Here is a 237,365-nt window from a genome sequence, read left to right on the forward strand (position 1 = left end):
CAGAGATTCTGAAAACATACACAGAGAAAAAAACAAAACCCACAAAAACACATTCCACTTGAGGTTTAGTGGTGTACAGCTGTGCCATGCACGGATTTGCATCATTCCATTGTTTTTTTTCCCCTAAACTCTTTTATCAACTTAGAGCAGCGTTTCCTAACATAGGTGGTCGTGGCCTATTTTGTTGTGATGTGATGTGACACATTATAGTTAGGAAAATAGGCTATTTTCAGTATTTTTAAATGGTTCGTAATGTATTTTTGTACGTGGGCCCCGCGGAGATACCGAATTTCTCTTTTGGGTCTCAAGCTGAAAATGTGGAATGTAGCTTGCGAGAAACTACCACTGTTTCACTTTCACTAATTCGGTAGTGTTTAGAGTTAGTGAGTTGTGGTTCGGTTTAAACATTTTCAAGTTGGCAGGCACGATAATTGTTGGTTTCCTTCACTTTTCTCTTAAAACGTATAATTGAGGGGTGTGCGGTTAATGATTTTCTTAGCTTGTTTAGTATGTCTTATTGAGCAGCTCTTTTCCCTCCATGGACCACAGGTTGAACGGCGGTCCGTTTGAAGAGGAGAAGCCGCTGATGGCCAGTCACGGGTCACATGACCTGGAGGATGAGGAGGGGGAGGAGCTGGGCGCTGAGGAAGAGGAAGGGGAGGAGCCTACTGACACCCCTGGCAAAGTGGAGGATGAGGCGCTTCCTGGCAGCCTGGAAGATGATGACATTATGCAGGATGACATGGGCTTCAACGAGCCAAACGACTTAGACCTCAATTGCAAAACGTCTCCAAGAAGGTAGGAGTAATGTAACACATGGACAAGCGTAAAAGCAGCATGGATACACACTAGCTTTATTTATTTTTAGTTTGACATGATGACATGATACTGACCATGATACTGACCATGATACTCACATGATACTGACCATGATACTGACCATGATACTGACCATGATACTGACCATGATACTCACATGATACTGACCATGATACTGACCATGATACTGACATGATACTGACCATGATACTGACATGATACTGACCATGATACTGACCATGATACTGACCATGATACTGACCATGATACTCACATGATACTGACCATGATACTGACCATGATACTGACCATGATACTCACATGATACTGACCATGATACTGACCATGATACTGACCATGATACTGACATGATACTGACCATGATACTGACATGATACTGACCATGATACTGACCATGATACTGACCATGATACTCACATGATACTGACCATGATACTGACCATGATACTCACATGATACTGACCATGATACTGACCATGATACTGACCATGATACTGTCCATGATACTCACATGATACTGACCATGATACTGACCATGATACTCACATGATACTCACATGATACTCACATGGTACTGACCATGATACTGACCATGATACTGACCATGATACTGACCATGATACTCACATGATACTGACCGTGATACTGACCATGATACTGACCATGATACTGACCATGCTACTGACATGATACTGACCATGATACTGACCATGATACTGTCCATGATACTGACCATGATATTCACATGATACTGGCCATGATACTGACATGATACTGTCCATGATACTGTCCATCCATGATACTGACATGATACTGACCATGATACTGACCATGATACTGTCCATGATACTGACATGATACTGACCATGATATTGACATGATACTGACCATGATACTGACCATGATATTGACATGATACTGACCATGATACTGTCCATGATATTGACATGATACTGACCATGATATTGACATGATACTGACCATGATACTGACATGATACTGTCCATGATACTGACCATGATACTCAACTGATACTGTCCATGATACTGTCCATGATACTGACCATGTTACTGACATGATACTGACCATGATACTGACATGATACTGACCATGATATTGACCATATCATGACAGTTGTTGCCTTTGCTCAAAAAATAAACCATATTTTTCACTTAAGTGCCTTGGAATTCCTTTCTCTGTACGTCAGCTGTCTACACCTTTGGAATTTAGCGGGACTTATTTGAATTTGTTTTTGTTCATATCATGTCAGTATCATGGTATAATAATAAAATACTAAAAGTCCAATTTAATTTAAAATCTGATATTTGGAAACCGATTAGATGTTTTCTAAATTATATAAGCAACATAAAACACATTAAAAATAAAGTTTTGTGTGTGTGTGGGGGTGGGTGGGGGGTGTGGTAAGGGGCCTGGATATTAGATAAAGAGATAGAGAAACACTGTGCTAAATTGTTGCACCGTACCATAATCACAGGTATGACGATGAGGAGGAACGGAGCAGCTACTCGGCCCTGGATCATATCCGCCACTTCTCAGACATGCGCAAGATGGAGGAGAGTGAGCTCAGTGAGGGAGAGGGGGACGAGGATGGAGGGGCTTTTGGTTCCCCTACTCTGACCGAAGCTGTCAAACAGCCACTCTACAGGAAATCCAAGTCCCAGGTAACAAGCTCACATAAATAATCTGTCTCAGCCATGTACTTACAAACTGTATTCTGTGTGTGCGTGCATGCGTGCCTGTGTCTACATTATGTGAAATGATGCATATGTATGCACATACATACAGCACCGTATGTATGCACATACTGTATGTGTGCATGTCATTGTACAGCAAGGGTCTTCAACAGGGGGTCCGGGACCCGGGATCCTCCAAATTGTTGTGTGGTAGAAACTTTTTTTCTCCTTTTTTTATATGAACCGCTTGAAGCCTAGTGATCCTATTTGGAGAACTTACGCCAAAAATAGCAGATCTACAAGCTCGTAGATCGGCTATATATTTTCGGCAAAGAGGTTTGGTGTAGAGGGGGAAAAAACAGACTAATTACAGAGTGAAAGGTCAAGTTTATTAATAAGTATCGATGGTTCAAGTGGTTAAATATCTGAAAACACAAATTGACATGAATCCAAAATACACTGATTGTGCTGTCAAACAATGAAACTATATGGAATCTATGAAAAAGTTGTGGGGGTCCCTGCTTCATCTCTTTCTCTCAACTAAGGGGTCCTTGGCCTGAAAACGTTGAAGAGCCCTGTTGTACAGTATTTATCTCCACTGGCCCATGCCTACTGTATATGACCATGTGGCTTCCATCCGTCCTCTCCAGGCCTATGCCATGATGCTGTCGCTGGCTGACAAGGACTCTCTCCACCCAGCCTCCCATACGCCGGCCACCATGTGGCACAGCCTGGCACGCGCCGCCGCTGAGTCAAGCGCCATCCAGTCCCTCAGCCATGTATGATGATGACACACTGCTCATCACGCCCAGCCCTCTGGACACCCCCCCCCCCCTCTCTCTCTCTCTCTCTCTCTCCCAAACCCTGACGTATGGCACTGGGAGCCCGTTGTCAGGCCGTCCGACCCCCCAGGCCTCCCCACCGGTCCCCCTAAACCCCTCTGCCCACTGACCTTCCACAGACTGACTGACTGCTGAGCAGAACCCACGGCCCATTGGACTGCTGAGCAGAGCGCCTTACACACGAAGCAGGGTCACGGTCCATACAGAACCCCATCCCCAGTCCCCTGCTCCCAATACTCCAAGAGCAAAACCTCCCGCTGTGACCTACAAATTGATTAATGTCGACCATGATGATAGTGATGATGAATTGATGATGATGATGATGATAATGGCGAAAATAATAATGCTTAATAAGTAATAATAGCTGTATTTATTCTGGTGAGTTTTTATGTTTTGCACAGCAAAGGCAGCTGGTGAACAGGGAAGACGGATGCGCTGATGCATCGACGCTATATTAAGGGTGGTTTATACTCCGTGTGTGCCGCCGCGTAACGCAAATAGCCGATCTACAAGATCACGAGCGAGCTTGTAGAGTGGCAATTTGCGGTGCACGGCACGGCGCACGAGCGCGTATAAATCAGGCATTGGGTTTCTCACTCTGCACATAGAAAGCAGAAAGAACAAGGAGCGAGAACAGTTGCGTTCCAGCCTTGTACGATCCCACCACCACGTGTAAAGGTTATAACCCCCCCTCCTCTCCCCCGCCCTGCCCCGCCCCCATCGATCGCAGTCTTCCCTCATTTGACGAGGAGTATCTTTGAAAATGTAGTACAAGAATTCCCTTTTAACCCCTGAAGATATACAGGTGTTTCTCATAAAACATTGTACTTGATGATAAAAATGAAGGGTGGGGTTTGACTCGGAGAGCCTTGGTTCAAATGAAAACCTTGCCTATGTTACGACGGCGCTCACAGCGCAGCGCTGCGAGGAGAAGAACATCACCGACGATTGAAGTCACTGAGGAACAAAAGAAAGAAGAAGGGAAAAAAAAGAAGAAATAGCGTAATTGTAAAACTGAAATCAGGCCAGTTTCTAAGTTTCCCCACCTGCGTTTGCATATCTGCGTGTGTCTGCACAATCACAGCACTGTACACAAGTGTCTACCAACTGTTCTCCACCACACACTCCTAAATCCTGTCAGCCTGCGCTATCTGTGAAAGGATATAAATAGATTGTCTTTTTAGTGGAAGAAAACAAACCACAATGTTCTGTTTTGTTCTTGTTTTGTTTTTGTTTCTTTTTTTTTGCAAGTGCTGAAGTTTATCGTTGTTCTGTAAAGGGCATCCGTTTCTCCAGAACCCCTGAGACCCATTCCTAGTCAGCCAACGATACCACTAAATAGCCTGAATGCTAGTCGTTAGCTACTCCATCCTCATGTGTCTTTCATTTTTAGACAATCATGATTTTGTTTTGTTTCGTTTTCTTTTCTTTACTTTTTTGTTGGTGTTGTTGTTGTTATTTGCTGTTGTATGTTGAGAATTGTATTTATTTCTTGGCAAACTGTAGTTTGTTTACTGAATAGCACTGCTCTTAGCCCAGGTGAAGGGGAGATTCCTCACTTGGGCCTATCCCAGAGTTCAATGGGGTTTGTAGATTATGTTTGAGTGCCGGATAGTATTAAGCATACCATTCACTCCTTATCCTTCTAATGAAACCGGTCGACAAATAGATATTACTTAGGGTTTTTTTCTATGACAATTTATTGATTCAATTGTAAAAAATGAAAAAAAGCATTATAAAGAACGAAACAATGGAAAAATGCCAGGTATAATTTCTTCATATGCGCATGATTGGTCTGAAAAGATCTGTATCTGACATTTTCTACGGTTGTCTGCAAGCTCGTGTGACGTTGGGTTTCATGTTAATCCCTTGTGCCAAACCTATGATAAATAACAGATAATTTTCATTTATCCTCCCATTTTGAGGGACCAGATTGTTCTTTGTTTCTGTTCGTTAATTTGTTTTTGTCGTTGTCGTTTTTTGTTTATAATCCATTTAAAGAAAAAGGAAAAAAAGTAATCAAAGCAAGTTGAGGTACTTTGTTTTAATGCTTTCTACAATGTAACTGTAATGCATTTCAATTCAATACTGTGGGAGGAACAACTACGAAATAAAAGACTACAATGTGGATGAAGTCCAGAGGTGTCTTTTGGGATCCCTGGGGATGCCGTTTGCCAATTGCCACCCTCGTTCGCATTCAACCTCATAAATGTAGCTCACTATTCTTTTTGCAGATTAATCAGATTTTAGATCGGCGCAGAGTGCATTTCAATCAGCACTCGTCCATCTATATGTGACACGTGACGTGATACAAATGTTATAGACATGTCTTTTCTTCTAGGCCTATTCAACCATACATCCATTACTTGCAACCTGGCGTCCCTATTTTGGGCATGTCACTATAGCCGAGCATTTAAAAAATATATTTTTGTCTTTTCCCCCCCGTTTTAAATAGCTAAAATAGCAGATCGACAAGTTCTCAACGCAACGCATCACTACATGTTGGGAGCTGGTAGATTTTTTAGAAATTCACGTGCTTACTTTTTCTGCCACCCTTTTTTCCTGAAATTACAGCTCTGATGAAGTGGTCCCTCTCTATCTCCCTCTTCAAACACTACTCACCCGCTCCTCTCTCCTTTCTCTCTCTCGGCCAGGCCCGCCTCCTCCTCCTCCTCCTTCCCGACAGCCCTTCTGGCTGCCCACCACCGTCGTGAGCCCAGACAGTCAGTGTTCTGCTCAGGGCCGCGAGTCAGAGAGCCACCTGGCTCTTTCTTCTGGCGCTCCCATGGCCTCCAAGAGAGAGAGAGACGTTGAACTCTGGTCCTCCATTCTCTTCAGGCCCTGGCACACACATACAGAGAGAGAGAGAGAGAGAGAGAGAGAGAGTGGGCCAGAGAGGGCCTGAATGTGGTAATGGGAGCGGAGGCAGGAATGTGTCCTCTTTATTTGTGTCCGTTTGTGGGGCATGATGGATGAGGTGGGTAGATGTGATGACCTGGCTCATCGCTCAAACGCTCAATAAGAGTCCCATCCTGCAGCAGGCCTCCCCGTCAGCCGTCCGTCCCCCCATCCCGCCACGTCCCCCCCCCCCCCCCCCCCCTGTCACTGCTGCCAGCCGACGTGGGCGGACATTATGGCTGGGGGGGAGGTTGGAGGTTCGGCAGTTCTATTGTCCGGTGAATGACTGCGGGGTGGCGGGGACGGGGACGGGGGGGCTGTTGGAGAATTGGGCATGACAGTGGAGATAGCTTGGCGCGGACAATCCGTGCACTTACAGTGCTCCTGGCACCCTAATGGATGGGGTGTTTTCTTAGGGCCTGTCGTCGGCCCTCGGGCCTCCGCGGGGCGTCCAGCTTTGATGAGGTCGCGGGGGGTCAGGCCATGTTGATGAGGTCAGCGTGGGTCGTCCAGCTTTGATGAGGTCAGCTGGAGTGGTGGTGGTGGCGTAGGCTACACCGTCATAATGGAGTGGAGGTGATAATGGTCCTGAGGAGGGCCTTGCGTTGGCTGTATTCACTAAGTGTCTTAAGAATGGGAGCAGTGATCGCGGATTCGTTTGCCTCTCAGGTCACACACAGTAAAGTGTACATGTACGCCGTCGCGTGACGGCGAACATACACACCATAATGACCTCACCTCTGTCCCTGAGCCCTAACGTACTTCCTACAGCTCAGCGGTTCTAAAACATTTTCATGTCAAGGACCCCCCCAAATTGATTTGTATTTGACGGACTCCCATCTCAATGGACTTTTGTGCCTACGACACCCATAAGAGCAGATTTGTTGTTACAACATTTCAAAATTATTCAAAATGTTTCCATTTATTTAAAAAAAGCTGGAGTAATGAAATAGCAGCGGCAAAACAGATTTTGATGCTATATTAAATAATTGGTTGGGGACCCCCTGGAACACCCTCCAGGGACCCCTAAGAGTCCCCGTATCCATATAGAGGTAAGAAAGATAACCGGGATCTTCCAACCTGAGAGCTCCATGCCCATCAGCTGTAAAATAATTTAAAAAGAAATCACCAACCAGCACCCAAATCACATCAGTGGCAGAACCACCTCGTAACATATTAGTGGTAGAATGGCCTTTGATTCCATGTGAAGTCATTGTGGCAGGATCAGTGGTTAGCTACTACTGTCTACAGTAGCTAGTGTAACAACACTCTTTTTGCAAGTGGAACAACAATGTCTGGAACAGCATCACTTCTTCTACAGTGGCAGCATCTGCTTTGAGGGAACTGAGCTCAATGGATCTCACACGCACGCACGCACGCACGCACGCACGCACGCACGCACGCACACACACACACACACACACACACACACACACACACACACACACACACACACACACACACACACACACACACACAGTGGGTCACCATCATCATTACCCTTGCTCCACCACGCCCCCTACTGGAATCACTGGACAACAAACTGCCCGTGTAATTACCTCACTTAAACAGAGAAGTTGTCCCTTTACAAAACACAGAGGCATTGAAGTGCCTCCAACATGTTATGAATAGAAAGCAGTGTGTATGAATTGCATTGTGCGTGTGGGCAGAAAGGGTGGGCAGGGAAGCCGGGGGTGAAGAGGGCACCAGGGCTGCTTTGGCAGCTCTTTAGCCCCCATTCATACTTGGTCACACGAAAATATCCGACCCACAAGCTCACAACCCTTGGCGGATGTGACTCTTCGGGGGCTTGTAGGTCTGCTATTTTTTTGTTCGAGCGGCACCGCCGTGCGCGGGAGCCCAAACTCACGTTCTCTTAATTTGATCAGTGAGGATTAACACATGCCAGTGCTGCCCACGTATCCGCTCGCACTTAATCCACACGTCGGGACCAGTTATTACCATCATTAACCCACAGCTCAGCATAAAGCCCTCTGTGTGTGTAGAGTGGGGCTGGCAGAGCCAAGGGGGACACTGAGTGTGCGCGTGTGTAGTACAGTAAAAGGTGTGTGTTTGTGTGTGTGTGTGTGTGTGTGTGTGTGTGTGTGTGTGTGTGTGTGTGTGTGTGTGTGTGTGTGTGTGTGTGTATTTTATTCACATGGGTTTAATGAGCAAAGGGTGTATTAGTTAATATGGTGTGTTTTATTTAATGGAAGCATGTGTCTGTATCTGAGAGACTGGGGTCCCCAGAGTGGAGTATCCCCTGTGTGTGTGTGTGTGTGTGTGTGTGTGTGTGTGTGTGTGTGTGTGTGTGTGTGTGTGTGTGTGTGTGCGTGCGTGCGCTGCGTGCGTGCGTGCGTGCGTGCGTGCGCTTGCGTGTGTGTGTGGTTGGGTGGGCACGTTGTGGGCAGCACTCCTCGGGGCTTGGAGCCACTCAGCTAATGGGGCAGCTGGCACTGCCTCAGAATCCATCAGGCCTCATTATTGCTCCCTCTCCTCTCCTCTCCTCTCCTCTCCTCTCCTCTCCTCTCCTCTCCTCTCCTCTCCTGCGATCTCCTTCCGTGCAGCCATCTCTGTGTGGTATAGCCTATGCTGTTGCACTGGAACATAAGATACCCCCCCCCCTCCATAGAGAGAGAGAGAGAGAGAGAGAGACCATCACAGCTGGCAGCTCTCACACTGATTGACTTGGCATCCGTGCTGACTCAGATGCCAGGGGAAACATTTTGGATGGAGGGGAGGGCATGGACGAGCGGGGTGTGCATGGGCGTGCAAGACGACACAAGATGGCACCGAGGGGTGTTTCAGGGGGGGCCGGTGTGGAATGGTGCTAACCAGGGGCGTCACACCAAATTCTGGGCCCTGGGTACAAGGATTCACTGCGGGGCCCCCCATGAATGTTAACTATTGAAAAATAGCAGATATACAAGCTCACAGCGTGGCACCGAGTGCCGCGCTGCGAGCTTGTATATCTGCTATTTTTTTTTAAATCGCGAAAATGCGTGCAAGAAACCTATGTCAAGGACCCCCAAGATGGTATGTATTTGGCCACGGACCCCGATCTCAAAATATTTAGTTCCAGGGACCCCCCCCAGAAGCAAAATTTGAGTTAGAAATGTTTCGCTTAAAACATACATATATTCAAAGATTTTCACACATTTTCACAACTTTTCAAAAATAGCAGATCTACAAGCTATATCTGCTATTTTTCAATAGATAAAGTTATTAGGGCCCCTCCACCTTGGGCCCCGGTAACTCAGTCCCACTTTCCTACCCCTTGTGACGCCCCTGGTGCTAACTAACTAACAGTTGGCACAACGCGCCGGGGAGAAGCGGGTGGGTGGAGGGGGTAGACCTAACAAATCAAGTTTTTGTTGTGTTTACAATAATGGCAACACCTCCTCCCAATGGCTTTATGTCTCTTGTGCGTGTGTGTGTGTGTGTGTGTGTGCGTGCGTGTGTGCTGCAGGCACGTGCACACATAGACATCAAAGGGGGCTTGAGACCCTGCCCTTTTATCTGTCTGCAAAAACTGCCCTTTCCAGACCATCAATTTTTACTACGGTGAAAGAAATTCAAATGCCCTCTTTCTATGCCACACCTGAAGGCAGCATTCAATAGACTTGCCTTGTCAAAACTCTCCTGAACTTGAATGCAGCATCTTGTGTTGAAAGAATTGTCCTCTCTCTGTAGAAATCCATGCCACATCTCCAGTATTGACTTGGTTATGCTTATTTCAGTGTGGTTTCACACACCAAAATTAGTCGCGCTGCGACGCGCTGTGAGCTTGGAGGTCTGCCTTGGAGGTCTGCCTCTCTAACATTCTCTGCACGTGCCTGATGTGCTGTGCATGCATGTGCGTGCGCTGTGAAAGTCTGTAGAAGAGCCAAGACGAATAGTCTGTGGACAAGATATTGGGCAGCTCTCCCTCCTTTCCTCTCCTCTCCTCTCCCTTTCAGAGAGCAGCGGAGCTTCTTAAGGCTTGCGGTTTCATTACACTATTTGTTTTTCTCCCTGGGGGCTATGGGTCATTAGTGTTATTGATGGGCACTCAGCGCAGTCCCAAGGAAAAGAACAGGCCAGAACAGCCATGCACATGGTTTTAATATGACAAGTCTAATCAGGGCAGGCGTGGTGGCAGAACAACTTGGAGCTTGTTACTGAAATCCTCTCACACTTGGTCGATGGTGGAGATTAGAAAAAGGCCAAAGGGGCCCAGCCATTTCATGGCTCAGTCCTACATAGGCAGTTCAGTGACTAAACCATATAGCACTGTTAGTTCAATGTACTGTAGGTAGCTCTCAGTGAATACAAAAAAGAATACAGTGTCCTACGTACTGTACTGTAGCTTAATGCAGTGGTTCTCAACCTGTGGGTCGGGACCCCTCTGCAAATTATTTTGGGGGGTCCCCAGATGTTAAGCTAAATGTTAACAGTGTTTTCTCACTCAACAGTAAACAAACCAACACAAAGTTGAAGTGTATAGACTATAGAGGGTATCTGCACATATTTAAAGTGACAATTTAAGAACTTTAAAGACCTTTTTAGTACCTCTGGTCAAGCATTGGTCAAATTGTCAAATATTAGAGGCTGAAATTGTGAAAATAGCCGATCTACATGCTCACAACGCCTCGCAACGCGAGGCGTTGTGAGCATGTAGATCTGCTATTTTCACAATGATCGAGTCAAACCAAATGTAATGCCAACTCCTACAATTCCAAGTGCTTGTGCGGGGGTCCCCAGTTAAAATATGATTATTTTGGGGGTCCACTGGCTTAATGGACACATCATAGCACGGTTAGTGCTGTAAGTCTGCACTGTACTTAGGTAGCTCAGTCAATAAACTATAGCACTAACACAGCCACTAACTCTCTGTTGCCAGGCCCAGTGTGGAAATGTCAGCTGCTTTGAATAAAAGTACCTAACAAATGTAACCATTTTCATCCCACTTAAAATAGAACAGAATATCAACTAAGTTAAGGTTGCTTTTTATTGTCATGCTGAGCTACTGTACATACTGTATGTACATCTCCCAACTATTTTCCATATTGAGCACCCCCCAGTGGTGGGAATCTTAATCGGTACCTACTTACTGTACAACACAATCTATGTGACCAAGCAAGCACCATTATGCTCCTATACCGTATTGTATTCAATATTTAGGCCTGAATTCACCAGGTTCTGAGACTCAACAAACCCACAGAATAATTATTATATTACGATGCAAAACTCTCTTCTCTCAAACTTTTCTCAACAATATGAGCCGTTATTACATTATGAACTGCCATACATTATGAGCGGCTAAGTAAGGTTCTAATGTAACACATTATGCAAAAATCTGTTGTTAAGTTATGCACTCATGATTTAATTAGCCTTCATTTTGAGCTAAAAAGCTATTTCTTTTTTTCACATTTAGGTAACTTATAACATTATGAACTGTTATTACATCATGAGCTGTTATTACACATGTTGCACTGATGGAAGGGATCTCCTATAATCCCATTGAGTAATTATGTATCTTCTTCTTTTGCATATCATTGTTCTTGATGATTGGTTGGCGACAATTTATTTCACAAGATTTCTCGTTACTTATAGGGAGTAATTCTGTTGCTATGACTTTTACTGCTTTTTCCCCCCAGTTCATAATGTAGTAGGACAGGCCGATGTATCCTATATTAAAATGGCTTAATGGGAGGGTGGGCCGGCCACGTGACTGTAACCATAACCAAACCTGATATGTCCATATTTAGGCTTATATGGGAGATCCGGTAGTCCTGTTGTCCGCTATGCCCATGTGCATACTCAGTACTCTAGATGTGAGGGGCCTCTAGTTACTTGCGCCAGCCAGCGAAGCGAGGCGCAAGTACTGTTTTCAGTTTTCATGTCGCTGTCAACCTACTGTTTCAAACCTTCTACCGATGACAATACTTGCACGTTTTGGTGTCATTCAAGTAGGCCATAAATGGCCTCAAGTGCACAAGGCTGGGCGGCTGGCACATCGATTGAGTACCAACTTGCCCACACACATACTTTCAAACGTCACTAAACATTACTGATGCCAGAATTAACATTTGCTGATGCACAATTACACCGTACATGGCCTAGAGAGCTGCTTGCATCTATATATACGTATATATTATTTATTATATAGAATCATATTTTATATGAATGGTAATGTAGATTATATAAGGGGTCTTGTAGTAGGCTACCTTTAATGCAGCACGCTAACACATACGGCATGTAACTCGATTAGCAGACAGGACAAAACAAAGGATGCCTTCTTTACACCATCTGGTTTGTTTACAGTCCAGAGTGTGGGAGAGTTCCTAGATACCCATCGTTCTGCAGCCTTCACATTTGACATTTATTTTTACAGGCAACAGCCAAACAAATGGTGCAGGACGTGTTGAAATGATTTCCCCGTCCTCTTTTATCAGGGCCGACAGCTTTGACCAGTCGGAGTTCAAAACCCCATGGCCTTCTGGGAGATCTGGCTCAGTGCAGAAGGGAGAGAAATGATCTCTGGGACGTAGCTATGGCACTGAAGTGATAGAATCGCTTTGCAGAGAGCAGCATACGCTTAATTACAGCGAAAAAGTACCCGAGATGTGATCTTACCTTGCAACGGGCTATTTCATCACCAGTTTCCTGCCCCCCCCCCCCCCCCCTCTCTTTCCCAATTTCTACACTCTCCTTCATCCCTGATAAGCCAGTCCAGATTCCCAAAATCCCCTTGGCTCAAAGACATTTTTGTTCACTGAGTTGCAAAGAAACCAAGACAACTTTGTAACCAGTACTAAGAGACTCAGCCCTAACCTGACTCCGCTCATCCCTGGCCTTGAAGGAGCACTTCACCCATTTTCAACCATGTCTTCATAATTGCTTCTCACTATTGCTGGCACTATAAGATGGCACTATTTCCATTTGCTCACTCTGTATCATTGGTGGATTAAACTATGCATCATCAATGGCAATTCCAAACTAATAATCTTTTTCTGCCTAGAAAGGTTTTCCTTTCACAGTGTTGTGTATTCAGGATTTCAGGGCATACATTGATTGAATCATAACATACCTAAAATGTTGTAAACGCCCACATAGGACAGAAGAGCATCATTCAAGATGTATTCACAATAAACCCTTTTGTAAATCCCGCCCCATTCTGCCCTGTTACTATGATGGGACATTAACCCTGGGCAGATTGTTTTTATAGTGGAAGTGGATGGGATTTTTTTCCCCTTCATAGCCTCATTACAGCTATATAAAGTACCAAAGGAAAAACACCTAGGTGATATTAATAAAAAGGGAAGAAAAAGGTACAGTAATTACATAGCAAAACAGTAGTTTTCCCCCGAAAAATAAATGTTTTAATTAGTTTAATCCTCTGGATCAGAGATAGAAAGAGAAGCGCATTGCATCTTGGGTACTAGGAAGAGGACAGAGAGAATGTTTCTCCTCACATAATAGGCTGGCTTTTCGTAATTCTGCCCATTTAAATTATATGTACCCAATCGTGACTCTTAGACCATTGATAAGGTACATGTGAACTAGTTTGTTGAAGCTTATTCGTTATGATGAGCGAGATCGCTTGACGCTTGCCGTCGCTATCACCGTACCGGCCGATCTCCGTGTCGCGCACTGCGGACAGTTTTTGAAAGGCTGAAGCAACATTCTCCACTGCACAAACTCCACCCCCGATAGCAAAAAGTGAATGTTTTTTTCTGGTTGGCCAGTCAGGGAGTCTCAGGGACCAATCAGAAGGCTGACAAACGGTCTATTACAGTAATTAAGTAACTAGAAAAGTGTGGTTGCTCTGAATTACCAAAGTCTTACCATTTATATTAGATGTTGTGATGTCAAGTGACGCATGACCAATCCTGTCTGATTGGACATGAATCAGGTCCAATCATTGGACAATATCATGTCACATGATATTGTCCAATCAGAAAAGGGACAGAGAAGGTCCATTGAACTCAATACTTTTGGGCTTTTGGAGTTACAGAAAAGGTTACAGAAAAGCTTTTGGAGTTACAAAAATCAAACCTCGGTTCGAAGTGGAGCGGTGAATGTGTGTGTGTGTGTGTGTGTGTGTCGTGTGTGTGTGTGTGTGTGTGTGTGTGTGTGTGTGTGTGTGTGTGTGTGTGTGTGTGTGTGTGTGTGTTTGTGCCTGCACAACAGCGCCCCTCCTTTAACTTGTGTGGCCACTCAAGGTATTGCCAGGCTACAGACATACCCAGCCAGCCAGCCAGCCACATAGCCAGCCAGCCAGCCACAGACATACCTGTCTATTGGGAGCGCTTTCACCGCTCCAAAAATGAACATGAAAACAGGTTTACTTGACCAAAAAGTTCTCTGACCTAGAACGATAGTCTGGTTGCCTATACTGTACATAGCAACCACACTAATTAAACGTACAGTATCAGCACAGGTACATGTTACAGTAACAGTAGTCCGATCCTAGACATCTGCACTTGAGTTTTATCTATCTATAATTGCGAGAAGTCTCTGCGTGTCTGTCTGTGTGTATGTAATTTGCGTACAGGCAAACAGATGGTCAATACGGGTCCTACAGAGATCTTCATATATGGGCATAAAATGGACGCTTAGAGACAGATAACTCCATATATGGGCATAAATGAACACAGGCAAACAGATGGTCAAAACGGGTCCTACAGAGATCTCCATATATGGGCATAACATGGACGTAGACAGACAGATATCTCCATATATGGGCATAAATGGACACACGCAAACAGATTTACATTGTTCACGAGATGGCCAGGTCACCGACTAGACGCTCGTTCGGGCGGCCGAGCTTCTAGTATTCTAAATGCAAGCTATATGTAGCTATATCACCAGTGGTTGCATGAACATACATCTACAGTATGGCCTATGAATGGATATGTTCAGACCCTCAACAGTGGATATGAGACTGGTAAATGTAGTGTCAGGCTGCCTTCAACAGTGGGTATCTGGATAATACAAGTACAGTCAGAGTCAACAGTGAATATAATGAGTATATATACAGTCTATCAACAATGACACAGTTCTAACAGTTAACTGGCATCTGACATGGTTCTGTAGTGTACTTCACAGTAGTCTGTGTGTAAATATGCCAGAGTCAAGCAGTTGTCAATACTCCCAGAACAGAAGCTGCCTAGGACAGAGGTTCCCACACTTTTCAGACCGCTACCCACCAAAAGAATCATATTGGAACTGGAGATCCACCCCAACCTAACAAGTACTTGGCATTACAGTACATTTAGTTAGGCTCGGTTCCACAGATAAATATTGTGAATATAGCCGAACCATAAGCTCACAACGCAATATTTGCCTCTTTCTTATGTAATATTTAACCATTTGATTAAAAAGGTCCTTTAAAAGTCATTCAATTGTAACTTTAGAAATGTGCAGCCCCCAAAATAATTTGAGTAAATAATCCATTCCTATGGTGCTTGCATATAGCACCATAGGAATGGAGGTAATAGGGTGATTACTATGATTCTTACCTGTTATCTGCAGTGCTTATCTGTTGTCTATGGCAGTGGTTCTCAACCTTTTCAGGCCGCGACCCCCAAAATAATCATATTTGAACTGGCGACCTGACCGTGAAGAGCACTAAGAGTTGAGGCATTACGTTTTGTATGAAACATTTCTATTGTGAAAATAGCTGATCTGCATGCTCACAACGCCTCGCAACTGCCTCTAATAATTGACATTTTTAATTTGTCATTTTAGAGGTATTAAAAAGTCCTTAATTTGTCACTGGAAATGTGCAGATACCCTCTATACACTTAAACGTTATGTTGGTTTGTTTACTGTTAATGAGACAATAAGTGTGAACTGACAATAAAGTACTATATCTTACAATAAATGCGAGAAGTCTCTGTGAGTCTGTCTGTCTGTCTGTATGTAATCCACGTATCTCGAGAACTGTTCGTCCCACCGGCTTCAGATTCGGCACGCGCGTTCCCCGCCGCGGCGCGGAGTGCAGTGCCGGGCCTCGATCCGACCCGATCGATGCACGGTTTTCCCGAACCGGCGCGAAACGTTCGGAATCTCCGTATGCAGAGATGATTGTTGACATCAGGATGTTTCTGAGGAAACCGACGCAAGCGCTGACTCATTGTGACATCACATCATAAAAGGCTCTGACATCACGTACGCCACATGAGTCAACAAAAAATGCCATGGTTACGCATTGAATGTCATTAGTATGACGTGTTCTGATGTTCATATATGGGCATAAATGGACAGGCAAACTGTTGGTCAAAACAGCTCTTATGAACAGGTATAATGGGATTTGCATTAAATGGTAGGGCATTCACAGAGATCCAGAAGATCCAGGACCGGTACTGTGTCTGCAGAGCTCTCCATATATGGGCATAAGTGGACAAAGGCAAACAGATGGTCAAAACGTGTCCTATGACAACAGGTATAATGGGGTTTGCATTAAAGGGTGGGGCATTCATTCCCTATTTCAAATTCGGCATGCGCGTTCCCTGCCGCAGCAGGTATTGCAGTGCCCGGCCTCGACCCGACACGATACGCAATTTTCTGGAACCAGCACGAAAGGTTCGGATTCTGATGTCTGACATCAGGGTTTTCCGGAACCGGCACTGTGTCTGCATAGATCTCCATATATGGGCATAAAATGGATGCAGACAGACAGATACAGATATCTCCATATATGGGCATAAATGGACACAAGCAAACAGATGGTCAAAGATCTCCATATATGGGCATAAAATGGACGCAGACAGACAGATACAGATATCTCCATATATGGACATAAATGGACACAGGCAAACAGATGGTCAAAACGGGTCCTATGACAACAGGTATAATGGGGTTTGCATTAAAGGGGGAACTGGCACTGTGTCTGCAACACAGTCGGAGGCACAGACAGATACAGAGATCTCCATAATGGGCATAAAGGGACACAGACAAACAGATACAGAGATCTCCATATATGGGCATAAAATGGATGCAGACAGACAGATACAGATATCTCCATATATGAGCATAAATGGACACAGGCAAACAGATGGTCAATACGGGTCCTACAGAGATCTCCATAAATGGGCATAAAATGGACGTAGACAGACACTTATCTCCATATATGGGCATAAATGGACACACGCAAACAGATGGTCAAAACAGATCCTATGACAACAGGTATAATGGGGTTTGCATTAAAGGGCGGGGCATTCATTCCCTATTTACAATGTTCCCGAGTTGGCCAGGTCGCCGACTAGACGCTCGGCCGCCCGAAGAGCTTCTAGTCATATATCAATGTTGCACATTAGTAGGCCATGTATGGCCTACTTGGGCGCAAGCAGAGCGCGCCATGAGTTGTGCTCACCAATGGCACCAGACACATTATTGACCTTATACCAACCTTGTAACCTTGAAACGTACCTTAGTTACATCACCAAGAATGATGATCCCTTATTGGCTGTTGATGGTGACGTAACCAAATCTGTTTCAATCATTAATCCTATTGGGATTGAAGTAGAGACGTAATAATACATTCATGTGCAAAACACCTGTGCATCTGACACACATTAAAGACACGGGCACATCAGGTGTTTTTGTTTTTCATATTTTGCTTTTTGGAACCTAAATTTCACACAGGGAGTCGACTTTTTTGGACTAGTACTGACATCATTTAGAGTGGCCTCCTATATAAATGGTCTCATGTTCAATAAGACTGTTTCACAGAGCAAGGCGGTAAAGGTATAATTTCAAGGAGAAATATAATTTTCACTGTAGAAAACCCTTTCCTCTGCGGTGATGACGTGAGAGAGGAAGAACGCGCAGAAGGGAGGCTCTCTCCAAATTTGAAAATTAAATTGCATAAAACCTAATATTGTGGAGTAAACTGACCTAGAAGTGAAGATTGAGGAACTAGTGAGATACTATGACCGACAAAAAGCGTAACCAGGGGAATATAAAATCCTATTGTTAAGAACGTTTCAGTGTTAGCTCAATGTTGGGCATTTTGGACCCATACATGGAGAAATGGAGTGAACCTGTTTGGTCTAAACATGGAGATTTGGAGAACACTATATATGGAGATAGTATGGGACTGCCGTCATAGACAGTAGCCATTGCTAGGCCGGAGTCAATGGCAACCAGGCATGGACGGCATACGTGTCAGATTGATGTCATCAATATGACATCACATAACCATATATAAACAGGCTTCCCATCCAGATCGGTGGCAGACTCCAGTGACTCCTGGAAGAAGCACGAAGCTAAGCATAGCACTAAGCCAAGTCCAGCACTCTCGACAGACCTCAGTAGAGAAATATACCCAAAGGGTTAGACCGGGCTAAGGATTGAAAGAGTCCCACCAGACATTCGTCAGAGGTTCGTCAGAGCCAAGGTCGAGCTCTATTTCACCTATATTACTCAACAAACAACTCGACACGGCAGAGACGCCGAGACGGCGGATAACATGGCCACGGCCACGGCAGCTAGTCACAGAGCTAGTCTCCCACCCGACCTGGAAAATCTACAACAAATTCTGACGGCCTCTATGAGAGAAATAGGGGTGATGGAGAAAACGCTGGCCTCACTGACCAAGACAGTGGGAGAGGTACAGACTGTAGTGGAAAATCATAGCCAGCGGATAACCGATATGGAAGACGGCCTGGCGGAATACTCAGAAAAACCTTTCCTCTGTAAAGATTGTAGCAAGATATTCTATGAGATGGGTAATCTGAGGGAACACCAACATATCCACACTGGAGAGAAACCTTTCAAATGTAACCAGTGTGACAAGAGTTTCAGTCAGTTTGGTCACTTGAAGACACACCAGCGTATCCATTCAGGGGAAAAACCTTATCTCTGTAACCATTGTGGCAAGAGTTTCAGTGATCAATGTAATCTGAAGAGACACCAGCGTTTCCATTCAGGGGAAAAACCTTTCCTCTGTAAACAATGTGGCAAGGGTTTCAGTGAGAAGGGAGATCTGAGGAAACACCAGCGTATCCACACTGGAGAAAAACCTTACAAATGTGACCAGTGTGACAAGAGTTTCAGTCAGTTTGGTCACTTGAAGACACACCAGCGTATCCATTCAGGGGAAAAACCTTTCCTCTGTAAACAATGTGGCAAGGGTTTCAGTGAGATGGGAGATCTGAGGAAACACCACCGCGTCCACACTGGAGAAAAACCTTACAAATGTAACCAGTGTGACAAGAGTTTCAGTCAGTCAGGTCAATTGAAGACACACCAGCGTATCCTTTCAGGGGAAAAACCTTATCTCTGTAACCATTGTGGCAAGAGTTTCAGTAATCAGGGTAGTCTGAAGAAACACCAGCGCATCCATTCAGGGGAAAAACCTTTCCTCTGTACCCAATGTGGCAAGAGTTTCAGTGAGCAGAGTAATCTGAAGAGACACCAACGTATCCACGCTCGAGAAAGACCACTCTAAAAGTTCCACTGAGTTAGATAATACCAAGACAGTGTCTCCACAATAGTTTCAGATCGGATGAATTAATCCGCATCAATGCCCATCTCAATGCAGAAAAAAAGACTGCACTCTGTCGAGGTGCCAACATGCGTCTTGTGCACTCGTGGCCTACTTGTGTGTCAGCAGAGCGCACAATGTGGGTGGGCAAGTTGGCACTCTGCTGAGGTGCCAACTTGTGCCTTGTTATTTATATCAGGTAGCTCTTGTTGGTGGTGATGTCACCAAGTTGGTGACGTCACCCTGTGTATTTTCAATGGAACACAGTTTTTCCCCCAAGGGTTTTACCATTGGATGATGTAACAGTTTTTTTTCAAGGGTTTTTACCACTGGCGATGCCAGTGACATCACCAGTGGGATCACCAGGAATGCTGGTCCCTCATTGGGTGTTAATGATGACGTTGCCAGAAATACTGGTCCCTGATTGGGCTATGGGCTTAAAGACACACAGACACGACATACCTACATACATACACAGCCGACCGCAGTACTTGTACATGAAATGAAACATGAAATATGTCATACTGTATATTACTACTACTTTCATATACCATGACTCGTTTCTGAGGTGTTGCACAACTCTACTATACTCTGGGTTTGGTTTCCAACCAGCATCTCAAGCCTCCAGTTCTTCTGCTTCAGTATTGTTAAAGTCACCCATACAACTATCCAGTAGCACAGTAGCCTGACTATTTTACATTTGACATTGTCACACTGAGCAGAAATAGCTGATCTGGGCGCCCGCTGACCTACTGGTCCAGGCGCATACCACATAGGCTCCGATGCCTGACAGCGTGTCGCCGGTTTGATTCCCGATCCAGACAACCTTTGCTGCGTGTCACTCCCCATTTCCTGTCAGTCTACTGTCCTATAACCTCACGTAGCCAGGCTTTACTCATCTGCGAAGAGAAAAGCCTGGTGACAATATAAGGCAGAAAGCGTTCAGCTTCCCCGGAAGTGAGCATCCCCGGTTTTCCCCTAACGTAACTTCCGTTAAACAGCACTTCCGCTAGAAATCTTGGAACCAACCGGAAGGCATATTGTCTACACTCTACAGGGTGACTATCCTATCAATAAAGGCATAAAAGCCCCAAAACAAGTCTTAAAAAAAAAAAAGAAATAGCTGATCTACCAGCTCATGTGCACTGTGAAAAGTATGATGGCATGCCAAATGCAAAATGGGGATGCTAAGATGAAAGTGGTTATGTCTGTCAGTGAGTTTTACAAATATTGAACTAATGAAAGTTATCAACAAGAGCCCGTGGATAAACAGCATTGGATCCACTGGGACACAGTGGATCCAATGTTGTTTAGCCACGGGCTTTAATCCAATCCTGAGAAATAACAGTTTTGTACATACAGTAGGCCTACAAGGTTTCCACCCGACAGCGACGATATACAGTAAGGCGTGACTTCAACAAAGTCAATCTTACCATTCAGACACCTATGGTAAACTAAAACCCAGAGCCAGGTATATGCCGCGCTAGGAGCGAGTACAGTCTGGAGGTGGTGTGGCCACCCAGCGCCTGCTGGATGGATGGCCTCTTTGGGCCTGTTTGACTGGAAACAGGTGTGTGTCATCCAGAAGATGAAGGCCCGCGTGATAAACATTATTGGAGAACATCTGCTGCTTGTCACAACACGGGGCGAGCCGGAGCGCCCCCCGCATCCATCAGCTTCACCGGGGGAGTGGGGGAGGCTGATGGGTGGGGAGGGGGTGGACGGGCTCTGTCCCCCCGCCAGCGGGCCTGTTCGCCCCATCACTCACCTCAGGGGACGGTGTTTCTGCCGCAGTGGGGCCATGCACGCTTCGTCCAGGCACCTGCCTGCCTGCCTGCCGGCCAGCAGCCGCCTTTGGCCACTAGCAGTGGAAACGCTCCATCGCACACTTGAGAAATGCCTCAGGGATAGCATTCGCTCTAACACACACACCCACACATGCACGCACTCACACACACACACACACGCTCACATAGCCTACAGTATTACTATATTTGTGAGGACAACCTTTCAGGACAGGGATTTTATGAATAACAAAAAAAAAAAGTAGGCCTATGACATTTTTAACCTTTTAACTATTTAGCCGAAAATACCAACCTACAGCACAAGCTTTCGACTCATCGCTCTGCAATGCTGTGTGAATGTGAACTTGTAGATTGGCTAGTTTAAGTAGAGCTACAATAAAACAACAATTCAGCAATCCAGGAAAGTTGTCCTCATGATTGTCAATGTCTCAAATAATACTACTCATGGGGACATTTGGCCCACGCAAAACACACACACACACACACACACACACACACACACACACACACACACACACACACACACACACACACACACACACACACACACACACACACAGAGAGAGAGGGGGTGAGGGGACAGCTGAGGCGTAGACACACGCAGGGGAACACACACACACACACACACACATACACTCACCTCCTCTATCACCACACACATACACGATGTTGTTACACCCTCCCGTTTCAGACAGGTGTCAGGGAACCAGCCGAGGCCTCGGTGCTTGACCCCCCACCCACTGATGAGAATGAGGGCCTGGGCACCCTGGCTGAACCCCTCTGAGTGAGTGAACACACACACACACACACACACACACACACACACACACACACACACACACACACACACACACACACACACACACACACACACACACACACACACACACACACACACACACACACACACACACACACACACACACACACACTCCATCAGAGCTGTGACAGGTACCCCCACCTCCACACCTTCCCCACTATCCCTCCTCTCAGGAATCGCAAGACCCAATACCATGCAACATCGCTCTCAAATCCCACTCCTCACATATTATTTGTTTACGCTTAACAAAAAATATAAATGTTCACCGCTTTCACCCTGGAATCCCATGATGTCACATGATACTGACATGGTATTGACTAGCCATCAATTATAACGATCGTAGAGGACTTTTATTTTGTAGACATATTCACTCTAAAAGCGTTATATAGACGAGGGGGAGGGCTGCTGGACAGCCCGTTTAAGCCCCTTTACTGCTCCAAACATGTACAAATGTAAAATATAAGGTGCTTGTCCCAAGTATAATCTATCCATCAGGAATGTGTCAGCCCAGTCCATATTTTTCAATAAAGAAGTATTTTACACAAGCTCGTCTCGGAATCTCATTGCTTTGCCTCGTTTCGCCATAATGGAACACAGTACAGAGAGCGCGCTGTTGCGCTCCCGGAACCGGCTATGTCGGGCGTCTGTACGAACGCAATTGTGTGGTGACACAATGACCATATACAGTAGCCAGTACCATGGAGACACAGAGTTTAAATTAGGCCTTACTGACCTTTCCAGACATCGATTGCTTCCACCTGTACAACCCCATTCAAAACGTACAAATCCAGTCAATCTTCCATCATCATCCCAATGAAATGAAAAGAATGAAATGATAAATGTGCACTTGAATAAATCAATTAAATGTACAGTAATATGTACAAAATGATATGTAGACCAAAACAAAAGTATCAAACCCATTTTTATCAAAATAGCACCATTTGCATAGGCATGCCATTAGGCAGAAAGTACAGTACATTAAGAGTCATATAGTAGATATTGACCTGAGATAGAATACAAATTCAACTTTGAAAATAATCACACAACCGTATTTACATTATATCTACATGTACTGTTTGGTAGATGATAGCAGTAGTGGTACGGGCATAAACAGACCATGATCACGTTGTCCAAAAGCCTCAAATACAGAAATATGTTATATTCAATTTAACCCATTTAGGCCTAGAATTATTGAATGCTTTAACCAGTGAAAAATAGCAGACATACAAGCTCACAGCGCAGCACCGAGTGCCAAGCTGCGAGCTTGTAGATCTGCTATTTTTGAAAAGGTCATGAAAATGTGTGCAAATCTTTGAATATATGTATTTTCAAAGCGAACGTTTGTAACTCAAATTTTGCTTCTGGGCGGTCCCAGGAACTAAATATTTTGAGATGGGGGTCCGTGGCCAAATAAATATCAATTTGGGGGTCCTTCACATGAAAAGGTTTGAGAACCACTGACATAGTAGTCTCTCAAGTACAGACTAACTGAGCTTCATTTAAGTGAAAAGGACCTTTTCTTTGACGATGGCTGGCCAGATTGCTGACATAGAAACTTTTTCAAAAAATCGTAGAATGATTCAAAAGACACTTATAGAATCGGGTCAAAATTCAAAATTTCACGATTTTTCAAAAATAGCAGATCTAGAAGGTCGCAGTGCGGCACTCGGTGCCGCGCTGTGAGCTTGTATATCTGCTATTTTTCAATAGTTAAAGCATAAAATAATGATACACAATAATGTGTACCCGTTCTACCAAGGACAGGTGCACAAAAATCAAGGTCGATGTATATTATGTATTGAACTTTACGTGAAAATGTAACCGGCTCTACATCCGCTGCTAAATGGATCTTCATATACGGTACCTGAAATAGCTATCGGACATGGCAGATTTAATATGGTAAAACATCTACAGTGCTGTGTGCACAGCGCAGTGCACTGCAATAGGAAACGCTACTGTATGATCAATACGTCAATTAATTTAGAACGTTTGCAATGCCGAGGAGCAAAGCTTGCCCATGTCTGCTCAAATTCCCAAGCCAATATGTGGGAGTGATTTGTAGATGGAGGATGCATGCACAGCTTTATTCCACCAGTCATATTTTATAAATCAAGTGTACGCAGGATTATGATGAAGTTGAAAGTCAATTTTTATGGCCCGGCCCACATAGCTGGGCTTCCCTAAAACATCTGTTTGGAATAATTTAGTTTTTTATCTGTAAAGAGAAGAGAAGAAAAGAACAACCAAAACATTTAAAAAACATCGACTTACTGAATGGCAACATTTGCTTGTCAAATGAAAAACACGCTGTAAAAGGAAATCATTTAGCAACAATATTCTCACTGTACTGTACATGCCATTGTTAGAAATATGTGTTTGCGTGACATCAGTGTGATGGTATTGAATGACATAAAATGGAGTGGTGAGGATTCATACAATGTGTGCTGTGCTACTTGATATCCAGAGAGACCACCAATAAAATGGACTTTACTGTACTCATCTGATTTGTTTTTCTTATTGCAGATTATGTACTGTATGGGGAGGATAATTCAATGATAATCTTGATGTTGAAAATGAATGCTGAAGTTCCTAGCGCAGAGGAGGTCCTAGAAACTGTCCCTGTTCATATGAATTTTCAGCTATTTTCGGCAGTGAAGGGGTGAAAGGTTCAAGTGGTTAATTATCTGAAAAAATTGACATGAATCTAAAATACACTGATAATTGTGCTGAAAATATGGAATCTCTGAAAAGGCTCCTGCTTCATCTCTCTCTCAAGGGGTCCTTGGCCTGAAAACGTTGAAGACCCCTGCTCTAAGTAACAAAACAATTCTGAACACCCTAGCAAAGCTGCATAGGTAGGCCTACTCTATGACCAACAACTGATCAACCATTGTCAACCTGACATCCCTATTTTGGCAATGTCATTATAGATGAACAAGATTTTCACACTTAAAACCTTTCCTTACCTGTGAAAGGAAACGGCAACAGAAAACACCATGAATGTTATTGTGCAATCACACTGGAGATGAAAATCATGTTTTACAAGCCTGCTGGTTAAACAGGAAGGCACTGTATCTGGGAGTAGTATTTACATTAAACGTAAATGTAAATAATTCCAGATATCTCCCTGTTTTGTAAATTACACTGTACATTTCCCATTATGACAGATGTATATGTTTGTTGAATATTGCTAAGATACTTGTCCAAAATACATTTCAGAATATTTGTTTGTACTTTGCTGTACCAGAGCCTCTTCATACAGTAAGTCCACTGGCTGAGTAACACCATCGCCAGTCTCAGTTCTGGAGGCCTGGTTCCAGTTTCCACAGAACATCTTCATGTGAGCATCAGCTCGGGTTGCTTTGTAAGACGATCCGAGTGTGAAGAAGATGCAGCGGTGGAGCAGGTCCTGTGCTTCAGGAGGACGGACGCCCCGGTCTGGAGCGGAGGGCCTCCATCTGGCCTATGTGTGTTTGACGCCTGCTCTTCTCCGGGTCCGCTGGGACGCGGAGGAGTTCACTGCTGCTGGGCTCTGCTCCAGTAATCCTGAGAGGAAAGGAGCAGGGGCGTCAATTGGGTATGGCAGGGGTATGCAGCTGCCATACCCTGGGTCCAGAGGGGAGGAAATAAAAGTTACTTTTAAATATAAATCCATGAATGTCTCTTTGTCTATCTGTGCTGGTTATTATGTTGTTAAATTACAGTAACATAACTAGGCCTACAAATGCAAAATTTTACAAAATGGTCACTTTAACAAGGTATTATAATTATATTCTCCCCATCTTGACAAAGTGGTATATTCCCAGGTTCCGCAGGTCAGCTGCACAGGTGCAATGCATTATTGTTAATTGTGGCACGTTTACTAACATGCCAAGTTTAGCTGCACTTGAACAACCGTTCCAGGCTGCCATATCCAGACCAATAAACCGTAGAAACGGGGGGGGGAAAAAAATGTACTTCTTAAAATAAATGTATCATGCCTGCATGCCTTTGCGCGCGCAAGACACCAGTCATGTTGCCATACCTTAGCTTTTTCTGAACTGACGCCACTGGGAAAGGGGGGGGGGGATAAGCACACAAAGACCCAAGAAGACATTCAGCACCGTTCGGGTAAAATCAAAAGCAAATGTTCTGGGGTTTTGGTGGAAGAGAAGTAAACTGCTACGCAGGTCTCCCGTGAGCTTGGCTTTTGGGGGGGGGAAACGGAGACAGCCTGAAGCCTGGTAACCTGCTGAGTGCAGATTAAAATAACTGTCAGGAGACAGGAGCCGCTATTGAGGCAGACAGGGAGACACACAGAGCGATGGGGCTCAGCCTCACTCACTTACTGACACAGTATTTCACCCAAAGCTGGTTCAGCTTTACTGCTTATAGGAGAGCGAGTGCGTGCGTGTGTGTGCGTGTGTGTGTGTGTGTGTGTGTGTGTGTGTGTGTGTGCGGGGGTGTCACACCAAATTCTGGGCCCTGGGGACAAGGATTCACTCACATATTGTGCTTTAACTATTTTGGGAAAATACTGCTATTTTTGAAAAATACTGAAAATGTCTTTGAATATTTCAAATACTTCTAAGGTTTTTTTGAAAAACCTGTGTCTATGTCAGTGATGCTCAAACCTTTTCATGTGAAAGACCCCCAAAATGATACGTATTTGGCCACAGACCCCCCATCTCAAAATATTTAGTTCTAGGCATCCCCCCAGAAGGAAATTTTAGTTACAAATGTTCGCTTAAAAAGTACATATATTCTACAAGCTACAGATTTGCCGCGCTATGAGCTTGTATATTGTATATCTGCTATTTTTCAATAGTCAAAGTATAAAATAATTACGGCCCCTCCACCTTGGCTCCTAGTAACTCAGTCCCACTCCCCCCCCCCTTGTGACGCCCCTGTGTGTGTGTGTGTGTGTGTGTGTGTGTGTGTGCGTCCGTGCGTGCGTGCGTGCGTGCGTGCGTGTGTGTGTGCGTGCGTTCATGCTACATTCGGCTTTATAGGCAACAGGAGAGCTCAGGTTTACCGTCGCTGCAGGTGGGACCCAGCCAGGTGAGGGGGCAGAGGCAGCGGCCGCTCCGCCCGTCACACCGGGCCCCATGGGAACACTGGCACGGCAAGGAGCACTGGGGGCCAAAACGATCTCTAGCACAGTCTGAGAGAGAGAGAGAGAGAGAGAGAGAGAGAGAGAGAGAGAGAGAGAGAGAGAGAGAGAGAGAGAGAGAGAGAGAGAGAGAGAGAGAAAAGGGAATAAAATACATCAGGGGTCTTCAACATTTTCAGGCCAAGAACCCCTTAGTTGAGAGAGATGAAGCAGGGACCCCAACAACTCATAGATACCATATAGTTTCAATGTTTGACTGCACAATCGTGTATTTGAGTATTTTGGATTCATGTCAATTTAGTTTTCAGATATTTGACCACTTGAACCGTCAATACTTAATAAACTTGACCTTTCACTCTGTACTTAGTCTGCTCTTTTTCCCCTCTACACCAAACCTCTTTGCCGGAAAATAGCCGATCTACAAGCTCACAACGCCTCGCGCTGCGAGGCGTTGTGAGCTTGTAGATCTGCTATTTTGTGCTACAGTTCTCAGAATATGGACACTAGGGTTCAAGTTGTTAATATAAAAAGGATTAGAAGATTTGGAGGACCCCCTGCAGTAACTCTGAGGACCCCCTGTTGAAGACCCCTGCACTATGGTGACATGTACTGTACCTCTTTCACATCTGTCTCCTGTCCTTCCTGGGGGACAGAGGCACCTTCCTGTGGCTGAATCACATGGTACGTCCCCCACGCAGTCACATGACTGTTGACAGTCCAATCCAAACCTCCCAGGCTCACATCCTAAAGACACACACACGCACATATTGTACATACAGAACGTGCATACAAATATAAATGCCCAACCACCCCATACAAACACAAACATGAGTGGACAGATGCAACGGTAAAACATGCACAGACATCGCCTCTCACACTCACGCGCACGCACACACACACACACACACACACACGCAGATCAGGTTTGATGGTGGAGTTATTGGCTATCTTGCAGCTGCTGTATAGTACTCAGTCATAACTCCTGCTGGGGCTGAAGTGGCCGTTTAGGCCCTCACACTGTGACGGAGAGCCCCCAGAGCAGGCCGGAGGACACATTCTTTGGCCCTCACACTGTGGCTGAGAGCCTCGTAGCGGGCGGGGAGGACACAGGGATGCAACAGGAATGCATTAAGCAGGCAGGAAACACCTGTCTCTCATCAAATACCCATGTCTGCCTGCCAGCCTGGCAGTGCCTGCCCGCCTGTCTGTCTGTCTGTCTGTCTGTCTGTCTGTCTGTCTGTCTGTCTGTCTGGGCTGTTATTTTTTGCCATGTCTTGTTCATGCAGGTATATGTTCATACTTACATAATGTACTCCTAACAGACGCATAACTCCTGGGGGTTTTCCTGGTATCCAAGACTAGCTAATGTCTATACCACATGTACAGGTCTGCAAAAGGGTTTGAAACCTGGCCTATTCTTTTCTTCAAGAAACATCCTTTCTCTCTCACTTTTTATTCAATTATAGCGTTTAGCAGATGCTTTTTACATCCAGCGCAACTTTAGGGTCGATTCATACTTTAATAAGGACCCGAGTTTATTTCCGTTCGGCTCCGTCTAAACTATATGATATGGCGTCATTCAGAGGATCGGGGTCATTAATTCGGCTCCGAATGACGCCATATCATAGTTTAGACAGAGCCAAACCGAAATAAATTAGGCTCTAAAACTAAGTGGAGTATGAATCGACCCTTACAGGTGCAAGTATGCAGCGTGAGCATGAACCAGTCAACAAACAACAATGCAGACAGTCACGTATAGTGGCTCAAAGAAACTAGGATGCCAGTTAAACATCAAACCTAGCACCTGTCTAAACAACAAGCTGTCTGAATAACATTCTTGATATGTGTGGTCGAGCAAAACAAACCTGTATAAACAAAAACGTTTTTTGAACAAGTAACCAATGTAGGTCTGCATATTAGATCTATTACGTGACGTTTTTAAAGGATAAGATATTACTCCCATGTATGTTCCTCCCAGCCGCTACATAAATCTTGAACTCTTTGTAAACAAACATTAACCTATTAAAAATACCTGGAATAATTTTATGCTTTAGCTATTAAAAAATAGCAGATATACAAGCTCACAGCACAGCACAGAGTGCCCCGCTGCAAGCTTGTAGATCTGCTATTTTTTTTTTTAAGTCGTGAAAATGTGTCACATATCTTTGAAAGTTTGAATATATGTATGTATATATATTTTTAAAGCGAACATTTGTAACTCAAATATTAGCTTTTCAGGGTTCCTGATACATAATATTTTAGAAGAAAAGAAACATGCGTTTTTCTAAAACCTTAGAAGGATTTAGAAGACATTATAGAATCGGGTCAAACATATTCAAAGACTTGCACAAATGTTCACAATTTTTCAAAAATAGCAGATCTACAAGCTCGCAAGCTTGTATATCTGCTATTTTATAATAGTTAAAGCATAAAAGAATGGTTAAAGTAATAATGCATAATAATGCGTTCCTGGTCTTAACACATCTGGTGCCAACCCCGAGTTTCCCGAGTTTGTATTGATACCAACGCTGTGCCAACCCCGAGTTTCCCGAGTTTATTGTCATACCTCCAGACAAGGTCCCCCATTGGGATAACAGCGCCATCTGGCGATGCAACAGAGTAAAACTCATATCCTCCCGTATGAGAAATGTCATTTGTCGGAAGGGCTGTCAATCACAAACGAGGGCACCGCCCCCGAGTGTATATAAGCCCTGCGGGCTATCATAACTTCCTCTTCCGCACCTCTGCTAACCTGCAACTAGAGTGTCGCGAACTCAGCCATATATTTTAATTCTGTAAAGTTTTAGCCTAAAGCGACGGCTAGGAAGTCGGCCACTGGCCTTTATAGAATATCTCCTGTACGTCTTTATTCTTCAGTTCCAACAGTTTCGGCGTTCTCACCTGTTTCCTCGCTGTAAGTTTCCAGCTTCTTCTCTGAGCTTGTTATTGTCCGATAGCCTCTTGTAGCTTAGCCTAGCTTCAAGCTATCGATGTTCCACGGCCCTCGGCTAGCATGCTGCTATCCTTGTTCCCCTGGAAGTGTGCTCGATGCTGGAGACTTATCGCTGGTGAGGACACCCACCCTCGGAATTTCCTTCGATGATCCCGCAGGCTGCTTCATGTGGTGAGTCTTTCGAGTGTTAGCAAGTGCCTTGCTTGCTCGTTCCTTTGTTTGGTAGCCTCATGCTAGAAGGCCCTCACCAGGGCACTGATTGCTAGCGCGCCCTAGCTGGGTGTCGCTATTGTCTTTACTTCTAGCTGGCTAGGACTTTCCAATGTTTGTCCGGTGGTTTCTCGTGTTGTCCCCGCCGCCCTGGTCTCGCCGACCAGGGCTACGGGCCTCTCCTGGCAGGTTTTGTGGGCACGCAGCGGTGCCCGCTGTTTGTGCTTCCTTCACTTAGCCTCCACTAGCCTTGTGGCCTGCCTGGTTTTTTCCCTCCACCGGACTCTGCTGCCTCCGGGGCTCGCGGCGCTGTACGCCACAGCGCTGCTTCTCGCCCCGGGCCGCAGCCTGCAGCCACTACGCCTATAGGGGGCTCCAGCGTGCCGCTGGTGCCCTACGGCGGACGGCTGCAACGTCACGGGACTACTTGCTGGTTCTCGCCCTCTCTCCCGCCGGTTCGGCTGGCCGCCGTCCCAGGGAGGAGAACCTGCTAGCCCGCCCGGCCGCTCCCACGCCGGGGGCGGCTAGCGGCGTGGTTTTTTCCCGCCTGCAGCCACGACGCCACGTTGTTTCTGCCTCCGGGGCTCGCGGCGCTGTACGCCACAGCGCTGCTTCCCGCCCCGGGCTGCAACCTGCAGCCACTACGCCTATCGGGGGCTCCAGCGCGCCGCTGGGGCCCTACGGCTGGCGTTCTGCAACTTCACGGGACCACACGCCGGCCCTCGCCCTCTCTCCCGCCGGTTCGGCTCCGCCGTTCCAGGGAGGAGAGCCTGCTAGTCCGCCCGGCCGCTCCCACGCCGGGGGCGACTAGCGGCGGCTCCGGTTCCCGCCTGCAGCCACGACGCCTATTGGGGGCTCCAGCGCGCCGCTGGTGCCCTACGGCTGGCGTCTGCAACTTCGAGGGACCCCGCCCGGCCGCTTCCACGCCGGGGGCGGCTAGCGGCGGCTCCGGTTCCCGACTGCAGCCACGACGCCTATTGGGGGCTCCAGCGCGCCGCTGGTGCCCTACGGCTGGCGTCTGCAACTTTGAGGGACCCCGCCTGGCCGCTCCCACGCCGGGGGCGGCGAGCGGCGACGCCGGTTCCCGCCCTCTCTCCCTGGTACGGCTGGCGCCGTTTTATTCAGGGGAGAGAACCTACTGGTCCGCCTGGCTGCCCCCACGCTGGGGGTGACTAACGGCGACTTCCTCCTCCTTCCCCTTGGTTTTTTCGTTCTCGGCCATGCTGGCTGAGCCCGGATCTTCCTGGCACGCTTATGTTCTGGTGGCACGCCTCCGAACAACGCTGTTAAAAGCGGGGATGAATTTGAGAGTGAGGATGAGGAGGGATGGAATTGGGTTGAAGGCTCTTCTCCCAGTATTCCTCCTACAAGTGAGTCTTGCAAGTCCTCGGTTCCACGAGGACCCTGCATCCTTCCGCCCACCTCCGCCTCTACCCCCTCTCTCCCCTCCTCCATGCAGAAGGAGGGGAATGGGTCGGCGGCGCCCCAGTACATCCCGCTCTCCCCTCCACTGTGCCAGTGGAAGGGGGCCTGGGTCTGCGGCACCCGGACTGTGGTTTTTTCCACATGGTGGGGCTCAAGGAGACCACTTACTTGCGCCTAAGCGCACTGAACACAGCTCTCCCCACAAGGCTTGTGGGAAGTGGGTGTGTTAGATGACATAGGGTTGAGGGCCTAGCCCTCCACGGGGTCTGGGTTCCGTGACGGCACACGGTCCTCCTCCCCCCGAATGCAGACGTTGAGTTCTGTCCCACGCAGGGGAGAATGAAAATCTCTGTTGCCCAGTAGCTTTTTCCCATGTCATCAGTAAGAGTATGGTAGTCGAAACAAAACCTTTGTTTACCTACCTCTCAGTCCCTAGCACAAAGGACCCTCCTCTCTGCTTACAGCCAGTCAGTGTATAGAGACCCATGCAGGGTTCTTTATTCACTCAATGGATTACTTATTGTCCCAGTCCTGCAGACTGGTGACAATTAAAAGGTTTTTCCCTGGTTTGCAATGGGCTCCACTGTTTTGCTATTAGTCACAATAACAAAGCTTCTCTTCTGTGCTATTCTCCTCTGTCTCCACTGAGCGGCACTGTCGTGCCGAGTTCAGTTCAGAACAGGAGTATGGAGTGTTATGTACAGCATCTTAACACTCTTCAGGGACGCCGAGCCGGACTCCTCCCACAGAACCTGTGGGATGAGGTGGCGTAAATGACCTTGGACTGTGGGTACAGGGGTCCCTGACTACACAGGGACCTCCTTCCCCCAGGCGCTAATATTTATTTTCCTTATTCCATGCAGGGATAATGAAAATGGTTACTGCCTCCCTTGTCCCCAAGTCTAAAAAAAAAAAAAAAAAAAAAAAAAGGTGTTTTGAGCGAGCGTGGCCTGCTCACTCCTACACTTGCACGGACAACCTCTTATCGCTTGCAACCGCTCAGTGTAATGAAGCCCATGCAGGGCTTTCTACTCACTCACGATAACAGATTTCCCAGTCTTGCAGTCATGCAGACAGGTTACAATCAGAATGGGTTGCAGACATGCTGAGGTTCCCACCCATGTTAACTGCGGTGGGAACTGCAGTGGTGCGGTTTTTCCTATGTGCAATTTTCCTCTGCCTACACTAAACGGCACTGTAGTGTCGATTCTAGTGCAGGACAGGAAGTGTTTCACTATCGGTGTGTGGGATTATGAGTTGGCCTAATTTTCCCTGCAAGGAACTATTAAAGGCCTCGGATCTGGTTTAAACGTTTACACGTTCTTCCCCGTGCTGGGGTAAATGTTTTTACGTAACAAACCGTATTTCGCAGAATGCTCTTTCTGTTTCTCTTTCCACCACCGTTCAACATGTTGACGTCACGTCCGTTGGCGCGGCCGTCACCGGATAAGGAGGGGAGCTTCCCGGATACGGAAGTGCTAATCCCCAACGTTCCTTCTCCCCCGTGCAACCTAACGGTTTCTCCCTCGTTTCACAGCACGTTAGCACGTTGTGTGAAACGGTTAGGTTCCGAACGGAACCCTTGTTTATTTAATACCCTTGATGGTATTCTGATAAACATTGGAGACTGTGCAATCCGAGCAATGGGTGTTACGTCAGTAACACGTGGCCTTAGATTGCATTTCTTGAACCACCCCCGCTTCCAGCTGGGGTATTTACACTCGAGCCCGCGCTTGTAAGCAGGGGCTCTGAGTGAGGAAATAAGCTCGGTACTATGCAATGGTGCTGTAGTAGAGCTCTTACGAGACCTGAACCAGCTTGGTTTCTGGACTCGAATTTTTCCTGGTTCGGGAAAAAAGGGGGGGGGGGGGCTGCATCCCTTCTGGATTAGGGATATCACACCAACTTGGTGTTGGCCCACCTGAAGGCCTTGGGTTTTCAACGTCTTTTTGGCAAAAGTATGTTGACGCCCTCCCAGCAGATCTCCTTCTTGGGGATACCTCTGGATTCGACCACGATGTCTACCCGCCTCTCTCTGGAGGGGGTGGACAGGTTCCTGACGTGTCTTCGCTCCTTTCAAATTGGACCAAGTGGTCAGTTACAAGGAGTGTATGAAGTTGGCAGGGCTGATGGCTTCAGCGGTGCAACTTCTTCGCCTGGGCAGGTTTCATATGAGACCGTTCTGGCGGTGGACACTGATGCTCAGGATTCCTCCCCTGCAAGGGTGCAGGGAAGTGGTGGTCAGCCAGGCCTGCATGGACGCGCTGGTCCCATGGCGGGACCAGGCGTTGTTAATGAGTGGAGTCTCCATAGGCGTGGTGGTGTCACGCAAGGTGATCACCACAGACGCCAGCCGCTCGGGCTGGGACGCCACCCACGAGGGGCGCTCAGCCAGGGGTCTGTGGACCCCGGCCACGTTGGAGTACCACTTCAGTTATCTGGAGTTAATGGCGATCTACTTGGCTCTCAAGTATTTCGAACCGTTTCTCCGGGGTTGTCATGTCCTGGTCAGGACGGACGACTTGGCAGCCTTGTACTTTCTCAACAAGCAAGGCGGCCTCTCCTCGCGCATGCTGGATCAGCTGGCGCGCGAGATGACTCTCTGGTGCGTACCGCGCCTGAGGTCCTTTAGAGCCTCCCTTGTTCCAGGCCTTCAGAACGGCGGCGCCGATCTGTTGTCCAGGGGGGAGCCTCGCTACGAGGTTTGGTCTCTCCACCATGCGGTGGTGAGACAGATCTTCTCCAGGTTCGGTCAACCTCGGTTCGATCTCTTTGCTTCCCAGGAGAACGCGAAGTGCCCCCTCTACTTCTCAGTGAGGGGACCTTCGCCTCTGGGGGTGGATGCGTTCGCACACGAGTGGCCGGAAGGCCGTCTCTATGCGTTCCAACCGCTGGAACTGATCCTTCCCACACTGGAGAGGATCAGGAGTTCCAACCTGGAGGTTCTTCTCGTGGCACCGTCCAGGGGAGTGTGGAGGTCTCTGATCACCCCACTGCTCTACCGGTCCCCCTGGCAGCTCCCCTTGCATAGGGACCTGCTGCGCCAGGCGGGGGACGATATCTTCCATCCCGACCCCCAGGCCCTAGACCTGTGGTTTTGGCCTGTGAGAGGGAGAACCTGCTAGCCGCAGGCTTCTCAATGGCGGTTGTAGCTACTTTTCAGAGTGCTAAAGCCCCCTCCACTAGGGTGGTATATGATGGAAGGTGGAATGTTTTCTTGGACTGGTGTGAGCTACAGGAGCCGCCTGTGGTGGCTCACTTGGCTCCAGCCCAGAAGGCGTTAGTTTTCTTGCGGGACCGCCTGGACCTTGGTCTGGCGTTCTTTACGCTTAGGGGTTATTTAGCGGCTTTTGATGCCTGTCACCTGGGGGTGTCAGGCATGGGCCTATCTAAATTCCCTGAGGTGGTCAAGTTCATACACGGTGTCGACCGTTTAAGACCTGTGACTAGATTTTTGTTCCCTGCTTGGGATCTACAAGTGGTTCTTGAGGGCCTTTGCAAGGCACCCTTTGAACCGATTGGGAGGACCTCTTTGAAACATTTAAGTTTCAAGACAGCTCTTTTGCTTGCCTTGTCTACGGCTAAGCGTGTGAGCGACCTTCATGCGCTCTCTGTGAGCCCTGATTGTATGAGGTTTCTCAATAATGACTCCAAGGTTCTTCTTAAACCTCAATTGAGTTTTATTCCTAAGAACTGAGTGGTCCCGAAGGAACCTGTTGTTTTGACGGCTTTCCATCCTCCTCCGGTTGCATCGGAGGAGGATAGGCGTCTTCATTGTCTTTGTCCAGTTAGGGCCCTGAAGGCCTACTGTGACAAGACGGTGGACAGCAGGTCTACTTCTCAGCTTTTCGTGGTCATGAATGCCCGTCAGCGAAAAGCGGTGTCCAAACCCACTCTGTCGAGATGGATTGTGGATGCTGTTAGGTTGGCTTACACCCGGGCTGGGTCTGAAGTGCCGGAAGCACTTAAGGCCCACAGTACTAGGGGTGTGTCTACCTCTAGGGTTTTGTCCAAAGGTGTCTCCATTGAGGAGATTTGTGCGGCGGCGAATTGGTCTTCGCCGTCCACCTTTGCGACCTACTATCACCTGGACGTTGCGCCTTCTGCTATGGCGCATACGGTTCTAGGTGCTGCTGCCCCGCCTACTATGTAGTGGGGCGGCTCTCTCCCCTTCCTGGGACAGCATGCTACTGTCTCTAGGATACCTGGGGGGGGACCCTGAGTCTTTCCCTTATATTACTGTAGTATTATAAGGCGGACCTGTGTCTGCCCTTAGTGCATAAGGCAGGCCTCGGTCTGTCAGGGTCTCTTTTCTGTCTAAACACGCCCAGGCCCTGTGGGCCTGGGTCGGATCAGTCCTGAAAGGGGTCACGTCGGTTGACGGGACCTCCTTCCGGGTGTGGTCGGTGTGAACGACAGTCTTGTCGGTTCATGGCTTCTCGGGGAGTGTATGAGTCCCAATGGGGGACCTTGTCTGGAGGTATGACAATAAACGTATAGGTTCCGAACGGAACCATGTTTATTTAATACCGGAGGACAAGGTCCCCCGAATAAAGCCCCTCGGTTCGCTAGTTGCGGGCGCAGAGGTGCGGCTTTAGAGGAAGTTATGATAGCCCGCAGGGCTTATATACACTCGGGGGCGGTGCCCTCGTTTGTGATTGACAGCCCTTCCGACAAATGACATTTCTCGTACGGGAGGATATGAGTTTTACTCTGTTGCATCGCCAGATGGCGCTGTTATCCCAATGGGGGACCTTGTCCTCCGGTATTAAATAAACATGGTTCCGTTCGGAACCTATACGTTTGTATTGATACCAACGCTGTGCCAACCCTGAGTTTCCCGAGTTTGGGCCGTTTTTGAAAAAAAAAAAAAAAAAATCAAATTTTTTTTTTGGACCTCCAGAAATGTATTAGGCATGATCGCGATCGTGAAATTGCATGTTTAACCCCCATACCAACCCATTCTTTCAAACATGGCAGCCATGTTTGTTTACATCTGAAGAAAACATAATGGCCCATAAATCATGAATGCCTGAACGGATTTCCAAGCGGATTTTTTTGTTTGAAAGCTGTGAACAGCATCTACACACGTGGTGCATCATCTAGGCATGGGCGTGCACTTTTTACACAATTGCACAATTACATGGAAGTCTATGGTAACCATGGCAACGCGAGACATTGAAGAGAAAAAATCATTGCAACATAAGTGTTAAATTAAGGGGTTAAACAAAAACAGACTGAATCAAAAAGCGTATTTGATGAATTCAATAAAATGTGAATGACTCTGTACTCACGTCTCTGGCACTGTGATCCCTGGTACCCTGGTGGACACACACAGCGGCCCGTCACATGGTCACATGACTGGCCCATCTTACAGTCACAGGGACGGGCACAGCTTGCTCCAAAAAACCCATCCGGACATCCTTCAACACAACAAGTTTATGGTGTTTAGTCCAGCCATTCCCCACTTGTGGGCCGGCTGCATGGGGCCACCGGTGGGACGTGAGGGTATTGCTAGTGGGCCCCCCAAATAATTGGCAAAACAGTGCCTTCAAATAACTTAGTATATAATTAGTATATAAACATAATGTAAAAATATTGTTGTTTTATTTTCATGATGCCGATAATTAACTTGAAGATGGGCTGCCATGATTTTTTCACCCCTAAAACATGATGATCAGGTATTATGATTATACTAAGGATTATTAAAAAAATAAAAATAAAAGAAAGTGTACAGAAAGTGTTAAAATTATGTTTTTATATGGCCACACCCACCTGTCCATTAAGTATGCCTGGTTGCAAGGTGGGTGGTGACCCAGCTGAAGTTTACCATACACCCACAGTGTTGGGTGTACTGTATGGTAAAGGGGAGGGAATTACGTCATTTACTCAGTGTTTTTCAGTTGGGCCTTTTGACTCAGAGGCTTTCAGCTTTAGTAACCAACAATAAACAGGGAAGGCAAATTTGCACATTATAACCTCACCCTGTGGTCTATTAGAGTAATGTTAACTCCATAGATACATACAACACAGAAAAAGTACAAAACTATGGCACCACCTCTTTAAAGTATACCGTACTATGGTAGTTCCATTGATCGATTGATTGCTCATTCATATAAACATGTTCTGAAAATGCACACGGTCCACCCATCTGATCACTTAGGGCAGCCGTTGAGTGGTCCGGTGGGTGGACTGTGAATGCGTCAGAAATGTTGAAGTGGGCCCTGGTCAAGAAAAGGTTGGGAACCATTGGTTTAGACTATTCTGGACCAATCCAATCCTCTTCATGACGGGTGTTCTCAACACTGATGAGGGGATTCATTTTCATTCCATAATTGCCAACATTGAAACCTATTGTCTAAATAGAACAGCGTTGTCCATGGCATTGGGTCAGAGATAAACAAATCAAATACAGCGTAATAAAGGAAAGCGTACTGTGTTGACAGGAGTGTCCATAGTGGCCAGCAGAACAGCTGCAGCTGCCACTGATGCGGTCGCAGGTTCCATTGTTGTTGCAGGGACAATCAAACGCACAGTCAGGCCCGTACTTCCCACCTACGCAGGCTGCACACGCACACGCACACACACACACACACACACACACACGCACACGCACACGCACACACTGTAATAATTGCCATAATTGTGAGTTGAAAGGACAAGGAAAATGTAAGCCTGAGCGCACTGAACATGGGTTGATTGACAGTTCATTCAAATATAACTGTAAAAAAAAATCCGTTAGTGACAAAGTAGCTTCAGTCAAACAATATACCGTAATTGCTGGACTATAAGCTGCACCTGAATATAAACCGCACCAGTTAAATTTAGAACAAAAAACAAATGTTTACATATATAAGCCGCACCTGACTATAAGCCGCAGGTGTCCTTCCTGCTAGAGCGCCCCTGGTGGCTGTTAGCTGTAAAAATCTATAAATCCTTGTTAAAGACCATTGTAAAACTAACTAAATGGCCGTTAGCTATAAAAATCTATATATAAGCCGCACCGTTGTATAAGCTGCAGGGTTCAAAACATGAGAAAAAAGCAGCGGCAATAGTCCGGCAATTACGGTACTATCAAAATAGTGATGGAATGTTATGGGGAGTTATGGGGGTCCTTGAAATAAATAAATAAATGTGAGAACCACTAGAGATACAAAACACGTACCTGTGTCACAGCGAGGCCCCGTCCAGCCCAGACCACACTTGCAGGCCCCGTTGACAGGGTCACACAAGGCTCCATTCTGACAGCTGCATGTGTTCCTGCACTGCATACCATAGCGCCCCCTAGGACACGCTGGAGCAACAGCAGAGACGGGCTCAAGGTCAGAAAGAGACGAACACGACGAGGCCTCTGCTCGACTAGAGCTGGCTCACCGAAACTAGATCCAAACCCACATTTAGAACCACTAACCCACTCTATCTTGCTCATGTAGGTTTATCCATTAGAAGAAGCAGGGTTTGTAGTTGTAACTTTTATAATAGACTCGATTAGTCCTATTTACCGCTAAGAGCCATTCTGACTTGTCAGTGATGATGTCACTGAGTGAAGGGCATGGTCAAATGGTCCAAATTGCCTAGGTATTTAACCACTCTCTGTAATCAGCCTCAGGTGTTGCCACTGGCAGAGGCAAACAGTTTGTGACTGTGTTCAGAAGCTGTGGTCTGTATAGCGTCTTTGACTGTCATTTATTTATTATATATAATTTATGTCAAGTATAGGACTAAATAAATATTATAATTTATGCACTCAATAGCATTTGGACTTCAGTTATTTGAATACACGTCAGAACTTCCCTCGGCAACCTGTAGTACCCAGAGTATAGGACTTTGGGAACTACACCTGTATTATACAATGGTGGCGTACAAAATAGCCAATCTACAAGCTCACAACATGTCACAATACAACACGTTGTGAGCTTGTAGGTCTGCTATTTTCACCATTTTAGTCAGGAACACTCACGTCAAAGTAGATTTAACCATTTATTACAACAAATGGAATAGTTAATATTGGCATTAAAGGTCTCCACTTTCGGGAGATGTTCCTGGAACTTGCTAGGCAAAATCAGGGAATGTTAAGCAAAACCCTCCATAGGGACACAATAGCAGTACAATAGCAATACATTGACATATTACCATGCAGGACTCGCAGTCCTGCATGAACTAACGCTAAAGCTTCTTTGATTTTCTGTAAATAATCAGAATCGAGCTAAAAGTTTGAAATAATCATGATACTGAAGTCATACCCCAGCCCTAGCTCAGCACTCCCACAGCGGAGGAACGCAGTCACTCTCACAAGCAAGAACAGGCATGCACGTGCACACACACACACAGCGCACACACACACACACACACACACACACACACACACACACGCGCACACAAAATGTACTAACATTCAAGTTTATTTAGGCAGCAGTTCATTAGTGAGATGGCAAAGTGGCCTAATTTGGCAGCGATATAAAAGAATAATCATGTTTCTCTGGGTAATTTAGATCGGAGAAACAATAAGCGAGTCTTCTTTGATTCCCCTGTTTATTTATTTGTTTCGTTGCCAAGTCCATCGACACGGAACACAGGGAACGAGCTACTAATAGGCCTCTCCAAACATTCAACAAGAGCAGAACGTAAGTGGTGGCACGTCCACAGACAGCGCTACGTAGTGGGGAGCGTTTAGCTCAGGCAGCCATGGAAACTCCCGTTCTCCAGTCCAATGAAACTGCTGATAAACGGAGAGATTAGGAGGCCAGACAACCGCCTATGTTCCCCGGGAAATCAACGCTCTGATCATCAGAGCCCCTCAAACTGAGGAAACAGAGAATTTGTTACTTAAATATACAGTGGAAAATAGAATCTTGAAAATACACCCTTCTTTTCCCCTAATGTACTGTAGATGTTTTCCCACTTGTCCGTTGTTCTGTTCATTTGTGATGAGCTCATTAAGAGGAACGGTGCCTGTTGGCGTCCGTATCTGCAGTTACTCAGTGTCAACACAACAGAGGAGATGTGGGTTCAAGAGTTTGCCAGCCGTAACTATTTTTGGTACTGATTAGATATTGATTAGTATCTCATGATTTAATGCAGGGGTCTTCAACGTTTTCAGACCAAGGACCCCTTAGTAAAGAGAGAGAGAGATGAAGCAGGGACCCCCATAGATTCCATATATTTTCATTGTTTGACAGCACGATCATCAGTGTATTTTGGATTGTGTTTTCAGATACTTAACCACGTGAACCGTCAATACTTAATATAAACTTGACCTTTCACTCTTACTTCGTCTGCTCTTTTTCCCTTCTACACCAAACCCCTTTGTCGAAAATAGCCGATCTACAAGCTCACAACGCCTTGCAGCGCGAGGCGTTGTGAGCTTGTAGATCTGCTATTTTTGACTAAAGCTCTTTGAATATGGACACTAGGTTTCAAGCGGTTCATATAAAAAAGGAGAGGAACAAGTTTCTATCACACAAAGATTTGGAGGACCCCCTGTTGTAACTCTGAGGACCCCCTAGGGGCCCCGGACCCCCTGCATTAGTGGATTCGGCCTCCGATGCCCATATATACCTTGTTGGCAGGACTGTCCTATCCTGCCAGGAGCACATATACACCTCCCAGTCACTGGGTGGCACTGTCCGTCCTCCCCACAGGAGCACAGCAGGCCACAGTCCTTCCCATAGTAACCCTGTGGACATCCTGCAGAAATAAGCATGTCAGAGTCAGAAATGTCACCACATACCGCAGGAGAGCTCTGCTTGATGTGTTCACAGTGCAGACCTCATGGGATGTCCTCTGTGGTGGTTGATACTTAACGGAGTAGATATCTTGTCTATGAAACTGTGCATATCGTTGCTGTCAGGCAAAAAACTGTCAGTTTTATCATGAATGAATGCCATACAGTAGTTCGTCATACAAGAGGGCCACGCAAAAGTAGCGAAAATAGCAGATCTATTTTGAAGGTGAAAGTGGTTTAGCGTGTCTGTGGATTTTATGAATATTTATTCGGGCTCTCACGAGTAATAAGGAGGAAAAGCCTTTTACGCATTTTGTATTTTTATTTGTGGTTATAAAAATATCCAAAATCGTATCGCTGCTCCGGGGTTACTAAGTAACCTAGAGGTAGTGCTTCCGTTCTGGGAAGGTAACACGGCCGAGCAAGCCGTTTCTCTGTACTCTGTTTCTTACTGTTTGCTTACTTTGTAAACACTGGACACAGATTCAAATGTTGTTGTTTTTTGCGTTCGCGAACGCCGAATGACGTGCACATGCGCCGTGTAAGATACGTGCACGATGGACACGCACGCGCCCGCGTTAAAAGGTATGAAACCGTCGCAATTTTACCTGTTTTTTTCATTTTTTTTTTCAGTAAATGCGTTAATTACTCCTTAGTGCCTGGATCGTCAGTTTCTTCTCAAGTTTGATCCTGTTTTAATTTGTGAGCACCATTGATACTTTTAACTACTTTTAACCATTTCTATATCTCCTGTGAACACAGCTGGTTGTTCTGTTTTCTCAATGAAAGTATTAACAAGAGCTTGTACCTCAATAATCACTACATTGTATACCTTGGAACACAGGTTCTTTCCTGAAAAGTAACCATTTGGAACATAGGTCTACAAAGGTTTCCACCTAACAGCGACAACATACTGTTATTATAGTGTAGTTTACTGCCCCATATTGGACACTGGAATGAAACTACTGAATGTTGACATAATGTCCATAAGTGGACTGAGATGTAGGTTACTCTGGCTGATAGTATCTCATAGTAGTTTCAAACATATAACAATTTCTGATAATATTGCTAGCTACCTGAGCTACAGTTAGCTCCGATGAAGCCAGGTGGACACTGACAAGCTCCCGTCTTGAAATCACAGCGACCACCGTTGATGCAGCGACATCTTGACTTGCAGTTTGGTCCGTAAGTGCCTTCTCGACATCCTAGGGATGGAGAGAGACAGGGAGAATTAATGAGTTGGCCGAACATTATTTGGTCTTAACCACTTAAAGGAGTAGTTCACCCCCAAAATGACTTTTTTTCTATTGATTAGTCACGCCATGGAGAGTAGAGTTCAATAATATTTTTTGTTTTTTGTCACATTCCTAAGACAACATTTTTATTCAAGTACATTTACCCCCATTGATTCCGGATGGGGACCCGTTTTGAAACTGGTGAACTACTCCTTTAATGCCTATATCGTCACTGTTGGGCAGAAACCTCGTATCTCCAAGTTTCAAATTTGTACGTTTTTTTGCAAAGCAAAGCCCTGCTTCATCATACAAGGCCGTCGCACAAAGGTAGTGAAAACAGCAGATCTACAAGCACACAACGCCTCGCGGTGCAAGGCGTTGTGTGCTTGTAGATCGGCTGTTTTCACTAGTTTAAATCATTTTTAAAATGATAAACGCAAAACGAACGGTTTTGGTCATACAAGGTTTTCACCCAACAACGACGATATACTTCATCATAATGAGTGCGTTGCAGTGGGTGCTTGTAGATCAGCTATTTTCCTGAAGATGTCTGAAGATGTTGAAAAATAATAATAATAATAGTTTGAAACTCAAACATTTTAAGGAATAGGGGAAACCAGATTGAAAGTGGTTCATTCTGTGCCTGATGGAAGACCAGTGTGCTTCTGTTCTACTTACGTAGCTCACAGCGCGCCCCGCTGTAGCCTGGCAGGCAGGAGCATCGTCCAGTGACAGGGTGGCATTGCTCCTGGTCTCCTGAACACTGGCACAGCTGGCTACAGTTCTGTCCATACATCCCTGCTGGGCAGGCTAACCACAAACACATATTAATGATATAGTCTCACCCTCCAGTACCACCACCTCCCCCCACATCTAACACAGATAGTGGTTGTTTTCCTCCCTGATATTTCCCTAAACCCAAAGCCAACTTTCTGGCTTTATTTCACCGTACCAATAATGGGCACATTAATAGCATTTGATCTTAAGCATTTAGCATCTGGCTGTAAACAACAGGTGTTTATAGCCAAACAACATGTTTTAGCAATTAGTGCAAAATGTTCCTAAATAAAAGACAACCATCCAATTTATTCCCATATATTTTAGACGGAAATTCATTATTCGTTATTTGTTATTCTAGAAGTCAATGGAAATCTAACATTATGTTACATATTTGTTTGTGGTAGAGCTACCAATTTATTGTTGTTTACTAGGAGTGGTCGTTAAACAAGAAAGCCTTCAATATTTTGCAGCTAAGAGAGAGAAATGTCATCGGCCACCCTCGTCCCCTTTCAAATCGCTTCGCACGCGCGCACGCACGCACACACACACACACACACACACACACACACACACACACACACACACACACACACACACACACACACACACACACACACACACACACACACACACACACAGTAAAATCTTCAGTGTTTATTGAACCATTTGTAACTAAAGTGTACAAAATGTAACCAGATGGACCCTCACAGGTCCATTTGGACTGTGCTGTGTATACTGTCACGGTAATGAATGTGGCCCACAGACAGAAGTACAATCAGTCATAAATAGCAAGATAAATCTGTGAACCAAACATGTTGTTTTGCGGTGTGCGCGCGCGCGTGTGTGTGTGTACGTGCGTGCGTGCGTGCGTGCGTGCGTGCGTGCGTGCGTGCGTGCGTGTGTGTGTGTGTGTGTGTACGTGCGTGCATGTGTGTGTGCATGCGAGCGCAGCACTGAGGTACTGGGCAGTAGTAGGCAGCATGGGGGACAGATAAGAAAAAGGACCCCAGACTAAAGAGGCAATTACGGCGCTGTCATTATGCATGTCTGCCTTCCAAAAGCCCTTATCCGCTGCTGAGGAGACAAAAACAATGCCTTCTGTTTTACTTGGCAACCGGAGTGTAACATTTATCAGATGTCTGGGGAGTTAGCCTGTGAGTAGAGGAGGGGCGGGGCGATGGTAGAGGGAGAGAGAGAGAGAGAGAGAGAGAGAGGAGAGAGAGATTGAGAGAGAGGGTGGTGAGGGGTAAAGTCGTAAACCTGCTCTTACACAGACATACAGGGTAGAGCAGCAAATGGAATTGATTTCGTATAATTCTGTATCACACAGCGTAGTTTCCACGTAGAATAACTAAAGAACTGTGGCGTATAGACGATGCTGAAACACGTCACTCAAGACTGTTGGCTTTACGTAAAATGTCAAACATGCATTGCAAAAACTACCGAACAAGTAATTTTGTCCTTCACACATCGTGGAGACGAAAGGGCAGTTTTTTTTGTACATGCACTTAATTTGCCCAAAAATAATGTTATTTCAAACTGCTGTTTGAGTCATGAGTACATTCACACAGAACGCAAATAATCTTTGTCGATAAAGTGACGTAATCTTTCTTCGGAAAAAGGGTTTTCTGTGCTTTTGTACCGCAAATAAAGGCATACACTATATAAATTGTTTGATGCTAAAAATATTACTTCCCATTTTCATACTGTTTATTGGTCTCTCCACTGGTTTGTAAAGAACTTAAAAATGTTGATGAATAATCATGAATAATCACATAAGTATCGTATGGCCAAAACAGATGCACGATGAAAGCCCACCATTAAGGCCTCTCTCCCTGGGGTAAATGATTGTGCTATTTATATTTTTATTTTATTATTATTAGTTTTTTGTAGACTGCATTTCCAGGCAAGGAATCAAACCACAATATTCATCTTTAGTTGGTTGAAATGATTCATAATTATAAATTATATATATACATAAACATTAATAATTGTGGGTGAGTAACTTTCTTCCACGATGCATTTCTGTCTTTGTGTGAGTATAGTGCATAACGTGGTGCATCAAGGTGTGAGTGGATGGTTTTTCAATAGTTTAAAAGCCATGACAGCAATATGAGCCACATTGCCAGAGGCTCAACAGTCAGGATCGTTCCTGTGTGGAGCATTTGGAGGAGACTGTAAAACTGCCTTTGACACATCATCAAGATGTACAGCCACTGACGTTAAGCAGTGACCTTGTCCTCCAGGATAACAGAGTCTCCGCCATCACTCAGGTCTTCTGGGTGAAGTGGTATTTATTTTAACCACACAATTATATTTATTTTATTTAGGTGCACTCAAATTGTTTAGAAAGACATTTAAAGTGAGCAGTGAGAGCGCTGACTCAGGTGAACAGATCTCCTGGAAGGGACGGTAAATTAAGCCGTTTTGTTTTATTTTCTTTCTCGATTTGGCAGTGCTCTTTGGCTGGGGTTGCTTGATGGTTCTGGAATAGTGCAGGTCAATAACCGTGCCATGTATTTTGCATTCAAGGTAACGGCATCATGTCAAGTAGGGCAGTGGTTCTCAACCTGTGGGTCGGGACCCCCCAAATTATTTTGGGGGGTCCCCATATGATTAACCTAATGTGCAACATTGTTTTCTCAACAGTAAACAAACAAACATAAAGTTCAAGTGTTTATGTAATACCTCTAAAATAATAAAATAAATTGTCAAATATTAGAGGCGGAAATTGTGAAAATAGCCGATCTACATGCTCACAACGCCTCGCAAGGCGAGGCGTTGTGAGCATGTAGATCTGCTATTTTCACAATAGAACCGTGTTATACAAAATGTAATTCCTCAACTCTTAGTGCTCGTGAGGGTGGGGGGGTCCCCAGTTAAAATATGATTATTTTAGGGGTCGCGGTCTGAAAAGGTTGAGAACCACTGAAGTAGGGAGAATAGACCTTTTCTTACGTTTTTCACAGCCGTTCCCAGTCAGTCCCGGACGGCAGCCACAGGTCCCTGTCTCATGGTGACAGGAGACCCCAGACTGGCACTGACACGCAAGGGCACAAGAAGCACCGTAGGACCCCGGCAGGCAGGCTGCGAGACCACAGGAGAAAGAATTTCCATGTTATCACAAAATCTTCACTTAATAAGCCCCATTTCATAGTGAAAATAGCAGATTTAGGAGCTCACTGTCTAGTTTGCTGCTTAGCAGAAATTTTAGTGATAGTCCAGGCGTTTCGGGCAGTATTTTGATGGAATCGTGCACTTTATGAAAGAAGCATGAAATTTGGCACACAGTTAGAACATGCCATATGGAACATTTTTTTTTTACTATACAGTAAAATAATACAAAAAATAAATATGCTTTAAGTAGCATGTGAGGGGTCAAACTAGGGGTTTATCGGGATTCTGAATCCAATGCAAGCATTTGTTTTGCATGAAAAACATTCCTTGGGGTAAAAATGGCACCCATAAAACCATGGTTTAGTGATGAGTCATCACTTTTCACATCTTTGTGGGGGCCGTTTCTCGGAAAGGAATGTTTTTCGTGCAAAACAAATGCTTGCATTGGATTCAGAATCCCAAAGAACGGTAGGTTCCGTACGGAACCATTGTTTACTTAGATATGGAAGGATGACCTCCCACTTGGGTAATGACGCCCCCTGGAGATCATTCAGAGAAACTACTTCAGCTCCCGTACTAACGTAGGTAGAAAGGGCCTGTCACTCAAACCGGAGTGACCCGCCTCCAGGCTATATAAGCCCCCGGAGGCGGAAGTAACATCCTCTTAATACCACTCTCTGCCACATTCAGTGAAACAGAGGGGCATTACGTGGGAGGTCATCCTTCCATATCTAAGTAAACAATGGTTCCGTACGGAACCTACCGTTTACTGTCAATATTCCAGGATGACCTCCCACTTGGGATTCTTAAACTCCCCTCTAAGCCACAACCTACTCTCATACCCCCACACACCCCTCATACGGGTGAGCACAGCCCAAACGGGCGTGACCCATCACCCAGAAGGTCCCAGGCCCACCGGACCTGGGTGTGAAGGCATGAGAACATAAGGAGAGACCCTGACAGACCGAAGTCCGCCTCATTCAACTAAATGAAAAGGACAAGTCCGCCTTATAAGTAAGACACACTATATAAGGAAAACACAGGGTCCCCCCCAAAATACCCCAGGTGGCTACATGCCCACCTGTGGGAGGGGAAGATCCGACTCCTCTATGACGTAGAGGAGGCAACTGCACCCAGAACCGAATGCGCTAGCGAAGAGGATTCGATATCCAGGTGATAGTAGGCTGCAAAGGTAGAAGGCGAAGACCAATTCGCCGAAACACAAATCTCCTGAACGGAGACTCCCTTTGCCAGTGCCCACGAAGTAGCCACACCTCTAGTGCTATGGGCTTTAAGTGCCGCCGGCACTTCCACACCCGCACTAGAGTAAGCCAGCCTAATAGCATCCACAATCCACCTCGAAAGAGTGGGTCTAGACACCGGCTTTCTGACAAGAACATTGCCCATTTCCACGAAGAGCTGAGAAGAAGCTCTAGAACCAGCAGTCCTGTCACAGTAGGCCTTCAATGCCCTGACAGGACAAAGGCAATTCAGCCGTTCATCCTCCACCGAGACAAACGGAGGAGGATGAAAAGCCAGAAGAACAACCGGCTCCTTAGGAACCACCATGTTCTTAGGAACAAACTTAAGATGAGGCTTGAGCAACACCTTGAGATCATTGTTCATAAACTGCATGCACTCCGCAGACACCGAGAGAGCTTGCAGGTCACCAACTCTTTTAGCCGTGGCCAAAGCCAGCAAAAGAGCCGTCTTGAAACTCAAAAGTTTCAAAGACATCCCTACAAGCGGCTCAAAGGGAGCCCGACATAGGCCCCCTAGAACCACCTGCAGATCCCAAACTGGGAACAAAGACCTAGTCACCGGCCTCAAACGTTCAACTCCTTGCATGAACTTGATGACCTCCGGGACTTTAGAAGGTGCCTTGCCCGCCACCCCCAGGTGACAGGCATAAATAGCCGCCAAATACCCCCTAAGGGTAGAAAATGCCAGACCACTTTTCAAGCGGTTCTGCATAAATTCCAGAATTTCCTGGGCTGACGCCACATGAGCCACCACAGGTGGAACACGCGACTCACACCAGTCCTCAAAGGCATTCCACCTTCCATCATAAGACGCCCTCGTAGAGGGCGCCTTAGCACTCTGAATGGTAGCAACCACTTCAGAAGAAAAACCGGCTGCCAGCAGGTTTAACCTTTCACGTGCCAAACCCACAGGTCTAGGACCTGCGGGTCTTGGTGGAAGATCCCCCCCCTGGCCTGGCTCAACAAAGCCCTGCACTGAGGCAGCTGCCAGCCTGGTTCGCAAAGGAGAGGGGCGATCGCCGATCTCCACGTGCCCTTGTAGGGAGCCACCAGGAGCATCTCCAGACCGAACCTCCTGACTCTCTCCAGAGTGGGACGGATCATGTCGAAGGGGGGAAACGCGTACAGTAGACCTCTCGGCCACGTGTGCGCTAAGGCGTCCAACCCCAAGGGAGGACTGCCCTTCACCGCGAAGAACAACGGACACTTCGTATTCTCCGCTGACGCAAACAGGTCCGCCACTGGCTGACCGAACTTGCGAAAAATCTGTCTCGCCACCCTGGGGTGGAGAGACCAATCCTCGTAGCGAGGACCTCCCCTGGACAGGAGATCTGCTCCGCTGTTGAGGAGACCCGGGACGTGTAAGGCCCTGATTGACTTGAGGCGCGACACGCACCAAACCGTCAGTTCTCGAGCCAGACGATCCAGTAGCAACGACGACAGGCCTCCTTGTTTGTTGACATAAAACATGGCCGTCGTATTGTCGGTCCTGACCAGAACGTGACAATGCAAAATCCAAGGCTCGAAAAGCTTGAGCGCCCGGAGTATAGCCATCAACTCCAAATAGTTGATGTGACGACCCCTCATCTCCAGAGGCCAAAGCCCCTGCGCTGTGCGCCCCTCGAAAGTGGCTCCCCACCCACTGAGACTGGCGTCTGTCGTGATCGACTTGTGGGAAACCACCTCGCCAATCGAGACTCCGCTGGTGAGGAACCCCTCCACCAGCCAAGGAGACAGGGCGATCGCGCAGGAAGGGGAAACCGTAACCTTCTTGTACTTCAAGGAGGGCGGGATCCCGAGGGATAACATCCATCGTTGAAAAGGTCTCATATGAAACCTGCCCAAACGCAACAGATGTACTGCGGAAGCCATCATTCCCGTCAGTACCATGCAACTCCTGTAAGTGACCACCTGGCCCACTTGAAAGGAGTCGAGACATTCCCGAAACCTGTCCACCCTCTCCTCTGAGAGACGGGCCGACATGTCGGACGAGTCCAGAAGGACCCCAATGAATGTAAGACGACGTGCTGGAGTCAGCATGCTCTTGCCGTGGTTGACTATGAAACCTAAGGCCTTCAGGTGAGCCAAAACCACTTGTGTGTGACGCGCCACTTCGTGGGCGGAGCTCGCTGAAATCATCCAAACGTCGATGTACGTCGCCAACCTGACGCCCTGCTGTCTCAGCGGGGCGATGGCTGCTTCGGTCACTTTCACGAAAACCCTCGGGCTCAGTGACAGACCGAAAGGGAGTACTGTATACTCGTACAGGTGACCCCCGAAGGCGAACCGTAGGAAATTCCTGTGTGGGGGATAAACCTGAACGTGCTGATAAGCATCCTTCAGATCCACTGAACAGTGGAAATCCCCTTGCCTGACCGACCGTAACATGGTGGGTACAGTTAGCATCCTGAAAACGTATTTCTTCAGGTACACGTTTAGTGCCTTTAGGTCCAGGATGGGACGTAGCCCCCCCCCTTTTTGTGCACCAGGAAATAACGGCTCCAAAATCCCATGCGGGATTGGGTCTTGTCCAGCTCCACTATAGCACCCTTGCCTAGCAAGGAGCTGATCTCTTCTCTCAAAAGATTTGCTTTTAAACCACGCGCCCTGGTATAAATAACCCTGCTCGAAAGCGGGGGTATGTCTGCGAACTGTAACCTGTAACCCCTGGTTATCGTTCGAAATACCCAAAGGCTCGGGTTGCATAACTTCCACTGGCGCGCGCAGCGTGCTAGCGTGTTTTGAGAGAGAGAAACCCCACCACTGTGCTTCCGCGACGGCGGAGCTATTTGGCGACTGGACCGGAAGCGGGAGACCTGCGTATCCGTATCCGGAACGACCGGATGCGGAGCGCAAGGGTTCAATAGGCCGCATGGCGGAAACACCTTCTGGTTGTACCGCTTGACTAGCGGAGCTATTTTGCGGCGGGACCGGAAGCGGGGAGCGAGCGAATCCGTATCCGGTGTCACCGGAAGCGTTCGCACTTCGCTCGATAGAGAGACAGGAAGAACAAAGCGATTCGACTGATAAACAGACTCGCCCACAACTAAAGCATTCTCCCCTGACAGGAGAGGAACTTTTACGTTTAATACCTGCTCTAAGGCCTTTATGCTTGTCCCTTGACTCGGGCTCATAGTAGGCCGACAGAATTTCTGACTCAAAGTTAAATTCATAGCATCGCTCACGCGAGGGAAAGCCCACTCGCGCGCATGAGGAACCACATAATTGTTTGACGTTAACATTACTGGTTGCTGATAAAACCTGTGATTGATTAAGGAGTCCTGACGGGACTCCATCATTCTTACAGGAGGCATGCATAAAGGAGTCATATTGTCGACGCGAGGGATATTCCACTCGCGCGCATGAGGAACCACATAATTGTTTGACATTAACATTACTGGTTGCTGATGCATTTATCTTAGCCCCTGTCCTAAGGCCTTTATGTTTGTCCCTTGACGAGGGCTCATTAGTAGGCCGGCAGAATTTTGTGACTCATTGTTAATTCATTGCATTGACCACGCGATGGATATTCTCCTCGCGTGTAAGGGGAACCATCTAAATGTTTGACATAACATTACTGGTTGCTGATAAAACCTGTGATTGATTACAGAGTCCTGACAGGACTACATCAATTTTACAGGAGGCATGCAAGATGGAGTCGTCTGTGCAATAGAGTTGGACAGAAACAGACTTGTTCTTTCAACAGATTTATCTGGGACACAAGCGGCATATACATTGACATTCTCATTTTCATTTCCCCGACGCGGGGAAGGCCTTTATGTTTGTCCCTTGACTAGGGCTCATTAGTAGGCCGGCAGAATTTTGTGACTCATTGTTAATTCATTGCATTAACCACGCGAGGGATATTCTCCTCGCGTGTAAGGGGAACCATCTAAATGTTTGACATAACATTACTGGTTGCTGACAAAACCTGTGATTGACAAAGGAGTCCTGACAGGACTACATCAATTTTACAGGAGGCATGCAAGATGGAGTCGTCTGCGCAATAGAGTTGGACAGAAACAGACTTTGTTCTTTCAACAGATTTATCTGGGACACAAGAGGCATATTCATTGACATTCTCATTTTTATTTCCCCGACGCGGGGAAAATAAACGTCCTCGTTTGGGGGGAGGGGAACCGGGTGACACCACGGACCCCTGCCCCAACACAATCCCCCTCTACAATGTCCGCAACTAAAGCATTCTCCCCTGACAGGGGAGGAACTTTTACGTTTAATACCTGCGCTATGGCCTTCATGCTTGTCCCGTGACGAGGGCTCATAGTAGGCCGACAGAATTAGTGACTCATCGTTAAATTCATTGCATTGTTCACGCGAGGGATATTCCCCTCGCGTGTAAGAGGAACCATATAAATGTTTGACATTAACAATACTGGTTGCTGATAAAACCCGTGATTGATTAAAAAGTCCTGACAGGACTTCAACACTTTTACAGGAGTCATGCAAGATGGAGTCATCTGTGCTGGTGCAATAGAGTTGGACAGAAACAGACTTTGTTCTTTCAACAGATCTATCTGGGACACAGGAGGCATATACATCGACATTCTCATTTTCATTTCCCCGACGCGGGGTACAGAAAATAAACGTCGTGCCCACCACTCTATACTGGGGTCTGACAGAACCCAGAAAAGATTGTGCTTGTGTAACTTCCATGAGGATTGTAGCGCTTTAGTGAATCCAACATCTCCGTTGCAGAAAACCAACGTCCTCTGCCATCGCTCCACCCGCTCCACCCGCCTGACTGGCGGGTGGAGGGGCAGTTGAAGTGCTGGCGCCGCAGGGGCCTTACCTTTCACTGTAAAGACAGGGCGAGAGCCATCCTCCTCCGCCATGTCCTCCTCCTTCTCGTCCTCAGAGTATCCTGAGTACGAACCCTAGCTCTGACTGGAGCTCAGGTCCGATTCGCGCCTGAAGGATCGGACTGCTTTGGTAAAGTTCACGTCGAAGGGGACGTCCCCGACGGTCACATCACAAAGCTACTCTTTAGGCACCGCGCCCGTAGGAGAAATGGTCACCGGAGGGATATTGTTAGACTTCTTAGTCACCTTCCTCGCGGTAACTCCGCCAGACCCGCCAGCTCCAGTGACAGTGGAGCTAGCTGCGGTCGGCTGCACGGCTCTCACGTCGCTTGGCGCCATCTTGACCAAGGCGCGCTGCTGAACAAGCGGTGCCCCGGACGGCAGCGCCGCACCTTGACTATCGGTGCGGGCCGCCTGGGGCGGACAGCCTGGGCTGTAGGATCCAGAGCGTTAAGCCCTCCTGGTGGAGCGCAGGCTCCGAGGCCTGCCCTAGCCAGGTGGAACCGATGTACCATAGCGAAGCAGTGTAGTTAACGTTAACAAGGAAGCTGTCGAGCAACGAGCTAACGGCTAATGCTAGGCCAAACTTGGTTCAGGCAGAAACATACATTCCCTCGGCAGAAAGGCAAGAGGGACCATAGCGAAACACGTAGCTAACGTTAACAAGGAAGCTGTCGAGCAACGAGCTAACGGCTAATGCTAGGCCACGCTTGGTTCAGGCAGAGGCCTTAACAAGCTAACAGCAGAACAAACATACATTCCCTCGGCAGAAAGCAAGAGGGTTCATAGCGAAGCAGTGTAGCTAACGTTAACAAAGGAAGCTGACGAGCTAACAAGCTAACGGCTAAAGCTAGGCCACGCTTGATTCGGGCAGGGCCTGAACAAGCGGTAAGCAGTGTAGCTAACGTTAACAAAGAGCAGACGAGCTAACAAGCTAACGGCTAATGCTATGCCACGCTTGGTTCGGGCAGAGGCCTGAACAAGCAGTAATAATCCTTTGTTATAGAAGGAAATAACCGTCGTTTTAGGACGGGACAAGAATAAGTATTCTTAAGTACGGGTTAATTCAACACTCGCCGGTGGGCGACTCCAATGCCACCGCTTTAGGCTAATGCGCGAAGAATAATAATACAAAGGCTGAGTTTCAACTTATCTGAATGTGATATCGCAGAGAGTGAAAAGAGGATGTTACTTCCGCCTCCGGGGGCTTATATAGCCTGGAGGCGGGTCACTCCGGTTTGAGTGACAGGCCCTTCCTACCTACGTTAGTACGGGAGCTGAAGTAGTTTCTCTGAATGATCGCCAGGGGGCGTCATTACCCAAGTGGGAGGTCATCCTGGAATATTGACAGTAAACACCTAGTTTGACCCCTCACATGCTACTTAAAGCATATTTATTTTTTGTATTATTTTACTGTATAGTAGCCCAACTTTGATTGGCTCCCACAAGTTTCCCAAGACAAATCTGCGATGGCCCTATAGCCAAAAATGTTCCATATGGCATGTTCTAACTGTGTGCCAAATTTCATGCTTCTTTCATAAAGTGCACGATCTTTGCCTGAAACGCTCTGACTATGAAGGGAAACAATAGTTGTCTGGCTTGAGAAGACTGGTATTTCTTAAAGGAGTAGTTCACCCCCAAAATGACTTTTTTTCTATTGATTACTCATGCCATGGAGAGTAGAGTTCAATAATATGTTTTGGTTTTTGGCACATTCCTAAGACAAAAATTTGATTCGAGTAAATTTACCCCATTGATTCCGGATGGGGACCCGTTTCGAAACGGGTCCCCATCCGGAACGAATGGGGGTAAATTTATTGTTATCACATTTTTGTCTTAGGAATGTGCCAAAAACCAAAAAATATTCTTGAACTCTAGTCTCCATGGCGTGACTACTCAATAGAAAAAAAGTCATTTTGGGGGTGAACTACTCCTTTAAACCAATGGTTCTCAAAGTGGTTCCAGGGGGTCTCCAGCTAATTACATAATATAGCAAAATAATTACCACTGTAACCCTATCGCCTATATTTGAAAATAGACGCTGAAAATAGACGCTCACACCGTGTCGTGTCGTGACATGTTGTGAGCTTATAGCTATTATCAAAGAATCTAATGATATTTTTTAAAACATTTTAACAAAGCAAATCTTGCACGGGGTTCCCTGGCACGAACAGTTTTCAGAAGCGGGTCAGCGGCCAAATACATATCAATTTGGGAATCCTCTACATAAAAAAAAAAAAAAAACACCAGTCTTACACACACTTACGTTTGTCACACCTGGGTCCTCTCCAGCCAGGCTCACATTCACAGCGGCCGGCGACATGATGGCAGCTGGTAGCGTGTACACAGTCACACCTCTGCTCACATCTGTCACCATGGAAACCCTTGGAACAGGCTGTAGGCCGGAGAAACAACACGCAACGTCAATGTCCAGGAACAAGAAAAGTGTATTTCTCCGACGTCATCTGTATCGAAACTTTGCTATACTGTATATTGACTTTTTTATGCAAGGTACTGTAGTCTGTAACTAAGCTCTCTGACTGTACAGTGGTATTTTCTGTGCCCAACACTATAACAAAGCACAGTGTTCTCTATAAATACTGTATATGAAAAGAGAAAATAACGGATGGCTATATAGATGATGAAGCATACTGTATAACTATAACTATAACTACGATGGCAGTTCTTTTTATTCCGGTTAGCATTATTCACTTGTAAAAGGAGCTGACAGCAGAGACAGATAAATACTGCAAGTCGATATGGCTCAAATCATGACAGGCCAGCAACAATACAAAACACATGTTAACTCAAAACAATATGTCACTATATTCCTGTACAGCTGTTATCTGTACAGCTACTTGCTGTAAGCTTAATAGTGTTGTCACTTGCAGCGTGCTTAGCAATAATTTAGAACGGGTACACATTATTGTGTATCATTATTTTATGCTTTAACTATTGAAAAATAGCAGATATACAAGCTCACAGCGCGGCACTGAGTGCCACGCTGTGAGCTTGTAGATCTGCTATTTTTGAAAAATCGTGAAAATTAGAATTTTGACCCGATTCTATAAGTGTCTTTTGAATCCTTCAAAGAAAAGTAAGCAATTTACCCCAAGTGAGAGGACATTATGCTCTGATAATGTCCTGTGTGAGGGGGTGATCGGACGAGGCGAAGCCGAGTCCGATAACACCCTCACACAGGACATTATCAGAGCATAATGTCCGACCCCGAGTGGTAAATAGCTTTTCTACCACTTTTTTCCGTATACATGAAAGAAAACACATAGTTGTAACTTGCAAGGATATTAAGTTACAATCATTATTGCCTATAAAACTTCCGCGACGACAGCAAATAGTTCCACAAACAACATCTTCTACTCACCACCAGATGACGCCAACTCCATGCAGAGAAAGATGTCTAGCATACAGCTAAGCTAACGTCAGTTAGAAGGACCGTTCCGGCCGTAAATAGAGGCTGTTCGCTTCCAGAAAGGCATAGGTTCAGAGAAAAGGGGCTTTAAAGTTGGCGGATTGCATTGGATCCAAATAAATCGGCGACGTCGTACGCACGTTAGTAAACATAGGACCGCTACGACCGTCATATGTTGGTTGGGGGAAAGGTGTTCCGACTACCTCCTGAAGTCCCCGGATGTACACTGAGGCGCATTGATCTCGTCCTCACACAACTGCGGCGGTTGTTCTGCCATAACCTCCGGAATTTAGCCAATCAGAATCCAGTATTTGAACATGTGACTAGAAAAAGTGGTAGAATGTCCCTTTCACTTAACTGGAGCTCAGTTAGTCTGTTCTTGAGAGACTACTATGTCCTCAAACCTTTTCATGTCAAGGACCCCCAAACTGATATTTATTTGGCCACGGACCCACATCTCAAAATATCTGGTTCCAGGGTGATAAATAGGTTTCTGTTTAAACAAATGTATGTATTTTGATTTATATTAATATGAACTGTAAAACTATATTTTGGACAATAAGCAGTCTGCTAAAATATGTACATGTGGGACTAACTTCTACAACAGCTGTCACTGTGTCTCATCTAAAGGCCCTTTTGCTTCCTGTCAAGTCAAATGAATGTCCTGTTCCTTGGTGTCAAATCTCTCACTTTGGTCACAATCCTGGACTTGGTTTTTGAATAAACGCTGGAAACATACTACCTCATCACCTCCTGGATTCCATCTTCTTTTATACTTTAGTAAAGGTTCTCTATTTCTTTTATATATTTAGTCTGTATTTCTTATTTATCACAGGGACCACCCAGAAGCAAAATTTTAGTTACAAATGTTCGCTTTAAAAATACATATATTCAAAGATTTGCCCACGTTTTCACGACTTTTTCAAAAAGTAGCAGATCTACAAGCTCGCAGTGCGGCACTCGGTGCCGCGCTGTGAGCTTGTAGATCTGCTATTTTTCAATAGTTAAAGCATTCAATAATTCTAGGCCTAAATGGGTTAAATGTTATAGGCCGATGAACAGTTGCCTGTTGGGAACAGGAACGATGACCATTGCCCCACCGGTTACGCAAAACCTGTTGTAACCGTTCCGAGTATCCCTTGTCTGTCTGAGTGTCCTTTTTAGTTTCCTGCCTGAGACCCTTTTATGCCCATATATGGAGATCTCTTTATCCATCTGGTTGGTGGAATCCAGCTAAAACATATGGAGTCATAGGTCATACAGAGTCTGGAGGTCTGGACCCCCCTTGACGGGAGGACAAAGAGGGGGGCATGAGGAGATATCTCACTGTTTCTCAATGTCGGGTCCGGTAACCACCAGGGGTCCAAATCTAGCCTTAGGGGTCTGTAACAAATGGAACAAATGGACCCTTATGGGTTAAATCGGTTCCATTTGCGTACTCTCAGAGTTAAATGAACACAGATCGTTGTACAGTGTAGATTAGGATCCCAAAGAGGCGGAAAAAAGGGTTTCATTTGTACGCTGTCAGATTTGCGACCCATAAGGGTCCATATGGACCCTGTACCCGATGTTACACATTGTGAGCTTGTACATCTGCTATTTTTGAAAAAAGGAAGCAAAACATCACATAACATGCCCAAAGTACCTGTCTGACAGTGCTGGCCCTCCCAGCCAGCAGGACAGCTGCATTGCCCTGTCACTCTGTCACATCGTCCTCCGTTGGCACACCTGCAGGTCTGGGCACAGCCCTCCCCGTGATGCCCTTCCTCACACTCTAGGAGAGAGGAGAGGGACACCTCAGGTCAAACAGTACAGGCAACGTGTATGTGACAAGACTTTTTTGTTAAAGATAACATTCACCATCACAGCAAATGCAGTACGGGAAAGCAGAGCCGTTTCTGGGCCCATGGGGGCCCTAAGCATGATTCTGCTATGGGGCCTTCCCGAAAAAATAATAGGCCTAACATTTGTTATCGTTTTTTAATCCATTTTATAATGGAAATACATATATATATAAAAAAGTATATATAAATGAATAAATAAAAAACGACAACAACAGGCAATGTATTTTTGCTATGTTTGATTTGTTCTTTTCTTATTTAAATAAAAAATGAAAACTGTGCTGGAACACCTGCAGCACCCCTAGTTCCCATGCTGTTCCCACGCTCCTGCACAGTGGCCACTGTGCCAAAACATCACATTCACTTTCTCTTTCAGCGGTGTGGAGATGCGCGGAAACAAAGAAAGTCACCACAGTTTGATTTGATCATTGCTTTAGTAAATTATGAAGGGATTTTAACAATTAAAACGTCTCCATATTGCTTGGGAAGTCTACTTCGCAGAGAAACCGTGGCCTTTGCGATTCGCTAATCACGGGATTTCACATCGCGATTTCGGTTTGAAAACGATTAACCATGTCAGCGTAGTCTGCGTATACGGCCCGCCGGCGCTGCGGGAAAGGGAATATTTTCTGGTCCCGGGCAGAGGGAAATTGCTTTTACCGCTTTGCTCAGCTGATGGTGGCTCAGATGCCTCTGCTGAGCGCAGGGGGAGCTGTAATAAGCCCTATTCACGGCCCGCCCACTCAGCAAATTTCTCAGCAACTTCCTGGTGCTGACGTTAGTTTAGAAGGGTAAATTAACACAGAAATCGCTGGACTTAAAGCCAACAAATCATTATTTTGAACGGTAAAGTAAATTTGAATGCTTTGTGCCTTTTACTATCTTGTGTTCTTGATCATGCTAGCCGTATTTTATACTGTACCATTCGGAAATTGCATTAAATTTGCGATTTCTGTGTTAACTCTATGGGCTTTCAGCAGGGTTTCCCCTTCAAAACGTGACTTCAGCACCAGGGGGATGCTGAGTGGGCGGGCTGTGAATAGGGCTAATTTTCTTTCTCAGGGTACTCAACATAATATGTTGAGTATTTTATATTTTCGTCATCGTGTGGAAACCTTGTATATCCAAAAGCTTCCTTTTTTGTTATTATTTTAAAAAACGATTTAAAATAGTGAAAATAGCCAATCTACAGTCACACATGCGGCGCTGCGACGCGTTGTGAGCTTGTAGATCGGCTATTTTCAGAGTGCAACCAAGTCAGCCATTACGACACCATCAAGGCCCGCCAAAAAATGTTTTGTCGACAAAATCAACTGTACTTTTAGTCGACTAAAATATTATGATATTTAGTCGACTAAAACTAGACTAACACTAAAACATTTCAGATGACTAAAATTTGACTACTAACTAAACTAAATCAAAAATTTGCTGCCAAAATTAACACTGCCCTGACAGTGATTATAATATATACTGGATGAGCCAGGGGTCGAACCTTCCGATTCCCAGACGGCCTCTCTACCCACCGCCTCTGAAACGTCCACCTTTGAAAGCCTGGGAAAAACTATCATGTAAGACATTGTGTGTGGGATGCATACGATCCTAACAGCAATGTGCCCCCAACATTAAAGTGGTACTAGTGAGAGCTCTGGAAGTACGTACTGTACCCTCCAGAGGAGGAGGACAACTCACCCAGCTCACAGGCTGCTCCTGTCCAGCCACGGGAGCAGGAACACTGGCCAGTCATGCTGTCACAGGAGCCGTCGTTTTGGCAAAGACATTGATGGGAGCAGTCCTCACCGTACTGTCCTGCAGGACAAGCTACACACACACACACAGGGTGGATGATACAGGAGGTTAAGAGGACAGAGCAGCTTATGTGAAAAAGCAACATGTACAGTACCAGCAAGACTCCCTAACCGTCAGGTCACATACACAAACTTTTCAATGCAATTTCAATGCAAATAGCATTTCAATGTATTGACTATACTTGTACTGTTCTCCACTTTTGTCTAATGTGTTTTTGCAAGAATCGGCCTCTTGGTGGCGCTAGAAGAGGGCCATGTGAGAAATGAGGAGTTTGGCAGCTAAGGAGTGTGTGTGCAAAGATTGGCATGGATAGGGGCAACGGTGGCGGAGATATGAGTAGGGCAAAAGTGTGACGTGACGTGTGACGGACAGACTGACAGACTGAGAGACTGACAGACAGCCGGTGGAGGTTTTGACGTCGCAATCATTGTGATTATGAATATGAATAATGAATGTATTATTGTCTGACTATGTAGAAAAATAGACATACATTTCCCATCCCTCCAGGAATATGATGAAATTACAAGCATTCTGAGCAACGGGTCAATGGGAGCATCAGAAAAATGCCAAAGTTCTATTCATCACATACTGTAAGAGAAATGTACCTATGACATACCATGGTAAAATCCTCAGTGTTCATTTACTGCATTTACTGCACACCATTTCAGATCCAAATGTAACTCTACATGTAATGTAGAGTTTGACCAGATGAAGAGCTAGTGCTCGAAACGTTGTCAATAAAATTCAGTCATTTGGAGCAGAGTGTGCGGGTTTCTCTTCAATCTTGCAATTTTTCACCCAGCACCTATTTTAGATCCAAATGTAACCAAATGGATCTTAACGGGTCCATTTGGTTACATTTGTTCACTCTCAAGAGTTAAATTAACACTGAGCATGTGTGTGTGTCAGTCAGTATGTCCATGAAAGGGCATCCTTATTGAAATGAACCTCCTCAAGTGGCCCCTGTGTTAAAGCGCAGAGAGACAGTGAGCCATAGAGCTGTTGTCACTGTTTTCCTTTGCATTTCTATGGGGCTGAGTGATGAGCTACTCACGCTGATGGCAGCTGGCGCCCGTCCACCCGGCCGTACAGCTGCAGCGGCCGGTGACGTGGTCACACCTGGCACCGTTCTGACACTCACAGGTCTCACTGCACTGCTCGCCAAAGAGACCCTCCGGGCAGGCTGCCCAAGCACACAAGCCACAGCACACAGCGCACACACACACGCACACACACACACACACACACACACACACACACACACACACACACACACACACACACACACACACACACACACACACACACACACACAGGGGCGTCACAAGGGGGGGAAAGTGGGACTGAGTAACTAGGGCCCAAGGTGGAGGGGCCTTCATTATTTTATACTTTAGCTATTGAAAAATAGCAGATATACAAGCTCACAGCTATTTTTTTAAAGTTGTGAAAATGTGTGCAAATCTTTGAAAATATGTATTTTTTAAGTGAACATTTGTAACTAAAGTTTTGCTTCTGAGGGGTCCCTGGAACGAAATATTTTGAGATGGGTTGTCCGTGGCCAAATTCCATTCGTTTTGGGGGTCCTTCACATGAAAAAGTTTGAGCACCACTGACATAGAAACAGGGTTTTCAGGATTTGAAATATTCAAAGACTTCACATTTTCAAGATTTAAAAAAAATAGCAGATCTACAAGCTTGCAGCGCGGCACCGAGTGCCGCGCTGTGAGCTTGTATATCTGCTATTTATCTATCGTTAAAGCACAAAATGTGAGTGAATCCTTGTACCCAGGGCCCAGAATTTGGTGCGACACCCTTGCACACACACAGAGTGAATGGATGTCCAAGTGCATCACGCAAGCACGCGTGTGTGAACACACACATACAGACGAGCACGCCCGCGCACACACACGCATTTATCTCACAATCAATGCACTGTGGCTACAGCGTATCCACACTGATTTAGCCAGACTTGAGGACTTTATGGAGGAGAGGAAGCAACAAAAAGAAGCCAACATTTTTAGGGCATTTTTGGGTTTTTCTGGGCACGTATGGTGAACTTCCCCTAATGATCAATGTCTGCGATGACATTTGAGTCAAAGAGAGAGAGGGAAACCAGCTAATGACAGAGACGTGTCATTAAGTCATGCTAGTGGCTTTCTGCTGACTCTGGCAATGGTAATCAGGACCGCAAAACGGGCTGTGGCGAGAGGAGCGCCTTGAATAAGACTTCAGAATGACAGACTCTGAACTTTTAGAGGGCATTTCACTGGATTCATTAAAACAAGGGCATGAAGCTCTCAGGAAACCTTCAGCATGCTAACACTGATGGGCCTAGCCCCGACTATAAGAGCTTTCCATGTAAAGTCCTCCCTCTCCCGATGTTCATCCCAATAAACACGTGGATGTACTTATCCAGAATAGACCCCAATTAACCATCGTTGCCCGAGGGAACTGTTGTCCCCCCTTCCCCTCGCTCCCTCCGCCCCACCCCGGCCCTTATACCCATCCCTAAAAAAAAAGTCATTGGCAATGTCTCATTATAGAGATAATTGTTCACAAACACATTGCAGTTGTATTTAAGGAGAGGATGTCGTGATGGGATCGCAGAGAGAGGGGCCTCCCTCACACCCCGTTTTAATGATGTGGCTTCCATTACCCAGAATGCAGTGTGGTCCGGCCCAGCCGGCGGTGCAGAGGCAGGCTCCTGTGATGTGGTGGCAGCGGGCATCGTTCCTGCACTCGCACATCTGGCCACAGTCAAGACCGTAAAAGCCGTCCGGGCACACTGTGGGCCAAAGATAAAACATCCCCATGGTTAGGACTGGCAGCTCCACACACACGAGGAGAGGAAAACGCTCGGATGCCAACTATTTCTTTTTTATTTTATTCTCTCTCCCCCCATATATACTCCTCCCTCTCTCTCTCTCTCCCTCTCTCTCTTACCACCTACCGAAAATACCAATATCAAATTGCAGTACCGTGCTGCGGCTGTTCATTTGCGGAGCGTCTGCGTTCGTTAAGTGAGCTCATGTCCCACATGTGCAGCGTATCTGGGCCACATCAAAGTGGCCCCGGCGGCCCGGGGGCCGTTCTCCTTTGGGGGGGCGGCGGAGGGGGGTGCACAGAGCGCTGGTAATTAGAGCACCTGCTGGGCCCACAGGCCCCGGCAACACAAGGCAAAACAAAGCCAGGTTACTGTGCCCCCCCTCCAGACACACACACAGACATACAGACACAGACACATACACACACACTTGTAGACATTCACAGTAAAAAATATCAGTGTTCGTTTAAAAAACAAGTGCAGATACCTTCATGGACATACACCATGCTTTCATTCACACAACTCACATGCACCCACAGACATTTGCATATGCATGTGTACATACACTACACATGCATGCAAGTGTGTGCATGCGTGTATGTGTGCGCTCACTCCTAGTGTATTATCATTGCCGGTGTGCAGAACCCGCCAGCATAAAGGTCTGTTTCCCATTCTCAAGGCGGGGTTCTAGAGATTGTTTAAGTGTGTGTAGAGTCAATAGACACTCAGTGAGTTTGGTAAACACAGTGCCTGCCATCCAGAAGGACTCAGCGAGAGGCATGGGGGATGAATGGGCCTTTCCACTACCGGGATGTAAATATTGTCTGCAAGCATGACTTCACCAGAGCAGGAAAGAATGACTCTGTTTATTCACTGTCTTCTTTTGATTGCTCAATTTGTCACCAAACAGTTGTAGGGATCACAGCCTAACACGAGCATAATGGTAGTATTTTTGCAAAACACGTACCTCCATTCTGGAATGTATTTACATGAGCGCTACTCTCGCTCTGCCAAAGCCCTTTGATTGATTGACAGATATGGTTGACGTTTCTCCCTTCCAAATCCCCTCTCTTCTGCTTTCAGCTGTTATTATGTGTGGGCAAATCTGGAGCTGATTATGGCTTTGGCCCCATCCCAATTCCTATAAGTCTCCTGTTCCAATAGCCTCTGTGGGCAGCAGCCCTTCTCATTTACATACTACCTCTCGTGTGTGTAAAGCCTGATTTATACTCCTCTGCGCACCGGTGTCACGTGCAGCGAAGTGGGCAATGAATTAAGCATAAGGGAGAAAGGAGGCGTGGCACAATGCCATCACAGGGAGACGGAGAATGGGATTGAGATAAGTGCGGAAATGGGGAAAATGTTCCAACAATTTGGTGCATTGTAAATGCCACTGTTTAGGGCTGAGCGATAAGACTTCAAATCAATATCACGATTTTTTCGATTACGATTAATGAACGATTAAACTTTAGCACAGGGCCGGGTCTTCCAACGTTTCCAGGCCAAGGACCCCTTAGCTGAGAAAGAGGGACCCCCTTTATATGTTGTATAAAATTGTGTTGCAGATTTTCATCGATTTCATAGATAGATTCGTGGACTTGTTTGACAGCACTCTCGTCAGTCTATGTTGGATTTTTCAGTCATTTAACCACTTAAATTGTCAATACTTTGTATCACTCGGTACTTGGTCTGCTCTTTATTTTTACCTCTACAACATACATATTTGCAGATCTACAGAATTGAGAGCTTGTAGATCTGCTATTTTCGGCCAAAGTTCTCCTCAGAATAGGGATGCGAGGGTTCAAGTCGTTCATTTAAAAGAATGATCCTATCACACAAAGATTTGGCGGCCCCCCTGTAGTAACTCTGAGGACCCCCTACTAGGGTTCCGGACCCCTGTTGAAGACCCCTGCTTTAGCAGATAGAAGATCTACAAGCTAAATTGTGACACATAGTGAGCTTGTAGATTAGTTATTTTCACAATTTCACTCTTTTGATTGACTGACATCTTTATTGACATGAAGTATATGTAACGATAACATTATACTGTACATGGCCCACCCATAATAAAACGCAAAAAGGGCTGACAGCTTGTTTACATTGCAGTCCTTGAGATGTCCATGTGTGAAATGAGATGTGTATGACGTTATGCACTGAGGGATATGTAGGAGTGTGTATAAAGTGTACACCAACATTGTACAACCAAGTATAATACAGTAAAAGCCGCCCGGGCACACTGTGGGACAGTGTGGGTGTAATAGATTAGTCTGAGTAAGTGGTTAATCTGAATAATCTATTTAGTAAAAATATATACTGTATATTCTTTTTGTTGATTCTTTGAAATTAAGAAAATTCTAAAAACAAAAACAGAACAAGCCTGCTTCTTGATTATTCAATTAACCTCCATAAGAAAGTGATAATTAAAGGGCTTTACACACAGGTGCGATTTTCAACCATTGCGTTTTTTGTTTTGTTTTTTGTTTTCGTTTGCTGCATGATTAAAACGCATTGGATTTGGTGTGCAAGGCTGTGCGGATATCCACACTGCGGATCGAACTGGGTTCGATCGGGGAAAAAAAACGCTCTGCCGCAGCCACCTGCCGGCAAATTCGGAGCCGGTGTGCATGAGGTCATAGAGAATCATTGTTTTCTTAAAAAAAAATGAAATCGTCTGTTTTTTCCATGCGAAAAAAAACGCGTCTGTGTGCAAAGCCCTTAAGTCGGTTATTGGTTAAAAGATATCGGTTTCTATATCCGGTTAATTTTCCCAGCCCTACCACGTGTATAGATTCTACATGATAGACAAAGTATATACTCTTCAAAAGTACAACTTACAAAGAAATCATCAGACATATTCAAAAAAAGGGAAAATAGCAGATCTACAAGTTCACGTTATGAGCTTGTGTACATCGCTATTTAAAAATAATAATAATTATAATAATTGGGCTTAATTGATTAATTCCTAATATATTTTTGTACGTTTCAGTCCCAAGAGTCCCTTTCTAGAAATGTAGTGTCAAATATGGTCCCGGGGGGGGAAGGAAATTGCTTTTTGTGTGTGTGTGTATGTGTGTGCGTGCGTGCGTGCGTGTGTGCGAGCTGTGAGTGAGTAAAAAATAGGCTACAAATATTTCAAAATCTCTCTTTTCAAAACGTAGCGGAGTGAAAGTCGTCAGCCTGCACAAAAGGAAAACTAAAACTAAAATGTACTATTTTTATTTAAGTACAGTACTCAAGCAGTAGTTAACTGTCCACCAATGCGTGAGGATGTACACGGCCCGTTCCTCCTGTGGAGTTTCCCTTCCAGGCTTCTCCTACTGGGGAAAGCATCCCTCGTGCTCAGCACTTTCTGGCCCGCACCACCGCTGTGTTCCCGGGCTGACAGCATGACGTCTGTCTCTGCTGCCTTTATAGTGGTTTAGACTTCGCCCATTGATGATGCTGTCATCTTAAGCTGGCTGCGCTGTAACTCTGCGGCCGTTCATTGTTTATTATTAACATCACGATTACTGACGACACAGTGACAAGTTAGACATCCTCTCACTGCCGTGGGAAGGACAACCCCGTTTTTTTATTAGGGCAGGCATAAATCTATATGAAAACATACCACAAAAATATAGTTTGTCAAAATTTCCAATATTATTATTTTTTTCTTTGCCTCTGTCGTACAGTATGAGGAGCACCACAGTAGGTATGGTGTACAGTGGCTCCGCTTCTCAAAACAGAAGACTATACTCATTTGCACCAGCAGGGGGCAGAGAGGTTCCGTTTCAACCACATGCCGGCTATAAGTCATCTAATATTAGCCTTGGGCCCGCCAGTATTTCAAAGTTCAGGCATTTCTTTTTTGCAGCCTGTGTTTATAGGTAGGCATGGAGGAGTCAATCCGCCACCACTACCACACACACTGTGCCATCACTGAGAGTCTCCATCTCTGCTCTAAATGAGCTCTTTAATCCATTTAGGCCAAGAAATATTGAATGCTTTAACTATTGAAAAATAGCAGATATACAAGCTCACAGCGCGGCACCGAGTGCCGCGCTGCGAGCTTGTAGATCTGCTATTTTTTTTAAAGTCATGACAATTTGTGCAAATCTTTTGAATATCTCATTTTAAAAGTGAACATTTGTAACTCAAATATTTGCTTCTGGGGGGGTCCCTGCTACAAAATATTTTGAGATGGGAGTCGGTGGCCAAATACATATGATTCTAGGGGACCTTGACATGAAAAGAGTTTGAGAACCACTGACGTAGAGACATGTGTTTTTCAAAAAAAAAACCTTAGAAGGATTTAGAAGAAACTTATAGAATTGGGTCCAAATCGGGTCAAAATTGAAATGTTCACAATTTTTCAAAAATAGCAGATCTACAAGCTCACAGCTGCGAGCTTGTAGATGTGCTATTTTTTTTTGTCCATTTAAAGCATAAAATAATGCGTACCCGCCGGTCCAAATGGCTTTAAGACAGCAGGATTATTTCCAGATCCCTGGTTGTGTAAGAGCCGCTGCTGTCAGCCTATAAAGCAGACCCGGGGACCACACAGCCAGGGGAGTGCAGACCACAGAATTAGAATGGATAGAAGGAACGCAGAATAGAACTTCCTGGTGCCACTCAGAGACCGAGACAATGAATAAGGTCGAGACAACGATAACAAAAACGCTCACGTTTCCCTGACAATATTGCGGAAGTTTGGCGACCGTTTTACCGGGGCAGCTGCGAGCAGCTGAACTGTTTTGATGCAAACATCAAAGAGGACCGAGCAGAAAGAGAGAGCATGACGCACGTTAATTGAACTACGTTTGAAGAGCTTTGGGTCAATGTCAGCCCTTTGACTGCTGCTTTTTCTCGGCTAGACTGGCTTAAAACCTTCATCCTGGGGGTTTTTCAGCTAAACGATGCCTTTGCCATGGCAACATATCAGCGTTCCAATGATAATAATGCACAGGCCCAATTGTTGTGACTGTGAATTACTTTATCTATCATTGATACAATTATATTGATGCCAAATCGCCTGTGTGCCGTGAGGCTAAACCAAACATCCCTTCATGAATGCTAGTTGAACCACACAAACCCTAGTGTCCCTATTCTGGACATGTTATAATAGATGAAAATATTTGGCGACAACAGCCCAACTACAAGCTCACAACGTGACATGTTGTAAGCTTATGGATCGGCTATTTTTCGCCTATCTGGCGTACAACAAAGTACATAGGGCAGGGGTCTTCAACAGGCGATCCGGGACCCCTAGGGGCTCCTCAGAGTTACTACAGGGGGTCCTCCAAATCTTTGAGTAATAGAAACTTTTTTTCCACTTAACCACTTGAACCCAAACATCCATATTCTGATAACTTTAGACAAAAATAGCAGATCTACAAGCTCACAAGCTTGTAGCTATTTTTGGAGGTTTCGTGTACAGGGGGAAAAAAGAGCAGACTAAGTACAGAGTGAAAAGTCAAGTTTAGTAAGTATTGACGGTTCAAGTGGTTACATATCTGAAAACACAAATTGAATATGAATCCAAAATACAATGATGATTGTGCTGTCAAAAGATGAAACTATATGGAATCTATTAACAGGTTGTGGGTGTCCCTGCTTCATCTCTCTCTCAGCTAAGGGGTCCTTGGCCTGAAAACGTTGAAGACCCCTGGTTTACTTGCTTTAACGGGAATGCCATCTCTATCTAGTTCAGTTCTGTGGACCAGACAGACATAGTCGGAGGACCTGGTCCTCCTCAGTGTGCAGGCCTCTTCCTGACTACTCCTGAAGGGGAAGAGGCCCCGTGGAAGACTTGAGAAACTGGACACCTCTGTTTTAGGGGGGGAAAGGCCTTTAAAAAACAGAACCTGGCCAGACCCGATTTCCACGGCAACGTCCAATCAGAGTGACGTCTGTGTCTGAGGCCATTAGACTGTTATGGCTAGGGACGTGAAGGCCCTGGTTCTAATGTGACACGGCGGTGATTTACAGTGCCCCATGCACCGCTGAGGTGGTATGCAGTTTCCAGGGCTGCTAGTACACTTACAGTAAATCTCACACCTTGTAATAACATATAAGACCACTTCCAGTCAAAAGACCGTGATCAAGATCAAATCCATTATGCTGTTAACTCTCAAATACCTGGAACGCGCCCGAGTCGCGTTAGATTTTAAACACGTTAACCATTATTTTATGCTTTAACTTTAGAAAAATAGCAGATATACAAGCTCACAGCGCGGCACCGAGTGCCGCGCTGCGAGCTTGTAGATCTGCTATTTTTGAAAAATCGTGAAAATGTGTGCAAGTCTTTGAATATCTTTGACCCGATCTATGACCCGACTTCTAAATCCTTCCCCTAAATCATGTTGTTCTCAAACATTTTCATGTCAAGGACCCCCAAAATTACAGGTATTTGGCTGCGGACCCCCATCTCAAAATATGTTGTTCCAGGGACCACCCAGAAGCAAATATTTGAGTTACTAATGTTCGCTTTTAAATAGATATATTCAAAGACTTGCAAAGAAATATCATGATTTTTCAAAAATAGCAGATCTACAAGCTCGCAGCGCGGCACTCGGTGCTGCGCTGTGAGCTTGTATATCTGCTATTTTTCAATTGTTAAAGCGGTCAATAATCCTAGGCCTAAATGGGTTAAGACCATGGGAGGGACGGCACGGCATGTCTCTGGTAAATAAATAAATAATAATAAAATATCACAACGATAAGCAGAGCATATCGGAGAGAATGAGAGAGAAAAGGGTTTGCCGTGCCACGACACCATCAAATGCATATTTGTACATATGCCGATTAAGAAATGTCATAAATCTCTGCTGTCCCAAAATGTAAACTATTATGATTGCATTTTTTTAGTTGTGGTTTGATTGTCTGTGTTAGATTACTGATGGTTCATACTGTACATTATAGCAGAAGACCATCCTACAGCCCCCTCTAGAGGATGTTCAAGATACTGTAATGACACATACTGTAAGACCCCGAGGGCAATGGGGATGGAGGGGAAGTAGAAATGAGAAAACTGAGCATCATCAATGTGGATAATATGATATTCTACAAAGAACACAAAGATAATACAATAAAATGAAATTGCTGACACAAAGCTACTTGCCTAGATAAATAAAAAATAGCATACAAGTCTTTTGTATTTTTCAAAATATTAAAAAGGGGGGATATAGATACAATTATGAAAATACATATATATAGTCAGCAGTTTGGGTGTCTTACCTTTTGTGCAAAAAGGTGCTGTACTCAAAGATATTGTACATGCATTGTTTATAATTTAAAAAGGTGACTGTTTCACAGAATATTCCAGCCCATGCAAATAGACAGATGTTAAGAGGGACAACTCCGCCCTAAATCACTTCTAGGCTAATTTTCCTACTTATATTGATCCAAAAAGACTGTCCATGGGGTCTATTCGGCAGAAATACCCCTGTTGTCCAGTTTTTGAGCTGTGGTCACACCGTCTCCTATACGTGGCCGTGTGTGTGGGTATGCGTGCGGGTATGCGTGCGTGCGTGTCTGTCTGTATGTGGCCTGAGTCTGTATGTAACCTGCAATACCTTTTCTGACCACACATGTTAAGGGAGTCTATAAGCCTATCGCTTTTACACTATTTGTTGTGATCAAAAGTGTTTTTATTTTTCATGAATGTGGTACTAGTTGTCATTACAAACACATCCATGTCATCGTTGTCCCACACAAGCCATCACACTCTGCTAAACAGATGTTATGCTTTTATATGTTTTGCCAAGTCCCGGAGAAGATGCCCTGTGATTGGCCAGTACAGTCACTTTGATTGGCACTTGTGCCGAATGCTCACCCCAAAACATGATTTATGAGATTGTGGTGTGGCTTGTGTGGGACAACCAAGGCATGGATGTGTTTGTAATGACAACTAGTAAAACATTCATGAAAAAGAAAATCACTTTTGATCACAACAAATAGTTTAAAAGTGATAGGCTTATAGGCTCCACTCTATGCCATGACAGCTGCTGCGTTCTGCTAGGGAAACTGGACAACAGGGGGGGCAAATTTTTTTTTTAATTATAATTAAATATTCAAACAATTTTTTTTTCACAGAATCAAAGGTTTTATGGTCATGATTCACCAGGATCCTGGATAGCTTGATTCTGGGCTTAAATCATTTTTATAAATATTTTTGTGAAAGTCTGAATGAATGGGAAAACCACACCCTATGCCCTATAAGTGTATAAGGTGAGTTTCAGGCACATACTGTATATATTACAGAACATTATACCTGGTTTCTCTCAGTATAGAAATTACATTGACCTTTAGATATCAGGACATCCAAAGGAGGTAGAAAAGAGAATGCTAGTAACTGGTCTATCCATTGCAATCTGAATAATGAGGTCAGTGAATTGCTTTAAATGTCAAGACATATAAATATAGAAGTTATAAAATGTGTCACATAACTACAGTATGAAGGCCTTAAGGTGGCTCCACCAAACAGTATCTCGCTTTTTAGGAATCACAGCCTATCAAAATAAAAGTGTAGGCACATTTCATTTGGTCAAATGCATCAAAGAATGAACAGAGGAATTACATTAGATCAATGGCTAGGGGGCTATATAAGTTTAATCACACTGAGCTTGCAAACTGAGTATGCATTTTTCATCCGAAATTGTCACGCGTAATCAATCACTTTACACACTACATCCGAAACTTTCGTCCATCATTAAAGTTTTCGGATCGGGTTACATCTTGTATGTTGCAGTGACTCTGAAGAATGGAGCCTATGGATTCAGGAAAAAAACTAATTGTCTAGTGCGCACTGCATCAATGCATGATAAAGTTTGGCATGCCAATTAAAAATAAACACAAAAAGTTGGTCGCATTTGGTAGCTTCTTTTGTAGTGGACCACTGAAATTTTAAACCATCTACATAATCCTGCAGAATATTGAAGGAGAAGGTGAAACTCTCCTTGCTCTTAACACGATCTCAGGATGCATCCAATAATTCTATTTTTTTGTGTTCAGCAAGCGAGAGGAGCACACAATCTTCCTCACTGCTTGCATGTTCGTTTCGTTCGTGGCTGTGCATAACGATTTTTATTGGATATACAAAAAATAAGGACTCAGTGTGCAAGCTCCTTAGACCTGGTGTCCCTATTTTTGGGGACGCTGTAATAGGTGAACATTCTTAAAGTATGTATGAACTTATACACATCGTACAGTGGTGTTGCGTAGCGAAAATAGCAGGTCTACAAGCTCAGGTCAACAAGCTCACAATGCACAATTTGCAACGCGAACTGTTGACCTGCTAGTGTCATTGTACGACAGTATCAGGCATACTATTTTGAAACTTGAGAGATACAAGGTTTCTGCCCGACAGTGACGATAACTTACTTTTCTCGCAGAAGGAACCGGCCCATCCATGGGAACACGTGCAGGCTCCACTGACATGGTCACATAGAGCTCCGTTCTGGCAGTGGCATCGCTGGGCACAGCCCTGCCCATAGCTTCCATTCACACACTCTGAAAGAAGACACAAGCAAGGACAATGCAGATAGACGATATCCATCTTATGAATGTTCATCTCTTTTAACCACTTAAACCCTATATGGTTGACCGGAATCCCCCACGGCTCTTTACTAGTAGGGTCTTCAGTTTTCTGTTATTGTGACGCGCTGTCGGCTATTTTCAGCAGAAGCCTTCCCCACAATAAGGGTGCTGGGGTTTAGGTGGTTAACTCATGAACAAAACTGAATTAATGTGACCCAGGCATCACACAAAACGGTTAGATTCTTATCTTCAGGGGATCAAACAGAAACTCTCCCCCCACCAGTCTTCAAGTCTAATTAATTAATCAATTAATCAATTAATTAAAGATAATTAAAGCTGCAATGCATAACTTCAATGTCCTGTCTGGTATTTCAACTCAGCGCCAGCATTTCTATTGCTGAGCGAATACAAAAAGGCTGTTTGGGCTTCTGAGCATCATGCAATACCGCCTGTCCACCAGTAGTGGTCCAACCTGATCACAGGATAGAGCATCGCAGTTGAAGCCCCACCCCGTCCTCACTCTGGTGTCGGAAGCGTTTTCCCCATGATTAAAACGTGTTTTTACTAAAACTAGAGTGATTGCATACATACTCTGGGGTTCTACAGGAGCATAATAGAACCATTTTACAACCACCAGCCTAGTGGTAAGTGTACATTGAATTGCTACGACTTTGTGGCTGATAATGAAAAACCCTATGGTAAAGATGAATGGCCAGCTTGCTTCCGACACCTCACTGCTATGCTCTATATACATTTTAGAAGATCAGGGTAGTATGAGTAAAACCACCACATTTGTGTTATATTGTATTATCATACATACCAAACAGATTTGTCAAAACAATATCTTATTCAATTAAAGTTATGGATTAAAGATGTAATTATTTCTTAAATTGCAAGTGAGTACTTTATAGCAAAATGTACTGTATGTCCTAACAGGAACTTATCACTAGGGGGCAGCATGCACTAAAACATAAGTTAACATTATTTGAATGTTCTCCTAATAAGAGTTCTTACTCTTTTCACAGTGGTCTCCAGTGAAGCCAGCCTCACATATACACCGGCCGGTAACCGGGTCACAGCCCAGAGAACTGTCACCACACTGGCATTTATTGACACAATCCTGTCCCCAGGAACCAGGTCCACATGCTGCGGAGGCCAAGAAAACATTAATAACACCCTACACACGTTTAATATCAAAATGGTCCTTAACAGACAGATATAATAGTAGAAGGCATACCATCCACAGCACAAATATGAGTGTTAAAATGTTTTCTTTTACTGCTTTCTATTGTGTTAGCGATTTCAGTGGGTGGGGGCATGCATAAAAGTGGCTAAATATGTATGTTTAGACACAATAAGCCAGCAATTTCTTTGTTACTATTTACACCAGCCCCTATAAGTCACATCTGCCCATGAAAGATTGCGTTGCATCTTGGAAATGGGTTTATTGTGTCTAAAATACATATTTAGGCGCTCCCCAACCTGGGGGCATGCATGCAAATCAAAATTGTTAAAATCACTAAAACGATAGAAAGAAAGAAGTAAATGAAAACATTTTAACACTCATCTTTTCTTTTCTTTAATGACTATCTAGAATGAGCCCTTGTTGTAAAAAAAAACTAAGTTGAATGAGTTAAATTAATCTTTTAAAAGTGATGTTATATTATCATGAAAATCTTAAGTGTTGTGTTAATTATTTGGAGGCCTACAGGATGGGAATGGCTGCCCTACGTACGTGTGTTGCAGTGAGGTCCTGTTTGCCTACAGGATGGGAATGGCTGCCCTACGTACGTGTGTTGCAGTGAGGTCCTGTTTTGCCAGGCGGGCAGGAGCAGCGTCCACTCTGCGGGTGGCAGCTGGCGTCAGCCTGGCATGAGCAGGGCATCAAACAGTCTGGGCCGTAGTATCCTGAGGGACACTCTGTGGAGAAGACAGCAACATACAGTCTCTGTATGAACATGCGGTAAGTACTGGGAGCTGATGGTACTGTAGTCGTTGCGCTCCACCTAAACAATCTCCCACAAGTCTATTGCATTGAAACAGGCTTAGACTCCTGTGTTCTCGGCTGATACTGACAATAAGCCTCTCCGACCCTACTTAACTACTTTCCAATTCTTCTTTTTACGCAATTACTCCACTACTTTATCTCAATACAAATTTGACAGAGCAACTTTCACTTGTAGCTGAGTTATACTGTACATGACCACTACTGGGGTTGAGTATGTTGTCTACCACTGTATGTAATTAATACACTTAGTCACGCACACTGCCACATTCTTGGCTAACAGAAGAACTTGGTATATAAGAAACAGACACTGACTGCAACTTTTTATGACTTCAGCAAAAAAGAAAAGAAAAACACACACACACACACACACACACACACACACACACACACACACACACACACACACACACACACACACACACACACACACACACACACACACACACACACACACACACACACACACACACACACACACACACACACAACTTCAAGAATTGCAGCAATTAAGAGAACAGACAGAACACATTATTGAAATTATAAATGTGGAATTCAGAGACTGTCCTGTAGTTGTTTTTTAACCACTGTAATTAGCATGCTTTGAAACATATGGGAGCGAATAAGCGGTTTGCATATTGACTTGTCATCCTTCCAAAGCTAAAACAAAAATCCTGGCACATATTTATAATTGCTGCAAAACTTGGCTTCCAGCTATAGTATGATTATGGTTGTTTCATTCATGAGAAGACATGTCTCAGCATACTACAGTCCAAACATAACATCGAAGTCACTGAAGTCCAACCGATGCCAAATTTTTGCATCTTTGGAATGTCCTAGACCAGCAATTACCAATGTTTTGACCAATATGACGATCTTGTGGTGCAAAGTGCAACATCTTTAAATTAATTCGAAAAACTTCAGATTCGGTTTAAGATTTTATTTGAGAACACTTAATTTATATAAGCAAACAAAAAAGTCAACAAGCTAACAAGCCATTGCAATGTGACATGTTGTGAGCTTGTGGAAAAAAAGTAGAATAATGGTCGATACGTCATACATCGGCCAAAGCAATGTATCAGTGACTGACAGCATGTCCTGGTATTCCAGTCCCAGTTTTGTCTTTAATTCTCAATGTAGCTGTTTAAGCCTATACAAACCATGAGGTGTGGTGAAAGAATTCCACGATGGGTTCACCACATGGTAGGCTATAAAGTGATGAAAAGTGCTCGTTTACTCCCAGATTTAGTCCTTGCCAATTCCCTCCATGTGTACTGCGGTCCCTGGCGCTGCCAACCTCCACTGTTGGTCTTGGGGAGGGTGCAGACCGCTGGTTCTCAACGCTGGGTCCGGGACCACCTGGGGTCCAGATGGACCCTTATGGGCCTGTAACTCTGAGAGTGTACGAATGGAACCAACGGGACACGTCATTTGTACGCTCTCACAGTTAGAGGAGGAATTTGTCCCAGAGATAAAAGATTGCATCAAATGGGTGGTCCGTGGCATAATGCATATTAAACTGGGGGTCCTTGAAAAGAGAAAAGTTGAGAAGCAATGGTGTAGACAACCATATGCCTCCTCTGATACACATGGAGCCAGCCGCTTCGTTTCACCTGACAGCCCAGAGCAAGCAGCAGGGCTCAGGAGTCACTAGTGCAGTGACAAGGACACAGTTCCCACAGTGAACTGCCTGGCCAAGCCAGAGGCACCGCTGCCAGGACATAGAACTGGCCTCTCCAGAGATTCCTAACTTGTATGTAAAAACACCTTTCCTTTGATTTTACAGTAGCTGTAGTGTGAGAAAATGAGGCACAATGCAACTAATACCAGAAAGGTTAGGCTTGTACTCTGGTGGTGTATGCTGTGTATGTATTTTCTGAAATTTGACTAGATCCGTTCTTCAAAAGTTTAGTAAAGTTCCAAACTCGATGGGTCAAATAATGGCATGGTTTCACTGAATCTCTACTGTCATATGAATGATGCTGTCATATTGATGATGTTGGTCTTGCTGCCCAAATATGCAGGGACACATACAGTATAGGGACTCAGTGGATCTGAGATTATGAATTCACAAAACGTGGAGGATAATCACACACACAAAAATAAAATCACAAAATGTGAGTAGTATTAGGTTATTGACTTCCTTGGCCTACTGGCAGCATGCACAAGAAATGTGGTACAGATCGTGTGTGAATTGCAAGATTAGCCACGAACGGACAGACAGATGGACAGTCGGACACAAAGATTTGGGGAACATACATACTACATAAATACTGTGGGATGGGTGATGGACGATGGCTGATTTAAGCAGCCATCACCCATCCCATTAGTCAAACTAATGGACTCGGAGCTACAGAGAGTAAACTTCTTGTGCCTCAAGGTAATCGATGCACACAGGATAAACTAGCCATCCCCACAGGCCCACGCAGACATAAATACGTGGAGTTGGGTTGTACATCAACGTCGCTGCCATATTGGCAGGGGACACTTTGACATAACTCCACTGCAAGAAATATCCATGAGACAAAACATGTTTTCTATTTTATAACCATAACTATTTATTTACGTAGTGTTTTAGTAAACCCAAATGTTCTATGTGGGTTATAACCAAGCACTCTATATCCTAACATAACTACTGTGTCTGACATTTGGAAAGAACCAGACCGCTTGTAAATCGGTTGAGGATTCAGATGTGGAGATACCTCCCGCTTCAAAAGACATACTGTACTAAATGGGGTAATGGCATACATGCATTAGGAGGCACGGCTTGCCCTCTTCATATGGCGGCTGTGATGATGCATCGCTCCAATGAACAGCAGCAGTCAATGCAGCATATACCGTACAGTATATATGTCCCCACACACACTCAGGGAGAGAGCCTCTCTCCAGCCAAAACACAAAATCTGCTTTCCCTTGTAACAGTTTTTCTGTAGCGATTCAGTTCCATTTTCAGTTATACCACAGCGTGGCAAGCAGCCCTGTGTGATTCTGTAAAGCTCATTGAAATAAAGAGAACTGTTTGATCCAGGAACATCGGCTGCTGTCAGTGTCTGTCCTGTCAGGGAGCTGTTCACACGTACATACAGACAAGCGCTGTTCTAGATGGCTGACCGCTTTGGTGCCGTGCCGTAAAAGTGGAAATAGTTTGTGCGAGATTTTAAAACACAGATCTGCAACATGTTGGCTAAAACTCACCAGCTTGGCAGAGTGTTCCAGTGAAACCTGGCCTGCAATTACACACACCAGTCTGCTTGTTGCAGGAGCCTCCATTCTCGCAGGCTCTACAAGACAGCTGGCACTGCAACCCCCAGAATCCATCAGGGCAGTCTGTAGGAAACAAGGGAGCACATGAAGAGCTCATCTTCCAGTTTCACTGAGGGCAGGGCACATACTGTACGTACCACTAGACCAGTGGTTCTCAAAGTGAGGTTCAGGGACCCCAGGGAGTGGGTTCCAGGGGGTCCCCAGCAAAATGTGTTCATATGGTTTAACCGCTAACCCTATTTCATTCGAAAATACTAAGTAGCCATAGTCCCTGGAAGAAAATCTTTTTAAATGCAGTTCCACGGCCAAATAGATATACATTTGGGGGTTCTTGACATGAAAATGTTTGAGAAACACTTCACTAGATACATTTAATAAAGTCACAATGGCCTAAAAAGGTAGAAGTCTCTCATAAAGCAGGAACGCTACATCAGTCTTTAGGATATGCTTTAATGTTTAAAAACATTATAATATTTAAGACTTGTATAGTTAGGGACATTTGTGTTCTGTGGAACAAATGAGTCCATGTGGCATTTTCTTAGCCACTTAAGCCATATATGCTTCTTTATACAACAAATACAGAAACTGGCTGATCTACAAGCTCGTTGTAAGGACATTTAACGACAAAGAAAAGTTGTGCACCTTGTTGACATGAGTCCCCAGTCCTCCCAGCAGGGCAGAGGCAGCGTCCAGTCATGGGATCACATGGAGCTCCTCCGCACTCGCAGCTTAACCCACAGCCTTCTCCATGAGTCCCCTCTCTGCAGGCTGACAGCACAGGACAATACATCAAACCCAGGGACGTGCTGGCCATTGGGAAAAGCGGGACAACTCCCGAATGGCCGGTTCATTCCCGGCCGGTCTAGGTCGGCCATTAGGAAAAATATACAAATAAAATGTCGGCCTTTGTTCCATTTTGGGGGCTGGGCGGCAAACAAAGTATATCGTCACTGTCGGGCAGAAACCTGGAATCTCCAAGTTTCAAATGTATAATTCGCAAAGCAAAGCCCTGCTTCATCATACAAGGCCGTTGCACAAAAGTAGTGAAAACAGCAGATCTACAAGCACACAACGCCTCGCGGTGCGAGGCGTTGTGTGCTTGTAGATCGGCTGTTTTCACTAGTTTAAATCATTTTTTAAATGATAAATACAAAACAAACGGTGTTGGACATACAAGGTTTCCACCCGACAACGACAAAATATAACTTATGTAATTGGCCCACTGGCTTGTCACTTGTCATGATCTGAAATGGCAAATCTTTGAGTAGCAGCAGCAATATAGAGAGATATCTCTCTCTATAGCGCGCAATGAGGGCCTCTAGCCCTCTACAACTGTTTTTCCCGGGCTGAATCAGGGGCCCAGCACGTCCCTGAACCCCAATGCAACAATAGTACAAAAAGCACAGTGCAACGTGTCACAGAGGCCTGACGAACACCAGACTAGGTTCAAACATTGTGCTCACAGCAATAAATAATGTAATAAAAAAAAAGAAGAAAGATTTCACTCTTGGGAACACAAAAGCTGTATGCAGTTATTTTCTCTTCTCTTCACAAGCCCAGTACAACATACAGTAGTACTGCTCAATATTATACAGCAGTAGCACAGCACAACTAGAACTACCCTACACAAGACAATGTGTTGTGAGCTTGTACTATAGTAGATCTGCTATTTTTGCTACTGTATGTAGAGTATATAAAAATGTTGAAGCATGAAATATAGGGTTAAAGTGGTCAAACTGACATTTGACACTGTTGACGTTTGACACTGTTTTAACTAATTGTGTTGGGGATCCCCAGGAACCCCCCTCAATGACCCCTGGGGGTCCCAGGACCCAGCTTTGAGAAACACTGGTTAATTTGATCAATTTCTGCCAATAGTCTTCAATAGGCTTGAATTAGAACTAAGAGGCCCCAGTCAAAACGTAGTGTAAATACATACTAGTAAAGGGGAATGATTTGTTTGCTTTAATAAAATCAGTCTGAGCATTTAGGGGTTGACATACTGTAACTCTGCACTGTTATCTCGGACTTGTCCGCTGAGACAGTAACATTATGAGTTTAACAGAACTTCACTGAACCAAATTCAACATTTTCTGGACCACGGTGCTGAGAGCTCAGCCACCGGAACGCTCCATCAGCCAATAGCACAAGCAGCCAGATAGACGAGGCCCTGCTGAGGGAGAACACACATAGTCCACGTACGCTGATGGTACAACGTATCAGGACCACAACATTTCCATGAAATACACGTCACAAGGGGTAGGAAAGTGGGATTGAGTTACTGGGGCCCAAGGTGGAGGGGCCCTAATAACTTTATCTATTGAAAAATAGCAGATATACAAGCTCACAGCGCGGCACCATGTGCCGCGCTGCAAGCTTGTAGATCTGCTATTATTGAAAAGTTGTGAAAATGTGTGAAAATCTTTGAATATATGTATTCTTTAAAGCCATACTGTGTAAGATGCCCAACTAGTGGTCATTAGCCCTATAGCAAACCGCGGTCGCGTCCGCGTCTTTCGGACGTTTTTCGTACCTTCAGACCCCCGCGTCTGCCTCCACCTCGCTGAGATCTATCTTTTAAGGGGTCCCTTGTTCCTGTGCGTTCAGTAATTCCAGAGATACGGACTCCTTCACCCTGCCTGGTAGGCGAAATTACCTAGAGAAGGGATGGTACAAACGGGCGACAACAAATATGGCTGCCATAGCGACCCCACTTCAAGATGCGCTGTGATTGGCCGGCAGTTGTATAACCCTCGCTGTGATTGGCCGGTAGTGTGATGACGCAATTTTGGCGCGAGATCCGGTCCACGGCAAGGATCTCAGTTTACATACAGAGAAGGCTTTACAGGCTGAAATTCACGGCGCGGATCTTCTAAAACTTTTGTGATTTAATAGTTAGGAGAATTTTAAGATTTGTTTTATAAAAAAAGTTACATAGTACAACTTTAAGCGAACATTTCTAACTCAGATTTTGCTTCTGGGGGTCCCTGGAATCCCTAAATATTTTGAGATCGGGGTCCGTGGCCAAATACATATCATCTTGGGGGTCCTTGTGCGAGCTTGTAGATCTGCTATTTTTCAATAGTTAACATTCAAGGGGGGCCCGCAGTGAATCCTTGTACCCAGGGCCCAGAATTTGGTGTGACGCCCCTGTACACAGGTGAATCCAGGTGAATCCAGGTGAGAGCTATAGTCCAACACCCAAGATGGGAGCCCAGGTCTACCGTGTGGGGAAACAAAACCTCTACCACTAGGGTAAGAGGAATCCCCTCAAATGTTGCAAGTGTCCATACACAGATGTGCCGTTTCAACTCTTCGATATTTACCGCTATTTTCCTGAACATTTTCTGCAAATGCATTTATTCTAGGTTCCTTTTCCCTGTTTTGCCTTTTTAATTTGTTATGGAGAATGAAGCGTATTTTTGTAGAAAATCGCAAATGGCAAGAAACCACTCCATTCCCATTGAAAAGCAGAATCCACCAATAGGTAGATTAAACTTCGAAGTCAAAGAAGGTCATGAAAATAGCCGATCTACGAACTCAATATTCTGCAAATCCCCTGAAAATCTACTGTCTTACCAATGGCAGGACATGTGAAAGTTTTGAAACGGCACATACAGTATGTTTGTTTGAGAAGGTGTTACTGCAGGTGTTGTGAGGCCTTGTCTCACCCAGCTGACATGTGTCCCCATGACGGCCTGCAGGACATCTCTGGCTGCACCCCCCACTGCTGGAGTCACATGGTCCTCCACCTGGGCACTCACACTGCTTCTCACAGCCTGGCCCCAAGGAGCCTGACACACATTCTACACACACACACACACACACACACACACACACACACATACACACACACACACACACACACACACACACACACACACACACACACACACACACACACACACACACACACACACACACACACACACACAAACACATGCACGCACACACACACACACACACACGCATCAAGGAGCAATTCAAAAACAACACTGAGCATGTGACTAGTTCAGCCCTTTACTGTCTATCTTTTAAATATAATTTATTTTGCCCTGTTATTGTATTCTCTTATTTTCTGTTTCTTTCTCTTTTTTGTTGTATTCAAATGTCTTTCTATAATGTGTTTATTTTGCATTCTTTTAATGCTCAGTGTCTTAATGTCTTAATATTTTATGTTTTGAATGAAATGAGCTACAAATACTGTTCCTTGCCTTGCCCTGCTTTGCCTTGCCTTGATTGATCAAGGCGTCCAAAGCCAATCTGTCACCTAAATCAACATGTGGTTGCAAGATCAAGTTAGGGAGTCAACCTTAGTAACGCTATACTGTAAGGACAAAATGTAATGTGAAACAGCTTGCACATATTTTATTAACTGTACTCTTGGACAAGTCTCTTCAAAAGTTATAATCCAAATAAGCGAGAACCGAAGCATCTGACTTCATGCAACATAGAATGGCAAAGCTTTCAGGCAGACATACTTAAAGTGGAACTTTGGAAGTACATAAGAAATCCAAATCACTATAAAATATTGGTGTTTAATAACAAATCTTTAGTTGGACACTTTATCAGAACAGCTAAGATTTGGTGTAAAGAGAGTTACACAGCCTCTAGGGCTCTTGTATGATATGTATGTATGATATGAATACATACTGTGTATGATATGAATACATACTGTGTATGATATGAATACATAGAGTGTGAATATAACACAGCAATATAGGCCTATTTATTTTTCAAAATGAGGTACATTTTCTGGCTGTGATTCAAATCGTCCACCTGTATGAAGGATGCATCACCAAATGAATAGCTTGATGTGAAATAATCGTATCGCATTTTCATATTGTTCATTCCATCACTCCTGGTGTGTAAAGTCTTGCTAAGTTTTCAACACAGAAAGATGGTAGTTAGCACAATTTGTGCTACCACTATTCAGCCCCAGTTAACTGAAGGTTTGGCTCTGACAATAGCCATGTGTTCTGTCAAAGTTTCCTTGAGTGAAATGCTGAACCCATACCTATATCTATCCAAATCCCTCTGGACCTCAAGATTTCACAGAAATTCCTAAGAGCAACATTTAAAATCTTTCACCTAAATTCCTAAGAGCTACATTTAAAATGCTAATAAATGAAAACCTAAGGAAATCCCTGTTGTCTGGAAAGTGAAGCCAGGACAGTGCTTACCATGTTGACACCGTGCACCATGGTATCCAGGCTTACAGGCACAGGTTCCGCTCCTAGGGTCGCAGCCAGCAGAATGTTGTGGAACACAGTCGCATTCCTTGGAACAGCCTGTACCGTGGGTCCACCTGGGACACGCTGGGGGAAGGAAGAGGACCTCAATAAGAAGGACACATAGTACAGTTTGTTTTATTTGGATCTTTTGCCCTATTGCAAAAGCATAGTATACAAGCTCATGTTATGAGCTCGTAGATGGGGATGCCAGGTTTGAAGGTGGTTAATAATACTGAATCAACGAAAGGCATGTTTACAAGGAAAAGAATGATAATATCAGAGATGGGGAAATACATAATTGGCAATATATTTATTTGCACTTAACTTGTTTTTTTTCTGTCTGTACGTTATTGATTTCATCCTGCACCTGCCCATGATTTTGGTTGGATGTGCACTCTGATGCCAGGGTTCATTCATGTGGTTAAAGTTAATGCTCATTTGAATGAACCAAACAACTGAAAGACGTGACGTTACACAAACAAAGATTATGAATGAAAATACGCCCCAAAACCTGACACTGACTGTGGGCCTAAACCATGGGTTTAAATTAAACAATCAATCTCTACTAAACTCTGTCAAGATGGTCCCAGTACAGCCTCAAACCATTACAGATCTGAACTCAACTCCACCCTGTCCCGCTTGACATCTACTGTTTTGTGTTAGGTGCAGCTGCAGTCTCTGGTTACACCCTCTCCACCCTCCTAATGTCCCTCAGCAGGATGGAGCAGACAGCTGTGTGTGATTCTGATAATATTGGGCTTTCACGTACTACCATCATACACATTCAGTCTGGACTTAGAGAAGCGAGGGCCCGCAGCCACATTCACGCCTGAGAAATCCTTTCTTCAGCATCAAGGAGCCATGTCTCTCCGCAGGCTTTGGAGCAGCCCTAAAACACTGGACGATGTCAACATGGTCACCGAGGAGCTTAAAAATCTTTATTATAAGAGACTGATGCCCATAGAGAAGTACTACAGCTTCCAGCATTTTCATTCTCCCAGCTATGAGGATGCAGACTTTGATAACAAACCAATGGTCTTAGTGATGGGTCAGTATTCAACAGGAAAGACCACTTTTATCAAGTGAGTATCATCACTGTTAGCCAAGTTAAATCCCACTGTGCATGTTCTAATGTGTATTATTATAACTGTAACTATCATCTGATGTTTGCACGCGCACACGCGTGTGCATATTTCTTTAGGTATCTCATAGAGCAAGATTTTCCTGGTAGCAGAATTGGACCAGAGCCGACCACTGACTGCTTCACTGCCATTATGTACGGAGAGACAGAGGGAATTATCCCAGGAAATGCCCTGACTGTAGATCCAAAGAAGCCTTTTCGTAACCTCAACCATTTTGGAAATTCCTTTTTAAACAGGTGATGAGAAGTGAGAACTGAGAGACAGCGAGCGAGAGAGATAGAGAGAGAGAGAGAGAGAGAGAGAGAGAGAGAGAGAGAGAGAGAGAGAGAGAGAGAAATGGTGTGAAACAAAAGAGGGGGGAGGCATATGGAAGAGGAAAGAGATGTTGTATGATTTCTACCAAACCTCTTTTTCTTTTCTTTTTATGCATGAAAACACTGGTTGCATACACAGTGATACTGACTCTGGAATTCAATGCTCATATGCTATTCATGTCAAAAAAGTCTAGTGAATAGCAACAGCGCCATGAAATAGATCTATCTATTAGATGTATGTTAAATAGTGCATGTTCCTGTGTTGTCCAGGTTTCAGTGTGCTCAGTTGCCAAATCAGATCCTGGAGAGTATCAGCATTATCGACACACCCGGCATCTTAACTTCTGCTAGGAGAAAACTGAGTCGAGGTGAGAGACGATACAAGTATTAAAGGTGTTGGTCTGGATGTTGGGAAACTTAAATATAATTTCCTGATTTTGTCTACTTTGATAGTTAAAAAGTATTTCACCTACGGCAATTTTACACTATTAAAGGCTGACAACATTATTGACATGTCAGGGATATTAATTAGGCCTATTGGTATCAGGAGGAGTCAAGGTGAGTAGAAATAAAATTGGATAATGGGATCATTTTCACATTTTCTTCAATATAGTTCAGTTATAATTGCACTTTGGGAGTTTAAGGGCATTCCAATCCTACACATACAAAACTAGGCAGGCCAGGAGCTGAGCGAATGAGATAATATGACAACCAGTTGGATAGGAGATGTAAGCAGTGGGCAGGTTTAGCTATAGTTTATGGACGCATTAATCTCTGGGTGTAACCGAGAAACGGCCTGAAACTGATGAGGCCCACTGGGACACGTTACATATTCTACCTCTCAAGGCATAGAGCCTGGCCACAGTACATAATGTGCTAACAGGGGTGTCGCACCACATTCTGGGCCCTGGGTACAAGGATTCACTACTTTTTCATGTGAAGGACCCCCAAAATGATATGTATTTGGCCACGGACCCCCATCTCAAACATATTCAGTTCCAGGGACCCCCCAGAAGCAAAAGTTGAGTTACAAATGTTCGCTTAAAAAATACATATATTCAAAGATTTGCACACATTTTCACGACTTTTAAAAAATAGCAGATCTACAATCTCGCAGTGAGCGTGTAGACCTATATCTGCTATTTTTCAATAGCTAAAAAGTATAAAATAATTAAGGCCCCTAGTAACTCATACCAACGTTTCCCTCCCTTGTGACGCCCCTGTGTGCTAATGAAAACCCTGTGCTGTCTTTCCAGGGTACGACTTCCCAGCAGTGCTGCGCTGGTTTGCGGAGCGCGTCGACCGGATCATCCTCCTGTTTGACGCGCACAAGCTGGAGTTCTCCGATGAGCTCACCCGAGCCTTCGGGGCTCTGCGCGGCCACGAGGACAAGCTGCGAGTGGTTCTCAACAAGGCAGACAGGGTGGAATCCCAGCAGCTCATGCGGGTATATGGCGCCCTCATGTGGTCACTGGGGAAGGTGTTTAAAACCCCAGAGATTCTGCGGGTTTACATTGGGTCTTTCTGGTCTGAGCCGAGGCGGACGTGTGACCACTACCAGCTGATAGAGATGGAGGAAGAGGATCTCCTGGCTGACATAAGGAACCTGCCCCGCAATGCTGCTATACGGAGGCTGAACGACCTGGTGAAGAGGGCACGCTTAGTCAGGGTGAGAGATTCTAGAAAATGTTAAAGCTATACTGACAATATGATTGGGGCAAAGAAAAGAAAATAATCCACGGAATATTATTAAAGTTGAATTTTTATAAAAAGGAAATATTAGGGTATTCATATAGGCTATTTTTTTTTTTTTTTTGTAATTTCAGTCATCACGTTGATGGCTAATAAGTCACTATTATGACACTATAATATATTATACTGCACATTCAAAAATGTTATTTGAGCTGTTTTGGTTTTCATTTATCACAGCCGTTTGGTCTTCCCTATAGGCTCATGCACACATCATTAGCTATCTGAAGCAAGAGATGCCCACCATCTTCTGCAAAGAGTCCAAGAAGCACAACCTGATCTACCAGCTTCCTGTGATCTTCACCAAGATCCAACAGCAGCATCGAGTCCCAGCGGGTGACTTCCCAGACTGCACCAAGATGCAGGTGTGCCCTTCACCACACTTTGTATTTTACCATACTGTACCCCACCAGGGCTCCCAAATGGACCCTTATTATTACGGGTCTGTAAATGTGTGTTAAATGTTATTCTTTGGGACCCCAATCTGCACTGTAAAATGATCTGTGTTAATTTAACTCTGAGAGAGTACAAATGGAGACTCTGAGAGTGTTGTACACTCTGAGAATGTGGTCTGAATGGACCCCTGGTGGTCCCCGGACATTATGTTGAGGACAAGTGGTTATTGTAGTTTTCAAAGTGGCGCCCCAGAGGGGACAATTGGAAAGGAGAGGGCCATTTTCTGATCTACAAGATCACAACGTGTTGTGACGTGTTGTGAACCTATGTACATTTCAGGAAAAATATCTAAATTCAATAGGCTATTTGGGGGTCCTTAATCTCTCAAGAACAGAGTCCGTGGGAACAAAACAGCAGAGGGCGCTGTTTTCCCCTTTATTTTGACAACGGTACCTGGAACCCCAGGTACAGATCTCTGACTAAAGTCCTAGTGACAGCTTCTCATCTTCTTATCCCATCTTGACTTTCAGGAGAGGCTTTTGGGTCAAGACTTCTCCAAGTTCAAAGCGCTCAAGCCGAGTCTCATGGCTTCCTTGGACAAGCTGCTGTCCACAGACATCGCCAAGCTGATGCCCTTGCTTCAACAACAGGAACAGAAGAGAGACAAGAAGAAGTTCCTCCCCGGAGTGATGGATGGGGACTTTTTGGGAACTTTCAAGAGAGGGCATTACAAGAGAGATCCCTTCAAGCAAATCCCAGAAGAGGAGGAGGACAGTGCCATATACCTCGACGAATGGGTGGTGGAGAAGCACAAGCCAAAATACGACGAGATTTTCTACAGCCTCTGTCCCGTCGCGGGAAAGCTGACTGGCACCAAAGTACGAGACTGGATGATGACAACCCTCCTGCCCAACTCCGTGCTCGCGCATATCTGGAGGCTGTCTGATGTGGACTGTGACGGCATGCTAGACAATGAGGAGTTCGCCTTGGCCTTACACTTTATTGAGGGAAAGCTAGAGGGCTATTGGCTCCCACATGAGTTGCCTCCTCACTTGGTGCCACCATCGAAACGGCCACAACACACGGATGATGAGGAGTAGTAGTACCATTAAGCAGGGTTCGATCTATTTAAGAAATACACCACAAAAACACTTAAGAGCTTTATACTTCATCATACGACAACTAAGGGAAAATAGCCGATTTGCTATTTTCATTATTTTTGTGTATGATAAATTGATATATGATGTAAACAAACATAAATGTCAAACATATCAGTCAGTCTACAGTTTATTTCCCAAAATGAAATGCAAATCCAACCCTGCCAACAATGAGTGCTACAGTTCATCTACTCATATATTTTCAGCAAAAGAACTCTTGTTCGGGACTTGTATCTATCACTTAATTCAATTATATATAGATATATAATGCAATGACTTTCAAAAAGGAGACTAACCTGATAATAGCTTATTTGGGTACCTGTACTGCACACGACTGAAGATTGTAGATCTCTTCAGATTTGTATTCCTTGCTTTAAATACTCATATTCATTCATATTCCATGTCATCGCTGTTGGGTAGAAACCTTGTAAAAAATGTAGTTTTGTATGATTTTTTTCTAAAAAAAATCATAAATGTTATGAAAGTGTCGTGCAAAAGTAGCAAAAATAGCCAATCAACAAGCATACTGTATAACACATTGTGATGCGACGCATTACAGTATGAGCTTGTAGATCTGCTATCATCTCTATTTTTAGATTTCTGCCTATAATGATATGCATGAAATAGGGATTTGCGGTTAAAAGTGGTAAAGATGATGGGTTTCACAAATATTTAACCAAAGTACTAAGTGGTTGTTACTAAATAATAACTACTTTGGAACACATGTTCTTTTGATTTTTTTTTCTTAATTTCCTGAAAAAGACAAAGTTTGTCTAATATTGGGTTTGTAGCCCTATGGAGAAATCAAAATTTCTCACATTTTCAGTTAAAGCTGCATTTTGAAAATGTCCTCTTCTACCCCAGATTTGAACCCGGTTTCCTGCTTAAGAGCTGACATTTTTACCATTGAGCAATGACGTTTGACACAATCTAAATGTCTCAATGGAAGAGCAGGGAGATAAAATACAACCACCAAAAATGTATAAGTTATATTGTATTAACATACTTACTCTACCATACAGATTGGACAAAATAATATTCTATTCATGAAAAAAGTTACATAGTTCCGCTTTAATGTATGAGACAGATATTTAAAAAAAGTATCTGTTTACACAGTCATATATAGCATTATAAATAAAACGTGCTTTCATTGTTGTTCATGCAAGGTTTCAGTTTGTACTCACGCAGGTGACAGAAGCGTCCATACAGTCCTGGAGAACACAGGCAGGACCCGAAGAGTCGGTGACAGCGACCATTATTGGGACATTTACACTTCCTTCGACAGAGACGTCCGAAGTAGCCTTGCGGACAACCTGTCAGCATTGGCAAAATAATAACCATTTTGGCCATGTCATAAGTGAAGATTCTCAAAAATGTGAGCAATAACATCTGTGGCCTACTGGCAGTGTGCATAAAGAAATCGGAATCGTTCTAGCAGTTCACGCGAGTACCTCCTGCGGACAAACATACAGAAACACAGACAGACGGACATATCCTCCTATAGACGGCTAATCTCCTACAAAGCGACACTGTAAACAAAAACATTTGGAATAATAAACTATTATTCTGTGGAAAATCTAGTCAAACTGCAATGTTAGACACAAAAAAGACAGCAAGATTCTGTGGGTGTGTGAAACACTGCATGCAAGAATGTGATCAGGGCCACAGCAAAGAATAAGAAACAAAACCAGAAAATCAGCGATTTTCCATTTCAAACAATAAAGGGTGGTGTGACCAAAAACAACCTAAACAAATGCTTTAAAACAAACACATTCTTGTACTCCACTGAGCCATTGAGTGCCATTTTGTTTGGCAAGAAGTCAGGGTGTTGGCAAGAAGCTACGGTTGTAGCTGTAGCTCCATAAGTGGAATGTATCCACTTAGTTCGAACTTCAAAAATAGGACTGTGTGTGTGTGTGTGTGTGTGTGTGTGTGTGTGTGTGTGTGTGTGTGTGTGTGTGTGTGTGTGTGTGTGTGTGTGTGTGTGTGCGCAAGTACGTGCGTGCATGTACTTACCATTCTCACAGTGTGGGCCATGTACTCCAGGTGGGCACAGACAGCTCCCAGTCACAGAGTCACACGAGCCTCCATTCTGACAGCGACACAGACCATTACAGGCCTTCCCATAGGTCCCCTGAGGACAAGCTGGAGGGATGGAGGGAGAGAGAGAAAGAGAGGGAGAAAGAGAGAGAATGAGGGCAAAATAAGGAGAATGATAGATAATCATACACAGAACAGGGAGAGTGTTTTCTGCTGGTCTTTCAGTCCGATTGTATCAAGGGGTGCGTTCGGAAATGCGCACCGGGTCTGGTTAGGGTTAGTTTTAGGCATAGTTTTACTGAGGTTAGGGTTAGGGTTAGGGTTGGGTTTAGGCATAGTTTTACTGAGGTTAGGGTTAGGATTAGGGTTGGGTTTAAGCACTCACTACACTGAGCACACACCTGGTATATGGTGCGCATTTCCGAACGCACCCTTTGATACACTCGGACTGAAAGACCAGCAGAAAACACTCTCCCACACAGAACACTGCGCAAAGATATAGTATGGTTGGTAGTATAACAGTTGATCCCACAGTGTGTAAATGCTCACTGACAGTACAGTACAGTCAGGCCCGGCTTAATGCACAAGCTTTAGGTGCTGCAGACCAGTCACCAGGGCACCAAATACCTGACCAAAAAGAAAAACACACAGACTAAATACTCTCCGGGGGCAAAATCGATGCGTAAATGCGTCGGCAGCAGTGGGGGAGTCAGTCAACATAGCCCTTTCCCTATGGTGTGCTTTCTTAATCTCTTGGCTCTTCTAGCAAGACAGATACAGGCTTGGCGGCCCTTTGTGACATGTTAAAATAAAGCAATAAGCCCCAAGAGGCTGTGGTTTACAGCGACTGGAGAATAGCTGTGGGGCATTGTTAGGTATGATGTGGAGCGGTGTGACTGATTTACTTGATAAGAAACCAAGCTCTTTCCACCACTCATCCGTGCTTAGCCCACCCAGTAAATCCTAAATTGACAACACATGTTGGCAGAGAGATGAGAGACATGCTGACAAGAGTCGGATTCGAACTCAGGTCCTCGCGCTCACAACACGGAGCATGGCCTGTGCAAACCCCTGGTATGCTCTATCTGGGTAAGGTGGCAAGCTGTTCTTAAGTAGCTGCAAAGCTTTGTAATGTAAACCAATGACAATTTCTATATGATTTAAAAACATTTTAAGTGTGGGGAATGAAACAATCCTCTATTTTCATAGGTTTTGCCGTCCTCGCCAAGACCTTAGGCTGGCACAACTGGTACAGAATGTGCTGGATTTAAATGGTGAGGACCTGGACCCCATGCCCCATGTTTCTTAAATTGTAAATTGATGTTCAGAAGCATCTTCCATAAAACCCTAATGGTCTCAGATATTTCATAAAAACACATGTTAAAGTTGTACCATGTAACTTTTTTTATCAAACAAATCTTAAAATTGTCCTAACTGTTAAATCGCTAAAGTTTTAGAACACCCACTCCGTTATTTTCAGCTTCTGAAGCCTTCTCTTTATATGTTTTCTATGATCCTGGCCGTGGACCGGATTTCGCGCCAAAATGACGTAATCTGCATCATCTGTATACGTTGTGTATACGTTGCCCAATCACATCGCCGATCATGCACACATGGTACACTACCGGCCAATCACAGCTTATCTGCTCTGGTCTCCAGGAAGCGCCTCCGCTTGGCTACAGTGTTTACCATGGTGAAGGATTTTAACCTCTTAATCCACAAATCCTGGCCAGAAAATTACGTTCTACCATGCGTTCTACCCCTCCACGGATTACTATCGGTCGCGGTGGTTTGCGGCACCGCTCCGGTGGTCCACGGCGGTGGTCCGCGCCGACTCCGGCCGAAAAAAGCAATACAGCTACTGACCACTAGTTGAACTTACACAGTATAGCTTTAAAGCCTCAATCTGCAATTTCTTCAACTGGCTGAATGAAGAACTGCAAGAATAGGTTTAGATTAGAACGATAATACCTAAACATTATAATTCTACAATTTTTCAGGAAACCCAGTGCTGGTGTAGGACTCCGCCTTTCATGTTGTTTCACAAGATTGTGTGTTGAAGAAACTTCATTCAATACTTTTGACAAAAATAAAAATAGAACAAAAATAGTATAGATTTTTATTATTGTAATATTGAGAAAGTTGAGTATTATATCTACATCATTTCCCAAGCCCTCAGATTATAAAATACAGTCGGCTGAAGAACATGACTCCAGCTTGTAGGTCAGACAAGAGAGGGTTGTAAACTATATTAACCTCAGCAAAAGCCATGATACACACAGTATGATCATGGGAGATTTACCAAAGATATTATGACCAACAGCATTTCATTATTAGACTTTCATAGGCCACAATGTCATTCACATGGATCCTGTCCAATTCCTAGAAGCGCTGCAGGCCATTGCTGCTCATCTCCTCTGCCTCCTAATGTTGCCCATGTATCATCACCTTTGGATTGTGCATCTAAAAAGCTCCACAGGAGCATGTTGCTAGAAGTGACAGATTGCTTGTAATGGATTTATCCCCGTGTGGCTCTCTTCTCATGATTACAGACAGCCCTGTCTGGAGTTCACACCAAAGACAGCCATTAATCATACTGTTGGATGGGAACAATGGAGCCCTGATTCCCAACCATAGCCCTGGACATCCTTGGCCCGAGGCTGGTGCTCTCACTGAGGGCCTTGGCCCGGCTCCACCGACTAGCAGACAGATTGATTCCCCCTGTGCCCTCTGTGTTCCGGGCCCCATAAACAAGCCAGCCTCCCACACGGTTGAGTGGACAGGGTTTGATACATGGCCCTGAGTGGATGTACAGTACACATAGGGAGAGACTCTTATCTCTCTCTCTCTCTCTCTCTCTCTCTCTCTCTCTCTCTCTCTCTCTCTCTGAAACAGGCCTGGCTGGTTCAAAACCACAGACCTACAGGACCTTTTGATTATCTTCTTTATCATACAATACCTTTTCAGTTCATCGAATAACAATGCGTTATTTGGGATGTTTTGCATTTATTGTATAAATAAATTGATCTGATTAAGCTTGAGTGCTATTCAATACTATGTTCAATGTGTATCCCATCTATTGTAAATCTGCTCTTCTCTGCATTTTAGAAAATAGATGATTAAAATGGTTGTTGTTGTTTTTATACAATGTACAATTTAGGCATTTAGCATTGACCTGACATCTATCTACATAAAATGTGATCTAAATTACATTTTGCCTTTGCTTAAGCCTGCAATACGTTGAGGCTGGGCAAGTGCTACGGGCTAAGCAGAGGTGAGTCTTCAGATAACTGTAGAAGGCTGGGAGTGCAGTTCTAATTGCAAAGGGGAATTTGTTCTATAGTTTGGGAGCCAGAAGGGAGAAGAGTCTGGGACATGTGGAGCGTTGTCCCGGATGTTTTTAACCTTTATAAAATCGATTAGTTCAATTAATTGTTGCACACTTGCACTCCTAACATAGTGTTTTAGTGCTTGTAGCACTTTCCAACGTTGTGCTAAAAAGATCACCTTCCCACAGTATAGGTGATACTGCATGTCATGCAGTTAAAATGTATTTATTTTGTACATTTGGACATAGTAGCTTGCTATTAATGATGCTAAAAGCAGTGATGTCTTACTCTCATTACAGATGACCCCGGTCCATCCAGGTGGGCATTGGCAGCGGTCTTTGCCTGGACCACACACACCTCCGTTGACACAGTCCTCACAGCTCACACTGCAGTCGTCTCCAAATGAGCCATCTAAACACACTGAGAAAGAGCACTTTGGGAATGACTACTTAACCACATAGACCAGGGTTCCCCAATAGGCGGCCCGCGGGCCTACTGTCTGGCCCCCACCAACCCCAGTAATAATGGTGGTATAAGAGCAGCAACAACACTAGTATATCGTCGTTGTCAGGTGGAAACCTCGTATCTCCAAATTTGTACGTTCTTTCGCAAATCATACAAGGCCGTCGCACAAAAGTAGTGAATACAGCAGATCTACAAGCACACAACGCCTCGCGGTGTGCTTGTAGATCGGCTGTTTTCACTAGTTTAAATAATTTAAAAAAATATAAATTCAAAATGAACGGTTTTGGACATACAAGATTTTCACCCGACAGTGACGATATCTGAACTGTCACTGGAGTAGCAGGACCGCCGCCGTCGCCCCCTGCAATCTTGTGGCCCTCGGCTTGGTGTACCCTAGACATGATTCGGCCCTTGGGGAAAACTAATTGGGGAACCCTGACATAGACCCTCTCTAGTCTTAGTGAAATGGCCTTGAGGTACAACTGTTCTTGGACCACTTTTATTCGTCTAGAGCAGGGGTCTACAACCTTTTCATAGATTCCATATAGTTTCATCGTTTGACGGCACAATCGTGTATTTTTGATTCATGTCAATTTGTATTTTCAGATATTTAAAGGAGCTATAGTCAACTTTTTCTTGAAAAATGGATGCTAAAATAAAAATTATGTTTCGAAAATATTTTATAAAAAATAAGCTTCATATATGTGTTTCTATTCAAAAATGACCACAAAATAATAATCATTTTGGCCATTGTCAGACCGACACTTTGTTTACATTCTAGGCTATAGACTAGGATGTAAACAAAGTGTCGGCCCTACAATGAAAAAGTTGACTATAGCTCCTTTAACCACTTGAACCGTTAATACTTTAATAAACTTGACCTTTCACTCCGTACTTAGTCTGCTCTTTTTCCCCTCTATACCAAAGCTCTTTGCCAAAAATAGCCGATCTACAAGCTGGTTAATATAAAAATAAAATTAAAACGTGTCTATCACACAAAGATTTGGAGGACCCCTGTAGTTTGGTGGTATAGAAGTCCAACTCTGAGGACCTCCTTGGGGTCACGGACCCCCTGTTGAAGACCCCTGGTCTGGTTAAGTGCTTAGCGGGGGTCAGTATTGTACCTATATGGCTGAGGAGTCTGAGCTCTCCTCGCTGTTCTCTCCGGACCTCGGCCTCCTCGTCGTTGTCATAATCCTCGTCATCATAGCGTGAGTGCAGGGCTGCTGTGTAGCGCAGGAGCTGGGGAGGACGTCGGAACAGCAGGTCGGGCAACCTACGCACCTCCAGATCCTCATCGTCCTCCCCGCCCTCTTCTTCATCATCCAGGTCGCTGTATAGAGCTGAGACGCACAGACCAAGGTCGTTGTAAACAACACTCATTCTGTGTTGGAAAGTAACTAAAGTGCATTTTACATTTAATCGTTCGTGCCATCACAAAACCTCACTCACGGATGCAGGCGTGGCGGTCTTGATCCAGACGGAAGCCCAGCCGACAGAAGCACTCGTATGTTCCCAAGGTGTTGATACAGTAGTGTTCACAGCCTGAGCTCTCCCCAAGACACTCGTCAATGTCTAACAACACACACAATAACTTTATTAATAACATAATAACGCTAAATGTGTAACATTATCCCAAATCTTTCAAAAATAGCTGACGATGTTCACAAATGAGGTTGAATTTTCTCTATTTTCATATGATAACGTGTAAAATATTGATCTTTTGTGAATAAAACATTATTTTGATATATGTATCGTAGGGTGTGTCTATACCAGGCCTTTTTGCCTCTATACCAAATCTCTATACAGCCAATAGCCAATCTACAAGCCCACAGAGCTTGTAGATTTACTACTTTCGCCGAATGCCCACCCCAGAAAAGGGATGCTAGGGTAAGTGGTTAAATGACATAGCTGTTGTTGATCAATTTGAAAAAATATTCAATTAAGTTCCCTGCCCGCATTATGCAAAGAAATATACAGTTCGGCCTAAAGTAGTATTATGCGAGATTAGCTGCAGAGAGACGCTGTACACATTATATTTCATTGGACAGTTATACTGGTAATATAATAGTTACATCAACAGTTCTGTAAAAAAAATACAATAATAACAATCAGTATGTAAATGAGCCTTGGAAACGTGTGTCCTGCCATTGTAAGTGTCTCAGTGAATTAGAAATCAATGTATTCAAGTACATTGTATTACGAGTTCTAGACTCAAGCCCTCTTACCATCGCAGCCACAGCCATCTGGGTTGGGCCTGTGGCCGGCCTTGCAGCTACACTCGTAGCCTCCTGGATAGTTCCTACAGTAGTGACTGCAGCATGCGTCCCCACTCTCACATTCATCGCTATCTGAGGATGGAACAGAGTGGATTGGAGTCAGCTGGCATCAATGGTAAATGGTACAGTATATAGCACCTTAATACAAAGCACTATATAACGTTCATTACATTCACACACACACACACACACACACACACACACACACAGTCATACATAGACAGCGGAGGAAACCATGCAAGGTACCAACTTGCTCATCGGGAGCAGTTAGGGGTTCAGTGTCTTACTCAAGGACACTGACCCAGGGGAACCGGGGATCGGACCGGGCGGGAACCTTCCGATTCCCAAGCGGCCACTCTTCAGTACCTCCCGAATGGATCATCAATAGAAGGGGAGAGGGAGGGAGAGAGGGAGAGACAGACAGACAGACAGATAGAGAGACAGAGAAAGAGACATAGTACGAGAGAGAGAGAGAGAGAGAGATAGAGAACAACAACCACAATCATAAGCAGTAGTGGGCAGAAATGCTTTACCAACACAGGTCTTCCTGTCCTTGTCCAGGTGGTAACCCTGGTTGCAGGAGCAGAGGGGTCCGTTGGTGGTGTGCTCACAGTGATGGGAGCAGCCTCCGTTGTTCTTCTCACAACTGTTGACTATCTCCATCTCAATGCCTGGAGGACCCAAACCACAACCACACAAACAGGACTGGAACTCCAACTTTGTTCCAGCTCTGTCTGTTCACTGACTTTTTTGTATTATTATGTATTTCATGCACTTCATGAATATTTGTGTTTTAGGGTAACGCTGTCTAGACAAAACAGCTGCTGGGACTCCTAGGAGGTCCTCTTTATTTAATTTTTTGTTGAGCATGCCGCCTATCATTTCATTGCTGTCAGGCAGAAATCATCATCATAGACGTTTCTTTTTATGTATTTCCTTTTTTTATATATATAAATGAATGCCCTAATTTGGCATATAATACAAGAGTGTATACACTAAAAGTAGCACAAAATGCTGATGGAGTTGGATTGTGATGCACATTTAGCTGTCGCACATTAATAAATAATAATTACATTGGAGTCACCGTATCCTGAAAATAAATAGTTTTGTACAGTGTGTGTACTTACGGTAGCACTGTTTGCCATCAGAGCCCAGTTCAAAGCCGGGGTTACATACACAGCTGAAGGAGCCCAGCATGTTCACACAGCCATGGGAGCACTTGGCATGGTCTGTACTGCACTCATCAATGTCTACCAGGAGAAATCACACACACACACACACACACACACACACACACACACACACACACACACACACACACACACACACACACACACACACACACACACACACACACACACACACACACACACACACACACACACAGATATTCAGACAAAGTTAAGTTGTAGTTAACGATCATGCAGAGAATTTAAGGTCATTGCATTTTATTCTATAATGCTACAAGACAAAAGAGAGTCAATGGCCTATTCATGGCGACACAGAGGCAAGCTTCCTAAAACTCACATAATTGTAGCTGTAGCAGATCTGCTACTATAAGCAGCTTTATGCACTAACGCTTGTGCTCGCACACGCGCGCACACACACACACACACACACACACACACACACACACACACACACACACACACACACACACACACACACACACACACACACACACACACACACACACACACACACACACACACACACACACACACACACACAGGTCCAGTTAGGGTTAGTGCCAGGTCAGACTCGTGAGGGTCTAAATAGGTTTCAGAGTATTGGAGGTCAGATTGTTGTCTGGCCAGTGGAGACACTTTCCAAAACAATGGCAATATACTGATGAATGAGGCTTTTGTTTAGAGCTGGCCTACTGACACCACAGTTCAATACACTTGTCACACTATGTTGAACACGCCATCTTATGAGGGTGGCTGTTGTAAATATAGGAGATGCTTACTTTGCTTTTTGCTCCATTGCTCAAATATGGAGCACAGACAAAGATTCAAGAAACAAGCTGGGTTCAATTTCCTCTACTTGTTGTGTTTTTTATGTTTTAGTTTTTTTATTCCGGAGTGTGGTTGTGATTTAAACCGGGATCACAGATGCCACTTAAACTATATTACAACCTTTCAGGATAAGAAGATTGTCTACTCTACAGTTTAATGTGTGTCTGTCTTTGTGCACACGTTTGTGTGTGTGTGTGTGTGTGTGTGTGTGTGTGTGTGTGTGTGTGTGTGTGTGTGTGCGTGCGTGCGTGCGTGCGTGTGTGCGCGCGCGAGTGTGTGCATAACAGAATTTGTATTATTATTATTACAGTATAATCTAAAATGCTTGTGTTTCTCTCTTACCGTCACAGCTCTTGCCATCTACAGCCAGGGTGAAGCCAGGCTTGCAGCTGCACACAGCCAGGAAGTCTTCTGAACGACACAGCTGGGCACAGCCTCCATTCCTCTCCTCACAGGCGTCCTTCACTGGACCGCACACACATGTACACACACACAAGTTTGTATTGCTATACTTTAGGCGTGGGCAGAAAAAAATCTATTACATTCAAATATTGCGATTTTTAATGCCATGATAATCAAATTGTAAGGTTCAGATATATAGGCCTATATATATTTTTTTTTTGTCTTTATTTTTTTCTCATGTCAGAAAGACTGACTGACATTATCCGGCTGCATTAAAGTGTATGATTCAACTCATGGTTTACTTTGTTTATAATTGTTTTAAAATGTTCTAGTATAATAAAAAGCAAAGTAACTTAGGGAGAAAATATCGTAGTAAATTGTAATATTGAATAGCAACAATCGTAGAATGGCAGGTAAATGAATCGTCCCACCACTATTGGTGCACGACACCAGGTGTATAATCGGAAGTATAATTCAGGCCTCTAATTCCTTAATCCTAACCGTAATTGTTTCCTAATTGTAAGCCTTTATCTTTCTATTATAAAAAAATAATATTTTTTGCAGTGGTGGAAAATGTACTCACATATTTTACTAAAGTAAAAGTACCAATACTACAATGTAGAAATACTCTGTTAAATAAAAGTATTAAGTACAAGTAAAAGTATTAAAGTGTTGGCATCAAAATGTACTTAAAGTACCAAAAGTAAAAGTACAAAATGTTTGAAAAAAGCACATCTACAAGCTCACAACGCGGTGTGATGCGACGTGTTGTGAGCTTGTAGATCGGCTATTTTCAAACAGCCTAGGTATACAACATGGCTAAAGTGGTTAATGTATGTTTTAAAATATTATAACTTGTATCTGAAAAGTAATCTGGTGCCAACCCCGAGTTTCCCGAGTTTGAAAAGGTACTACCGCTGTGCCAACCCCGAGTTTCCCGAGTTTGGGCCGTTTTTGAAAAAAAAGAAAAAAAAATTTCAAACATTTTTTTTGGACCTCCAGAAATGTATTAGGCATGATCGTGATCGCGAAATTGCATGTTTAACCCCCATACCAACCCATTCTTTCAAACATGGCAGCCATGTTTGTTTACATCTGAAGAAAACATAATGGCTGATAAATCATGAATGCCTGAACGGATTTCCAAGCGGATTTTTTTGTTTGAAAGCTGTGAACAGTGTGAACACACGTGGTGCATCATCTAGGTATGGGCGTGCACTTTTTACACAATTGCGCAATTACATGGAAGTCTGTGGTAACCATGGCAACGTGGGACATTGAAGAGAAAAAATCATAGCAACATAAGTGTTAAGTTTTCAAATAAATGTAGTGGAGTAAAAGTGCAATATTTCGATCTGAGATGTAGCATGGAGTAGAAGTAAAAGTATTGGAAAATTGGAAATACTCAAGTAAAGTAAAAAATACCTCAAAATTGTACTTAAGTACAGTACTTAAGTAAATGTACTTAGTTACTTTACACCACTTAGCTGGAACCCCCTCAAGGACCACTGGTTGAAAACCACCACTGCCTTAAATTATGTAGTGCAGAGGGGTTATAATTTATAAGATAATGAAATAAATAACATTGAGTTTATAATGTACTGGATAAATAATAAAAGTATAGTAATAAAAAGTACACACATGCACGCACACACACACACACACACACACACACACACACACACACACACACACACGCACACACGCACACACGCACACACACACGCACGCACGCACGCACACGCACACACGCACCCATGAAAATGAATCAAACAGACAGGAACACGCCCACAAACAAAGCACAACGTGGAAGAGAGAGACAAGAACCCAGCAGGCCAGCTCAGACCAGCAGGTGATTATATTATATGGCCTCCATGTCACTGATGTTCAGACACTTTAGTGCCCTCATATCCGGGCCATGATGACATCCCAACAAATCGTATGATTCCGTTTCATCAATAAATAGGTTGCAAGCTGGGATATTGTGTTATCTAATCTTCTAAAAATAAAAATCTCTAAAATGGAAAATGTAATGTCCATTGTTGCTATTCCAGGTTAGGATGTACTGTAAGATTTTCTGCCAGAAAAATCCCATTCCTTGCCCTGATGATGACTGTCTAGGTCGAAACATGTCGGCATTTGCCTTTTAATGCAATAAAGGCTTATTCCTCCTTTTAACCCTGAGTGCCTGGATCGCTTCATTCTCTTTTTAAAATGTTCTGCCAGTTGTAATCAGCTTATTCCCTTTAACTTCCACATGAGGTACATTATAGTCATTTATATAATTGATGCATTGCTGGAAAATTACTTGTGATGACAGGTTGGTGCATTCTAAGCCTAGCCATTCATATCTAGCCTGGCATAACCACACTATTCTTAGCTCTGGTCTCTGGGCCTCTGGCAGATTCGTCTGGTTTCCAGGCTAATTCCTATGAAACCTCCTGAAATGCCAGTTTAAAACAATAGCTAAAATCGTTGCTTCAGACACCTAGGTAAAAGTAAGTCACATGAAAATGTATATTTGATTATCTGTGAGAAGTTCCTGTCGGTAGTTGAATTACATTGACAGTGTTTGCCGTCTCTCTTCAGCTGGTAATTCTTCCGACATTCACACTTGTAGTGATCATTTCCCATGTCCACGCACTTATGCTCGCATCCGCCATTCTTCACCGAACAGGAGTTGACCGCTGTGTAGCACAGGACAAACAAACAAAAAGCAAAAGCAAAACAACTTTAGCAAGAGACAGAACCCACATCTCAGAACGCATTGCGACATGTTGTGAGCTTGGATGTCTGCTTTTTTCAGAAAAGAATTTATGAAAATGTACCCTCATAATGAGTACACAAAAAATTCACAAAAACTAACTACGCACAGTGTAAAAACTAACACACGCACAATTTTGATGATCATGGCCCCCAGTTCCACCTCTAATATTCTCAGTTATATAGCGGCGTAATGCCTAACCCACAAAAGGGGACACATAGAATTGAATTGTTGGCACCCTGAAATGGTTTTCACACCTCGAGCTCAGTAGCCATGTGATTAAGGAAAGCAGCCGGGCAACGGTTGGAAATTGGAAAATGATAGTGAGCCCATTCCAGTGGTTACCCCTGATTACTTTCTAATGAGCTTTCCAGCCAAGTCATTCTCCTGTGATTTAATGACGTGCCGAATAGGGAAGTCAGCCCCGCGCCTTATGGGTACTCTTAACACAGACATGATGACAGAGACTGGCTGTAAAAAGTGAAAGAGAACGGCTGGGTTTTAACAATGATGACTTCAGCAGATACAATTAGAAAACCCTGTTGACTCCCATCACTCAACCATACAGTACGTCACAGAGCTTGAACCCAACAGTCAGCAAACAGAGATATTACAGATTTAAAGATTTTTCATAAATGAATTCCTTATTTTGTACTTTGTTGCAGGACAAACGTAGCAGATTTACAGTACATGGTCACATCTCATTTTCGCCTATAATGACATGCTAAAAACTGGGACGCCAGATTTACGTTTTTAAGTATGTCTTTAGGTTTTATAAAGATTGAGCAATGAAAAAGAGCTTGTGACTAAATAATAACGACATTGGATCTATTGGAGCGCGGCTTTTTTCCATTTCCTGAAAAGGTTTTGGACATACTGTACAGTACGTGGTTTCCGACCAACAGCGATGACATGGTAGATTTCACGGAGTGGTGAGGGTGCAGGCGGAGAATTTGACACAATATATACCAGTCAATAAAAATATGTTTCTTCTGTTATCCCCCATATTTAAGAAGAAATAAATGGCTTGCTGGAAGCAAATCTGTTTTGTCTTTCATTGTTTTATTACTTACTCACTTTTAAAAGTTAGTTCCTCTCAAATACCTTATCTATTCAATGTAATGATATTATTGTACTTGTAAAGGTACATACAATACATCTCAAATGCTAATTAACCCCAATTCAACGCATGTCTACACAATAAGATAAATTAATGCCAGGAAACAAACATTGCAGTCACGGCGTCCTACAGCACGACGTATATACTGTACACTCACAGCACTCTTTCTTTAAACCTCATGTGAAGTTTGCAAAATCCTGCAGTATTAACCCAACACATTATAGTGTATTATTATTTTATGCTTTAACTATTGAAAAATAACAGATATACAAGCTCACAGCGCGGCACCGAGTGCCGCGCTGCGAGCTTGTAGATCTGCTACTTTTGAAAAATCATGAAGATTTGGATTTTGACCTGATTCTATAAGTGTCTTTTGAATCCTTCTAAGATCTTTTGAAAAACCTTTGATTCTATGTCAGCAATCCGGCCAGCCATCGCCAAAGAAAAGGTCCTTTTCGCTTAACTGGAGCTCAGTTAGTCTGTTCTTGAGAGACTACTATGTCAGAGGTTCTCAAACCTTTTCATGTGAAGGACCCCCAAAATGATATGTATTTGGCCACGGACCCGCATCTCAAAATATTTAGTTCCAGGGACCACCCAGAAGCAAAATTTTAGTTACAAACGTTCGCTTTGAAAATACATATATTCAAAGATTTGCACACATTTTCACAACTTTTTCAAAAATAGCAGATCTACAAGCTTGCAGCGCGGCTGTGAGCTTGTATAACTGCTATTTTTCTATAGCTAAAGCATTCAATAATTCTAGGCCTAAATGGGTTGTTAATTTTAAAGAGAGATGCCATTTGTGTGGACGTGTGAGGGTCAGGGGAGACACTGTAAAATTGAATTGTATTCTGGTGCTCACCAATGCAGGTCCTTCCATCGCTGTGCATGCGGAAGCCGTGGCTACATTCACAGTGATGAGAGCCTGGTGTGTTGACGCACGTCTGCTGACATCCTCCATTGAGTTCTTCACACTCATTCACATCTACACACGCACACGCACACGCACACGCACACGCACACGCACACGCACACACACACACACACACACACACACACACACACACACACACACACACACACACACACACACACACACACACACAATAAAGGGTTGGACAGGTTAGGTGAGAACATTCACTAATCTATTCAAGGGTTAACACTTAATGTGAACATCAGCTAAAGCTTTAAAGTGAACTACAATAAAGTTGCATAATTAAATATCTACAAAGTCCCTTTAAAACATGAAAACACGTTTTGGCCTAAGGGTGGCATATGGGGTGCCATGGGGTCACCAAACTTTACTAGGCTGCATCCTGCAACCTGTCAAGTAGAAAATGAGAGTTCCTGTATGCAAAGTTGACATTTTGACCTGAAGGTGGCGTGAGAGTAACAGTCGCGGGGGTCACTCAAATGGTTATTAAAGGGTTCCTCCCCTGGGGAATGTGAATGTACCACTTAAACCCCCGTAGTCTTGGAGAACTGGACTTGAATTACACTACCTTGACCACTATTTTTCCCATTTACACCAAATCAAATTGTGTGAGCTTTTAGATCTGCAATTTTTGGCATATATTCCCCCCAGAAATTGGATGCCGGGGGTTGAAGTGGTTAAAACCCACATTGGATTGTGATATATGGAAATCTTGAGTGGTGGTGGTAGAAAAGTTAAAAGAACAAGATGAGTGGTGGTGCTGGGCTCAGGTCGGCATGAGATTAAAAAGAATAGAAGTCTGCACAACAGCTAATGCTCCACAGTGTTTATTAAATTAAAACATAAAATTTGACGACGTTTCAGCCATCAGCTGGCCTTCATCAGCTGTGCGGAGGTAGAAAAGGCCACTTCATCAGTAGGTGTCATTTACATTAAACATGCATTTACATCTACAAAATAGCCGATCTACAAGCTTGCACCACGCGTCATGTGGTTTTAGATCTGCTGTTTTCACTAGTTTGTGGGTCTCGACCTGAAAGGTTTGGGAACCACTGCTCTAGGGTTCATGAAGCTGCACACTGCCCAGGAAATCCCATGGAAATCCAACTAGCAGTTTCTGAGATATCTTACCAATGTTTCTGAGATATCATATCTTACCCATGTTTCTGAGATATCATATCTTTATCTTACCAAAGTTTCTGATATGTTACCAAGCTACAGGTGGCATTGCCATCCTTACAGCCTTGCCAGTAGCGATACAAAAACTTCAAGAAAAGGTTGTTTGTTGAATAAAGAATAGAATCAATTCAATTCAGTTCCCAATAATAACTACCAATCAATGAAGCAAACCTCTGCTACTGCCACAGACATGAAAATCAATACTGTATACAGCTGTGTGAGAGGACGCATTTACAAGCATGCTAATATAGTGCCCATGTCATACTTAAGAGAGATTTCAACAAATGATCTGAGATCTGAGTTAATGAGAAGACAAGATAGCTGAAGTCCCCCCTTCAAGGGCAGCAAGCCTTATGACACATCTGGACAGAACATCAGACTTACTCCTAAACTACTTCCTGGTTTGGTCCTATACCTGTCACTCACTGGGGCTTCACTGCTTGTCCCAGTGATGACAGAGGAGGTCGGAGGGCTCGGCAATAGTACTTTAATATGTTTATGTTTTGAGAAAAACAAACACACACACACACACACACACACGCACACGCACACGCACACGCACACACACACACACACACACACACACACACACACACACACACACACACACACACACACCAAAAGAGACAACAGAGTGGCTGGAAGTCATTTTCATGTTTTTTGCCCATGCGCCACTTGTGTGCATGAGTGTGTGCGGCGTGCACGTTGGCAAAGAATTGGGGGTGCTGGTTCTCGTGGATTTGTGGGAACAGCCCCTCCAAAATGACCTCAATACTATTTTAATTACCATGCCTCCAATAACAGGGATTGCAGGCAAGGGGGGAGTGGGGTCGGGAGGGTGGGCTAGTATAGGACTCACCAATATAAGAAGCCCTTTCATAGTCCCAGGAATAGATTAATATGATCAGGCTAGAGGAACGGAGAATCCACAATTCATTTAGACAGCTGACTGACTAAAATAAGGCATCTCTAAACAACCCCCCGTGGACGTTCACATATTCATGAAGTAACTCTGTCATCGGTCTCATCTTTGATGTGGGGGGAATTTAATACATACAAGATCGTAGATGGTAGGGAATGTTTGATGAGGTTAATATACTCAAAAGCAGGCTTTGCCTGAGAGGATTTCAATGGGGAACACAATGGCTGCCTTTCAATACTTGGTGCATTTGGGTCTGTGGTACTATGGGTGGGGGTGGTGTTTTGGAATTATGGGTGGGGGTGGTGTTTTGGCGTCTGAGGCCATGTGGTGTGAATGGTATCGTATGACACCGCCTGACCCTAAACTGAACTGCTGAACAAGCATTTAGACCTGGACAAATTAATGCTTGTAGGTATTTTTTAACCATTTAAAATAGCAATCATGTCTGGGGCGCTTGATCAATCTCATCTTCCATGGGCAAACATCATTAATTATCATGTAAAATAAATAATGCTCCACATTCATTTGAAACCATTTGATTATGTTTTTGTCTGCAAGTGGTGAAAGGTACCTCAGTGGAACCCCCCCTCCCAGATGTCGAGGGAAGTGGTCTCACAATCCCCCTTTCAAGGGTGGAATACGAGTATCATTCTGAGGGTCTAAGACACACAAAACCTTCTTAGAATATGAACTGTTTCTGGACAAGGAAATTCCACTGCTCTATTTGGATTTTCTCAGGTTCACAACCGTGTCATTGTTAATGTTTCCACGAAGAAAGACCACACGTGTAATTCACATAGACAACTATTAAAAGGAACGTCACAGTGTTCTGGTAGTCGGCTCTCAAGGCCAGGGGTGTCGTACCAAATTCTGGGCCCTGGGTACAAGGATTCACTGCGGGCCCCCCATGAATGTTCTTCATAGGGGGAAAGGGTTTAACCCATTTAGACTGGGAACGCATTATGTTGTGCTTTAACTATTGAAAAATAGCAGATCTACAAGCTCACAGTGCGGCACCGAGTGCTGCGCTGCGAGCTTGTAGATCTGCTATTTTTGAAAAATCGTGAACATTTTGCAAGTCTTTGATTATTTCAAATCCTTCTAAGGTGTTTTTTGTTTCTATGTCAGTGGTGCTCAAACATTTTCATGTGAAGGACCCTCAAAATTATATGTATTTGGCCACGGACCCCCGTCTCAAAATATTTAGTTCCAGGGACCCCCCAGAAGCAAAATTTGATCTAGATCTACAAGCTCGCAGTGTGGCACTCGGTGCCACGCTGTGAGCTTGTATATCTGCTATTTTTCAATAGTTAAAGCATAAAATAATTAAGGCCCCTCCACCTTGGGCCCTAGTAACTCAGTCCCACTTTTCCTTCCCTTGTGACGCCCCTGTTCACAACCGTGTCATAGTTAATGTTTCTATAAGGAAAGACCACACATGTAATCCACATAGACAACTATTAAAAGGAATTAACAGTGTTCTGGAAGTTTCTCTCTCAAGGCCCTCCACTAAAAGTGAACCACATCCTGTATCAGGGATCCAGGGTCAAGGACACCTGTTCACACCTGTAACTCTGCAGGACAAATGGCACCACAGCTCGCCCCACAAGGTCAGCATAGTTATAACTTATGTCCGAGCCGATGAGACCAAGCGACCTCTGATGAACTCCCTGGCCTGGTCAGGAGATGCTGTCTGAGAGATTATTAGAACGTTTCCTTTTGTCTGTGTGGTCTACTCAGATCTTTTACAGCCTAGGCTAGGGATTTGAGATTCGGGGAGGCTAGACAGAGTAGCTAGAGAGGCTGTGATTCAGAGCAAACCTGAGATAATTAAAGCAAGGAATCTACCTAAAAATATAGGTTGCTACCGTTTGAAGTCCTAAAACCCCGAAGTGAGATCACAATCAGTTTGTTTGACAAAATTATTTATTTTATTTTATTATTATCATAGGGTTATTGATTTATGCAGATAATAAGGCTTGGGTTGTTCTACAGCATAGATTACACTCATTGATATTCCCCCTCTAAATTCTGAAGCCTTTGCTTTGTCTTCTACTTATTAAAACCCAATGCAGTAATTGATTCCATTGTAAGTCTGCTGTGGGAACCCATGACGATGATAACATCACGGTTTGTTATCCTTGTAGCACTCTGTTGCAAAATGAAACATGACATTAGAATACTGCATGTTCATTAATGCATCTTCATTTAGGGTTTTAGTGCATGATGTTTGGTGTCTTATTTGTAAAGGATTAAGGGAATGTACTTGGAGGTTCAACTCCTTAAATTCAAACATTCAAGGTAGTTCAAGTAACTTCTCCCATTCAGTACTTCACACAGGAAGCTCTAGCTGGGCAGGAAAGCCTCTAGGTATGCCAGGTTATTTACAATGTACTTAAAAATACAACCTTTCTTCGTTTTTAATGTACTGTTTTTAAGTAGCAGACGTATGCATGTGCAAGCAAAGGCACATTTATAGATTTTTTACTGCACAATAGCAGTAAAAGTATATATATATATATTTCTTTTTATGTATTTTTATTTTCACTTCCAGAGCTTCATCTTACCCTGACAAGCTTTTCCGTCCGGCCCCAGTCTGGTGCCCTCAGGACATTTGCAGTAGTAGCTGCCGATGGTGTTGCAACAGTAGCCCTCACAGCCGCCGTCATTCTCCTCACATTCATTGACATCTGAAAGGAGAGGCCAGTGTTATTAACGTTCAGCAAAACGCTCACACCAAATCAAATATGAGGGCTGGTTGCCTCTCTCTGTCTCTGTCTCTGTCTCTGTCTGTCTGTCTGTCTGTCTCTCTCTCTCTCTCTCTCTCTCTCTCTCTCTCTCTCTCTCTCTCTCTCTCTCTCTCTCTCTCTCTCAAACTTTTTACTGGAGTAATTTTCACATCCCACATTGTAGATCCTTGCTGTCTCACAATGCTTTTCTCTGACTGATGAGGCACTTTAATGTCAGTGAACTCCTGGAGGGTAAAACCAAGCTGTCGTAAGTTTGAGACTGTCGTCAGTCTTTCAATGTACCAGTGGAGCCAAGCTAAGGTTAAAGGGAAATGTGTGGCAATTGCCTGTACAGTAAGCTCAGGATGATGTTAAGCAACCCAATCCAAGACACTCTGAATAGTTTACATCCAGAATAGTCAAAACTAAACCCCATCACTCAATTAAACAGATGCTTGTACTTAAAGTCATTAGTCTACTCTATTGCATTCATTAATCTGCATCTAAATCTAAACAGGGATGTCAATAAAAAACTCCTATGCTGCTGAACCACTCCACAGAACCTTCCTTCCCTGTTTCTTTCTTTTTAGTTCCACACTCCTACACTAAAATGGTTTCCAGCTTGCTTCCTTGTTTACTAGTGCTCCAGCAACAGGCCTCCAGGCTCTCCTCGTCTTGTTACTATATAATGATTCCTATCAACGTTGTTTGAGAATGAGCAAGTGCCTCACCACCAAAGAATGTCTTTAAATGAGATATGTTTGTATTCTATACATTGAACGACACAAACACTACTAATATGATCAAGCTGTGTATGAGGAAGATGCAATAGTTCTCGAATGTTTGCAGTGCACATTGTTGTTAGTAGTTTTCTAGGTTTATTCTCGTTTAATAATGTTAGAAAATTGCAATTGCAGCATATTGTGTGGTTAAAATAGGGCTAGGCTGAAGTATAATTTATACTTTGTAACGGCCAAGAATGGTGAAATGTAGATCTCAAACTTCATGCGGCCAGCCTGTGACATTAGTCGATATAATATCAGTGACTCCAAATATGGGCAAGGTGTCAGCCCAATCCAAGCACCCAAAACAGCGTGGCACAGAAAAGTCATGAAAATGTGTGCAAATCTTTGAATATATGTATTTTGTAAGCAAACATTTGTAACTCAGATCAGATTTAGCTTCTGGGGGGTCCCTGGAACTAAGTATTTTGAGATGGGGGTCCGCGTGGCCAAATATATAAGCTCTCATGGCTTAAACCCACTTACCCTAAGAAGAACATTCATGGGGGGCCCGCAGTGAATCATTGTACCCAGGGCCCAGAATTTGGAGCGACACCCCTGGGTGCCACCCAGCTCTTAGGAGTACACGCTGTGACAAATATCACCCTCCCCGCCTGGCTTCTCTCCACTGAACACGGTCCAATTGTATTCGACAATATCCAGATGCACCGCGGGCCTGGAGATTCAAACCCCTACGCTCCGCAGTGGTGGGGAGGTACTTTACCACTGCGCCACCCGAGTGCCCCAATATACACTTTTAAGTTTATATATCCAAAAAATAAATAAAACACATGTGAAAAATGCATGGAGGTAATTCTTTGCCCTGCTGGGAGCATGTGACAAAGTGAGTGAGACATTGATCATCTTGGAAAACATTCCCACATTTGGCACACTGATCGGTTCCAGCAGTTTACAAGATTGGCTCCAGAGTAGACACACACACACACACACAGATACACACACAGATCGACCCTCTTATAGACTGCTGAGCTCCTACAGGGCCACGCTGTAAAAAGACAGTACAATTAGTTATGTTTGAATGCTCATACAGTTTACATGACTGTGGCTAGCAGCAGCAGTCATGTGGAATGGGTTACCTGCAAGCCTTAAGTCCATTATCCCCATTGTTAACATCAAGTCCTCCATAAAGAGCTGGATGAACAACGGCTGGAATTAATTAGAACCTTAATTAGTTAAGTACTTGGATTTTTGTCGAATATGCTGAAATTGTATTTATCGGTTGTATGTGCTATTCCACCTCCCACCCCCAAACATGTGGCACTCAGTTAAGTTTACACTTCCAAAATCGTGTGGACATGGATCACACACATTTGGTTTTAAGATCACAAAACAAAAAGGATAAATATTGTGCCTTTTCAGTATGGCAAGATAGTGGAGCTTTCCAGTATCCACTCTGGGATGTCGCATTCTTGCAGGGTCACAGAGAGGAGTCTCTGTCTGTTGAAAGATTTAAGGTGACTCTTCGGCTGTGCATATTATGTTTCTTTGTGATTTGACGGGAATCTCAAATACAGAACAAAAATTCGTAGCTAAACCTCTGACCCTCTGAGGAGTGACAACATGGCTAGGGTTGCTTGTAATATTGCAACACAACAGTAGAGAGAAATATGGCGGGAAAGGAGAGGGCAGAAGCAGAGAGAGAGAGAGAGAGAGAGAGAGAGAGAGAGAGAGAGAGAGAGAGAGCAGGAGATAGGATGGGAAGATTAAAACATGCCATGAGCAGTTTGGCTGCTTCTCTGTGCAGATTGAGACCACATGACAAATAATCAAGGTCTACGTACAGCATCAGGATGTAAAACGACAATTACAGTGTGCAGTCTAACCACTGCTGCTGCCTATGGCAAGAAGTATACCTGACTATTACCACACTAGTGATTAAAGTCTTTTTCACTTAGCATCATATTAAAGGTTGTATCATTTTCTATCTCTAATGTTGTGTTCACACTGGCAGATACAAAGCTACCGTACAGGTTACCATTCGTTTTCAATGGAAGCCAGCGACATGAAGATATACGACGCCTGACGCTTGTAGCTGCTACAAAATCTACAAAACTACAACACCAAAGGGTTGTTTAGCCATTTCCCTCACGTTCTCTCTTCGCACAAGCCCTGCTTGTAATGTGGGGAAATAAATTTTTCACTCAGCCAGTTTCATGTTCTTTTTAACTCCAGGATTTATTTCTCTTGCTCGTCGGAAGCACACTTGATGGCATCAACCAGCTTGTTGCTCAACACTTGACGCAATGACGCATCCACAGGTACACTGCGTCGCTTTGTATCTTTTGTAGCTGCTAGTGTAAACGCAGTATCAACCGCTTAAACCCTATATACCGTACTGTACCTCGTTGACTGGAGTCCCCTAGGGGTGTATAGTAGGCCCCCTGTGGACCCTTTTTTGGGGGGCTTATCTACAAGCTCACAACAAGCTTGTAGATCTTGAAGCTGAATGTTGTCCCAATTGTCATGCTAGGGTTCATGTGGTTAAATCGCCTTGTGTTGATGTATTTATCCAAAGGTTAATCCAAAGTTCCATCCAGCTAAATGCAATCTGAAAGTATAAGCTATAGCGGGGCCATTCTCCAAGGTCCTTGTGATAAACGGTTGAAAATCAATTCTGTTTCGGGTTGGAATGTGTGTGTGTGTGTGTGTGTGTGTGTGTGTGTGTGTGTGTGTGTGTGTGTGTGTGTGTGTGTGTGTGTGTGACTGTGTGTGTGTGTGCGTGCGTGTGCGTGCGTGTGTGTGGTGGGGGTAGATCAGTGGCTCAAGGCTATTCTCCTGTTGAAGCATTCAGTGAATTTACATCCAGCTCTCCCCTCTGTTCATGTTCCGCTGTTTCTCCGGCCAAGTGCACGGGGAACATCCATCCTGCAACGCTAACTCACATGGCATTACAAACAGCAGAAAACTCTATGAAATACACTAAGATAAAATGCATGATTCCCCATCCCACTGCTGCAAACACACGCATGCACGTTAAAAAAACTAAAGGATGAGCACACAGTCGCACTCATAAACAGTACACATGCACGCACGCACGCACACACACGTGTGCGCACTGCGCACACACGCACACACATACTGTACTGCTTGCAGCTGATTTAGTAAAGACCGCACCACTGTATGAAGATGGAGATAAGAAACTAGGCCTGAGAAATAAAGAGAAACACTGAGAGATGGCAAGGAATTAACCACTTAAACCCTGCATATACACTTGACCAGGGTCCCTCAGGGCTCTATTTACACCTCTACACCAACTGTCTTTGCAGAAAATAACAGATCTACAAGATCAACACACACATTGTGAGCTTGTAGATCAGCTATTTTTGACGAATGTTCATATGTGCACTAGGGTTCATGTGCATGAAGAAAGCAGTGCAGAAGAAAATAGGATAAGAGTGGTTTTCTTTGTCATGTGGCACAGTAGAAACCACACCAGTTCCCGAGGGTGAGAATGTACCTAGCTGGCCATGTGACATTCATCATCAATATTATTAGCTCATTGGATGACATTGGACTCCTGAGTCCTGACTGAGAACATTGTTACTTTAATTTGTCAACAGAAGAGCCCCTAGGTTGCCTCTTCATTGCAAGCAGAGCCTGAATGTGTCTAGAACTCATTGGAAATCCAGTTACTTGGATTTTTGGAGACTTGCGTAGTGAGTACCCTTTCCTCTTATAACAAAGCTAAGTAAGAAGCCTTGGAAACCAACGGTTCCGATGGTCAGGAGCCCATCTCCTGTTTCCGTAGCATGAGGCAGCTTGATGGCCACGCACAGCCTGAACGCAGGGACCCCCAATCCAACCTTTGAGCCTAAGTGCCAAGCTGGGAGGCATTGGGTACCATTTTGATAGTCTATGATGGTACAGTATGACTCGGAATTGAACCCCATACCTCCCAAACTTAGGGCAGACACTCTAACCACAAGGCCACTGTTAATAATAAAGCCCTCAACGTCATGTCAACTCCAATCTATCAGACCATGTCGTCGATATATCAAACAATGTGAGGAATACTCCTCAACAAGAGGATTTTATATCTGTTGTTTCACCCTATGGAGAGAGATCAATCTTCCCAAAACACTGTTTTTCATCTACATGCCAAATGCCGTTGGTGTATTAGGGTCTTCAGTTCAGCCTGCAGGAACCCACAGGACCTCAGAAACCAAGGATGGGTCGCCGTGTCACCATGTCAGGCCACACCCACGCTTGGTTTCTAAGGGCAAGCAGATTGATCTGGTTGAACTGGGAAGGAGGAAGACATTAAAGGTCAGCCCTTTGGATGTTCTCAGGCAACAACAGGGTGGTCACGGTCACAATTTCAGATATAGTCCTCTTTCTTGCTCTTGTGACAATTTTGTTATTATTATTTTTATTAAATGTTCACAGTAGAATGCTTAGAAAAATGAGGTTATCATATTAACAACACTTACACTCACATCCCTATTTTGGACATGCCATTATAGAAAAAATGCCTCCGATTATTGAAAAGAAATTCTCACAAGATGTCCCATCTCTGGTACAAATAGCCGTGGAGTTTGTATATCTGCTATTTCCAAAGATCCGTAGTATATATATCCGGCTTAAGTGGTTAAGAATCATATATAAGATAGTTTTAAATAATAATAAGGTTAGGGTATTAATTATGATGATGATGATGATGATGATGATGATGATGATGATGATGAAGAAGATGAAGAAGAAACAGAACAAGAAGAAGAACAAGAAGAAGAAGGTGGTAAAGCATGACCACATTTTGTTCCCCAGCTCTTCAGTTATTTATGGGGGACAGTGTGAGAAGCACTGTTCTCTATGCACGGGTGTTTGTGTTTCACTGCCTGTGTTCTGGTCCTCCATGAAGGCCAGCAGGCCACCATGTGGGTTCAGTTCAGCACATTCCACTTCACCAGGGGTGATCCCAAGACCCCCTGCCCCCATGCCCAAACACATGCACATTGCACACACACATAGACTTGTCATTAACTCATAGAGAGGTGACGTGAGACCCTGACCCCTTACACATTTGCCACTTTGATCCCTCTGGTCCTGTGAGCTCTAATGAGGTCCCAACATCAGCTCTAAGTCTCTCGTCATCACTGTCAAAAAGGCTGACCGGTCAGAAGACACCATATGAGAGGTAAAAGATCCATGCAGTCACTGCAATGATGTGCTAGGATGTTCTGGACAACATGCCGATTACCGATTTTTTTTTACCAATATTTTGTTAAAAAAGTGCCAAATCAATCATCATTTGAAAACCTTAGATTTGATTACGCTTACAAAAACATAGCTCGACTACAAGATCATATCTGTGATACGCTAATTCACAACTAAGCTAAAAATGTCATCTGTAATGACATGGCCAATTACATAGGTTGAAAGTGGTTAGAAATCGAGTGGCCCAATATATCGGCCCGACCAATATATCGGCCTGGCCGATATATTGGCCAGGCCGATGGTCAGGCTGATGTATTGGTGATATTCATGAAGTCCCAATGACAATGACATGTTCAATTGCAACCATTAATCTGATCATAAGATTTACTTTCAGCTTCCATACAGTAGTCTTTACAAAAAAGAACAATGCCAATCAAGTTAAGACATTAAACACCAGTAAGACTCCCTAATCGGGAGATAAGCGACCGTAGGTCACTTAGCTCCACAAATAGGGCAAAATTATTTTTTGCCAAAATCTTCCTGATCCATGTTGATGACATGAGTGTAGACATACTGTGTAGTGATTTTCGTGATTTTAGGGCAAAATCTGTAGGAGCAGTGTCCAAAAATGTGTTTTTAAAAATCGGCCTGGAGGTGGCGCTATATGGGAGAGATTCATGTTGATGGGATGAGTGTAGACATACTGTGTACCGATTTGCGTGATTTTAGGGCAGAAATTGTAGGAGCAGTGTCCAAAAATGTGTTTTGCAAGAATCGGCCTAATGGTGGCGCTAGAAGAGGGCCATGTGAGAAATGAGGGGTGGGGTCTCCGTGCCGCCAAGGCGGACGAATAGGTACCGGCCCCGGCTGTCCCGGTCGCTCCTAGCCGGAGTTACGGCATTTTATGTGAGCTGCAGTGTAGGGGGTCCTCCACTGGGGGCGCCACCACTTTTGCATCCGTTCTGGAGCACCAGGAGTCGGTGGTCCCCGGGAATTCCCCGTGAGCAGCCCCGTTGGGGTGGTCATTTGGTCAGTTTAGCACATTTGGTCATTTTTTACATCTGGGGGTCCCCCAGGGACCTGGGGGTCCCTGGAGCTCCGGGGGTCCTTGGAGGTTGTAGTTTGGCAGGCAAGGAGCGTGTGTGCAAAATTTGGCATGGATCGGGGCAACGGTTGCGGAGATATGAGCAGGGCAATAGTGTGACGTGTGACGTGTGACAGACAGACTGACTTACACTTTGTGCAGGGTTTGATAGTAAATGCGACCTATGGTCGCAACAATCATCCCAGTTTAGTACTTTTCTATTACTGACAAGTACTGTAACACAATTTCAACTGTATGTGATTATGGAGTTAACCTTGTTAAAAAATATTTTGTCCACTAAAATGACACGACCTAGCTTTGACTCTTAACTTTAACCTCAGTTGTATAACCTCATACTAATGAAAACTGCACATTTGTGTGATTGATTCTCAGCAGATGTAGTTATTTTAAACTTTGCAACTTAATTGAAAGCCATCAGTCAACTCTTGTCCTAAGCTGACAATCAGCCACTTACGGCCACAATACTGGGGTCAGTGGAATGGCTTTTCCAAAGAGCTGACTCCTTAGTAAGCTGACTCTTGGACCAAATCATTAAGAAAAGATTTAGCTATGGCATTTAACTTCATTTGAGGGACGTGAGGGATTTGCCTATGACGACAGAATGAAATATAAGCTGTCTTACTGCCATAGCCCACATGCATGGCCATGCAGAAATCCATCCCTGTGGTTTGTAAAACAGACAGCTCAAGGGAGGAGAATAGCGTTTATTTGCTGTCTGCAGTGAATTTATAGTGTAGTAATTAGCGCTTTGCGCTGGACCTAGAAATAACCAGAAGCACAAACATGAAGATTAAAATGTCTTTAGCAGGGATGGACACTGACTCCCGTCCAACACCAACACAGTGGTTGAGGTCATCAAAGTAACAAGCTTCTGAGCTGTGAAATGAACCACACCACCGGAAAAAATGACCCTCTTAGGAACTATAGTACCATCCACATGCATCCTATATTCATAAACCCTTACCAGTGGTGTAAAAAGTACTTAACTGTTTTACTTAAGCAAAAGTATCTGCAATGTAGAAATACTCTGTTAGGGGTGCCCACACACCAAAATACCTATGAGTGGAATCCGCCAATGCATTTCAATGAGAATGAAGTGGTTTCATGCCAGTAGAGGATTTCTGGAAAAAAACAAAAAAAAAAAAAATGCATTGGCGGAATGCGGATTCCACTCTCATAGGTATTTTGGTGTGTGGGCACCCTTACAAGTAAAAGTCTGGAATTCAAAATTGAGTAAAAGTACAAAAGGATTGGCATCAAAATGTACTTAAAGTATCAAAAGTAAAAGTACAAAATGTTTGAAAATAGATCTACAAGCAATTTACAAAACAGGGTCAAAGTGGATTAATGTATGTATTATAATATTTCATTTATATCTGCAAAGTAACTTTTCAAATAAATGTAGTGGAGTAAAAGTACAATATTTTGATGTGAGATGTAGTGGAGTAGAAGCAAAAGTAAGTAAAGTACAAATACCTCAAAATTGTACTTAAGTACTGTACTTAAGTAAATGTACTTAGTTACTTTACACCACTGACCGTTACAATAAGAGAATACATAAAGTACATATGAAACCAGTTATATTTTTATAACGTTGGATTTTAGCAGAATGAGGTTTTAACCCATTTAGGCCTAGAATTATTGAATGCTTTAACTATTGAAAAATAGCAGATATACAAGCTCACAGCGCGGCACCGAGTGCCGCGCTGCGAGCTTGTAGATCTGCTATTTTTGAAAAAGTCGTGAAAATGTGTGCAAATCTTTAAATATATGTATTTTCAAAGCGAACGTTTGTAACTGAAATGTTGCTTCTGGGGGTGGTCCCTGGAACTAGATATTTTGAGATGGGGGTCCGTGGCCAAATAAGTATCATTTTGGGGGTCCTTCACGTGATAAGGTTTGAGAACCACTGACATAGTAGTGTCTCAAGAACAGACTAACTGAGCTCCAGTTAAGTGAAAAGGACCTTTTCTTTGACGATGGCTGGCAAGATTGCTGACATAGAGACACAGGTTTTTCAAAAAACCTTAGAAGGATTCAAAAGACACTTATAGAATCGGGTCAAAATTCAAATTTTCACGATTTCTCAAAAATAGCAGATCTACAAGCTCGCAGCGCGGCACTCGGTGCCGCGCTGTGAGCTTGTATATCTGCTATTTTTCAATAGTTAAAGCATAAAATAATGATACACAATATGTGTACCCATTTCTAAATGGGTTAAAAAAAAGAAGCTCATCCAGGTCCAATGAAAAATAATACAGGAAAATAATGTGATATTTTTTCAGAGTGGAAGTGTAGGTCCTGTGGTAGGCCAGGTGGGATGTTGAGAAAACACAGCAGGGAGGATTAGCTGAGGGAAATATGTTGCAGATGCAGCCGTAACAGAGGAGTCATATATCATAACCTCCACCTGGCAGCAGGATTCGGATTCCACCACCATGGGGAATTGTTAGGAAAAGAAAATGACATGTTGATGCTAACAAAAATGGAAACCTTTTATGTCCAAAACTGTTAATTTTAAGGAAAAGGAAAAAGAAAAAGAACCTGTGTGGATCCGATATATTTATTACTCACAAGCTCTTGTTGGTACTTTTCATCGGTTAAATATTTATAAAACTCACAAACACAGATCTAAGTAACCACTTTCAACCAGGCGTCCCTATTGTGGGCATGCCATTATCAGCTAAAATGTATCGTCTATTTTCGTGACCTTTTTGCGTGACACTGTCATACGTAAAAGCATAAAATAGGGAATTCATTTATGAAAAACATAACATTAAAAGATTAAATATGGGGACATACTTGATTTATGATAATTAGCAAACAAATCACATCACATGGAAATACTAAAGAATACATATGTTAAACAAAACAACATGAAAGCTAAATAAAACCATTTAAAGTTACATGGTAGGCAAAACAAGCACCATAAAACAAAGTGCTTATGGAGGAAGTGTTTTAAACAATTTCTTGACTGACTTTTTTTTTTTTTTTTTTTTACTAACTCAACCTCTGCCAAAAAAATACCCCTTTGTACCCCTTCTCTGCCATGCCCGTAGAACCCGGAGATTTAATAAGCTTTAATAAGCTTTCGAAGCGGAACTAAAATAGGCCGGAACTAATGCTCCGTGATCGGTTTCTACACGGACACATTATTGAGCGGACCAGTTAACATTGAGGCCGTGAACCGGAAGCGGATGGTCCGTCGTCTATTTTGGCCAAGCCCCCAGAACGGCTTGTAAATATTGAAGCAGCCGCCCTACTGGCCAAAGCTGGAATTTCAGGCGGGGTGAAACATACATGCACAAGCATAAGAGCGCGGCGCTGGGGTTCAATGGACGTCGACGTCGTTCGTGACGTCATTCGTGACGTTTGGCTCCACTGCGTAGTGGAGCCATTCCCCAGAATGCACCTGGATTAGCTACATGCTAGCACGTAGCCGTTGCTTCAAAACGCCACTGAGCACTTGCATTGAAATGATAGTGGGGGCGGGGCTCGTCCGCTCTCTATTTTATATATACTCTATGATTTTGGCCCGTTAGCTTTCTGTCTAAACTCCGCGGCTTACAGACGGAGAACTTATTGATCAATTGTAAAAATTTAAAAGGATTTGAGAAGCTGATGGAATACGCGAACACACGATGCATAGCAGTGTCCGATCACGCACGATGGGAACTGGATGAGTGCCCCAGTTAACAGGTAGGAGAAGCCAGCAGTGAAAGACATAGAAAAATCTTCGGGCTCTACGGCCGTAAACTACGAATGAGCTAATGGGAGACAGTTACAGAGTGTGAGAGCAACCACTGCGAAAGTTCAGTCACCCTTCGTTTTAAGTCTAGTGTTTGGGACAGCCAGAAGGCCTTGGACAGAAGATATCACATTTCTAAGGGGATGCAGTAATTCAGAGATGCAAAGTAGGGCCAGTGTGTGTAGTGTTTTGTAGATGATGATTTCTGCATTAAAGGGACAAGCTGTGAAGAACACCGGTGTAATATGTGACCTATGTCTTGTATTAGTTAAAGAGTCTGGCATTGTGGATGAAATGGAGTCGAGAGAGAGAGGAGCGAACTCAGTTTGTTTTTGTTTTTTTTAAGATCTTGAACAGTTAGTATGGGTTTGATATTAGATTTTTTTGTTATTAAAATAAACAATACTAAAACACTTTCTTAACATCTAAGTTCACTTGATGGTCAAGGAAGACACATGTTTTTGAGGGCTGTTTCCCATTAACTGCTAAGGGACCACATTTCTTTAGAGATGCTCTCAGGACGTATGACAAGGATCTCAGTTTTGTCTGGACTGAGCTGAAGGAAAGACATCCAGACAATCTTGCAATCTTGCAAGCTTACTAAGGTCATTCGGCTTAACCGAAAAGTACAATTGTGTATCATCCACACAACAATGATTGGAAATGTACAGAAAATGGCTCATTAGGACACCAAGGGGAAGCAGATACAGCAAAAAAAGGACTTGGGACCCTGAGACACGCTAGAGCAGGGGTTTTCAACGTGGGTGACGGGGCACCCTGGGGTGCCGTGACGGCAGTCCAGGGGTGCCGTGAGATAATATTTGGAATTTATTTGGACACTTGAAAAATATTTAGTATCATTTTAAACTTGAAGTACAAAGTTATTTTCAGTCAGTTCTAACCAAAATGGCTATTATCTCAACATTTTCCTCACAACATAATCACTAAAATATCATCACTGTCAGGCAGAAACCTCTGTCGCACAAAACTAGTGAAAACAGCCGATCTACAAGCACACAACGCCTCGAGGCATTGTGATCTGCTGTTTTCACTAGTTTAGTACATTTTATAGATGATAAATACAAAGCGAACGGTTTTGGACATACAAGGTTTCCACCCGACAACGACGATATATGCTATAAATATAAGGTGCTGGGAGTGAAAATTATAATGTAGGGGTGCCTCGGATTAAAAAAATATTCATGGGGTGCCCTGAGACAAAAACGTTTGGGAACCCCTGCACTAGAGGTCAAAGGAGCATTTGATTAAACATAACAGATGATGGCCAAAGCAACACTCCTACCTGACAAATATAAGTTAAATCAGTCAAGGGTTACCACCACAGCAGTTAAACTATGGTGACCAGACATCCCCGTTTGACCAGGATTATCCAATGTCTCAAGCTGAGAGTCCTGACAAATATCTGTAAAACACTCAAATATGCAGGTTTTCAACATTCACTACCACCAGTCTTGTTTCATTATAATAAAAAATAAAAATCATCGTTATTTTGAGCGCTGACATAGTCGTTTCTCATGTATCTATTCTGTTGAAAGTTACTGTTATTTGTGCTAAAATATAATTGTCCCCCATCCTGATGAAAACGGTTTAAGTCAAAACATTTAAAAAAATATATCACAAATAGGCCTAGAGAAAGTCAGATCTACAAGTTCACACTGGGTTGTAATGAACCAATGTTCATACATTTGAAACGTCCCGGTTATCTGGGTCGAGCAGCACTGAACACTCCCTAACATCAGCGCTCATCAGGATGTTATTTGAGACCCTGAGAAGAACAGTTACATTACTGTGTCTCTTGACGGAAACCAGACAGGAACTTGTCAAATATGTTATTGTTGTCCAGGACTTGTGGTAGTTGCTTACAGACAACTTTCTCCAAGACCTTTGAAATAAAAGGGAGTTTAAATATGGGACTGTACTGTCTGTGTGAACGTGTCAAGGCTAGGCTTTATTAAAACTAACAGTGTGCTTTAAAGTATATCTGGCACACAGCCTCAGCTGAGAGCCCATTTACAATAGATACAATATATGGACGTACAGTATGTAGCTAAAACATATTTAAAAGTCAGGTTGGAATAATATCAGTCAACCCTAGGTGTTACAGGACAGTGTTATCTTGGACATTATTAATTATTCTTATTAAAGGAGTAGTTGTCGCATTCCTGAAGTTGATGAACAGCGGGAGACTCAATTCCGTCTCCTACTGACCAGCGACAAAAGACTGACTTCCGCTATTCTTATATGAAGAAGAATAAAGGGCTTAAGTGGTTAACAGTGCAAAGCTAAAAGTAATGACAATTTAAGGCATTCTGTCTCATTTCTGAATTTTAATTGTAAGTAAAAAGAACTACATAAACCACTATGATGACAGAAACATTTAATTCTTCCCGTTTGATTTTGATTAAAAACAGCTGCATATCTCTTTGCACACATTGGTGCTAAGACCATCACTGGCCTGGAATCAGTCATACCTCTGCAATCATTAGCTTTTATTCACGATATATTTTAGCGAGTAAAAAAGTTATCTCTATAGACCGTTTTCCTGAGCGCTCCCCTGTAGAGCTTAGGGCTGTCACGATTATGATATTTTACATGACGATTAATTGTCACTCAAATAATTGCGATTAACGATTTAAGTCTTTGTCGTTGACAATTACATTTCTGTTTGGCTTTTAGGCTTTGAAGTTGCACATGGAAAATATGACACCTAAATATACAAAGAAATTACTAACATATTTGACTACTTAAAAAAGAACATTGATAGTGGAAATAGCCGATCTACAAGCTCACAACGCGTCGCGATGCAACACGTTGTGAGCTTGTAGATCTGCTAATTCCACACACACACACACACACACACACACACACACACACACACACACACACACACACTCATTCCCCGAACATCCTATATAAACCAGTCCAGAATCAGATCAAAGGTTTCAGTACAGTATAAGCAGGATCAAAGAAAGTCTGTAGCATTTCCATAATGCATCTCAACACTAAGCTCATCGCCATTTCCTTAACATATAATGGAGCAAAGATGTATTTTTTTTTACTTCGCTATAACGAAAATCTTGTGTGGTCAGAGGATATCGTAAATTTCACTTTGACTTTCATCGAATTTTCAATACCTCTTGCCCATCAGCAAGTTGTCCTACCTGACCATAGCACATGTATTTCTCAATAGAAGAACAGGAAGGCCAGCTTTGTTATATTGTTTTAACATACTCTACCATACAGATCCAATAATGTCCAAATAACTCCACATGGAACACAGCACAGTGTGTGACCAATTTTGTGTCCTCCTTGGCCACAGTTGACAAAGGAAGGAGTATATAAAGCATCCTGTGGTTGGCTTAATATACAGCTTACTCACTCCCCTCATCCTCAATCCCCTGATAGGGTCTACGCCAGTCCTCTTTCTCAATGGTTCACTGCTCTCTCAAAAGGCCTCTAAAACTGCATCTGGGTCATCCATCTTCATTCAATGCAGGACTGACAGGCTGGATGACATGTTACCTCAATGGAGCCATCAGTTCTGCACACCAGTGATTCTCAACCTTTTTAATGTCAAGGACCCCCAGTGTGATATGCATTAGGCCAAGGGCCCTCATGTGATACGATTTTCGCGCGGTGCTCCTGGAAGGAGCTTTGTCTAAAGTGTGTTTGGTCATATTGGCCAAGCTTCGCGACATCCGGCCTACATCTTTGCACAAAGCGCCCAAAGTTTGTTGTACGCCCAGGGTCACATTGGCCACGCCTAATGAAATGAACTAATCAATAGCACTGCTCACTTTTCACTAGGTGTGATTTCTTATCTCTGAGAATCCAATCCACACTGTAAGATCCTCAGTTATTCATTTAACTCATTCTCAACCTGTGGGTCGGGACCCCAAGGGGGGGTCCCCAAATTATTTTGGGGGTTCCCCAGAAGGTTAGTATAATCATGTTAACATTGTTTTCTCACTCAACAGGAAACAGACCAACATACAGTATATGTGTATACATGGTATCTGCATATTTCTAAAGTGACAAATTAAGGACTTTTTAGAACTTTTTGGTACCTCTGGTCAAAAATGGGACAAAATTGTCAAATAGCAGATCTACATGCTCACAACGCCTCGCGTTGCAGATCTGCTATTTTCACAATGGAACAGTTGGAGTCAAACTAATGTAATGCCAACTCCTACAATTCCAAGTGCTTATCGGGGTGGGGGGTCCCCAGTTGAAATATGATTATTTTGGGGGTCGCGGCCTGAAAAGGTTGAGAACCACTGTCATAAGGGACCCATAAGGGTTAGAGACAGCAAGGGATAGAGACCCTCTAGTCTACCCCAAAAAGGTTTAGAGACCCATAATGGTTAGGGGTGTAACGATACATTTTAACAACGATACGATACGCATCACGATACATGATTGACGATAAGATACATGGACAATATTGGTTCATTCATGGCAATACGATACGATTCGATTCAATGATTTAAAATCGATATAGTAACTATTTAGCAAAGAAATTAAATCTGTGTGAAAGGTGTCAATAGCATGTTTTTAAGGAAAAAATCTATTATTATGGATATAAATAAGTAAAGACTGTGATTCTCTAGCAAATACGTGGACATTATATTTCAACACATATGGACAAACGCGCACGTGACATGAACACAGAGTTTACACACATTTATCGATAGACCAAGAGTAGCTATATGGAATGGAAAAGTAATTAAACCCCTCTTTTTCATTTTCCTTCTTAAAATTGCTAAATACAAGGTACAAATACTTAGTTTCCATACAATCAATTATTTGCACTGCAAAACGATATAATATAATATAATAATGGTCCATTTGGTTTCTAACTATCAATCGTTTAGCTTGGGACCCCCTGGAACCCCCTCAAGGACCGTTAGTGGTCCCTGAACCTCACGTTGAGAGCCACTGCTGTGGATGATTCTGCTTTGAGTCAAGTAAGTAAAAAATGTTTAAAGTCGTAGAAGAAATTTTATTTTGTTAACCATAAGATGTAGCGATTTTTTTTTAATTCCCTGCTGGTCAGCCAAAGGAAAATATACCCGCGGCCCCAAAGCCAAGGGAGGTATTAGACTACTAATACTAATACCATAGTAAATACATTTGCATACCCCCTCTACTTGTAGGACTAGGACACTATTATCAATGCAATCATGTTACATTGCTACAGTAAGAACATAGCCTACTGTACACATTGGACCCTGATGAAACACGTTTTCGTAGCCAACTGTATAATGTGTAAATAATATATATCAAAAGGCTTGTCCCCTGGTACAGTAAAATTAATGCTGACAACTGAATTCCATCAGGTACTTCTCAAAGTGAGGTCCGGACCCCCAGGGGTCCTTAAGGGTGTTCCAGGGGGTCCCCAGCTACAGTAAAGTATTGATAGTTAGAAACCAAATGGACCCTTACAGGTCTGTAACTCTGAGGTGGCATTCACACAGGCACGTTTTATTACGATTAAAACGAATCCTATAACGTATTGTTGGAAAATACACAACGGTTGGGCATGTGTGAAGACGCATCTGTATTCTTTTTCGAATCAAAGAAACAAATGCAAATCCACAAAAAAACGGTGGTTTCGATGCGCTACAGCAAACGCTTCACTGTTGGTGTGAATCCATCCGTCTTAAATACAGGCAATGAAACATTGTGGTAGGCTATATAGAGCCATGTGCAGGTTAAATCCAGTTATTTATAAAAGGTTAAATCCCCCTCCAGACCGTCCGCTCTCATTAGATGTCTGACCATTCTGGCCGCCCCCTCTCCTCATTGATTTAATTTCTGATCACCGCTCCCTCGATCGCACATAGTGTATTATTTGTGAGGAGTTGCTCACAGTTAGATAAAAGGAAAGTGCCACTGGAGTCACTTGTATATCATATATAGGCTATAGGACTAATATAATATAGGCCGATGTGTGGGTCTCTCTCGCCCTTGCTCGCGCGCGCGCGCTCTCTGTGCCAAATCATGTCCAAATGGAGACGCTTGTTACGCGGAGCGCAGAGGGAGCCAGCGGAGGGCAAGACGAGGGGCAGAGAGAGAGAGATAGAGATAGAGAGAGAGAGAGAGAGAGAGAGAGAGAGAGAGAGAGAGAGACGTTGACATCCTCCTCTTCGTAGATATTCATATCTTGCTATTAAAAGTATTTGCTGTCTGGTTTATTGCTGGTAGATATTGCGAGTCCCTTCGGCCGCCGCTGGTTTTATTTTTTGATGGCCCGTTTACTACCGTCGACCGCAGATAAATAGGGTAACGCCTGCGCCGCAATTTTGCATTGGTCCTGTGGTTACATTGTGAGTTGAACTTGAAGAATTAATAAACACAGGGAGATGGAGGAGGCATTATTATGCAGCTTGGATACATGACGTGGACTCAGTGATTCCTTGTTTCGGATGACAAAGTGCAGTGTGAGGGCAAACGTATCAATTAAATATGCAAGAATGTGGCAACTTCACCCCTCCCATTCGCAAGACTAAACCGAATTATATTATGAGAATGTGGCCTGAGAGTGTAGAACGGAGCCAAATGGAGGGGTCCATTTGTTTCCATTTGTACACACTCAGGATTATGGGGGTCCGTGGCTCAATAATGCATTCCAAACTGGGGGTCCTTGAAATGAAAACGTTTTGAGAACTACTGCTGTATAATAAGTGAGCGAGCAGACATCTGTGGAATGCTCTGGTGTCCTGTACTGGCAAACATCTGATGCCTGCTTACCTCGTTAGATGTTATTGACATTGCCCCCCCCCACACACACACACACACACTACTCTACAACCAAATCCCACCAAGGACCATCTCTCTTCCTCTCTCGGCGGAACCATCACGTTTGAAGTATGCAAGCACCAAATAAATCAGCAGACCTCTGCTGCTGCTGCTGTGTGTGTGTGTACTGTGTGTGTGTGTGTGTGTGTGTGTGTGTGTGTGTGTGTGTGTGTGTGTGTGTGTGTGTGTGTGTGTGTGTGTGTGTGTGTGTGTGTGTGCGCGCACGCGCGCGTGCGTGTGTGTGCAAGCGTGTGCGTGTGGAAGGGGTGTTGGAGGGGGAACGCTCAGGCATGTGTCACCTATAGTTTTGAGGCTGGTCCTCACAGGTTAATGTAAATATGTAAATCTTTTTCAAGTAGGGGATTTGCCTTGTCCTGTCCAGTCAGGCTCTCTCTCTCTCGTGTGTGTGTGTGTGTGTGTGTGTGTGTGTGTGTGTGTGTGTGTGTGTGTGCGCGCGTGCGTGCGCGCGCGCGTGCGTGCGTGCGTGCGTGCGTGCGTGCGTGCGTGCGTGCGTGCGTGCGTGCGTGCGTGCGTGCGTGTGCGCGTGTGTGCGTGCATACCGTATGTGTGTTGTTCTTTCTCTCAGATGTTGGAGACATTTGCAATTGCAAGTCCAGATCAATAAGTGAATGAGCTCCGGCTCATGACAGGTCCTTGAACACAATGACTGCGGAATACTTAGGATTCAAAACTCAATGGACAAAACTGATACCCAATCCTAAAACGATGTACAGTACAGTATCTCCACCACAAGCTGCAGTTTCAATCTACAGCAAGAATGAATTGTATTTCCTGCTTTATCAAAGTCCAGATGCTCTGACAATTCAATGAACACAGCCTGGAGTTCAACTGCACCTGTGCCACAACCAAAAAAAAAAGTAATTCTGAGAGTAAATCATCATTTGGCATGATTCTTAACAATAAACAGGTATTTTGCTAGTTTGTTTTTCCGCAACCACAACATCCGCTTTGATAAACAGAACCAGGACTACATATGATAAACGGGGCTAAACGGTCTGTCATAATAGGAAACATGCTTCTGATTTTTCCTTCATGTTGCAAAAAGATTACATGAAACCACAATGTAAGCTAAAAATTGATTGTGTTTCATTGTGCTTTGCCGTGACCTCTCCTCTTTCCATCTCTCTATTTCTCAGCATCCTTTGATGCTGTTGCACCTTTCAAAACGTTTTAACCATGTGGATATGGGATCAGCACATGCTTGTGACTTCAGTCATCTGGGACATATCTATTACGTATGTGACTCCAAATCTGAGCACAGTTTCAGCCTGATCTGAGCCCCATTGACTTCCAATCACAGTGCTTGTGAATGGCTGAACTTTGTGAATAGCAGAATCAGAGGTAATTCATGAACAACTGAGGTAGCGTTAACCAGTTACACCCCGCCACTCCGACATGTCTCCTTTCCGACATGTCTCCATTCCGACACTAACCCTATCTCTAACCCTTACCCTAAACTTAACCTCTATGGCAGTGTCACCACTCCGACAATAATAAGTCAATTTCGGAGTGGTTACATGTCGGAATGGAGAGCGACACCCGCATTAACCGATTTGTCAGGGAGAGAAAAAAACAAGCTCCAACAATCATCTCACCGGGAGATAAACAGCAGACAAACGTTTAATTGTTTTCAAGCTGACTGATGGACACCCAACTCCAGCAGGTGACATTGTCAATCAAGGCTCTGGACCTTATCTGATCACGGCTATCGCAAAGAATACCCATGCTCATTAAAGTCCTTATTCAGGAGGATGTTGATATAGAGGGGACTGTAACACACTGCTATTGTTCGCTCAAACACAATCAAATGTCTTTTCTGACTAGACGCAAGATAGAAGCTAGGGGCTGTAAATGTATAGCCTGGCATTAGCCAGTCTGATAACGTGGATTCACTCACACGTTTCTCCACGGTATCAACATGTGAGTGAATCCATGTTATCAGGCTGGCTAGTAAATGTAGACTACACATGTTCTTCTGTCCCTTCAGCTCTCTCTCTCTTTCTCTCTCCAGCTGCCAGCTACACCTTTTCAACTATATTGTTGAAGCACTGGCACTGCCTCACCAAAGCACAGAATGTTTTCCATTTGTCCTAGAATATATACCATAAACACTTAAGCCCTATTCTTTTAGCTACAGTGACGCCACGCCCTAGCATGAGAAAATAGGGGAAGGGAATTGACATAAGAAGGTTGAAGGTGCAAACAAGGATGCTTTTTATGGCTAATGTACTGTATGTTCCATCTAGCAATTCTTGAGCTGCTACAAGGCAATGACCGACTTGGTCACGCCCCTAAATATCTGCATGTATGTGTGTCTCAAAGGATATACTTCATCATATGAAGAATAGCGAAAATAGCACACATCACAATGCAACACCTTGTGATCTTGTTGATCTGCTATTTTTGCTACTTTGCTATAAACTGCAGAATTGCGGAATAGTTTTTGAAAATATCCAAACATTTCTGAAGGTTCCCGCCTGTAAATAATTTCTTGCAAACAAATAGTGACACCAGGATTCTTCATATAAAGACCTTCAAAGAGCATATGCGTTGAATATTCTTTCTATGTCACATCTTTCTCCCCTTTCATTTCTGTTACTGTATTAATAAAACGTTATTGCTTTTCTCCCAGCAACAAAGAAATCACTGTGATGATGAAAACGTGGTGCTGCTCCCCTCTAGTATGCATGCACCCAATTTCACCCCTGGGATATAGCCTACAGTACGTACTGTAGGCCACTCACTCATCACATAAGCCAAAGCACGTGTAAAGATATAGATTGAGAGCTGATTTATGAACTGAAGAAGATACAGACAATACTCCCAGCCCAGTCCTATATAAAATTCCATCGATCACACAGTTTGACTGAGTATCCCTCTGTATTGTTTGAGAACTGAAATAATTCAGCAGCAAAAGCACACACACAAAAAACATGTGAAATAAAAATATAATCAAATCATCATCATCAAAACACACCAACATGTTCCCAACCTCGGGGTTACTCACCAAAATGTATCAAACCAATTAAACTACCTTTACAAATGCCAGACGATACACCTGGCACCATCGATACAGTACTTTCTTGAGAAAGCATATTAAAAACATGCAATGTAGAATTTCATATCGAATTCTTGTCCACCAACCAAAACGAAGTGTACAACAGCTCTAAATGCTTTGGCCCAGTGCATCTAGAAAGGCCTTTCCCATAAGGATCACTAAACCACAGCCAATCCACTGTTAAGTATGCTGACCCCTGAGGAACAGCCTCTGCCTGAGGAATCTGTTTAAAGTGAAGGATAGATAATGTCTTAAACAGACTGAGAAACTGAAAGCTAGCTCTAGATTGATAATCCTGATGTTGTTGACTTGGACATTCTTGAACGGAAGGAACAATTTGGCATCTCAAAGCAATAAAATAACTGCTATGAAATGCAAAATTGATTAAGCGTAATAGAAGTCTAAATATCATTTTTTATATAAAGTTTCCACAGAAAATTGATTAATTGCTATTAAGAAATGTCTTTTGAAATTGACCCTAATAGGAACACTGAATATGTATTATGTACTATAAAATCAAACGCAGGGTTTTCCATCCTTTCTAAGCGACTCACTGGTACACAATCTCACACACAGTTTCACACTTTCACATCAGGCCCCGTGGAACGTCTGTGTGGGAGTGGACACTGAGCTGCTACAATACAACACATGAGGTTGTACCTTGCTCAAGGGCACAATGAGTATCACTGTTGAGGAAAGAATGTTGTCAGGAGCTGACTTCATCCTATATAGACCACATGAGGGATTCGAGCCAGCGACTTTCTGGCCTGAAACTTGCTTGCCATTCCAGGTCGTTTCAATCCGAACCAGTTTCATCAATCTAAAGAGTTATTCTCTGCTGGGAACTCACAGAGGAGCCTGGGGAGCACATGGGCAATCACACAGACCATTACCTAGAACCCCACGCCGCATTAACCTGGTAAACAATGGTACCTTAATGCACATGGAGAGATGAGGGACTGCTTGTTTAGAACGAAGGAACTTCTATACCATGTGGTAGCCATTATGGCTCTAATGAGCGTCTTCCTTCGATAGTAATGCTAAGCACGTAATGGAGGGGGGGGGGGGGGGGGCGGTCATGGTATCTGCCTGACAAGCTATAGCCACCTTCAGGGTTGTGTCTGGCCTCTTGACATATGGTTATTGGTTACTTACAGAGTCCACAGAGTCACTGGCAGCCTTCGGAATGCCAACAGGATGTAGAGGTACTTAGGTCTTCAAAAAGCATCATGCAAACATCTTTATGTATAATACTGTATCAGTATTGTCAAGTTTTTATTATCAAAAAGTGAGTAACTCTCAATTACTAGGTATTTCTCAATTGCTCATCGATAATTAATGAGCCTACCTTGCAACAGAAATATGACAACTTAACATGACTTGTGTGTGTCACTGTTCGCTTCAGATTTCTACTCACATGGGAATCAGGAACATACTGTATGTGACTTTAAATAGCGTGTGGACAGAAAAACACCAGTATGTCATTGCAGTTTTGGCACATTAGATTTGGTTGGAATGGTAATCTGCCTGGGCTTTACAGGTTCCCCAAAGGAAGGTCTAGAACTCACACCACAAAGAACATTCTCACTTCTCGGTAGCAGATCAGACGAGCTAGTCCCGACTCCCCATCTCACAAAAATTATTTGGCACATTGATGGTTATTAAATTGTTGCTTTTTAAAGTTTATACTGAAAGCTTATGTAAGAAGGGTTCTTATTATCTTATATTATTTAATGGTTAAGTTATACAGGTATGTCAGTTATAGCTGGCACTGAGTACTGGAAGTTCTCATTAAAGCTGACAAAGCCTGCAACAGATCTTAAGACAAGAAACATGTTGTTAGTACTGGTTATTGATTGAATTTCTAGCCAAAGGCATTTGATTTGTTTGCGGGTTATCAGATTATTATTATTAACAGATTATCCTTCAGGTAATCCTTAATAACTATGAAATGTAGAGAGAGGGTGAGATCATTTAGCGACCTACAACTGGGTTGCAACCTGGTCGGTAGTTTTCAACGACTGGGTCGCTAAATCTACCGACTGGGTTGCTAAATCTACCGACTGGGTCGCTAAATCTACCGACTGGGTCGCTTACTGGAAATGTATTCAAAAGTTTTACCATGTATAAAGCTAGTGCCGCAAGGGTCCTAATACAACATGGCTTGCTCAATATGGAAGTTCATGTCACACCTGACATGTGTCAGCATTAAAATGTAGTAGTAATTATTCTGTCTGGCAAAGAAAGCTGAAACATCTAATACAGTTTCATGGGTACCTTCACCTCTAACCTCTAATAAGAAGAACAAGGACGGCTGTCAGCCAAAGCAAAGACCAAACTATCAGGGGTAATTGAAAGGGCTGTGCTGCAGATCCTTATGAAAACAAAGCACATCATGCCCAGACATCCACACTTCTGAAACGTTGTCACCACATATAGGGGCCATATTCCACATTTCTGTTAAAGACATCTTTGAAAAAGGACCAAAGCAAACAATGGGGCCTGTCTTCATTGTGTCCGCATGGTTCCCATTATATCTTAATTCAAAACACAGTCGGCAGTGTACCTTTGACACAATTAAGATCCTGTAATCTGTTAACTAGGCATTCCAATTATGGTCTGCAAGCCATGAGTGTTGAGATTGAACGGTGTTAAAGGTAGAGGTGATTATGTCATCCCCCTGTCAGCTGACAGTGTCTTAACTGTGAACCCTCACAGTTGACCAGTTTTTTCCCCCTTTATCTTCTTTAAGTAATTACTCAATAGGCTTGTGTTACTCAGCAGCCAAAACAAAAAGATTATAACTGTCTCATGGGACTATAGTGGCTCTAGCCATAAAATACCATGGAGAGTCATTCTCACAGAGAGGACAAACTCACTATGAATGTTGCACATGTTTATTTTATGTTGGGAAATCTTTCATGCCAATCTTCAAACTGTGTGATGGCTTAGCCAGGGAACTGGTTCTTTCTGTGTTTTTCTTTTCTTATTTTTTTTTTCATTCATTTATATACCGGTATGTGGAATTAGGCAGGCAATTGCCAATCTTGTCCAGCTTCTTGAGACAAAATAATGTAATTCTTACATTGTGTCCGGTAAAACTAGAACTAGCAGCTCTGTGGTCAGATTGGTCAACATGAGGACAGATGGCCCACTGAACTCTGTGTGACTAGGGAACAGTATGACCAGCTAACTGGTAACCATCAATGTCCTAGCACAGCGGTTCTCAAACTATGGGTCCCGACTCCCGACGCAAATTGGGTTTTCCTAGGATTATTTTGGTTCAATCTGTACCCTTGCGGTATTAAATTGCGATCGCGACGCGATGTAACATTACCCACCGGCTCGCTCGGAGTGCAGAGATCAATCCAAGCCGACAGACAACCAGATCAGACATTGAGAGTTAATGGGGTCCCTCTAAATACGGGGTTGTGCTAGAAAAAAGTTTGAAAACCCCTGTCCTATCACATGTGACATGGTTTAAGAATCACTGCTGGGGACCACACTTAAGTACACAGAACTGGTTAAAGACAAGGGCAATCTGTGCTATTGGCAAGAAGTCCAAATTAGACTGTTATGACTGGTCCTTTAACGCAGTGGTTGCCAAATGAAACTCCAGGTGTGCCTTGGGATTTTGTGACAACCACTCATTATTGTGACCGAAGGTCGCATTATTGCGACCGAAGGTCGCATTATACCCTGAAAAACCTCGTAGCTTGTCTGTCTGTCTGTCTGTCTGTCTGTCTGACTGTCTGTCTGGCTGTACAGGAAGTGATGTCAGTGTGATGTCAGTGAGTCACAGTGATGTGGTACAGAATGACTCATATATGGGCATAAAAAGGATGTCACGTGACCTTTCTGTGTGGAGTTTGCATGTTCTCCCTGTGTCTCCTAGGGTTGATACCCTCACAAAAACATGAACAAACTCCCCCCAGAATGACAACAACTAGAATCGTCAGAGAAACGCTGTGGTTGGCCAGATGGCCAAGAATTGGCACGACCTCGCACTTTAGGGCGAGTTCGCATGTCACCCTGAGGTGTCTTACTAGTCACTGCAACCCTACATAATAAACAACTAAGTGTCTGTCTGTCTGTCTGTCTGTCTGTCTGTCTGTCTGTCCGTCTGTCCGATGTCTGACATCACGATTGAATGTCTGTCTGTCCGATGTCTGACATCACGGACACAAAACAGAGCCCAAATTTGGAGATAACTGACATCACTGATACCGCCACCTGTACTGTGCATGCGGTGGTAACAGCTGCATGCTGAAACATTTGGAGATGACTGACATCACTGATACGTCTGGGTTCTCCAACGTTACTTCTGAGACTTCAATCCCTCATTATACTGTGCACACCCCATAACCCAAACTCTGCACATAATTCGGAGCACATACTGTATGTTCGAACAGGCAAAGACTAGTAAATACAGCTTTATACAAAATAAGAAGTTATGTTTTATGTACTATATCAGTACATTGTGCAGACTTATTTCCCAATACAGAGGCTGGCTATTTAATTAATTAATTAATTAATACGTGGCACCCCTACTTTTGGCATGTAATTATTGGTGAACATTTTCCCACAAATGTTCTCACAACGTGTTGCATCGTGAGCTTGTAGATCGTCTATTTTTGCTATGAATACAGGTGTGCCTTGATATTGTGTGAGCCTTGGGCACAAAATGTTTGACAACCACTGCTTTAATGCATCTGACTTTCAAATTTCATAGACTGCACCCTTTTGGAAAATGACTTCAAGGAGTCAGCAAGAACTCCAGTAGTATCTTCCCTGCTTGAATCTTAAAGTCTTTCACATGCTCTCTATTTAAGGCATACTGTATAGCAAGACCAGATACACTAATAAAACAGACACAGAGGAAATTTCTCCTGCTGTCCAGGGTCACTAGGATGTATGATGCTATTGCCAGATCAATGGAGGAGATGGGATCACATACTGCTTAATAGGCCATGGAGGACATCAGAGTTATAGCACAATATAAACTGAAGAAAATGGACCAGAGTTTTCCACAGTGGCACAGAGCACTTTCCCAGAGTTTCCCAAGATGCTCTAACTTTTTACCCTGATTCAAAGCATTTTATATAATGACTTTCACAACTTGTCCTGAATGCCATTCATGCTTCATTCATTATGACAAAGATGAAACCAGGAAATCCATATCATATGATTGCTTATTAAGGGCCATTCCGATTAAGATTGTACAAGAGAAAGTCTGCACAACCAAAACTCTAGTTCCAAGCTTCATTATACTGTACAAACACAACTCCAATGATGAAGTGAGAACATTAACATACATCTGGTCAATATAATCTTTACAAACACAATGACATTCGCCCATGTGCACGCGCGCGCACACACAATATAAGCCATCATGAGGAGAAATACCCTAGAGGACACTAAAACTGGCGGTGAGCACACAAAAATGCTGACTCACTCAGTTCAGCATTTTTGCCTACCCCAGCCCCAACTATGATTAGAAGAAGCAACATTATTCTTCATGTCTTCCCCTGACTCCAATAGACCCACAACCCATTGCATTTAGCAAGGTGCAAACATTGTTAATTCAATAAATTCTTTGACTGGAGTTGAACAATACAAGTCCCTGTCATGTCCAGGGGGTGTGCATCAAGCTGCCTCACGCTACAGAAACAGGAGATAGGCTCCTGCCCTATGGGCCAAGGCTCAGCCAGGCTAATATAAATGATCACCTCTACACTTCACATCAGGAAGTCATTTTGGTCCCCAGTGGTACATTAACCTGACACGTTAATAGTCTGTCTTACAGCATTGGGGTCACAGGCAGAGGAAGGTCCACGGCCAAATATCAACTTAGGGGTCCTTGACATAAAAAGGCACTGCCTTAATCTGACATGTTAGCCTGCCTTTATGGTTTATGAGTAGACATCCTCTTCTTTCTTTCAGCACAAAGCAATGATCCTTTAACACTAATCCATAATCGCCATTTCCACCCACCGTCCATCTAGGCTATGGGACCGCAATCTCGACTACAGGACCGTCGTTTCGTCTTTTTACAGTAAGCTAACGAGAGAGGATCTAAGTCATGACAACTATAAAATAAACTGCTGTAAAGTCAACCACACAGTAAAAGTATCAAATGCGTAACTTGGAGAGAGTACATATTTTAACCTCTGCCGTCCATATATACCCTCTTAAGCCAGATTTCGACTGCAGCTTTAGCACCACACCACACACAACAGCACACCACATAAGAATATCTCCATTTTCCATTACACAAAAGTACCCCATCTCAAATCCACAGGTAAGAGTTGCAGACTCCGGTCATTGACACTCCTTCATAGGTGGAGGTCATTGCATCTTGTCTAGCAATGTAATGTAGATGAGTGGCTAACTGTCCTGTATTCAAATGCACATGCGGCTATACCCCAGCTATCGGTAAGAAACAAATTGACCCTTTTAACTGTGATTATAATACAATATAAATTGTTAAAATGTATTACAACTATCCTAATTACAATACACTATAATCGATTATAACTGATTATAATACATTATAAATGATTATAATGTATTACAACTATGATAATTATAATAAACTATAATAGATTATAACCGTGATTACAATAAAGTATTAATGTATTACAACTATTACAACTATGATCATTATAATACACTATAATAGATTATCACATGATAACACAATAGAATCTATTATCATGTATTACAACTATATCCTGGTGGTCTAAATGAAAAGTCAGTGAGTGATCTGTCATTATGAAAGTGTTTGGCCCTGTTTGGCCTAGCTCAGACCTACTCTGGAGTGGATGTCTTTTTAGTTCCACTTTTAGTACCACTACCCAGGTCCTTGTAGTGGAAAACCTGGCACAAGTGGGCAGAGTGGTGTGTGTGGTGTTGGGCCATGTCAGTCGAAAAGGGGCTTAGAGGTAAATGAACACGTACTGTAGGACTTTACTCTGCAGGCTTCAATGGCTAGCACCAGATGGGATTTGTCCTTCTAATACTCTAATGTATTCTGTGTTCTCTTAACTTCCTTTCCGCTGATGAATTCAGTCGTTCCAACAAAGCAATGTTTGGTCTGAGGCGTAATAGTGAGACACAGGGGTGTCATTAACTGGCAGAGGGTAAACACCACCATCACAGAGGGAAACCTCAAGTGCCTTCAGCACTATCGTGTTTTAAGGCAAGCTTGACTTATGTCCAGGCTAGCTATCATCAACCTGCAGTGTGCAGTCAACGCTATGGCCGTGGTGTCAGAGGCAGAGACACATGCCAGTATGGATGACCCCCCCATGTCTCTCTGATATCAGAAATTGAAAGCAGGTGGGCGGCTGGCCCCCCACCCCTCGGCGAACACAGAGGCGGTGTACCACCACAGCTTGGCAGGAACACCAAAGAGAGCGATGTTCACAGGAGGCCAGACAATGATGAGTGCTGAAAAGAGGAGGGAGAGAGGGAGGTAGTGGAGCAAGGATTCTCCTCGAAAACTATTCCCAGAGACCAGGGTTGTCTTACATGTTCCTGTCAGCATGCATTCTCCCTCTATAGGAGCCTGAGTAGTGCTGAAAAGATGTGGTTGAAGATCCCACTGCTCATTGTCCTAACCATTCTTCTTCCTGCTCTGCATTTTGTGTAGCCTGTGAACAATTCAAGGTGGTCACGGCCTGAGTTATTAATCCTGATTTATACTTAGTTGTGTGCCAGTGCCGTGTGCCTAAAATAGCAGATCTACAGGCTCACAACAAATTGCACTGCGGTGCTGCAGGCTTGTAGATGGATGACACTGGTGCACAACTAAGTATAAATCAGGCTTTAAGATCCAAGGGTTTTTATGTTTTCTGAAAACATACTGTATGTCCACAGTGACACACAAACAGTATCAACAAGTGTTTTCTCTCAACATCAACTACAATGTATCTGTACCGCACCAAATTGCTGTTTCAGTGCCAGGGCATTAAATTCCAACAATTTAGCAAAGGAGACAAAGGAAGGACACCCGCTGTCTTTCTCCAAGAGCAATCCTGGTTTCTCCATGAATTTCTTTAAACTACTGTGGTTTAGCAGAGGCTGTTGAGAGCATCTGAGCTGAGAGAGACAGCAGTCTCTGACCCATGGGGGTCGATAAAGACTGATTTATCATAGTCGTGAGAACGGCAACTCACATGTTCTGTCACATGTTCTCTGGCTCTCTCACCAAGCTTTTCCATACTGTAGAAGCAGCATGCAGAGAGACAGACAGACAGACAGACAGACAGACACACAGACAGAGGAACCCACAGGTAGGCAGTCAGCCAGACAAGCAGATACAGTAGGCCAGTGGTTCTCAAAGTGGGATCCAGGGATCCCCAGGGGTCCTTGAGGGCGTTTCAGGGGGTCCCTAAGCCCCATTTCAAAGATAGCTCAAATAGCTGATTTATCTTCAAGCTCACAACGTGTCTCATCTCGCTGTTAGCTTGTAAATCTGCTATTTACTGTACAAAACGAATCCAGGTTGAAAGTGGTTAATTTAACTATAAATTCAGCTAGAAAGTAATGTAATGAGATAATATAAAGAATTATACACCGTATGAAGACAATTCAGAACATAGCAGCCATAGAATTCTGTACTTACAGTAATCTAACAACTAAGATCTTCTCTTATGGGGTTTCAAATTTGGGGGTCGTTGACATAATGTTTGAGAACCATTGCTGTAGACAGAACAGAGGATGCACATGTTACAGCAATACATACTGTATGTTTCACACAGCTGGATTATGACAAGCGAGGTGAATACCTCATAAATACATCCTACAAGACTTCAGCTTTCAGTAATACTTTTAGATATACATCAATACGAAGTATCTCTCTTTTTTAGCTGTGTGATTCCTGCAGGAATCGTATCTGCAAATGTACATAATCTGATTCTATGACTAGATAGCATGCCAATTTGCCAAGGTTTTGCCAGAGAAGGTCTAATTATTTATTCAACTTTTTTCTTTTCTTTTAAATCCATGTCGTAGTAGGGGGGCTCAGGCTATTTGGGGGTCCCGGTTTGGGAGTCGCTCTCCATTCCGACATGTCGCCACTCCGAAATTGACTTCTTATTGTAGGAGTGGCGACACTTCCATAGGGGTTAAGTTTAGGGTAAGGGCTAGAGATAGGGTTAGTGTCGGAATGGAGACATGTCGGAAAGGAGACATGTCGGAGTGGCGGGGTGTAACCTCCTGGTTTGGGAACCACTTCGTACTTAGTTGTCGCATCACATCTGTAATCTGTATACTCTATAACAAATACTGAAAAAAGAAACCTCCAATGAGGGTTAACTTCAAGAGACTACTGTCTCTATTCCCACCAACAACACTGAACACACACACACACACACACACACACTCACACACACACACACACACACACACACACACACACACACACACACACACACACACACACACACGCATGGACATACACACAATTTCCTGGTCCTTTTTGTCACTTTGTCCTTAATAGCTTTAACAGTCAATGAGCAAAGCTCATTGACTGTTCTCAGGAACTCAAATGAACGCAGAGGATTTGACTGTGCAGTAGTTTAACTCAGAGAGTGTACAAATGTAATATTTGTTGCATTTATACACTCTCTGAGTTATAAATTGATAGATTAATGCTGATGATTTAACTGTGCACCGTTAAAATGCAGGGAGTGAGAGATTATTCTGCTCTCACATAATAAACTATCCATATGCAGAGCATATGGATAGTTTATCGTTACACAATCCTTAAACGTATAGCCAGAACCTCATACCATACTGTAAAAAACGAAATCCTTAAGTTTCCCCTTAGGACATCTATTTGAGAAATGTACTGTAGGACTTGAAATGCTGCTGGTCTGTCCATTAGCCCTCTAAAAACAATCTAAAATATTGGCTTCAATATATCATAGCATCCCTAACGGACTGTAAAAAGGATTTTCCATTAAGATTCCCAACAACTTTTTTGGCTATACAAGTGTAGCCAACATGGTCTAAAAATAAATGTAACACTGGACCCCAAAATGAAATTACATGCTGAGCAGAGGTACAGGTGGGGGGAAACCTGGCTTACACTACGGCCATACAATAACTATGGCTGCAAGATGCTGGGGAGCCTAAATCCATCCACACCTCAGCTTGTTTTATTGCTGCTTCTGGACTTAAATACAAAAAATAACAGATCTACAAGCTCACAACCTGCCAGTGTGAGGTATTGCGAGATTGCAGATCTGCTTCAAGTGGTTAAGAAAGCGTTAAGTACAGAGGCAAGTGGCAACTTGTGTACAGTTTACTAAGTATATGGCGGTTAAGGACAGGAGAGAAACGAGAGGCAGAGAGTTGATGGTGGAGACTGAGGTGTATGGGGTTTTTGGTCGCGACGAGAGGTAGAGATAGAGAGTTGGAAAGCCAAGAGGAAGAGAACGGGCTGTCCACCCCGCTGTGTGAAAACCAAAGACACTCTGTGAAAACAAACGAGCACGAAAAGCTCTCACAAACAAACTGTGACGTGTCCCTGTGAAATCTCTCAGCCAGCGGAAGAGCTGTGTGAAGAGCCAGCAGGCAGGGCCTTCTTTTTTGGGGATGTTAGCGCAAAGGAGGGAAGACCCCTGGGATTGCATGTTTGTGTGTGCTTGTATTACTATACACGTGAGGGCCAAAACTCCCCAAAATATAGCAGAAGTCAAATTGACATATGATGACTTTTTTCTTGGTCTTCACAAGAAATTGTTTTGTTTTATGGTCATAAACAATTGCTGATCTACAAGCTCACCGATTATTTGGCTATTGTTCAGCAATTTTCAATGCTGTCGTGGTAATACAAGTTTAGTAATACAAGCGGGTGTGTATGAAATGCATGAGTGGAGGAATGTGATGCTTCACATTTTGAGGCTGTTCCTCAGAGGATAATGGAAATATGGAAATAATTTTCAAATACGGTTATCCTTGTTCTGTGTGTGCGTGTGTGTGTGTGTGTGTGTGTGTGTGTGTGTGTGTGTGTGTGTGTGTGTGTGTGCGTGTGTGCGTGCGTGCGTGCGTGCGTGCGTGCGTGCATGAGTGAGTGCGTATGCGCAGGGGGTGCAACCTTGCCTTGAATGGGAAACTAAATGTCATCCTGTGTGTGTTGGTGTGTTGACCTAGATCACAGGGGGTCAAATAAAAGTCAGAACAGAAAACACTGATCTGACTGAAGAGGAACAGCTCTGCATTGTACCAGCTCACACCCTGGGTCAAGATTGTTTAGCTGCACCAAAGGTGGCAGGTCCGGTTTCAGGTTTGAGTGTGTGTGTGTGTGTGTGTGTGTGTGTGTGTGTGTGTGTGTGTGTGTGTGTGTGTGTGTGTGTGCGTGCGTGCGTGCGTGCGTGCGTGCGTGCGTGCGTGCGTGCGTGCGTGCGTGCGTGCGTGCAGCATATATGCATGCTAGAGAGAGAGATAGTCGTGTTTGTCTCCTTTTAAATGGGATCTAATTCTAAAGTGCTCTATGGGGCTTTTAAGCCGTGACATCATTTTGTAGGCAGAGGAGAATCTGCCCCCAGAGCATTTTCTGTCCCTCGCTATTTAAAAAATCACACCCGTGTGAACTGAGCGGTGGTTTACCCACCTCATAGATCATGTGTACCAATTTTTGTGACATTTGAAGAAAATATGTAGGAAAAGGAGCAAAAAGTGTGTTTTGGAGAAAATTCAAGATGGCGGAAAATCTATCCTGGCGCAAATGGGCGTGGCCTATATGGGGAGATGCGTCTTGACCCAAGGAATCCAGGGAAAAAAGAATTTTAATTTTCCAATCTGCGGTTCAAGAGTTACGGGGCAAAACGCAAAGTGGGCCATTATAGCGCCACCATGAGGCCGAGTGATGTAATTATTTTTGGATTCATTCTTAAAATCATTATGAATCTCCTCTCCGAGGTTTGAAACTGTAGCTCCTATGGTTTACGAGAGAAAAATACTTTTAACAAGACAATTAAGCGTAGTTTTTTACCGATTACGTCGGCATGGTAAGGCGGATCGGAACGAAAGGTAATAGCACACCATTCCCGGCCGAGCCGCACATTTTGATGTATATATTGCGCGAGTGGCGTAAATGGTGCGGCACTAGTTACGCGCCGAAGTTTAGGCTACATACAGACACGGACGGACGGACGGAGACCCACACACACGGCCACGTATAGGAGCGTTGTGACCACCGCTCAAAAACAACGACTAAAAAATAATGACTAAAGTATCATTCTAACACTTTCCTTTCAATAACAAAGAGAAGAAAAATGTGTAAATAGTAAAAATAGTAAAAAGATTCACGGAAACTGGGGGCAGAAATTCTCCTCTGCCTACAAAATGATGTCATACTTAACAGCCCCATTGGGCAATCAGTGATGTTGTTTAATTACTGATTCAAATGTAAGAGGCATTCATTCACGACATAATTTATTTTCCTCTTTTCCGATTCTTGCTACTGTCAATTTCACCTGCCATATATATTGCCTCTCGAGTTTATAACACGTTACAAGCTCTGTTACAGTGTCATGGCGACTCCTTCAGCGGCACAGCACGTGCCCTCATTAACATCCAGGTTTCTGAGAACGAAGTCAGGGTTGAGTTAGCCACAGCCCCCCTGGCTCCAGTCTTCAAAGGAAACCGCTCTTCCTAGAATGCACTTCTGCTACCTTTAATAAACCCAGAGTTCCCCACAGAGCAACCTGAGCCAATCACAGACTCTGGATAGCCTCATTTATCTTTTTACAAACTGAAAGCATGAGGTCTGATCTCGTTCCCCTGGAACTTTAACAACACACTACTCTCTCCTGAAGACGTGGGAAGTTTGGGCTCAGAGCAGCGGTGCAACACTCAATTAGCTTAACCCATAACTGGTTGCAAAAAATGGAATATCTGCTTTGCATGAGTGTGGGTGATAGATTTATGTTGGCATTTTTATGCTTTATTATTTCAGATAGCAGTATAGAGAGTAGGGATGGGACGATAAAATTATCGTTTATCGCGATAAAAAACACTTGTATAGTGGAGATTTAATTTATCGTGATATCGTCCTCCGTCATGCACTGGGATCAATTCACCTTTCATTTGCCGAGCTGCATATCCAGTATCATTTAAACCTTCTATAATTGGTCTTTGCCAAAGAATTGCCGATCTACAAGCTCACAACGTGTTGAATTGCGACACGTTGTGAGCTTGTAGATCTGCTATTTTTTGGCAAATGTTCCGCCCCAGGATAATGGATTTTTTGTCCCATCCCTAACAGAGAGAGATATGGTGATAATAACTCACCATATTGGCAGCGTGTCCCTTGGAAGCCTTGTGGACACTGACATATCTGGTCTCCACTCTCTGCACACCTGCCTCCATTGAAGCAGGTATTGGCACCACACACCCCTGCACAGCACAAGGCGCCACATTCAGCATATAGAACATAACAGATATGTGCTTGGCCATCAGTTCACCCATCTATCTATTCCATGATCCATCCATCCGTCCGTCCGTCCGTCCGTCCGTCAGTTCATCCATCCATCCGTCCATCCATCTCTCCAATGGATGGACCGATGCAGCGTTCAATTCACTTGGGGGGATGTGAGTGTGAGCTTGTAGATGGGCTATTTGACATACACATTAGTATATATGACTCAAGTGTTTAAGAAAGTGTGTGGTTTTTTTTTTACAAATTGAACCCTGCATCTATCTATTCCATTGATCTATCTATCCAATGGATGGATAGATGGATGATAGATAGATGGATGGATGAATGGATCCATGGGCCATCTATTGATGGATTAATTGAATAGATAGATACAAACTGTAAATGAAGCATCACTACTTACTGTGCAAACAGCCCCTTTCATCCCCCTTCTGCGTCCACCCAGGACAGCACTTATAGACTGTGTGCAAATCCATGTTATACACCTGCCTATAGGTGGTATAGTAACCTGTCCTGAAGAAGAAAACATTACAGTGTTGCAGAAAAGTAGGAATTCAGTTTGTATGTAAATACTGCTGACTGTCTGGTGCGTCTTTCTACATTGTATATACAAATAATTATAAAAGATACTGTTTTTTTGCTTAGTTTAATGCTTCATGCCACTAAAGGTTTTCAGAAATCTGGGTGAAAACTTTGTGGCATGAATAATATGGCCGGATGGATGAAAATGTTTTGTGGCATGATGAAAATTAAACTAAGCAAACAGATGACCCTTTATTTTGTCACACTAAATTACATTCCCAGATTTCCCACCACGTTGTACATAATTGTGTGAATGCGAAGTAAAAGCCCAAGACAATGTTTGTGCTGGACATCTTCCAGCTGTGGGTGTGCCTAAATCTAGAATAATTATACATTTAAATAATATTCCCCTGAACATGTGTATTTTCATTGAATTGGCCTAATCATGAAAACATTATAAGATCTAGTCTAGTCCATTGTGAATGGAGTAGTGGTCCTCACCTCCTCTCGTAGCCCACACACCAGCGGTGGTCAGTGCAACCCTGCCTCCATACCTTGACCATACGGGTGAATGCCTGGACACAAGGCTGACGTGCCCCCAGCATGGACATCTCCTGGTCGGCACACACATTTGGCCTGCACACAAGACAGAGAGAGAAAGCCAGGGATAGATATGCATGAAGACAGACAGACAGATATGAAAATAAATGGAAGGAGAGAGGCACACACAGAGGAAGGGGGATGGTGAAATGTTTAAAAACAGGCTGTGACAGACACTAAAGTGCTTTTAATAATTTTTTAATAGAATTTGTAAGAGCACTACAGCCACCCAGAATCGTCTACTCTTGGCTCACACCAACGCAGCAGTGTGCAACCAGCTTAAAGGAGTAGTTCACCCCCAAAATTACTTTTTTTCTATTGATTAGTCACGCCATGGAGACTAGAGTTCAATAATATGTCTTTGTTTTTGTCACATTCCTAAGACCAAAATGTGATAACAATAAATGTACCCCCATTCGTTCCGGATGGGGACCCGTTTCGAAACGGGTCCCCATCCGGAATCAATGGGGGTAAATTTACTCGAATCAAATTTTTGTCTTAGGAATGTGACAAAAACCAAAAAATATTATTGAACTCTAGTCTCCATGGCGTGACTAATCAATAGAAAAAAGTCATTGATTGATTGATTGATTGATTGATTGATTGAAGAATTTATTAGAAGTTTGCAATAGAAAAAAGTACAGTTTCATGACAGTACAAATCACTGGTACAAGGTCAACTAAAAGGAGATCCTAGAAAGCCGAGGCTTATTTCCACAGGAACCACACTTTAAGTATCTCATATAACATTGAAAGACAGACGGATAGAACATAGTACTTTATCTAGGATAATATCAGTTTCAAAAGCATAACATCAAATACAAAAGGCAGAATACAAAGAAAAGGGGGGGGGGAGCATGGGGGCTTAGTCTATTTACAAGTCACGGGTAGCTGCTGTCTGAAGGTGACTTTTCATACCAATTTTGAAGGAGGCTAGGGATTTGCTCTCCTTTAGGGCTTGTGGAAGGGCGTTCCACATGTTGATGGTATAGCAGGAGAACGAGTTAGCGCCTTGTTTAGTGTTAAATCTACGCTGATGATGATTAGTGGAGCTGCCTCTGGTGTTATGGTCGTGAACATCCTTGACCTTTAAGAAGTAGTTTGTCAGGTACATGGGAATCTTGGAGGTGTAGTGTATCTTGTACACCAGGCCCATTGCAAGATGCTGTACTCTGTCAGCTACTTTGAGCCACCCCACGCTTTCGTGGTGATGCTCAGTAAGGTGGGTCAGAGGAGGGAGACCAAGCACAACCCTAATTAGTTTGTTTTGGGCTGTTTGGAGCTTTAGCTTTAAGGCAGCTGGGGCGTCGCGATACCAGACAAGGACTCCGTAATCAATGAGGGGCCCAATAAGAGCACCTCCTAGTGTCTTTCGGGATTTAATATTGATCAGCGGGGCAACTCTTTGCAAGAAGCGAATTCGTTGATTGACTTTATTGATTACCTTGGTGGTCATTTTTTCACTGGATAGGTTAGCCTCCAGGATGCAACCCAGGTAGCAGATGTGTTTTTTTCTTTCTATCACAGTGTCACCTACTTTAATTGTGAAGTTCTCAACTAGGCTAAGTTTCTGACTAGATCCAAAGAGGATACATTCAGTTTTGCCTAGGTGAATTGAGAGTCTGTTGTCATTGAGCCAGGTGCAGATCTTGTTAAGTTCACAGTTAAGGGCCTTTTCAACCTGCAATATGTCTCTGCCTGAGACTAGGAGAGCCGAGTCATCCGCGAACAGAAACAGATTGCAGTCACAAGCAGATGACATGTCGTTTACGTATATTAAGAACAACAGTGGTCCTAGTATACTCCCTTGAGGTACTCCACAGTTTACTGGGAGGGGGGGGGACAGGGTTCCGTTGACTTCCACCATCTGTTCCCTCCCCACCAAGTAAGAGTGCATCCATCTCACTGCTGTGCTACCAGTAAGACTCCCTAATCGGGAGATAAGCGACCGTTGGTCGCTTATCTCCACAAATATCACAACCTCCACCTCTCACGTCATACGGGTAGCCATAGTTACACCTGGAATGTTGAATCTCCATATATGGAGATAACCTACGCATCACACAAAGTCTGACCTCACCAGCCCATACTTGGGCATGGACGACTTATATCTCCATATACAGAGATGGCCATATATGGAGATACGATGACATCACAGAGTCCACAGCTGATGATGTGGCGTGATGTCATACAATACACAAACAAGCCCTATATAAAGGGGCAATTCTCACCAGGGAAGAGAGCATTGCCTGGAATGTTGAATCTCCATATATGGAGATAACCTACGCATCACACAAAGTCTGACCTCACCAGCCCATACTTGGGCATGGACGACTTATATCTCCATATACGGAGATGGCCATATATGGAGATACGATGACATCACAGAGTCCACAGCTGATGATGTGGCGTGATGTCATACAATAAACAAACAAGCCCTATATACTGATGCGATACGATGACATCACAGAGTCCACAGCTGATGATGTGGCGTGATGTCATACAATAAACAAACAAGCCCTATATACTGATGCGGAGATATGAGCAGGGCAAAGGTGTGACGTGTGACGTGTGACCGACCGACCGACCGACCGACCGACCGACCGACCGACCGACGGACGGCCGGTGGAGGTTTTCATAGTAAACTGCTCCCTGACGGTCGCAATCAAGACCAATAGCTTTGAGTTTTTCAATCAGAATAGAATGATCGACGGTGTCAAATGCCTTCTGGAGGTCCAGCATGACCATGCCGCAATATTTGCCATCGTGAATTTCACGTTTGATGTAATCATTCAAATAGATGAGGCATGTATCTGTGGAATGGGACTCTCTGAAGCCAGAGGGGGTGAACTACTCCTTTAAAGGACCTACACCATGAATTTTCACTTTTTCTATTTTAAAACCTTTTTTTGGGGTCCCACTGGCACCTTCTAAAGTCCTATTTCTGACCGTTGTGTCTTTCTCTGGTTTTGGGAAGACAGAGATGAAAAGCTTTCCACGGGTTCTCAGAACAGTGCTGTTCTGAGAGTTGATCCGTGTGACGTCACACGGATTCCTGTTTTTTTTTTCAGAGTCAAAAAAATTTCAAAACATTTTTCAAAAAAGATTTTTTTTAAAAAAAAAAATTTCAAAACATTTTTTTTTCAAAAAAAAAATTTTCCAAATTTTTTTTTTTCAAAAAATGTTTTTTTCAAAAAACTTTTTTTTTCAAAAACTTTTTTTTTTCAAAAAAATGTTTTTTTTCAAAAAAATGTTTTTTCTCAAAAAACTTTTTTTTTTCAAAAAAATGTTTTTTCTCAAAAAACTTTTATTACTATTTTTATTACTATACTATTATTTGTTGTCAACGTGGGGTCCGGGGAGGAGTGAAGAGGAGGGGAGGGGGGAGGGGTGGAAAAACCCCACTAGATGCGCCCCTGAGCAAACAGAGGCCGTTTTGGTATTGCAGCTGGAGAGCCTCATTATAGTAGAGCTAGAACAAACAAAAAGAATGGTCAGAGTGTTTGTTGAGGGTTAAAACCTGTCTAAGACTCAATTTTGAGCATATATTTATACAAAAAATATAGTTTTAAAAGCATGGTGTAGGCCCTTTAAGCTGGTTGCACACTGCTGCGTTGGTGTGAACTGGGATGTGTAACCGTATGAACTTACTATACATATACATAATGCCCTCAAACATGTTTTGCACACTCACCACATTGCATGAAAAATAAATTCACCACATGCATTTGTGCAACTCAGTAGCAGCCAGCTTATGCTATAGCAGTGGTTCTCAAACTTTTTAAATTCCAAAGACCCTCATCTTAAGACCTGTATTTGGCACACTCTCAAGGAACCCTGGCTGAGGGTCACGGGACCCCACTTTGAAAACCACTATATTTACTATACTACGCTTCTTCTTAAGTTGTATACTGTAGCGCAGGGGCGTCACACCAAATTCTGGGCCCTGGGTACAAGGATTCACTGCGGGCCCCCCATGAATGTTAACTATTGAAAAATAGCAGATATACAAGCTCACAGCGCGGCACCGAGTGCCGCGCTGTGAGCTGTGAGCTATTTTTTGAAAAATCGTGAAAATGTGTGCAAGAAACCTATGTCAAGGACCCCCAAGATGATATTTGGCCACGGACCCCGATCTCAAAATATTTAGTTCCAGGGACCCCCAGAAGCAAAATTTGAGTTAGAAATGTTCGCTTAAAAAATACATATATTCAAAGATTTTCACACATTTTCACAACTTTTCAAAAATAGCAGATCTACAAGCTCACAGCGCGGCACTCGGTGCCGCGCTGTGAGCTTGTATATCTGCTATTTTTCAATAGATAAAGTTATTAGGGCCCCTCCACCTTGGACCCCAGTAACTCAGTCCCACTTTCCTACCCCTTGTGACGCCCCTGCTGTAGCGTGATCAAGTGTGCTTGAAAAATGCCATGGTCTGAACACCCAATAAACAACAAATTAAACACCACAGGAAACGGTTATGTTTGCATGTGTCCGGTGTGTGGCTTTGTGTGGGGAATGATGTATACTGAGTGTATACATCTCTCTATGTTATTGTACACAGATGTGCAGTAAGCCCACATCACTTGAAATCACAGTGTTTTTGGGTCAGGTACTCAAAAGCATCCAGAGGTGTATTTGCAGCAGGCCATCTGGATTCAATATTGAGTTGCCATGGGTTAATTAGAGGAAGTACTAACCCTCCCTGGTAATGAACAATACTCAAGTGTACATGTCCAGCACACCGTTTAGTCTCTGAAACATGTCATAAGGTTAGCATGCCTATTACAAAGAATCTGCAATATGCATCAACAGCACAATACTGCATGGACAACATCATAGGGGCCAGGAAAGTGCTCCTCCTACTGGGCAAATAGTGAATACAAAACAATATTCAAAAGAGTGAAAGAATAGCCTAATATTAGCATCATGCAATTGCAAAACAGATGGTTCAAACACAGATTCGCATTTTAATAATTAACCTCTATTTACTATATGCAGATATTATCACACGATCAAGCGTTTACTGTGTTAAAACAAATTTAAAATGTAAATATCTCATCTGTGACTGACTATTCATCAAGTAGTTAGCTAGGAATGCCCGATGAGCAGAACAAAATTGCAAAACACTTACATGCCAACCTGCAACTCCAAAGACGATGCGATGCGTGCGGTGTTTAACGATATCACACACCAAATGATAATGTCCATGAACATTATTAATCTTGTTGAAAGAGCGAGAGAATAAGTTGTTGAGTTGGCGCAGCGCAGCAGCCTTTGTCCGTCAAATGATGCACATCCTCGAGGATGTCAGGATCCTGACATTGAATGAAGCGCATGCCTTGAGACCCGGCAGAAAAGCGCTTATAGTTATTCCACAATGATCCAGCAGTCAATCAATCAGCCACTCACTGCTGTAATACTCTACTCTGCAGTCTGCAGCTCTGCACAGCGACTAACTACTGACTAGTCTGCTCCACTTGTCTCGTTTCGTGTCTCTGAGTGGGTTGAACGTTTTTGAGTGGAGTGGACGCAGTGTGAACGCAGTGTCCGTCACTCACTCAAACACACACACGCACACACACACACACACACACACACACACACGCGCGCGCGCGCACACACACACACACACACACACACACACACACACACACACACACACACACACACACACACACACACACACTTGAGAGTAATAAAATAACATAAAATAAAAACTAGGGCTGTGTAACAAAAAATGCAAATAATAATAATACAATAAAATCATAACAAATTAAAGTTACAAATATTGTTACAATATAGTACAGATAAGGAAGGTATTGTAGGCTAATGAGTAGGCAGGCCTAAATCCTCTTCAGCAAAAATCGAATACAGACAGTAACACATTATGATAGGCCTACATACTGTATAGGCCTACATTAGTGCAAGTTAACAGTGTTAGCAAATCCACAAGGTGCATTATCAGATTGAGTGCAGTTGTTCACCTGCTATAATAATGTGTCCTTCAGGGAGGAGGGAGCTAGCATCCCTGTAAGGATGGTCGAGCCCACCATGCCACCAGTGTGAACTTGATGGTATTGAGGATGAGGATGGTAGGAGAGGAGTGTGACAGCCCACCCTGACAAGAAGTCCAGGATCCAAGCACACACCACTGGGTTCAATCCCAGGTCAGCCTGGTGGTGGGGACTGTTAAAGGCTGAGCTGTAGTCAATGAATAACAGCCTGACATAGGCCCCCTCCCTGTATGGGATGGGAGAAAGTGGCATGCAGAACCTTGGAGTTGATTCATCAGTAGAGCTGTTGTAATGGTGGTCAAACAACAGTGGGTGCAAGGTGCTGGGGAGAGAAGAGCAGATGTGTTTTGTGTAAGGCTCTCAAAGCACTTGGCCACTGAGGTCAAAGCCATCAGTTTTTCAGGCTGGTTGAGGAAGCTTTCTTGGGGACAGGGACAATGGGGGACTTCTTGAATAAGGACCACGGACTGGGTGAGGGAGAGGTTGAATATGCTGGTGAACACTGGCACCAAGAGATCAGCATGGGTCTTGATGAGTTGCTGCCAGCTGCCCGGTGGGCCTGGCACTACCATACTGGCTAAAAACATATTTATTCAAATAAGTTCACAGCAAATAAAATCATCAACCTGTATGTATGAGGTATCACCAAATTAATAGTTTGACGTGAAATAGCCTACTCACAGACACATGTTAACACATAAATAAGCTCATGACCTTGGACATTTACATTTAGCAGCCTTGAGTGCAACAGCATGTTAATCTCTAGATCACCAACATTAAGTAACCATGTGTACTGGATTCCAAGGATCAGACTGATCTAATGGCCTATCAATGATCCTATAGAATAAAGAGAAATTTAAAAATGCAAAAATAAATGTTACAGAAGTAAGAGCTAAAGGATAGATGATAGAAATTACTTTTAAACATAGGAACACCAGGGTTTGAGATGAATCAAAACTACAATCAAAATGATACAAAGGAAGCTTTTTTCTGATCTTGTCAGTTCTTCAACACCTATAGAATGTGATGTGATTGGCGTAATACTCAACTTCATACACTGCGTTCTACAGTACATGGAATTACAAATATTTTATTATTTTGTTTAACTCAGCATACTTACTTACTTACTGTTTAGACTCTTTTTTTTTTGTTCTCTCATTTTTCTTTTCTTTACATATCTACTGCATAGTACTGTGTTCTATTCGTCTGTCATCCAATGTTATATGAGATACTTAAATTTTCCTGTGGAAATAAGCTTAGTCTTTTCATGGATCTCCTTTTAGCAGACCTTGTACCAGTGAACTGTACCGTCATGAAACTGTACCTTTTCCTATGCAAACTTCTAATAAAGTCTTCAATCAATCAATCAATCAATATGATCCCTCCGCTGCGGAGTGATACCCACGTAATTGCAGTGATCCAATGAGGGGAAACCATAACTCTTGTGCTGCACTATTAATCTAGAACACATTGAGCAGAAAGTTTGATTGCAAATATTAAACACCTGTCCTAAAACAAGGCAGCCTCCCAGTGATGTTCAAAACAGCACCACCCTCTGGCGGACATGAGACATCAGTCTCAGCCAGCACACTTTTGTACTTTTAGTGTCCTTGACTCTAACTTGAGTATTTCCAATGTCCTAGTTTAGTTTACTTTTACTTTAGTAGCCTACATCTCGGATCCAAATATTATACTTTTACTACACTACAATTATTTGTTTGTAGAGTGTGATTATTATGACAAAACATACAGTAACCATTTCAGACCATTTGAACCCTACCCTCCCCTGCCCCTTCTTTGTATATACTGTTTGTTTTGACTTACTGTCTTCTATTTTGTTTTTCTTTACATATCTACTGCATAGTACTATGTTCTATTTGTCTGTCATTCAATGTTATATGAGATACTTCAATGGTTTCCAGTGGAAATAAGCTTAGTCTTTTCATGGATCTCCTTTTAGTAGACCTTGTACCAGTGAACTGTACCGTCATGAAACTGTACCTTTTCCTATGCAAACTTCTAATAAAGTCTTCAATCAATCAATCAATTGAAATTAGCAGATCTAAAAGGTGAGCTTGTATAGGTCTGCTTTTTTCAAAATATTTATATTGAAAACGGGGATAATAGGCTATAGGTCTATAGGATAGGAGGAGTAGGAGCCTATGAGGACCAAAATTGAAACAAGCTCTCGGAGTGTTATTCTTTTATCATTATTGTATAACTGTACTTTTTTGCAAACGGTTGATAAAATATTATCAAACAATCAATCAATCAATTCCATATTTTGTATCCAGGCGCCAGGCTTCAGCTACGCAACTTCCTCTTTCCTTCGACTCTTCCTGTTTTAACTGTATGGGAGGCGCTTCTTCAGTGTCAGACATCAACATTAGAGGATGATGCTTCTATGATGTACTTGCACTCTTTACATTCTTTATAACATATTCACGCTAATTGTATTAACTTGATGTACATACATCCTATTTGAAGAGGATACTAGCACGTAACCAACGGGTAAGTTACAGCTTACATAGCAGTTGGTGGCTAGAAATGGCGCTAATGTGTTGGCTAAGCTAAACTGTCAACCATCTATTCTCTTGCACGTCGATTGTGGCTCAAGACCTTTGTTCCGCACAGCACACATCACACATAGATCGTCAATAAATCAAGGGTGGGAAATCACCTCTTTCTGATCTACCTTGTTGTCAGATTGAGTCATTAAGGTGATCATTTGAGTTGCTCAACCGTTTATTAACCATTAATGGTTGATACAATAACTATTGTTGTTAGGTAGTGCTGGTGCATACAACTTTACTAACCAGATAGTCAGCATTTATCTTTTAACTTTATTATTCTTATTAAATTAGTAACTATCCCTTTGTTTAGGGTGTATTATTGCATTGTATTCCCTTATTCTATGCTTGTTAGTTGTTATGTATTCTAATTGGCAGCCTATAATAACATACATAAGGAATAGCCTACTATGCATATGCACATGGCAGACTGGTGCAGTGGTGGCACTGGGTGATCATGCCAGCCTTGGAAAAGAGCTCATTATTAACCAAAAGGTTGCCCAATGCCCAGTAACCACCCCTGGTCTATAATTCCTGCAGTCATTCAATGTTTGTTTTTTCAGTGTGTACTTCTGTATTAGTGTTGCACTAATGATAATTCTGGCTGCAAACCAGATAATTTGAGCACATGTCTTTAAGTGTCTCTGTCGAGCTATGTACGAATCAACTTTCGTTTTGTAGATTCATTTTCTTTTTTCTTTTTCATACACACGTTTTATGCATCCAAGAGACACTTAGGCTTGTTATTATAATCATATGACAGCATCACGAGCTTTGTCCATTTATAACTCTGGCTTCATCATCACATGCTGCTCTACAACATTTCTGAGGTCCCTTTTAAGAGATTAAAATGATAATCTCTTTCTAAAGTAGCTGTAGGTTGAACGTGTGTCACAAACATTAACACGCAGAGTGAACAGGACTGAAATGGGAGATATACTGCATGTCTGGTGGTGGAAACTTTCTATTGTCCATAACTGTTACTTTTCAGGAAAATAATAACTTGTGTTCCAATGGTTCCAATGAATGTAGTTATTATTTATTCATAAGGTCTTGTTAATACTACTCATTGGTTAAAAATCACACCTAGTGTGAAGTGAGCGTGGCTATTTATGTGGGGTAGACAATCACAGCGCATCCTGCGAAGCTTGGCCATGGCCAATGGGACCCTGGCGTCCATCAAACTTTGAGCCCCGGACATTTTTTAACACGTTTATCCCTAGCCTGGTTCCAGCCCATAGACCCACCCACTCTCAGAGTGGACTGTTTCTCTGTTCTGGAATTGTGTTCATAATAAGTGATTTCTGGAGACGAAATGACGGCTCCTCCAATTAGCGCAGGGGGTGGGGGTGGGTTTAACAAATAACCAATCCGTGCCGTCAAAGTCCCCCCCCCCCTCCCCTCCAGAAATCGCTCAAACAGGGCACAATGTCAGACTCAAGCTGAACAGGTTGTGGGGGGTCCCTGGCCCTGCTTCATCTATTTCTCACCTAAGGGGTCCTTGGCCTGAAAACGTTGAAGACCCATGCACTAGACTACTAACTAAGCATGACTTCTGTGGGGGCCCTAAGTGTGACTGCCATGCTAAAGATATTGTGTTGTGGTGGTCATTTACAGCCAAATGAATGCTGCAGCATTCCCCTCCCCCACCTCAGAGATGGCGGAGATGAACCGTATCCACTATGAGCTGGAGTACACAGAGGGCATCAGCCAACGGATGCGAATCCCGGAGATGCTCAAAGTAGGTTCGTACGGCGCAGAGGGTCCTGAAGCTGAGATGCACGAGGTCCTTCACAGTGCCATGATGCAAGTTCCAGAGAGGATTATGTTAGCAGGTAGCTCTCTTTACTCTTTGTGTTGCAACAATTTAGGCCTGAAATAATTTAATACTTTAACTACTGAAAAATAGCAGATATACAAGCTCACAGCACGAATGCCGCGCTGCGAGCTTGTAGATCTGCTATTTTTTGAAAAGTTGTGAAAATGTGTGCAAATCTTTGAATATATGTAATTATTAAGCGAACATTTGTAACTCAAATTTAGAACTAAATAAGTACATATTTTGAGATGGGGGTCGGTGGCCAAATACATATCATGTTGGGGGTCCTTCACATGAAAAGATTGAGCACCACTGACATAGAAACATGGGTTTTTCAAAAAACCTTTGAAGGAGTCAAAGACTTGCACACATGTTCACGATAAAAAAAAAAATAGCAGATCTACAAGCTTGCAGTGCGGCACTCGGTGCTATTTTTCAATAGTTAAAGTAAAAATTAATGTGTAATAATGCGTTCCCAGTCTAAATGGGTTAAACCCCCTCCCCCTATGAAAAACATTCATGGGGGACCGCAGTGAATCCTTGTACCCAGGGCCCAGAATTTGGTCCGACACCCCTGTTAGTGTTGCACTTGCAACTACGACACCCTTAAAATTACAACAGTGTTGTTGAATACTAAGCTCTTGTACATCATTCGTGACTCACCTTGTTATCGTTTGGTTTCTCAGAGCCATTGATGGACTTCTGATATATTTTCTGTGAGTGTTAATGTCAGACTGGCGAAGCAAGTGCAGAACACGCTGAACAGAGCGAGCCAGCTAGGGCTGCGCAGGGTAGCCTTACTTGTGTAGCAAGGCACTCTCTTCACTTGTTTACATACCTGTAAAATTGTAATGATATTTAAGTTTAAGTTGAAAATGAAATTGGCAGGCAAAGTACAGTATATTACAGAAACAACAGTGATATTGAACTGTTTTCAATGTATTGACTGAGTGAGTCTCGGGACCCATCTGTGGTCAATGACCTGACCTATTCAATTTCCAATTTGAATGACCACTGGTCATTCAAATTGGAAATTGAATAGGTCCCCGGTAACCTGTGTTGTGTGTGTGTGTTTTTGGCTTTTTTACAAAGGGTTATAATTGGTTATATTCATGACATGTAGGTTGAACCTATCTGATTTGAAAATGATGTAATTAAAGAAATCTAGAACATGAAGTATACCTGTAATGTTATTTATAAAAAGTAAGATTAAGCTAGCCTGTGCTATCAATTAAGCAATTCTGTATGTTTTGAGTTTCAAGAAAGGAACTTCCCCATTTGAAGTGGGTTGAAACATAAAGACATTGATCCCATTCATGAATTGTGATCTTAATATTTTTTGCAATCAAAAGACAGTGATGACTCCCAGTATTCAAGACCCAGGGACCTGGACCTTATCCAGTCCACTTTACAAGAGATCCCGTCACTGAAGACCCCACCCAGAGTTCTCACACTCAATGAAAGGCCCTTGGACTTCATGGAGGAGCGGAGTGCAGCCCCAGCCCTACCCAGTGAAGAGGTAAGAAGCTGTTGAAATCTGGTTGTCTCCAGTAAGGGATAGCGGGTTCTGCAACACCTTAAAATCTGCCATAAGCTCAGTTTACTGGGCAAAAAAGCCTGTCTTCCGATTAAAGGTCAATAAATTATGAAGTCAAACAAATGTTTGCTAAAATTCATTTTATACATTATTTTTACTTGACTTAACCACTTCTTATATACAGGTACTTCATTAACAAGGGTCCCACAGGGGTCTATACCTGTTGGTCCCATCCTTTTACTACACCAAATCTCTTCACAGAGAGAGCTCACGTGACATCCCCAGAATAGGGACACTAGGGTTCATGAGGTTAAATCAACCCTGAAACGAGGAGGGAAGCATAGCCTATTCAAATGTTATTACTCTTTCTAGCTGCGGCCCCAAGGGCGATTACGACGGGAACGCTCGGCCAGTGAGAACACAACCATCCGTCATAATGGACAGCTGTCTGGAAATGATTCCATGTGAGTATCAGCTTGACAACTCTACCACTAGTCTCACCTTATCTCGTTTACACACTATCATCTTGCATGTTTTTCTGCCATCCTGCAGCTTTATCTTTCCTTCCTTTCTTTGAAAGTTTGCTTTCATAGGGCTGCAACTGTAACTGTTGATTATTTTCTTCGTGATTATTCTTTCAATTCATTTTTTTGATTAATTGAATAATATAGAAGTACGTTGTTTTTATATAAAATAATTATATTTACGAATCAACACAAACAAATGTGATTTTTTTTTTAAATAATCAATTACATTGATTAGTTTAACTGTTACAGCCCTATTTGGTTACTTGCCTTTAATATGGTGGCTATACAACAGCACTGGGATCACTTGGTTGGTGTTATTGTTGAGGCTGTGGTCTTGCTAGGCTTGTTGATGCTCCACGCTTGGTGTGCAAGTCATTAACTTATTAACGCTGTGCTGAAACTATTGATTAAAAGCACTTCATGTCAAATGACATTGTCAATGCCTTTGAACAGTTAAGTCATCAACTGTGTTGAATTCCACGGTCTTCAGAGTTTTAATCAAAAGAATCAGTCGCATGCTTGCTTATCTTCTCACTCCTGTCGGAGTGCTTGGGTGTAGGCCAGTGGAGCAAGAAAGTTATTTGATCCTTCATCTCATTAACAGCTTTTCTTTCTTTTCTGGGGGTTTTACTATTTCACTGTGGCTATCTCTCTGTACAGTTAGTAAAGTTGAGGACAGTATCTCTTCCTTTATTCTCTCCCTCCCCTCCCTCCCTCCCTCCATCCCTTTTCTACTGTCTTCTATCTGTATCTCTTCCCTCTTGCTTGGCCGGCTCCTATTGGTGGCCACTGAGCAGCGCGACCCTACCCCCCCCAGCCCCTGTCCGCCCCTGCCCCCCTCTCACCGCGGATGAGGACGAACAGAACCTGTACAGCGCTAGCGGCGTTCTGTCTTACCTCCACTCCACTACACGCCGGGCCTACCAGCAGGTCCTGGAGGTCCTGGATGAGAACCATAGCAGGTGATCTGTCAATCACCCCTCCTGCTAGGGCCGTGATGCAATCTGAGCACTCCCACTCTTGTTCACACCCTTCCGAGATATTGACCTACCGACCCGTTCCTACAGCCACCTTTTTTTTTTACATTGGGATCAATACGATAACGATTACTTAACGATTATTTAAGTGATATTATCTATATAAATTGTTTTGGGGCATTTTTGTCAAACAGTTATATGGGATCAGTTGTCATTTGAAACTCATGAAGTCTCACTATTTTAACTGTGAATTCTAGATTCAATCGCTGCTCTGTGGCACCCCTAGTGAAAATTCTTCTTGGAATTACAAAACAAATTATTACTTCAATGGTCCTGATTCACAAAGCTGTTCGTAAACAGTGCCTAAATAAAATGATTAAAGGGGTGCGTATTTTCGATAAGCCCAATCTCACGTGCGATTCACAAACTCATTTTTGCCTGACAGTCACGAGTCAAACCAAACGTAAACTCTAACCAGATTTTAAACGTCATCACTCTTCAAAATGGACAGATCTACAAGCTTATATTATAAATGTATAGTGCGACATTGGAGTTGTGGCCACACTTGCAAAAATGGCAAACACGCAGATGGAACTAATAATTCACCTCTAAATGTGTCAACTGAAAAGAAATTAAAATCGGTTGAATTTGCATCATGTGATTCATGTCTATAAGATGCATCCAAGCAATAGATTGTTTGACATATTTTTTAAAAATGTTTTATGTGTGTTTACAAATGCCAGGCCTCTGAGTGGTGTTGTAAAGCTGCCACAAAGCACAAAAAAGAGAAGAAGAGAGTGATGGGTTTTTTTTTTTGTGCTTTTTATCATGTCCACTTGTTGCTGACAGAGGTAGTGTGGGAGGGAGGAGTACAGTTTGCTGTAAAAGCTCTATTGCACTCAGTAGCACAAACACAACATGTGTGTTGTTGTTGTTGTTGGGAGGGGAGGGGGGCTCTGCGCATGCGGGTTAGGGAGAGGTTGTGCTGCAACGTCATAGTGTACAGGAATTATGCATATTCGGCTGTACATAGAGAGACGTGACGGCACAGTCTTCAGATTGATTCACCTTGGGAGCCGGTTTCAAACATGTACGTCTTGGGGCACCCAAGACGCCGGCTCTGTGTGGCAGAAAGGTCTAAAAGATAAAGAAATGGTGCGGAATCACCCAAATTTGTTTTCGTATGGACTGCCGTAGTGAATCATGCCCATTGACTCACATAGGCCTCTAAAGTGCATCTGCATTTGGTGTGTTGAAAGTTTGGGAGCGTTTTGAAGTCATCACTAGCAAATCACACAAAATCAATTGACATGAATGTTTCTAACACTATTAATATTGCATGTTAATTACACAGATTGAAAAGGTAGTCTAATTTGCACTCTTTCCCCTTTCTAAGCGATGGCTTCTCTGTGTTTGACTAAATGCATTGAAGACAACGCCTCCTTAACAAATGTCTGTTCTACTCTAAAATAGTTAACAGGAAATCTAAACATACAGTATGTTGTGAAAGTTCATCTTACACTGTCTTGACAAAGTGATAATACTAGTGTAGTTAGTGATACTTGCCTTGTACTTGCATAAATTGAAATGCCACCTTAAGTCGCTGGTCCTGTGGTACTCCATCAAGTTGTTGGCTTTTTTGCTCAACCTTCCACACACTCAGCTTTGATTCTAATAGTGCTGTCAAGCACAGTTTTTGAGTTTACTTTGTGACCAATGCCGCTACTAAGCTACATTATCTTAATTTACCATCCACGATATATGTATTTTATTTTGTGGGTGCAGTTTTGTTTTTGTAAAGCCAGAACCTAATTTGCCCTAGTATCGTGATACAATGTGTTACAAGGCACTGTCTATACGTAAGCAATGAATGTGAAGGAGGGGAATCTGAGCTGAGGCAACATGTATGCAGCACTACCATTACTGTCTGTCTCTGTCTTGTCTTTCCTTTCTTCTTCCCCTGTTTTCCCTACCACTTCAGCAAACCATCGCTGCGAGGGGGGTCGGCATCTGTCTCCAACCCCCTGCATGAATCCAGGTAACTCCACCTGGCACTCCAACTTCCAAGCTTTTCCTCGATTTTCCTTCTTTCTTGGTTTCTGTCCTGGTTTCTGGTTTCTGTCCTTGCTCTCATTTAAGATCAGACGGTACAACAAAAAGGGTTTATAATCACAATCGGGAAATTAGCTGGTAGTAAAGGATTCAAAGTAAATCAATTACCAGTGTGCAAAGTAGATCAGTTCTAATATCATTATACTGTATGTCCATTTGTGAGTCCTAACAGTTTCCCCCCTCTCTATTCAAGGCTTGCGCTATCTACATTAGACGCCTCTATGGATGGAGGGTCAGATGATATGGCTGTGGTTGATGCAGCAACCCTGAGACGTCAGGTTAGTCATTCCCAAATATATTACCTCAGCTTTGAGAACTGAATTGATGTGGAAAATAGATTTTTTATTATCAACTAATAATATGGAAAATAGCCTACAAGCTCACAACACATGGCATTGTGACGCCTTCTGAGCTTTTAGCTATTGAGTTTGAAGACATGCCACACTTTTCACATTGGCCTATTCTAGCGCCACCAGGACGCCCGACCTGGCGGAGACCTGTGCTCGTAAGAGCACTGCTTCTAGTTTATATTATTAAATTGATTAACTGTTGCATCTCGATAAGATCGTTTTTCCTTTTTATTGACAGATTATCAAGTTGAACCGGAGACTCCAGCTCTTGGAAGAAGAGAACAAGGAGCGAGCAAAGCGTGAGATGATCCTGTATTCAGTTACAGTAGCTTTCTGGCTCATCAACAGCTGGGTGTGGTTCCGCCGTTAAAGCTTTTCCGCCTTATAATTTAACACCGCCAGAGGAGGACGAACCTTCTCTCTTGTTCTGTGTCAAATGTTAGCAAAACCCTACCCACTGCACTCAGTCCCCCATACAAGCAAAGCCTAGCTGTGTGTACACAAGACCCATTGCACAAAGGGATATTTTGATTTCATGTATTGTATACATGTACATTTATTTTTTACAGTTCTGTATGTAAACCATTCTGTTTTATGAACAACTTTCTTCTTGATGTTGCTGAGCACGTTTGGCTGTAAATATTTGTTTCTGTCACTCTAAATTGTGGTTGTCAATGATCCTAAAATGTACAACAAAAAAAGACAAATTGAGCCACATTTTAGATGTATACCTATGGGCAGAATGTATTTATTGGGAGCAGAGTAATATGTGAATAAATCTGAGAACTGTACTGCTGTATTGTAAGAGGATTCTTATAGTATTTGTAAAGATATGCTGAATTCAATAGACAATTCTTTTTTAGTTTGCCATTATTTTGCTATTGTATAATAGCCATAAATCCTATGGATAAAAATATTTCATGAATTAAAATGAAAGATTTCATTTTAATAAATGCTTGCTGCTGTAGTTAACTGTAGCACTGGCTTATTTCTTAGACCTGCTAAATTAGAATTGAATGATTGTTGTGAGTACAAATAAAATATATAGCTCCTGCAAATATAGCCATTTGACAGATATTCACACTTTATGTTTAAGTGTACAATATGTGATGTAACAAGCTACTGTTCTATATTTTGGCCTTGGCGAAAGAAAACTTAACTAGTACTAAATAAGAAAGGCCTGCCCCTGAGGATTTACTTTAAAACATACTAATATCCAAATACTAGATTCTGAAAGTATTTGATTACTAACATAAAAAATAAAAGCACTTATTCCTGTACCTTGAAGGTGAGAGACCAAACATCAGCATTTTTAATCATTGTACACTTCAGTCTCATTTGAATACAATACACACACACACTGATCAAAATGTTTCAAAATAAGCAGTAAGGCTGCCATCTGAATGTACTGTTTGTGATATACCATTGCTTTTTCAATTGCATGAAGCGTCATTAGTCAATCTCCTCAATCAAAAACCGATGGGGACAGGACACTTGCTTTGGTTTGGGCTTGCTCTGTGGCTTTGAAATCACATCTGGGTCATGATCACCATGCAAGGAAATGTTAAGGACCTCAGCTGAGGCCTTGCAGTCACTCCTCTTGATGAACACTGAATCTCTCTCTGGGCCAGAAGTAGATTGAGACTTACAAGCCAGCTCTGTCACACTCTCATATTTGACTGACTCATCATCATCATCGTTATCTCTTGATATAACCTCTATTTTTGGCCTGGATATTTGCTTACAGGAGAAGCTAGTGGCTGAGTCTGGATTTTCCATGTCAACCTCCTCCAGATCAGGCAAATCATCAATATACAGAGAGCTATGTGGTTGCAGGTGAATAGTCTCCAGGTCCTCAGCTGCTTGCATTTCTGTCACAAGGGCCCCAGGACCATGCACTGCTACCTCCTCATCTGGTTCAGAGTTAAGTCTCATGGTAGGAAGAGGCTGTTTATGCTCTGACTGCTTCTTCTCAAACTTTCCTTCATTCCCCTGATCTATCACCCATGGCTTTCTCTCAGACTGGATTTTGTATGTTTGTTTTGTCTCAGGAAGTTGCTCTCTCTCCAGCAACACTGCTGCATTGCTCTGTCCCTCTTTTGGTCGCCTCTTCTGTCCTAAGTTCTCTGTCTCTGGGACAGAATGCTCATTCTCCGAATTATCATGTAGATGATTCTCTAACTGATGGCTTGCATCTTCTAATGACTCTCCCTCAAGTTGTTCCTTTTCTATCTTATCGACATATGAGGCCTCTGTTGACTCTCTCTGTTTCTGTGGGAAATCTGCATTAGCATCCCAGCTGTCCTGCACAGATGCCTGAATACCCGCTCCCTGTGATGAGCTCAAAGCTTCGGTCTCACTGGGAGTCTCTGGAGTTCTCGAGGCATCAGGCTGACCTATAATGAAACAGAATACACTTTAAAGGCTGAGCAGGGGTGTCAAACCAAATTCTGGGCCCTGGGTACAAGGATTCATTGCGGGCCCCCCATGAATGTTCTTCATAACATTTGAAAAATAACAGATGCTCAAAATATTTAGTTCCAGGGACCCCCCAGAAGCAACATTTTAGTTACAAATGTTCGCTTAAAAATATTTAGGCCTCTATTCAAAGATTTGCACACATTTTCACAGCTTTTCAAAAATAGCAGCTCTGCAGCTGCGAGCTTGTAGATCTGCTTTTTTCCAATAGCTAAATAATGAAGGTCCCTCCACCTTGGGCCCTAGTAACTCAGTCCCACTTTCCCCCCCTTGTGACACCCCTGAGGCTGAGACACCTGTTATGTGTGTGTAAGTGTGTTTGGGGAGTGTAGGTACTGGGACAAATAACTGTTAACTACCTCTCTCTTGTTGCTCTCTGAGAATGCGATTCTCCAAGGCTTTATCTCGAATGGCTGCCAAGGCGTCCAAACCATCTTGGATCTTCTTCCTCTCGCGTGTTTCCCATAAACCCATCTCTGTGCGCTCAGCTTCCAGGCCACCCACTGCCCATGCCTCTGCACATGCCCTGTCTTTGGGGAACACAGGTCGGTCATCGAGGTACGTGAGCTGTTTGAGGCGTACAATCACAGTCTTCCTGTAGTTGGGAATCTTTTTCACCACTTCATTTCCCATGAGATTTAACACCCGCAGCTCTGGCATGCACGCAAGCACAGAGAGGATCTCTGGGTCGTTCAGTGAGTTGTGGGACATGTCCAGGACACTGATGGAGGGACACTGGCTCAAATGCTCCACGTCGGCCACAGTCTCAAGCTTGTTGTGGGCAATCTGCAGAGTGCCCAGCTCTAGGAGGCAGGAGATGTTCTCTATGGTTCGTATGCAATTGTTGGAGACATTCAGGGTGCAAAGTCTGCTCAGATGTTCAAGGTTTTCCAGCTTGTATATGAGGTTCTGCTGCAGGAACAAGCTGCGCAGCTCAGTCTGGGCCTGCAGGTGCTCGATGCGTCGCAGACCGTTGCTCTCCAGCCAGAGACATTTCAGTCCTGTATACTCCTCCAAGTTCTCTATGGAGGAGAAACCTCTAAAATGCAAGTATAGTGTATCATTCAGGTAAGGTGTCAGATAAAGTTTGTGTTCCTTACAGTGGTCCTTCAGGAATTTCTTGGTGATCCTTGGTCCCGATTCTTTGTCCTTTTTATCTTGATCTGATGTTTTACTGTTTTGTTCTGGATGGTTGCAGGTCACTCCTGCTGTGATCTGGCGTTTGTCCTCTCCATCTATGAAAGGAGATAAATGTACTATCTTGTCATCTCCAACTTCAAGAAGTTGTTTAGTTGCCATTATGTCTGTCCAAAACTCAAAGCACAGAATAATGGTTGAAAAAGTAGACAGACGAGCTATCATTCGTTTGTTTGTTTGTTGTTTGGTAACGCGTCTCTTTGGCGTTTCTATGGTAACGTTGATGCACAGGTCCACCACACATGACGGTCGGCCCGGAACTAAAGATCACGAGTTTGTTCCGCGACGGACTATTTTCACTGACGCACACGTTGTCAGTGAGAAGTGTCATGGCGTCGTTTGTAAATCGTGGTTTGAGAGCACTAGGCATTCATTACCAACATGTTTGTAGAAATGTTTCATTCACACAGGTCAGAGGAAAGAAACGATGGATGAGGGCATATACCCGCATCATGGCAAGAAAGTTAAAGCTTGAAGGACCTCCACCTCCCATACCACGGTAACGTTTCCTTGTCCTGTTCACTTTAGAGATCAGCTCAAGGCCATTGCAGATCTCTGCAACAGTATATATGTGCATGCTAATCTAATCCTAATCTGGAATATCTGCATAGATCTACAAATCTGTGCGCCATAAGGCAAGGCAAGTGTATTTTGTACATCAGGCAATTCAAAGTGCTTTGCATAAACAACATTGATACAGTTAAGACCCAGAGCATTAATAGTGCAAAAGAACATAAAATACAACATTTAAATACAATAAAAAAAGAGGAGTTAAAATAAAACATAAGAAATAATACGTTTATGGTGCAGATTAAAGAAACAAAAACAACAGCATAAATGTCTTTAGCTTTAAAAGAGTTGAAGCAGACCAGCAGCATGCAACTCAGATTCTAAATGGCATCAACCCTTAACAGCCCATGCTCCCAAACAGAAAAGTCTGATTATATTAAACGTTAAAGTAACTCACCAAGATTGCAACTGTAAGGAAAACTTGGATTATCCGCTGAGTGATTCCAAACTCTCCCACATTGAAAAATAATCACCTGTGCTGAATTTATTGACGGAAGGTTACTCATAACATGGTGGGTTTAACTTTTTATTAAATAAAAACAAGCCTTACGTACAGTACAGCTGCGATCCTGAGTGAGTTTAAAGAGATTTTACAATCAGGACTTTTCTTTTGTTTGAATGGGCTGTCAGGGGTTGGTAATGCAACTCTAGATGCCAGATAGCAATATAGCATATGAGTTGCTTGCGGCTAGTATCAGACCTGAAGTGTTCTTAAAATTTGTTCCAGATACAGTATGTAGTGTTTCATAAAGTGGCATTTAGTTCAGGAAGCAGACCTTTCTCAGATGACCTGTGAGTGAGGTCTGGATGGTTCATGATGTAGCTGAAGACCAGAAATGTATTTTGTCCCAAAACCCTGAATGTTAAATACAATCTCAGAGTTAGGATTGTACAGGGTAGCCAGCATCTAAACACTATCTAAGTGTTGTTGTATGTTTTTGTTTTTTTTACATAATTGTGAAATATTTGAAAACGTTTAGCTAGACCTGTCCTGTCACATTATCTTCCAGCTTTCAACAGCCTAACTGGGATTACCATGCTGAGGTCCAAGCTTTCAGCACCCGTCTTCACGAAGATTTCTCTTCTGAGCTTCTCAAGGCGGCCTTTGTCAATCCTTGTTACGTGCAGTCAGAGCAACAGAGAAGACAAACCTTAGGCATGGACACAGTAACAACCGCTCTCGTCCTAGCGGACAATGTCAAGTTGAGTGCACAGGGTCTAGGTTTCACTCAAAGCTTCCTGAGTGACTGGTGCAAGGCCAGCTTCCCAAGCCTGCCAAATGATGCTTTGACTGCTGTTACAAGTCACCTGACCAGTTCTGCAGTCATATGCCATGTTGCGAGGAACCTGGGCGTTGAAGAGCTCACTATGAGTGCAGAGTTTCCAGTCCCTGATGCCGTGCTGTACTCAACCTTCATGGCTGTAATTGGAGCACTAGAGCAGAGCAGTGGAGCAGAGCGAGCTGGATTTTTCCTCAGGGTAAAATTTATGTTTATTCCATCTGATTCACTGATTCTCCTCTGAACTATATTAAGATTTACGGTATCTTATTTATTTGGCCAATTATATCTATGAGGTGCATTTCATTGGTGATTAGTCTGGTAACTGTAATAATCATCTGCAGCAGAGGTAACTGATGGTCTTTGTTTGTTGTGGTGTTTGTCACAACGAGGTCCAGTTTCATCATAGCACAGTTTTTTCGACTGCACTTGAAGAAACTTTAAGTTCTTGACATTTTCTGGATTCACCTCCTAATAGACTGACATTTGTCTTTGCTTAGATGAGAAGTTAATTGAATGGCCTTTATCAAATAAGGCTGTACTAAAAAATTAATGATTTTTTATTTAATTAAACTCCATTATTCAGTCTGAAAGCCCTCTCAGTGCAGCTGTTTTCTGAGATGGGCTGTGGACAAAGTGGGACTCTTTGGCTAGATTAGTTCATACTGGATTGGGCCGGGCCTCTGGTTAGATTTTCAACCAAGAAACCGTGCCTTTCTATAACGTCATCATCAGACCCTGAATGCAAGGCTAGCTATTCAGGGGCTGGAACTAGGCTATATATCTTCCACAAATTAACTTTTACAAGGCACATTGTGTTTATTAAAAATAATTCCAGGTGACTTCCTCACATGTTTGTGGGTTGAGAGACTGCCAAGAGCGTGCAAGCTGTCATAAAAGAAAACAGTGGATACTCTTACAAATAGTTGTTTTCTCAATTATTCTGTAGAAAATAATAAACAAATAAAGACAACCCCTTCAAGGAGTAGGTGTGTGCTGTCCAAACCTTTTGGTACTGTATGCGTCTGAAATTATATTGGTTATTTCTCTCACTGTATTTTTCTTTCTCCTTTCCTCCCTCCTTCCTTTAGGATTTCCTGGCCACCCAGCTGATAGGGAAGGACCTGTTTGATATGTGGTTGGTGGTTGACCCAATGGCCCGGCTGGTGGAGGAATTAACATTGCAGAATCTCCCTCTTCCAGAGCCTCGTCTCATCAGGTCTGCTGGAGCCAGCACGGTTCTCCCACTTTACTTTGTGGGCCTGTATAGGTACGTAAAATACATTTTAAATATGGAGAAGTGCAGTCAGTCAATCGGTGCATTTTCTGTTAGTTTACTCTGTTTTTGTGTGTGGGAGAATCGATTAAAATGCAATTCTCAAAAAGTAGTGGAGTGAAGGGAACTCATTTTTATAAGCATGGCAAGAAATTTGCTGTCAGCACTGACGACAAAAGGCACACCGCTGATCTCTCAAAGAAATGGCTTGACTTCAAATACAATTTTGCTATATTCTTTATAAAGGTAGCTGTAGTGATACACGGATAGTCTGGTAATATCAACAAAATGCCAACATATTGCCAACATGTTTTTCAGCGATAAGAAGCTTCTGGGTCAGGGTCCAGGAGAGACTGTTCTGGTTGCGGAGGAGGAAGCAGCTCGTGTGGCCCTGAGGAAATTGTACGGCTTCACTGAGAACCGTAAACCGTCTGACTTCTCTCCACCACAGAACTTTCAGCAGCAAGAAGCCATCCAAGCTAGCAGCACCTAAACACAGCTATTGTGCAGTGTACACAGTAAAATCCTCAGCGTTAACTCTGAGAATGTACAAAATGTAACCAAATGTACCTGTGTGGTTGTCATGTTATGATATAACATGTATATTTGTACCATTGTTGATGAGCAGTAATAAAATATGTCTACATCATGAATATGTCTGAGCTTGTTGTCTTTATCACGAAGAGTTAATCTGTATTATACTCATCTAGACAGTATTAATAGCAGGTGTCAGCAACCTTTTTTGATGTTTTTATTTTCTTGGTCAGTGTGCCATATTATGTTTAATTATGACACCACATCAAAGTTAAACATTTCCAACATATTTTGATTGTCCATATACATAGCAACCTTTTGGAAATATTAATATCTTCAGGATGACAGGATGTAATAATCATTAGACTCGGAGCAATAACCCACAATCTCCCTTCCCAGCCAGAGATAAGACTTTGTCTTTGAAAGAATCATGTATGTGCATGAACTCCACTTGTGAAATAAAAACTTGTTCTACAAGAGTAGGCTATCACCCTTCAGCCTTCACCAGTTGCGCCTTGTTAACGGAATGTTTTGACTAATATAAAAACAAAGCCATAGTATATTATTGACATTAAATGGTACTGTAAACTCGGGTGTTACCAATGATACTAGATTTCACAGTGAACCAACATATTTTGTTTACCCTACAAGCTACAATGTTAATGTCAAATGGCTGCTGTGAAAAGGGTACTATTATAGTTGCAGATGTGTGTGGTCTTCTAGATAGAATAATAGAAATAAGAAAAACAGAAATATCTATCAAAGGTTCACTTATTGCGATGTTAATTTGTTCCACGTGATGGCGATCTAAGATCTAGAACTACTAGCCAGCCCAGTCACGTGACTAACTGAAGCGTACGTTTACGTCTGACGTCATCATCATCATCAACCAGATGGGATTTATGGCTCTTAGAAGTGAACCGGATCTCTGGGATCCGTTCCTTTCAAAGAGCCGTTCAAAAGACTGTCTCATTTTAGTTACAATTAGTTATTTAGTTACTTTGTAGATTTCTATTATAATTACAAATCCCTTCAACCCTATATACATATGCGTATATCTGCTGTTTTCAAATGTTTTTCTACATTTTATTCATTTGGAAAACTTGTGAAATGGGAAATTGTTCATAACGAGTACATTTTGATACCAGTACTGTTGTACTTCAAGTACATTTTAATTCCGAACTTCTACTTGTGGCAGAGTAGTTCTAAATTACAGTATTTATTATGTAAGATGTTTTGTACTTTTCCCACGATCCCACCACTGTTCATTAGAAAGCAACGGCTCCCTCCCTAGTCCCTACTGCGAACCGGATCCCATCGTTCATTTCAAAGAGCCGTTCAAAAGACTCGATTCGTTCGCAAACGTCCCACCTCTAGAACCACGTGTGTTTCCCCCGCCCCGCACACAAGACAGTTGAAGACACACTGGACTGGTGCTGCTGGGTGTCTATCGGGCAACAAGCCAGTGAAGCCACTGGTTTCGGCCATTTTTGGCCCTGTGCGTTTACGTTTTTAGCAGTGGTTCACTTTTTAGACCTTTAGGAAGAGCCTAAAGATGGAGCTGCACTGCTGGGGAGACAGACAGGTCGGACACAACCAGGCACCGACTCCTGTACCGTGGTCATGGAACAAGCCTGAACTGCTGCTCAACATAGCCTGCGGGAGCCAACACACTCTGTTCCTCACTAGGAAAGGCAACGTTCTGTCATATGGAAAGAACTCCAAAGGACAACTGGGCAGAGAGCATGTTTCTAATCCAAAAACACCAGGTGAGAATTTGAGATATCATGAACAGAAATTACATATTAAGACGCGGGTCGCTGTCTGCAGTGCTTTGTGTTTGTAAACTAGCTTTAGACTTCAACGTTTTCAGGCCAAGGGCCCCCTAGTTGGGAGAGCGATGTAGCCTCCCAACCTTTTCATAGATTCCATGTTTAACCACTTGAACCGTCAATACTTCATAAACTTGACCTTTCACCTTCTCCTCTACACCAAAGCTCTTTGCCGAAAATAGCCGATCTACAAGTTGCGAGGCGAGCTTGTACATCTGCTATTTTTGGCTGAAGTTAACAGAATATGGACACTAATGACAAGTAGTAAAAGTGGTTAATATAAAATAGGAGGGAAAAAAATCCTATAAAGATTTGGAGGACCCCTTGTAGTAACTCTGAGGACCCCCTGTTGAAGACCCATGTTGTAAACAGTAACACATGTGACGGCGATTAGATTACCTCCATGATTTTAGATGTTATAATTAAATTAAAGTTAAAGTCACTGTTTACGTGAATTATGCTTAAGAATTTTCCATTTTAATTTCAACGAAAGTCCAACAAGTCACAACATTAGCTGAGTTTAATTTCTTCATCCCATCTGTGAAAGGGTAAAAAAATGGCATAGAAAACGAACAAACACGTCTGATTTTGTTGGCCGCTCTCTGCCTGCCTGTGATTGATGATAAAATAGTTCTGCGCACTGTAGCTCTGGTCCATAGCCGCTATATGGACCAGAGCTGGTTCAGGCAAATCGCGGGCCTACTACATTCCATGATCTGATCTCCAGTCTACGAACCAAATTAAATGACCGCCTAGAAAAATCAACCAACGTGGATGTCGTGACAGTGAATGAGTTTGTTTACATCGCGGTTTGCGCTCGTTGTTGGAGCCCTTTTGACTTTCTGGCTGTTCTAGAGTAGACTAGATGCACGATGGGCTTTGTACGGACCCCCGTGTATTTGGGATGACTACACATCCCATGTGGGAACATAGAACCTTTTTTGTGGGGGTAAATGGGGAACATAGAACCTGGGGGACATAGGGCTGAAAGGGGGGTCCTCCCTATGTTCCCCAGGTTCTATGTTCCCCACTTCCCCCAAAAAAAGGTTATATGTACCCCAGGTTCTATGTTCCCCACCCACCCTCCACCAAAAAAGGTTCTATGTCCCCCGCTCAACCAAAAAAGGGTCTATGTTCCCCACCCCAAAAAAGGTATAGGCTATGTTCCAACTCAAATGCAGGAAATGGTGGGACATCAGGGCACTAAGAACATGTGGGCAATCCTAATTTTGGTGCCCACTTGTCCAGTTGTCCAGGTGCCCCTAGTGCCCAGATGTCTCCACCCCTAATTAGTACCTACATTTTCAGGTGCCCGTTCTGCTTTGTGCGGGGTATTAAAGAGGGGAACATAGAACCTGGGGAACATAAAACCTTTTTTGGGTAAGCGGGAACATAGAACCTTTTTTGGGGGGGGTAGTGGGGAACATAGAACCTGGGGAACATAGGTACGGTCCCCTGATAGGGGCTATGAGCGGAGCGGATATGTGTTGTTGAGATCACATATCAGTTAAATCATTGTAGCTGAGTGAAGAAGGGAAGTGTGACTAATTTCATATTATAAATGTAAAAAATCGAACCTCTGTTCGAAGTGGAGCTGTGTGTGTGTGTGTGTGTGTGTGTGTGTGTGTGTGTGTGTGTGTGTGTGTGTGTGTGTGTGTGTGTGTGTGTGTGTGTGTGTGTGTGTGTGTGTGTGTGTGTGTGTGTGTGTGTGTGTGTGTGTGCAACAGCGCCCCTCCCTTAACATGTGTGGTCAGAAAAGGTTACTGCAGGCTACAGACAGACACGGAGACAGACAGACCCACACACACGGCCACGTATAGGGAGCTTGTGTTCCACACAGCTCCAAAAATAAGGGGGAATGTATGCACACACACAACTATGGATTCCCTAGACCGGTGGGAATACCTAAACTTTATGATGTCTTATTACAGTTCTCGAAAATATTGTCTGTCACTGTCAGTCATGTTTGTAGACCAAACACATTGCCTTTTAAGACATGCCCATGGGGATGCCAGGTTGAAAGTGGCTAAGATGTAACATTTTGTGTGTTTCTGGTTTGTTTTCAGGCCGTGTGGAGGGTCTTAATGACATTGTGTCAGTGGCTTGTGGTAAGGATCACTCCATGGCTCTGACCAGCTCTGGAGATGTGTATGCCTGGGGGGCAGGAGGTGATGGACAGCTGGGTACTGGTCCCAGTTGTCCGCCCAAACTTTACACACCAAGGTAAGACCTAAGTTCATCATATTACATGGACATACACCATTTATGATTTAAAGTGGCAAAGGCACCTTGGTAATGTTGAAAAGCCAATGACTACTTTGAAATAACACAGCTTAACTACTTAAGCCCTATTTAAATCCCACACCATGTCACAATGGGTTGTTGTGAATTGTAGATCTGCAATGTTAGCTTTTTTTGCCTACTTAAATAAGGTAAAACAAAGGTATAACATTTTGAATTGGATTGAATTCAAACAAGTGATATAAAATATTTTATAACATGTTAAGATATACTGTATTATTAACTTACAGACCTGTCCCCATGATGTTGGAAACGCTGGTGGTGCAGGTTTCCTGCGGGCTCTCCCATACTGTGGCCTTAACTATAAGTAAGAAACGTAACAGCACTGGACACTTTTATGATCATTAAAATACTGTTCACAATTGCTGGTCAGCCTGGTCAAATTCCTTGTGTACTCTTGCTCAGATAGTCTGTGTGATGTCTTATAAAACTGACTGTATTTACCGTAATATGTTCTTCATTTAAGTCATTGCTTTAATTTTCCAGTGGGAGATGTCTTCACGTGGGGCTCGAACCTCCAGGGTCAGTTGGGTCTGGGGAAGGACGTTTCACTGCAGCCATCACCTGCCCACGTTCTCTCTCTGAGTGGGACAGCAGTGAAGCGGATCTCAGCAGGAGCGTCACACAGCCTGTTCCTCACCCTTCCAGGCTTGGTGTACTGCTGTGGTGCCAACAAATCCGGCCAACTTGGGCTCAACCGGGTGGACGAGAAGGGTACAGACCTAGACTAAGACTGAACTCAGACAGGCACATATAACATTGCTTTGAATAATGACAAATTGGGGCGTAGTAACATGTTTCTGTTAAAATTGCAATACACATTTGATTGGGATGATAAACGAAGGGGCAGGAAGTAAAGAATAAGGTCACCACTCATTGTCTAAACATTGGTGTATAGCTGTAGTTCCTCTATCACTAAGTGCAATTACCAGTTCAATATGAGTCTAATGTATCATATGCCCCGTTTTCATAGAGCAAAACTTCTGGAAGTTTTTTCCAAAATGACGGCAATTTTGAAATTCACGCCATGTAAAAAAAACGTCCACTAGACACCAAAGAGCAGTAACAGATTGTATTGGAGTAGATAAAGTTCAGTTGTTGATTGGCATAACATCATGTAGACTAGAGGTTAGTTGTTGATTATCATAACACAGTGAAAAGATTAAGACTACTTGAAACTGAGACTGTTTATTTTCATTTATACTGTAAGTTGAACTAGGGTGTTTTGTTTCAGTGTTGAAACTCAATTGAAACCTGGTTTTCTTATAATTGTATAATTTAATACATGTATTAATGAATTAACCGTACTATTATTATTTTTTTTTGGGGGGGGGGGAGATAATATCCTCTGACCTCTGTCTACACATTTATTTTTCAGGTAGGTTCAATGTGTGTGTAGTACCTGCCCTCAGAGCATTAGAAGTGTCCCTCATAAGCTGTGGACATTCACACACTGCTGTCTTAACAAAGGTATTGCACTTCACAATTCCTTTCACTCTGACAGAATGCTATAGTTTGTACTAGTTGTCCTGAAAGTTTTCCAGAAGTGAGTTCACCATGGGTTCCTTTTTTAAACAGGGGTTTTGATTTGCAGAAAAGAACCAAAAAAATCAAATATAAGGCATATGTCTAAGGGGAGGGGGTTAAATACCACAGGCCTATGTTTAGGCAGAGCTTTATTTCTTACTTTTTAACAAATCCAATGCAGAAATTCTTTGAAAAATATCAAAGTTACAATAAGCCATCATCCCTGTTGCACCCTATTCAACCCCTGAACTGAAGTTAAATCATACAAATTAAATCATATTATTAAACAAGTCTTTGTTAATTATCCTTTCCCTATGCATGAGTTGAACATCGACATGTTGCAATACACTAATCATTTCTGGTTCCTATTGTTGTACACTAGGATCGCAAGGTATTCACCTTTGGGGAGGGAAGTCAAGGTCAGCTTGGGCACAACTCCACTGCTAATGAACTGATACCCAGACAGGTAGTGGGTATTGATGGCCGCCCCGTACAGGTTAAATGTGGCAGGTATGTACTAACAATTCACTGCACCTCCAAGTGTTATCAAGCCATTTTTATAATGTATTTGTAAACTCCAACATTGCATTCTGTTTACTATAACCCTGATGTATTCGTACCAAGATAAGATACCTATCTACACTTAATCATTTTGTCTTCCAGCTACCATACTGTTGTATTGGTTTCTTCAGGCCAGCTCTGGTCTTTTGGAAATGGGGAGAAAGGTCAGCTTGGAACTGGTAGCTTGGAAGGGAGCCTGACACCCAAACTGGTTCAGCTGCCGTGGACCACTGAGAAACCCACAATCAAAGCCAAAGGTAGGCACTGGTCACTAGGGATGTCACAGTTATGACATTTTACCTGACAATTGTCACACAACGATTACATACACATACCTACTGTATAAAAACTATACATTTCTGTCTGGCTTTTAGGCTTTGAAATTGCTCAGGGCAGATATGACAACTGAAAAGAAAATAATAGTGGAAATAGACGATCTACAAGATCAAAACGCGTTGCGAGCTTGTAGATCGGCTGTTTCCACTATTTTTGAGGATGTTTGAAAATATAAATTTAAACATGAAAACGATTATGCAAAAATAATTGATTGTCTCAAATAATTGCTATTCATTTTGTAATAGTTGTGATAGTCCCATTTTCTGTCATAACGTTAAAAAAAAGAAACTGTTACGTTTATCTACCCAATATTTAGTCATGGGCAGTGCATAATGTGTGTAAAGAAACAAGCTATTGTTCATTTCGAGTGACAATGGTTAATTATTTCTAATATACAAATAATTTTAAACTGTCAATTAAAAATACATATCTTTTAGAGCATCCAGGTGGCTCAAAGGTAAAGTTTTTGCCCACAACTGTGGAGACAGGGATTAGGCCCCTTTACAGTGTCTCTGGTTTGTCTGGGCACTCCAACAAACACAATCTGCTATGTTTGTGGATGGGAAGCTGGCGGGGGATGGCAATCTTTAAAAAAAAAAAGTGCCTGGTGAATGTATGTGTATCCTGGTGAATGTATGTGTATCCTGGTGAATGTATGTGTATGAATGTGTATCCTGGTGAATGTATGTGTATCAGAGCAGGAGTGCTTGTTCTACACACTCCCCAAGACTGATGGAAGGTTATTAAAATGTCTTATTTGTTTTCATTTGTTTGAACAGACATGGTTTTAGCCTGTGGAGGGAGTACAAACTACATTTGTTGTGCACTTGCTCAGGTATTGTACTGCTGTAAACCTATTTCAAGTAGTAATGAGATGAATGTCTTCCATGTGGGTTGAGATATTAGATTGGTTTCATGTTTAATTTTATTTTCTTCATCATTATAGGACTATATTAGGGTATTAAATCTCGATGTGCAGAAGCCACTGGGGAAGCTGGATCAGCTGAAGTTTCAGAAATGGGTGATAAGTGGCAAAAGCAGTGAAGAGGCGATAAGGTTCACCGCTTTTTTCATCTTTTACTTCTTTTGAATATCAGTTATTCATCACTGCAGTATTCACAGAGCTGTCCATGTGTCGTTATACCAACAGATACTTAACCATGATGTTTTATACAAGTTCGTGCCTTGTTGCCAACTTCACAAAACTCGGGTAAGGTCTTCATTGTATTAGAAAAGACGTATAATGAATACGTTTATACAATTTTAACATACTAGAAGACAATTAAAAGCAAAGAATATCCTGTGTACTGTAAAAGTTACCAGAAGAATATAATATTGTTGCTGTTGGGCAGAAACCGGTTTCTTGTTTCAGAAATGAATGCCCTACTTCATTATACAAGAATCAATGTCAAACAAAAGTAAAATGGATAATATTGCATTGTGTCACAATGTGGTGTGCTATTTTGGAGGTCAAAGTGAGATTGGTTAATTATGTCAGTGGGTTTTATAATAATGAACCAATGAAAAGTATTTTTATTTTGACGGTCTAATTGTCACTAAATAATAACTAATTGCCTGAGATAATGTTTTATGTGTTGTGATGATGCATCGCTTCCATTAGGCTTTTTTATGCCTGACAAACGACAGTGTATTTGATATGTTGTTCTCTCTTAGCAATGGCCCGCCACTAGATCCAGATGCCTTAACAGTGGATATTGACATTACCAACCGGACCTTTGACCTGATGTTGAGAGTACCATGGATCAAAGAACAGGTAAAGTACAACTTTGAAAAAAATGTAATTTTTACTTATTTGTTTTTAGTGCCAATTATATTTTCTCCTACTCATTACGCAACTTAGGAGGAGCCCCCACCGGGAGGATGCTTATTTTAAAATATTAGTTACTGGTTACTTTGCAGATAAGAAACACTGAGAAACACTGTTCCCCTCGGCCTCAATGCAAAGGGATGGTCCCTCAACAATGTTCTCTCTTTAAATTGGATAGTTAGCTTACTTTGATATAGAGAGAGAGAGGAGTCCGCCAGCGAATATCCGCAACATTTGACACAAGAGAGAATAAATAACAGACGCTTTTTCACCCGTGGAAATTCGTGGCCGGGCCAAGCCACTGAAGCTAGAGGTGCCACAGCCAGGGAACCTAGGCCTCTGGGGTAGAGTTGTACCTACCCCCCTGGGCCCTTAATAATCGGGAGTCCCTTTTTTGCAGGTCTTTCAGTCCGAGTGTATCAAAAAAGCACCTCGGTTAAGATGGAGACGACGGAGGCGCGTCGTCTCAGGCTAGAGTGATGCCACGTGAGACAACGCCAAGCGAGCGTTAGCGAGCGAGTCGCTGTGTCGAGCCGAGCGTTGCGAAGGTCGCATGAGCCGACTCAGCACTGTTAGAGGTTTAAACCAGGGGTCCAGAATAGTAAATCTTCATCCCCCCGACTTTCGGCACCTCCACGCAGCCAGCTTCCACGGGCGGGTCTTGCCTTAACCGAGGTGCTTTTTTGATACACTTGGACTGAAAGACCTGCAAAAAAGGGAGTCGCCTTAATAACTGTATACTTTAAGAAATGCTGTTGAACATCATTCAATATATTGTTATAGGCTTATACAATGGCTTTTATCTCACTATTAACCTTTTTCCCATGTAGATAAAGTTTGCTCATATAATGGATCTGATCATTGAGGCAAGAGAAGTCATGAAATCACCAGAGATCTTCATGATTCTTCTGACATGTCCAATTCTCCAATGGGACGAGCACGTCATGAACTACGTCGTACCCCTGGCCATCTGTATAATAGACCTGAATGAGAAGACATTGGAAACGCTAAGTAAACAATTCACAATTCTTGTATATTGATTTTGTGGTTTGGGGATACTATATATCCAAGGATTTAATGACTGAATCCAAAATGCATAATGCTCATCAGACATTCAACAACAGTACAGAATTATTTTGTAACCAGTACATATGGTCTTTTGTCCGACAGGAACCTGGTGGGCATCGCTATCACCCTCAAACCTGATGAACGTCATCCTGGTGTTCAAAAATGCCCTGGCCTTCATGCTGAAAACTGGACTTTTGCACACCAACAACCTAGGGATCAAATACTTACTAAAAGTCCTCAAGCTAGTCTACAAAGTCAGTATTCATCTCTATCGTCATTCACTTAAGTATTTCTGTTAGAGAAATTCTGTGTGATCCAATTAATCCTTTTGTCCATTTAACAAAAACATATTTCCTCTTGTCAATTATTATACTTGTTTTGCATTTTCATACTATAAGTAAACTAGTCATTGTTTTTTTTTTACAGGCAAACAAATCTGAGAAGGGCCCAAAGGTCCCACTGAGTACCTTTTATGTGGAGGAAATCGCTGGTAATGTGGATCCATTTGTCGATGCCTTTGCTTGGCGTCAGTGCGCAAGTTGGAAGGTAAAAGATATATAGACATTTCAGGGTAATATCACTACTAACAATGCCTCTTGATGTTGAGAAACTATTTTCCTAACATTGTGTGAAAACGGTTCAAATGCCTGTACTCGGCCAGCCAAAACAAAGTAATGTAACTCTGTATACTGTATTTAAGAACATAACAGCAAAGCTGCTTCATAGAGAATTGGGGTGGCAGAAAAAACACAGGATCTAATGGTTAAAATATAATATTCTTCTGAAGTAGACCTTGTGGCGAAACATTAATCTATAATAAAGCCTGACTGGGAGTTTTTCATTTTTAACAGTGTGCAGACTTCATTTTTGAGCGGTGGTACATCATCTCCAATGCTTGATTGCGTGTGTATGTAACTATGTAACTATGTATGTAGCTTGAGCTGCAATACCTCTGGGTGACCAGTGGCACTGTTGAACACACACACACTATATGGCAGTTTGAGAACCCCTCGCTTAATGAAATGAACTGCTACACACACACACACACACACACACACACACACACACACACACACACACACACACACACACACACACACACACACACACACAGGGTATAGCTTAATAAAATGTATTTCTTGTTCCACTGTTGGTCCCACACCTGTTGTCCAGCGGATGTGCCAGTTTTATTGTTTCTTTAAAATATAATAGTCTTTACAGGTATTTTATTCAAATTGGTTTGATGATTAATGATGGATGTTTTTATTTTTTTAAAGGATGAACTGACACCAGCCATCTTTTGCCGCTACCCATTTCTGTTAAATCCTGGTTGCAAGATTGCAGTCTTCAATATTGATACCCGCCGATCAATGGTGTATAAGGTATGAAACACTAGGTCGCAGTTACTATCAAAACCTCCTCTGGCTGTTTGTCTGTCTGTCAGTCACGTCACATCACACTTCTCCCCTACTCATATCTCCGCCACTGTTGCCCCTATCCATGCCAAACTTTGCACACACACCACAACCTCAACCCCCCCATTTTTCACATGGCCCTCTTCTAGCGCTACCATGAGGCCGATTCTTGCAAAACACTTTTTTTTTGCTCCTACAGATTTGTCCCTAAAATCACGCAAAGCGGTACACAATATGTCTAGACTCTAGACTAGAGTCATGTCATCAACATGGATCTGTCCCTTTTAGCACCACCATCAGGCTGATGTTTTGGACACTGCTCCTACAGATTTGCCCTAAAATCACACAAAGTGGTACATGTGACCTGACGGTCGCTTATCTCCCGATTGGGGAGTCTTACTGGTTACAATATTTTGTAAACCTACACATACATTAGTACTTACTATCGTACTACTGCTATATACTGTAGATATAACTCAAGTCCTGACTTAAGAGCATGACTGAATGAATATCATGATGGAAGGGGGTACATTGGGTCTTTACTTTTTGTATGTATGTAAGCATTAGCCCCAACTGTTACGCCTAATGTAGAAGTGTCTGTCCCTCTGTAGTCAAAGCCGTCACTCACAACTGGCTAATTAATTAAAGCTTCTTCTTTTCTTTTTTTTAAGATTAGTTTTTGGGCTTTTTATGCCTTTATTTGATAGGTAGACTGTGACGTAGAAATCCTACTTCATTTATGGACTCCATAGCGGAATTGAAACTCTCAAAGGATCAGCAAAAACCTTGACTCAGAAACGATGTTAAAAGATAATAGAAAACATTTATTACAGCGCTGTAACAGTCATATACAATACAACATACACATACATCCTTCACCAACGACTGCCTTGCCCTCCCTCTAACAGTTCATTATTTCATCTGCTAAAACAAAAACATCTATTCCTGCTCTTTCCATAGCTCATTAAACGCCAAGAACGTATCTCTTTCTCACAGCCATAAAACAAGGAGGCACTGACTGGCTGCCAGCTGTGACCTTCCATGCTATACTCCCTACTTTCTGACTTCATCTACAAATGGTTCTCAGGACTCAAACTAGCAAATGTATTCACTACTAACCAATATACCATAATAATATAATTGCACCTCATCAACTGACAGGAAATGGGGAGAGAGATTAGGTAATGACATGTGGCAAAGGTCGTCCGGATCGAGAATCGAACCGGTGACGCCAGCAGGCATCACAGCCTAGTATGTGGTATGTGCCTTGACCACTAGGCCAGCGGGTGCCGGGTGCCCTAATTAAAGCTTCTGATGAATTTATGCAGAGGTGTTCCCATAGTAAAGTACCTAATATTTCCAAATTAACAATTGTAGTTGTTTGTGATTACAGAGAGTACACATTTTGGTTGATAAATGGTCTTCATTGTGGCCTGCTGGAGCATCGCCAGATATCCCAGATGCTACCCCTGCCCCGGACTTGCAGCTGAAGCTGAGACGGCAACACCTTGTAGAGGACACCTTCAAACTGCTAGGTGCAGCTGACCACACTGCTTTCCGTGGTGAATTAATGGTAAAATATATATTTATATACAGTATATATATATTGTTCTTATTCGAGTTGATGACATTGTAATTCACACAATTCGAAGTGAGTGGTATCAAACACGACACAGGTGCATATCTCCTTGTATGGGCCATTCTGTCCATGTCGTTAGTTATCTCCATACATGGAGTTCCGTGCTCATATACAGACATACAAATGTCCTTGTGAATGGCAGGCAAATTGAAGGTAACGATTGGAGATATCACCCTCACACCTGCCCCTACAAATGTATTTGTCATAGGTGCAATTTCAAGAAGAGGACTTGAAGAAACTGACTGAAGTCAACAGAAGAGACTTTTTCTTCCATGTGTTTGATGAACTGATGGCTCCTGGGGCCCAGATGTTCATGTACAATGAGACCAAGACACTAGCCTGGTTCCCTATCAAGGTAAATCCTGGATGATGAGTGGGAGACTAACATAGTGTCTGTTATTTTTGTCCAACATCTTATCCAAAAATCATCCAAAAATCATAAGTAGGCGAAATGGGTGTGGTTGTGTCATGCACCAAGGAGGTTCTATAGGAAGTTGTCACACACCAAGGAATCGTGAGAACTTTGAGAACATTTTGAGTCTACGACTTATGGTTCAAGCTTATAAGCCAAAACGTGGGCTGTTATATAACCACAATGACGCCGTTTCGGAAAATATAAAATCCTTTCTGATTATTCAAAGAACCATTGAAGTATATAGGATCCAAATAGGAGCATTTACAAACTGCTGGTCTGACAGTTCTAGCCTGGACATTATACTCATTATTCACTGTCATTGTCATTTAGTCCTTTGTTTTTGCCTCCTTAGATGATATTCTGCCTCTAAAAAAATCCTATTACTCTTTTCCCTGATTAATTCTATGTTCTACTACATCTATGCCAACAGCCCAGAGTTGAGGTGAAGAACTACTACCTGTTTGGGGTTCTTGTTGGCATGGCGATGTTCAACAATGTTCTCTTTCACCTGCCCTTTCCATTGGTCCTCTTCAAGAAGCTGCTGTACTTCAAATCCTCATTGGAAGACATGAAGGAGTTTGAGCCTGCAATTGCAGAGTAAGACTGGATGACACAAATATATTTTATTGTAATTTGGTACAGGGGGATCATTATGAGTGCCTCCACAAAAGTAGACCAATCACTGCTAATCTCTCAAGACAGATTTTAAAAGCATTTAAATATTCCTTCCTTCTTCCTTTTTTTACCGAATGGGTTCCCAGATTGATCACAGCCAATTACGCATATCAGCTGATGCGTTAACAGTAACAACCACAGATTTATACACATAGATGCCTCATTTGCCACTGCTGTTCATTGGAGTGATGCATTGTGGCCGCCACATTAGCTGGGTCAAGCCGTCACCCAGCTAAAAATTAGAAAAGAAAATGTGTGTGGTATTATCAATCGCAGCATACCTCATGCTGCTAAGCTCACATTAGCACAACGTTGGTGCTTTGTTAATACACCTCACATAGCCTCTCCATAGCTACAAATTACACAGAAGCCATGCTGTTATTGGACTCTGTGCCTTTATTGATGTTTGTGATTTAGGAAAAGATTGAACACAACCTGAACACAACCTAAAACAATGAAGATAATATATTGTGCATTTAATAAATGTATTTCTGTCTTGTAGAAGAAAATGTGGCTCCACAAAGTAGAGGTAACTAGAACTCCACTCGGTCTAGACGAGTATGTATGGCCTACTTGTGCGCCAGCAGAGCGTGCCATGAGGTGTACTCACCACTGGCATCACCAGGAATGCTGGTCCCTCATTGGCTGTTAATGATGACGTTGCCAGAAATGCTGGTCCCTGATTGGGCTACAGGCTTAAACAAAGAAGGACACCAACATGCATAACCAGCCGATCGCAGTACTTGAACGCTCTGCTGGCGCAAGTAATAATGAATACCTCTTTCTGTTTGAACACTTTATATACCTTCAGGAGTTTGCGTTGCATCTTGGAGGACTACACTGCCGATGTCGTTGATAACCTGCTGATGACTTTCACGGTAGGTTGAATTGTCTATCATCAATCATGTACGACGTATGATTGTTATGTATGTGATAGTAGAAAAGTGGGAAATCTACAGATTTACTGGTAATGGGGTACATGAATCTGTGGCATGGTAATTTACTTGTTTTATTAGGTAAATGTAGGTAAATCTATGGACCTGCTGGATTAGGCGTTACCATTAGAGCTGGGTTACTTGGAGATGTGAATCTACCAACTTGGAAATGCCAGAATTCACAGAAATGTCCTAAAAGCACTTTTATTCAGTTGGCATGGGTGAGCATGGGTACACATTTTGGTGTTAAGCCTTCAATGCTGTAACTGGTAAACACTTGAAATATAGTCTATAGATTTACCATACTGTAGGAATACACAGTATACCTTTAGCACCATACTGGGAAATGTTAATGGTAAATAGATAAGATTTCCTACTTTTACACTGTGTACAATAGGTGATATTCCACTAACTTTTTGGTATACCAGATTGGTGCAATGATACATCGTTTACACATCTAGTCTTTTTTTTCTATAGGTTCCATGGGACGGCAGCAATGTTGAACTTGATCCAAAACTAAAAGGAAAGCCTGTCACAAGCTCAAACAAGTATGTATAGAATATGTGATTGATATTAATTACCTTAATATTAATTATAAGGCTTGATGGAATTTTGGATCATATTCCATATGGATAAACAGTTTTCCCCAATCATAATAAAATACTCCACACAATGAATGAGACCACACCGGAGAATATGCGTTTTTGTGTTGAAGTTTAGTCAGAGTTCAAAGTACTGTACAAGTACAGTATAGCAAAATCACCCATCGTAAGCTCTCTGAGTACAAAGCATAATGATTCCACATATATAGTTGAATGTGTACAGCATAAAATACATTAGTCACATTATGATTGGACAATTAAGCATAACAATGGATCATGAGATGGTGTTGTGACTGAGTCTCGTGAACTCAGAAGCAAGGATGTAGAATGTTTTGGTTTCTCATTATCCAGTGTCCGGGACACTTTGACATTTCGCCGGTCAATCTTTCTGTCCCTGGAGTGGGGCAGATTCTCGTCTCGTGCATTAGTTATCAGATCAAAACATCATGGCATTGACTTTTAACACTGAGAATGATATCTATACCATGTTAAACAACAATAACATATTGTACTATCAATTCCCTCCTGAGATAGCATTTGAAGTGTTAAATGTCAAGGCAGCATAAACAACAAGGGAAGAAAACATGGGTTAAACTTTTTTTTTTAAGGTATTAGAAACAGAACATAATAATTGAACAATTTAAGTCAAAAACATTTCGATAGTTTTTGAAGAGTAGAGTCAAAAGAACTGTATATTTCCAAAGGTATTTAAATCAGAATATCATAATTGAACTTTGTTTTTGTTTTTTAAGTAGAGGTAAAAGATTTTTATTGTCTTAATTATTAATTATTATATATATGTATTTTACAAAGGTTCAATGTGTCGAAGATTGATTGGAACTTATCCATGTCAAGCAAGATAAAAACACATCAGCATCACGCTCCCGGGTGGTTATTACAATTTGGGGCCGATTTTAGTCAAAACAAGACGAACTTGACTCTTTACCATAATTTAGGTTAAAGACAAAAGCATTCAAAATGTATTTAGACAGCATCCGAAAATCAGCCGTTTGGCGGTCATAATTCGTACACCTCCGAGGTTACCTTTAGGTAATGAGTGGTCTTAATTGTCCCTGCAGGTTGGGGACATTTATAGTGAGGTGTCAAACCGGAGCCGCCTTAAAGCCAACTGTCTATTCCTCCTTACTGGCTTTTGTCCGAGTCAAGGTCTGGAAGAAAACTTTACAGCGGGAAAACGTGTGTGATGCGGTTTCATACTCACGAAATACATATGGATTTTTCACTCATCCTTTTTGACATTTCCACTTTGGACAGACATGCAGTGAAGTATGTGTCTGTCAACTCATTCTCAATTATCATCTCAAAATATCTTTATCTGTAAGACAAGGGAAAAGACAGGGACAAATCAATCCATAATGTAAGGCAATAAGGTATTTATATATAGAAATTAAATTGAAATGTTTAGATACATCACCAAAAAGGGGACACAAGTTGTGTCAGTTTGTTCTGTTAGGGGAAACAGATTAACCCTGTTGAGGATTGGAATCAACTTCACAAAATGAAATATATTTAAATGGGATGAAATGAAAAACAAAATGAAATATGAAAATATGAAATCAGAAAATGAAATATGAATTCAGAAAATGAAAATATGAAAGAAATAAAATTAAATGAAAAAATATTAATTCTAAATATTAATTCTCCAAACACATTCCCTCCCGTTTGCCACAGCCAAAAATATTGGGTGTGACAAAAATTGTTTTGTTGATGTTTGGAGGCAATATGGTTAAATGAGAAACAGATGATCAAGTGTACCGAAGTACAGTAAACCCTGTGGATAGGACAATAATCATATACGGTACAGAAGTAGAGTGTATGGTTAGACATTAGAGTTAGAGCGTTAGCGAGGCCTGCTGAAGGCTGAAAGCCTCTCTGAAAGTGTCTGAAACCCAGAGAGAGAGAGTAAAATAATAATAATAAAAATAGGTAAAATAATAATAATAAAATACATAACATAATCATAATGTCATTTTTTTTTATTTTTATAATGTGTAATCCCGTATAAGCCCAGTAGGGTTGTAATAATTGTGGAATTTGACTGAACGGGTTTGAATGGAGCCCAGCCATCTAAATTGTTTTTGGAACCGTCTCAGCCTGCTTTTACTCAAGTAAAGAGGATAAAGTATTACCAAAAATAAACCAACATGAGAAATTAAAGGTTGAGTAAAGCAGGGCTAGGCCTCTTCCATCCTTAACCCATACTGCAGTTTATGTGTTAAGAATGGTAAAAGTAAATGTTTTTGGTTCATGTCCATAAGATGTGGTTTGAAAGAACAACGTTCAGTTGTTACACAGGAAATAGTGTTTTTCACGACAAAACAGGAGGACAGGAGAAAACTGGTTAAAATAAAATAAACAGTCATGAAATTAAACAGGTTAAAATAAAATTGAAATAAAACAGTCAGTCAGTCAGTCACTGATAATCAGTCAGTTAAGTTGGTAGCGAGTTAGTGGAGTTAGTTCCACTATACCTGTTCTGCCATGTCATTAGTCCGTCCTGTCCCCTAAAATAAAATAAAGCCCACCTGTCATTGGTGGGAAGAAAAAAATTATTAAGACATAGAAACATTCAAATAAACCCAAGCGTTGGTTGTTATCAGTACGAGTGTAGTCATAACAAGAGCGAATGAGATCCCCTTTGAGAGAGAGAGGGAGAGACAGTCATATGTGTAAATAATTCCTAGTTTTGCAAACCAGGCAAGTGAGTTAGAACACAATACAGAGGGAGAAAAACCCAAGACAGATTCAAATATAACCCCAGCACATTGTTATCAAGCCCTGTATTAGAATGTAAACAGTAGATTATACAGAACAAGAGCGAATGAAACCCATTTTTGAGAGAGAAAGAGAGAGCAAGGTCACACAGAAACTGAATCGGCTCGTGGCCTCTCAAGGTAAAAATAAGAAAAATGAAATAAAAAACAATTCCAGCAATCCCCTCATAGTTTTTTTTCCAAAAATAAAACAATAATAACACATAGGCCGTGCCAGCCTATAAGCAGCGTAAGCAGCTCACGCGAGCAGCAGGCATTGAGCAAGCAAGCAGCATAAGCCAAGCACATATTGTACCATATTGTACACAGAAGCAGCACCGCTCACTTTATACTTGGTTTGATTTTCCTGCTTTCATAATAGACAAACCGAAATGTAACCAGGGGAGGAAAATTGGATTAGAGATGATTAGACAGACAATATATCAAAAACATTTAACAGATGGGTTTGTCAGTCAGAACTTGATTTTTTTTTCTTTTTTTTTTTCTCTCAGAAGTCGTACTTAGTCAAAAGTAAACAAAATATATAGTACCATTATCTCGGGCGTCCCCAGGGTCAAAAGAGCGTTTGTTCTTTTCGGGACATTGTAATCCATGACAGTCACGTAGCAGATCTACAAGCTCACAACGCGTCCCATCGCATTGTGAGTGAAAGGCCAGCCAGGTTCGGCTGGGGGGGGGGGGGGGGGGGCTCTGTCAAGCCCTTCAGCATCTTGAAAACATTGCTTGCGTCCTCTGTTCCTTCCTGATGAGGTTCGAACATCCAGTGGCAAATAATGTCCGATTTCTCCACAGCTCCGCACATATCCATTGACATGTTCCAGGAAAAGTTTTAGGCAGTGTTGATAACTGGGAGTCCCCGATGATCTTCCAGAATGACTTGAGGTCCGGGTTAAAAAGAGGTTCTGGGTTTAGATTGTAACCTTTCATCCGTGTGGGTCCAGGTTTTACACGATAAAAACACTGCTTCTCGGAGCAGGGGGCTTTTTTAGCTTGAATGGTCATGTTTCTTAAAAATGTTCTTAGGAGCGCTGAGATAAAAAGCTCCTGTATTCAACATCTCAGAGTCGCCTGAGACGGAAATAAAATAAAATAAAATAAGATAAGACGAAAACGAAGCTTAAAGCATGAAGATTTCCGTCAGAACGTTCGGTTCTAGAGCATAAAGTGAAATCTCCTAATTAAAATAACCACGCTATTTCTTATGTGATTAAGTGGCTCTAATCAGCCGTATTGGGTTATCGTACTGGCCGAAGAGACATTCCTTCAGAACAAAATATGTTCTGGCCCCAAATAAAAAGATTTCGTCTCAGAACTTCTTGAAACAGCCGTTCTAGAGCATAAAATGAAATCTATATTGAAGTCTCGTACTGATACAAACCCAACCTTAGACAAGCAATCTCCGTGGCCAAACGGCTGCTATGTCCTCAAAACATGTAACAAAAAGCGACAAAAACAATAGACTACAAAACATTAAACAATAAAAACGCAGCTGTGTTAAGAGCTAGCTAGACTCTTAAGACAGCAGGTATAAACGTATGACCTGGGTTCTGTTGAATTAGGACAGTGTGTGAGAATGAAGCCCGCCTCTCAAGTCTCTGTGAGAGAAACTGTCTGTGTCCGGTCCCTGGTGTGGAACGCTGTGCCAGAGCCAACCCTGGCTGCCTCCATTTCGGCTTTCTTCAGACCGTTGTGAGATTTTATCGATATGTTGATGTGGGAGAGAGTCATCATATCCGAATTCCTTTCTCCATATGGGCAAAAATGGTGCAATTGTGGGGCACCTAGAAACAACTGTTTCATTTCCTCATCGTCTATCTTAGCCGTTACGGCTGTTATCAGTTCATTCTCCAAGCTTTGGAGAGAGGCTTCAAGCTCAAAAATGGTGCAATTGTTCCGTTTGTAAAAAGGTTGTTTAGATTTCGGCAGGTGTTTTCTGCCTCCCTGTGCTCGGGGCGTCCCAAGGTAATTTCTCCTCGCGTAAGAGGAAAAAACGTGTGGGAGATAGTCCTTTCCGTGGGAGTCAGGGGAAACGTCTGATAATATCCCCGGCTGGTTGTTAACTGGTTCTAGCAGCGGAAGAGACCAATATCTCCTCGGAGCTAATCCGGCAATCGAATGGGCCATTTGATGGAATTTGGATCATATTCCATATGGATAAACAGTTTCCCCCAAAATGATAAAGTACTCCACACAATGAATGAGACCACACCGGAGAATATGCGTTTTTGTGTTGAAGTTTAGTCAGAGTTCAAAGTACTGTACAAGTACAGTATAGCAAAATCACCCATCGTAAGCTCTCTGAGTACAAAGCATAATGATTCCACATATATAGTTGAATGTGTACAGCATAAAATACATTAGTCACATTATGATTGGACAATTAAGCATAACAATGGATCATGAGATGGTGTTGTGACTGAGTCTCGTGAACTCAGAAGCAAGGATGTAGAATGTTTTGGTTTCTCATTATCCAGTGTCCGGGACACTTTGACATTTCGCCGGTCAATCTTTCTGTCCCTGGAGTGGGGCAGATTCTCGTCTCGTGCATTAGTTATCAGATCAAAACATCATGGCATTGACTTTTAACACTGAGAATGATATCTATACCATGTTAAACAACAATAACATATTGTACTATCAAGGCTCATTCCAGCTTGTCTTTTATCTGAATGAAGAACTACTAAGAGGAGCATCACATAGTTTTAGCATTTGCTGATTGTCACTGCTACAAGGTGTGGGCATATGCAGGTTTTAAGATAAAAGTATCCTTTTTCTCTGGATGTAATGGAATATAGTATGCCCACTGACTTCTTATTGAAGGCATATGACCATGTAACATGTAAATGTTGTAAGTAAATATGAATTATTGCACATGTTGAAAGTGTAGAGAGGGTAGTAACATACTGTAGGCACATAACTTAATGTATGAATGTTCTGTATACACATAACTTAATGTATGAATGTTCTGTATGAACAGAACTTAATGTATGAATAAATAGGTAAGTAATTGCACTTGTATTGAGTACACATTAGGACTGCCCCCTCATAGTCAATGAATCAGTATGGAGATAAAACTAGAAAGATGAAATTGCAAGTGTGGTTGCCGTGAGTCACACTTGCAATTTGCTAATAAATGAATGGCCATATATGGAGATCTCTGTGTCAGTCCTGGTCCCTTTATACCCATATATGGAGATCGCTGATGTCATCAATATTCAGCCCATATCTTGGAATTCCCATATATGGACATACTGTCAGTCTCATGTGGTCTAAGATGTCAGACATCTATGATGTCAGTCTTCTCCGCTTTTGGGAAATGTTATTTTTTTAATTAAAGTCGATGGAGAAAATTAATTCACGAACAAATGTATATAAATTAAACTATATATAACATATATCTTAGCAAAATGCACCCCTACGTGTCCCGAAGAAGCCGGTCGATTTGACATGGCGTTCCACCAAAACTGGGAGGACTACGGCGGCAAAAAAAGGTTTATCTGGAAAGATGGATGTAAGGACAACAAGTACTATAGTCTGGTTGCCCTGCAGGTGCAACCACGCTAATAAAACGTCTTGGTCAAGTAACACGAAGCCAACTCATTTAATTTCCTGAAAAATGCATTTTCTAGTAGGTATAAGGGATTTTCTAGTTGGAGGTGCTTTTAAATTATTGGACTTTGCAAACTGATTACAGATTTGTCAATAGAGGGTATGCGCGTGACATCACTGTTGCTGGAAGTTATGTGGGAACACGCCTACTGAGTGGTAAAATATGAATTTCTGCCATTGACAGCCCATACATCCAAACAGAAAAGTCCTATCTGATTGTATTAAACAAAGTTAACTCACCAACATTGCGGCTGTACTGAAAGCTTGAATTATCCTCTTTCTATCTGCAAAGTTTTTCTTTCATAAAAATCCACCATAGGCATGGTATGAGCTTCTTTCTGTCAAGACATTCTCTGCGGGTTTTTATTTTTCCAAGAGTCAGAGTTTGGAAGCACTCATTTTCTACAACACAACATCTTGCTGCCTCCTGCATTATGTGTAAATTAGAAACAGGTGGTATGCAGGGCCGTTGAGTGATTTGCAACTAGCGCTTCCAAACTCCAATGCTCCATGCTGCTCAATGTTTTGCCACTCAGTCTAGATTAGGGGGGCGGGTCCCAGTGGACGTGCATACCCTCTATTAAATCAACAAATCGATTAGTCGATAAAGTCTTTGACTATTAGTCGACTAAGAATTTCTGTAGTCGCCAACAGTCCTTGCTCACTCAGAGTAGCAGCATACATTACATAGTCATATCCTGACAGCTGTCAAATTACATGATTGCTTGGTTATATTTTGTTCTTCTGAATTGATCCTTTGACTTATGATTGATTTCAATCTATGTCTGCGGTTTACTAGGCAGGAGTTTGTTGATGCTTTTATCAACTACACATTCAACACATCTGTGGAGAGAATCTTCGAAGAGTTCAAGAGGGGCTTCTACAAGGTGTGTGACAGAGATGCAGTGGAATTATTCCAACCCGACGAGTTACAAGCAGTGATGGTGGGACAAGAAACCTACGACTGGCATGTATTGAAGAAGGTTAGTTTGACTGAAAGCTGTTTCTGTCTAACTTTTGAGCCAGGAAGGAGGGATAATTATGCTATTACGCTGCAATCTGGTGGTTTAATTCATAGCTTGATGAGAATGGCTTTAGATATTTAATTATATTCTACTATATACATACAAAGTTGAATTAAACATAAAGCAATAATTGCTATAATTTATTGTAATTCCATCTAGAACACTGAGTACGAAGGGGAGTATCACTCCAAACATCCCAACATTATCACATTCTGGGAGGTGTTTGAAGAACTCACAGAAGATCAGAAGAAAGGCTTCCTTCGTAAGTATAATTTTGCTTGTAGTTTTCATTAACTTTGAATAGTGTTAACACTGGTTTTCCTCATGTTTAAAAGTAAGATCCATCTCCTCTGCTTAAATATTTCTTTTTGCATTTCCCAATTCCTCTCTATTCTAGGATCACAGATTATGATAGACCAGTATGGGGCTGGCACTCAGAAATGATAACATTCCACTAATCCTTGTTTATATACATTTAATTAGACTTCATTAGCCATACATGGATGCTTGCTACAAAATAACACTATTGATGTGTACATCCATACTTGTAATGTCATTAATCAAAACATTGTTGTTAAAATGTAAGATATTAAATATGCAATGTTCTTTAAGATATTTAAATATGCAATATTCTATTCCACTGTTTCTCCCCAGTGTTTGTTACAGGTTGTGACCGTGTACCCATTCTGGGTATGGACCAGATTAAGATGAAGATTGCTGTCCGGCCCGAATCCTTTGAACTACATTTCCCAGAATCCCTCCCCTGTGATTCCCAGTTGCTACTGCCCATCTACCAGAGATACCCAGTCAAGAGGACAATGCATAACAGACTTATGGTAGCTATCAACCACAAGAGAGGCTTCTGGATGGAATGATGCTGTATAGAATAAGTCAAATCAAACAGGGTCATTGAGAACCTACTATATCAAGGAAACCACAGATGTTATTGTAAACTTTGTTTGATTTAACCAAACATTTGACCCCTACAATAACACTCGCACACTTGCATGTTCTATGTTCTGACAAGTTTAAATTTTATTCCATTATGTTTAATTGAGTTTATAGTATTATACCATAGCCATGTATAAGCTGAGCTGTTTTGGCTAACGTCTAAGATGAAGATACTGGCAAGAAAGGAGTTGATTTATGGCACAAAGTCTAGCTATCTAAACTTGATTTGTTGAGGTTCTCTAAACACTTTTAAGTAGCAAAGATTAGACGATAATATCCAGACAGTCATGTTGAAACCACTGAATGCCATATCAAGGGAAGCCTGGTTTTATTGATAATGAAGATGCACATATCTTTCAGATAAGTATTATTATTTTTTTGACATCATTCTACGTTTACTTATGAGTCCTAGCATCTGTTGGTCAAAACATTGTCTGCTGTATGGAAGTAAAATAAAGGCCTTTTCACATGGAGAGCAACGCTATGTCTGCGTACTCACTTGGATCTGTGGTGGAGCACTGCGTTCCGTGCGTTCACATTCAGTAGATGTGTTTCAGTGGTTCTCAAAGTGAGGTCAGGCGTTCCTTGGGAGGGAGGGGGTTTTTAAATGGACCCTTACAGGTCTGGGTGACCTTGAAATTAAAAGGTTTGAAAACCACTGGGATAGAAACAAGTTCAGTATTTAAACTCTGGCCGCAGGCGGGCATGTGCGTGAGATAAAACACAAACATGGCTTTCACGGTGTGAACGTGAAGTGAGCGGTGCCTTTAAAGTAGCATGGCCAATGAGCCAAGTGTGGGACGAACATACAGTACATACATACAGACAAAGCCAGATGAAGGAGCGATTAGCAACACTAGAAGACTGACTGCGCTGCCCCCATCTATTCATTTCAATGAAAGTTGCTCTGTGGCGTTTGAAGCACCCGGAATATCGAGGCCAACTCTTGGCCTAATAGATGGCGTTTCAGATTATAGAAGCTTGCGCAGTAGCGTTTTAAATGCAGAAGTGTTGCTATCCCAGATTTGACCAGCAGGCTACGGTCGCTTCACTACTCTACCATGGTTCTGGGGCCTTGGAGAGCGTCTGTCTACTTGTCCCTATGCTGTGAGATTACCCATGCCTCCCTAACTGAACACTCGCCTCTCATAGAAAATCGTCACTTCCATGTGAAAAGGCCTCAGAATAAAATATGAACTAAGTACAGTAGCTCCATCAGTCTTGAGTTTAATGTGCCATAAACTGAATTTCTTCTCTATGGCTTGGAGTAATGTGCCATAAACTGAATTTCTTCTCTATGGCCTGGAGTATTTGGGCAGATTTTACACTCATGGTTGGGGTCAATTATTTTTCTAATTTACTTTTTGTGATGTACACTGCTTTGACCCATGTTTTAATTAAGTTATACCTTGAAATAAACTGCTTGTTGAAGTTTTGTTTTTTTAAGGCATTTGTGCATTTTTTCCTTGTTGCTCATATTTTCTGTATTGACACCACAAGTAGGCCAAGTAAGACAATGCACTTGACCCTTGGGAGATAGATTGCTGAGGTCAGGTGAGGTGGAGCACCACACCTACCATCAGTTCATGCAGTTTACTACACACAACTTTGTTAGTATTGTTACCTGTGAGCCATGCCCTATTCATAATGCAAATTCACACTTCCCAAATATGAATACAATGTTACAAGGTGAAGGGATAACTAAAATAACGTATCTTATATATACATTCCTCTAAGAGCCGCATCCCACTTCCAAGCCCATTCACGCCCCCTTTACATCGACTTCAACTCATAGGTAGGTGCTAGAACGTAAGGAATACCGCCCATAACTCTATCATTGGCCCCCCGTTGCCATGGTGACCGCCGTCCATTGGCTCGTATTCCCAGCTATGGGACCGGCGGATCCAATTTCAACCGAGGGGGGCGTAGCCAGAACACACACACACACACACACACACACACAAAAATAGCTAATAGTTAGCTCACAACTTTCCACTTTTCTCTTTCACCTCAATCGCAGTAACATCCGTATACACCACTTAGCTGGACTGATCACGTGGCACACGGAGTTCTTAACCGGAAGTGCGTCCAGCGGTCAAATATGTCCGACCGGAAACGTGCGCTGCGCCACAATAGTTCCGCCACAATAGTCCCCCCCCCCAAATTTTTTTTTTTTTTTTTAAATGTTTTTTTTATTTTATTTTTTGAAAAAAAAAGTTTTTTAATAAAGAAGCGAGCGTGGACTCTAGATGTGAGCGGCCCAAAGGGCCGCGAACCTCTAGTATGATAAAAAATATGTACAAGACACAGGGGAAAAATGTTAACTGAGGTGTTCATAGACAAATATTCGTTGCACTATTCATCCCATATTCTCTTGGTAGCTTTAGGATCCATCTTTCTAACGGTTGTTATAACAACAGATAAAGAGAGACATTTCAGTCTTGGTATTTATTATTGTGTGTGTGTGGGAGGGGTAATTTGAAATGTACATTTCTAGTTTATCATTTTATTACATTTGCACGTATAATAACATGCCCAACACTATAGACGCCATGTTGAATTTGGTTAATCTATCTGGGGGAAAACCACAGCCCCTGGCATCAGAGCAAATGAAACATGAGCTCAGATTCATGGTTCCCAGGATACAGTCACAACAACACACAGCAGCTCCGCCCACTCCACTGTGGACTCCACCTGCCCCCACTGTGACACGCACGACGCGTCACGCGTGTGACACGGCGCAAACATGGCGGAAACCCTGGCAATATCAACGATTATGATCGGTTTGTTCGTTTAATGGATCTCAGAAGTGAATTCCACAACAAGGAATGTCAGCGTGAAGGACTGGTTACCCGGTTGTTGTTCCCGTCATGGCTCTTCTAGACATCACATGACAACTGACAGATAAGATCAACCACACGACTGTTTGTTTTCTACAGACAAGACATCACCCGTCCCGGAGGTATGATGATCACTGTCCGGGATGCCTCCGGTTTCTGGCTGTCCCGAGTTTCAATACATAACACTGCAATGTTCACCACTATAAATAATATAATAATAGTTGTTTTCAGAGCATGCATATATAGATATGGGCGACGTTTGTCGTGTTTGTTCTGTTTTGCTGCAACCAGTCACTGGTGTATTTACTGTGTTATTAAAGCTCAAAATAATTGCACCCTATCCTGATGCGCGTACGTGTGCGCGTGCATTAATGTGCACGATCCAGATCATGCGCGGCCGCGTTCAGTTTCAATGGACTGGTGATGACAATGGTCACAGCCAGGAGATCACACCCTATGAGATCACATCATGAGTGGGGCGGCACCTGGCTTTTATTTGCCCCTTGACGCTCGTGTCGCCCACTAGAGATAAAGAGTGTCGTAAAGGCTTGTTGTGAAACAGTGATCTCTGCCCCCTTGCACTAAAGACTGTCATTCACCATGACGTGATTATAGACCATCCAATGGTTTTCACTGCAATTCACATTTTAATGAATACAAAGTGGTAATTTGTGGAAACACTGAACTTTCATACATGTATCTACTATTGTTTTGATAAAACGTTGTAACACCTGACCATATACAGGTGAAACATACAAACAACAGGTTCATGTGGATATAAAGATGTTGAAGGGCATTTCATCTTCCTATGAGTAGTGGGATGGGAGTTGAGGAAATCAAGCTCGTACTGCTTGTGGTTGTTATTGTATAGGCACATACTATTTTAGGAATATAATGTTTTCCTAATTTGTCCTTATACTCATTATATTATACACTAAACTGACTTAAACTTTTAAACGATTCTATGCAAGAGGCCCCATGTGTCGCCACATTTTCCAATGATGATTGCCTCAGTTGTACATTATCCTGCTTATTACACAGTTACTCACGAACAAAATCAATACTTTGACAGGCAGAGCAGTGGTTTGTTACTGAGAGCAAAGGTCGTATATAAGGAAATAACAGAATGATGTCTGGCCAATCTGTCTGGCTTGATTGGCCAGTCAGACTCACTGCCATCCTGAGTATAAAAAAAAGCACCCTCAGCAGCTCTCTCCTTCAAAGGCAACCATGACAGCTGCATGCGATAGAGTACTGAAAGGTTGACATTTTGGAAGTGATCACTCAATTGTTCCCCCCCCCCCCCCCCCCCCCCCGTTTTTCTTTCAGGTAATCTCAAGCCTCTCTGTGAGGCCTTTCCTTCATCCATATTCATCCAATCGTCTCTGCCGATGATGTCGTTGAATCCAGCAAGCCCCTCCACTTCACTGGCTCATCCCGGGCCTCTGGAATCTCTCTCCGTCTCGTCCCTGCTCTCTAAGGATTTCGACGACGACGGCGGCGGCAGTGGAGGAGAAGGGTTCGGTGAGGAGGATGAGGAGGATCTTGGAGCCCTGGAGGTGAACCCGTATGACGGCCTGCCCTTTTCGTCACGTTACTACGCCTTGTTGGAAGAGAGGCAGCGGTTGCCCGTGTCGAAGCTTAAGCGCAGCCTGCTAGAGCACCTGGAGGACCACAGCATGGTGCTGCTCAGTGCACCCAGCGGCGCCGGCAAGAGCACCCAGGTAGAAGACAGGATGATGAAGATGAATACATGCTAGGGCATTCACCAAATATTTTTTTTATAGTTTTCTCTTTAAAAAAATATAAAGTTTATAAAGCTTGGCTAGATAGGAAGTCATAAGAATGAGTTGTCAATGCCCCTGGTGGATACATTTGTTAATGCTCTATACCAGGGGTTCTCAAACCTTTTTAGGCAGTGACCCCCAAAATAAACATATTTGAACTGGGGACCCCCACCCTGACAAGCACTTGTCATTAATACCTACAAGGAATTGTAGGTATTAATGTGACTCGGTTCCACAGATAAATATTGTGAAAATAGCCGATCTACATGCTTGTGAGCATGTAGATCGGCTATTTTCACAATGTTTGCCTCTTGCTTACTTAATATTTCACAGTTTGGCCAGTCCTGTTGAATTTTCGACTATTCGAATACTTTGAGGTCGAATAATTCGAATACTAAAAATCACTATTCGTGAATGCCCTAATACATGCTGGCTGCAGTTTACACTCAGGGTTAATCTAATGTCTCCCTCATCTTCCTCCAGGTGCCCCAGTGGTGTGTAGAGTATGCCCTTTCCCACGAGTTCTCTCATGGGCTGGTGTGCTGCTCTCAGCCGTACTCTGTAGCCGCCGGTAGCCTGGCGCTGCGAGTGGCTGACGAGATGGATTTGAGCCTGGGTTTGGAGGTGGGCTACAGGGTTCCACATGACGACAGCTGTACACCAGACACCCTGCTCAGGTTAGAAAGGATACTCAATACTTTGGAGTACTGTAGAACGGTGTTAAAGGAACAATCCAACCATATATTGTTGAGTGTTTATTTGACTGTACTAGTGGAGAGAGTGGGGGAATTATTAACATGAAAAGAAATACACTGCTGATCAGTGTATTTTTGGCATAAATGGTATGTGCCTTAACCACATAACTATCGGGTCACCCCCTATTGAGCACTTTAACACTGCTTTAAAAACATGCATGATTCGGATCCAAATCATATAGTGGGGTCTGGCATGTGATCACCCCAGATGTATGAATTAGTGTACGGTATCATTAAATCATACATTTTTTATTTTCTTTGATTTCAGAGAATGGTCTTACCTCGGCTTCTGCATTCTAAAACCAGGGTCTCACGTTTATTTTCATATCTGTGTTAGCTAATGCCATGAACGAATTGACAATGAGTTTTTACTCTCAGTATATACTGTGTGTGTGTGTATATGTGTGTGTATATGTGTGTGTGTGTGTGTGTGTGTGTGTGTGTGTGTGTGTGTGTGTGTGTGTGTGTATAAAGATATCGTCGTTGTCGGGTGAAAACCTTGTATGTCCAAAACCGTTCGTTTTGCATTTATCATTTTAAAAATTATTTAAACTAGTGAAAACAGCCGATCTACAAGCACACAACGCCTCGCATCGCGAGGCGTTGTGTGCTTGTAGATCTGCTGTTTTCACTACTTTTGTGCGACGGCCTTGTATGATGAAGCAGGGCTATACTTTGGGAAGAACGTACACATTTGAAACTTGGAGATACGAGGTTTTCAGCCGACAATGACGATATATTTGTATCATCTTTTTTTATTTATTCTTGTTTACTCATTTGATTCACTCTCAGGTTTGTCAAAGACTCTATTCTGTTGGAGGAGATGATGTCAGACCCACTGCTGCGGCAGTACGGCGTGCTGGTGCTGGATGAGCTTCAGGAGCGCACCGTACCCACCGACGTCCTCCTGGGCCTGCTCTGTGACGTCTGCAGTCAGAGGCCCCACAACCTCCGCGTGGTCCTGCTCAGCCACCCCACACTGGTCCCCCGCCTTACCACATTCTTGGGGCCAGCCGTCCCCGTCCTCACTCTGGACACCTTAAGCACAGAGTTGCTTGCCAGAGACCAGGGAGGGGAGGTGGACACAGGGACCACTGAAAGCACGGTAGAGGGTGCTGCACGTGAGGTGGAGATAGTTTACCGTGAGCTCCCACAGGGGAGAGAACCCGTGGTTGCGGCCTGTCACACTGTGTTGGATCTGCACCGCCGGGGCGAGGCAGGAGACGTGATGGTGTTCCTGGCAAGCACACAGGTACAGCAACTTGCTGGGTCACCAGCAACTAAGGTTTCTTTTCTTTAGAAGTTATGTCACTTTTATCCCTGACATCTCAATTTTGAGCTTGTCATTATAGGCAAACAAATTAAGATTGTGAGAATTACTTTGAAAATAGTAGATTTGTTGCTATACTTGTAGAAAAGTATAGCAATTACTCCCTGGAGAAAATACTTGTTTATGAAATAAATTCAAATGTTGTCCATACCATCTTAACCATGCAGTGATGTATAGCCAACATTTACACAATTATTTGTGTAATTTCAGTGAGTTAGATTAAACAGATTCAAAATAAGCTATTAACCGAACCATTGTATATATGATGTATGGCCAAAGCTTTGAGTAGGCACTGACATGGATTGACCCTGGTTATGGTCCTTGGAACGAGTTGTGAGCTTGTAGGTCTCATTATTTTCTGTGATTATAGCCTGAAATTAGTGTATTAGGGTATTAATGCAATAATGAACACATATTTATATCAGACAATTAGACATCAGTTCTTTTTTCTTTTCTTTTTTCTTCATCTGGAGATTGATCAATGCAGAAATAGAACAATCGTGGCATTTTAAAATTGTCACCTGGATTTGAATTCAATTCTCCCATATGGGAAACTAATAAAGAGTAAAAAAAAAACAGTTGAATAAACAACAGTGTCTCTTCATCTGATCCCCTTTACACCAGCAAATAGAAGAATGTGGTTTACTGCTAGAGAAGGAGTCTGTAGCACTAAGTCCTCAGCTGGGTCCATTGAAGATCGTGCCCCTCCACGCCAGCCTGGGCGCTGCAACCCAGCGGGTCTATGAGCAAGAGCCTGACACCGGCCTCCTGGGTGCTGAAGACCCAGCAGGATCGGGGGTTAGACGGAGGGTTATTCTCTCAGACACCCTGGCTGAGGCGTCTTTCTCTCTGACCGGTATCCGCTTCGTCATAGACACAGGCCTTCAGCTCAGAACGGTGACTTCATGTTTATCAATGACTAAAGTCAATTTTATTGCAATATGATTACAGTGAGCCCAAAATGTGCGTTTCCAGGATACAATCAAAGATTATTTGTTATCTGTGACCAATGACTGACATTTTATTTATTTACTTGAATAGGTCTACAATCCACAAATAAGAGCAAATTCTCAGGTCCTGCAGCCTATCAGCAAGCACCAGGCAGACATCCGCACTCAGAGGGTCAACAGTTCTCTGCCAGGTATGTCAGAATTCATGTTTTTCATGGTATTCAAGGAATAGAAAAAGAGACAAGGTATCTACATCCAATATTATGTACACAAGGTTTAGAAATAAGGTGCATGAGCATAGCAGCTGGTATTACTGTTTATGACATAGACATTGTTGTACATGAGATTAAGGTGTTGAGTATCGGCAAGTGTCAAGTTCAACCACATAGTCCACAAAAGGATGCTTTACTGGTATAATCCACAGGTAGGTCCACGAGGTAAGCAAAAGTAAAAAAAAAAAAAAAAAAAAAGCCAGCCTGATGACAGGCGGTGGTCATGCCTTGTTCAACAGTCTGATGGTACCCACTACCCGGGTGGAAGCTGTTCATAAACCTGTTGGTCTGGCTGGCCCTTGATACTACGGTAGGCTGCATTGCCCAGTTGTGGTCGTTGTAGGGGTTTAAACAGTTTGTGGCTGGGGTGGTGTCTGTCCTTGATGATGCACTGAGCTTTGACTACGCACCTCTTCTTGTACAGATCCTGGAGCGAGGGGAGCTCGCCCCTCATTATGCGTTCTGCTGACCGCACCACCCGTTGTAGGCGAAACCAGTATAGTCGCTGCTGGAACTTTTTCTTTGTATGTGGTGTGTGTGTCCTACTTGAGCTCCTCCTTGATGTGTACTCCAAGGAACTTCAACTCGCTGACCCTTTCCACTGCCCATGGCCATGCTCTTTCCTCGGCCTCCTGAAGTCCACGATCTGCTTTTCCCTCAACCCCTCATCTCTGTAGTGTACAGGGAGAAGGGGAGAGGGCTCAGCACGCATCCTTGGGGGTTACACCCCGCCACTCCAACATGTCTCCTTTCCGACATGTCTCCATTCCGACACTAACCCTATCTCTAACCCTTACCCTAAACTTAACCTCTATGGAAGTGTCCCCACTCCGACAATAAGAAGTCAATTTCAGAGTGGCGACATGTCGGAATGGAGAGCGACACCCATCATCGCACATGCTTGGGTGTAGCTCTAGGCCTCTGAGCTTTGTCTCAAGTCTTGCTGGGACAATGGTGTTGAAAGTAGGGTTGTTCGATTAATCGATTTTTAATCGTAACCCGGTTTTTTTCCTTTGGAAGATTTAAAAAAATGGAAATCGTAAAATCGATTTTCACTTTAATTAGGGAAATTCTTACTCATTGGAGCCTTGCACGCGCAAAAAGTACACAGCCCCGTCCTCCTAAAGCAGGACGACAAGGTCCGACACCAAATTAATACTACTTTCTATCTGATGTGTAATTTCTTTGATGCGCGTTTAGCGCACGTCAGACTGAGCAGAGTTCACCACCTCACTGCGCTCACTCGCGATGGTTCAAGCAGCAAACAGAACAAAACGCTGCTGAGCTGGTAAACTTACTCTACTTGTTGTAGTTTGAAAGAAGCTTATTAATTCTGTGTTACCCACCTACTGACTGTAGTCTACTCCTACTGTCCGTCACTGTGTTAATTTTGCGTCGGGAAGCGAAGCGCTTCGCCTCCGTTTACAATCAGTCAACATCTCCGTGCATGAGTGGTGCAGGGCAGGGGCGTAGCCAGGAATTACATTTTGGTAGGCGAAATGCCTACCAAAATGCCTCACCAGCCTCCAAGAGCTGGCTTGTTTTGGCTGTTTTGTCACTCACTATTGATAATGAAACACTAAGGACGCTAAGTTGTATGTGATTGTTGCACAACTAAAGTTATTATTATTAATACCCTTATTGTTTTATTGCATTTTGCTATTTGGCTATATAAAAAAAATCAAAAAATGAAACAATAATGAAAAAAAAAAAAATTTCCTTGCATTTTTTAAATGAAAACAAAATAGTTGAAACAATGTATTATTCTTTTAACAAAAAATCGAAATCGAAATCGAAAATCGGGATTTCAGAGAAAATAATCGAGATTTTATTTTTTGGCCATATCGAACAACCCTAGTTGAAAGCTGAGCAGTAGTTCACGAATAACATACATACGTACTTGTCCTTCAGCTTGTTGTCATCCATGTGCAACAGGACGGTATGAAGAGCCGTGGCATTTAGCCATATTCACACTGTTGGAGCCAATCAGAAGCTTCTGCGGGCGGGTCTTGCCTTACCCAAAATGCTGTTTTGAGCTTCTGATTGGCTTGCTTGCCACCCAATGTGGTCATGTGATCCAAGATGGCCGCGGCGTGAATATGGTCAATTGCATCGTCACTCGTCAGTGGATCTGTTTTGACAGTATGCAAAATGCCAAGGGTCCAGTGAGGCCATTATGATGCTACAATCACACCAACCCATATCGTTTCTTGGCATTTCCAGGCTCAATTCGACCTGGACCACTTGATTTACTGATGTTTTGCAAGAGTGATCATATCTGACCAAAAAGCTCAAGCCTCATGAATTGGTGCTTAGTGTCTGCAATCTCTGTTGGAAAACACGGGAGTGAAATCTCAACGCTTGCACCAAAACTAACATCAGAGGGACAGTCTAATATGACATTTTTGAAATGCAGTTTGGTGCTGCAGAAGGAGGCTGAATTAGATAGATATTTATTAACTTGAATGTGCACTGTTTAATGAAGTGTGCTCTGTTCAGCTGTTTTATCTACGAAAATATAAATTTCAGCTCATAGGGTTAATTTTACTCTGAAAGTGTAATGGTGCAATTAGCACGCAGGAATTTGTTGTCTAATACCACTCTTCTTCATATGTCTGTTCAGGACTGTGTTTGCGTCTATACCCCAAGTCACTGTACGAGGAGGGAATGAAGGAAGCTCGCTGCCCAGGTGTGGCAGAGGAGAACCTCAGCCACCTTGTGCTGCAGCTCAAGAGACTGGACATCGCAGACATGGGACAGTGCAAGTTCCTGGACAGACCAGGTACCTTACAATGCACACATCTCTGCCGGGAATTCATTGAAATCAGAAGCTGAGTGCTCTCCATTGTAGTGGTCTGTCATGTTGAGCACACCACTGCCTCTCAATGAAAAAAGTTGAGACTAAAATGAAATATCAAGTCAGCACCCGTTCAGTATTCCTCTATTATTTCACCGGGCAGACTTGCCAAAGTGTTTAAGTCGAAATGAAATAAAAAATACGTTTTTCACACTTTGAGGGCATATCTGTAGCGTTAATATGGCCATACCTAACACTGGATGCCAAAAGAAGTGAAGAATTCTAGTATATGTGGACTATAATGAAACAATTAGAGCCCTAAGCCCAGCCCCTAAACAGAAACGTCTTGTGTGATGACGAACATCAAGAAAATGTATAATTCACAAGGTCAGAATGACTGACAGGTGTCTGTGTCAATAAACGTCATCTACTTCAACTTCAGCGACTCCCTGCAAGCCGCTGGTTCGCGTGTCTCCCCCCTTCCCCCGCCTCCCCGTTTGTCCTCTCCACACAGCAGAGCCAGTCTGTTGTGCAGCCAATCACAAGCCGTGGCCGACATCTGATGTCCTATGAACACAAATTTGTTTCTGTAGGCGCTGCCTTGTCAGTCTATAGCGCAATGCTGTGATACTGAGCGCCGATCGTCAGCCCGCCCGTCTTTACATATTAATGTCTTCAATGAGTTATGGCCTGCCTATTTTTGAGCGGTGGTCACAACGCTCCTATACGTGGCCGCGTGTGTGGGTATGTCTGTCTGTCTCCGTGTCCGTAGCCTGCAGTAACCTTTTCTGACCACACATGTTAAGGGAGGGGCGCTGTTGCACACACACACACACACACACACACACACACACACACACACACACACACACACACACACCACCGCTCAGTTCACACAAGTGTGATTTTTTTACCCTCAAATTACAATCACCTGTGTGCTTTTTACCTCCTTTCTGGACTGTTTCAGGAGGAACTGCGTCACTATAAGGAAGTGGAGTGAGTGGAAAACTTGGATTCATTGGGTCTTTAAATAATATGTATTTGTTGTACTGTATGTCCAGACCCTGAGGCTCTAATGCAGGCTCTGGAGGACCTCGATTACCTGGCAGCTTTGGATGACGATGGGAATCTGTCAGAGGTGGGGATCATCATGTCGGAACTTCCATTAGAACCCCCTCTGGCCAAGGCCCTTATTGCTGCCTGCGAGTACGACTGTGTGGATGAACTGCTGACCATCGCTGCCATGATAACAGGTACCTAAAAAATCTAAAAATGTAACGTTATCGCAGATTTCCAAAAAGGCGGCAATGTGTAAATTCAGCTCCAACTTACAGGCTAATGTTTGCTAGCTTGCAGTGAAGAATTCCAGCACTGTTGTACCGCATGTGCTCAAGGAATGCCTCTTGTCCAATCAAATGGCATGATCATTGATATGGACACATAAACCACATTAACCCTGTCCACTGTGTCCCACCAGCTCCACCTTGCTTTGCCACACCAGCTCCAAACAAAGTGGAGGTCGCAGCCAATCTTCGACGCCCCCTACTGCACACAGAGGGCGACCACCTGACTCTCATTAACATTTACAAAGCCTTCACAGAGCGTAAGTCTGAGCACACCACCACAAAAGACACGTACTAGGGTGATCGCTGAGAAGCTTCGCTGCAAGTGTACAAAACCAATGCCAATTTTCAAGTTAACAACATATTATTTAATGTTACAGTATACTATTGCGTTTGAAAACACTAGAAAAAAAAAAAATCTTAAGTACATCTGATTCAAGGTTCAAGGTTGGGTATTTATATAATATTTATTCATTTACTTATTTTGTTAATACGAGGTTATTTTATTTTCATTATACTATAACTATACTGCATAAAATACTATACTTTATTTAACTATGATGGACATCATCTGTGTGATATTGACATTACAGATAATCAGGATGAGACATGGTGTGTGACAAACTTCCTCAATCCTGCTGCCTTACGATTGGCTGTGGCGATCAGGGCGGAGCTGCTAGAGGTGATGCAACGAATCGAGTTGCCAGTATCACCCCCTGCATTCGGTTACCAAGACAACTGCACTAACATTAAGCGGGCTCTCATCTCCGGGTTCTTCCTGAAAGTAAACAGACTATTTTATTCACACAGAACGTTTACTGTCAATATTCCAGGATGACCTCCCACTTGGGTAATGACGCCCCCTGGCGATCATTCAGAGAAACTACTTCAGCTCCCGTACTAACGTAGGTAGGAAGGGCCTGTCACTCAAACCGGAGTGACCCGCCTCCAGGCTATATAAGCCCCCGGAGGCGGAAGTAACATCCTCTTTTCACTCTCTGCGATATCACATTCAGATAAGTTGAAACTCAGCCTTTGTATTTTATTCTTCGCGCATTAGCCTAAAGCGGTGGCATTGGAGTCGCCCACCGGCGAGTGTAGAATTATACCCGTACTTAAGAATAATTATTCTTGTCCCGTCCTAAACCGACGGTTTTCTTTTCTATAACAAAGAAATTTACCGCTTGTTCAGGCTTCTGCCCGAACCAAGCGTGGCCTAGCTTTAGCCGTTAGCTTGTTAGCTCGTCAGCTTCCTTTGTTAACGTTAGCTACACTGCTTCGCTATGAACCCTCTTGCTTTCTGCCGAGGGAATGTATGTTTGTTCTGCTGTTAGCTTGTTAAGGCCTCTGCCTGAACCAAGCGTGGCCTAGCATTAGCCGTTAGCTCGTTGCTCGACAGCTTCCTTGTTAACGTTAGCTACATGTTTCGCTATGGTCCCTCTTGCCTTTCTGCCGAGGGAATGTATGTTTCTGCCTGAACCAAGTTTGGCCTAGCTTTAGCCGTTAGCTCGTTGCTCGACAGCTTCCTTGTTAACGTTAACTACACTGCTTCGCTATGGTACATCGGTTCCACCTGGCTAGGGCAGGCCTCGGAGCCTGCGCTCCACCAGGAGGGCTTAACGCTCTGGATCCTACAGCCCAGGCTGTCCGCCCCAGGCGGCCCGCACCGATAGTCAAGGTGCGGCGCTGCCGTCCGGGGCACCGCTTGTTCAGCAGCGCGCCTTGGTCAAGATGGCGCCAAGCGACGTGAGACACCGCCTGCCGTGCAGCCGACCGCAGCTAGCTCCACTGTCACTGGAGCTGGCGGGTCTGGCGGAGTTACCGCGAGGAAGGTGACTAAGAAGTCTAACAATATCCCTCCGGTGACCATTTCTCCTACGGGCGCGGTGCCTAAAGAGTAGCTTTGTGATGTGACCGTCGGGGACGTCCCCTTCGACGTGAACTTTAACAAAGCAGTCCGATCCTTCAGGCGCGAATCGGACCTGAGCTCCAGTCAGAGCTAGGGTTCGTACTCAGGATACTCTGAGGACGAGAAGGAGGAGGACATGGCGGAGGAGGATGGCTCTCGCCCTGTCTTTACAGTGAAAGGTAAGGCCCCTGCGGCGCCAGCACTTCAACTGCCCCTCCACCCGCCAGTCAGGCGGGTGGAGCGGGTGGAGCGATGGCAGAGGACGTTGGTTTTCTGCAACGGAGATGTTGGATTCACTAAAGCGCTACAATCCTCATGGAAGTTACACAAGCACAATCTTTTCTGGGTTCTGTCAGACCCCAGTATAGAGTGGTGGGCACGACGTTTATTTTCTGTACCCCGCGTCGGGGAAATGAAAATGAGAATGTCGATGTATATGCCTCCTGTGTCCCAAATAGATCTGTTGAAAGAACAAAGTCTGTTTCTGTCCAACTCTATTGCACTAGCACAGATGACTCCATCTTGCATGACTCCTGTAAAAGTGTTGAAAGTCCTGTCAGGACTTTTTAATCAATCACGGGTTTTATCAGCAACCAGTATTGTTAATGTCAAACATTTATATGGTTCCTCTTACACGCGAGGGGAATATCCCTCGCGTGAACAATGCAATGAATTTAACGATGAGTCACTAGTTCTGTCGGCCTACTATGAGCCCTTGTCACGGGACAAGCATGAAGGCCATAGCGCAGGTATTAAACGTAAAAGTTCCTCCCCTGTCAGGGGAGAATGCTTTAGTTGCGGACATTGTAGAGGGGTTTGTGTTGGGGCAGGGGTCCGTGGTGTCACCCGGTTCCCCTCCCCCCCAAACGAGGACGTTTATTTTCCCCGCGTCGGGGAAATAAAAATGAGAATGTCAATGAATATGCCTCTTGTGTCCCAGATAAATCTGTTGAAAGAACAAAGTCTGTTTCTGTCCAACTCTATTGCGCAGACGACTCCATCTTGCATGCCTCCTGTAAAATTGATGTAGTCCTGTCAGGACTCCTTTGTCAATCACAGGTTTTTGTCAGCAACCAGTAATGTTATGTCAAACATTTAGATGGTTCCCCTTACACGCGAGGAGAATATCCCTCGCGTGGTTAATGCAATGAATTAACAATGAGTCACAAAATTCTGCCGGCCTACTAATGAGCCCTCGTCAAGGGTCAAACATAAAGGCCTTAGGACAGGGGCTAAGATAAATGCATGCCTCCTGTAGTATTGATGAAGTCCTGTCAGGACTCGTTAATCAATCACAGATTTTATCAGCAACCAGTAATGTTAATGTCAAACAATTATGTGGTTCCTCATGCGCGCGAGTGGAATATCCCTCGCGTCGACAATATGACTCCTTTATGCATGCCTCCTGTAAGAATGATGGAGTCCCGTCAGGACTCCTTAATCAATCACAGGTTTTTATCAGCAACCAGTAATGTTAACGTCAAACAATTATGTGGTTCCTCATGCGCGCGAGTGGGCTTTCCCTCGCGTGAGCGATGCTATGAATTTAACTTTGAGTCAGAAATTCTGTCGGCCTACTATGAGCCCGGGTCAAGGGACAAGCATAAAGGCCTTAGAGCAGGTATTAAACGTAAAAGTTCCTCTCCTGTCAGGGGAGAATGCTTTAGTTGTGGGCGAGTCTGTTTATCAGTCGAATCGCTTGGTTCTTCCTGTCTCTCTATCGAGCGAAGTGCGAACGCTTCCGGTGACACCGGATACGGATTCGCTCGCTCCCCGCTTCCGGTCCCGCCGCAAAATAGCTCCGCTAGTCAAGCGGTACAACCAGAAGGTGTTTCCGCCATGCAGCCTATTGAACCCTTGCGCTCCGCATCCGGTCGTTCCGGATACGGATACGCAGGTCTCCCGCTTCCGGTCCAGTCGCCAAATAGCTCCGCCGTCACGGAAGCACAGTGGTGGGGTTTTTCTCTCTCAAAACACGCTAGCACGCTGCGCGTGCCAGTGGAGGTTATGCGTAAAAGTTCCTCTCCTGTCAGGGGAGAATGCTTTAGTTGTGGGCGAGTCTGTTTATCAGTCGAATCGCTTTGCTCCTCCTGTTGCTCTATCGAGCGAAAACCGAACGCTTCCGGTTTCACCGGATACGGATTCGCTAGCTCCCCGCTTCCGGTCCGGCCGCAAAAAGCTCCGCTAGTCAAGCGGTACAATCAGAAGGTGTTCCCGCCTTGCGGCCTATTGAACCCCTGCGCTCCGCATCCGGGTGTTCCGGATACGGATACGCAGGTTCCCCACTTCCGGTCCGGCCGCCAAAAAAGCTCCGCCGTCACGGAAGCACAGTGGTGGGGTTTCTCTCGCTCAAAACACGCTAGCACGCTGCGCGCGCCAGTGGAAGTTATGCAACCCGAGCCTTTGGGTATTTCGAACGATAACCAGGGGTTACAGGTTACAGTTCGCAGACATACCCCCGCTTTCGAGCAGGGTTATTCATACCAGGGCGCGTGGTTTAAAAGCAAATCTTTTGAGAGAAGAGATCAGCTCCTTGCTAAGCAAGGGTGCTATAGTGGAGCTGGACAGGACCCAATCCCGCATGGGATTTTGGAGCCGTTATTTCCTGGTGCCCAAAAAGGGGGGGGGGGCTACGTCCCATCCTGGACCTAAAGGCACTAAACGTGTACCTGAAGAAATACGTTTTCAGGATGCTAACTGTACCCACCATGTTACGGTCGGTCAGGCAAGGGGATTTCCACTGTTCAGTGGATCTGAAGGATGCTTATCAGCACGTCCAGATTTATCCCCCACACAGGAAATTCCTACGGTTCGCCTTCGAGGGTCGCCTGTACGAGTACACAGTACTCCCTTTCGGTCTGTCACTGAGCCCGAGGGTTTTCGTGAAAGTGACCGAAGCAGCCATCGCCCCGCTGAGACAGCAGGGCGTCAGGTTGGCGACGTACATCGACGTTTGGATGATTTCAGCGAGCTCCGCCCACGAAGTGGCGCGTCACACACAAGTGGTTTTGGCTCACCTGAAGGCCTTAGGTTTCATAGTCAACCACGGCAAGAGCATGCTGACTCCAGCACGTCGTCTTACATTCATTGGGGTCCTTCTGGACTCGTCCGACATGTCGGCCCGTCTCTCAGAGGAGAGGGTGGACAGGTTTCGGGAATGTCTCGACTCCTTTCAAGTGGGCCAGGTGGTCACTTACAGGAGTTGCATGGTACTGACGGGAATGATGGCTTCCGCAGTACATCTGTTGCGTTTGGGCAGGTTTCATATGAGACCTTTTCAACGATGGATGTTATCCCTCGGGATCCCGCCCTCCTTGAAGTACAAGAAGGTTACGGTTTCCCCTTCCTGCGCGATCGCCCTGTCTCCTTGGCTGGTGGAGGGGTTCCTCACCAGCGGAGTCTCGATTGGCGAGGTGGTTTCCCACAAGTCGATCACGACAGACGCCAGTCTCAGTGGATGGGGAGCCACTTTCGAGGGGCGCACAGCGCAGGGGCTTTGGCCTCTGGAGATGAGGGGTCGTCACATCAGCTATTTGGAGTTGATGGCTATACTCCTGGCGCTTAAGCATTTCGAGCCTTGGATTTTGCATTGTCACGTCCTGGTCAGGACAGACAATACGACGGCCATGTTTTATGTCAACAAACAGGGGGGCCTGTCGTCGTTGCCACTGGACCGTCTGGCTCGAGAATTGACGGTTTGGTGCTTGTCGCGCCTCAAGTCGATCAGGGCCTTACACGTCCCAGGTCTCCTCAACAGCGGAGCAGATCTCCTGTCCAGGGGAGGTTCTCGCTACGAGGATTGGTCTCTCCACCCCAGGGTGGCGAGCCAGATTTTCGCAAGTTCGGTCAGCCAGTGGCGGACCTGTTTGCGTCAGCGGAGAATACGAAGTGTCCGTTGTTCTTCGCGGTGAAGGGCAGTCCTCCCTTGGGGTTGGACGCCTTAGCGCACACGTGGCCGAGAGGTCTACTGTACGCGTTTCCCCCCTTCGACTTAATCCGACCCACTCTGGAGAGAGTCAGGAGGTTCGGTCTGGAGATGCTCCTGGTGGCTCCCTACAAGGGCACGTGGAGATCGGCGATCGCCCCTCTCCTTTGCGAACCGGGTTGGCAGCTGCCTCAGTGCAGGGATCTGTTGAGTCAGGCCAGGGGGGAGATCTTCCACCAAGACCTGCAGGTCCTAGACCTGTGGGTTTGGCACGTGAAAGGTTAAACCTGCTGGCAGCTGGTTTTTCTTCTGAAGTGGTTGCTACCATTCAGAGTGCTAAGGCGCCTTCTACGAGGGCGTCTTATGATGGAAGGTGGGATGCCTTTGAGGACTGGTGTGAGTCGCGTGTTCCACCGGTGGTGGCCCATGTGGCGTCAGCCCAGGAAATTCTGGAATTTATGCAGGACCGCTTGAGAAGTGGTCTTGCATTTTCTACCCTTAGGGGGTATTTGGCGGCTATTAATGCCTGTCACCTGGGGGTGGCGGGCAAGGCACCTTCTAAAGTCCCGGAGGTCATCAAGTTCATGCAAGGAGTTGAACGTTTGAGGCCGGTGACTAGGTCTTTGTTCCCAGTTTGGGATCTGCAGGTGGTTCTAGGGGGCCTATGTCGGGCTCCCTTTGAGCCGCTTGTAGGGATGCCTTTGAAACTTTTGAGTTTCAAGACGGCTCTTTTGCTGGCTTTGGCCACGACTAAAAGAGTTGGTGACCTGCAAGCTCTCTCGGTGTCTGCGGAGTGCATGCGGTTTATGAACAATGATCTCAAGGTGTTGCTCAAGCCTCATCTTAAGTTTGTTCCTAAGAACATGGTGGTTCCTAAGGAGCCTGTTGTTCTTCTGGCTTTTCATCCTCCTCCGTTTGTCTCGGTGGAGGATGAACGGCTGAATTGCCTTTGTCCTGTCAGGGCATTGAAGGCCTACTGTGACAGGACTGCTGGTTCTAGAGCTTCTTCTCAGCTCTTCGTGGAAATGGGCAATGTTCTTGTCAGAAAGCCGGTGTCTAGACCCACTCTTTCGAGGTGGATTGTGGATGCTATTAGGCTGGCTTACTCTAGTGCGGGTGTGGAAGTGCCGGCGGCACTTAAAGCCCATAGCACTAGAGGTGTGGCTACTTCGTGGGCACTGGCAAAGGGAGTCTCCGTTCAGGAGATTTGTGTTTCGGCGAATTGGTCTTCGCCTTCTACCTTTGCAGCCTACTATCACCTGGATATCGAATCCTCTTCGCTAGCGCATTCGGTTCTGGGTGCAGTTGCCTCCTCTACGTCATAGAGGAGTCGGATCTTCCCCTCCCACAGGTGGGCATGTAGCCACCTGGGGTATTTTGGGGGGGACCCTGTGTTTTCCTTATATAGTGTGTCTTACTTATAAGGCGGACTTGTCCTTTTCATTTAGTTGAATGAGGCGGACTTCGGTCTATCAGGGTCTCTCCTTATTTTCTCATGCCTTCACACCCAGGTCCGGTGGGCCTGGGACCTTCTGGGTGATGGGTCACGCCCGTTTGGGCTGTGCTCACCCGTATGAGGGGTGTGTGGGGGTATGAGAGTAGGTTGTGGCTTAGAGGGGAGTTTAAGAATCCCAAGTGGGAGGTCATCCTGGAATATTGACAGTAAACGGTAGGTTCCGTACGGAACCATTGTTTACTTAGATATGGAAGGATGACCTCCCACGTAATGCCCCTCTGTTTCACTGAATGTGGCAGAGAGTGGTATTAAGAGGATGTTACTTCCGCCTCCGGGGGCTTATATAGCCTGGAGGCGGGTCACTCCGGTTTGAGTGACAGGCCCTTCCTACCTACGTTAGTACGGGAGCTGAAGTAGTTTCTCTGAATGATCGCCAGGGGGCGTCATTACCCAAGTGGGAGGTCATCCTTCCATATCTAAGTAAACAATGGTTCCGTACGGAACCTACCGTTTCTTTTATTGTCCATTCCATGCTGTTCCTTCACATTGAGTATTGAAAGGTTACTTTTGAGATGACTGATTTCCCTCCCAAAAGTATGCCAAATTATATAATATTGTCCAAGTAATGTAACTTGCGGAAACCCGATAAACAAGTTAAGGTCTATGCTTGGACGCAAAATGCCCTGATCAGTGATTCCCCAGTTCGATTGCTCTCTCTGCATTTACCGGCTCTCTCTAGTGTAACTTTCAAACAAAGGCTTAAAGTAACTAAACCTGATTACATTTGAATTACTATGTGATTACTTTAGTTTCTAAATGAATGCTTTAAATCAGGTCAGTATTGATATTACTATCAAGCAGTGTCCTTGTCCTATCTACTCAATGTTTCGTGTAACTCTTTGACACAAGGTTCTTCAATTTAACACGAAGGTTATGTTTTTTTGATATTTCAAAATAAAACATCAAAAGAAACAAATGGCATTCATCTGTTACTGCTGCCCGCCTTGAGGTCTTGTTGTGTAACTCCATCACATGTGATTCCTTACTTGCTATTCCTGCTTGACTTCAAATGATTTTCCCATTATTTTCTTTAAAGTTCTGTTGGAATTGAAATGCTCTGTTGTCTTCAGGTGGCCCATGATGTGGACGGCTCAGGGAACTATGTTTTATTAACTCACCGTCATGTGGCTCAGCTACACCCCTCGTCTTCCTACCTGTGTCGCCAGCCCTGCCCCAGCCCCCCTCCCTGGGCCCTGTACCACGACTTCACCATCTCTCATGACAACTGTATCCGCACCGTTTCAGAAGTCCACCCGGACATGTGAGTTTCCTCCCGAGCATTATGTTAGGGTGACTCTTTTTTCCTCATAATTCTTAGGGTTTTTGAGCGGTGGTCACACACTGTCTCCTAAGAGTGACTTTGTTGCGACCGTTGGGTCGCAATTACTATCAAAACCTCCACCGGCTGTCTCTCCGTCTGTGTGTGACGTCAAGTCACATTACACTTTTGCCCCTACTCTTATCTCCGCCACCGTTGGCCCTATTGATGCCAAACTTTGCACACACACCCCTTGGATGGCAAATCACAACCTCCAGCCCTGATTCTTCACATGGCCCTCTTCTAGTGCCACCATCAGGCCAAAACACATTTTTGGACACTGCTCCTACAGATTTTGGCCTAAAATCACGCAAAGCGGTACACAGTATCTCTAAAGTCATGTCATCAGCATGGATCTCTCCCATTTCCCATATTCCCTCCTGATTGGCTGTGATTGCCTTCTAAAGTTTGTGTATGCGAAGTGGCGGTTGTATCTCCCGATTAGGGAGTCTTACTAGTCTGTATGTATGTTACAATGTATGTCTGTACGTAGCATGAGCTGCAATACCGCTGGTGACCAAGTGGCGCTGTTGAGTCACAGACACACGCAACCCTGAAATGAACTGCTACACACACACGGACCACCGCTCACTTCAAACAAAACATTTAACAAGACTGTGAGACTTCCATTGTAATGACTGCATGCATAAACAATCGTTTTCTCTTTCTCTCCTTGCTGTAGGCTTGTAGAGCTGACTCCACAGTACTACCTGGGGAACCTGCCTTCCAGCGAAGGCAAGGCTTTGCTAATGGAGCTGAGACACAGTATAGACCAGGAAGAGGACTCAGAGGGAGATGAATACCACTCCCACAGAACTGAAGAGCATGATCAGCCTGATCAACTCTGTGTCCTCCAATGAGGGGATGACATACACCCTCTTTATGTTTTCAATATTTTAATTAAAAACACACCATGGGGGGCGTGCAAATCCTGGATGCACCTACAGTTTGTACATCGCTTGTTCCTTTAGAAATTATTAGTTTTGTAATTTTGACTTTGCCTTGATTGTAACTTTGACCCTTGAACTTTTTGACCCTAATGATCTCGTCAGAGCAGCCTTCTGATAATTCCCACCAAGTTCCATACCTGTCCCTTCTCAAGTTATTTTGTTCACGGACGCACAGATAGCAATATCCTGCCATGCATGCAAGCCCATTCAACCACTTCATCTCTTGCTTTATTGTGTTATTGATCCTCTTAATAGTCAAATGTTTGTCTGGGCAATCTCAAGTTTTAACGGTTTTGATGTGATTGCAAAGGGGAGTTTAAAAACCAAGCTGGAGAACAATAATATATTGTGAATATATTTAATATATAAGCTTTTTCATCCGAATATTTCAAAGTTCAGCAAACAATGATGACGTGTCACTTCAATGAACTCAAGACACTGTTTTTGCATGAGCTTAGATCTATGCAGATGTCCAATCACAGAGCGGGTCAAGTGATGGACAAGTGATTCTCAGGGCTCACTGTGGTCTTTGATCAACATCCCAGCACTGTCCATTGTTCTACTTTGATACCTTTTTGAATAAAATGTGGGTATTATATTAAGACCTTGATTCTGCCCTTTCACTCAATTGAGGTATGAATGTTCAAAGATTCATGCGCAATCCACAATCAATCATACGTGTTCATCATAATGTATTATACAAATGTAGTTATTCAGCATCAACTTTAATTATTTAACACATTTAGACCTGAGGCCGATTCTAAAACGCCTCCTGAAAACCTGTGTGAAGTGAGCGGTGCAGGCTGCTCAACAGCACCACTGAGTGGCTGCAGCTGTTGTTACCTTACTCATATGGACTGACACTCAGTCCAAATGTCGGTCAAATGTTGGAGCTGTTGTCAAAAATATAAATAAATTATGTTGCTGTACATATAGCAACAACTAATGAGACACAGAAGTGTCATCTGGTTTGAAAGGTATAACAGCGTATACATGTATTTGTTTATAGGGAGTATAGGTGAGTTTAGTGTAGACTTATTCCACTCCTGACATGACAGAACTGATCAATTTGGGATTATTTAATGTTTAATGTATACTCCTACAACAACAGATGTGTGTAAAAGTACAAAAGGCTTTAATATTACAGAGTGGGGGCACCGGATTAGGCCTGTGGTTCTCAAATGTTTTCCAGTCTTATTCATGCCCCTCAGCTCAGTGGCCTTGTGAGTGTCCACCCTGAGACTGGGGGGTTGGGGATCGATCCCTGGTCGGGTCATAATTGGAACCCCATGCCTCCCTGCTTGGCACTCCGCATCAAGGGTTGCATAGGTCCCAGCGACATACTAGCGCCATGTCCAGTGAGTGTACTTGTACATCAAGCTGCCTCATGCTATAGAAACAGGAGATGGGTTCATGCCCTGTGGTCCACATGACTGGGCAAGGCTTACTACCCAACTTAATATGGATTGGATTTGGCCTCCCATCTGAAAAAGTTTGTGCCTGGGACAAGATACAAGATTTCTATTATTAAAATGTTTCAAAAATATTCCACAATTTTCAGATGTTTTAGAATAACCAATGCATAGGGTTAAAGTGGTTCAAATTGATTTCGGTGGGGACCCCATCAAAGACCCTGGGGGTCCCCAGACCCCACTTGCATAAGCAATGATAAAACAACCATTGGAAACACTGTGGTTCCCTTTCTCTGATTTCTGAATCCAAGTAGGCCATACTCTTACAATAGTTTGCTTAAAACACTGAAGAATATAATTTACAAATAAGAAATTGAGTGAAAAAGTTTAAATGCCTCCTGAGCATGAGCCTATATCATTTTAACTGGCCATAACCTTTCCTTATTAAAGTTACATTTTGATCCAATGTTCTAAATAAAACAATGTAACTTAAATTAAAATATTGCTTTCTATTCTATAACAGTCAAGTTTTGTTAATTACATTTGGGTTGAACACTTTACAGATAAGCAGCTTCACACAGTTTTGACTGACTACTGGTAGGTCTATGTGCCATGAGACCTCCATACAAAATTTGTGTCGTTAAAATGTCTTTAAAGAATTCCACACTATATTCAAATAGTCTGTGTATAAATGCTCGGTGGTTAAACTGTCTGACGCATGAACAAATTTGGCTGTGGGTTCTCGGGCCCCACTTTAAGAACCACTGACCTGCCAGTCCATTGGTTCTCAAAGCGGGGTCCGGAGACCCACAGGGGTCCTTGGGGGAGTTCCAGGTGGTCCCCAGCTAAATGATAGTTTGGAAGCAAATAGACCCTGTCTGTTACTCTAGTGTACAAATGGAACCATTCCATCTCAGAGTTAAATTAAGTTAACCTTGATTTTACAATAGGGTGCAGTCCAGAAATAGAAATGGGTCCTTAGCCTATTAAATGCAGGTCAAACTGGGGGCCCTTGACATTAAAATGGTTTTGCTAAAGCCGTAAAAAATCTAGGGGGCCTATTATGATCCAGGTCTTATGCCTTATGCCTTAACTTCTTTACCTTTTTTTCACTATTTTGAAAAACATTTTTAAATACTTCAAATGCTGATCTACATCTGCACGTTGTGAACTTGCAGATCAGCTATTTGAAATATTTAAAAAACAAAAACAAAATAGTAAAAAAAGGCAAAGAAGTTAAGGCATAAGGCATAAGACCTGGATCATAATAGGGCCCTAATGTTATGGGGGGTCCCTGGCTTTTCAAATGGGGGTCGGCGGGCATAGTGTCAATTTGGGGGTCCTTGACATGAAAAGGTTTGAGAACCACTGATCTGTGCGGTATCCTGTGAAACCATATCTCACATATTTGTGTACTTATTGTACGGATCATTTGTACCCCTACAGCATGTTGCAGCATGTTCACAGCTTCGGGAACGCCCATTCTTTATTTGGGACATGTGCTGATGGTCATTACCATTAGGTCAGGCTGCTGAGCTGAGGCCAGTGAGAGTGTGGTGCGTGCAACATGGAGGAAGAGGAGCAGCAGCTGTACTGCTGGGGAGATGGTTTAGATCTCCAGGAGGCCTCCACTCCCGTGCAGTGCTCATGGAGCTTCCCTGAACATGTCACCAAAATCAGCTGCGGGGAGAAACACACTTTGTTTGTCACCAGGAGCGGAGATGTCTTCTCATGTGGGAGCAACTCCAGAGGACAGCTGGGCAGACAGCGTCGTCCAAAGAAACCAGGTGAGTCAAATGAAAATCACACTCTCCGTCCTCACTCACCACCACCGTTTTAAAAGATGTATTTAATGGAGACCCGTTTTACTAGTTGTTTTAAAGGATGCATGGTGTGTGCATGTTAAATCACCGGTAGAGTGATATTTCGTTTACCCAATTCTATCTAAAGGGCTGCTTCTTATGATGAGCTCTAGGTTTCAGTTTCGTTTCCTCCATCCTAGCTGTGTGTGTGTGTGTGTGTGTGTGTGTGTGTGTGGGTCAGTGACGTGACGCCCCAAAAAATGTGTTTTTAAAAAAACTTTAAATTGCAGGCATAAAAGTGATTTACTTTTGTTCTACTCACTCTCAACCTTATGGAAATACATTTTGTTTTTAGATATTTTATTGGAATCAGACTTTATTCAGCAGTTTGTTGTACTTGTGCCTAAAATCGTCATATGGTGTGACATGAAAATAATTGTTCATAAAATGAAAATGGAGTACATCTTTCTTAAGTTACTCACTTTATCAAAGTCCTTTATCATAACTAACCAGTGATCCACTATAGTTTTTTGAAAATTAATTATATCTGTATATTTTTTTCATAATCGACACTCTGTGTGAGGCCCATGTTCATGATCTTACAACATATTTTAAATGTATTCTGTCAAAACTTTCTCTAAAATTACACAAATATTTGTGACTATTCCTGATAATATTCTCTATGTAATCCATAAACATTTTTTTGGTTTAATCATTAATAAAGGTATGATTTCTCACTATTTGGAATGTCACACCAAATGATTTAGTGTCACACCGTATGATCATATCTTCATGTGTCAAAGCAAACTGTGTTTTAACCTACCTATTAGTGAGTACTGAACTTTACTGATTGATTAAACAATTACCCAGGATAACATGGCCTTAATATTTCTGAACAGGATATTATTGTAGGGCTTTAACATGGGATAAGAAAGAATTGTAGTAGTAGATGGATGATGAGGATGTGCACAGGAATGCTACGCACACCTAAGTCTTCTGCCGGCCCACGGCAGAAGGATCCTAAAGGGACAATAAGGCGCATAGCCACACTTGGAGCCAAGGCATTGAAGGCAACATTTTATTAACACCAATTAGTGGAAACAGAACTCAGCATTCAGGTAAATTGCTTTTTTCCGAAGTCTCCTGAACTTGAACACAGCATTTTGTGTTGAACAAATGTAATTAGGAATCATGACATTACACCACATCTCCACTAGCTAAAGAGTGCTGGGTTGCGCAACTCTGAAAATAGCTGATCTACAAGCTCTCGCAGCACAACGTGTTGAGAGCTTGTAGATCAGCTATTTTCGCTAGTTTTGTCTCGGGTCCTACCTTAACACTGTCCACTGTCCAGTCCAGTGAGTCAAAGTACAAAAGTATTAGATCAGATTAGATTATACATTTAGACTGTATTGTACATCAGCCAGTCGTATTTGGTGAGGGTAGCAAACCGGCTGCCTTGTTGCGGTTCTGCTATGCCACAGACAACCTCCTGCTCTTCGTAGAAAATGCAGTCTCGCCCCTTTGGCTCCTCTCTCCTTGCTGGGTCATTGTTTAGTTTCTCCCTGTACTTTCTCGTTCTCTCAGCACTTGTCATTTTCCAGCTGACAAAAGAAAATGGAATGTATAGTTTAAGACAAAGAGAAAATATTGTTTAGATTGAAACAATATGTTAAGGTTTCTGTGAAGGGGTTTCTGCTCTGTCTGATGAATTTGAAGTATCACTGAATGAAGCTAAATTACATTTTATGTAAAAATGTTTAAAACAAATGTTTAAATGTACAAAAGAAACATGGAACTTTGTTATTTGTTGTTATATCTGTAGTTAAATACAGTATAAATCATATGGTGTGACAGTCAAGTCATATGGTGTGACAAGCAGACATGTCACACCATATGATTAAGTGTCACACCATATTACTGTTTTCTCCATTTAGGTTTACCTTGAGGCTACTATGTACACATTAGCATGCTAACAGCATGCTAGCTATAACAAAGCAGCCTAGATCTACATGGAAATATGACCAAAACTTAAAATAACTTAAGCTTTTTTTAAAGAAAAGGTGTCACACCAAAAGACATCCAGAATGGTGAGTTTGTCAACGTTTCAACAAGATGGCATTTCATGAAAATGTTAAAATCATAACTCACCTCAGACACCTGTCTTGCAGTTGTGCTGGGAGTGCTGAATAGCCTTACAGAAGAAGGACCTCTCTAGCCAATAGGTGTCCAAATAATTGCCTGTTTAATTTTTCCAAACTAGTGTCACACCAAATGATTTTGGGTTGGGGGACAAAATGTTTTTGATCAGAAATGACTGAAAACATTATGCTTTGACTTTGAAAAGATATAGGCTCAAAATAGACATTTTTTTTAGCCTAAATTCATTTTCAAATGATTTTTAGCAATTCTTTTTCTTAGTTTTATTCAAGTTCCCACTTTGAGAAACAAGGTCAGGACAGTCACACCATATGAGTTTTGCCATGTTTGGTTGAAGATTCTGAAGAAATGAGGAATGAAATGTTTTAATCTTGAGTAAGTTCACATAAAGCTTAATGTCCTGCACAATATTCAGAAGGTTTTTGACAAATATATTTTTTATTTATACATGTTTGACACCGAGGACAGCGAAAACGTTACGTCACGTCACCCACCCGTGTGTGTGTGGGGGGGGGGGGTTGGGGGGGGCCGTACCTATGTTCCCCAGGTTCTATGTTCCCCACTTTCTTACCACCTAACCTACTCCTAACCCTAAACTCACTCAAACTAACTAATGCTGTGAGGTGGGGAACATACAACCTGGAACATAGAGAGGACCCCCCCCCCCTGAGAGGGAGAGAGTGTCAAGTTTTAAATATTCTGAAACAATTTGTATTGAAACATTAGGCCTACGGTATATATTATAACACTGAAACTGATTGCTATGCACACAATCTCATGAGAGAAAGATATAAAGGTTGAAATCTGTAAATGAATATGTCATCTGTAAATAATCAATGTTAATGTGGTGTCATAAGTTAAGGTTGATGATGTGGGACACTTGAGGGGAGAATATATATTCAACAATATTGGTTTTAAAAACTCTGTTAAGTAAAAACCACAGAACCAGAGTTGTTTTCCGGTTTAATAGTTATGTGGATATATTCACCAAGTCAAACCTATTACATCCTGTATACCTATTTGTACATTCAACATTTATGTAATGTTTACCTATATATATTTTTTTTATCTAGGCAAATGTTGCCAGAGAGAGAGGTGTGGGACGAAAGTGCAATGATCTCCTCTTTGGGCTATATCACAGCAGATTAATGGCAAACTTCATAAGAATCATTCACTTTGTGATGTGCAAGCATGAAGCATGACATTTGGCACAATAAGGGCCACTCTTATGGAAAAAGGCACTGGCCACTAAAAAATCCAAGATGGTGGCCATTAATTTTGTTTCAAGATGAAAAAGATGAAAAGGCATTGGAAGAGTGGGCACCAGGAAATCTGGGCACTAGGGAAAGGTGGGCATAAAACAGAGTGAGCACCAGACCTCGGAAGAGTGAGTACGGTACTAGGAAATCCGGGCACCAAAATGGAAATACTTTGAAGTCTTAAAGTAATAATGCCCACTGTTCCTGGTGCCCACTCTTAGTGCCCAGTCTTAGTTCCCCCAGAAATGGTGCCCAGATTTCCCTACTGCCCAACCTACATCCTCTCTACCTGTATTTGCCATTTTAAGTAGGTTAGGCCTACAATATCGACCTACAAGTCTAATATGACAAGATGCACTTTCGCAGTTTCGCCCCAACAGGTATGCACTTTCGTCCCAACTAGTAGGGACGAAAGTGCAGTTGCTCAACTTGTGGTTTCCATTCGATAATTTCCCACTCGTCCATTGAAATGTAAAACTCGTTGAGGACATGTGTAAGTATCTCACAAAACAAATATCTTCACTCCAGTGATTTCCGTCTTTGTGTAAAGTGGTAAAAAGTTGCAGTTTCTACCCCATTCTCCCTACTGTACATGCCAGGGCTGTCTCTCTCTCTCTCTGCGTTAGCCCTGAAACATGACGGTCGCTGATAACATGATGTACAACCATTTTATCAGCGACCGTCATGTTTCAGGGCTATCTCTGTGTTTTCCCTTTGTGCTCAGGCCGTCTGGAGGGTCTTTGTGGAGTGTGGACAGTAGCATGTGGTCAGGACCATTCTCTGGCTGTGTGCTACTGTGGAGATCTGCTCTACTGGGGGGCAGGATGGGAAGGACAGCCGGGTGCTTCTCCCCATAGTCCATTCAACATCGTAAAACCAAGGCAAGAAGACCCAAGTTAATAGAACATTTATTTGCAGACTCACAGCGAGTGTGTCTCTGTGTCTTTCTGTCCTTTGCGTGTCTCGAGAAGCATCTGACTGTTCGACTTCAAACTTGGCGTCACAGTTCAAGGGAGTACAGTACGGATCAGTAGTTCTCCATAGTATTTGTATGTAACGCACACAGTATGCATGTATGATTTAGGGCTGACAAACATGTAAAAATGACATTTTACATGACGAATAATTGTGATTAAAGATTTAATTGTGTTTTTGTCATTGAACACCAGAACATATGAATACAAATCTCATTTCTGTTTGGCTTTAAAGGTGATACACCATGAAATTTCACTTTTCCTATTTTAAAACCTTTTTTTGGGGTCCCACTAGCACCTTCTATCCTCACAAAGTCCCATTTCTGACCGTTGTGTCTTTCTCTGGTTTTGAGAAGGCGAAGGTTACAAGTATCCCACGGGTTCTCAAAACAGGCTATCCAGATTTGCTGCCGATTGTGACGTCATCTGCCGATTGTGACGTCATCATAAAAATCAAAAACATTTTTGTTGGGGGGGGGGGGGGGGGGGGGCTATTGACAAATAGGCTAACCTAAATATACAAAGAAATCAAAAAGAAAAAAAACATACTAATAGTGGAAATGTCAACGTGTCAGATCAAGCTTGTAGAACTGCTATTTCCACTATTTTTGTGTGATTGACTCTGTCCTGTGTTTATGTTTGATACCGATGATAAAAGGTAATACTATTGAAAAGCAAATGCCACGATGAAATACCACATCATAAAAGTAAGAGCTTTAAAACTCAAGTTGAAATGGTTAAATTAAGATTTTTGAAGATAGACTAAAACAAAGGCATACAACATTCCAGTAGATTGTGATCAGAAGTGATACCGTATAAAATATGTAAACGCTTTACATTTATTTTAACTAACAATATTTTTGCTAATCTACAGAGCAATTCACCTGCCGATACTAAACGACTTCCCAGTGGTGCAAGTTGCTTGTGGAAACTCCCATTCCTTGGCCTTAATTAAAAGTAAGTAAGAGTAACATATTTCAAAACTGGACGAAAGGAAAATTCTGTTTGTAATTGTTGGTAAGATTCCTTGTCTTCTCAAATTATACTATCTGTGTTGTGGCTTATAATACAGACATTTTATTTTATTTTTTCAGCGGGAGACGTTTTCTCGTGGGGCTCAAACAGTCATGGTCAGTTGGGTCTGGGGAAGAACATTTCACTGCAGCCTTCCCCTGCCCACGTTCTCTCTCTGAGTGGGACAGCAGTGAAGAGGATCTCAGCAGGAGGGTCACACAGCCTGTTCCTCACTCTTCCAGGCTTGGTGTACTGCTGTGGTGCCAACAAATGTGGCCAGCTTGGGCTCAACCGGGTGGACGAGAAGGGTACAGGCAACTCAATTAAGATGAATTAATGAATCCAAACACACACATACCTTTGTAGACTCAAAGTCAGTCTAAACACTAGAGAACTAGAGATGCTCTCCCAGCTTTCAGTACTAAAACGGAGTGGAAAGGGGTTATTGAAGGGTTGGTCCTTCATATTGGGGCGGTGACACTATTGGTGTGACTATATAGTATTTAGAAGTCCACAGCTGTATCAGAGATCTCCAATAGTCTGCCAAAGCTAGACTTTACTGTACGCCGGAACCAAGCTGAGTTGTCCGGAGTCTGACTATTGCTGACTACATCAGGAGATCAGATTGGGGGACATCAGTGTTAAAGATTGCGCCGCCGCCTTCTTTCGTGTATGATCGTCCTTGATGATTGGTTGGCGACATTTTATTTCACAAGATTTCTTGTTACTGCACAGAGTCTAACTTCATGTGTCAATCAATTGCTGGCACTGTTCTGGGGAGCGTAGCGCTATTACGACGTTTGATAGTTCGACGCCACATTTGTCGGACGCTGGTGAATGCTATCCTGACGAATGTTAACCTGGTGAATGCTACTATGCCTAAACCTAACCCTTACCCTAACCTCAGTAAAACTATGCCTAAACCTAACCCGTACCTTAACCTCAGTAAAACTATGCCTAACCCTAACCCTTAGTCGGACTAATGGGACGTCGAAATATCGAGATTTCACCACTGTTTCTGCACCTTTCTGAGAGGAAATATATCCTACCATATGGAAGAATATTATGAATGAATAACAAATTACAATGTAATTACAGAATCGGTTGCCTTTTGCAATGGCCAAGGGGAGTAACATAATGATGACATTATACCCCTTGCAAAAAGCAACTGACTCTATAATGAATGCAGCACTTTCAGTTGTTGCCACGTAGCGGTAGGGGTTTGGTGCTTGCTTAAGGGCACTTCGGCAGTGCCCACTGCAAATGCCTCTTTTTGTATCGTGGATCTATTGGTGGTCTCTCAAAAATATTTACACAATCAGATTGTTGGATACATACTCATCAGTAATGCCTAGAATTAAAACCTGCTTTTAGACTTTTAATTCAGGTTTGTGAAAGTCTTGTATCAAACATGATTCAATTGATAACATACAATATTATTGTGAAAGAAAAATAATGGCAAAAAGCATATCCTGTCTACATTTCTTGTTCTTGTCAACAGGCAGGTTTAATGTGTGTGCAGTACCTGCCCTCAGAACCTTAGAAGTGTCTCTCATGAGCTGTGGACTGGCACACTCTGCTGTCTTAACAAAGGTACTGCACTTCACCATTCCTTTCACTCCAATTTAACCATCCAAGTGAAATCCCATAAAAATGTTTTAAAATCAGATTTTGTTGTCTGTCTGTATGTTTTGCCATGTTTATGGTAGCCAAATAGTTTGAATGTCAACATGTAGAAGTAAACTCGAATGATGTTCCTAATGTTATGTTGTACCCTAGGATGGCAGGGTATTCACCTTTGGAGATGGAAGTCAAGGCCAGCTTGGGCACAACTCCACTGCCAATGAATTGGTACCCAGACAGGTACAAGGTATTGATGGCCCTGCCCTACAGATTGACTGTGGCAGGTATGTACTAACAATTGACTGCACCTCCATGCGTTTATTATGGGCGTGTGGTGATTTTCTGATGGCCTTAAAGTCCGAGTCATGTTGAGAGGCGGCTGTTAGATGGAGGATGCCGACGCTCGGAGCGTCTCTCTCTCTCTCTCTCTCTCTCTCTCTCTCTCTCTCTCTCTAAAAGCAAAAAGGGAGAGGGTGCACGCGAGAGAGGTTGCATCTGTCCAAAAGCAAAAAGGTCTCTACCTTCTTCATTAAGATGTTGTGATGGATAAGATGTTGGCTCCATTCTATTAGCCTAGGCCTATATGTCATTTTATAGCCTAGTTTAAACTAAGGAGCTGCTCGGCTCTGAATGAGAGCTTAATTGAAATGACCTACTTTGCGCAGTGAACTGGAATTATATAATGAATTATTTGGCAGCGCAGCAGGTGTGTTAAAAGATTCTATTCTATATCTCAAATGGCTTTTACACTGTTATTGTTTTAATGAAATTTGGCCTCATATATTGATATGTGCCCACTGCTCAGATTTGGCTATTTGCTGGCTTTTAGGCTAATTCATTAATTATTTTAATCATGCCAACCTCTGTGCATGAGGGAGGGAGGGGGGAAAGCGGACCCCTCTCTCTCTCTCTCTCTCTCTCTCTGGGACATCGGATTCGGATCTCCGTGCGGTCGGATTTTCAGGCCGTCGAAAAATCGAGATTTAGCTGTTTATTATCATAGATAATTTGAGATAAAACAGGATTTTTTTTTACAACCCATATAGTATCAGTTAATCTGAATAACTGACACCTGGGATGTTATAACTGTACACTCGATTTTCTTTCTTTTTTTGTTTTGTCTTCCAGCTACCATACTCTTGTATTGGTGTCTTCAGGCCAGCTCTGGTCTTTTGGAAGTGGGGAGAAAGGTCAGCTTGGAACTGGGAGCTTAGAAGGTAGCCTGACACCCAACCTGGTTCAGTTGCCATGGACCACCGATGACCCCATAATCACAGCCAAAGGTAGACATGTTTTATTTTAAAAGGGCATTTCAACCATATTTTCAACCATATCTTCATATAACTGGTCCTCACTAATGCTCAGAACTAATGCACAGAACTACTTCAGGTACTACAGTGCATGTTTTGGCGTATCTTTGGTCATTTACATAACCCTAACCCTAACTGTATTAAACATTATAGCTGTTTCAGTTTTTGTCTAATTAGAATTTGCCAATTAGCTGATCATTCAAATATGGATCCTGCTTTTGCATTGAACCTTCATAGAATCTTGTGGAAGATTCCCATGACACATTTTTAATTGTGTAAATCTGTTTGAACAGACATGAAAATAGTCTCTGGATGGAAGACCAACTTTGCTTATGTTTCATCTACTGAGGTACTAATTTAAAACTTTTTTTGTTGATTGATTGTATCTTGATTGTCTTTGATACCTTAATCTTTTGTCATGTTAGAACTTGGAGAGGGAGCAACCAATCGGAAGGCTAGATGAGAAGAAGTTGCAAAAATGGCTGGCAATGGACCAACTAAACGAGATGGCACTGAGGTCCATATTTATTATTCTATTCTACTAATAGTCATTATGTCATAGAATACAGAAGTCCTAACATCACTCGTTCATCCCCTGGGTTGCGGAAGTTCTTCTCTATGGAGAATAACATTGGGTCATCTTAAACTTGTCTCGTACTGTATAAGCATTGTTGTCCTAACATTGTGGTCAAACTGTCCCAGCGATATTGTCAGTTTCCGATAGTCAGTCACTCATACTGTATTTTATATACCAGTAGTCTGTTTCTGGCGAACATTTAACTAATTTGGTGGCAGTAACATTAGCGTTTTCTCGCCGTCATATGATTCTTCATATTCATATGGGTCAAACTGCTGGGATTATTTGTTTATTTTTGGAACACAGTTCTTATTTGATGCCATATTAAAAGTCTATGGGAATTCAGAATGGGGGGAAAAACGCGACCCAGGTAGGGTGTGTAAATTACATCAGACTTCGGTGCTCTTTTGCACAAGTGAAATATCAGATATTCATCACTGCAGTATTCACAGGCTGGCCAATTATGTCTTTAATCCAACAGAGAAATAAGGATGATGTTTTCTTCATTGTCAGCCATTGTTGCTAGCTTCACAAAAGACGGGTAAGGCCTTCATTATAACTTAAACACGTTTAAGGAGCTAAATGAAGATGTTTGGGAAGTACCTGGAATTTTGTCAATGATTAATTTGGTGGCTGGTGCTGCATTTATAAGATAACATAATATGTTTTTTCTCTAATCAGTGGCCCGCCATCAGCTGCAGATGCCTTAACAGTGGATGTTGACACTGTTGCCCAGACATTTGACCAGATTTTGAGAGTACCATGGATCAAACAAGCAGTTAAGAGTTTCCTTAACCACTTAAAAACTGTTGTTGCTCAACTATTCTCACAGAATGTTTGCCTATTTTTGCTTATGTTTGCCTTGTTCCGCTTGTAGATCGACTATTTACACTTTCAGCGGTTATTGGGAATGCTTGTAGCTGCAAGAACTGCCCTGAGATCACCTGAGGTCTTCATGGTTCTTCTGTCATGTCCTCTTCTCCAAGAGGACAAGAACGCCGTGAAAGTGGTGCTGCCCCTGGCCATCGTTATAGACGAACTGAATGAGAAGTCTTTGGGAACACTAAGTAAACTATTTATTGATCTTGAGATTTATTTCTTCTTATATCTTAATAGATTTCTATATGTATAAGTAATGTCCATGTCCCTGGGGATATATGAAACATATTAAGACCCAAATATAGTTGGTAAACGTATTTCTGATTGTATGTATAACTACCTTATCAACCTATGCAGTACTTTCCTACGTTGTAGATTGCTTACTTGTATCTCTAACAATTTATACAACTAACATTGGTGCCAGATCGATCGTTTAATTAGTAGTACCTGGCAGGGGCCTTTTTTGGCCACTGGAACCAAAATGGAGCTAGGCTTTGTGGTCAAAAGAATTTCAGGGAGTTTCTGTGGTCAAAATGAGCCTTATATTTTGGTTCATTTGTGCTTGGATAATCTACAGTGTCTCTCCGGTTGTCATATCACTCTCTGAACCAGAGCAAATGAAGGCAGGACATTGTCCTTCTCATATGTTCAAAGCCGTTACGTTTCAGGATTCAAATTCAAAAACGGAAAATTGTAGTAGATCTGCAAGCTCACAATGTGTCTCTCTTTGCCCTGCGTTTCGAGCTTGTGGATCTGCTACTTTTGATGCTTTTGTGTGACGCTAGTTTGATCAAGTAGGGCGTTCATTTACGAAAAAACAAAGTTTAAATATGGAGATAAGAAGTTTCTGCTGACAGCAACAATATGTTTGTGTGTTGTATTGTCCTCTATGTGTCCTCTACAGAAGGTTGGTGGGCTGCTCTAACACCCGCCAATCTGATGAGGGTCATCCTGGTGTTCAGAAACGCCCTGTCCTTCATGCTGTCAACTGGCCTTTTGGAAACGTACAACCCAGGGGTGAACTATCTGCTAAAGGTCCTCAAGCTGCTCTTCAAAGTCAGTACTCATTCATCTCCATCATTATTTTGTTTCTTTGTGATTAAATTAGAAATGTTAGTAATTCAACTGCTTTTATTGTAACCCAACCAACAGAAGTGGAACCACACAGTAAAAAAGAAAGAAGAGATTAAATGATCACATTTCCTCGTGTAACTTGGATGACCACTTTTAGTTTTTGTTTGTTTTTACAGGCAAATAACAAACATGGGTCCCCAAAGGTCCCACTGAGCACCTTTTATGTGGAAGAAATCTCTGATCATGTGGATATACTTAGAGATCTCACTTTTTGGCATGCGTATGCAGAGGTAAAGACACATATTTATTGAAGCTACCTTGTGTTGTGAAAATTCTAACAATGCCTCTCTCGATGTGAGATTTTATTACGGTAATTGTTGTTAAAAAATATTTTTAACTCTGTAACCAAGCCTGGGTTAGCTAAATATGAAGGACATACAGTAAAGCAGCTCCATAGATCATGGGTCTTAAATGTTTTTCAGGCCGAGGATCCCTGATAGAGATGAAGCAGGGACCCCATTACATATTCAGTGATGTCATTACGTGCGCATCCCGCATCAAAAACTCATTCAAGTCACCCAGGGACTCATTCATGTCATGGTCCTGGGGTCCCGGGGATGCGCCTCCATTGGAGTCCATGTTAAAATAATTTACCGTCGCGGTAAAAGAAAAAAAAATGTCCACAGACACCACCATTGTTCATGGGTGAAAGAATCCTACTTTACCCTACGCTAACACAAATAAAATCCACGTAGAAAGTCTTAAACAGGCAATAGAAACGCCAATGTTTTGATTCCACCGACGTCTGACGCCATTTTGCGCGCGTAAACTTTATATTGAGGACACATAAAACTTTTCTGGGACCCATTTGAATGACCACCTGTGGGTCCCGGGACCCATTACATTGAAAACCTAGTAACATCACTGCATATTGTATAAAATTGTGTTGGAGATTAAACTTTTTTGTAGATTTCACATTTGTCATCAGTGTTGTGTAAATTAAGGTTTTTGTTTATTTGCTTACACATTATTGTTACTGTGGTAGAGATTTGTAGGTGGACTGTATTATTTCACGTCTGTCGTGGTGAACTAAACTGGCCTGGTCTGGCGGTTCTGTAATGTTATATTCTCAAGTCTCTGATTAATTCAGATTACCCATAGAACTTTGGGGTTAGTTATTAATCTGACTATAAAAACAGTTACTATTAATATATTGGATTCATCTTGATGTGTATTTTAACCCTCAATACTTGGTAAACTTTGGCTCTGTACTTGGCATGCTCTTTTATTCCCTCTAACAAACCTCTTGGCTGAAATAGCAGATTCACAGGCTCACACTTGTAGATCGCTTATTTTTGACTAATGTTCCCCCCCAAGTATAGGGATGCTAGGTTTCAAGTGGTTAATGTCAAACAAGAAAAAAAAAAGACAAAGTTAAAGGTATTCCACTTGAAGGTGATTTGTAGATTAATGATGGATGTTTTCTTAGATGAATGAGGCAGACAAACCACCAACCATCTTCTGCCGCTACCCATTTGTCCTGCCCCTCTCTTACAAGTTGGGCTTGTTCAACTGTGATGCATTCTGCTCAAAGGTACAGTATAGGACCTTATGTATATTACGGTACTTACATTTCACAGATGTGTTCCCTTAAATAATTTTCTGTATTGATAAATCTACATAGATGAAACCTACTTTCTGTTATCATGATTTATGAGCATGACCCTGAATGAATATCTCAAGATTTGAAACGTGTTGACAGATTGAGCTTCATACATTTCATAGCATTTTATAGACATATTGGAGGTTTCAGAATGAATAAGTACCATAATTGTAATTACAGAGAATGAACGGATTGGCTGCACTAGAGGACTGGATAGCATCAGAAGGTCACCCTTCCCCGGTTTTCCAGCTGAAGCTGAGACGGCCACACCTTGTGGAGGACACCTTCAGACAACTAGGTGCAGCTGACCACAGTGCTTTCCAGAAGGAGCTTACGGTACGATAATATAAGACATTTATAAATGGTCAGGCATCAGGCACCAAAGACAATTAAAAACCGATTAGAGGGCAAAGAAAGAATTACAGTAGATAAACCATGTTGTATAGATAGATATACAAGGTTACAGTGTTCTATTTCTCCTGGATGGTAAAAGGTTTCTCTTAACACACAGTAGAATGGTAGGGCATTATATACAGTACCAGCATAATATCAGAATTTACAATGCATCACGTAATAGGCAGTGCAGGCCTGTACATTCACCGGCCTTGACCAAAGACAAGACAAAATGCATGGAATAACAGTTGAATAGATAGTCTCCGGGTCAAGTACTGTAGGTTGTCAGCTTTTGGTGGCGATTATCAGCTTGTTGTTTTAGAGACGCCTGTAAGTTCAAAACATTTTTCTGGCCCTAACACTGTCAGCTTTGACACATAAAAAAAAAAAAAAAAATCTTAGATGACATCATAGCCAACTTTTCAGTACCAATTTACAACTTCAATGCTTTTTGTTAACATTTACAGTATTTGTCATAGGTGCAGTTTACGGAGGACTTGAAGCTGACTGATGTCAACAGAAGAGACTTTTTCTTCCATGTGTTTGATGAGCTGATGGCTCCTGGGGCCCAGATGTTCATGTACAATGAGACCAAGACACTAGCATGGTTCCCTACCAAGGTAAGACCTGACTGATGAGTGGAGACTGACTTTGTTTTGCCCAACATTAGTGTACATCTGTGTGATATAACAAATCGGAGTGTAGTACCGCAGTTCTCTTTTCACTCTCAGAAAGTGAATGTTTGAACTAGAAAGTGGGGCTTTGTGGCGCACCTATCTCTGCCAGGCTGTGCAGACTACCCATGCTCATATTACCGCATTCCTATATATTTCCTGATTAACCTCATCATGTTCTACATCTATGCCAACAGCCCAGAGTTGAGGTGAAGAGTTACTTCCTGTTTGGGGTTCTCGTTGGCATGGCTCTGTTCAACCACAGCATTATCCACCTGCCCTTCCCATTGGTCCTCTTCAAGAAGTTGCTGAACATCAAACCCTCATTGGACGACATGAAGGAGTTTGAACCCATAGTTGGAGAGTAAGAATGAATGACAAAACATTATCTTAAAATTGTATCCTGCGAAAATAGTATTTGGCACAAATTTGGTATAGGCTTCATATGTTTATCTGAACAAGGGATCACATCCATGGAGGTGGAGGTCAGCAATATATTTTTTTACCTCCCTTGGTTTGTATAAATCATTTTTTTGAAGGTGTTATTGCTCTAACAGTCCACCACAAGTAAGACGCCTCAGGGCGACATGCAACCTCAAGGGCAAGGTTGCGCCAATTCTTGGCCATCTGGCCAGTGATGTATATCAGACCAGTTACCCATATATTGGAGACCCCTGGTACCCACATATGGAGATCCATGTACTGTAAATGGAGATATGCTGTTAGAGCCCAAACATGCTTACTCAGTTATTCGTTATGTGAAAGTCCTATGACGTCTATGACATCTGACCTCATACCCTTTTAAGCCCATACATTGTGATCCCTGTCTGTAGAACCAGCCACACAGATATGGGCTGTCTTGGCCATATATGGATTCTGTTATTGTGGTATGTCAGGGCATTCCCATATGAAGGCCTGTTAGATATGGGCTTAATATTGATGCCATCAGGGAACTCCATATTGGCTTACAGAGGTACAGTAAGACACTTACTAATGAATACATTTTTTTTGTTTCAACACTTATACCTTCAGGAGTTTGCGTTGCACCATGGAAGACTACACTGATGATGTTGTTGATAACATGCTGATGACTTTCACGGTAGGCTGAATTATCAATCAATAATCATACAAAATGTATAGATTTATTTGTAAATGTGCACATTTCCCATTGGAACTGTAAATGTATGCATTTCCCAATGTATCTATATATTTCCAAAAGAGGCAAATGTATACATTTCATATCTTAGATCCTGTGTTTTGTACAATATAAAAATACAAAGTGGACCAATTGCGCGTTCACCTGGAGGTCTATAGATTTACAATGGGAAATATGTACAATACATCCCAATACACCCCTGAAAAGCTATAGATAACTCAGGCAGGGTACTAAATACCTTTACCACTCAACCCGTAAATGTACGCACATACTGGTAAATATATCTGCCTGGGTCCTGAGTCAATACAGCCCTAGTCTCTGTGTGTGGGTGGGTGGGTGTGAGTGTGTGTGTACATTGTCAGATTAACACTGACTATTTTTTTAATTCTGTTTCCCCTCGACCTGCGGTCACTTCTCGCCCTTAAGGCGTTTTACTTGTATACCTTTGTTTATTTAATGTAACATGTACAATACCGTAGGTGATGTTTCTGAGATTCCTTCTGTAGACCAAGTTAGGTGTGGGTTGTGCTATTCTATATCTACTAATTGTATTCTATAGGTTCGATGGGACGGCAGTGATGTTGAACTTGATCCAAAAGAAAAGGGAAAGTGTGTCACAAGCTCAAACAAGTAAGTATAGAGTCGATACATAGTATTTTGTATTACATAGATACAGTATTGGCTGATTATAACTGCTCTGTAAACCTGCATATATCCTCACATGTATCAGATTATACCTTCCTTTGACTCTGGCGTAATGGTACAGTATGCCACTTGTCCAGTGAGTTTAACCTGTGCCAACGGCCACGCTGTCAACTCAGTGGCGTCCAAATTGTATCAAATCAGTTAATAGTACTTGAGAATGAAAGTGAAGCCCCTGATACACATAGTAATTATTTCTTCAATATCAACCAGCAACGACCAGAGGCGTCAATTGGGTATGGCAGTTGCCATACCTTGGCTAAAGGGGAAAAAAATAAAATGTACTTCCTAAAATAAGTTCATGCCTGTTGATAAGGTATGGCAACATGACTGGTGTCTTGCACGTGTAAGGCACAAAAAGATAAATCCAATGACGCTGCCAATGGCCATACCCAATTCACGCCTCTGGTCGTTGCTGGTTGATATTGATGACAAAATTGCTATGTGTATAAGGGGCTTAAAGGAGACTAAGGTCAACTCTGTATCCTGGATATAATAAAGCAGAGCCAAGTTTGTCTGCAGCTTTGTCCTCCTTAATGTGTTTGATTAAATGCCTATACTTATAGCTATCAATTTAAATGATTGCTTGGTTATATTTAGTTCTTCTTAATTGATCCCTTGATTTTCTTTTGTATTATTGCTGCTGTTTACTAGGCAGGAGTTTGTTGATGCTTTTGTCAACTACACATTCAACACATCGGTGGAGAAAGTGTTTGAGGAGTTCAAGAGGGGATTCTACAAAGTGTGTGACAGAGATTTGATGGAATTATTCCGACCAGATGAGTTACAAGGAGTGATGGTGGGACAAGAATCCTACGACTGGGACGTGTTGAAGCAGGTTTGTTTGAATGCAAACCGTTTCTTAAGAGACTAGAGATGTTCTTGAAGCCAGACAACTCTACCACAATCTTTGAATGCTACAGAGTATGTACTTTACTACTCTTAAAAGTCCCACACAGAAAATTGTTTTCTTTTGTCTTTTCCATTCACAAAGATATCTTTAAAATGCACAGTATATGTTTTATTTTCCATTTCTGCTAAACAGCATTCAGCATGCTAGATAGTAGATAGGCTTGAACTAATTTGATTTACAGTTGGACTTACTTAAATGACTGCATATGTGAGACAGAAACATAATTTTTTATCTTGCGCCAGTTTTCGATACAGACTGTTAGGCAGAAGCATTTGGAAATTGTGTAAGCCCACAGTCTATCTCAAGAGACTAGATGCAATGTAATAAGGAGGTACGACATGATAATGTGCTGGGGTTGATTCATAGCTTGATGAGATTGGCTTGACTCCATTGTGATTTGCATATGAAATTAAGCGATACAATGTTGATTAAACGTGAGAAGGCAATAATTGTTCGTTATCATAATTCCATGATTTCCATCTACTTTAGAACACTGTGTATGAAGGCGAGTATCACTCCAATCATCCCAACATTATCACATTCTGGGAGGTGTTTGAAGAACTCACAGAAGATCAGAAGAAAGGCTTCCTTTGTAAGTATCATTTTCCTTGTAGTTTTGATTCACTTCAAAAAATGGTAACCCTGGTTTTCCTCATGTTCAAAAGTAAAATCCATTCTGTCCTAGCACTTACTTCTGCAACATATTTATTTTAGCATTTTTCAATTGCTCTACGATCACAGATATTGATCGACCAGTATGGGTCTGACATTGGAATGGGCTCTATGCATACAACTCTTCTGCGTTGGGCTCTGGGCCGCAGCTCCACTTCCGGGTCTGGTCTGGAGCAATGATAGTCGATGTAAAAAGGTGTAAATGACATTATTTGATTTGATTATTTTATATAATCTTCATTTATATTTTGTATTATTAGTGTGTCGATGTTTACATGATGCCATGAGTTCAAAACATCTTATTAAAACCAGTTTGCTGAAGACTTGTAAACGTCGACACACACAAATAATAAAAAATATAAAAGATGACATCAAATTATCAAATCAAATAATATAGTTTACACCGTTGTGTTTGCTACAATATGATGACTGTACATTCACTATCATTGCTCCTGACCAGAACCAGAGGTGGAGCTGCGGCACAGCCCAACGCGGAAGAGTTGTATGGCCTATTCAATGTTGCACTCAAGGCAGCTAAATGTCCCAAGTTCATGAGCTTATTTGTTTGCTAAAATGTACTTCCAAAAATGTAATCTAAGATTTTAAATGTGATAGCTTCTCTTCTACTGCTTGTCCCCAGTGTTCCTTACAGGCTGTGACCGTGTTCCCATTCTGGGTATGGACGAGATTAAGATGAAAATCGCTGTACGGCCAGAGTTTACTGAGCTACATTTCCCAGAATCCCTCACCTGCCATTCCCTGTTACTGCTGCCCATCTACCAGAGATACCCAGCCAAGAGGACACTGCACAACAGGCTTATGGTAGCTATCAACCACAAGAGAGGCTTCTGGATGGAATGATGCAGTGTAGAAAGAGTCAACTCAGTGCTTGAGAAAAGTTACAGCTGTCTTTATTTAACTTAAATGCATCTCTTGCACACACATTCTAATGACAATGTTGTATTTGATTCCATTGTTTAAATGTTATATTTGAGTTTGTTGTATTAGACTGTAGTTATGTGTACGGTTAGAAATGTTGTTTTATTTCTATGAAGATGCAGGCAAGAAAGGAGTTGCACATTCTAATGACAATTTTGTATTTGATTCTACTGTTTAAATGTTATATTTGAGTTTTTAGTATGCTATGTAGTTAGATATTTTGTTTCATTTCTATGAAGATGCAGGCAAGAAAGAAAGGAGTTGCATTTGTATCACAAAATCTAAACATAGCTGTTTGTTGAGGCTCTCCAAACACTTCTTTCCAAGTATCAGAGATTAGACTGTCCAGTCAATCATGTTGAAACCACTGAATGCCTGTACAGTGTGACAAAGGGAAGCCTATAATTTATCATAATGAAGATGCACATTATATTACAGATTTTCTTTTTTTCCTTTTGGTCTGATATCTGCATTTGTTTATTTGATGTCTGTGCATCTGTTGATCAAAACATTGTCTGCCGTTAGCTGTAGCTATATGGAAGTTAAATAACACATTAAAAAATAAACACACCAAAGTACAGTCATCAGTCTTGAGTTTATTGTGCCATAAATAGAACAATATTCACATTTTATTTCTATGGCCTGGAGGATTAGGCAACGTTTTCAGGGCGGTGGTCAATTGTCTTTAATAAGTAAACTGCATATAATATTCACTTGTTACTTGCACTTATACCTTTTGAAAATAAGTTAAAGGAATTGGCATTATATTTGTCTTACTCATCATACACGCTGTATGATTGTGACATTTTCTGTATTGGCACCAGTTAACTAAAGGATACAAATTCTTGTAACATTGTGGTAGCTATCTGGCAACCAAACTGCCTCTCATTTCAATGAGAATTTACAATTTGAAGAAAGTTGAACATGTCCTCCTTAGGCCCAACAAACAAATAAGTTGCATAATGGCAAATAAAAGATGAATATGAATTGAGCACTGTCCTATAAATAATACAGGCTTTCCCAAAGGTGCAAACGTTGTTCTGTTTTGGGAAATCACATACCAGGGTTATGTAAAGTGACATAATGTATCACTATCAACAACTGTTGCAGAATGAGTCAAAACACCATTATAGACAATGCAGTATTTCAAGTATCTTGAGAAAAACACAAACCTAACCTTCACAGACTTTGGACCATCAAATCTCTTCCCTTTATTTAATCTTCCTTAAAAGCAACATAAAATTACTCATCAGATCTAATCATTGAGGCTTTGCACGGTTGATGTTCCTATTCAAAGTTTCCAGTCAGTAAAGTTAACAGATTTAACAACTCCCCTTGGGCTCTATAGAAGGTCCACTCCTTTTTTCTCTTCATTGAAAATAGGAGATCGTCAAGATCTGCTATTCTCGCTGAGTGGTTATCCTCGAATAGAGACGCTAGGGTTCATGTATACAAAACAAAGCAACATTGACCAGTTAAGATTTAACTTTTAAAATTCTTTCTTAGTGAGTGTTGGACAGCTTGGCTCAACAGTGGTTACTGTGCTTCCGTCCTATGGGCTCAGAACATAACTTTAATGAGATGTCACAGACTACCAAACCCCCCTGCAACCTTTTTGTAATACATGTACATACAAACATAAATATGCCTAAAAAGTGTAATTACAAAATAATGATACGGTATACAAAAACATGTAAAGCCAGTTGCAGCGAGGTGATAATACAAACATTTTCTACACTGTTACATAAAAAAGGAGACAATAGAAAAAGCTTTACTAATGACACTGGGTTGTGCTGTGGGAGAAAAGGCAAAAGGTAATGCCACAGGTCTTTGAATTTTCCATTTGTGTGAGTGTCTTTACTCCATGGATGGGAGACTTGCGAGCTGAGTGTGTGTAGGTGAGGAAGCAATATTACCCAGATATAATTTGACCCTCTGGCTCCTGTGCTTCATCAAAGTCCTCTGTGTGTGTGTGTGTGTGTGTGTGTGCGTGCGTGTGTGTAAAAGTAAATGTTTTGGTTCCAGGTCTTATCTGATGAGGTGATAGGTGAGCCAGTACATGAAGATGGGCTGTGCTGCAGCTATAGTCATAGTGAGATACATCCTCAGCTGGTTTCTGGCTCCTCTCACCAGCCTGCCTTCTGCTGCAGACTCAGACAGCAGCTTCAGACGGAGGGTACGGATCTGTGGAGAGGAGAACAGAGCAGGGACTGTCAGGGACTGCCCAGTGTTTTAAACCCACTAAGACCTGAAGGTGAAAATTCTGAAAATATCTTCTAAAATGGTTTTCTGGGAAAAATAAAAAAAGATGTTATATCAGTGGCGCTCAAACTTTTTCATGTCATGGAACCCTAGAATGATATGTATGACCGCAGACCCAGCATCTCAAAATATTTTGTTCCAGGGACTCCGATAAAGGTTTTGGGTTACAAATATTCCCTTTAAAAAATATACATATATAATATATATATTCAAAGATTTGCACAAACTTTCATGATTTTTCAAAAGATAGTAGATCTACAAGCTCATAGCACAGCACTCTGTGCCACGCTATGAGCTTGTATATCTACTTTTGAATTGCCAAAGTATTAAAATAATAAAAAGGTTAAAATGTAAAGCAACACAGATGCGTCTCTCTCGTCGTCCTCAGACGAGCTAAAGCTATACATTGCGCATTAATAATGACTGTGGGGCGCAGCTCCTCGCAGCCATACTCTGACCGTTTCAGGCTTGAAGCCTTCTAAATGGGTAACAAACCAGTCAAGTTCCTGTCCTATCACCAGAGACTAGGGATGTGAATCCTCCGCGGTGGCCCTGTTCATGTACCTTGTTTTGTTTAGAGCAATTTTGATGAATGTTTTAGAAAGGCTCCTACTCACCATAAATACAAAGATGGCTGCACAGCACCACAGTAGAGAGAGGTAGTATGCTGACCTCCCAAACGCCAGACCTGCTACTATTCCTACGATCATCCTACAAACAAACAAACACACACTCATGAAATGTCATGTTGTACACCACATATCCAGTGATTCAGGTTTCCACATGCTTTATGTTAAAACAAGACAATAAATCAATCACGGTGCTAATGTGGGTGATAAATAGAACATCAAGCAAGAAAGGGACAGAATCTGAAATGTAGGATGATTAAACAAATAATCCATGAAAGAGAAAATAGAGGCCTGGGCCGTGGGTCCAGCGGTCTTGGAACATAAGCAGTCTGACAGTGCATCGCGGGTTCGAGTCGCGTTCCTGACATGTCTCTTCCCCGTTTCCTGTCTATCTCCACTTTCAACTATAAATAAAGGCAGAAAAGGCCAAAACTAGAAAGGGAAATAAAGTAGCTACGTGCTACTCTCTCATAGTCAGAATGTTATAAATTATGATTATGGGAATGACCTTTATCTGATTGACCCAGTACATACTGTAAACGTGTTGACTCACTATCCTCTGCATAAGCACTGATGATACACTTGACGCCATGACAATCAACTACTTTCTGTTTCTGTCCTCGTCCCATATCTTCTGGTCGTGGTCACGTCATGTGTCCAATGAGTCCGATGGGATAGATTTGTATAAAACGTAGAGAATGAGAGGCAGAGCAGCCTATAACTGTCTTACCTCTCTAGGACACAAGGACTTTGGTGAGGACCTAAACTTTTTATTGCCAAAGATGACTTTACGCTTGCCTCTGAGGTTCTTCTGATTATCTCTACTCCTGTTCTCATCTGCTCAGCTTTTATGAGAGTGATCCGTCGGGGGACCTGGACCTGCTTGAGTTGATCGGCCACCCACTGCCCCCCTCGGTCTCCTTCGTTCCGGGCTTCGAGGGTTACCCTGCCTACTCCTTCGGCCCCAACGCCAATGTGGGTAGGCTCAGTCGGACCGTAATCATCGACCCTTTCTACCACAACTTCACTGTCACCGTCACTGCCAAGCCCGACACTACCCGGGGGTATGCTGTTCGCCATCACCGACGCCTCCCAGAAGGTGGTGAAGCTGGGCGTAGCGTTGTCTACAGTGGACGATGGCATCCAGAGGGTGATCCTCTACTACTCTGACTACGGCGAAACCCACGAAGCAGCCTCCTTCAAGATAGAAGACCTGACCAACAGATGGGCCAGGTTCACCATCACTGTGCAGGGCTCCTTGGTGACTCTGTTCATGGACTGTGAGGAGTACCAATCATACCAGGATTACACCTTCAGGGAGGGCCGTGAGCCCCTCTTCTTTGAATCCAACTCTGCCATCTTTGTGGGCAACGCAGGAGGAGCAACCGGGATGGAGCGATTTGTGGGTTCCATCCAGACGCTGGTGTTGAGCTCGGATCCCACGGCTTATGACGAACAGTGTGAGGAATATGACGCCTAAATCCTTAGACAAGCTGCTGAAAATACCTTGCCTGTTGACAGCACCAGGAGGACAACTACAGCTAACCTTCGACAGACACCATAATAATGTCTTCTTGTGTTAAACTGGTCCTGTGGTCATGGTTACATTTACTGACATCTGTAAACCATTTATTGATAAGGATGTGCCATATAATTGCCTTGTGAAACTGCACTGAGGGAGAATTGGCTC

General features: G+C 43.1%; 10 protein-coding genes across 12 annotated transcripts in view; 7 read left to right on the forward strand and 3 right to left on the reverse strand.

Annotated features, from left to right (window-relative positions):
* The window catches only part of mecom (MDS1 and EVI1 complex locus), a 271,852-nt gene extending 268,495 nt beyond the window's left edge, over positions 1 to 3,357 (forward strand). Inside the window, exons 16-18 of the mRNA XM_080731581.1 lie at positions 550 to 798; positions 2,336 to 2,522; positions 3,185 to 3,357. Coding sequence (XP_080587707.1) covers positions 550 to 798; positions 2,336 to 2,522; positions 3,185 to 3,319 — 571 coding nt within the window. The 3' untranslated portion in view covers positions 3,320 to 3,357. The remainder of the gene's footprint in view (positions 1 to 549; positions 799 to 2,335; positions 2,523 to 3,184) is intronic.
* Positions 3,358 to 25,832: 22,475 nt separating this feature from the next.
* On the reverse strand, positions 25,833 to 148,355 carry egfem1 (EGF-like and EMI domain containing 1; the record flags this gene model as incomplete). Its single annotated transcript, XM_080731783.1, has 38 exons — positions 25,833 to 25,922; positions 27,391 to 27,519; positions 28,084 to 28,212; positions 37,351 to 37,479; positions 38,492 to 38,620; positions 39,222 to 39,350; positions 41,615 to 41,743; positions 42,857 to 42,985; positions 43,694 to 43,825; positions 46,754 to 46,882; positions 55,261 to 55,389; positions 58,070 to 58,198; positions 59,955 to 60,083; positions 61,126 to 61,254; positions 62,728 to 62,856; positions 72,256 to 72,384; positions 73,426 to 73,557; positions 74,203 to 74,331; positions 77,612 to 77,743; positions 78,323 to 78,448; positions 81,325 to 81,486; positions 82,864 to 82,998; positions 88,857 to 88,985; positions 89,689 to 89,817; positions 93,330 to 93,461; positions 94,631 to 94,849; positions 94,959 to 95,081; positions 95,735 to 95,857; positions 96,319 to 96,456; positions 96,913 to 97,035; positions 98,146 to 98,268; positions 100,767 to 100,892; positions 102,955 to 103,077; positions 107,695 to 107,817; positions 141,873 to 141,977; positions 142,421 to 142,530; positions 143,041 to 143,175; positions 148,273 to 148,355. 38 exons carry the CDS (start codon positions 148,353 to 148,355, stop codon positions 25,840 to 25,842), a joined length of 4,881 nt encoding a protein of 1,626 aa, XP_080587909.1. The 3' UTR covers positions 25,833 to 25,839.
* LOC308289392 (EH domain-containing protein 2-like) lies at positions 83,776 to 87,615 on the forward strand (the record flags this gene model as incomplete). The annotated part of the gene is made up of 6 exons (XM_080731085.1): positions 83,776 to 83,996; positions 84,116 to 84,292; positions 84,641 to 84,738; positions 85,627 to 86,039; positions 86,320 to 86,484; positions 87,046 to 87,615. 6 exons carry the CDS (start codon positions 83,776 to 83,778, stop codon positions 87,613 to 87,615), a joined length of 1,644 nt encoding a protein of 547 aa, XP_080587211.1.
* A 3,179-nt stretch (positions 148,356 to 151,534) lies between the features above and the next one.
* Positions 151,535 to 159,838, forward strand: mffa (mitochondrial fission factor a). 2 transcript variants are annotated; one of them, XM_080730909.1, is made up of 8 exons: positions 151,535 to 151,666; positions 153,343 to 153,560; positions 154,897 to 155,063; positions 155,454 to 155,545; positions 156,406 to 156,570; positions 158,567 to 158,623; positions 158,891 to 158,975; positions 159,286 to 159,838. In XM_080730909.1, exons 2-8 carry the CDS (start codon positions 153,347 to 153,349, stop codon positions 159,415 to 159,417), a joined length of 912 nt encoding a protein of 303 aa, XP_080587035.1. In that variant the 5' UTR covers positions 151,535 to 151,666; positions 153,343 to 153,346; the 3' UTR covers positions 159,418 to 159,838. The 2 variants fall into 2 exon arrangements, with proteins under 2 accessions (XP_080587035.1, XP_080587036.1); XM_080730910.1 differs by lacking the exon at positions 156,406 to 156,570.
* Positions 159,839 to 160,499: 661 nt separating this feature from the next.
* On the reverse strand, positions 160,500 to 162,824 carry LOC308290006 (dynein axonemal assembly factor 1-like; the record flags this gene model as incomplete). Its single annotated transcript, XM_080731784.1, has 2 exons — positions 160,500 to 161,443; positions 161,885 to 162,824. The coding sequence occupies 2 exons, from the start codon at positions 162,822 to 162,824 to the stop codon at positions 160,500 to 160,502; spliced, it is 1,884 nt and encodes a 627-aa protein (XP_080587910.1).
* Positions 162,825 to 163,051: 227 nt separating this feature from the next.
* mrpl44 (mitochondrial ribosomal protein L44) lies at positions 163,052 to 166,417 on the forward strand (the record flags this gene model as incomplete). The annotated part of the gene is made up of 4 exons (XM_080731319.1): positions 163,052 to 163,221; positions 164,303 to 164,771; positions 165,664 to 165,842; positions 166,167 to 166,417. 4 exons carry the CDS (start codon positions 163,052 to 163,054, stop codon positions 166,339 to 166,341), a joined length of 993 nt encoding a protein of 330 aa, XP_080587445.1. The 3' UTR covers positions 166,342 to 166,417.
* Positions 166,418 to 167,814: 1,397 nt separating this feature from the next.
* On the forward strand, positions 167,815 to 191,336 carry LOC308289682 (putative E3 ubiquitin-protein ligase HERC4). The gene is made up of 23 exons (XM_080731424.1): positions 167,815 to 168,151; positions 170,281 to 170,437; positions 170,746 to 170,822; positions 171,002 to 171,229; positions 171,894 to 171,985; positions 172,425 to 172,552; positions 172,706 to 172,860; positions 173,719 to 173,774; positions 173,886 to 173,995; positions 174,090 to 174,149; positions 174,614 to 174,713; positions 175,598 to 175,778; positions 175,938 to 176,089; positions 176,262 to 176,381; positions 177,113 to 177,217; positions 178,644 to 178,823; positions 179,098 to 179,244; positions 179,735 to 179,901; positions 180,791 to 180,857; positions 181,392 to 181,462; positions 188,720 to 188,903; positions 189,105 to 189,207; positions 189,600 to 191,336. The coding sequence occupies exons 1-23, from the start codon at positions 167,938 to 167,940 to the stop codon at positions 189,818 to 189,820; spliced, it is 3,075 nt and encodes a 1,024-aa protein (XP_080587550.1). The 5' UTR covers positions 167,815 to 167,937; the 3' UTR covers positions 189,821 to 191,336.
* Positions 191,337 to 192,639: 1,303 nt separating this feature from the next.
* On the forward strand, positions 192,640 to 212,512 carry dqx1 (DEAQ box RNA-dependent ATPase 1). 2 transcript variants are annotated; one of them, XM_080731425.1, is made up of 12 exons: positions 192,640 to 192,858; positions 194,066 to 194,460; positions 195,007 to 195,200; positions 196,071 to 196,530; positions 197,233 to 197,505; positions 197,650 to 197,749; positions 200,454 to 200,612; positions 201,689 to 201,880; positions 202,105 to 202,230; positions 202,564 to 202,754; positions 210,391 to 210,581; positions 211,321 to 212,512. In XM_080731425.1, the coding sequence occupies exons 2-12, from the start codon at positions 194,128 to 194,130 to the stop codon at positions 211,496 to 211,498; spliced, it is 2,397 nt and encodes a 798-aa protein (XP_080587551.1). In that variant the 5' UTR covers positions 192,640 to 192,858; positions 194,066 to 194,127; the 3' UTR covers positions 211,499 to 212,512. The 2 variants fall into 2 exon arrangements, with proteins under 2 accessions (XP_080587551.1, XP_080587552.1); XM_080731426.1 differs by lacking the exon at positions 210,391 to 210,581.
* Positions 212,513 to 214,567: 2,055 nt separating this feature from the next.
* On the forward strand, positions 214,568 to 232,706 carry LOC308290007 (putative E3 ubiquitin-protein ligase HERC6; the record flags this gene model as incomplete). The annotated part of the gene is made up of 17 exons (XM_080731785.1): positions 214,568 to 214,787; positions 218,946 to 219,102; positions 220,070 to 220,152; positions 220,290 to 220,517; positions 221,711 to 221,802; positions 221,989 to 222,116; positions 222,961 to 223,115; positions 224,640 to 224,786; positions 225,503 to 225,654; positions 227,516 to 227,671; positions 228,208 to 228,348; positions 228,600 to 228,766; positions 229,435 to 229,501; positions 230,118 to 230,188; positions 230,915 to 231,098; positions 231,663 to 231,765; positions 232,486 to 232,706. The coding sequence occupies 17 exons, from the start codon at positions 214,568 to 214,570 to the stop codon at positions 232,704 to 232,706; spliced, it is 2,472 nt and encodes an 823-aa protein (XP_080587911.1).
* A 728-nt stretch (positions 232,707 to 233,434) lies between these two features.
* yif1b (Yip1 interacting factor homolog B) overlaps positions 233,435 to 237,365 on the reverse strand; it is a 7,028-nt gene continuing 3,097 nt past the window's right edge. Inside the window, exons 6-7 of the mRNA XM_080731787.1 lie at positions 235,664 to 235,757; positions 233,435 to 234,968 (exon numbers count right to left, since the gene is read on the reverse strand). Coding sequence (XP_080587913.1) covers positions 234,813 to 234,968; positions 235,664 to 235,757 — 250 coding nt within the window. The 3' untranslated portion in view covers positions 233,435 to 234,812. The remainder of the gene's footprint in view (positions 234,969 to 235,663; positions 235,758 to 237,365) is intronic.

This window comes from Nannobrachium achirus (assembly GCF_963921795.1).
Source record: "Nannobrachium achirus genome assembly, chromosome: 8".
NCBI classification, from domain to species: Eukaryota; Metazoa; Chordata; class Actinopteri; order Myctophiformes; family Myctophidae; genus Nannobrachium; species Nannobrachium achirus.

Bases quoted from the DNA above. Each gene is read 5' to 3' on its own strand.
- LOC308289682 (XM_080731424.1), top strand. From the start codon at position 167,938: ATGGAGCTGCACTGCTGGGGAGACAGACAGGTCGGACACAACCAGGCA. The intron at 174,150-174,613 runs GTAAGGTCTTCA...GTTCTCTCTTAG, and splicing joins GCCAACTTCACAAAACTCGG to CAATGGCCCGCCACTAGATC. The intron at 174,714-175,597 runs GTAAAGTACAAC...TTTCCCATGTAG, and splicing joins TACCATGGATCAAAGAACAG to ATAAAGTTTGCTCATATAAT.
- mffa (XM_080730909.1), top strand. From the start codon at position 153,347: ATGAATGCTGCAGCATTCCCCTCCCCCACCTCAGAGATGGCGGAGATG. The intron at 153,561-154,896 runs GTAGCTCTCTTT...TGCAATCAAAAG, and splicing joins AGAGAGGATTATGTTAGCAG to ACAGTGATGACTCCCAGTAT. The intron at 156,571-158,566 runs GTGATCTGTCAA...CTACCACTTCAG, and splicing joins CTGGATGAGAACCATAGCAG to CAAACCATCGCTGCGAGGGG.
- dqx1 (XM_080731425.1), top strand. From the start codon at position 194,128: ATGATGTCGTTGAATCCAGCAAGCCCCTCCACTTCACTGGCTCATCCC. The intron at 200,613-201,688 runs GTACCTTACAAT...CTGTATGTCCAG, and splicing joins CAAGTTCCTGGACAGACCAG to ACCCTGAGGCTCTAATGCAG. The intron at 201,881-202,104 runs GTACCTAAAAAA...GTGTCCCACCAG, and splicing joins CATCGCTGCCATGATAACAG to CTCCACCTTGCTTTGCCACA.